The sequence below is a fragment of the Letharia lupina genome, assembly GCF_014066315.1.
Source record: "Letharia lupina isolate WasteWater1 chromosome Unknown contig_10, whole genome shotgun sequence".
NCBI classification, from domain to species: domain Eukaryota; kingdom Fungi; phylum Ascomycota; class Lecanoromycetes; order Lecanorales; family Parmeliaceae; genus Letharia; species Letharia lupina.
The window spans coordinates 1,866,171-2,098,233 of NW_023502979.1; the positions used below are offsets into that span (position 1 = coordinate 1,866,171).

The following is a 232,063-nucleotide window of genomic DNA, read 5'->3' on the forward strand; positions in this document are numbered from 1 at the left end:
AATAAATTTTTATAATATATTATAAATAGCTAGATATTTAAAATCTTATTAAAACTAATAAACTTTTCTCTTATCGCTTTATTAATTATAAAATATATCTTAAAAAAAAAAATTTATTATCGAAAAGAGCTTATAAGCTCTTTAGAGATTAGATATTAGTTATAAAGAAATATATCGATAAAATATTAGAAAAAAACTATATTAAATTAAGTATTTTTCTTTATATAGTATTTATTCTAATTATAAAGAAACTCGATAAGAAATTTAGATTATATATAAACTATAAAGTTTTTAACGTATTTATTATCTCTAATTAAAATACTTTTTTATTAATTAAAAAGATATCTATTAAATTATACGCGATAAGAATATATAGTAAATTCGATATTATAATCGCTTTTAACGAAATTAGAATAAAAAAGAATTATAAGAAAAAAATTGTATTTCTTACTCGATATAGCTTATTCGAATATATAATAATACCTTTCGAGTTATATAATACCTTTATTACTTTTTAAATATTTATTAATAATATCTTACGCGAATATTTAAATATATTCTATATTATCTATTTAGATAATATTTTTATCTATAATAATATTAAAGATAAATATATTTAATATATAAAAAAGATATTAGAGAAATTTTAATAAGCTAGCTTCTATTTTAATATTAATAAATATAATTTTTATATTATTAGAATTAAATATCTAGAATTAATTATTATAATAAAAGAAGTAAAAATAAATATAAAGAAAATTAAGATTATTACTTAATAAAAAAAATCTAGATATATTAAAAATATATAAGTATTTCTAAAATTCGCTAATTTCTATCGAAAGTTTATTATAAGATATTCTAAAATCGCTATATCTTTAATAAATCTTATTTATATTTAATAGAAGAAAGACTTCGTCTATTTATAAGCTTAAGAATACTCTAAATAACTCGCTTTTAAAATATTTAAGAAAGCTTTTACTACTATCTCTATACTTACTTATTTTAATTTAAATAAAAAAACTTAATTAAAAATAAATATATTTAATTTTATAATTATTATTATTCTATCGTAAAAAAATAAAAATAAAATATTTAAATTTATAATATTTCTTTTTAAAAAGATATCTTCTATAAAATATAATTATAATATTTATAATAAGAAATTTATAATTATAATATAAGTTTTTAAGAAATAATATTCTAAGCTAGTTAATACCTCTATCGAGAACTTTATTAAAGTTATTTTAAATTATAAAAATTTATAGTACTTTATATTTTTTAAATAATTTAACTTTTATTAAATAAAATAAACGAAGTTTCTTTTTAAATTTAATTTTTATATTATTTATCGCTTAAAAAAATAAAGTATTAAATCTAATAATCTTATTTAATAAATAGAAGATTTATTTAAAAATAAGAATAACGATTATATTCGTTATTAATATTATATAATTCTTAAAAATAATAATCTTAATAAAGATATTAAGAATATTATATATCTTATTATTATATTTCTAGATAATATAAGAAAAAGTATTATCTCTCTAATTATAATATTATATAAATTTAGCGAATAAGATAATATTAATAATAAGAAGTCTAATAAAGAATTACTATTAAGAGTCTTAATAGAGACTTTTTAAGAGAAATTTATAGAAAAATCGAGAGAAGTCTCTATTATTAATACTTCTAAATTATTATATTAAATAAAAAATATTTATAATTATAATAATATTATTTAAGAAATTATTTAATTAAAGATATCTAAATAAAGAAAGTTATTATTTAAAATAATTAAGAATAATCTTAAGCTAGAATTAAGTAATTATTATCTTTATAATAGATTATTATATATTAATAATAGATTATATATATTAGATATTCTCGAATTATAAATTAAGATTATTAGAGATATTTATAACTTTTTATTTAAAGGCTATATTAATAGATTATTAATCTATAATAGATTAAGTAGATATTATTATTAATTAAGAATAATAAATTTTATTATCTACTATATTAAGAGTTATTATATTTATAAGAGATTTAAAACTTATAAAAAGAGTAAATAAGATCTTTTTAAATCTCTTTTTATTCTCGAATAATATTAGTAAGATATTTTTATTAACTTTATTATATTATTATCTATCTATTTTAGATATAAATACTTTTATTAATATATTATAATAATTATAGATAGACTTAATAAGAAGAAGAAATTTATTTTTTTAAACTTCTTAAAAGTAAAGATAGTAGTTTAAATTTTTATTAAATTTATATAACGAGAGAAAGAATATCTATTTACTATTATCTCGAATTAAAATATTTAATTTATAATATATTTCTAGAGAAGACTATATAAAAGAATTAAAATTAAATCTAAATTCTTTATTATATTCTATTTCGAAATTAATAAATAAATAGAAAATATTAACGCTATTTTAAAGTAATATCTTAGAGTTTATATTAATTATAATTAAGATAATTAAATAAATCTATTATTAATAGTAGAGTTCGAAGCTAATTTCGATAAAAACATCTTATTGAATATATTATTATTTCTTTTTATTAAAAAATATATTTCTTACTTAAGAATAGAATTCTTTATTTTTTAAAATTAATTCGCTAATTAAAGAGTAAAAAGAGATATTAAATTAGTTAATAGATTTATTAAAAAGATAGATATTATAAAAAATTATTTAAAAAGTTAATTTAAATAATTATAAACTTTATAAAAGAAGTAAACTAATTATTATTAACTTTTAATATTAAAATTTAAAGTCGAAGATATAATTATATTTAATAGAAGAAATATTAAAATTATACGTTTTAATAAATTATTAGATTATAAGAATTTTAAATTATTTAAAATTATTAAAGCTTTAAATAATTTCGCTTACGAGTTAGAACTCTCTACTTTTATAAATAATATTTACTCTATCTTTTATTTATAGCTATTATATCTTAATAATAGCGATTTACTATTAAAATAGATCGAGTCTTCGCTATCTTTTATCGATATTAATAAAAAAAAAATTTATAATATTAAAGAAATAGTTTAATTTAAATTAAATAAATAAAAAAATAATTCTTTAACTAGTAAGAGAGAATATCTAATATATAAAATTAGATATAGAGACTCTAAGATCGAGGAAAATTTATTCTAATAACTATTTACGAATATAGTAGAATATTTAAATCTAATAGTAAACTTCTGTCAGGACCAGCATAGAGGTACGTCATATGGGTGAGGTAGAATAGGATAATAAGGCTACCGAACTATGTAGGTAGGAAGGAGGCATGATATAGTAGGAGATGCCTCCTGCCAAGGCCCGCTAGCCATAGGGCTGAGTGGTGTGTCAAGGGTACGCTCGTAACACTACCCCCCCCTCTCAATAGCCATGGCCCCCATGGCTGGTAGACCGGAGATGCACGCCTATTGCTTGCCCTGTTTCTCCAAACATCCATAGCCCCTGCCGGCTTTGACTGGAGAAGATTTGCCGAGGTATAGCGGTAGCAGTCGAACATCGGATGGTTTCAATTCGTTCAAAAACACCATGTCCGAGGTTTTGCCGGATCGCATGCTGGTCTTGACTGTTCCATGCCTGCCATGCCTGCCATGTCCTTCAGAGATCCTGGAGATATTGGCCATATCTTGCCTGCGTGCCAGCAAGATTCTCCGAGTTCTTCTCCTTGCCCAGTCTGCTTGTCATAGTCCTCCACTTTTTTCGCCTTCAACACCTACTGGCAGCCTGGCCTGGGAGCTTCACTGTAGATTGCTCTTGCCATCAAGTCCTTCGGTAGAATTGAAGAAAATCCAACGCATGCATGTGTTATGAAACCCCCCTCAACACCTGTTGGCAGCCTGGCCTGGGAGCTTCACTGTAGATTTGCCCTGTGTCTCCCATGCTCTTGCCATCAAAAATCCATCCTCCATTCCATCCTTTGTCTTTGTTGATTCGTAGGTTTGGTAGGTAGGTAGGTGATAAGAATCGAATGTGTTGATGTTGAATGCCATTTGGTAGCAGGCTCACTATGTGTGTTGTCGACATGCTCAGTGAAGAGGTCGATATGTGTCGTTTCGGGGCTGTTCCCGTCGCCATTGTAGCAGGCTCACTGTGGTGTGGGGGGGTGTTTGTGACGATTTCTTTCTACTATCAATTCGCTAGTCGTACGAATGGTCCCAATGCCTTGTTTATCCCTCGCCTACTGTTCTGGCGAGGCCGTTCCGCTGTCCCGTTAGGTGCTCTTTGGAATCGAGTTACCCGTATGGTGGGCTTCCCCAGGGATACGATGTCTCATCCATTTAAGGCGTCTTGACAAAGCCCCTGCCAGCGCGTTTCTTTTTGTATTCGTCCGCTAATCCGAATGAAAGGGGGTAGGTCTTTGGTAGCTGTTTTAGTTACTCTGCTATCCTCGAGTGTGTAACTGAGAACTCAGTCACATCTTGTCCGTTTAAGTTTCTCTTCGCCGGGGGGGGTACGAAGGAGCCTTATTATAATGTCAGGACCAGCATAGAGGTACGTCATATGGGTGAGGTAGAACGAGGATAATAAGGCTACCGAACTATGTAGGTGGGAAGGAGGCATGATATAGTAGGAGATGCCTCCTGCCAAGGCCCGCTAGCCATAGGGCTGAGTGGTGTGTCAAGGGTACGCTCGTAACAACTTCTACTATTATTATCTCGAGGTTATTAACTCTTATTTATTATTTAAAAGACTTTTAGAATAATCTTCTCTATTAGTGCTACTAATTTATAATAATTATATTAACTTATAAGAAGATTTTAAATCTATTATAAAAGGGAAGTGATACACGTACACCCCCTTTTGATACATGTACACCCCCTCAAATCCGATTAGCTTCCGCGCGGCCGCTAGCCGCATAAGGTATAAACCCCGCACATAGCCGAAAAGAGGTGAGGCTACACGAGGCGGGCAGCGAGGTAGTCGACAGCGAGGTGGACGTGGTACGCCAGCCTACATGCAGGGTAACGAGACCATATTTGATACCTTTCAGCTGTAGGAAGGCCAGGTGGCCAATAGATAGTGGATATTCGAGTACGATAGGCGTATTTCTAGTAGCAACGAGAGAGGGTAGCCAGCCAATCAGCTATCGCCATAGAAGGACAATCTAAAAACCTCACCATTCGACGATTTGAAACCGTCTGATCTTTTAGACTTTATCAGGAGAGGTCTGGGAAGGCTTGCCTTGCTACCATCAAGAGTCTAGGCAATATTCCCTAGGAAGCTATGTGTGGGGTTTATACCTTATGCGGCTAGCGGCCGCGCGGAAGCTAATCGGATTTGGAGGGGGTGTACATATATCAAAAGGGGGTGTACGTGTATTACAAGCCTTATAAAATACTAAGTTACTATATCTAAGAATATTACTTTATATATATCTAGATATACTTTTTATAAGATCGATATCTATTATATAGTAATTATCGCTAAAGCTTTAAATTAAAGAGAGAGATAATATTACGATTTTAATAATCTTATTTATATTATAATTTAATTAAGCTTAACGTATAAAGGCCTTTTAATCTTTCTATCTTATTAAAACTTATACTTTCTCTTTATACTATAATATAGAGTTATTATATATATTATTAAGTCTCTAATAAAATATTATAAAATTAAATCTATTTTTTTATTTTTATTTTTTATTTTAAAGCTTTTTTTCTTTATTATATAAAATATTATAATTTATTAAATAAAATGTTATATTTTTTAAAAATATCTATAATTTATAGATATTATAAATGTTTTTTTTTAAAATAAATTTAGTAACTTAATTATTAATTATATTTTTATTATATATAAAAGATTTATAATAAATTTATAAATAATTCGAAAAATTCGAGATATTTCTATGAAAATTTGAAAATTTGAAATTTATAAATACTTTGAAATCTTCGTTATAACTCTATAATTATCTTTAAATTCTTAAAATAATTCTATTATTAATTTAAAAATTTTAAGACTTTAAAAGATAATTCGAAATTTTCGAGATAATTATATTATTATTAATTTGAATTTTTCGTAATAACTCTATTATTAATTCGAAATTTTCGCGATAATTCTATTATTATTAACTCGAAATATTCGAGACTTTAAAAGATAATTCGAAACTTTCGCGATAGTTCTATAATTAATTCGAAATTTTCGCGATAATTCTATTATTATTAATTCGAAATATTCGAGACTTTAAAAGATAATTCGAAATTTTCGCGATAATTCTATAATTAACTTAAAATAATCTTTAAAATACTTTAAAATTTTCGTAATAATTCTATTATTAATTTGAAATTTTCGAGACTTTAAAAGATAATTCGAAATTTTCGCGATAATTTTTTAATTAACTTAAAAAAATCTTTAAAAAACTTTAAAATTTTTAAAAATTTTTTTAACAAAAATTTTAAAAATTTTAAAAAAAACACACACCCTTTTTTTTTTTTGGGTGGCTTAAAAAAAAAATCCCCCCCCCCCCCCCCCCCGTAATTAAAAAAAAAAAAAATAAATATTTTTTAGATTGCTGGGGTGTAAAGATGCTGGACCAGCATCTTGATTTGTCACATGACACGTGACGTCAGGTCAGACCTGCTCGGTCATTTGACAGTCATATATAGTCAAATGACCGCACTGCAAAGGGTTTGTAGTAAGGTGAAGCGTGAGATTCGAGGGAAACGGTACCTAGAATTCAGAGGTGTTTAGGGCTGAAAGGGAGTACCACTAGTGATATCTTACGGAGCTAAGAATAGATCACGCTAAGCTTCCATCTACTAATGTACGCCTGTCTTTGTTAGCTCTATATCTTTAATATACGGTTAGCGCTGTCATCTGTCAGGTAAATTTGTAGTAAGGTGAAGCGTGAGATTCGAGGGAAACGGTATAAGTCAGAGGTGTTTAGGGCTGAAAGGGAGTACCACTAGTGATATCTTACGGAGCTAAGTATAGATCACGCTAAGCTTCTATCTACTAATGTAAGCCTGTCTTCAAGTTTGTTAGCTCTATATCTTTCATATACGGTTAGCGCTGTCATCTGTCAGGTCAAACAGCCTGTCACCGTATGACCGTCAGATTATGTCATAGGGGTCAAATGTCAGTCATTACGCATCCCTAAGTAATGCTGGTGCTGTGCAGACTGTAGAGTAAAGTACGAGTAAGGTATCTTAGTCAAGATGTAATTTAATTCGGTAGCGCCGCCCTCAACATCTTGGCATTCAGCCTTATCACGACATCATCTCTAAAGGCTTCTATTCAACAAATGACGACGCCGACTAATGGCCCACATCTCCTTACAGCTCATCCATGCCTAACATCTCTCAGAATTAGCATAGCTTCAGAAATTATTCCTAGATTGCATTGCTTTAGAGCTTGCCTTCCTCCCTTAAGACATGGGGCTACCTCCGACTCTAAGTGATCATACCAGTCACGCGTTGAATAGAGAGATCCAGCTACACACACTGATCTTCGCTCCGTCTTCTCCGTTCCACAAACCTACCCACTACTATTCTAACTCTTCATTTTACCAAGCTGCACAGCAGTGAGCACACTGCAAACGAATCGAGAGCACCATGAGCCAAGCAATTCCAGAACCCATACCTGACCTCGGCGCCGGAAGCGCAGGCAAGGCAGCAGAACCACATCCAGGAGGTCGAATCAAGCATGGAAGTTTGGTCCAGCTCCTCCGCCTGGTGGCCTTCACATCATGGCTCAATGCTTGTATTTTCACCATACATTTTAGCCAGATCCTTGGCTGGCCTCTCTACCTCGTCAACAAGGACTACTACTATGCTTACATGGCCCTTACCAAGCAATCTTTTGGACTAGTCGCTACCACAACAACTGCCTGGTTCAGTCCGACGGTCATAAGAGTCAGTGGGGACAAGAGCGTCCGGGGGCAGTTGCTGCAGACAAAGGATGGACGACTCGAGACTCGCTTCCCAGAAAGATTGGTCATGATTGCAAATCATCAAATCTACACTGAGTGGCTATACCTTTGGTGGGTGGCATATACGAGCAACATGCATGGTCATGTCTACATCATCCTTAAAGAGTCCCTGAAATACATTCCATTCATCGGTCCTGGAATGATGTTCTACGGCTTCATCTTCATGGCACGTAATTGGGCAAAGGATAAGACGCGGCTACATCATCGATTACAGAAGCTCGTCAAGGGGCGCCATGGTGGTCCGATGTCAGGAGTATCAGGGATGGGATCTCTTGATCCGATGTGGTTAATAATCTTTCCTGAAGGAACCAATCTCTCGGCGAATACTAGGAACCAAAGCCAGAAATGGGCTGATAAGCAAGGAATCAAGATTCTTGAACATTCATTGTTACCAAGGAGCACAGGCTTGCTATACTGCTTGCAGGAACTGAAGGGTACAGTTGACTGGGTGTATGACTGTACTTTGGCGTATGAGGGCATACCGTAAGTTATACATCTCTTATTCGTCGCAGGTATTGACCATCTACCAGCCGCGGAAGCTTCGGCCAAGATATATTCACACTTCGCTCGACCTACTTCCAAGGTCGGCCGCCAAAGTCTGTCAATATGTACTGGAGGCGAATTCCTGTTTCCTCGATCCCTCTTAATGATTCCCAGAAGTTCGAGCTATGGCTTAGAAATCAATGGCAGGAGAAAGAAAACTTTTTGGAGTACTTCGCCCAAAATGGTCGCTTTCCTGCAGATGATGGCCACGACTCGGAAGGAGAGCCTGCCACCAACGGCAACTCCGGTGCCCAGGTCCTGAAAGGGGCAGGCTTCATTGAAACTGAAGTGAAACTGGCGCATTGGTATGAAGTCGGACAGATCTTCGTAGTGCTGGCTGCTTTTGCTCTTGTTTCCAACGTTCTGGCGAAGCTTTGGAACATGGTTCTTTATGGTAGTCTAGTCGGTCATGGGTGAAGGAAAGCGTTAGCAGCTCTGTCGCAGGAGTCTCTAGTTGAGTTTCTGTGCTGAGACTCTTGAAAGAGACGGAGTTCAGGTTGGTATGTGCGTCCGGATGTTGTCACCTTTCTCCTTGGCAATGATTCAATTCCAACCGGCGGCATTACTTCGGGATGGGCTAGCCTCAAATGGATTAGCCAGATCCTTCCGGATCTTTGTTCACCCGTTGCGGGCTTGGAACCTTTCGCAACACTTTCGCCCTTGTTCATCATCGGTCGTGTCATTGCTTCCTGCAGACCCTCAACTTCACAGAAACCTCAAATGAATCGTCGGAGTTGCAAGTTCTATACCGTGCAACTGCGCCAGCCTCTACATGCGACGAGCTCGAACAGCGTTGATCAACCATCGTCCAGGGACGGCTGGTCCTACCTTTCACCTTACTTACGCTTCACTAACGCACTATGGCACCCTTTCTGAATGGATACGGTAAAGGCGGAAATCGTCATCTACCAACAGAGCCCGCCACGACCGACGTCCGCTTCTCCGACATACCTTCCGCACTCGATATCCAAGTCTCAGGCGGCGATGCCGAGGAGGCCGTCGAGATCAGTCTCGAGGATTTGCTCGACGATCCAACAGAACTATGCACACTTCTAGAAAATGAAAATGCGGAAAAGCGGGTGTGGATGATAATTGCTCTGGCGTACGCGAGGCAAGGGAAGATCGATCTTGCAATCGACATTCTACACAAGGGCTTGAATTCTCTATCGAGGGGAAGTCCGAAGGAGAAGCTAGCCCCGCTCAGCCTGCTTTGCTGGATGTTCTTGGGCAAAAGTCGGCAGGCACCGAGAGTGTTACCTGATGGTCAAGCGGCATCAGAGGTGAAGACAAAGGACCTCTGGCTCCAGTCCGCGACCGCTATCATGAACGATGCATCTCGAATCAACCCGGCTTTCCCTCCGCTCTATCTCGCGCGTGGTGTTCTCTACCTCCTCCGCGCCTCCTTGCAACCTCCCTCGAAGCCCGTTGCGCCTGGCTCGATGGATCATTCAGAGCGGATGGAATCGTTGAGGCAAGCACTCAAGTGCTTTGAGGATGCAGCGCGAGTGTCGCAAGGGAGAAATATGATGGCGGTCTTGGGTACGGCAAGAGCACAATTCTCGATGGGACGATATGCGGAAGCTTTGAAGGGCTACCAGGAGGTTCTTTCAAAAATGCCACATCTTCATGACCCTGATCCTCGGATTGGCGTTGGATGCTGCCTTTGGCAATTGGGATATCAGGAAGAGGCGCGGGAGTCATGGGAAAGAGCCTTAGAGATCAATCCCGACTCGAAGATTGCTACCCTCCTGGTCGGTCTCTATTATCTCAACGACAGCTCAAACTACGCTACGAAGGATCCCGCTTTTGCTCCAATCTACAAGAAAGCCATGACCGAGTACACTCAGAGAGCTTTCAAATTAGACAAAGAACTGCCCCTCACATGCGCGACATTTGGTGGTTACTTCCTACTCAGGAGGGCATGGCCTACTGTCGAGACATTGGCGCGAAAAGCAATCGAGTTGACTGATGTCAACGCCATCGCCAGTGACGGTTGGTATCTTCTTGCGAGGAAAGAGCACTCACAAGAGAATCCAGACTACTCAAAGGTTAACGATTTCTACAGTAGAGCTGATGCTGCAAGAGGCGGCGGCGACAAGGGCTATGTACCAGCAAGACTTGGGCTCGCTCAGGTACAGGTATTGCAGCAAGATGTTGATGGGGCAAAATTCCGATTGGAGAAGGTCATACAGGCTTCGAAGAGCACTGAGGCAATGATGCTTCTTGGAGCCTTGTATGCTGAGGATGTTTTTGCAAATCAAGTGACAACTGGTGTGAAGGAAGACAAGTCTGCGGAGGTCAAGAAAGCAGTCGCGTTCCTTGAAGCTGTGCGCATAGCTTGGAAAGATCCCTCAAAAAAGCTATATCCCGACCTGTCAGTACTCGTCTATCTCGCTCGCTTGTACGAAGTCGACCACCCAGATAAGGCAATGCAATGCTTGCAGCAGGTTGAGAAGCTGAGCATCGAGGATCTATCGGATAAGAAGGACATGCTCAAGGATGCAGAACTCGACGAGGCCACGATGACAAAGCTTCGCGAAGAACTGCCTCCACAATTGCTCAACAACCTTGGGTGCTTTCAGTACCAGAGCGAGAAGCACGACTTGGCCAGAGACCTTTTCCAGACAGCATTGAATTCTCTTGTCAAGTTCGGAGAGAGAGACGAGACTATCGACACAGATGCCCTGGTCACAACCATCAGTTATAACCTGGCGCGGACATACGAAGCCGCTGGCTTACTTGACGATGCAAAACAGGTATACGAGGGACTGTTGGCACGTCACCAAGACTATACTGATGCTCGAACGCGACTCGCTTACATCGAATTGCGCCTGAACCCAACAGAGGATGGGCCAAAGGCCATATCTGCATTAAATGAGACAGACGGCTCAGATCTCGAAGTACGAGCGCTTCTGGGGTGGTATCTCAGCAGATCAAAGAAGCACGCTACCAACGTTGCCGAAGACCAAGAGCAACGGCACTACAAGCACACTTTGCAACTTTACGAGAAGCATGATCGGTACTCGTTGACTGGCATGGGTAACGCGTACGCTAAATATGCCCGCGAGATGCGGAGAACGACAGACAAGGAGAGGGAAAAGCGAAGTGCCGAATACCTCAAAGCTGTTGGATACTATGATAAGGCGCTACAACTAGATCACAGAAATGCTTATGCTGCGCAGGGCATTGGTATAGCTCTGATCGAAGATAAGAAAGACCTCGGCTCCGCTCTTCATATCTTTACAAAGATTCGAGACACCGTGCGCGACTCCAGTGTCTTCATCAATCTTGGTCATGTCTATTGCGAGCTGAAGCAGTACGTCAAGTCGATTGAGAGCGTGAGTCTTCCTTCTCTTTCTGCATTGTGTCTGGTGAGCTCACACCTAGCGTCTAGTACGAAACCGCCCTCCACAGAGATCGCGCCTCGGATCCTCAAGTCCTTGCTTGCCTCGGCCGCGTATGGCTTCTCAAAGGCAAACAAGACAAGTCTACCTCAGCCATGAAATCCTCCCTCGACTATTCCCGCCGTGCTCTGGCCATCGCCACTTCGCAAATCCATTTCAAGTTCAACATTGCCTTCGTGCAAATCCAACTCGCTCAGCTAATTTACACCCTCCCCGAGTCTCAACGCACCCTCGCTGAAGTTCAAGCTGCTTCGGAAGGTCTCGATGACGCCATTGAATCATTCACTGAAATCGCGCAAGCGAAAAATCCTCCTTACCCTAAGCACGACATCGAGCAACGAGCTAACATGGGAAGAAACACTATGCGCAGACAGCTTGAGCGCGCCATTCAATCTCAGCGTGAGTACGAAGAAAAGAATGCGGCACGCCTACAGGAAGCACGCGAGTCGCGCGAAGCAGAGATGAAGCGCCGTGAGGAAGAGCGGAAGAGAGCTGAAGAGATCGCTGCTGAGGAAAAGAAGAAGATCCAAGACGAGCGTAACAAGATGCTCGCACTAAACCGCGAGCTCGTCGAGAAGCGCGCCGAAGAAGAGCGACGGAAAGAAGAACTTGAATACACCACCGACTCAGAGACAGGCGAGCGCGTCAAGCGGAAGAAAAAGCCAAGAGGTGCTGGTGGCAAACGCAAGAAGAAGGGCGAAGACTCGGATACGGAGACTGAAGGTGATGGCCCGAGGAGGAGGAGAAAGGGCGCTAAGGGCACAGAAGATGAGACTAGTGGCATCACCAGTATGGATGACAATGGCCCGAGAACAAAAAAGAAGAGGAAGTTGGCCCGCAAGGGAGGCAAGGAAGACAAATTCAAGAGTAGCGAAATGGTCCTTGACAGCGACGAGGATGACGACGTTGCACCAGCTGCAACTAACGGTGGAGGCAAGACAAGTGATCCTGAAGAGGACGCCGAGATGGAAGATGCTAGACCCGCCATTGAGGCTGCAACTGGAGGAGAAGACGACGACGAAGACGAAGAAGAAGCCGTATCCCGCCCCCGCAAGAAATCCGTCCGCCGCATCGATGAGAGCGACGAGGAGGAAGAGGACGACGACGAGGACGACGAGGGGGAGGATGAAGATACAGCACCTCCGCCCATGACTACCGCAGAGAAAGCAGCCGCCGAGGAACAAGGCGAAGATGTCTCGATGGTGGATCAGAAAGTCACGGCGGCGGGCGGCGGCAACGATGTCGAAGTTTCAGGGCAAGCCGGTGGCGTTTATCCCGGCGTGACCGGAGGTGGAGAAGCGGGTGCGTAAGAGCGTCCTATAGAATCGTCGGAGGTGGTGATGAAAGAGCGGGCGATAAGGACGTTTGTAATATAGTCAGGCTATGTAGCTCTTTCCACTAATAGATGGCTTGCATATCATACAGTCCGTTCCTCTCTCTCTCTCTCTCTTCGAAAAGAAGAGGACCGAGATAGGTCCATCCATCCATCCATCCATCTAACTTACTTCCTTACACTACAATCCCAAATCCGTCACCCCCTCTCTCCCTACCCAACCACCATTCACACCGCACCGCACTGCACCCCTTTCCATAACTCAATCCCCCTCTCGAAACCATATACCTGTGCGTCTATGTGCATGCATATTGCATGTCAAAAACAGCCAGCAAACAAACACCCGAAACGATCGCGCGTCCAGTCAAAAGGTCAGACTTAAACTCGTCCATATCCTCATGAATATGGATATTGTAATCAACCTTCCCTCACCCGTGTCCCCCGGAAGTCAGCCTCCTCATTCATTCCTCATTCCTCATTCCTCATTTATTCCTCATTCCTCATTTCTCATTCCTCATTCCTCATTCCTCACTTTATTATCCCTATCCTTATCCTATCATTATCCTTATCCTTTAGCCGCGCTTGCTCGTATATGTGTGCGACGACGCCAACGACCGTTGGAAGTGTAAATTGATTTAGACTTTGAAACTGCCCCGGCCGGGTGTGGCTGGCTGGTTGGCGGGCTTCGTGTTGGTGGGTTCGTGTTGCGGTGCCTGCGGGAAGCACTACATACGAGCGGGTGTGGTTGGGACTGGGTGTGTGTTTGTAAAATAAAGAGGGGCGTGAGAAAGGCGATAGACTGGGTACGTACTGTACGGAACGGCGTGGACCAAAAAGATAGAGCTTTTTTTTGATTTTTTTGATTTTTTGGTTTTTATTTTCATTGGGCTACAGAAGTATGATGATACATGGATTTCACCTCTGCCTCGAGCTCGAGCTTTGCATCTACCTTTACCTGTAGAGTACCGCCGCCCTTGCCATCTGCCCTCCATATTCTCTGGTAGCCATGATGTTTCGAAATGTCAGCGTCGGCCAGCAACGACAACTTTCGTGGGGAATGACCATCTGGTAGATAATACAAATAACTCATATGTCGAAGATGGTCAGACCTGGTAGACCTTTTAGAAATTTCATTATTCGATCGAATGGGCGTTCATTCCCTCCTCTCCGGCACAATCGAGAAACATACATTAGAACATAAGTCGTAGATTTCGTGAAGACTTTTGGATTTTATTGCAGGCAGTAGATGTATGCATGCAGGTGATAGATGTACATAGGTAGATAGACTTAAGGGTTGCGCACGGCGGTCGTGTGCGGCGGCTGAATGACGTTGTAGCTTCCTCTGCTACCTCTGGCATTAAGGCTCGATGCGGAGCTCCCAGAACGCATTCGCCTGCCAGCTGCAGGTTGGAATGGCGGCGGCATAGATGGATCCTGGGCTGGAAGACTGACGTCTGAGATGGCTCTGTCCCGGGATACTGGAAGCAGTGGCACGGGCTCTTCGGCGGTCTTGACTTTGGAGAGCATGATGTTTTGAGCGGCGTCTTTTGCCAAATTAGGGCTACGGCGACGTTGAGCCATCAGTGTCTGTTGGCTTTCTGAGGGAGAGTCTGACAGGTTCAAAAAGGTTGAGTTGTCGGTGAGTTGGTCGACGGCAGGATCAATTCTTTCGCGGCTGTTCTTGCTGGACATCAATTCTGGCAAGCTACCGACGGAGCCAGCGTTGCGGGGGCGGCGCGCATTAGATGCAGCTTGCGTACACCAGAAGCTTTCTTGGGAGTTACTTTTGCTGATCAGCGACCGGCTGCTGCGCGGAGAGTTGCTGATCGTTGAACCGTCAATGCGGCCGACGTTGTGGAGATGGAACGTCGCATCTTGGGGGTAATCAGTGGTGTATATCTGGTGATATAGGTCGTCTTGGACCGTCTGAGATTCGAAATCATTGGCCACTACGTAAGTTGGCCGGCACCATTCCTTACAGTTCCCGGCGGAGAATCTTGTAGCCAATGCCGATTCCGTAGCCTCATCTGGGGTAACAGCTTCTGGGATACTGCTGAATGATGATTCGGTAGAGCCCGCCGACGGAGGGTCCAGACTTGATGGGAACGTCTGTACAGGCAGGAGTGAAGGTGGTGAGCTTGAGTATACAGAAGAGGATCGTTTGGCTGCATGCCTGCTGGGAGAGGGCGAGGCAGGTTGGGGCTTCCTGTTTGGAGATGCGGATGCCGTATCAACGGCGGCGGTCTGGATGTCATCGACAGTGGGTGCAGTGATATCGTCCTCATGGATTGAGGAACGATGCCAATCGAAATGTGAATCCCCTTCAGCCCCGAGGGCATAGGAACAGTTGATGGCGTCTGACGCGATGTCCCAAAATGCCTCCATGTCATTGGGCCCGACGGAGATGTGTCGTGAGAGACGTGGCCGCGCGGGTATATCGTCAAGTGGGTCCTCAATAGAAGGTTCTGATGTCTTAGCCGGCGCCATGCTATGCCTTTGCAGCAAGTCGAAGACATCCGCTTCCACCGGCAGCAACCTGGTTGACCATCCACTTGGACTCTCTTCAGCCGGAGGCATGGGATGTGCCCACCCGCTTTGCAAATGTTCGGCCGCCGGAACGCTATTGCGAAGACCGGAGTTGAAACTCACAGGGCGCTGAGTGCAAGCTAAAAACGAGCTTCTCTTTTCATCAGTTTCATCATCCTCCTCGACTGGCGTGAGCTCGGTTTTGACCATTGAGAACGGCACCTGTCGATTCCAATCTGCACAGTCGTCTGTTGTTACAGCGTGCGGTGATGCGAGATCGTAGATTCCATCGTTCCAGGTACCTATAGGATAGTCCGAAGGCTCAGGGGACCCGATGGAATTTTGCGGTTCGAACATCGTATCAAATGGTGATTCATGATGGAATGTGAAAAAGTCGGGTGTCAAGTGACGGGATGGTGATACCGGTGAGCTTTGGGCTGTATGGCATGCAGCACTTGGCTGGGAGAAGTTATCTGATGACCGTGAATACTCGAAGGCCCTCACAGGAGATGTTGCGTCATAGGGGCTGTCCTGTGTGCGATCCTGAATTCTTGATGTACGAAAGGAAGGCAAGCCGGCGGTGCCATCTCGTGGCTGTGACGGGGAATCGGGTAAAAGAGCATCCCGCGGTAAGTCTTCTCGCTGTATGTCCTTGGCCTTGATACCTCTCAGTCCTGGTTGGGATGCCTGCGAGGCACGAAGAGCAAAAAACTCCGAAACAAGATCATTGGGGTTTGCTCTTTCCAGCTGTTGAACGTGGTGAGGTTGAGTGTGGGTCACGTGGTGGAAGTTGAATGGCTCGGATATGTTCAGTCGTAGGGCAGCGTTTGCTAGGCCTGTCAGCGGTAGTCTGGCGGGTCAACTGTCCAAAGAAACTTACGGTCACCGGTTGAAGGTGTCCTGCTGTGCATGAAATCTGGAGAAGGTGGTTGGTCTAGGACATGGTGCACACGAGCTTCCTTGCTTTCTTCCACCCAATCCAGCGTGCGTAGCGAGGTCAATTCGTGTTTGCTGTTTTGGCGTTTCAGAAATCTTGACCCCTTCGCCATCCATGCCTTGGGGGTGAAGCTATCCAAAGCATCTCCTCTTGTATGTGTGCTTCCTCCTGCGACTGATCGTCTATCGACTGAGGTGCGAGGCGTGCGTCTGTCAATTGACGTTGAGACTGGTGAAAGATCATCTCTGTCTTGGGGTCGGGAGTAATTCGGAGCAGACGAGTTGCTTCTTGAGCGAAGTTGCAGCGACGGACGTCTTGCGCCTTCTGTCTTTGCTCGCTGGTGATGCGCTGGCTGAAGCATGGTTGTGAATGGTCTCCTGCCCAGGTCTTGGATACCTTTATGATCCACAACCCTCCAGTCGAGCCGGCTGCCCTCTGTCGAGTCGGCAGCAGTCCCCTTGAACTCGAACATGGCTTGGTTTCAGAGGATGTGGTGTCACCACCGGGCTCATATGTAATCGAAAGGCGTCGAGGTGCGCAGTGATGTTGGCATGGCACGACCAACGGGGGAAAGGTCAAGGCTCTGAGGGAGGCTTTTGGGAATGCAAAGAAACAGTGAGAGGCCGTTAGAAGAATAAAAATTGGGAGTTTGTCTGGCGTGTTATGGTTCGGTCGTGGTATTTTAGCGGGCGACTATTGCCGAGACCGTCGAAAGCCCACGAACGCGACAGGGAGGTGGCTGTCGCTAATGCAACCTTGAGCGCACTAGCTGGGGGCACGACAGGGCCGGTCGGTGGGTTGGGCCAGGGTGGGAGCAGGAACCAACGCGATTGATCAGTTAAAAGTTCAGCTAGTAATGAATGGTACGGTACTGATCAGCAAGGCGATGACAGGGGTTGCCACGGATTCCAGCCGTCCCACTGAAAGTCGTTTGAGAAAGTGGTATGCGTTTTGTTTTGAAGATGATGGTGGGGAAGGAAATGGGATTGCGAAAGGGATTGCGAAATGTGTGTAGGATTGCGGACTGGTCAACGGCGCGGGTCGAGATGCCCTGTGTGGCGAGGCTTCTCGTGGTGGCGAAGAAAATCGAAAGCCTTCCCGAGTTTCTCGGAAAGCCTCAAACCTCCTGTCTCAAACGTTCGTGCGGCGTAGAACTGTAATTATTATTGTCAGCGTTATCATCAGAAAACGCGACGATTTTAGAAAAGAATAGGTACTGTAGGATGCAAGGTGCAAGTCCTGGAAACTGGAAGAAATTATAACAATTATAACAACGCGCTACCACCCGCCTTTTATTAAATGATTTTCGCCTCCTTCGCTTTCACTCTACTCTACTGCCATCGACGCCATTGCCTTGGAAGAAAGCAGGTGCGTAGTGCTCGCGACTTCTTACCTGGAATGATGTGAATGCTAGCTGTTAATTGGAGTAATTTAGCAAAGCAAGATGCTGGGTGATGTGATCGGGAGGATTCCTCGTGCGTCCAAGTGGACCTGCTTACGTTGAGGCTTGAGGTACTGCCGCTGCGGCAAAATACCATTCACCATTCACCATTCACCAATGGCACTAAGATCCTGGTCTGGAAGGCAAATCACGCCCGTGAGTGCGAATATTATTAAGAAACATAGGTAACCAGACACGACGAGTGGTAGAAAAGGGTGAGGGAATTCGCATCATCCTCATCGCCTATCTCGTATCAATAGATAGGTCTCTCGGATTCGTAGTTGCATAATTACGGCCGTAGCGATTTTGCTTCCCAACCCGGCTCTCGTATCGAATCCTGCCGTTGACCATTGTAGAGCGCAGCTGAAAGGATCCACTTTCCGGGGTGATGGGGCACGATTCTTTATTTCTTCTTCGTTAGGCCGTCGTGCCCAAGAGCCAGGCCTACTCAAACCTGAGACTGAGGGCCATGTCATCCTACCTACAGACTCTATGCAGTCTTATGCTTGCTCGTCACCAAAGTCTGGGCTACGTCTCAAAGAGAGGATTGGATTGGGGGGGGAAAGGCCGCAGATGGAGAGGATAGCCTGGCTCCCTGGGCAGGCTCGTACCTTGCAGGGCCATGCATAGCGCCCCGGGCCCTTGGGTCGTCTTCCCCCGCCCCACCAGTAGTGAATTCCAGAATCTGAGGGATGCAGGAATGAGCCAATTGAAAGTCGCAATTGCCACGAGACCTGGTCGATTCGATAGGAACTTCCGGGGACTATCCCTTCCTTTTTGACCGGGCTTTGACCGGTAGCTTCTTAGCGAGTTACCGACTGAGCGGCTGCAATAAAATTCGTCTGCTTTTCTCCGTGCGCCCAACCATTTTTACCAAGCGTCGCGATAAGATTGGAACAGAGTCCAATTCTCTGACATAACAAATCCTTGGAAAATACATTATAACATCTCATTAATACCTCAAAAACTTACAGGGTGGAAGAAGGGAGCAAAGGGGATAATGGGTACAGCCGCGGGAAGGGTAAGCAAGAGCGACCGTTGTACCTGCAAGCCCACCGTTCTACTTTAAAGTACCTTACTCCTCCTCCTTACCACCTTTACTTCCTCATTGCTACCTTTACCTTAGTATCTTCCACTCTAGGAAAACCTTGCGCTCTAGCGGCCATTCTTTTTTGCCATTTTCTTTTTACATGAACCTATTATTTTTTATTATTTATTGTTTATTGTTTATTGTTTTTTTCTTCCTTTCTGTTATTTGCAATACTGGAACTTGGAAGCGAGCTTGCAGCTCGACCATCGAGTATGGACCAACCGTTACCGAAAGAGCATCTGCACTCTGCACACTTACGTCCACAAGACCCCACTCTTAAGCATGCCATCGGCTTGACTTTACAAGTTCGGAGATAAGTCGCTGCGAGGTGCAGCTCATTCTTCCAGCTCTGGCGGTAAAATTTCCTAAAGCATGAGAATACTCCAGCCTCTGCAAGCCACCTTTTCTACTTCGGTCAATCTATCGCAAAGTAGATGAACTTTCTATCCTTTGAGCCTCTCACGCTCTTCCTTAGACTTCAGCGATTTCACCTCGTTTTCGATACATACCCCCACTACATGATCAATCCTGGTCCTCATCTCGCATGAGACATGTTTTCACCCTACATGATCTCGATCGTCATCTTAGCCGCGCATCTCGCAGATGTTCGGTCTTCCAACGTTTCCTCTTCCCTGTGCGCTGTGCATTGACATATGCATTAATACCCAGTCCCTGCATATTCTCTTACCCCGTACACAACCAATTACATTTACGCTTACTTGACAGATCAGCCACTCGACACCGATACCTGCGTATGTCGTGCATGTGCGCCAGGCATACTTAACTCTAATATTCTATATGCGCAACGCCAGGCTAAAACAATGCCTCCAGGAGCACCGCGACACGCGTAATCATTCCTAATCAGAACGACATGAATCATTTCCAGAGATGCTCTAAAATCTTCACCGAGTGGAAGCTCCGAATACGGCATGACAGCAATGGAAATACCTACACATCAAGAGCGAACAAGCGCACGCCAAGGTATGATGGAGGCATTTCAGACTCAATGTAGAGTAGTGGTGAGAGGAATTTCTCATGATCTGTTGACGGTCGAATGTCAGATCATTAGCAAAAGACCGACACCAGCTGCTACCTGAATCGAGACACGCTGTAGGTGAAATGTGAGCGCCAACATTTGTGAAGACACTTATGGTACTCTAGGATCAGCAGTCTAATCAACAGATCTAGAATGACTCTCTGAGACCCTTGCCCAGTCCTTTTCGAGGACAGACAAAAGACGGGTCGAGGTATCCAAAGCGCCATCACAATCCATGCCTCCAAGCCCATATGCCCATTTTGTAGCACTTCGCCTGGCCTCAACAGCCAGCAATTGTCACAAAACCGCGATGAAGCAGCTCGTCTCCCTCCTTCTCCTCCGCATGATCCCAGACTCCACACCGCTCTTAAACCTCCGCCATTTTCCGGAAATTTTTCTATGGCACACCGCCCTTCTCGGATCCCTCGTGTCACAGCACGGAACATAAAGCCGAAACCTTAACAACGGAGGAATGGTCCAGAAGACGGGTTCCGCAATGAGGATCGCGGAGAGGGAGTAGAGTGACGCAGGAATGCAAGACTGACAGAGAGAAAAGTACGCCTGGAATGGCAATGATTTACGTGGCTAGAAGCACGGATTAACCCCTGCCCGCCCCCCTCTCTCTGTTCTTAACGAATACTGCGCCTGTAGTATGTAGTCACCAAGAACCCATCACTTTGCGCTGGGGGAAGGAGGGGATTCACACACTGCCCGTGTTTCCCGGAAATAGGCAGTTAACCCCGTACCTAAACTCTCTTCTCATCCCACAGCAACCTATGCCCGTTCGTCCCTTCAAACGCGCCCGAGGTTGCGAAGATAGGAAAGTCGTAATCGTACCCACGGGGAAAGAATCCCTGCCGCACACTCCAACCGTTCAACCCACACCTCATCTCCTGGGCGAAAGAGAAGTATGATGCGCGCATGCCCGGTGAGGGAGGGAGTGAGGGCTGCGTAGTGCTCCCCGGAGAGGTACCTAGGTTACCACGGAAGCCGCACCCAGTGATCGCTTTCCAGTGGGAAGCGGCTTCCGAGCGGGGCTGACTATGATCCGCCCCTCTCCTTTATCATTTCCGTCCGTTTACTACATACGTGCTCATCCTATCTATTTATCTATCTATCTATCTAGCTATCATCAACCCCAATCACCATCCTATCATATCATCCACGCATCCCCTACCGTCTTCTCTGAAGCAGACCTACCTCATTCCCTTCCCTTAACACGGGGATCCCGCTCTAGTCTACTCCACCGAGAGTCGCAAGTCTAGCATACGAGTGGTGGCGCCTTTCAACCTCCAGCTGCGCGGATTGCAGTGTTCGGGGGGGGGTCGATCGAGCGAGAGTGACATCTTTGCCGGCCAGATGATGATGTGGGGTCTTTTGTGCGTTTCGGCCGTCTATGTATCGTATATCTGTTTCACCTTACTCATGGATATCAATCACCCGTGGATCAGACGGTTACCCATGGAGAAAGTAATCACTCATGGTACTCTACCATACATCTCATAGGCCAAATTCCACCAATCGCATGTATCGTCCCCACGGATAACGTCGTCGTTTCTACCGTCGCTACACCAATACAGTACTCATGCGACACTATGCTTGATCATACCCGCTTGATTTCTTTCAAACCACATTTGCGACTGAGGCGAGTTATTCAACCTCTATTCGTGGCCGGTGTAAGATCTTCCATGTGAGGTCTTTCGAATATAAATACCATGCCGCTACCCTCATAGATGGACTATTTCTTTCATATAGTATCAACCCCCACATCCACTCCCACGCATCCACACTCCTTAGCATACACACTCGCTTTTCTTCCCTATCAAGATTTTAGACTCTCGTGCTCAGACAGCAGCCCATTTAGCCCAGGCAGAGGCTACGTATCCCATCCCTTACTATCATAGAACGAATAACGACAACACGCCTGACTGTGCAAATATCTTATCAATAACCATAAGGACTCGGCGAGGTAATAAAGTACAGAATTGGGAAGGCCGGAAGACGAGCAGCGATGGGACTCGGTAGGGCGGTGGATAGCTAATGTAGTAAAGGCAATGGTTTGGTAGACATAGGTAGCAAAGATATCAGGAAGAGGTTGAGGATGTAAGTAGGCGTAGTAAATATTTTGTATATCCAACATGAAGAAGACATACCGTTGTATCATCCATAGGGAAGACGTTTCATCCATGATAAGGTGTATCCTACTGATGAAACCTTGCCCATCAGATAGATGATACAGCACCATAAGTGAGTTATTCTCCATGGATAACCCACTTTGTCCATAGAGGAAATGCTTTATCCATGAATCATGACGATAGGTGCAACATATACGTGTCTGAGGCGAGACGCGAGCGCGGCTGTTTGGGGAAGGAGGTGCGGGGCTAGGGTGCACACGGTGATTATGCGCATGGGCGGTGGAAGAGCTACATTCATTATGTCAATTTTGATTTGATTTGGGAACGGCGTTGTGGTGTTGAATTTGGTTATTAGCGTAGGGAATGTGAACGACTTCTCTCTTCCCGGTACCAACTTCCGTCCGGACTGGCAAGCAAGCAAGCAGAACGCACGTTCCAAATCAAGGGCACGCTTTTGCAAAGGATCGCGCCAACGCCAAGGATACCACACTTTTATCATCTCGTCCTCTCTCTCCTCCGCTTTCGCGGGCAGGTGCGCTACCGGCGTCAGCCTCGACGACGACCACCTTTCTTCTCCTTTCCTTGGTCTTTGGGGACCTTCTCCTGGCTTCCCCCCGCGGGCTTGCGATCTTTCTTGCCCTTGCCCGGACCTGTTCCAGCGGACCGCTGACCCATCTCGTCATCGTCCAGACGACGTCGCCGAGTCGGCTGGGGCTCGTCAGAGCCTCCCGGGGAAGACGAAGTATCTTTGTTGGGGACCTCGATTGGTGGATTGCCGGCTTGATAGGCCACGGACTGGGCCCGCGCGTGAGGGGACCCGGCCCTGCCCGGTGCCCCATACCCAGGTTCAAAGTCATGTAGATTGCTGTTCCGGCTTCCTTGACTACAATCCGGTGCATTCAAATCGTATGTTTTCCTAGGATCGTAGGGAATGCGTTGAGGAACTGGGGGTTGAGCTGGTGCACCATAAGCGGAAAGCTGGGCTTGAGGTCGAGCGAGTGCAGAACTGCTGCTTGGAAATGCGCGCTGCTGGGCTCCAGGAGGTCCAGCAGTCGAAGTCAAGGACAATGCGCCGATGCTTGTAGTCACTCTTTGATCATCGCTGGGCGGGTCCATGGGTCGAATTGGCCGAGCGTCGACCCCAATCTGACGGAAACCCTCTACACATTCTGTAATCCAGTGATCTTGACGCCTTCTCGCAAACATAGCGACTTTTTGCGTAGCTGGACGGTTGACCTTATTTAACCCGTCGATCGCGGTAAGTCTTGCTTTACCTGGATTGGCCTTCACATTGAGCCTATGAAAGATCATGGCTCTGATCTCGTCCGGCTCGAAAGGTTGGTACGTCTTATGAACGACCCATTTGTAGGAAGCATATATAATGCAAAGCGTGTCCTCGGAGATTGGTTCGTTGTTGAAGAGTGGCTTCTCCCGTAGTTGAAGGTGTAAAGGTCGAGGATTCCGCCACATAGCGTCAACTCGGCGAAGCAAATCCGCTCCTCTCAAACCTGCCACTCTTCTCACTTCAACAGTCACTGGATTATCGGAGTCTGGGATAAAGTTCTTGACAAACTGAGGTACTGTGTGGAGGATTCCGCCAAACATTTCACCAATCACCTTTTCGACCTCGGCGTCGGAAAGTTTTTCATCCTTATACTCATACGAACACCGGCAAGCATAGATATTGAGAATTTGCTCGCTGGTGACTTGTATTTGGGATACCTTTTGTTCACCCACTGGTTTTATGGCAACATGCGGGAGATCCTTCTGGTCAATGTTCAGTCGGTTGTTCAGTAAAAGGCTCTCACCATCCTCCCTCTGTGGGCTACAAAGCAAGGAACACGACTGATTAGCAAGCCCTCCTTCGAGAGATTGAGGTGTTCTTACTCATTCTCGTTGCGTTTCTCTTCGGTTAGATATTCCTCATGCATCTCTCCAAACTTAAACCACAGCTCCATACTGACCTTCTCCGTCTCTTTCACCGCTTGAGCTACCTTTTTGGTAAACGAATGATCAGGGTCTAGTAAAGTTTCGGCCACATAAGGAACATCTGTCTCGGGTTTGGAGAGCTGGATTCGGCATATGCCTCTGACTGCATCCTGACTTAACCGCGTGCCGTAAAGTTCGAAAGAATTTTGACACATGTAAAGGATTTTGAGATCATCATCCTTCAGCTCTTCGCCATCATGTATTGCTATTGTGCCGTCATCAAAAGCTATCGTCATCTTTGTGGGACTAGACGACTGTCGACGGATAGCTAAGAGCTTGTTCTTCAGGAAGATATTTGTGTGTTATTGATGGTGTGCAGGTCTCCGAGAATGAGGATATGTGTGTTCTGTGCTAAACATATGTTATAAAGCGAAAAGAAGTAAAGGAAGGGAAAATCACCCAGCTTTATAGGAAACGAAACCCCGACTAGGTCATCTCATGGTCCATCATGCCCCTGGCAGATACCGCCCGTTCAAGGTATCAGGGTACCTCTTACGAGACACGGCGGTTTCAGCTGAAGCTGTAAAAATTGAAATGGCCGGCTGTGGTCTCGAGAGCGGCATCTCGCCCAAGGCGTGGAGGCGGTCGAGCTCTCGGCTGCGTGGCAGTGTGTCATAGTGTCACAAGTGGAGACCTTGAACGAATCAATCGATCAATAAGATGGGCGGCGTTGTAGCCTCGACAGTTTTGCCGCACACGCAGATACTGCCTGCTCGAAGTATCTGGAGAGTTGCATACATGAATCACACACCCTCCAAGTTTAGTCCGCCCGGAATCTTTGAAATGTAATGACTGGCTGGGTTTGCCCGAAGGGCGTCTCATGCATGCCACCGAGTGTTTCAAGCTTCCATGTTGTGACAGTGTCCACGAGGTTCTGAGGCGACGGTAGAGATCCAATGACATGATTGGTAAGAGGAAGGGTGTTGCAGCCTTGGGTATGTGTAAGAAGAATGCTGGAAGAAGGTCTGCCCGGAGATCAGTTGTTAAGATGAATCGGGCAGCTTCCGATTTTCCGATGCTAGGTCTGTGTCCTCCAGACTCCGAGGCGACAATAGAGACCATATGATATGATTGGTAAGAGGGAAGAGGTTGCGACCTCAACGGGTCTCACTTGTAGGTGCTGCCTCGAGAATGTGTAGCGGAGATGTTGGAAGAAGCGCCGCCCAGGACTGATTGCGGCAACGTCTGGCTTTATTTCTGTGGAAACGTATCATAAGCAGGCCACCGAGACGTCCATGCTTCCGACTCTGAAGCGGCGGTAGAAACCCGATAGCATGGTTGGTAAGAGGAGCAGGGGGTGCGGCCTCGACATATCTCCACATCTGTACGGGCGGCCGAACTTCCGGTGTTACAAAAGTACTCTCCGCATTTTGAGGCGGCGGTACAAAATCCAAACTGATTGGTAAGAGGGGCGGTACTGCGACCTCAGCAGGTCCCCATGTTTCTTAGTGCTGCTTCGAAAATGTATGGCAAGGATTGTGGGAGATGCTCTAGCCGGAAAAAGCCCGATAACACTATTGGTAAAACGGACGGGTTGTGACCTTAGCAGATCTCCGCATTCATAAGTACTCAGCGCTAAATGTACCGAAAATAGCTGTCCAGGGTCCTCTTAACAAGGAAACACTCCGTAATTGACCCTCAATTGCCAGCACTCCGGCAGTAACCTCACCTAGGCAGGGACACGGCTTTGGCGGAACATCCCGTATGTAGAAGGAGAAGAATTGGAGGCATAAGTGAATCTCGATCACGGCGCTGATCCAAGAGGACAAGTAACGTAGCTGAAGTAGTTGCCCGTGGGTGGGATTCAGGCCTTGAAACGTTTCATATGAGAACGGCCAGCAGCTCCATGTTCGCCAACGTCCCCGAGTACTGTCCCGAAAGAGATCGGCTGTTACTATGGATTCATCAGAGTACGATTATGCCAGGTCGCGCGCATCCTATTGGAGAGAAGCCAAAGTTGTTACACAGACGTAGCTCAGCCACAGTGTAATTTGTACTTGGCGAAAGGATCTCTGCCTATACGGTAGGGCAATAGGTAACAGGACCGCCCGTGCAAGTGTGCGTGTTTAGGCTTTTGAGATTGCTATCAATTGTGCATTTTGAAAGCTTGATTGTTGATTGCAACATGGAAGGTGTGCTTCCCTAATTGCGTAGTCGGCAAGCAGTGGATGTACTGACTCGATCTCCTGTACACCTGCCAACTTCGCAGTCTTTGAGCACAACAGTGTCGAGCGTTGGGGCCTTTGCAACCGCGTTCCGTATCCATGGTACTTCTTTCCTTCCGTTAGAGCAATCAAAGCGCGGGCTCACCCCTAAGAATGTTGAACCGTTCATCTATTAAAATAATCACATTTTACTGTACACCAAACGTACCGTAGCCAATGCAATATGTATCCATAACACCGCCTCTCCTATCCTGGCATGCAACAAGAAACGCCAACGCTGCATGCTTGCTCCAGATCCATATGTCGTGCATGCTGCGCTACTCACAGATCCAATGGTGAGAACTAGTCACCCTATTCAAAACGTTATTACAGCGGCGGTTGCCCTTGCTTAAGGACTTAGAATGCCCTCGGCGGATCAGTGTCCGTTGACCCTCCTCTCTGGGCTGGACCCTTCCTTGCTATTCGGCCTCGAGCTTGTATTCATCTCGCCTTGCGTCATCTTCTCCATGAAGCTGATGTAATCGTACTTGGGGAGATTTCTGTCTTCTTGCAGATCGGGACCTTTGTGCTGTGGCATACTCGAGAGAAGGTCTTCGACTAGCTCGTCAGGGATTAGGGAGTGCCGGAGATCGAGTTCGGTTACGTAGGGCTGGGTTATGTGTCAGCCGGCGAAGATAGGCGCAGTAATGAGGGCGGGAGCGAAAGACGGATGCTGGGCAGGGAGATGATGGCAAGGAGGAGAGACCGGAGGCGAGGATTGCTCGAACGTACCTTGCCATCTGCAACCTCCCTGAAGCTCTGAAACACCTGTTCCGCTGTGTTCTGGTCTTCAGTAACAGATACCATAAACCGAATGAACTGCTCAAACGTGACGTAGCCCTTCCCAGAACTAATGCTCATAAATTGCTCATGCATCTCTTCCTCATCGTAGACCAGACTCAGACTTGCTAACGCCGCCGAAAATTCGAGCTCGTGCAGCGTGTTCGAGAGATCCTTGTCGAAATGCCTGAACACCGATTCAAATTCTTCTAGCTGAATGGGAGTTAGGTTTGTCATTTCCCTGGCAACAATTTGGTTTTCCAAAAAGCCCATCTTGCCAACAACACTGCCTCGTACTAGATCTAGTTCATACGCTAGCTCATCGTACGTATAGGTGGTAAAGTCGTTTTCTTCGATGTTAGCTTCGTCGCATTTGTGGGAGAGGGTGGCAAGTGTTTCGAGGTATTCGGATAGGGGAGGTAGGTTGCTGTGCAAACGGCGGACATGGGCAAGTTGGTCTGCAAGATCGCCCGAAAGACCTGCGATGGCTAGCGAAAGGGTGGAGAGGGTGAGAGCGAAGTCGTTGGCTTTGTCGGCGAAGGTGCGGCGGAGAGCGTTCTTGATGCTATGAAGAAATCAATGGTTAGAAGACTGGCTGGTAGGAGATGGGGAAGGTTGCGCACTCTCGAATGGTCTCGTTGATGACCTGACTTCTGTCTCTCTCGGCTCTGAGTAAGATGGCCCATTCGTTATCCAATACTTCCAGCTTTAGGTCCTCTGGAGGCTCGTAGGCTCGTAGTCGATATGTGCTCATCTTCGTCTTGATGTTTCCAAGCAGAGCAGCCAGATCTGACTTTTCAGCCACCCACTTCCGCTTTTGACTTCTCTTGTACACTGAGAATTGGCTTGACTGCTCTTTTGCATCCACATACGTGCCTGTAAAAGTTGCTATTTTCCATGCCTGCCGCTGAGCCTGGATCTCTTTCAACAGATTCTTCATCCTTTGCTCAAAAGAATTTTGCATGCTCCAAGCCCCGTTCATGTTGGCAACAAACTTCTCGACCCGTCTGCCTGCGTTCTCGACTCGTTCCATCTGGGAGAAAGCATGGAACCAGTATGCGATGTATGTCATGAGGGACCGCTCGTCTGGTTTGGCAACGTCACAGACATCCTCCACGTCCAAAAGATCTGGTATGCCAATCTCTTTCGAGGCGATTTCGAACGCGAGCTTCATGTTTCCTCGGTGATCGCTCTTGTCCAGCTTCTCGTAGTCTATCAGGTCCGGTCGATGAATGTCAAGCAGAGCGCAGCTGTGTCCCAGTCAGCATGTCTCTTGCCCCTATTGTCTCAACGCAACCCACAAAGCGAGCCCATCATTCCAACTAGCCGAGAAATCCCGTACTTCCACCCCTTCATAACAAGCCGTCTTCCTTTGACACCACAGCAGCAAGCCTTCCTTCGCCGTCATGCCCTCTTCACTGATGTCATTAATCGTAAAGCGTAGAATAAGCGTCCATATCAGCCCAAGTATTATCTTTCTGTTTCCATCCACAACGTCTTCTGCCCCAATGTTTGTCATCTGTATGCCTCGTGCTTTAATGAAGTCGAGGGCGACGTTGACATTCTCGAAGCGCTGGACACGCAGTTTGGGTTTGGAGGCATAGCGGCCGAGGGACTCATTGCCGAGGACTTCGAGGAGGTGGATGAGGATGACCTATGGGAAACATGTCAGTCCCCAAAACCTCCGTACATAGATAGCAGATCACCGGCTAAGAAGATTGTATTTACCCCGTCTGAGAGGTCTGTGACCAGATTCTTGACAGCTACGTCTCGACCGCTGACTTTAGCATTCAACCTGCGGCCCATGATTCTTATCAGTCATCACGGTCCCTCAAGATGTACAGGTATCGACAGACCATTTCGTGAATGTCTTCTCCTGAACCGCTACCCACTGTTGCTCCACCCCCATCTCCACGAATTCATTGGCTGCGTGATGGGCACGGCGTAAGGCTAGGAGTTGATGGTTGTAGAAACTGTAGCTGTAAGTGATGCACTGTTGTATTCATGGAGGATAGAAGAGATCAAGAGCAAAGAGTAAGTTTCAGCAACGGCGGCTATGAACTTTCTGCATGAAGCTCAACGAATCAACATGCGGAATATTTCCGCGACAGCAACCGAGCTAGCCAGTTTTGGTCGCATATCATAACTTTCTTCAAGCACTCTCAAGGTGTTAATATATCTCTACAGACATTGTTTGGCTTATCTGTCTCCATTCGTCGGGCCGACCACTGACAATGTTGCGCTACAATACAGTTAGAAGTGGTAACGTCTGGCATTGACGAAAGCTCCCTCAAGTACCTCTTTGACTACGATTTAATTTCACTCTCGCTCAAAGGCAGATTATGCGCACTTGTGGGAGATGCAGCTTGACTAAATTCATCCTATCAATTTTTGTCCCTTGTACCTTTGGCTTGTCGAAAGCGACGGGCCATGCCCACTCAGAGTAGTCACTGACAGGCTTAAAGAGTAGAGAATTTGTTTGATTTCGCTTTAAATCATTGACAATTTACTAGTTTTAGCGGTTCCAGCCCCTTCTTCACTATCCTACTGATGGTAAAGGTCTAGAACCAATCCCAAAGAAGTCTCAATTTCGTGAGTTTTGAACATCGTGGTCGATAAAAGTGTGAGTGCCATAAGCAATGATTGGCAGGCGATTACGGCGATCGGAGGCTCAACTTGCATGTGAGAGCAGTCTTAGGCCAATCGATTGGCTCACGTTGAAGGTCTGAAGCGCTATTAGCCATCTTTTTTTTTAGAGAAGGATGAGACTAAAAGTTGACATTTAAGGGAATTTCTTCCTTCAACCGAAACTCTCTTAAGGTAGCTTACCTTTATTCATCGCCCTTTCAGACCTTTCTTGAGCCGAGGTTTTCATATCATTCGAACATTTCTGCTAGTGAGGTTATATACAGCACAAAAAACGGGTAAGCTACCTTTATCTATTATCCTGTTCAAGTCTTATTAAGCGATGGAATGATAGGTCTCAAGGGACTTGAGTCGAAACTAGCCTACAGTGCGATGGTGCATTACCTCCGGTTGTACTTAGACGGAATGCTTTCAAGCCATTACGTGGCAACTTCAAAAGGATTCGAGCCAAGATAACCTACACTGAACTGGTAGATTACCTTCCGATTGTGCCAAGACGGAGTTCTTCCAACCCACCATATAACAATCTCAAAGCGTTTTGAGCCGATGACGGACGCAGTTGTTCGGGCACCTTGGCTTCGCGGTGTGCCTTTGCGCGCATTGAATTGGTAGATCACCCTAAACAAGTGTACTTTGACCTTCAATCCACCCTCTCCGCATAGCAGTTTTCTACGATTCCACCCTTCAAATGCCCTTTTTGGCCGGTCAATAGCCCTTCAAAAGGTGTATTTCGAGTTTGAAGTTTAGACAGTAGGTGTGCTTTCTGAGGTGCAAAGCTCGCTCAATTTGTTGACCTTTTTGGGGAGGAAGTGAGGTTACACAATGCCTATTCAGGACTACGGCCAGAGATCCGCAAGGCTAGGTAAACTTGACCGATGCGCTGCTTACAGCAACAGCAAACAGCAATGATTCAGGTTCCTTACAATAATAGATGTCTTATTTTTGCTACGAACTAGGGTATCTATGACGCCTAAGAAAGAAGCTACTGCTGTTCTTGGTTTGTATTCAGGCGCGACCTCTCCGATCTTTCGAACCTTTCTTTTCTGATTGGGATGGACGTCCCATTTCCTCGCGACTGGATCTTTCCATTGGGTGCTGGCGCCGCCTTGTAGTATTGGTTGGCTGTGAAGCTGTTGGAGGTGAGCCTGGAAGCGGTCGTTTCGTGCTCTGTGTACGTGGAGCGCTTTCTCTGAGTGAGGTAGAGACAGGGAGATCCGTGACGCTTGGATAATCGGACGGATTTCTTCGTCGTCTCGCACCATCTGGGTCTCCCAATGGTTTGGCAGATCGGTCTGGGATCATTTGCTTTGTTCTTGGAGACGCTACGCTTTGGCTTGTTGGTGGATGTTTACCGGCTGCCTCATCAGGATAACTACTCGGGAAGAGCCGCCCGTGTCGCAGGGCCGACTCTTGTAAGTATGCATCGCTGAGAACTTTGTCGGAAGGCGTCTTGTCTGGTGGTCCAGGTTTCTGAAGAGTGGAGGGACTAGTTGTCGATTGCCTCGCGGTATGAAACGAAAGACTCCGCGATGTAGAGCCTGCGTCGTCCAAGGAGCGGGAATTGGAGTGTGGACTTGGCGGAGCACTCGAATGTAGATGCTTGGTCTCCAATATGTAGTTGTCACTATAGCCAAGAGCTTTACATATGCTCTCATACCTGCCGCTGTAAGCACGGCCGCCTCTACTCGAGGGGGACACCTACGATACTTCATCGCCAAATTCTTTCTTCACAATCCATGGCATCGTATCATGGACTCGATTCGGTATTTCTTGAACATCTTCGCAGTATTCTGATCGCGTGAGATGGGAGAGGAAATAGTCGCTAGTCGAAGCTGACGATGCGAACGTGCCATACATGGCGACAGAACGATCCCCTTAAAATAAACGATCAGCGTATGGATCGAAGATCTTCCCCTCGGTACAGACATATCACCACGAGGTCAATAGCACGGTAGCGCCAACCCGTGAAAAAGAGCCTGTCCATGATCCTATTTACCCATTGGGCACCCTTGAGGTATCTGCCAATATTTCTCTCGCTGGTGTCGCTAATACAGATTTGCAGTGCCTCCACTATTGAATCTTGTGGAATGTTTCGGACCGATAAGACATTGCAGAGACAGACGAGCAGGAAATGTTGGAAATTGACCCTCTTGCCTGAATGTCGATGAGCGAAGCCGCGTACTAGCCTTAGGAGGTGATCTTTGTTTCCTGTTTCATCCGTCGCGCTAGTCATATCACCTTGGACAGCGGATGCGTGTATCACTACCGCAGCGAGCATAGAATTGTCCAGTTGTGAAAGATTCCCATTCCATACCCATCCCAGTGGTACCTCTCCAAGCATCTTGTCAGCGGAACCTATCCAAACTGCCTGCTTGTGTGGGTCGTTTCGGGGTCTTCCAGTATTGCTACCCAACCTACTGAGGTTTGGTCTGTTCGAGTTCTGCCCATTGGCATCTTTTTCTAGAGTATCTACCTCGCTAGTTGATGGTTTGAGAGAGGTAGGTCGGAAATTAAGAGAGTGAGCTGTCAAAGGCTGCTGTGTAGAGGCGCTGGCTAATGGAGAGGATACAGCCCCTACATTGGTCTGATTGGATAGCCGGGTCGGCGGACGCCTCGTATTTAGCGGTGGACCTGAAGCAATTTCCCTGGAGCGACTGGAAGATCCAGGTATTGAAGGAATTGGACTTACATCATCGATACTGCTTGGTGACGGTATAGGCCGAAACGTTGACGTGGCTTGCTTGGATGATTGATTCGATCTACCTTGTCGGGTAGTAGGGACCGGCTCTTTAGGCGAGAGAGCTGAGGCGGTGGACGATGCTTTTGGACCAATTTGACGCGATGAGCCAGCTGAGGCAGGCGGCACAGCTGATGGTGTGGCATCTTCTTTCTCCTCTGACGCCAAAGCTGCCTTACAACGAGGGCATTCATTCATTATCCTCTTGTAGCGGGCTAGCTTTTCTTCAAGCTGCTTGGTGTGTAACTCTGCCATTTTCGGGAGGGTTGATAATGAGATCAAGGTTAGAACTCTGTACGATGCCAATCACTCAGGGTTTCTTTCATTTTGTTAAGTGGTCTAAGTCGATGTAAATGATGGTTCTGACCACTCGAACTCACGAAAGCAAAAGAGATTATGCTGAGACATGCAGTGAGGCAAACTGCAACCAGAACAAATTACCGTGGAGAGGAAAGTTAACTTATTTGTATTCATGTTGTTTGCTCATCTGCTATCCGGGGTTTGATCGATGACTGGTACGATTGATAGCGGTCATCCACATTGATGACATGGCATGTCACGAGCGACAAACAAGCTGTTGTGCGCTCCTACGTAAGTTCTTAATATGCAGGCCTCCGCGAACTCGCTGTATGCAGCCGATATGGCTTCTTCTCGATGTTACATTCATCGTCATTCATTCAGATCAGAACCCTGATATTTCGTATGACAACAGCGGCCGTGGGACGACGAACGTCGGAATATTAGAGTCGGAATATTAAAGGCGCAAATCTTCAAAATTGTCATAGCAATCGATCTTTTACTTTTGATCAATGCCCATTTATATGGATAGGATTAAGGTAACCGCGTTACAGTAATTCTGGAGAATTTAAAAAACTTGTCACCTTTTTCTGACACCTTGTCTAAGTTATACGACTTCTTGAATTCCTCCCTAGCAGATAAAAGAACGTTTTTAAAGGAAGAGTACATGGAGATTGTCACTGTTGTCTGGCAACTGTAAGAACTATACCATTTCATTAAGGGTTTCGCCCTCTATGCATAGCTTTCGCTACATTCTCTTACCCAAAAAGCTTGCCCATAAATTCCCAGATATAATCCGAAGGGTCGCAGTGGGATCGGCGCTAGCCCCAAAGCGCCGTTTAAAATATGTGCTGGGGCGCGGGCTTCCCAGTAGTGAAAAGCTTGCCGAGTACTGGTTTTTGACTGATTAATTCTCAGGGAGACCCCCTAAAACCCCTCGGACCCTTCGGGGGCTCTTTAAGGGCTCTCCGAGAGCTTCTGTCGAGGGGCTGTCAAAGCAAGCTCGAAATTTGATTATTTTAGTGATATTTGATTGATTTCGAGCTTGCTTTGACAGCCCCTCGACAGAAGCTCTCGGAGAGCCCTTAAAGAGCTCCGAAGGGTTTAAGGGATTTTAAGGGATCTAACCCTGAGAATCGAGAGAGACGTTGTGATTTATTTGATATACTTAGGGGAGACCCCCTAAAACCCCCCTAACCCTCCGGGGGCTCTCCGAGGGCTCTCCGAGGGCTCCTGCCGGAGAGGCTCTTCTCGCAAGCTCGATAGTTAGACGAATACTTTATCAAATTTCGTCTACGCTACGTTATTTGAAAGCGTATAAATAATTCTATAACTCTACGTATTTAGTTTATTATCATATTTTTGATAAAATAAAAGGAATCAAAAAAGGTAGATTTGAGGATTTTGAAGTTCTTTTCCAGCTTCCTCTTTTGGACGTACCCGTGTGCACCCGCGTTTAGATCGAAAATGAAGAAATAAGGTGTGTTTTAGACTGAAAATGGTGAAATTCGATGATCTGATTGGTCACTAGCCTCTTAGCGTAGCACCCATTCTCATTTTCAAGTCTTGAGCATTGAGAAAGCAAGCTTTCCAATTAAAACGAGCCGCAAAATGACCCCACTTTCGCTCCTCTCCGCTCCTCTCCCCGCTCTCTCCATCCCCACAACAGCGACAACTTTGATATTTCAAGAACGTTTCAGCTCCTACGTCCCAAACGACCCAAAACCATCAGCCCAAACAGCCACAGTACTCAGACTCTTCGACCATGGGCCACAACAGCTGCCCCAAGTGCGGTGCGGGCATCTCAGGCGGAGGCAAGAAGTGCGGCAGCTGCGGAGCTGTACGTTCCACTCTTCTATTCCAATACCTGTACGCCATTGCCACAGAAGCTGATAATATATTTGTATATCATGCAGATCTGCCCTCAGTAGGCACTCAACCTGCAAACAGAAGGGGAGACGGAGGGGAGGACGTTGGATACGCGGCTATGACTTTACGAACACCTACGACGAACATTCACGGCGAGTTTTCATTTGCACGGGTGGAGGGGCATATGGGGTCGGGAAAGCATTCGTTGCCGGCGACATGGAGGTGGTGTTTGGTAGTACGACATCTCAGGCGGCCGCTCGGGTCGAGAGCAAAGCTCACAGAGCCTTATCGTGACTTAAAAGTGCGAATTGCATACTGCCTATTCGAAACAGGCTATCTCTGATGCTAAGAACCTTGTCACACGGATCGCTGCGCTTGGTCATCCATTAGCACTGTTTACCAAGCACTAAGCACGTAAACCACACTATCGGACTCTGGTATTGAAACCCCGTTTCTTTTCGCAGCTAATCTTAGTAGGTCTCGAAACCGTGTATCCCTTTGACTTTCGACGGCTTTAGTGTAAGTTTCGCCCAAAAATACATGGAATGAACCAAGGCATGGCTGGCCCAAGCCATCACTAGGTACCGCAAGCCGTAGAGCGCCCCACTAACATCGACCCCCCTTCCCGGCCAGGCACAACGGCTGAAGGGGAAGGGGATGATATATAGAGCCAATCCCCCAGCTCAGCCAAAGCTACATCTCCTACCTACGCTCCCAATTGCCCACCTGCGCACTCAATCGACCTCGAGCCCCTCTCCTCACCCCAACCACCCAAACAACGGCCCCCCTCCACCGCCTCCTCACCACCACCACCCGCACCATGGCCAAAACAATGCGCGCAGCCGTCATGCACGCCCCCGGCGGCCCCGAAGTCCTCCAACTCGAGAACATCCCCGTCCCCACCCCAACCGCCGGCCGCGTCCTCATCCGCGTCAAAGCCTGCGGCATGAACCGCTCCGAACTCTTCACGCGCCAGGGCCACTCCCCCGGCGTCCGGTTCCCCCTCGTGCTCGGCATCGAAGCCTGCGGGCTCGTGGAAGAGTGTCCCGGTGGGGAATTCAAAAAGGGCCAGATCGTCGCGACGGCGATGGGAGGGATGGGACGGGTGTTCGATGGCGGGTACGCGGAGTATACGTGTCCGCCGGTGGGGAACGTGGTGGCGATCGAGACGGGGTTGGACTGGAAGGTGTTGGGGGCCGTGCCGGAGATGTTGCAGACGGCGTACGGGAGTCTGTTCACGGCGCTGAAGTTGAGGAAGGGGGAGCGGTTGCTGGTGAGAGGGGGCACGAGCAGCGTTGGGCTGGCGGCGGCGGCGATTGCGAAGAATCACGGGGCCACGGTCGCCGGGACGACGAGGAAAGCTGGGAGGGATGGGCTGTTGAAGGGGAGTGGGTGCGACCATGTCGTTATCGATAATGGCAAGGTGCGGGAGGAGGTGAGGAAGATCTGGCCCGATGGCGCGGACAAGGTGCTCGAGCTCGTCGGCACCTCCAGTCTTGTCGACTCGCTGTCTTGCGTGACTCGAGGCGGCATTTGCTGCATGACAGGCATGGTGTCTGGGCAGTGGTCGATCCCGGACTTTGAGGTGATGGCTGCGGTGCCCACGGCGGTTTGTTTGACGACGTATCAGGGAGATGAGAAGGACTTTGTCAGTACGCCCTTGGAGGAGATGGCGCAGCAGATCAAGGAGGGGAGTTTGAAGGTCAGTGTCGGGAAGACGTTCCCGTTAGAGGAGATTGTGGAGGCGCATCGGACGATGGAGGAGAATAGGGCTGGTGGGAAGATCGTTCTGCTCATGTAGGTTGGACTGCGGAATAACGTGCGAGTTGGGGCCATGAATGTGCCACATACGAGTTAATGAAAAACAAGCAAATGCTCTTGATCTTCAAGATCACCTCCTGATTCTACTCTAACTTCCCAACCCACTGTACTCCGCGACCTCGGCCAAACTCGCATCACTAACCTGCACCCCATAAACATAGCTATCGAACACATTGCTATGTCCCTCTGGATCATGATCCCCCTGTTCGCCTCCATAAATCCCATACTTAGTGTAGCACTTCCCCGTCCACAGCGTCAACCCATCTTTCTCCAGCACCTTTGTACCATCCAACCACATCTCCAGCTTGCTGTTGCCCCCAGACATCGTGTCCCAGGCCAAAGCAACATTGTGGGTGGTGTTGGTCGAGAAATCGGAGCCGTCGCTCCAGAGGTACGTATTCTTTCCACCGGGAGGATTGTAGCCGATAGAGAAGCGGGTGGGGAGGACTTCACTGAAGGCGAGGAAGAAGGGTGCATCTTGGTAGGTGGAGGAATCCGTTTCGTCGTAGGCGTTCTTCCTGCAAACCAGTAGTCAGCACCAGCAAGCCTTGCACCAAAGGTATGACACCAAGGTCGCAGTCTTACCACTGAAAGACGGCCAAGTGCTCATGCACGTTCCCCAGCCTGAACTCGTACCCCACATAGTAGTGCTTATTCGCCGCATACGCGCCTGCTCCCTTTACTTCTGCCCGGCGGAACCTAGGGTCTCGATGGTAGTGGAGGGCGGGTTTACCGTCGGGATCGGTGCCAGTTTTGATATAGATGGAAGAGTTGCCAGGGCAGGCGATGTAGTCGCGGTGGAAGTTGCCTTCGAGCTGGCATTCGCCGAGAGCCGAGATTGGGGAGGGGGCGGAGTAGTCGATTAGGAGGGTGGAGGTCGAGAGGGAAAGGAGGACTGAGAGGGGAATTAGAGCGAAGAGAAGCATTGTAAAGATTTTTGCCAAAGGTGATCAGGCTGAGAGAGCCTCAATAGCAGAACGGTTGAAACTAAGAGAAAGAGAGGCTTTGAGTCAAGAGATGGGGAGAAAAAGAACTATATGAGAGAACATCTTCGCCGCAGGCAAAGTAGGCTGAGACTCCATTCATGCACTGTCATCCGCATATGATAGTGTGCCTCTCATTTTCCAAGGTCGCGCCGTGAGAGGCACTTCTCAAATGCAGGTCGATGCTGAAATGCGCCCGGAGTGGGTGGATGAAACGAATGTTTGGGGGCGACGACACGCTTGAACGGCGAGGTAACATGCTGCCTTCCTCGTTTGGGCTGTGCCTCTTATTTCTGCCCTTCATGTTTGTTTCACATCATCGCTGACAGCTTTGCTTGTGCGTCTTGTCATGATTGTGGGTGGAAGAGGAAGGATAACAGATGGAGTGAGTGTTCCGTAGCCGGGGAGGGGGCGGTTGCAGAACTCGATGCCAAGACTGGGCTGCTAGGAAGTCTATAAGAACACAATCATTGATAATGTCTCTAGTCTTGTCGAATGTGTCTCTAAGGGGTTTTATTAAAGGGGGAAAAAAAAAAAAATAATTTTTCCCCTTTTTTTTTTTTTTTTTTTTTCCTCCCCTTATTAAATTTATTCTCTATAAAAAAAAAATTTTTTTTTTTTTTCTCCCTCAAAAAAAAAATCTATGTAAAGTCAAGCACCAATTTGCTCTGTATCAGGCCTTTCCATCACAGAACTGGACGACAGCCCATTTTCCAGACCACGCCCATTTCCTAGCTCCACTATCACCACCACCACCCTCCATCCCCTTCAGTCTCTCATCGGCGCCGTCGGGCAGCCCGACCACAGTATCTGCTTTGCAGGTACGAAGCGCCAGCGTACGGACATTTGATGCAGGTCCCATTGGCCCAATAGCTGTGGTGAATGCCGTTGTTGGTTCCCACATTGCCTACTCCCAGTCAGCGGGCCCATACGTACAAACAGCAGCAGGACACAAACGTCAGCTGTCAACTTCCGGTAGTTGAGGTCACCCTTGAAAATCACCAGCTCCGAATCTTTCAGATCCTCGTAAAGTCTGGGCTCAGCTTGCGGTAAGTGCCAGTAGCTGTGCGCAGACGTCCAAAAGAGATTTGGCCGAAGAAGTAACTGACCTTCAGCGTGGAAACCAGCCCAGTGCTGAAATAAGAAGGAGAGATCTGATGCCTCTTTCTCGGACAGAGGGTCTTGAACCTGATCTGAATGTTCGTTGGGCGTAGAATAGAAGCCTTGAGGGTTTGCAAGAGCGCTTAGGAGCGCTGCAAAATCCGCTGGAATGACATCGGACACGAACCACGGGATCGTCTTGGGATGCAGAGTGATCTGTGTAGCTAGTCCAGCGGCAAGAAGATAGCCAGCAAGAATGAGATCAACGAAAAGTTCGAAGCCGGCGTTGTCAAGTACGATGTCCACCCGCCTGACTTTCTTGTCTGTCTTCTGCGCTTCCTTAAGAACCGTGTACGCAGCTGGGAGGTCATTAACCAGTATATTATTTTCGGCTTTCTTCCTCGCATCGGCACCCTGCAGCTTTTGTATATCTTCGTAGCTCAAAGACGTTAAGAGGGAAAGGTCCGTGGCGTTGCCCCACAAGCACATCTCGCACATCTCGGTGAACAGTATCCGCTCCGCTTCGACCAACTCTTCAGGGACCTTCATAGAATTTACATCCCTCTCCAACTGCGAGACTAAATCTTTGTATTTGGCAGCAAGTTCAAGGACTGCTGGTCGCGACGAGCGAAAAGTGGACATTTTCTGGCGAGAAAAGACATCGTAGGTCTTCCAATGGTCTGAGAGGGAGAAAGAGGTGTGCACACGTCTAGCTTTTGCCAATCAGCTTCGGAGTCTGGGGTAGGTTCCGCTCACTATACCGGTAGAGATAGCACTCTGCAAAGAGCCATGGCACGCTGAACCATTTTGGACCTCCTAACGACTCTAGCTCCTTATTGTAATTTGATACGTCTGGCTTGCCATCATCGGCCAGTGGTCTGCAATAGTCAGCTAAGTACAGGCAACTGTCGTGTAACGGTTTTCGTACGTCAATTGCCGGTCATGTTGTACCTCGTACTTTAGCTTCGCCAGCGCCTCCAGGATTGTCTTGCCTTCCTTTCGCTTTGGTACATCATCACTGGCTACAATGGCACGGTGGATGTCATCGATTGCTCCTGTCTTCCGCGGTCAGCTTGTCCCAACGCTCACTGTAGCCATACTCACCACGATGACGGGCCAACGGTCTCGGGCAGAGATAAAGGCAAAGGATGTCCTGTCCGAGGTTGCGTATGGAGCTACAGGAATCTCAACCTTGGATTCCATGATGACGGTAGCCTCTTATCGTAGAACTCAGCCAGTGGCTAACTGCTAAACTGCTGTTCTAGCTTGAAAACTGCTGAGAGCTGTAGAATGACACGATTGGAACGTCTGTTCCAAACGTGGTTAGATTATCGGTGTCGATTAGAATGGCAGACGCTACTGCGGGACTACTGCAAGCCACTTGCGCAGTCATCTCCACTAACCCCCATATAGAATAGGAGGTAAACAATGGAGACGCGCTCATGCCTCGCTCCCATGCTTTCGTCCCATGTTTCTTTCATGTCATCGTCGCTTTCTACCACCTTCTATCATTGTCGACTCCCTCTCCACCCTCCACAGCCCAAATTGCCTAGCACATAGCCGGGATCATGTCGCGCCTCCTCAACAACCCCCCAAATATCGAGACAATTCGTCGCTTTTAATTCGAATTGCCTCATCAAAAGGAGTTGAGCTCTATGAGGGTATCACCTCGGAATACTACGAGAGGGGTATGGACCGTGAGATTGGGGCGCCGGCGAGGCGTCGACTTGATATGAGGGAGGCTCTGGATACCGTTCGTTCCAAGTACTACGATTTGGAAGAGTCAGTGGAGCACCTTCCTCCAGCTGAGGCCGATCGAGTCATGAAGTGGTGGATCGCCAAACTCGAGACCATTACCGGTCCACTACGGTCTATAGATATAGCGGACTTTCAGGAGGAGGTGCAGGCCAAGCATGGGGTGGTGGAAGGGGCAAAGAATCCTCTGGGGGGGGGTCTCTACGACTGTGGATATGGGAACGACGGTAGCGACGTTAATCAATGAATTGTACAGCCTCAAATGTGCCCAATTGAGTGACAGCGAATTGCCAGAAGATCAGACGATTATCGTCACGATGTTTGCCTGAGTTGCACGCGTCTCCATTGTTTACCTCCTATTCTAGGTATAATCATAGTCGACTATTCGCTTCGCTCATAGTAATCCTCAACTTAAAGACGCACTAATCTCAAAGACGCGAAATCTATTATTTCTTTCTAATTCTATATAGATCTCGTTCTATAACTTAAATTTAATAAATATTTTAATATATATATACTAGCTTTTATAAATTATAATTCAACTTTTAAATATAAGTCTTAGTAATTTATTAATTTTTTTACTAATTTCTTAGTCGGTATTTGCTTTAGAGTTTCTTCGTCTTTTCTATAACTTTTCTTCTTTATAATTAAGTTTATATATTTAATCTATTAATATTTATTCTCTCTTCTAGATAACTATCTTAAAAGTTTTTTATTCTTATTGTTTTTAATAATTTTAATATTTTATTTAATAATTTATTTGTAGTTATTTATAATCTTTTTAATCGAGTTATAATTATTATATATTTTTAAAATAATAAATTAATAATAGTTTTTTAATTATTATGTTTTAATAATTCTTTTTTAGTTCTGTAGTATAGATATAAACTGTTGTTTTTTGATTTTATTTTTTATATTTTGTTATAGGTATAAATTAGTCTTTTAAAGTCTTATATTTGGCGAAGTTTGATTCTTTTTATTAAATATTACGAGTTATTTTGAAATCGCTCTCTTAGTATATGTATTTGTTTTTGTAATATTTAATAATTAGTTTTTTTTATAACTTTATATATATGAATATGAATATAATAAGTTCTTTAATTGTAATAATATATAAATTGTGTGTTTTAGTCTTTGAATTAAGACTTTTTCTTACTTAATAATAATAAAATATATTAATTGTTTGTTTTATTAGTTTATTTAAATATTTAATGATAAAATAATTAATATAGATTTTTTTTATTCTTTTATTATTAATATTTTATTAATGTTTGTTTTACGTTTTTTTTAACGTTTATTTATTATCTAATTTAATTTTTTTTTTTTAAAGTATAATATTATTTTTAGTTATTATTTTTTTTTTTAATTTTATATTATTTTTTTTTTTTTTTTTTTACGCTGTTTTTATATTTATTTTTTATTTATTTTTTTTTTTTATATTTATTTTTTTATAATTATATAATTATTTTATTAAGTAATTTAAAGAATATATAAATTTAGTATTTTAAAATATACTTTGACTCTAATATGATTTATTAAGTAATATTTAATATTTTTATTATATTTTATAATATTTTTTAGTTATAATAAGTTTATTATTTTTTTAATTTTCTGTTATTTTATACTTATCGGGTTTAGATTTTACTCTACGACTTTATGTTAAATATATTTTATATTTTATATTTTAATAGTTTTTTTTTGATAATATAATTGTATAATATTTTATATAATATATAAGCTTTTCTTTTGTTGTCTAGGATTATTTAGAGCTTTAGATCATCCAGGTCTTGGCAAGATGAAGTTTTATTTCCTCTAAACGCGAGATGCAGACTTTTTTCATCTACAACTGCGCTTTACGAGCATCGACATCCAAATTGATCTCGCATCATAACTCTTTCGCCTCCGTATAGAAGCCAAAGATGATTCGGAGATCTAGCTATTTGTTCCTGTGCCAGCTCTTTGAACCATGAAAAACTACAATTTCACCGTCTTTAGTCCTATATCATAAGCCTTTTCTCTCTCTAGAGCTTTTAAGTGAAAGACTCTGCTGGTCGTATTTCTTACAATGAAGAACTTCCTAAAGCTCGCTACGCCCGATGGTGTCATGACTATCAATGAAAATCTCATCTTAATGCTTCTAGATACCTATTGAACTTTTTACAGATGCGTATGGCCAGTGACCGCCCCACGCTTGCTGTGATGTGACGCTAATCATTTCTCTTGTGTATAAGTTCATCTGGCGTCTTCTTTGATCAAGTCTGCTGCGCGTTCTGCGACGGCGTATACGCTCGATTGGATATTTCCCCCTGGGATTGTAGGCATGATGCTCGCGTCTACAACTCTCAAATTTGCAGTACCGTATACTACCAGACGCTCATTGACAACGCCTCCTTTCTCCCTCGGCTTCATGGCACAGGTACAAGCTGGATGGTTGTTAGAGATGGCCGACTGTCTAACGTAGTCCCTTGCACCATTCATATCCCTGATGAAGGCCGTCGGATGGTTTCGCCTTCCATCAGGCTTGAGCAACGAAGCAAGTGGCTCAGATTGGGCTAGCCGCTCTAGAAATCTAAGATGAGTTGCGAAAATCTCAACATCAAGCGCATGAGATAGGTACTTAGGATCAATGTGGGGCTCCTGCGACGCGTGGGCGGACGTGATGTGGACGCTTCCGCGAGAAAGGGGATGTAGCAAGGCAACACCAAGACTGACGTAGTTTCCCGGGGCGAGGTCCTGGGTGAAATTTTTCGCGGAAGGGCTGTTGTGAAGGTTGACCTGCGCAGGGAACATGAACATGGAAGCAGATGCCTTCTTGTCGCTCTCAAGTATTGAGCGCACAAACTCAAAATGAATGGCATCTTTAGGATCTTGTGACTTGCAGTCAAGCAGCAAGCGCTCGAGGTCGGCCGTTTTGTCGCCATCCAAAGAGTTTAGAAGTGGCATGAATGCGTATGAACCTATCCCACCGGCACACAAAGGCCCGGCCTTTGCAGTGGTATACATCTGCATGGCCATTTGCGTTATCTCTGGCTCTTGACGCATTAGACCGTCCCCAGTGAAAATGCCATCCATCACTTCATAGCTGATACCTGTCATAAGGTGATCCTGGAGGTTCTCTCCAACATTAGGGTTGTCAATAACAACGTGGATACCGTGAGTTTCTAGCAGTTCTCTGTCACCTATGCCCGAGAGCTCGAGGAGCTTCGGTGTTTGAAAAGCACCAGCAGCGAGGATCACTTCTTTGCTAGCATTCACGATGTGTTCTAGGTCATTTACGCTCACATGGACACCTGTCGCTATGGCCGGGCCATTTCTCGTGTCCAGAATGATGTTCTTCACCGAGACTCCAGTCAGCACGGTGAGATTTGGCCGGTGGGAGGCGGAAGCATAGTAAGTGTTGGCTGCGTAGCTTCGGGTCTTGGACTCTGGGTCAACGGTTATGGGACTACTGTAGCCACCCATAGCCTCACCAGCAAAGGGATCACGTTTAAGGCCATGCTGTAATCCTTTGAAGGTCTGCACCCAGGCTTTCGATAACGGATCCTGAATTGCGCCTTGAAACGAAGCTTGAATGGGACCTGAAAGTCCACGAACATCCTCGTCGATCCAATCAATTCCAAGGTGCTCAGAGACTTCTGAGGCCGGGGCAGTGAGAGTGTAGCACTTTCGATAATAAGGCATCATCACCTGCCAGTTCCAGCCTGGATTCCCGAGGTGCTCCCATGCTTCAAGGTCAGTGCTGGATGGAGCGATAAAGGCTTCAGCGTTGATTGCGCTTGATCCTCCGAGTACTCGACCCTGAGGATGGCGAAGGACTCTGCCACCCAAATGTTCCTTAGTGCCCAGATGCGAGTCAGCTACTTGGGCCTAATGTGAGGGAGGGAACAGCATTACCTGCGCTGACGTTTGGAAAGCCCAGTCGACCTCAGAGCCCAAGACCGCAGACCACCCCGCTGGTATATTGATCCTTGGGTCTGTGAGGTGGTTATTGCCTGCTTCCAAGACAATTACCTTGACGTGATCATTCTCAGACAAACGACATGCCACGACCAAACCTGCTGTACCTCCGCCGATGACCACATAATCGTACTCTGCTTGAAGCAAGGAGATGGACGTGGAGGCATCCATGATGATGATACTTGATACTTGCCAGTATAGTAAAACACAGATTGCGGTGTGTAGGTAATCCTGAATAATCGATTACTGAAAGGCTAGGGCTAGGCTAAATACCCGTGGTAAAATGAGCAGTGAGGTAAGCCCTAAGGTAATCTTATAAGCGGATGGAAAATTTGAGTAATATCTCCCTCTAAATTAAAGAAAGTAAGAATCTAGCTTTCGATATAATAATAAAGGATAAGAGATATAAGTATATTATAAAGACTAATCAAATACGAATTAATTAGATTTAGATCTAAGAATGAGTAAGTTGAAAAGATAAAGTGTTATCTAATTAATGAGGAATTATCTTTCCCCTATTACGACTTGACGAACAATATCGTAGTATAAGTCGAATTTATATCTAGCTATAATAAAGAGAAGTAAATAAAGGCTACGGAGGAGGACATATTTTTAATAGTATATAAATAGCCTCACTTTCTGTTTTTTATTAGTGTTAAAACGATTTAACAGCGCGCTATTATTAGTAGCTTATTCGGCCTAGTTATTAATATATAAAGGTATTCTCTGTACATAGATATTCTTCTTCCTTAGATATCATTAAGAATATTATATCTAGTGATAAGTCTCACTTATAGTAGTAATTGTAGGTGACCAGCAGGGTATTACCAACGTTATCGCCTCGACGTTACACAACGGGTGGTAGATTTGATGGGATGGTGTGACGTGGCGTTCACACCGCACCGTTGACTGTGCAGACTTTTTGTCCACCCACGAATGTGGATACAGGTGCAGCTGGTGCCCTATCAAGACGTCAATCCCGCTAAGATGAGTGTGCATTTGGGAAGCTAATCCCTGTGTACCACTGTCATGAACTGCGCCTAATGTATTAGACAACGGAAAGGATTTGAACCTTCGGGATTCCTAGCGCATAGCCTCAATGATTGGTTTGGTCATTCAGCGCCATGGATAGAGCTGTCTCCAGCTCCTTTGTGCCTCGAACCTTAAACGAATGCCAATTCATATAGGATTTTCTACTATGGGGTTCTTTGCGAGAGCGGTACTTGCTCTGCGGATCCCTTTCCACTTTCTGCAGAACGCTTGCTCAAGCACCTATGGTTGGTGATCTAAACTCATCTATACTACAAGTATCAACCTCACAGAAGTCGACAATGCTGTCTCTATCTCGTTCAGCATCGGCGCTGCTGAGCTTCAAGATAAGTCTGGCTGTACTAGCTGGCTTTACTTCGCATCTTACCATTTTCATACGCGGAGAATGGCACACCACGGCGCCTACACTCTTGGTGTTCTATTTGATGTTGTGTTCATGCTACTTAGCTCTAGAAACAATCATCTCATCCCAGTATGATCTGCACTCACTTTGGACCTACCTTTTCATTCTCGCTGCTCATTTCGGCTCCATTCTCGCAAGCATGACAATATACCGCACCATGTTGCACCGATTGAATGGCTTTCCAGGTCCATTTCTTGCAAAAGTTACAAAATTATGGCACGCTGCTCATCTGTTAGATTCAAAAAACCACCTCCTTTTGGGTAGACTTCATCAACAGTATGGAAATTTTGTTCGGACCGGTGAGAGTTGTACATTGCATATAGGAAACCCGTAATCATGCTTACTCAACTGTGCACAGGACCATCGGAGGTGACTGTCTTCGAGCCTGAGGTACTAGGAGCAGTTGATGGTCCAGGAAGTCACTGCACAAAGGCGGTTTGGTACGATGCTCTTCAGCCGGAGAGCCTCGTAAACACTACGCGCGACAACGGTATTCACACCCAGCGTCGTCGTATGTGGAATAATGCGTTTACTCCCCAAGGTGGGTCACTAAGCCCTCAGACATAGCTTCGACTGCGTCTGACGAACAGAAAGCTCTTTCGGGATACGAAGACCAGATCGTCTTTTATGCGAGAAGATTCGAAAACGAAGTCGCAAGATCAATTGGAAGCCCTGTCGATGCGTCGTCCTTGATATACAAATTCACTTTCGATCTGATGGGCGAAATCGCTTTCTCAAGGAACGCCGGTCAGGACCGTCTTCGAGATCAGCAATGGCACGCTGCCATGACAGCACTACAGAAAGGCATGGCTCTGTTGGGTCCATTGAGTCCTGTCCCGTGGTTGCTACATATCGGTCTCAGTCTACCGTTCATCCCAATTGTTCGGGATTGGAACAGCATGGTCGCCTTCTGCAAAAGCTGCATAGATGATCGTATCAAGGTAGATAACCTGTCCAGTGGCACGATCTGTGACCCTCGTATGGCATTAGAGATGACTAAGTGTGTGCCGGTCGACCAGCTCGAGGAAACCGATCACGATGTATGCCGCTCGTTATTAATGGTTTCCGCCTCTAACCAAAAATACAGATATCGTCATGGTTGATCGATTCATCCCAGGCGAAGACCCTTTCCGAGGAGGAAAGAGTGAAATGGCTGTATGGCGACGCCATCACAATGGTGATTGCAGGCAGGTGAGAATCCGCAGTCCTAAGCTAGCCACACACAACCTCAAGCCCGCTTTGGCTAAATGAGACCAAGTGACACCGTCGCACCATCTCTCGTGTTCCTTTTCTACCACATGGCGTTGCATCCAGGCCCTACCGAAGTATTACGCAAGGACTTGCAGACTTTGGACTCTCTGCACGACGTCAACGCGCTCCTGTCGCTACCTTCCATGAACGGCTTCATCAACGAGACCCTCCGTCTTTACCCTACCACGCCGACCGGCGGCTACAGGGTCACGCCGCCTGAAGGTCTTCACGTCGCCGGGCGATACATTCCCGGCGGTACGACGGTCGTGGCGCCCGCTTACAATATCGGCAGACGTGAGGGTCCCGCATCCGTTCTGCAGTCTCCCCTGTCTTGAGGCTATCGTATGAGAGGGCTAATTGTGTGGTTCTTCTCACAGTGGCAAGTTGCTTTCAGCGACCGGACGAGTTCATCCCTGAACGCTGGTCTAGTCGGCCTGATCTGGTGCTCAATAAACGGGCTTTTGCTCCTTTCAAACAAGGTATGAGGATAAATTCATAGGCCCGGTATTCGGATGATTAGTACTACTGGGCAATCCATGGGTTTTGCTGACGGGTCACGTCTGCGCAGGACGCTATAGTTGTATAGGCAAGAAATTAGCGTTGGCCGAGTTGAGTATCGTGGTTGCGTTGATGGTGTCGAAGTATCACATCCGATTTCCTCCAGGCGAGGACGGATCGAGGGTGGTCAGGGATATGAGGGACTGTTTCACGGCGAAGCCGGGGCAGCTGAACCTCGTGTTTGACGCGGTGGATGACCGGTGCTAGTGGGAGTGTGTGTCGTAACTTCAACCGGCGTTTTTCACACATCTTGCCCACCGCGAATGAAATCCGCCAGCTCTGGCGATTGCTCCATTTGTATGCTAAGTATTGTACAATATCCGAAATCCTACAGGACATTTCCAAGCCGTCCTACTAGACAGAGTGTTCAACCTTGTCCGCCGAACTTGACTGGACCTGCCATCCTTTCATCACCATGATGTCGTCACTTCCATGAGTCGCCCTACCGCTCTGTGCGTCTGGGTACCCCGACGCCAAGTCCGATCGTCCATGCGCAACGGCATCGGCATGGTTCTGCCCACCACCGAAGGACACACTCGTTAGCGGGTAGACATCCTCTTCCAACCGGCGGAAATTCTTGGCTTCCGAATCATTCGCACGCAGGCCTTGTCGTGCGAACGGCGGACCCGTGCGCGTGCCCTGAGCCGCGTTGCTGCTCCCGGTCCAGGTCTTCCATCTGCAGACGGCCGGGTGGAAAATGTGTGACATGACGGGTGGAAGAACGGGAAGGCATGCGTTGATGATGCCGAGGCAGGGCTCGAGCTCGCTCCAGATGGCGTCGTCGATTCCGCTGTAGGAAAGGTCGTTCAGATCTAGGTTGACGACGGAGACGATTCGTAAGATTGTGATGATACATATCCTGTTTGGGGCATCGTTAGAATATGACCCCAGGGCTTGCTTACAAGATCACACAGAGACGGAAGAGAAACTCACACCCCGCCGATACCGAAGATGGCTGTGAGGCCCATTTTCCTCGATGTTGCCATCTGGAGTCCCCACAGCATGGGCATTGGGAGTGCAATCACGATGAGATCGAGAATGAGATTGATGACGGACACGCTCAGAGACGTCGCCGAAGTATTCAAGCAGGTGCCGCCTTGGATGCTTTTGTCCCAGTAAAAGGCAAGTGGGGAGCACAAGAAGAACATTCGGACAATCGTGCTTGTCCAATAAGCCACCACTAAGAGCATCACCGCATACACCACTATACGGAATTTCCTGATGGGGAATATTTGTTTGTAAAGGTGCAAGATCGATAACTTGACGCAAGTGTTGGCGGAGACCCACGAGGGTTCCGCGGCTAAATATGACTAGGTAGGCATCTCTGTCAGTAGCTGGAATGCTAGATACGCTTCAGGTTCGTACCTTGGCAAGAGAAACTTTCTCGCTCGCCGTCAATTCCGTCATATGGTATCCTACTTTGCCTTTTGTCACAGCTGTACACACTAATGAGACTTGATCAATTTTCTGCCTTGGGTAGATGCTTACCTAAGAGCAAAGTCACGGTTTCTGTGATTGCAAAGAACTGCAAAAACATCAGCTTTCGGCAAATCCTTTGCGGAAGGTCTCGTACCAAAGCGGCTATAATGAGGTAATCGTTCAAAACCAGGTGTACTCGTTTGATCCTCCTTGCCCACAAGCGGAGAATCACTGCCAAAGCGGCCGGGATGAGGAAAATGATACATATGACAAGAATTGCGACTCCACCTGGTCTCAGCTTGTCCGTAGCTGTATCTGATGCACGCGCGTCCATGTTGGATGCTCTCTAATGATATTAAATATGATTCATGGAATAGAGACAAAAGGATCAAAAGACGTAAAAGTACAGAGATGATTCTGAATTCGAGACAACGCGTGACTCTTCATACATCTGTCTACTGATCCCTACCTGAAGTGGCGTAATTGGAGCAAGGTTTCAGGCTGCGCCCAGCATTGCATAGTACTTATCAGTTTCTGGATGAGATATGAGGAGGTGCTGGCGGCACAGTGTCTGCAGTTTCAAGATCGAAGTAATTCCCTGCACAGAATGGAACCTCAGCTACGAGGAAGTGAGAGTGCTCCACGGGGATCTACATGACAGCATCCGAGCTGACCGTACGCAGGATTTTAGTTGGTGCCGAGTAAGCTGAGTTAATGTGGGAACGCGAAACACTTTGTCAGCATAACGGCTCTAATGCCAGTCATTTCCGCTATGGTGGGCATCCGAAAGGATTCTGAACTTTCATATTATTAGTCTTCACAGAAAATTGGGATAATGGATCTTGATTCGCTTCACACTAACACTGGCACTGCCCCGATTTGTTTCGGGAGCAGCCTATCTCAGGAAAGGATTTCGAGTGAACTATCCTTTACCGAGTTGACCTTGTTCGAAGTCAACATGTCCCAGGAAAGACTGATGACTGACCTTCTTCGCTGTTTCGATCTTGTCCAAAAGATTCTCCACCGCTATCTCGCCTGCGAGGGGAGCTGCCACATTGGAAGTAAGGAGTGAGGGGTGGAGTTGACTCGCGTGCGGTTGAGGTCTTCTGGTAGCCCAAGATCATCCAGACAGGTACTTGTGAGACATACACTCGCCCAAAGTCGGAGCTGACGCAGTAACAAAAGACATGAGGCTCGCAAATGCCTGTCGTTCAGCTTGGTACCATGGTAAAACCTTGTGGCTTTTCACGGCCAGCGATATCAAGTCAATCGTGATTCCCACCATGGCTTTTGGCGTATTCAGTACGCTGTCCGGCCCAGTCCTTGGATTCGAGGACGTAAATCCTCTGTATCTTGTTGGGAGATCCATGATCCTCTTCTGGTGGGCGTGGATGAATCTGCTGCTCCTTTGTATCAACAACCAAAGAAAAGCCGAGGACATCCAAGAAGACCGTGTTAACAAAGCCTGGCGGCCTCTTCCCTCGGATCGTCTCACAATTTCGCAAGCTGAAAAGCTTCTGTGGGGCGCTGTACCGGTGATTGGCCTCATTACTCTCTGCACAGGAGGTTTTCCTCAGTACGTGTTGCTGACCGCTTTGAACTTCTGGTACAATGATGGAGGCGGAGCTCATAATCCTATCTTTCGCAACCTTATCAACGCATGCGGGTTCGTTCTCTACGCCTCGGCAGCAATAGACATAGTCGCAACAGCACCGCTTTCAACATATACGCTCACAATCTTTCAATGGCTAGCTGTTATCGGTGGAGTCGTGCTTACAACGATCCAGATACAAGATCTGCGCGACCAAGCAGGAGATAGTCTGCGAGGACGACCGACGCTGCCGATCAGCATAGGAGACGGGAATGCCAGGTGGACAGTCATCGTCCCAATCCTCTTCTGGTCGACGTTTCCTCCATTTTTCTGGCGGCTGGATGTTGGTGGGTACGGTCTGACTGTGCTCATTGGGGCATTCACCATTGGTCGATTATGCTTCTTGAGAACGTCTGAAGGAGACAGAACCACGTTCAAGATTTGGAGCTTGTGGCTTGTCTCTATATACTCGCTGCCGTTAATAAAAATGTATTATACAAGGAGAGAGCATCTGTGAGGCGATGAGGGGCAGTTCACGCATATGCTGTGGGTGTAAGTTTGTGGTATCCACTTCTGAGTACCTTGGAGGATTTCGCTGCTGGCAGACGAGGATGTCCTTTTCAGGTAGTTTAAGACAGCCGATTCTGTCAAATTGTAATACCTGGAAATCTCCTGAGGCCACCTAAGCGCAGTTTGCTGCACACAGCCTTGATCTGTAGGTCACGGCGCTTCAAGCACACTCAAGCTCATATTATAAGTTAGGCGGCATCCTTACAGCAAGCTTTGATAGAGAAAATGGATAAAGCTGAGGTGAGTGTGGGCCTTTCCCGCGTGAGCGGCGAGGTACTCGTATCTATCCAATCAACGTTTTTTCGATCAGAAGACTTTCGCTAGCAGTGTTGGGAAAAAGGCTTTATTCTTCCATGTTTCAATATGATGTAGATTTCGAAATTGAAGGATTAGAAAATTATACGGCTCTTGTTCGTTTCGTGATCGAGGCTCTGTGGATGGTTTGTCCATTGTTCCTTGTCATGTCTTAGAGGATCAGTCTCTTTTGAAAATGAGAGCCTTTGAGTATAAGGAAGGTGCTAGGAAAAAGTGTTGAGCATAGGAAGGAGTCTTTGTACAGAGCATAGATGTGTCACGTGATAGCGTGTTTCTGTGGCGCAGCCGGCTTCCCAGCCACGTCGGAAGACAAATCGAACAACTAGCAACCCTTTCTCCCTGAAGAACAACACCTTCAACACTGAAAAGATGGGCTTACTTATGTCCGGTATCAACATCCATTGCTCAATCAATAGCAAAGGAGTCCAATCAAATCAAAATTCTGTCGCTAACCTCTAGGCTCCAACATGCCATTCATCCCACACACGCCGGAATCCCTCATTCAACGATCCGACAGCAAGGACCCGGGGACAACATGCAAAGGCATCACCTCTGCTGGTAGACCCTGCAGACGTCCTCTTGGGAGCTCTCCTCAGTCGTCGCCAACGGGTCATCGAAAGTCAAAGAGTGGAGTAATAGCTGTGCTGCAGCCGAGCGATGAGGACCACGAAGGCGCTGCAGCATATTTCTGCTTTCAACACAAAGACCAAGCAGAGACCCTCGCAGGCGGCTACCAAGACGGCAGGAAAGCAAACATAGTGCCGATACATCAACGCACGAGCATCGATACCTTGGTAGACCGAACAGGGGTGCTGGACATTGCAGACGATGAAACACCATCAAAAAGCCGACGTCAGAGAGGTCATGCTAGACCCGCAAGGAAAGAGACACTGCCGAAGAAGTGGCAAGATGTAGACGGCCCTTTGATTGCAATTTCAGGAGAGAAGCAGCAACCCGTCGGGAGAGGCACACAAAAGCACCAAGCAAGAGGACAGTCAAGCTTCTCGTTTTCTTTGTTCTGCTGCGTCAGCTCTGCAGACCACGATTACACGCCTCCTCCGCGCGTCCAACGTAACTCTGAGAAGCCTGAGTATGCTCATGCAAGCGCCAAAGTGCCTTCGTCTTTGCAGCAGGCCCAAAGACCACCGTATTCCAGACCCACAAACTCGCGTTTACCCGTTGGGCAGGCATCGGGTAGTCCAAGGCCGTCACGTGTAGCCCAAGGGAGCATTCCTACCGTGAATACCAGACCGCCTGCTCAACAGCATCGCTCGTCTCACACCCAAGACCTTCTTTCACTGATCCCCACAACGCTATCGCCGCAAACGACGTCTCTTCTACTCGCTGAGCTAGCGAAGCCAGTGTCACCACATGATGAAGAAGGCTATATCTACATGTTCTGGCTTACCGATAATGCCCTCAGCGCCTCTGACTCGCAAGCTGCTTCCTCACTACTCTCTGAGGGCGCAGCAAGCACTCCCAATGGACGTCGCCACAGTGATGTCCTGGGTCAAAGCTCAAACAACAGAAACGCGTCTTCCAAGCCAAAGACAATGCTCTTGAAAATCGGTCGAGCTTCCAACGTCCAACGTCGTATGAACGAATGGAATCGGCAATGCGGTTACAACCTCTCCCTCATCCGCTTTTACCCTTACCTTCCCAGCTCCCCGTTACCCTCTAGGCCAAACTCTTCTTCTCCGCCTGCATCGCCCTCTACACCTCACAAGGTACCACATGCCCACAGGGTTGAGAGACTGATTCATCTAGAACTTGCGGAGCGGAGGGTGAAGCGTGATTGCGAGAGCTGTGGTAAAGAGCACAGAGAATGGTTTGAGGTCGAGAGCAGTAGGGGTGGGTTGAGGGGGCTGGATGAGATTATCAGGCGGTGGACTGAGTGGGGAAGGAGGGCAGGTGGGTGACTGGGTTAGTTGTCTGGTGATAGTGATGATTTGGATAGCCATGACGAACAGGTTCACGACTTATGGGATCGAATATTGATGATCAATGGGCAACGGACGTACTGTCACAACGACATTTAAGACACATGAAGAGATGAACATCTATTTGCGAGGTTATTGGGCGTGTTTTTAAGTCCTTGTTGACAATGCTGGATCGATGCACGATTGCTATAGTGCTTCATGAATCCCTGCTTGCAAAAGCAGCCAATAATACGTGTTGGTATCTTCCTTCAATGCAGAACTCCACGCTTAGCCATGCGAACAACACGATCCATGCACATTACAAATTTGCTCCAGCGCTTCTGAATAAGTTCCCCAAAACGCCCTGATCTTGATTCGAACCTGGCTGCTGTACGGCTGGCATATTATTTGAACCTTGTCCCCTGGACAAGTTGAGCAGCGCCATCAAATCCGGACCATTTGGAGCCCCAACGTTGGACTGCTGTTGCGCGTAACCTTTCGACTGCCCGTCAACAGCCCTGGTCCCCCACTCATTCCCAGCTCTCTCCGCACGCTCGACAATGCACCTCCCACAAGCCTCCCTCACCCCCTTCGTACTGCCCTGTTCCTCCTCAAAGATCCAGAGTCCATACACCTTCTGCTCGTCTGCATTCCCATGGCCCAGGTTATCCGCGCTATTCCCTTGCAAAATAATGTATTCGTCCGTCACATCGACCTCCTCTGCACTTTTCAGGTGTAGTATGAAGTTATCCAAACCGCGGCGGTTGAGCACTACGACCGCATGCCCTTCGTCCCGTAGCTTTACAACGAATAGTGTGCCCTCGATGCCACTTTTCTCCCAGGCTTGAGTAGTAGTGCTGAAGATGTAAACGACGGAGTAGGGTGCTAGGAAATCTATGGAGACGGTGGAGGGCAGGTGCCGCTGGAGGACGGAGAGGTTGAGGACGTCGTTTGTGATGGTGGGATTTGCCGGGGCGGTGTATTCGAGTTCGTTGTCCGAGGGTTGTGGGTGGTGGGACGCGTATATTGTTGTAGCCATAATGGAGGAATGCGCGTAGGCGAGGTGTGAGTGCTTCGTATGAGGCAAGCGGAAGATGTGCAAGATGTTTTGCGGGCGTGGGGGCCATGCGTGGGGTTGCAGTGCGCCTGGAAGTAGCCAGGACAAGCCCCAGGGGTCCCCAAAGCCGCGCCGTGAAACTGTCCCTGCGCCGGGCTACCTCGGTAGTAGCGCGGCGGCGAAATAGCAGCGATGATCTTGTCTAGAACTTTTGAAGCCCACTCTTCCATGGCGGCACAGTCTCCCCGCCGTCATATATATCCGTTGAGAGCGAGGACGAATGCAATGTAGCTAATATTACTGTCTTCATCCTCTGACTCTGCAGGACTCGGTTGATTACATTGGAGTCCATTCCAAGGTGCTATAGAAGAAGCTCAAGAAGTTACACAAAAATATCTGGATGCGAGTGTGGCACCGTCTTTTACGATGGCAACCAGCAGCATACAGACATCGCCCGCTTCTAAGATGAACTCTACTCCCGGAGCCTTCCCCTCAACCCCAGCGTCCGCAGAAGCCCCATCGCCCTCCGTCGTATCCTCCCAGCTCAGCCTATCACAAGCCGTTCACCAACGAAGGGCAGAATATACAAGGTCACGAAGAATCAAGGTCAAGGTCGGCACTTGGAATGTTGCTTCTCTCAGTGGGACAGAGAAAGACGTTGGAGGGTGGTTCGTAGATGGTAAAGGTGTCTCGGAATCTCTGTCAGGCTTGGACCTAAAGGACGATGGCGAACCACGAAGCAATGGTCACAATGGATCTCCAGACATCGAGAGCGTTGCGTCACAGGAGGAGAGACGGTCGAAAAAGAGATCCACTATACCAAAAAACGATCCAGGCTTCGTACCAGGAGGTGACGAAATTGGTCTATACGTCTTAGGTCTACAGGAAATCGTCGACATAAGCTCAGTGGCCGAAGCATTACGCCCCTACAGTGATCCTCATCCTGGCAGAAAATGGAAGCAGGCTGTTGCAGAATCGTTGCCGCATGGTTATCAGCGAGTAGCGGAACAGCAATTGATTGGCTTGTTTCTCGTCATCTATGCCTCCTCTGAGATTGCACCAACAATATCCTCTGTCAGTACCACGAGCGTTGGAACTGGTCTTGGGGGTTACATGGGCAATAAGGGCGCTGTGACAGCTCGTATTGTGCTTGGCGAGACTACGCGCATGGTCTTTGTCAACTGCCATTTGACCGCCGGTGTCGAGAAGGGCAACCTGGAACGAAGGAATTGGGACGCGTCTCAGATTCTTCAGCGGACCAAATTTGATCCTGTCTATGACGGTGGAGGTGTCATGGAGGAATTTGGTGAAGGCATCGGAGACGAGGACTTTGCTTTTTGGTTCGGCGATCTCAATTACAGACTCGAGAGCATGCCTGGAGAAGACGTTCGAAGACTGCTTATGCTCCATACAAGGAATGAGTATGGAGCACATGGAGCACAGCAGCCGTCATCCAAGAAAATTGAGAATGAGCTTGCAAAGCCGGAATCGCTGTCGTTCTCTCGCAACCAGGAAGCTGCTAATCGTCCGTCTGAAAATGATACCTCATCTACTCACATTTCTGTTGGGAATGCTTCCGATCCATCAGTAGCTTCATCCATTACTGTATTGCCGAGCCAGGAGTCACTCGATCCTGCCTCCGACCCAGCATCTCTCCAGACTACACTCTCTTCACTTCTCGCGCACGATCAACTACACTCGCAGATGCGCTCACGGAAAGCTTTCCATGATGGGTGGCGGGAAGGGATCATTGACTTTTTACCTACATACAAATATGATGTCGGAAGCGTTGGCATGTTCGACTCGAGCGAAAAGCAACGAGGCCCGAGCTGGTGTGATCGAATTCTATACCGCACCCGCAAAGACAGGCTGGACTATGACCAAAAGGTCCGAGACGAGGAGATGGCCAGGAAAAAGGACAACGAGATGAAGTTGCAAGGGGTTGTGGACGCAGTGACCGATGAATCCGTTTTGTTTGACTATGATCCAGAGACGGATGGCGCAGACAATGAAAACAACGCAGTCAACGAGCAATCTCCAGATCCTGAGTTCATGACTACGAAAGCTGGTTTTGAGGACAAATTGAGTCTCGATTACTATAAGTCTCATCAACGAGTCCTCTCATCAGACCACAAGCCATTGGATGCTGTCTTCACTTTAGACTACGATGCCGTCGATCTCGAAATGAAGGCTAGGATACACCAAGAAGTCGCCCGTGAGCTAGACAGGGCAGAGAATGAAGGACGGCCTGTCGTCACAATTGTGGTCGACCATCAGAAGGAGACTGACAGCACCCATACCGATTCCTCTTCACCAAAATTCGAGGGCGTCGACTTTGGGCACGTTAAATACGATCACGTCAAGACCAGAAGTGTCACTATAGCAAATACCGGTCGTGTCCCTGCAACTGTTGGTTTCGTGGATCGCTCCATCGAGTCGGGTCGACCCGGTGGTGTTGCCCCTCCATGGCTAAAGATTGATTTCGACCGCCCTCCTGACAATAAGAATTCTAACCCGGGTGCATTACAAGAGCACACCCTCCAGCCTGGTGATGCCGTCAACGTCGAGTTAACCCTCCATGTGGACGACCTAGACCTTGTCCGCCGTCTTGGCGATAAGGTAGAAACGCTCGAAGACGTCCTTGTCCTCCGAATTCATAACGGCCGCGACTACTTTCTCCCCTTACGTGGCGATTGGCTGCAATCGGCCTTCGGACGCTCGATCGAGAAGTTGGTGCGAATACCAGAAGGAGGCGTGAGGAGGTGGCAGCACCAAAGACCAGATGGCAGTAGCCACGGAGATGAAGGGGTAAAGTGGTCGGCTCCGCGCGAAGTGTTCCGGCTGACGGAAGCAATAGAAGACCTCGTTGAGAGAGCGCTTGCGCAGTGGGGGATGACGGGAGATGCCGACAACGCGCCGTGGGACAAAGACGTGGGTTGGCCATTCAGAGGGTGGCTTATGGAAGGGAAGCAGAGGGCGATGCTGAAGGAAACAGTGAGGGAAGGTTTAGACTCTGATCAGCCATTTTCCGAGACCTTCCCACCGGAAATCGATTCATTGCAAAGGCTTGAGGCGGTGGCGGAGACGTTGGTGCAGTTCCTCGAAAGCTTAGAAGATGGCATCGTCACCGAAGCGCTGTGGCTGGAGCTGGAGAAAGGCATGCTGGAGCGTGAAAAGGCAAGGAAGACCCTCTCGGAGGAAGATGAACGGATGTGGATCCTGGATACCTTGTCCAACGCACCCGCTCACAGCGTTTCTTTCACTTTCGTCACGTTCATGCTCGCGCGCGTCGGCAACGAAGTCGCCCCTTGGAATATTCCACTAGAGTGTGGAAAAGCGGAAGGGGTTCCCGCTCAGGTTGCGCCTCGTATGAAAAGACCTGAGGTGAATGCCGCATATGCGGGCATCTTTGCAGATGCCATGATACGCTTGCCTGCGGCTTCGAAGGGCAAGGAAAGGAAGGCCAGCGAGACGAGGAGGAAGCATGTCGTTGAAGTGTTCCTTAAGGCGACGCTGGATGATGGGTCATGATATCAAACGGGGCGTTGGGGTAGCTTGGCGGCGTCGGGGCATCGTTTAATTTTATAGAAGCAACGCTATCGTTCACGCCGAGCGTGACGTCGAAGAGAAGCCATTGATTGCACGAGTACCCCAATTTGCACGAGCCAAACCGAGGTTTCCGGAGTCCCCTCCCGTTGAACTTCGCACCGGCAATGAAAACATTCCCGGCGGTAAAGCCTAAGTACCTAGCCCAATCCACACACACCCCCTCCTCCTCCTCCACTCGAACCGCCTTCCCCCTTTCGCACTTTCCGATCTCGTACCTCGGTCGATGAGCTTCCAGCGCTGAACGACGTGAGCTCGGGTATTGGCACGATATAAAGGGTTGAGATACGATCCGTTGAAGGGGGGAAAGATACAGTAGGTAGAGAGAATGACACGACGGGTAGGGCAATCGGTGATGGGATTGAATCGTCGCATGCGATTGGGGAATCTTTAGGTGGATGGATCCTGCGCTTTTGGTACCTAATTACTTACCTGAGCCATATGTTTCAGTGTGAGATTATCGGTTTCCTAAACGCAGAGTGTGGGTATGGAGTAGGTAGGATGAATGCCCCCGTTCGAGAGCGGGAGCCTTGATGACGCTGTTGCGGAGTCGTACCTGTGTGGCGACGTGCGATTCGTGTAGGATTTGCTACAGTAAGTATTCTTGCGTAGTTGGAGATTACGGGGTTCCCGATAAAGGTTGCTGGGAGTGCGGATTATTTGGGATGAGCGCAGGGGCTGCTGGCGATCGATCAAGTTTGCCCGGTTGATGGAGGATTTGGGTACGTATGGGAAATTGATTGGCTCATTGGGGTCGTAAAACGAACTAAGCCGTATCTACTCTAGCGTCTTCGGCTGACCGATGAGGTCTTGGCATTGCTTGCTTTTCCGCTGTAAAGTACTTTATGTAATGTAAAGGAAGTACAGAGGTCTGCACCGAAAGTCCTGCACCCGCCAAGACTCTTGCGCTCAGACTTCGGATAACGCCCCACCTAAAGGGCTATCTGGACAATGCGTCTGGAGTTCTTCGGAATCGCACCTAGCCCTAGCCAGGTTTCGGGGCTTAATGCCCCTATCAAGCCAAGAGAAGTACCTAAAGTCCCATCCATGCGCTGTAAGAAGATATTTCTAGGCTTCCCCTCTACAGGGCCGCTTTCCGAAAGTAGGGTTAGGGCTGCACTAGTGCGGGTGCAGGACTTTCGGTGCAGACCTCTGTATGTCTCTTTTCTTCACCCAAAGGTTTCGAGCAAGAGCGCAGAACAGGACATGTGAAGGGGAGTGTCCTTGAACATCTTGAAATGAACGGTGTTTACTCGTGACTCTAATCAGCGCTTGACTGAGCACGATCAACTACCGCAAAATACCGTACATTAATGCAATGTTTGTGTCCATCCAATGACGATGTCAGCGCGTCGAGCATTTATCTCCAAGTCTGGGCCATCCAGTATTAGCGAACGCGTTGCCCAATCTATCTGTGAAACAAAAGCTCCAAACTCCACGGGCAAAAGGGTTGTCAGCTCAGTCTTCCCACCACATCCAAACATCCATCCAATGCTCCTTCCAATTCCCCTACCCGATGTTTCAATGCCTCGTTCTCCTCCTTCAAAATGCTGACAACGCTCCAAGCTTCCGACGCTCTCACGCCTTCACAGTTGGTACAAGCATGAACAGGCGTGCCTTTTGCTGCAGGTTGACCCTGGGGCAAGCGAAGAAGCCCAATGTCTGCCGTCGATGCTGAGACATGGAATTCTTGTGTTCGGTAGACATCTGGCGAGTTCGTAGTCGAGGCGGATGACACGGACATATTGGGCGATCGAGCGCCGTCCCGTCTTGAGAAGACGCTATCGGCGGAGCTATCGTCTTCCGACTCGAACCCAGAGTCGCTGACCGTGTTTGAGCGCATGAGGCCACGATGGCCGCTGCTCGGAGAAGTAACGTCCCCAACGACTCGTACGGTTCTCTTTCTCGCTTCCTCTTCTTCTCGGCGCGCTTGCTTCTCCTGTGCTAGCTCGTCCACCAAATTCATCATGGCTTCGTCTTGCTCAGCGAACTTGGCTGTCATACCATCGAGTTGCATCTTCAAATGTCTAGCACGTGTCTCAACGCCTTCCGACTCTTCCGCTACAGTCTCCTTCTCCGCCATCATATCGCGCAGTGCTATTGTGCGCTCTTTGTAGGCCGTCTGTAATCGCGATAGCAGACCCTCAGCTTGCTGTTGTAGGTTTTTGAAAGAAGCGGGCGAGAAGGGGTTTGGAGGTTCGTTGGGAAACAGAGCGGCGCTGACGTCCATCTCGAGAAGCTCATCGCTGAGCTCGTCCGGCAGCGGTATAGGTTTCACCAAGGAGGCTTTGCTCGAGAAGAAAGAGAAGCGACTCGCCATTGCAGGCTTTGGCATAACCTGCGTAGTCGAGAGCCGTTGCAGCAGGTTAGTAGCTCGTATGTCGGACGATTCTGCGATGCTGTCCAGAGGATCACTCTTCTCCTTCGTTGGCGACGGTATGATTCCAACGCTGATAGGTTTAGATTCGCCCTTAAACCAACCCGCGAGCTTTCCAGCCTTCTCTTCTGACTTGCCTGTGAGTACAGAGAATCTATTAGATCGCGTTGGCGATGACTGCCGCGACTGCTGGGGTGAGGGGTGGAAATCGTCTAGTTGTGAGGAGGGGTCGAGTTGAGGTATGACGGAAAATTGAGCGGTGGACAAGTTTGTGGAGTCGGAAGATCGACTTATGAGAGGTGGCAGGTCACTGGTGGATCGGGCTGGCCCTGTGACGGTTCGGTGATGTAATTTAGTCGGCTCGGCGATAGAACAGTCAGCTATAGATGCGTAGCGCGTTGGTGGTGCTATCGATGCTGTGTCCGGTGGTTCAAGATAACTCTGGGAGGCATGCTGGGGTAGACTAGAAGCATATGGGTCGCTGGCGATGTTGCTCAAAGTCTGTGAAAGTGAAACTGCCTTGGATGGTATGTAGGAGCGAGGTGAATTTCCAGTATTGGGAAAAACCTGGTGCATTGGCGCAAACGGTAGAGAGTAGAGTGACGGTTTCCTTTGTGGGGCGTCCCTGCCTGCGGAATGTCTTGGCTTCCCAAATTCTCCGCTTCGCGCCAATAGCTGCAGCTGTTCACTCTCTTAGATGCAAGCTAGTGGAAGAGGAATGGGGGCTTGTGGGGGAAAGGTTGGGGGAGATAATGCAGTGTTCGTTCGCCGGTAGATGATGCCGGATAAGCTTCTGACGCAAACGGCGAGGGCCTGAAAGCTTCGGTGTAACGCTGATTATGATAAAGTGACGAGAAGATATATAGTGGGCGAAAAAGAGAATCGTGAAGGTGAAGAAAAGGACGAGAACGTGTCTTTACGCAGCCATATCCGTATGGGAGGTTGGAGACTGCGTGGCAGGAAATGGAAGGCGGGGAGTTCAGCCTTGTCGCATCCGGCTTAGTGGCCGTTGACTTGACGCTTTGAAATTAGCGTCGGCGTTTCACTTCTCCGCTATGTCTTGGCATCCTTTTGACGATCAACAAACACGTTTGGGAATGCTCCCATTTAAATATGCTATTGCCTGCTCTGATCTAGTAATGAATATAGGGTTTCTCCCATTAAAATTACTCATTACGCGGGTCTCGACCCGCTTATGGGGAAATCTCCTCTGGTTCATATTCTTCTCTTATGTCAATCTTTTATATTTCTCCGAATAACATACGCTCTTTCGAAGTTCTTCCACTCATCGATTCTATCATTCCGTCTATGACCTTCCCAATCATTATGTCACTCTTCCTCTATTATATCCTTCGATTATGTAACCATCTGCGATCCCTGCCCTTAATCTACACAACTCCGGAAATCCCCTATCCGTTTCTTCTACCGTTCTATTCATTGATTTCTACCATTCCCTCATTCCTCTCTATTTTAGCCTTCTGTTGTGTTGAGTCTTTGCGTTCGCTCCCCACAATCTAGATTATTGCGAAACTCCTCTACCCATTTATATTGTCATTCCATCTACTTCTTTTCTAAACATTACGCCATTCTCCTTTAATTCTACCCTTCTATTATATTAATCTTTTACGTCCCTTTCTCAAAATAAGGCTGTTTCTACAATCTCCTGCCTAGTCATTCTGCCATTCTAGCTATGTCTTTCCTAAACATTACGCCATTCTCCCCCTATTCTGCCCTTCTGTTGTGTCACTCTTTTGCATTTGCTGCCTATAACCTACGTTGTTTTGAAACTTCCCTGCCCATCTATTCTGCCATTCTGTCCATGTCTCGCCTAATATCTACGCCGTATTTTGCAAGTCATCCCGAAATGCATGCCATTTTCATTGCTTCATCTCAGTCATTCATGCCACGTTCCTGGCTCCTTCCCCATCATCAAAGTCAATCTTTGTGGCTTCTTCCCACCATCCCAGCCAGTTCTTGCTCCAAGGCTCCAGCTCAATGAGCCAACTGACCTCTATGCCCCCCTCCTGAACGACATGTTTGGGGTCGAACTCGCAATCCAACAAGTCGACCTTTACTCCAGCAGCGCACCTTCGAGCTCGTTTCCCTAGTATTTCTACAAGTGTAATCGCACGATGGACGTATACCGTTGGATAGTCATCATCATAGATGAAACATTGTCCGCCCGTCTTTATACCTCTCAGACCCTGGCCAAGGATGTCAAATTGGACAGACACAAGATTAGGTGGTAGGCGAGCACAGACGGCCACCCAATCGCTGGCGGCGCTGGTGTCAGCAAGGCGATACACTGTTCTGCACAGTTTGAAAGTGAACGATCGAAGCAGGCTCTGTTGATAAATCGATACCCGGTCGAGGAAGTTTTCCAGAGCTTTTGGGCTTTCGAATCTGAATTCGGTCTGGGTGAGGTAGTAGTGTTCGAGTTCGACTTTCGTGCTCGGTGACGCAAGTCGCATGCCGTAGAAGCGAGATTTATGGTCCCCCCAATAGCGCGGATAGATGCTTCTGGCACTGGATTCTTTGGTGATCAACTCACTGCGATAGTAGTTGGCATGGTCTTCGAACAAGACTTTCAGAATCTTTTGACGGATCTCCCAAGGGAGATAAATGAGTGTGCCGAGTCGTTCGCCGCATTTGTCGTCAATTCTTCGTGCCGAGGAGAACCACTAAACCATCGATTCAAGTCAGCGGTGTTTTGTTACACGTGCAGTCTGCGCCATGAGACTTATTGGAACCACGAAGTGGCTAATACAAGGCGAAGAAGTATAGCTCCGAGGGGATTCTTACCGTCCAACGCTCTCTAGTCCGCTTGATGCACTTCGCTTTCATACCGGAAAACGAAATCCGGGCCGCACAGCCCCGGCAGCCCACGGACCAGTAAGCAGGCTCCCAAGGGCATTCGCAGCCGGCAGCGCCGTCGTCGAAGGGTAGAGTCTCGGCGTATCCGTCGGTCAAGGTGGGATTGTTTTGGAGTCCCGCCAGGCCGAGGACCACGGGCCGCTTGATGAGCGATTGGCCCGCCATGGCTACGGGACGGAATAGGTAGGCGGGGGGTAGCGTTGGCAGGTGCGTATGGTTGAAAGAAGATATGGAGGGGTTGGGAGGGTGCAGAGTCGTAGAACATGTCAACAACGCAACTTGAGTGTTGTTGTTGATCAAGAAACGAGCGTGATCTTTGAGCGATGAGTGAAGACAGCAGCACGTCCGTAGCACAACACAGGCAGCAATGACGAAATACACGCTCGGCCATCGTCGGTCGGATCGTGCATATCCACTCACGGAGCAGAAACCAATCCCGTCGACCAATCAGTCTTATACCAATCCTATCCTACAAGGGAAGGGTACCTCATATGTATATATCACTCCATTTTGAAAAATCCCAAGGAGAAATTGTTCCCAATCCAAAAGACCTCGCTTCATTTGATCCATGTGATCCCATCTACATGCCGCAAGCTGCCCTCGAAAGGCACTGCTCTGCTGGCGTTCCTACCCTTCAAGCACCTGATTGGCCTGTACGTACAAGGAGAGCATGCGTTACGTACGCCGTCACAGGCCTTTTGATGTTTACGGGCGTTTTTCTTTCGAATGCGCAGTGGATTGCAACCGCGGAGGGATGGGTGGAGTGGAGTGGGATGGAGTGAGCCTGGTGCATACATTGGGATTGAAGAGTTTGCAGGGTGGCGTTTGGTTGGTAGGGCGCCGGATGTGCATGTACTGACAGAAACAGATATCACTTCGTATTGAATGAAGGATTGACGGCTGGATCTTTGGTAGATCTTGCTCGAGTGTTCTATGTACAACCAATGGCATCTTCTTTATTCGCAGTCGTAAAGGTTCGATGTTCTGCATGAGTTTGTTTCTAGATGCAACTTTGCATGAGGCAAGCATAGTGCAAAGTCAGATGCATTGTGTCTTTTTAGGCTGTAGTAGCATCTCGCGACAAATAAACCTCAATCGTACTTTGATAAAGGGGCTTGCGCGCAGTATTATACTATGGAGAGCACGGAGACTCTGGTAACAATAATATATTCTTGCTGCTAGAGCTAGCTTTCATATATACAAATATACTCCAGTCTCCGTGTTTCATTTTCATGACTTATGGTAACCGGTCGACACACCACTTGTCGACACACCACCTGTTGACACACCATGTTGGCTCAACTCAGCGAGTAACGTCGACACACACCCGCTCGACACCAGACTTCGGACCTGGAAGTCATATATAATCTCCCTCCTCTCCTCGTTTTCGATCTTCTTCTTCTTCTTCTTTTTTTCACCATCAGACCTAGACGTACAAGCTCAGCAACCTCTCACATTTACCAACCAAAGCACCTCTCTCATAACAACGCAGGTCCCTCTATTCCTGCAACACTGTTGACCACTCTCAAACCCATAATCCTTTCTCTCAAATTTCTTCCTCTTCTAACATCCACTTTCACCTATCAATCTGAGATCGAAGTGTACTCGTATTCACGCTCATATAATGGTAATGTTTCTGTCCACCGCCTACCGCTATCTCCAAGGCCAGTCAGGCCTACCCTCGACGCTGCCGGCTAGAGGCTCGGTCGATCTGGCCAAAGAGAAGTCCCGAAAGGTACACCTCTTCTGCAAGGGTCTGGAGCAGTGGCGTGAGATATTGTACAAGCAATCAGAGGTAAGTGAATGACTCTCCCGAATCATGGGTCTTGTTGTATCTGACTTTGATAGGATGAGAGCACGGCCTTTGTTGCTGCTATGGAGGATCTGAATAGCCCTGGGTTGACGAGTACCGTCATGGGGGTGGTAGCAGACCAGGAGCCCGTTACTGCTGCTGAGATAAGGGGGGTTCAGGACTCCCCAGGCACAAAATGTTCTGTCATAGTGCATACAGTAAAACAGGAGCCCGCAGCCTCTGTTGATACTATAGAGAACCAAGAGCTTCCCAGCTCTAAGAAAGCTGCCACAGAAGCAGACCAGAAGCCACACAAATACATGTTGACAACGGGAGAGAACCTTTTCCAGTCACTGTTTGCGACGGAGAAGACTCCGCCTACCTCTCCGGGTAGTGTAGGATCCGGCAGCACATTGGTGAATTCGTCGTCACGGAAAGTATCACCGGCTGACTCGGAGATCCGTGCCAAGGGTAGTCCCATCGCTGTCAAGGATTTTGCGTATCCCTCTTCAGATAGCAAACATGTGCTCGATCAAGAGGCTGTTATCGAAGAGGACACAAAGCGACAGTTGTTGAAGCAGCTGAAGAAGAAAACGGCCGCGGAGGAGAAGGGTTCCCGGAAGGTCGTAAAGCTGACGGCACGAAACAAGACTCTCGGTGCCCAGCTGAAATCAGCTAAATCAAACGTCCAGAATAGAGAGGCACAAGCCGACCTTGCAAAGACATATGCAAACGCCATGACCTTGTTGAATGTCGTTCTGAGACAAGTGGTGCAGGATCTTAGCAATGAGCTAAGTCGTGAGAAGAATGGCGCCCACGTCCAGGGGACTCAGTCGCAAGGAGAGACAACCTGGAGTCAACAAAAGGAGGAATCGCTCCAGAATCATCTCGAACTTGCACACGAATTGCGCACTAATGCCTATGGTCGTATGGCACGTTTGAAAAACGCTTCGGTCGAGCGTAGCCAAGGGATGGACGACATGGATGACATGGACGGCCAAGGATCCATTCAGGAAGAGACCATGTCGCTGATGGGCGAAACAGTGGAACCGAAGGAGTATGGGTCTGCTACTGTTGAAGTCCTCGATCGAGAAGCCTCAGAAGAACCACAAGTCGAGTTGGTCGAATACAATTCTTCTACTAGTGCGAGCGCAGGAACCCAGCCAGAAACCAAAGTCGAAGGGTCGGAAGGTAGACCAGAGGAAAAGGATAACGGCGTTTTTGAGGCATCTGGCTTGGACCCGGCCGCGCTTTCGGGCACTGCCAATTCAGTGACTCCCACAGTTCAGGAGGACTCCGAGAAGAAGGATGCCGAGGAAATCTCTTGTGCGGAAGAAGCTCTTGACACGGTCAAAGAGCACGAGACAGAAGATGACAAGATGGAAGAAGAGCAGATTGGGAGCCAGGGTTTCTCTTCCGAAGAGACAACCAATCAAGTCGAATTGAGCGTGGAATGGATCTTTCCCGGCCCTAAGCCCGAAGAGTCTGCTGTGAGAAAAGGCCAGGCAATGGTAGATCCGATCGCCACGAATCTTGAACATGCAACGCCTGATGAAGAGGGCTTGAGTGAATCGAGCGGCGAAGACCAAGTGTCTGAAGCGGACGACAATGGTTCCTCTCCGGTGGTCAAGGACCTTGTCTCAGGGAGCGACTATGATGGAAACCCTGCAGTCCACGAGCCTATCACGGACGAGAACACAAAGCACGATGATATCCGAGGTGTGGATACTGGCTGTGAAGGCTGTCTCGATAGGGATTATGAATTCTCCGAAGCAGCGGGCCCAGCGACGCTATGGGGCATTCTCCAAGCGAATCAGCGTGAGAATGAGGTGGAGGATAGGGCAGATGTTGGTGAGGAGGCAGCTGGTGTCCCTGAAGCAGCAGGTCCAGCGATATTGTGGGGAGTCGTCCGGTCGGAACAGTATGAGAGTGAGGTGGAAGACCAAGATGGTGCTCGTGATGAAGCAGAGGACGTTTCTTCAAATGAGGTTCCAGAGCCGGCCACCCTCTGGGGCATCTTGAAATCGAATCGCGAATCCTCAGGTGAAGTTTTCTGTGAGGAAGGCGTTGGAAACCAAGCAGGAGCGAACAGCCACACAGCTCTCGATGAGTCTGAGAAAAATGGTTCTGCAGATCTTCTGGATGAAGACGACGCAGAGCTCATCGCCACGTCTCATTATGGTTATGCGCCAGATCTCAACGACAACACCAACGACCTATACGATGTCAGCGACAATGAAGAAGAGATCATGGAGCCACCCGCCGCCACGAATGCTCCCACTGTCGAAAAAGACCCAGCTCCTAGCCCTCACGGCTCTGTTGACGGTGACGAGGTCGATAACGAAGAAGTCGACGCCCAAGAGGTCATTGTAGAAGAGCCTGTCAACGCCATTGGTGCAGACTCGCTAGATGCTGTCGAGCCTATCACGGAGTACCTGAAGGTTGTTGAAGAGGGGGATCATGATGTGGAGAACGGTACGATAGAGGCCGTCCACCTTGAAGAGGGCGTGGTTTCTGTCGGAGAGATCACGCCAATCGGTGCCGTTAAAGACGTGAACGAGTGTGTCGGTAATGCGACCGTGGTTCGGGTGGAGAAGGCTGCACAGGAGGCCAACGCATCCGGAGCAGGCGCGATGGTCGAACAGCTAGGGCACAACTGTGAGGAAGATATAGTCAAGCTAACGCAAAACGATGCTGTCGCTCGTGCTCGTGCTCGTCCTGTGCTAGAGGATTCTGAGGGGGAGGTGGGTCCAGAGGAGGGCGACGCATTGGAGGGGTCCGCAGAATCTAGAAGCTTACAGGTCATCTGCGAAGATCCCCGTGGAGAATATACCCACGAGCTTCCCAATGTGGTTGTTGGAGTACTCACCATCACCGCAGCCGAAAGTGATGGTACAAATAGCGGGGCTGTTCATCCACAACCTCTCACTCCTCCCGGCACTCCCTTACCATCACCACGAACCTTCTCGCCCCCACAAGCCGAAAACTTCGATTTCACTCCCCGAATGTCGAAGCCGATGGGGGTGTCCAAGACTGGGAAGCGTAGGCTTGAGCGCCAACGTGCCGCAGCCAAGAAGAAGGACGAAGCAGCGGTGAAGCGTCGGATGGAAGAAGAGGCTGCCAAGACGCCAGAAGGATTGGCTCAGTGTCAAGCCGAGGAGGATGTGAGGCTGGGAGAGAAGCAAATGAAGTTGCAGGCTGCAACGGAGAAGGCCATCGGTTTGCAGAGCGCTAAGTAGGGAATTGTGGTTGGGGTTGGGCTTTGTTTCGTGGAGGGGAGGCGACTAGCGCGAACCGGATAGGCCGATCACTCTTTCGCTACAGCTCGCACGGAATGGAACACGGATCTTCTTACGCTTGCTAGTGAGAAATTTGGTGAGGCGGATGCATAACGGTCGATCGTCTTGATACTTTGGTGTGGGTGATCGTGTTTCATGTACGCTCTAGATTTCTCATTCAATAGGACCTTCACTATGGCTTGGACTTGCATCTCGAACGTGAGAGGGATTGAGTGCATCTTTCCAGTCAAAGAAGGAATGGTAGTGGATAGCTTCTGGAATTTACGAAATGGTGTGGGTGACTTGCATCTTGCATAATGCATCTTCGTATATAGACTTCCCTTGCTCTAATGCATCCACGACGAACGTGACCAAAATTGACTGACCCTTTCGGTCAAAGAAGGATGGTAATTGAGAGCGTCTGATAAGGATCAATCTGTGTGGGTGACTTGCATCGTGCATAGACTTCCCATCCTGTAATGCATCCAAGATGAACGTGACCAGAATATCGACGGGATCCTTCCAGTCAAAGAACGCATGGTACTGTTGCAGAGGAGAGCTTTTAGTAAGTAACTACGATTTGCTGCGGGCGGCTTGCATCGTGCACAGACTTCCCACGCTGTAATGCAACCATGACGTGTTGAAATTCGGATCACGTGACTCTTAGCGTCTTGGCGGTCACGTGACATGGTCACGTGACACGCCTTAGCGTGTCCGTATCTAGTCGCTCTTTCCTTTATAGTAACTCTATAGTTAATAACTAAGTGTCTTACCTCATATTTCCACAGGTTATAAGCCCGGGCTCTGCCCGGCAACTATTATATTATAACTACTATTCGCTTTTATAACTGCGGCTACCCTTAGGCTTTCAGCATCTATCTTACGGTATCTAAAGCCTATTATATAAAGGTAGTAGTAGCTATAGAGATATTCTTTTAACCTTCTCGATAGAGGTATTTCCCCCTCTTAAAATGGTCGTGAGTTTGAGCGAATATAATTCGCTAACAATATAAGGGGCTAGGAGCCGCTTTCGCCTTTATCTTAAGCGAGTTAAGATATACCACCTCTAGTCGAAGTGTCGAACTCGCTAAATATACTAAGTATGTGACTATATCGTCGTATAATCGAGTTATATCGCTAAGGCCCCTAAATCTTACTAGCTTCCGCTGAGTTAGAATACTTAACTCTATTAAAAGTGAAGTTATTTTATACTAATATTAAGTTTAAAATTATATATTAACTATTAAATTAATAGCTATTAACTAAAAGTAGCTGAATGTTAATATTAATAGTCTAATCGCAGTCTAGAATATTTTAGAGCTAGTACTACTATCTCTCAGTACGCTTATAAGTTTACTAAAATTAAAATAATAAGAATATCTTATTAATATTAGCTTTTAGACCTTTAGAAGCCTCTTAAAAAAGGGGGCTAGAGCTCTATTATCGAATTCTTTTTTCGCGATTATCTGTATTCTACTATTATAATTATAAAGCTAGAATAGTCTTCGAAGTCTTATAATAGTAGTTAGCGACGTGGATATTCTAAATTTAAGTCTTTAAATAAGTAATATAAGAAGAATACTAATCCCTCTTTAAGAAGGAGATTCGTATATCTATAATAACTATATTTCGTATAGTTCTATTAGAAACTAGTCTATATTTATAAGTTATTCTTATTATTAAGTATCTTTTATTTTAACTAGATTGCTTATATCTATCGCAGCTTTATATATAAGTACTTTTCATTTTTCATATAAGAACTTAAAGTTTAAAGGCGATAGTTGGCTAGTATTAGTAAGACCTTCGAGAACTCTAATAACGATTAGAGTATTTATTCTACTCTTATTACTTTATCGAATAATAGTTTTATTAATCTCGAATCTAAAGCTAGCGAAGATACCTTTAGCTCTATAAGCGATATTAAGCTATTCAGCCTTCGTATTAAAAAGTCTATTTTACTCGCTTTAAAGTTATTCTTAGAGTCTTTCTCTAACTCTACTATCTTATCTAAAATAGTAGCTAAATTACCATTATTATTATTACTATCGCTCTCTTTATTAATATTCTATATATTATTATCTAGACTATTCTCTAGCGACGATAAATTCGAATAATTAATTACAGCGTGTTACGGCTAATGCTTCTAATTAGTCTTAATCTAGCGGAGATAGTTTTCCTCTAATCTTTATCGCTATTCTAAAATCTAGCGTAGAATATATTAGATAAAGGTAAGATATTAAGGGCTGATTAATACTTAATAATCTTTTATTCTTTATTAAAATTACTAAGCTTAAGACTTATATAACTATTTTTTAACGTCTCGAATATAGTAGTTACTAGCTTATCGAGATCGATTACGATAATGAGAATTCTTAGATAATACTAGACGCTATCGCTAAATACTATAAGTCTAAAAGCTTCGGGCTCTACACGGAGCTAATTCGCTAATTGCTTAATATTACTCTTACTTTTAAGGAAAACGTTCGCTAATACGAAAAGAACTTTCGTAAGATTATTACCAAAATCGCTAGCCTATATAAGTCGCTCGCTCTACTAGAGCCCTTTCTAATTTAGCTCTTTCTTATAGAACTCGAAAACTCTTTTAATATCTTCGTGATAATTTATATCTAGATCTATAAGCTATATAACGATAAGGCTATTAAATTCGATAAGGTTATCTATACCGCGGTGAATAAAGAGACTTATCTACTATTATCTAAAGACGGCGATATCGCTATATACGCTATTCGTAATAATAATAGCAAGAGTAAAGATAAGTAGTTCGCTAGATACTATAAAGCTGGCGGCTTAGAAACTAATCGCGAAACTTGCTTTCTATATAAAATCGTTAAATATAAATTTAGACATTTCTCGACTAAATGCTAGATCAAGTTCTCTTATCTAAAACTTAAAAAGTTTATATCGAATAAGAAAAAGAAGAAGAAGACTTAAATCGCCGTGATTAACTTTAATAATATAAAGGAGGGCCCTAGTATTAAGCGTAAGCGTATCGAAGAGGCGCTCTTTAACGCCTCTACTCTAGGGGAGGATAAGTATCTTAATATTAACTATACCTTTTTGAAAGAATTAGATTTGATTATATATTATATAAATTCTAGTCTCGACAATTTTAATATCCTTAATATAGCTGATAATAAGAAAGTTATTAACTTAATAGTTGTCGATTTTAATTTAAAGTATAACTTAATAATAATTAACTTCGCTAATCTATACTCTCATATAATAGTAAACTCTAGCTACTCTCGCTATTCCTTTATCGATTATTTAATATTTGTTATCTATAAAAAGATCTACTCTCGCTCTATTCGCGATATTAAGAGTAATTAAGTTTAGTTTCTTAGTTATAATATTATTAGCTTAAACTACTCTATTTAAGATAAGTATATAAGTATTACTCTACTTAATATCTTATATATACTCGATATAGATATTAACCTTCTTTTTATTAGTAAACTCTTAGATATCGATATCGTAGTTGATTTCTATAAGACTAGCTACGCTTTAATTAAAGATAATCTAAAGCTTATAGATACTCGTAATCGAGATCTATTCTTTCTTAATCTTTAAAATAGTCTAAATAGTGCTTTAATAATATATAGTATTTCTTTAAATCTAATTTATTAACTCTAATATGCTTATATAAGCTATTTAAGTTAATAGAATCTAAATAGACTCCTTACTATAGCGATAGATATGGATTTCACTAAGAATATCGCGGATGAGTATACTTGCGAGTGCTATATTATAAGATATTAAAAGGCTATCTCTTATACTAGTTCTACTACGCCCGATATATAACTAAGCGAATTCATTTATAGCGATCTTATAGAGTCTCTATCTTCTATAGATTTTAATGGCTATAGATACTTTATAATATTTAAAGATAATTTCACCTTCTACTCTAAAGTCTACTATATTCGCTATAAGAGTAAGACCTTCGCTATATTCTTATAATTCAAGACCCATCTTAAGTTATATAATTATAAGATCTCTTATATTCGCCTTAATAATAAAGGCGAGTATATATTTAAAGTCTTTCTTAACTATCTCGCTCTATTAAATATTAAGTAGAAATCTATTATCTCTAATAACCCCTAGATAAATGATATAGTTGAGTATTTTAGATAGATCTTACTATATAAGATATATTTCATTCTTTTAAGCTTTAATCTTAATAAATCTTTTTAATCTAAAATCGTTATTATCGTTAACTACTTAATAATATAATCGCCTAATATTAGAATTATTATAATTCCTTTTAAGGTCTTCTATTAATGAAAGTCTATTCTTTTTTACTTACGTATAATCGATTTCATTATTTACGCGATGAAATAAATCTAGAAGAAGCTTATAAATTAGAGCGAAAAGTGTATACTACTAAGATATAAGAGGGAGTATATCTTTTAACTATATAATCTTATTAAGAAGATAGTTATTCGCGCTAATAGCGCGCACTTTATGAAAAAATAATTCTTAGTCATAAATCCGGAAGAAGAAACTAAGGTTTATAAGCTCTCGAATAAGCGGTAACGTTTAATAGTACTAGTATTCGCTATAGAAGAGGTACTAAATAGATAGCGTATTATAGATATTTCGAAAGATGTTAAATCTAAAGAAGTATTAGAAGACGTTATATCTATAACTAAAATAGCTATTAAATCTTCGGCGGCTTTAAGACCTTTAGTATCTATAAGATTAAGGCTAAATTTTCTCTAGCTAGTTAATAAGCTAGCGCCTTCGCGAAGATTTATATAAGAGTCTTTAATACGATATATCTAATTAACTACGCGAGAGCCCTTAGCTTAAGCGCCTTTAATATAAATTACTCGATTAAATACTACATCTATATTATTATTAGTAGTTCGATCTACGCTATCTATATGGGAAATTTCCTTAGACTTAGATTTATTATTTACTATTATCGAAGTTATATAAGCTATCCGCGAAGATCGTAAGTTAAGCGCTATTTAAAGAATACTATATAATTATCTAAATCTTATAGTTTCGGATCTACGGGATCTATCCTCTAATTCTCTTTCGAAGATCTTTACGATATTCGCCTTATTTGCGAACTATACTAATAAGTTAAATGTCTTTAAGTTTATTACTTATAAGTAGGTTATATCTAACTAGCTATTTTAAATAAATTAAAAACTTTTTATAAAGAATAAGTATAAATCTCTTATAAATAATAATACTTAATATCTTATTTAGGTGTCTTCTAAGACTTATATTCTAAGAGATAGATAAGTTTATATCTTAAAATAGGGTCTTGATAAGAAAATTACCCGCTATAAGATACGCTAAGTTATTTAAGAATTCGAATAGTAGGAGGGCTGTGACTACTATAACACTTTCGCGTCGGTGGTAAAGCCTATAAGCTATAAGGCGATCTTCATACTTACGACTATTCTAAATTAAGATCTAAAGTAAATAAACGTTAAAACTATCTTTCTATACGGTAATGTGAAGGAAGAGATTTATATACGCTAACTCGATGGCTTTAGTAAAAACAATATTAAGGTCTATAAGCTAAATAAGATACTTTATGATCTAAAGTAGTTTTCTCGAGTCTAATATTAGTATTTCTCGAAGTATATGAAGGAATTAGATCTTCTCTCTATCGAATTAAATAATAGTATATTTATAAACTCTAAGGAGAGTACTATTATAGCGCTCTATATCGACGATATCTTAATTATTAACTTAAGTAAAGTCGGGATTTAGCGGATTAAGAAGAGACTTAACGCGAAGTTTCACATATCGGACTTAAGATTATATATCTACTACTTGGGTATAATCGTTAAGAGAGATCGTTATAGCGGTGTTCTTCGTCTGGAATAAGAGGCTTATATTACTCGGTTTTTGAATTATTTTAACTGTTGGAACCTTATCTCGGTATCGACGCCTCTCGAAATTAGTCGTAAACTGACTTTCGCCGAAGAGAGCTATATCGCTTTAAGAAAATTATAAGAGAACTACTAATCCGCGGTGGGATCTCTTATATATACTATACTCGGTATCTATCTCGATATCGCCTACGTGGTATTATTAGTAAGTTATTACTTAGTTAATCTAACTTTAGCGTATTAAAATACGATTATTTAAATCTTTTAATATCTAAGGGGTATAGTATACTACGAACTCGTATATAAAGACTTTCTTTAAGAACTTATCGATTATATTGATTCTAATTAAGCTAGCGATATAACTCGAAGATTTATATCTAGCTATTTTTTTAATATAAGAAGCGATATAATTAGTTAATTATCTAAGCGTTAAGCTATTGTGACATTATTTACTTATAAGATAGAGTATATCGGTTAGATATAGACTATTAAAGAAGCGATCTAACTAAAGAACCTACTTAATTAATTTTTTCGCCTCGACAATATAAACTTTAAAGTTATTATTATTTTCGGTGATAATTAGAGTGTAATTATTCTCGTAAAGAACGCTTAGTTTTATACTCGTATTAAGTACATTAATATTATCTATTATTTCGTATAGAAAAAGATTAATAATAATACTATAGATATACGATATATTCTTATTAATAAATAGATGGCTGATAGGCTTATTAAGGCTCTTTGCTTAAATAAATTTATTGCTTTTCGAAATGCCCTTAAGGTGGAAGCTATACTTACTTACCTCCTCGATAGCTAATAATCTTACTGCTATCTTAGTATAGCCTTAGTTTAATAATGTCTAGTAGGGGAGCTATTCTATTATATCTACATCTAGATCTAGGGAAGTTATCTACTATTAACTACTTTAGAAAAGTTATTTCATTGGTTCTTGTATTACGAGTAATCTATTTAAGTCGCTCGTCGAGCCGCTATATTAGACTTAGTACTTAGCGAACTCGCTATTCTATATCGAAATAGCTATTTCTTTAGCGCTATTACCACTATCGCTATTAAACTTCTAGGGCTCTTTCGAGAGACCTATATCTATTCGTCATTAATGTCTTAAGTATTATATCTCGAATTTACTGTCGCCAGCTATTATTACTAAGAACCAGTCACCTGAAACGACCTAGGATTTCTTTTAATTATTTCATTCAGCCACCCTTATATATATTCTCCGGCCTCGAATTGATCGATTTTTGATATACACTAGATGGCCTAGAAATAAAATTTCCAAAAAACCGCTTTTTAATAAAAAGTGGAATTTGAATCGAATTTTAGTAGGGGTCTAGTCTGACATAGTCGTTTTCAGATTTCGACTTTTTACTTTATCTATTCTATTTTAAACGTTGCGAACTTTAAATCTCGTATTTTTCAATTTCGTTCGCATAGGGAAGAGTAGGGGTATAGAGGGTGTGGGGGGTGTGCTTTCACGCTAGCTACCCGGCACTAACTCACCTTAGCTACCTAGCTTGAATTTCACCTCAATTACCCGGCGCTAACTTACTTTGGTAACCCGGCGAAAATCGACCAAGTCATTTCACCTTACCTACCCGGTTTTGACACCGTCAGCATTGAACTTCGTGTTTATTCGGTTTCGCCTATGAGAGGATACGTGCGAAGGGGAGTGTTGAAATTCGGATCACGTGACTCTTGGCGTCTTGGCGGTCACGTGATATAATTACGTGACACGCCTTAGCGTGTCCGTATCTAGTCGCTCTTTCCTCCATAGTAACTCTATAGTCAACAACTAAGTGTCTTACCTCATATTTCCACATGACGTGCATTGATATGCATGCCTGTGGTTTCAGAAAGAATGGTTGGACAATTTGTCTCATGTACACTTTTAGGTCCGCACATACCACCCCTCTCCCAATCTATCCGTTGGATAGCTTTATGCTGTAGGGCGGCTACATTTTCAGGCAAACGTCTAGAAATTGTGGCAAGACCTGGTGACGAGCAGGAAGGGGCTCTAGCGGTGCGTCCGCCCCGCATGTTTGAGCTCGTTTCCGACACCGAGGATGTTTCCAGGTTGGCGAACGTACCAGCAGTTCTCACTGCGTTGGAAACCATGGCCTGCCAGGATCATCTCTTGTCTCAATGCCAACCAATCCGTGAGTTGAAACCTAATGTGGACTCCGGTAGACCTGTGTGATAGACCGATGGCTATATTACGGTTAACAGCGAACAGTATTGTCTCGTGATGCACTTTTCGTCCAGTGCATCAAGATTGACATTCTCCCCTTTGCGTCCAAGGAACTATCGTCTTTTAAGAACTGCCAGCGCACTCATCTTCGGTTGCCCTTTCTTCCTTACCAACAGCTGTTTTGACAATCCTCATACCACAGCTCTCCAAATCTGCAAATATCTTCATCCCCTACCTCGGGATATCTCCAAACATCTTCAATCCTTCACTTCTTTTCTGGCAGCTCATCATGGATACAGGCTGTGCACTCGAGCAGGACGCCATCCGCTCGAACACTTACGAGGAACTGCTGGCCAACAACCAAGCCCTCCAGGACAAGAACACGGCTCTACAAGAGCAGCTTCGCGTTGCCCATACCGAGAACCAGGAGCAGTATGTCTGGGCAGTGTGCAACTCCACAGTCTTTCAGAAGTGGACAGCCTACTGGAATGGCATCCAGCAGCTCAGTCGTGCCATGGATTTGAAGGTGCGCGAGCTGCGTGGACGGTTGGCCAAGAGCCAAGGCGACCTGGCCAAAGAGCGTTTCCTTCATGCCAGAACAATGGCTGAAGTCCACCGCCTACGAGACGAACGGGATATTGCCCACCGAACTGCCCGGATCTTCCCAGCCGAGCCCGGTCCTGATACGGTGGCCGGGGGTTCGATACCCGACTTCACACTGTTTCCTGGGGACGGTTTCCTAAACGAAGAGGACTTTGAGATGGGGAAGAATCCCCATGTGTACGGCAGACCTGATGGTTTCTTCCCGCGACTCTAACGTCGATGAGGGGCATCTGGGTTTGGAGTTTGGACACTTTCACGGGGGAATTGGCTCATGGTGGTTGTGTACATAGGACAGATGGCATGATACGGACACGATGTTTGGGTTAGCGGCGCTCGAGCTGTCGCTAAAGTTTGGCAGCAGGCCTGGAAATGTTGCCACAATTTGGGTCATAGATATCATTTCTACCATACCTTCAAGGTCCCCATCCCCAGTAGAATTGATATATCTCTGAGATCCGATCCCGAATAATGTTACTATTGAACCTCAATAAGCCGTATATTACAGACATTTCCAGCTCGATCCTAAGTTGAAACGGTATACTTTTTAGGGTTTCATTTCTCGTAATGTTAATATATCTCTGAGATCGAATTTCAAGAACATTACTCATTAACATTGCCGTAGCATATTTTGCTTTTGCAGATTCATGCTCATGGTACGATTGTCCTCGAAAAAGCAACGTCGGGGAAACCGAAGATATACACGGGAAGCACCCAAAAGGATATCAAACGGAGTCGTATCCTACAGGCGTGAGAGCCGCTGCTATCACCACCGCTACCACTGCTTCTCCCACAGTTAGCCCCCAGTCCTTTCCATCTCGGAAGCCGTTCTCGCAGCAATGTCCTTGGTCGCTGCGATCTACCAAAACCTTTTCTTCCAACACGCCCACCCCCCCAAGCTGTAGCCCCTGCCCTCGCCCCACAACCACTCGGCACCATCCGGCGTCGAGCCCGGGCCGCTGTCCTTGCGATCGTGATCGTTCTCGCAGTGCTCGTGGATACCTTCGCCGGCAGGCAACACCAAAGTAGCAAGCCGGTGGCACGTACATCGTCGTACGCCGTTGCTGCTTAAGCGTCTGGCAGGGCACCTCGACGCCTTGCGTGAGGCTGAGCTCCGCATAGAATGGCATGCCTATTGAACGGCATTCCTATTGGCTGCCTACCAAGGGCGAGGTACATGGCACCGAATCTGGTGGCGTTAAGCAATGGCACCGCCTGAGCATCCCGGTCGCCTTCTCCTTCCATCTCGTCTATGGGCTCGATATTCATTCCATGCAAGCATGCTTGTGAGCGATCGGTTCAACAACGAGCACTGCTTTGCGTACACCGCTGCAGAAAATGGTTCGAAACTTACCAATGGCGTGCTGCCTGAACATTATCCCGAGCTCCGGCAGATCCCTCCAATATACACCCCCGTACGGGAGTGACGGCGCTGGTATGCTCGTCCGTGACGTTTGGCAGCTTCGAGGTTGAGTTTAGCAGGTCGATTTAACGCTCTGCGATGTCCTTGTTGTCACCCAGAGCTCTTGTGACCTCACAGATTATACCCCAGGGTGTCGGGACAAATGAGGGTTTCACACCACGCTTGAGCAGTGTATCGTAAATTGATGCAATCGTGCCCGCAGCGCTGTTCGAGTCTATTTTGCCTTGGAGAAGAATCTTGATGGTGTCGACTGTACGCTGATGCTCGGGGTCTTGGCAATACTTGCCTCGACGGGGCGGTGTCAGCCCAAGCGTCTATAGACATGCTACTGGTGTATACTATGCTCTAGCTTTTGGACGTGGATACAATGATAGCAGTATCATGAGGCGGATTGAATGCTTGTTTCGGCTTGCAAAGGGAGAACGTAGGGCGGAAGACGGCCTTGGAACAACAGGAAAAGGTATTGTTTGCTTCAACGACTTGAGAGGTTGGCAGGGGCTAAGAATAGAAAAGCTGCCTAGTAATACGGTGTAGCGCGCTCATTCGTGGTCTGATGTACAACCAAAACCGCCATTCTGGCTCGAAGATAGGGTATATTGGAGTAAGGTAACGGGTACACATGTGAAAGAGCTGATTCCCCGAAGGATAGGATGCTATGTGATAGAGAAGGCGGGTTTGGACCCAACGGAAGCAAGCCATTACATGTCCTGAACGCCTCGCTCTGGATCAAGCGTCCCATATGCTCGCTAGCACAAAACGAGGGCAAGAAGTCGTGCACAATTTGAACCTCCAAGGGCCAATTTCACCCAAGCCCTGTAGCCCCCGAAACACCTCCTTTCACGCCCTGCGCAGCATTCGTGACTTTCCCAGCGTGCTTGCCAACATCAGCGGCCTCTTTCGGGTTGCCCACATCCACTCCGCTGGCCTTTCCAGCACTACCAACTTTGTCCGCCGCACCGTTCATATGCTTCGTTGCTCCACCTTTGGTGTATCCACCGGGATGCTTTGGGCCCCCGTTGACTTCTTTCGGCTTGCCATTCTCTTTGGCACCACCCTCCGCCTGTTTCTCCTCTCCACTTGGGTCGCCTTGAGGTCCACCCTGACCTGTAATGGAACCTAGCTGTTCCTTCAACCCAGCAGGTCCCCCTTTCATATCGGTATGGATGCCCGGGATCTCTTTTTTGTTGAATTTCTTGAGAATATAATACCCGCCCATGCCCCATAACCAGATGAACGTCGCTCCTGCCGTGGTGAGGAACAAAGTAGGTAGGAGTATGATGAGGGCGAAGCCGACACAGACGACGATGAAGAGGACGGCGCCAACAAGACCAATGATCAAGCCTGCGAGCAAGGCGAAGACGACGACGGTGATGGTCATGACGATGAAGAGGCCGAGAGGAAAGCCGGTGAGGGCGATCTGGGATGCTATGAATGACTACAGGCCCGTCAGCATCTGTAGTCACGACAGGGTAATAGTAACTAGAACGAAGGGATCCTTACAGCCAGCATGGGCTTCTCAGTCGCAAACTTGGATATTCTGGCCATGAGCTCGTTCCGCTTCTCTGGTGGGAATATGCTGTCCAACCATGCCGAACCCTGGTTCAGCATGCCACCAACTGAGCCTTGAAGGCCACCAGCGATGCCGCTGATTGCTTCTGCCATGGTCGTGGATGAGGGCAATGTAGTAGATTTTGAGTGACGTTTGAGCAAGATACAGGTTGTTCTAGCCTGAAGAGCGGAGAGAGGCAGTGGACTTAAGAGACTATTCTCTTGAAGAAGGGTTGAAGGGTTGAAGAAAGCCGGACGTGAATGAAACTTGAAAGCCTAGAGCGCAGGGGTGTTATTGCCGCCACGAGCGGCGAAGTCGCTGCCCATACTTAGTGTTTATTGGCTACCAAAACCTGGATTTTTAGACGCGCGTGATGATTGGCTACTGAGATACGTCATCTTGCATTCAGCCTTACAGATTTGCTTCTTACGACGTGCAAGGTCTCTCGTTCTGTCGCCCACGCGATATTGCTGTATCATGAAACATAATCGGTCTGATGCTTGAAACAATCTCTATCTCCACATTATGGAACCCGGGAATAGCTGGAAGTGTTGTCGGCTGGCCAAGCTCAATCCCTACGAATGCCTCATCCAACATCGTTACTATGGCGCTGGACACCGCTAGAACCCACAAAGAAGACTCAAGGCCTTTGAGTCTTACCCATCCCCAGAGATCAAGTATCAATGAAGTGTGGAATGGCTTGTACCGAGGCTCACATACGCTCACTCTGCACCTTGGGAAACGATAAATGCTTCTACGCTAAGTCTCACTGGACCAATCAGACTTTGTCACAGTTGCAATCCCTAATGTTGATTCGCTATTGTGGCGTCAAATCGAGTTACCGTTCTTGAAACGACCCCGTTTACGATTAAATTTACTTCATGTATGAACCTTCAACGACGAGAATGTTCCTTGTTGATATTGACTTTGTGAATATGCTAAGGACGTGTACCGCTCCAATTGCCCTTTTCTTCTCCTTCGATCACCCAAACGCTCAACCTCTTGTGGGTGGGAGCCAAAATGCATCGGCTGTTCGATCTATCTCTCCGCAGACGTCCTCAGCAGCGTCGCTATCCACATTGACGAGCAATTTGTACGAGAAGATGAGACTATTCCTGTTATCGAGAAGGAGACATACCATGCAATGCTCATACAGCTCCGAAAATCAGCTATTGGTACTGTAGTCAATGGACACGCCTGTAGACTCCAAAGTCCTACCCCGCCCCCACGCATCACTCCATCCCACTCGCCCTCTCCATCTCCCTCCTAGCCTCCGCCCTATCCCCGAGCCACTTCGACCCATCGTGCCCGCGCTCCAGAACCCTCGCACCCCTCCCCTCCCGCTCCAACCGCCTCAGCGCCCGCTGCAAGTCCGCGTTCTGCCGCTCCGCATGGACCAGACGCCACCGCGTCTCCTCCGCGTCCCAGTCGCCCACTTCGTCGCCGTTGTACAGCGGGCAAAAATCGCCGCGCAGCTCCACGGCCCGCAGTCGCCACTGCTGCGCGAGGCTGTGCGCCTGCGTCAGTTCGGCGTCGAGGAAGGCGATCTGGCCGCTCTGGCTGTGGAGGCGTCGCGTGAGTTCGGCGTCGGCGCCGTGGGCGAGGAGGCGCTGGATCTCGTCCGCTTGCTGCGATAATTGGCGTTCGAGTTCTTCTTTCAGCTCCTCGTGCATCTCTTCGCGGATTTCGACTTTGGTGTTGAGGTGGTGGTTGATGTATGTGAGGCCGTTCAGGCTCTGTTGCAGTTGGCGTTGCTTCAGTCTGTCGGCCTGTGCGGCGCGCTCGTCCATGATCTTCTCGGCTTTCAGGTCGGCGATTCCCTTCTCGGCCTCTAGGACGTAGCACTGGCGCTCGTTGATCATTTTGATCAGCAGCGCGTTGTCTTTCTGCATGGTGTCGTTGTCGTGGAGGAAAGCCTTGACGGTATCGTTTTGGAAAATCTTGCCCTTGAACATTCGAAGAATGTCATCATTCTGTTGCTTCAGAATAGCTCTGCCTTCAGTCAAAGCTCTGATCATGTTGAGGCGGTGGGCCAACTCTTTTTTCAAGCCTTGAATATGTCTAGCCGAGTAGACGTCGTCAACAGCTCTCTCCATTTTCTCCTCCGCGAGCTCCTGAGCACATTCTGCAGCACGCCTCTCAAGCTCGGCGTGCGCTTCATCTTTTCGCTTCAACAGACCATCAATATGTGCCGTGCGAGCTGGATTATCATCCTCGGCTGCAGCACGGTAATACGCGTTGGCCGCGTTGCAGTGGCCCACTTCGAGCTGGGCGAAGTGATTTTCGCCTCTCAACTTGTTGATCTCTCCCTTCGCCGATTCTGCTTCCATGGTCAGGTGTCCAACCACTTCCCGCGTGAAAGCCAAATTAGCTTTTAGGGCTCTGTTGTAGTCCTGGAGCTCCTTGACTTCTATCAATATTCCTTGGTTGTCACCATCAAAAGTGATCGTGGCTTGCTGCGTGTTGCTGGTTTCGAATTCCCCAATAGCTGCTGGCTGCACGGCTTGCGCGCCCGTCTGCGACTCTGTGAATTCAGGTGCTGAGTCTTCCAGCAGTTGCTGCTTCAGCGCTCTCTGGTGTTCTCTATTGTCTTTCGCTGTCTCGTTTCTGGGCTCCTTGGTTTCCTGTTTGTCGTCCTTGGTATAGTTGCGACCGCGGTCTGCGTCTTTCATTCCGCCGACATCCATTCCACGAGAGTCTTCCGCCGCGTTGGTTGGTGCAACATTGTTGGTAGACAGATCAACGCCACCTTCATCCTCGTCCACGCTCTCTGCATCAGAAGCATCAGCTGATTCAGGGTTGAGGGCTGGGTGGATCTCTTTTTGAATCTTGTTCGTCTCCTCAAGAGACACCTTGAGATCCTTCATTTCCCGCTTCATGGCTCTGAGCTCACGGTTTCGCAGCTCCAAACGTCGACGTGCCTCGCTACGCTCTTGGTGTAGTCTCTCAACCTTTGCAGCGTGTTCTGTCTCAAGGTTGTTGACCTCGGCTTGATGGCCCATTTTTATCCACTCCACAAGAGCCGCCCATTCCGTGTTCCCCTTTTCCGTTTCTCCGCTGTTTAGATATTCGGCAAGTGCCTTCTGGCACTTTCCGCTCGACCCTCTATGCTCATCCACAGCTTGACGGAACTTGATTAGGGAAGGGAGTGGGGATGTGTCTGAGTGGCGGGGCGTATTGTAAAGGGTATCACTCGAGGCTCCCGTAGCGGGCGACGAGGACGAAGGTGGTACACTATTAGACCGACGAAGGGTGTTGCGGTCTGTGTGTGCCAAAGTTGGCTGTGTATTGAGCCATGGTCGGGAAAGCCTACCGGTGTTGAGCCCGTCCATGGAGGTTGGTGTTGAGTTTCCGGAGCTTGAAGAAGGCGTTGACTCCTGTGAAGTCGAAGTCGCAACTCCCACAGGACTCTGTAATGGGGCCTCTTTTTGGGCCTTTTGGGACACCGGTCTAAGAGAGTTGACAGCACGGTCCCGTGCCCCAGCTGCTGCGAGCTGCTGAGAGGTGTTGTCTGAAAGTTGCAGTTCTTCATCAACACTAAATTGTGTTGGAGCAAAATCTGGCCTATTCTCTGTAGATGGCAATTCAGTCTCAGTCTCCTCTGCAGAGAGGTTCGGCAGTGCTTTTGTTTCAGGCTGGACATCCTGAACATGGGCTTCACACGCCATTTGGGCCGCAGGCTGGGGTACACCATTAGCTCGGCACAAGACTTCTCAGGTAAAAGGTTTGGGACTATAGGCATACCTGCTTCTTCTTGGAGAACGCCTTTCTGAATTTTCCACCAAACCTCTTCAACATGTTGGCCTTGGGAGTCTCCTGTTGGATCTTTGAGTGTGTGTTCTTGAACATTTTAGCCATTTTTAGTGCTGAGAGGGGTCGATGAGCCCGAAGCAAGTCAGGATAGGGGGTTGAATGTGACGGAGACAAGCAACGCAACTTAGCACCAAAGACTTGCAAAGTAGGCAAGGACTTGAGCTCCAGCTTGAAAGACTACTCTGTGATAGTCTGGGGTAAGTACAGTGGAGGCCTTGAGCGTCCAGAAGGCTCGAAGTTTGGTATCGAGGGTGATGACGGGTGGTGTGAGGAAAAAGGAAGATGTTTGAAGGTGGGCTTTATATATATATTGGCAACGACACAGAGTACTAGCGTAGCCGACATACTTGAGTCATATGACCTCAACAACACAGCTTCAAGGTATTACATTACCCAAAATGGCCGAGTGTGCTGAGGAGCCGCTAGTGGTCGACATAGCGGCGCTGAAGCATCAATTTTCCAAGAGACAATAAGGAAAGCGCTTGTCAAAATGTCTTATGTATTTATATAAGGATAATGTGCCTAAACGTTCAAAAAGATTAGAAAGTAGATGTCTTTGTATTTGAGATGTCTCGTTCTGGAGGTAGCGTTGTCGGAGAAGACGATGTTCGTTTCGAGCACCTTCTTGTACTTACGATGCACGGACAGCGGCACAGTAATTCGTATGGGTTACGCAATTACTTGCAAGAAACCTAGGCTCGATTGGACGGCTGTGACCTCCGTCTGTGTTAACGTTCTGGACTCAATTCGGTGGTACAAGTCCGCTTGTCCTTTTTCTCATCGACTGTGTTTCCTACATGAATAAGTCGAACAGCGAACTCAGTGTGTTTCTTTACCACAAGGTTGTGCAAAAACGACAAGAAAGGAGCCCTGAGGTTTGTCACTTGTCTTTGTAGAATAATGAAAGACGCGTAAACCAAATTAAAAAAGAGCTTACCTCCTTCTCTCCACCAGTCCAAAACTGTGTTCCTTTTCAAGGGTACCAAGCTTCTTTAGGTCGGCGTTAGTACAACCTTGGTCCCATGCAAGTTACAGGCCGTGAGGGCGATGCTCTCCGTCCACGGCCTGTCATCCCTACTTTCCACTTTCGCAAATCTTTGCATCAACCTGACTGTCGTATACCCTGCTTCCGTAAGCGCATACTGCTGCCCAATGCACACTCTCGGCCCGCCGTTGAACGGTAAGTATTCCCACGTAGGCCGTATATGTTCCCACCTCTCCGGCTTGAACTCTTCAGCGTCCGAGCCGAAGTATTCGGGACGGCGATGCATAGCCCAGACTGTGTAATTCACGAGTTGGCCTTTGCGGACTAGGATGGGAGACTTGCCCTGGGGGCCGCCGCCAACCGGGAGGATGGTGTCGGTTATAGCCTCGCGGCTGTTGAAGGGGATGACGGGGTCAAGGCGGAGAGCTGTCAGGGTTTAGCTATATGGCCAGGCACAGTTAGTGGACGGAGTTTGCTTACATTCGTTTATTACTGCCTTCAGGTACTTCATCTCTTTGAGCTGCTCGAAGCTTGGTCGTTTCCCATGCAGTGTCTCATCTATTTCCCTCCGAAGCTTATCCCAAATGTCAGGTCGTCTTGCGAGAGTGAACCACATATTGCCCAAGAGACTGGCAGTAGTATCCCGGCCAGCCAAAAGCACATTCAACATCTCGTCTCGAATGCGCACTGGATCGTCAATGGCCTTGACGAGTTCATGCATGAAGACATACCGGCCGTTCTTCGAGGTTGACCTTTCCGGATCACGAATGAAGTCTTTTCGGTACCGGAGGCCCTGCTGCACATACTTTCCTACATAATCGTTCACGATCTTAATGTCCTTTTTGGATTGTTTTGGCGCGCGATAAAAGAAGCTTGATCGGATGTGATTCTGCACTTCGAGTTGCGATCGATGCCATGCTTCAGCAAAGTCGAGATTGGCTCTCGATTCTGGGGAGTCTCTTCCTAACAGCACATCGGTAGACTCGCCAAATAGAAATTCGCTTGCCGTATCGATGGTGAGACCAAAGAAAAGGTCTTGAAGGTCAACGGTCGTCTTTCCGTCCTTCGGGATGGCATCGATCATAATGCTCAAGTGTTCCTCGAAATTATCTAAATCCGCGACTTGATCTCGGGAAAAATTAGGCCTTATGAGCTCTCGGGAGTGTTTCCAGTCAGCGCCGTCATTAGTGAAAATCCCGAAGCCAAGCAGTGGATAGAAGGCCCTCTTTCTTGGAGCAGGTAACTCGTAATCCTTGAAATTTGTGGCCAAGACGGTCTTGACATTCTCTGCCTCGACGGTAAAAACAACGGTCAAGTGAAAAAACTTTGACAGTCAATATTGCATTCAATTGTACTTTGGATGAAGGCTCACCTTTCCGATATGTGTATTGCCGTATTCTCGGTATCTTTCCTGGCTGGCCTTTTCAAGTCTATGCTCTTTCGCGGCGCTCCTGATCATCCTTACCATCTTAAGCCTGTACACGTAGGGTAACCAGGACTGGTCATCGAGAGATTTCGGCGGTTCGCAACCATGCTCCTTGATGATCCGACGGCGGGTGATCCCAGTAGTGATTTGCTTGTAGGCGAAGTAGCCTGCTTGAACCAGAGTATAGCATGCTACGAAGAAGAACAAAGGGATTCTCAAGAAGGGAGTCATGATGGTGCTCGAGAGAGATTGAGCGGTAAGGTGAAATAGAAGAACCGTCACAGGAGGTTGAAGTCCATAGGAACCAGCTCACACAGATTTTTTTTTGTGATTTGACTTCTCACAGAAAGGCGCGGCGGAAACTTGAGGGCGGAGCGTTGCCCGTTCTTGGGTTAGAGCTAACCAACATGCTACGGCGTAACTGAGCCTGACTGAACATTGATGAGGCACAGGAGCTTCTCTCGTGAGAAGCTGTTTCACAACGGTCGTCGGCTGCTTGCGTGCAGTTGGTATGAGCCGAGGAACGCTAGAATGACGAAGCCGAAGCATAAGCGGGAAGGAACAACGAGCAGGCCCATATAATCGTCTACCATGAGGATGTCAGAGGTATGGGGGCGTACCTAATCCAAGGCTCACAACTTGTCAGTGCACGCTTGAAAAGCAGAGGAGGCAGAGGACGAGAGTGTGATAAAATGATTCTTTATCATGATGAAATCGGCGGGGTAGAGAGTACTCTCAATGTAGTCTTCGGTCCTCCTCGGTCCTCCGGCATGGTGGACTAGAATAGTTCGCTTGCGCCACGCAGCCAAAAAGCCACGGAATTCGAAACGTTACAATCCTTGGCACTGAGAATTCCCACACATCCCACCAAGAATAGTAGTGAATAGTTGAATCTTCCCACATACCTGAAATCCACTGCTTTCTTCGTCGCATGTGATACTTCTATATATCTCGCTCTATCTGCTACTATGGCCTTGCGAGTCTATAACTCCATAAGGGCCGTACGCTTACGGGCGGCTTTGGCACCGGGGGCTTCAGGTCTGGTATCGGAAGTAGCTGCGCTTGGTTGACTGAGGTTAAGGCCTGACTAGCTACTCTTAGCAATCGCTTGAGTATGGGAGGACGCCTTTTTAGATCTCTTGAATTGTCTGGTCCGAGGCGAGGTCGATAGTGGGGGAGGGGACCCCTGACTGCGTCGATTGGGAGTTATGTGGAATCAATAAGAAGAAACACCAAGAAATTGCTAAGCGAGGTATACAGGAATTTCACTTATTACGAGTGTTGAAAAGGTTGCGAGGGAGAAGATGCAGTTATTCACTACTATTCTTGGTGGGGTGTGGCAATTCTCAGTGCCAAGGATTGTACCGTTTTCTGCATACGCTAATACCGTGTAGATGTTTCCATCCCCGAACATGCAATCACCCATCGCGAGAACGTTGAGCCTCCGGTACAAACACCGACTGGGAAGCATGCCTAGTTTCATCTGCCGTGTGAGATTTGGCGTACTTCTAAGTATTAGAGATCGAAAATACATCGTCACTTCACAGAATAATCCTGACACGAGAGGCGAAAGAAGAGCCTACAACCTCAGCTTGAGACAGCCGTGCAGAGCTGGAAATTCAATACCATATTGTAGGGCGAGGCATCCTGATGAAAGTCTACCGCTCACTAAATCATCCGCGCCGAGACGAGGACCACGGCTGTTAGCATGTGCTCCTCCATGGTTGTGAATGTGGAATCTAGTATAGCCGGAACTCGAATGGGTCTTAGGGAGAGTCACTATCCGACTTACCCGACTACCGACCTCAAGGAGCTTCACAGCAAACCATTAAGGCCAATCCGCCGTGGCTGGTGACGTGGCTGGTGACATGGCAGTTTTCCTTTTCATTTCCAACTGCATAGAACGAAGGTATTACTTGTAGAGACTTCTCCTAGACAGATCCGTGGGGAGAAACAACCGTATTTCACTTATCGCTTTACTCTTTCTATTCCGCCGCCCCTTGCATCTTTCTTGCCATTTCTCTATCGATCTTATATACATAAACAAGTTACTGTCCTATCAGATTAGGTCTTTTAGACTCCGATTGGTGATCAGAGCTCATTGGCTGATCATCCCGGGCTTCAGCCCTTCAGCCCTTCGGATTCGCCCCAGGGCGGGGTCTGGCCTTTGTATTGCTTCAACACTACGAGGTAGGTGTTGAAGCAGGGAGTGCCCTCGCCGTTCGCGGTCCAATCTTCTTCTCTTTTTTCCTAGCATCTTTCATGGTTCCCTCTTGTAAAGTCAATTTCTAATCCCAAAACCATCAGTCCGGGCCAATAGCTATTGGTGATACTCTGAAACTACCTGCATCTTTTGTCTTGAGACTCCACTAAGATCTATAGAGCTCCACATTTCTTCTACTCCTGGTGTTGTCGATCTTATACGTACTAGCCGCATTTCCTGCCCCAGCCTGCCACACATGCATCCCTTATCGAAAGCCAGCATGGCTAAGTCCCTGGAGCCGAGAACTTCGGCGAGCTGCCCAGCAACAATGAGCAAGAAATCAACTATATCTACGCCAACTCTGTTTAGAGATGTGGGCACTCCAGCAACGTTCTATACGAAAAGTGCGCAGGCGCTCCAGAAATATCTGAAGAATGCAAGAGAGGCGTCATACAAAGAGAAGAAGGTAAATCGTACACTCGATTGGATGCAAAGGTGACCCTCCTGCTGACAGTCATAGATGAGCGAGAATCAGCCAGGGTACCTGATAAATATATCTCGAAAAGCGGCAAAGGTATGCGGGAGGTAGCCACCATTGATTGTAATTTGTCTTGCTAATATATCTAGATTGCCATTGCCGAAGATGACCAAAAGGCCGTCGTCAATTGGCCCACAGATTCCGATCGGGGCACGATGGGGGCCAAGTTAGGAAATAAACAGCACAACCACCCATCAAACAGGGCGGGCGAGGTGCTTCCAGCCAAGCAAAACGCTGCTTTGGGGACATTACCCACCTCCCAGACTGCTTCGATAGCCGTACCTATCGATCAGCGATGTGGGGCTTCGGTCGAGTCTCAAGAGCACCCTTCAACTGTTCAACGAGACACTCCTGTAGTAGGAGAACCACTCGGAGTCACTCAAGACCAAGGACAGCCTGTGGAGTCAACGAGTAATCAAGATAACGCGGGAGCAACACACGCAGACGCGGCTCCCGTTCGGATCGATGGTCAGGAATCCCGCACCTACCCAGGCTCTCGTTCTAGGTCTCCATGTGTTGCTGATGACCCGCTTGCCGCGGATAGATCACCCAATTCGGAGCCATCCATATCCCTAGGTAAGTGATCACTATACTTTGACATGTCCCCTAGGCTAAATAGAACAGTGCCGAGCCCTCAAAAGCTGAGGCAGCGGTGTAGTGCCCCAGCGATTATTACAATCCGACAATCCCGTTCTGGCTCCGACAGCACTTTGGTCAATCCCTCACCGTCTACGCCCGCTACACCACCACCGTTACCTTCAGACTTCCCAGTCACTAAAATCACGAAGCGCGAGGGAGAAGCGGATGCTAGTCAAGGTTCAAGGGCATCTGCCCCCATTGATCCACCAGACTCTGACCGTATCGGTCCATACCAAGTCTTAGATGCATGGCAAGATGGTGTGGCAGGTGCCATGAAGGAAATCAAGGCTGTCCAAAACATGGAATGGGCAGAACGTCTAGCAAGAGCTGTTGTCGAAGCTAAGGCGGCGAAGGATGAAGAGTGGGCAGACCGCTTGGAGAAGGCTGTAGCCCAAGCGGAGGCAGCGAAAGACAACGAGTTAGAAGCATTTGATCAGTTCAAGGAGTCCAACCATACCAACGCGACCAAAGACTTGGAAGAAGATCAGGAGTACGAGATGAAGGAACTCGAGGAAAAACACAATGAAATCCTTGAGGAGCTTACTACAAAGAACGCTGAAGCTCTTCAACAGCTCACCAAAGAGTATGGTGCCGAGGCTCGGAGACTGGAATTGAGACGTGTTCAAGGAGCGAAGGAAGTGAAGAAATTGAAGGAGGATTTGATCGAAATGGAAGCCGAGAAGATGACGACGGAGAAAAGACTGGTGCACATGACTGGCCAGAGAGACGCCTTGCACAAGGCCTTTGCCGCCATGACGGGCCGATCGCCATCTCAAGATATCGAGGCCTTGGAGCCTTCGCAGAGCGACCAATGCCTCAACAACCGCCGTGAGGAAGTGGAAGTTAATAATGAAATTGCGGATCAGGATTTCCTACCCGCAATCAACGTTGGGGCAGATTCGGCTAACAACATAGAAACTCCAGCCACAGACTGCGGCAGTCTTCAACCAGATCCGCAGGGTCAGAAGACTCAAATGCCAATAACTCCCAATCCCCTCTACTCACGACTGCGGTTAGTGGAAAACGAAAACGTCCAACTCCACGCAGACCTAGAACGGCGCCACGAGGACGTAACATACCTCATTGGGAAGACCGACAGTTTACGCGCGTTGTTGGAAGAAGATGCAGCAAAGGCGGACACCTACGCGGACACCATGCTTCATAAGGAAGTCATCGAAGACCTCAGAAACCGTCTCACACAATCATACGAAGCCGCAGAGCGGGAGAGGTTTGAAGTACAGCGCCTGTGCGGCCAGATCGACATCGTCACTGCGGATATGGAGAGGGAAAAGCTGGAGCGACAATTGGCTGTGAAGGATAAAGAAATTGCTTGGGAGCAGAACAAAACCTTGCTCCAGAATCTCAAGGGAACGTTCGGAAAGAGTGATTTCGATACGGCGTTCTGGGCCCACTACGAGTCTTTGGCGAAAGAGAAGGGGGGTCTTGAGGGCGAGCTCAGCGGCTACAAGCGACAGCGTCGTAATATGATGGAAGAAGCCGTCGAATTGAAGGTCAAGATTGCGAAACTTGAGCTCGGTGCGCCCAAGGGCGATGACGGTTTCCAGGACCTCAAGAGCCAGGTCCTCATGTTGCAGGTTGATAAAGACGTTCTCAGGGCCGAGCTCGACTTCCAGCTCGCGGAGCAAACGAATCGACAGGAGGGGCAACAGATGCCTCAGGGTCTGCGCGATATCCAAGATCAGGTCCTTGAGCGAAAGAATGCGGAGATTGCCCAAGGCCGCGCGATGGAGGAAGGCGGGCATGGAAGGGACATTCAGCCAGCAGAAGAGCTCGAAGCCTGTGCGGATACGCCTAAGTCCGATTACGGTTTTTTCTAAAGGACTGGGAGAATGTGATGGACGCTCTGTGATCAAGACAGTGGTCTCAGAGCTCTTGCGAATCGTGAGAGATGATAAGAACAATGAGGTTGGATCATTTTGCACAGTTTGTGTACGAGATACCCCAGCGATGCGTTTTCAGCGCCTGTTCAAAGACGCAATCACTGCAGCGGAATAATGCAGGATAGTAACGGCTTGGGTTAGATGTGACCATAGTATTCTGTGCAGTCACCGATGGATATATCTTCTCTACAATAAATATAATGTATCGCTCAGATTGAGGAAGATAATCCTTTCAAAGCAGCATCGCCGTCACGCCGTATACTTCATTTTTCTTTATATATTTGATGAGGTTCCTGATGCGATCACTGTTTCTTGACGATATTGATTGCACCAACTTCTAGGAAATCAGAGGATCGAGCAATAATGATGCAGAAGGGGGTGGATGAGGCAGGTGAGGATTTTGAGGATTAAGGCGGCCCCTCGCAAAGATGGAAGTCGAAGGTTTAAAAGCTCTGCAGGGAAGCAAATTGTTGAGAGGGGGAATTGACCCTGGACACTTCTTCGTTTCAATTTTGGCACAAGTTTTTGTGAGTATTATTTGGGATGAGTTTTTTTTTTTTACCTCCACCAGTATCTGTTCCTTAGACAAATGTTATAAGCTATAGATATACTGGCCATTTGTCTCTCTTACTATGGTGATATCAGGAAACAAACCAGGGTCTTCGTAAGTTGATGGAAATTTCTTTTCTACTCTTGGATTCCAGAAGTGAGTTACTTGATAGAGCGAGAACGCCAATAGATCAAGCGACGTGCCGCTGAGTGGAAATATCTATTGGTGTCCTCGCAATATCAAGTAACTCACTTCTGGAATCCATGAGTACTCTTCAAGCTTGAAAGACCGAACAAGACGTAGAAACGATTAAACTCTACAAGAGATACTATGATTGAAAGTCCTCTCTTGCACAGGACGTAATGCTTCGAGCGAGCCAAAACTAAAATATCTCGACGCTGCCCCTAGAACATCAAACATCGACAAACCCCGTCGCGAAAATAACTAGCGCTGTCCTTTCCAGAACAAATCCAATTTCCAACCTGTCTCTTTGTCCCACTTCTTTCTTCCCTTCTTTACCTCATCATCATAGCCTGCTGAACGCGTCTACTCACTTGTGCATTCGCACTGTGGGCTTCTCTCTCTGCTTTTTTAACACCTTTCTGCTGCTGTTTCTTGACAGCTCGTTTTTGGCTCCGGCTGGGCTCGGATGCGGCCGGCGCCTCCTTGGGCGTCTCCTCCTTGCGAGCGCTTCCCTCTTTCAATATCTTCTTCTTCAGCTTCTTTTCTCTGAGGTTTTTCTCTCGAGGTGACTCATCCTCAGGCGCATCAATCTCGCGCGTCTCTTCCCTAGGCGCCCCTTCCTCAGGCACCTTCTCCTTCGGCATGTTCTCCTCAGGATTCTCATCCTTCGGTACGCCATCTTCAGCTGTCTTCTCTTTCGGTTGGATGGTCACCAATGGAGGACTCTTTCGCTCAAACGAAAATATACCCGTCGACGTAGGCTGAGAGACTTGTGCTGGGAAGAACGGCAATGAACCAGTGAAAGAGACTGGGACACTGTTTCCTCTTTACTTCTGCTGGGTGCAGTGTTACGACTGGAGACTTCTCCTTGGACTTTGCCTCAAGGTCTGCGGCTGGCGCTGGCTGGAAACAAGATGGCTTATTCCCGGCAGCGGTGAACGAAGTACCTTTCTAGATGTCTTGAGTACTTCGTTTCCCTGCAATCGAAGGGTTCGTTGGTCCCGCTGGCTTCAAAATCTTGAATGGCTCGGCTTCAAAGCGGTCGACCCTACTAACTTGATTGGGCTCTTTCTCAATATCGGCGGCATAACTGCTCTCCACGTCTGCTGCTACAATGACTGATATTTTTGACTTCCTCGGCAACTGAAGATGGAGCAGTCTACACACAGTGTTTGCCGGAGCCAGACTTGGACGTGGATGTCTGCCTGGATATCACGTCGTTACTGTCAGTCGTCATGCTAGCGTCATCATAGTTTTGGCTCCCCCCGTTGTTGTCTTTGCAACTATCGCCAGGCATGTTTTCAACATCAAGCCTCTCGTGCTCGCTGCTGGCCCCAGGATTTTCGTGGCTCCGGCCGTTGGCACCGCCTCCATCGACCTTGTTACCACCATGACCTTCTCTGTCTTCAGAATATTGAGAATCGCATGCTTGTTGCAGACGACATTATAGCGCGACATGAGCAGGGTCTTGCTCTCGAACAGTGTGACCTTTTGCTGGAGGCTATCGTTAGCACGTATAACGCGCTTCACTTCTTTCTTCATTTTTCTGACTTCCTGCTCAAGGCTATCGTTAGCATCGTACATGCACTGCAAATCTGTCCCCATCTCTACGACGTGGTTTTCATATTTGCTCTCCATTTGATGCAAGTGGGCGACCTCCTCGACACGGATGGTGAGATGAGGGGTCAGCTCAGCGATAGTTTTCTCTCTGTCTCGGAGTAGGACGGCTAGCGGGACTAGTCCTGTGCCAGTCTGCAAAGCCTTCTCGACCTCCAGAATCTTCGCGTTGCAAGACTGTACCTCTCTCTTGTACCTCGATAGGAGTTGCCGATATCCTGCAATACCGTCTTCTGCAGCCTTTGCCTCCCCTTTTAGACTCATGTTTTCCAACGATGAAGCACGGAGTTGCTGCTCAGAGTCCTCGTTGTCAGCACGAAAAAGAGTAATGAGACGATTTTGCCCCTTGATCACTTCCACCTATTTCCCAACGAGAAGTGCGTCAATTCTGTCGTTGCTAGATTTGAGTTCCTTCACCACTTTGTCTGTCATGCGTGATGCTGTCAAAGTAAGTTCCTCCGCTTTCGCTGCCGCGGCATTTGCTGCCGTTGCCTCCGCTTTCGCTGCTGCTAACGCCGCCCGCGTATCATCTCTGATAATCACAGCTGTGGCCAGCTCTTCTTTGGCATTTTGTACGGTACGAGTCAGGTCCGAAGTCTTACCGCGGCTGGATTTCCAGTTGCTCCAGCAGATTGTCCTTCCGCTTTTTCAAGTGGTAGACTGCCCCTGCATCTGTATGCTTTGCAAGGACCGTTGCCAGGTTCGCTCCGACTCTCTCTGCATACTGCGTTACAGACTTGATCACTTCCTCTTTTTGATTAAGTATCTCCTCCATTCCCTTCGTTGCTTGCTCATAGGCCAGCCTCATGTTTTCCATCTCTGATTCATGGTCCACTTCTGCATCAGCGATGGCCACCAATCGCTCCTCATCTCTAGCGATATCTACCTTCTCAATATCATGCTCGGTGTCATCTGTCTTCACGTCTCCGACCGGATAGATACCGATAAGCTCAGTAGCAGCAAGTTCAGATGACTACGAGGAACTGGTAGACGCCACTTCTTCTTCGGTAGATCTCGGTGAGGCGGGCGATGACGACTCCGAAGTGCTCTCAAGCAATGTCTCATCGTGCGGTGAAACCGAAACCGAACAATTACGACCAATGGCCAGAGCCCCAGGCTCAGCGGGCGGCGGCACTGGGGAAACTTTCCAGCCCTTGAATAGGGGATGTGCTTGATCGAAAGCGTAGGCCCCATCCACACAATTTTCTTGTCTCGCAAACATCGCAGATATTTCCGCCAGTGTCACCGAAGGACACGGTGTTATGAAAGTTCCGTCCGCCAAAGCCGTTGACGGACATGGAGAACAGAACTCTGTAATGGCAGTCTGCTTTACCATTGAGACTTCCGGGGCAATATTCTCCGGAGCCGTCTCTACGGGCTGTCCAAGTCGTTCTGCAGATGCTGCACCTGCCACCACGATATCCTGCGACTGGTTGAAGACCCAGAAGGTGATCCTCTCTGGCTGTTGTTCGGAGCCCTTGAATCACAGTCAGTCTTAGTGACAGGATAGGATGACGGCATGGTTATCACATACCTCCTGACCCTTCACTCAGATGTGCTTGAGAAGATCTGGTCGAAACCCATTTTGGCTGTTTCCCATACCGACAATACCAGCAAATTCCATATTGCAAGGCGACGTTGACGATGATGTGGTTACTGTTGAATAGATTGCAGGAGATAAGGGTTGATGAGATTGATGAAGAATACCGATAGGCAGCAGTGCTATTGATGGTAGATAGACTGCACTGGTGGAGAATGTCACAAAGTGAATTTGATTCTATGGAACCAAGGACTGCGCTAGCGCGTCAACAACCAGTTTAGAAGAGTCATGAGAGAGATATTGGAACCCTCTTGCCACCTTAGTGTTGGCGATCACACCCAACCGGGACGCGTGGGACAGATGATAGGTTAAGGGTTTCGCTGTGTTGACGATACCCTCAAGGGAAAATCCCGGACTCCAGGACAGGGGCGAGAAAGATCTCGCTCTCGCTCTGGCGCACTACCATGCTGTCCGCCAACTTATATAGGTCTCTTACGATGGCTGCGGAGGTCCTGGTGGTAGATTTCTTGGCATTCCTCTTGCACTTACTTCTTTTGGCTTTCTCTGAATGTGTGTTGAATCATGTTTTAGTTCCAGCCTGTGTCAATGAGCAACGACACAACTATGGGTGTGATAGCTACTTAAGTATATAAGGGAACTCCTTTCCTTCATCTTTCTCCTTCTTCCATCTTCCACCACACCAAGACTCTTCGACCTCCTACTCTGCTTTGCATAGCATCAGCAAACCTTTCGATCATCGATAGCATTAATGCTGATCTTCCTTCACCATTTTCTTTTCACACACCTCTGACACATCGAAGCAGCTTCGTAACGTCCACAAGCCGTCGTTGTCTTGCAGGAAGTAGTAGTTGCTGGTGTTGTCGACATCGATATCCACAAGCTCATCCTAGTTGTTCACTGATTAGCACGTCATGTCGTTCCTCTTTCGTGGCAATAGGGCGAAGAACCCTGCCACCTATCTTTTTATAGGGCTTTTTCCAAATCTCTCTAGATACCTATCTGGAAGACCAAGATATGTAAGCAACTCTGATGATAACATGTTTTCTCTATGCTAATGTTGGTTTGACACGAAGACCACGCAGCAGCTTGCCCAAGCCACTTCCTCCACAGTCCCCACGAAAGCCCAAGATGTGACTGTTTCGGATAATGGCGCTCTCAGAGAGCAAGGGTCTCTCAAGAAGGGCGTCACAAAGGGCGCCATCGAGAAAGCCGCTCCTCGGTTCATCTCTCCACATCCTTTGGTAAACTTCGCAGAAGTGCCTGCCATCTGCAGAGTACATTCAAGTGATGTTGTTGTGGGCAATGTGTTTAACCCTGAACAGCCACTGTTCTTGTGTGAGGCTGTGTCACCGTCTCCCAAACTTTCCGAGGTCGAGGCAAAGTCCTCATCAACTGGAGGAAGCTTCAGCACGTCAACTCAGGCTCTATCAAACTTTCGACAGTCCTCCGGAGTCGGAACAGAGCCTTCGTCAGCTGAAGGAAGCTTTGACAGACCCACCCAATCATGGCGCCCCGACTTGTCTGCGGGTTTTGGTATGTGTGACACCATCACTTCACACATGAGTCTGACTAACGTTGGTTGAGCAGGCTTCGAGTCCGGGAAGTGTCTCAACCGTCACAGCCTATTGAGTTTCCCGCTTAGTCACAGCCGCAACATCTCGACCTCTTCAAACGAGACACTGGTATGGAATCCGAATGACCAATCCTCTACGCCGTCTCCAGTAACTTCAGAGTTCGGCAACGTGCTGCAAGACACGGCTGAGAAGATCATCGACGAGGAGCAAGCGGATAAGGTCCACCGACTGGAGGAAACTGTCGAAGAACTGAGAGTAGAACTCGCTGACCAAGCAGAGCAAGCAAAGGAGCTCGAAATTGATATGGGCATTTGCGAGAGAAACCGAGAGCTTAGCTTCAATACGGCTCTACGGCTCTATCGAAACCCGGGGATTTCAGTTTTGGTGGAGCGACATAATCTGATCGACCAGATTGATCAGCTGAGGTTCGAGGTTAGAAACCGGGATGCCCAGATCTGGCTCCGCGATCAGTGCATCGAGACTTTACGATTAGATGTTGCTCTGTATGCTAATAAGGAGCATTGGATCCGCCTGCAACAATGCTACTATGCACTTCAGCAACAGTACGGACAGATGCCACAAGACTTCAAGAAGCTCGAGCAGAAGTATGAAGATCTCGAGGATGAGCACATCGATGTCGCGAATAGACTCAAGAAGCTTGAAGCAGATCACACTGAGCTGAAGGCTCAACACGATCAGATTAGGAATGAGAGAGATCGGCTGGAAGATGATGCTGAGAAGAGTGCTAGAGCCCATGAGCAATTCCTGGCAGGACTGGCAGCTCGAATGTTTCAGCGAATCATATTCATGACGGGCGTCCTTAATAATATGGACGTGGACCCGATGGATAACGAGCAGAGAGCTCTCTGCCAGCTTGCGTACGAATACCTTGGCCTAGATGCAACAGAAAGCGCCACAAGCTGCGAGAACACGGGAGCCAATGGATGTGGAGAGGTTGAAGAGGAGCGTGAGAGCGCTGTGCCGGAAACCCACGTCGGCGACGTTCGCTCATTGGTATCCACGTCCGAGTCCAACGATCGCGAATCCACCATGCCCAGCGTAGGAACCGACGGTAGCTCAACATCCGCTAAATTTGACTTGAGAGACATGTCCGAATCGCCCAATACCTTCGACGCGAGGAGACGGCGTGAAGTTGCTGCGGCCGAGGACAAGATACTGGGACCGTGGGGATTGGTCTTCGAAAATGGCAGTCCCACGTTGAAGAGCAAGCCGATTCCTGAGGGTTCCAAGTCTTCCAAGGTGTCGAAAGTAATGAGCCGTTCCCCAAACTCGCCAAGTACTCCAAGCAAGACATTGAGAGCCCTCTTGACGTCCGGTGCGGATTACATCGACCAAGTCACGCCTGCTCGAACTGGCGGCACATCTGGTATCGCGCGGGATCAATGGGAAATTGCTGGTAACGATCTTCGAGGGTTTACCGAAGTCTTCAAAGGCCCACGCGCGCAGCCAATTGATCTCGTGTCGCCAGGTGTGGGATGGAAGGGAGCAGAAGATGACGGTCGATTCAAAGAAGATAATTTCTCTCAAGTGTCCGAAGAAAATGCATTCTTAAGCACCAAGGAGAGTGGTGTGCATGAAGATTGTCTGGTGGAAGAGATGGAAGTTGGAAGCGACCTCGATGACGCCGAAGATGGGGCGGTACTCGAAGGCGACGATGGTGAGATCGGCGGATCGAGAGATGAGAGTGGGGACGAAGGCAGCTGTCATGATACCGCTGCAGTCTTGAATCAGTCTACTGTTTCCGGAAGCCATGAACGCGGTTTCGGCGGTGGCAAGCTGGAGCAGGAATTCTTGGACTATGAGAATCCTCTCATCACATCGCCAGCTGCAGCTCTCAAGCCAGAGAGGAGTGTGGGATTCTCTATTTTCAAGCCTCTCCCAAGAATACCATTGATGGAAGGCTCTTCAGTGTTCCATGGTCTTGGAGTACGCAACGAAGCCATACACAAAGAGGCATATGCCATTCCAAGCCTTCCTAAAGAGGCTTTCAACGCCCCACGGTTTCAGGACTTCAACTTTGGGGGAAGCAGTGGCGAAATCCCTTTCATTGGACACGAAAACAAAACTTTACCCCCACAAGAACCAACCACTCAGCCTACATCAATTGGTGTATTCAACTTCTCCAGCACACTCCTAGCCCAGGCTCCTAGAAATGCTTGTGACCCTCTACGCCTTCAGCAGGACTTCAATTTTGGCGGGAGCAATGGCAGAGTCTCATTCACTGCAAATGGAATGAGATCCTCAAGCCTACCAGGGACAGCCACTATACTTGGATCGGCCAGTGCATCTTCGGTCGTAGGCACGTCCTTGGCCCAGAACATTCCCTCTGTGCTTGCCCAAGCCGAGGAGAAGGCGCCGAAGGAAGAGATCTCGAACAATGCCACCGTCGAGAACCATGGCACGGAGGAGGACGCGTTGGCTCCGAGTATGCCCAAACAGAAGAAGGCCAAAGGCAAGAAGGCCAAGGAGGCGGCGCCGAAGAAGGAGGAGCCCAAGGTGGAGGGCCCAAATCGAGCGCAGCGACGGGCCGCAAGTCGAGAGCGGAAAGCAGCAGAGAAGAAGGCCAAGGCCGTAGCGAACAATGCTGAGCGACGAGGCAGGAGCGCCGTGGCAGCGGCAATGATGAGAGGTTGAGGACATTGAGATGAAGAGAAGGTAGGCTACCTTTCGTTGAGGACCACGCTAGAGTACTGTGACTGATACCTACACGACAGATATCCGCCTCTTGGATTTACGTCGTGCCCGCTCTGGGCGTGTGAGATGTTTGATGTCGGTTGTTTCCGTTTCAGTCTGAGTGGATAGGGATGGGTTTCATTGTCATTGTGGAAATGGACGGCGTTGACAGTGCGGTATTCGGTTTAATAGAGCGCACTTGGGAGGAATTCCGTTTCAGTACAGTATCATTTACAATCATTACCATCATTAGTGTCATCATAAAGCTCTTCTACGTGATAACTTTCGGCATTTCAGTTCATAGGGAATTCATCTGTGTCCTAGATTTTTGGGCCTCACCAATTGAATGTGCAACGAAACCGATATGCCGCTCAAATATGTAGTCTCGATTTTTCTAGCTCTTAAAATGTTGATATTTTGCTCTTTTGCGTCGAATTGCGGTACATCAAACGATCAGCTCATTTCGGTTATCTATCGTATTGTCTATAATGGCTACGGTGTCCTATGACTGGAAACTCCGCATGTACTTCAGTGTGAACGTGCCCTGGTTATCGCTGTGCAGCACTCCCTGAGGCCTCCCTGTAGCGGAGTCACCTCTCAGTTCCCACTTAGCTGCGTTTGATCTCCAACATGCCTCTGTTCAATGGCCAACACGCTTTCCACGTGCTCGTAGCCCAGTCCCTTGCCCTTCTTACTAGCCAGCAATTGCGCAGTCTTCAGCACGTTCTTGATCTCACGACCATTCATCTTATAACCCGCCAACTTATCCAGGTCTTGGTCACTGAAGTTGTGCTTCTTGCCTTTCGAGGAGGCGTTGAGGAAATTAACCCAAACGTGTCGGCGTGAGGATGTGCTGAGCTCGCCATACTGCATGCTGATGTGGATACGTGATTGGAAGGCGGCATCGATGTTGTCGACGCGGTTAGTGGTGAGAAAGAGGATCCCTTCGTAGTATTCCAGAATTCGAAGGAAGATGGAGACGAGTTTGTTTCGCTCCAGGTCGTGTGAGCTGCGTTGTTCAAGGAAAACGTCGGCTTCGTCGAGGAGGAGGACGGCATTCCATTTGCTGGCCATCTCTAGAACATTGGAAAGTGAAGACTCAACCTGGGACGAGTCGAGGCCAAGATCACCGGCGCTCATCATATAGAGAGGTGCGCGCATTGTCTCGGCGACTTGAAGCGCTTAGGTCAGTCTTGTGCATTCACAAACCCCAGAGGGTAGACGAGGACATCACTCACCAGACTCTGCAGTCAGCGTTTTGCCAACACCCGGGGGCCCAGACAACAGCATGATCATGCCTTTGCCTTTGCCCTGGATGACATCATCAAAGCTATCTCTATGCTGGACCTGGCTCTCGGCTAAAGCGAGTATGAGCTCTTTATGATCTTCAGGGAGGACGAGGCTCTCAAAGGCGCTTTCGCTGTACTCGATGTCCAAGACGGAGCCGATAGAGAAGGTCAGCCATTTCTTGTTCTTCAGAGAATAACCTTTCAATGAAGCACTACACATAAGCAGTTGATCATCTGTCAACGAGGTCGGGTTTCTCCTCTCCCCTGTAGCGACATCCTCGTCGAACTCATGATCCTCGTCATCATCGTATATCTCGACCTCGTTCTCGTCCTCGTCTTCGCTGTAATCGCCGGAATCAACTGAGCAAGCGTTCTCGATAGCCCTCGCCAAGGTAGCCAGATTGACTTGCTTGTTGGGATTGAAGCGATTCCATGCATAGGTGTCTATGATGATGCGGCTGTCAACCTGTTTTGAATATATTAATGACGTGTGGGACGAGCAATGGCCTGATGACAAGGACCTACATTGTATTTGATAGGGCCCCATGGACCCTCACCAATGGCAATCCCCTGATAGTTCTTGTAATGGTAACCACTGAGCTCTTCAAATGCTTTACCTCTTCGAATGAGTGCCTCTTTCATCTTGACCAAGTTGGGATGGTACTCCAGAGGGTAGGCGGAGAGCTTCGTAATTCTGGTGGTGCCCTCAAACTCCCACACGTAGAATGGTGCACTACCAAGGCCAAAGTTCTCGCCGTCCCAGTCAACAACTTGGCAGCCAAGGACATAGCGATGGCCGCATTGGGTCTGCTGATAATTGCCGCTATTGAATTTAGCAGCGCAATTCTGACCGTCTTTCACAGTGAAAATAGTGGTGCCAGGCTCGAAGATCATCCATATGGTGCTGTAAGTGATGACGCCGTTGAGGATGAAGTCATCCCTTGCCTTGAGGTCGTCTCTGAGCTCGGCCTCAAGGATGCGATGGAGAAGTTCCAAATGATCTTTCGTCTCTGGGTCTTGCTCAGATTCCAAAGCTTCAAGCAAATTCTTCCAGCGGTGGATGAATGCCTGGAAGGGTGCTTTAAAAGTCAAACGATCCAAAGTGGTTGTGATTCCGGGATAGTCTTTGAGGACTGAGCTGAGACCTTGCTTGAGAAGAGGAGACTGAACGACGATGGAGTCGATCTGCAGCTTCTTTCGACCATCGTAGCACTTGCTGTTGCGGATCAGGAGAGCATAGCGTGCACTCTCCGCGTTCTCTGCGGCCTCTTCAAGATCGTCAGGGTACTTGTCAACCCAAGTTGTCTTTCCTCGGTTATCAGGCTTGGATTGATAAAGGTTTTTCACATCAGTGATCATTCCTGGCTTGGCATCCGGAAAGGCATCATTGCCGTTAGTCGCCCTATCGACCAGGCCGGTGGCGGCGTCTTTCACTGCCACAATTGGTGAAGACTCAAGCAGCGTCATGGTGCTTGGTGCTGGGTGAATGTATATAAAACAAAGAAGGGTCTGGAAAATGTGTCTAGGTCAGAAGCAGTGAAGGTGTACAGTTGTTCAGATGGACTAAAAATATCCCAGGTGGCCGATGTAAATGGTCGCAAGATGAGGGGGGAAGTGCCACGTTTATATGTAATTTTATGACCCCTCGAATGATAAAGTAGCCTTGCTCTTAGTGGGCAAGTGTTGCCTGAAGGATTTGCACTAGCGCCCTACAGCCTTGTTGAGTCACTGATTAGTCCAATCCAAAACTCATATCGAATCAAGACTTTGACACATTGTGACTCTTCCAATTCTGCTGCCTGGATATCCACGCGAGACTGGAGGTGAAAGGCGCCGTAAACTACATAGCTATCTCGTAGCCTTGCTCTAGCCTTGCCAAGTAGAATGCGTCTACACCCCATGTGTCGAACCCGAGGCTTTGATAGAGACTCGTACGTCTCACAGGATGGTGACTCCAGCATACGATGGATCTGGACCCGATAATTAGGGTTCCAAGGCCGCTACTGCCTCGCGGGACTTGCTGTCGGTCGATCAGTCCCGGAAAGATGAGTTGCAGCTGTCCTCCCTGCATGTGGATGCATGAGTTGGCGCTGTTGTTGTTATAGACGCTTCATAGTGGAAGGCTGCATGTCAGGTGTAAGCAGTGCATATCCGGATCGACTGCCATTGGTTAGGAAACATATTCCAGTTCGGGCGCAGGAAAATTCAAGCCGGATTGACATTGCGCTCAGTCGGATACCTACAACAGTCGATACTCATCCTTTTGACACATCTGAGATTTGGAGGCTGATATGAACGGTTTGATCATTGGCAACTGGAGGGGGTCGTCAAGGGAGAAGATCTCCGTGGTCGTGGCTAGAAGATCAAAAGGGGAAGTTTGCGCGACAGCTCAAGGACGGAAGGTAATGCAAGCAACCGCATAGCAGCCGATGGTAATCCAAACAAGAGGCGTCATCATTCTCGAGTGCATCAAGGCATTCTCAGTTGGTTTCTTTTGCCAAGGTTGGCCCAAAAATACCCTCCGCCTCTTTTTCCGACTTCTCCCTCTCCAGCTTCCTCTTCTTAATGACCCTCTCGTCCAATCCATTTTCTCCTGCACCTTTCGAATCTCTCTTTTGCGCCTTGTTGATACCGACAAGATCGACCTTGTCCGGATTCCGGCATTTGAACAGCTTCTTGTCTATCCTCGTCAGAGCTTTTATCTCAGCTTCTCCTGGGTTGGCAGAGGCGGAGGAGCGAAGAAGTTCGGCACAAGATTGTAGCGTGGAGATTAGCTTTGGCGTGAGGGTGGATGTCGTAGGGATCTTGGTGTTGATGTAGAAGCGGGCGAGAGGCTCGTCGGCGAGGAAAAGAGAGGATAGCCAGATTTGAGAGGGTGTGTAGAGGAAGTAGGCATCTGTGAGGAGAGCTGAGCTCTTTCCTACCTCCTTGGCCTTGCCGTGAGCCACCTGTATGCGTCGAACTACCTCATCCGCGGATCTTGCTTTCTTGCTGCTCTCCTTTGCTGGTTCAATGTCCACCATCTCTTTCTGAAGCTGTTCCGATGACTGTTTGATCCCTGGACCAGCCTGCCCCTTGCCTTGTGCTAGGCCCAATAGCTCCATGATCCCTCCTTCCAGCCCGCGGTGTGGATGTCGCACGTCGAAGGTAAATCGGAGACCTTGGGTCAAGAGGAACTCAGGCGCGACAACACTTTCTGGTGTAGTCTTCGGAAGCTTAGAAGCGAAGCTTCTGAGTGATGTGTAATGATTCTCGGTCTTGGTAGATAGGAAGAGCGCGGCTGCCATCATCTCTTTGGGGTGGTAGGTCATGGGGGAATTGGAGAGGTAGAAGCGCTTGAGGTATTGTACAGCTGTAGCCTGGCAGTCTTGGTCAAATGTTTGATGAAAAAAGAGCCGGTGAGATGAGTTTTGACTACCTTCACATTGGTGGGGAATTCGCAGAAGTCCGCAAATTGCATCGCCTTGACGCAGTAGAACCCCACCAGCTTTTGCTCCTCCTCCACCGTGAGACAGTCCACCTCTTTTGCAGGATCTGAAGGCTTGTCATTGCTTCCTTCTCTTGCTGGGTCGGATCCAGCTTGACCAACATGCTGGCTTCGGATGGCAGCTCGCACGCCATCAGCCGCGGATGCATTCGTAGTAGAGCGAAGTGATGCAAGAGATTCCCGAGTAAATGACCATAGTCGGTATTGTGTAGATGTACGATAGATGTCATCCTCGGTCATTTGAGCCATGGGGAGGACGACCGGGACCTGGGGATCTAACCCCAGAAGATTGGTTGATAATGCTCTGGTGTTGAAAGTTGCCAAGCCGCAAGAACTCTGCAGTATTAGGCCTAGAGTAGAGAAATCGCCACTTTACGCGCGCGTGACGCGAGTAAGAATCACACGATCCGACTGAGTCCGAATCACTCCGAATCGCCTCACGACAGCAGGGAGCTGCTGCCTGACTACTTTAGTCTATAAACAGCCATTGCAGCCAATATTAGGGCCGGTCTGGTTGATTGATGGCCCTGGTTCGTTTTTTTTGGGCACGCTCAATCTCAAAGCGGTGAATTGTGATGAGACAGAGAGGTTATCGGCAAATTAGGCCAGTATTGAGGAGCATGCCAGCTCATGGTTTCTTGAGAATCAAACGGAGATTTTTAGACAGTTTGCAACTAAACCTCTGCGTGATATAAGTTTCCAGAGCTCCAAGGTTTGACATGGTCAGCTGATTAGCTGGTGATCCACCAGAGTATTTGGAAGCAGCGAGGCGAGAACATTGAGGAAAGAATATTTGGCACTTCCTCCAAAGCCTACATGCATTCCGCAGCTATACATGCCCTGATTATTCCCCGTGCAGTCTGGCTGCTGACATCGAAAAGTGGGTTTACAAGCTTTCTCTGCTTTCTCCTCAGACCATCTCACGGACCAACACCTCCTTTGCTCAAAGTTAAAGGTTCCGCCTACATCGCTGCTCTTAGAGACCGTATGTCATAGAAGGTCCTCTGTAGGTCAAGCTCGGCTGCGGAATTTGGCAACGAGCTCTCATGAGTCACAAGTCATAGCCAACAGTCGTCACTTTGGCTGGTAGAAACCCGTCTTTGTCGCTATTGTTGCTTGTTGAGGTGTGCGATCTGGCGAACCAAAGTATGCGCCAAGCCCTGAAAAGACGGCTGGACCTTTCATGACCTTGCCCTTGGGCGAGTTTCTTCATTTATCGGCAGACCTCTGTCACGCAGATAAGAGGTCGGTGGTTTGGGCGCAGAAATCTTAGCCATGGAGGTATCTAGCCCTTTGCTGAAGTGTGTTGAGTAGAGTACGCGGGAAAGTTCTAAGAGGGGTCAATCTTCTTTCTCTCCGTGCGAGGGTTGGTGACAAAAGTCGTTGCACACCGATCCCCGCTAAGCCCTACCAAAGTGTGCAACGACTTTTGTCACCAACCCTCCGTGGCAAGCTCAAGAAGGAGTCCGTCGACATCTCGATCGGAGGGTCTGTCGCCATAGCCACACCCTTTGTTATCCATTTCACCGTAGGAGTATTCGCCCAAGATCATGACTAGATCAAATGCTACGGCCGTGCTCTCTGGGAGCTTTTTTAACTCTTCCAATTCATGCAGGAAGGGCATCATGGCTTCGCTCATGTCGTCAGAGGTGACTCAGGTCTTCTTCGCATCGGAGGTCTTGGTGCGGAGCTTATCGCTGACTTTGCAGGCAGCAACCTTTATTTGATTCCCTAGAGTCTTTGCGGCGCCCGGACCAGTAAGCATGTGCTGGCGAATCGACTGAGGTGCCACTGTTACGGGTCACGCCATATTCGGTGAAACTGCATACGGACACTTACCTCTCATAAGTCCATTGGCATCAATGAAAGCATGTAGAGCTTGGACTTGATGTTCAAGCTCGACGGTGCGCGCATTTGCAGACAGAAGTGCATCTGTGGCTGCTGAGATTGTCTGTTCTTGCAAATATATTGGGCTTGCTTGCATGGTCATCTAGACTAGAACTGGAGCGCTTATGGGCCATTCTGTAAAGCTGCACTGTGATGACGATAATCCGGGTCATAAGAACGCGTCTCTGTTTGTGGTTGTCTCAACGCCGCTTTATGTGCGCAGTAATACGTGCGAGCAGTCTCACGATCAATCTATTCTTGCAGGAGGTCTTGAATATTTCGATAAGCGAAAAGTTTTTATTGGGTATACTTCTTGTCTTGCCAAACTCACGATCGCCGGAGTAGCGACAGTGAAGCTGGTTTGGTTTGCTACGGAGACGCTATTCATGACCTCCCACTAGTAACAAAGTCTCCAAACTTATACAAGTTTATCGGGTCATATATCTTGTATGTAGGGTAGCCTATCAGCAGAACTGACTACACGGACGACGCCGCCCCTGCCTGATCAACCAAAATCCCAGGCTTGCTTGTTCAACTCTGTCCCCAACCTTGCCGTCTCAAAATGATAAAAATCCTTGACATACCGGCGAGAGAGAGAACCTATAAAGAGATCTATCGTTATTCAAGTTTAGTTTCGAAACAGTTCCATCGCAAGAGACACCCTTTCTGGGTATGATGCCAGAATTCGACTCCGAAAATGTTCAAGGCACTGCTCTAGACTGGAAAGTTTCCTGGCAGTTTGGCTGCTCTGTTCGCTGCTACCATTTCAATGGTAGCATCAGGAACCCAGGACCAGCGAGTGCTAGTAGAAGCCTACAGCAAAAAGACTGTACCGCAAGGAAATGTCTTATGGTTGGCGCGCGATGGGTTTCAGCCTTCTCTTCGTAGGCATGTTCGATGTCAAATTCCTTGTGTCAAGCATGTTGATTGGTTTCAACTCTTCTGATGCATGCTTACTGGATATGGAAGACAACGCTCTTCGTTCCCGTTTCGCATTCACAACGTATAAGCAAGGGGCACAAAAGCCATTGCCATCGGATGCTACAGCATCTAGTACGAATAAGACGCCAGCCAAAGTAAACCCGTCGGGATTAGCTCTGACAACACCACGTCCACCTTAACCCTCTGCGCCGTCGCCGGAAAAGGTGCCACAGTCACACTCGAGCACCTCAGGCAGTAATTGCGGCCATTAGTCACCGTGCGCCATACCCCGTTATACGTCTGTGCTTGCATCACCACACTGGCTGCAGATAAGCTCGTCCCTTTGTTGACGCTCGTGACGACGGCTTCAACGCCCAAGTGGCTCCCGTTGTTATTATAAAGAGCAGAATTAAGATTTGCCGTAACAATCCCCGTAGAAGCTAGGTTCTGCCCATTTCCACTTGACGGACTGTGGCCTATGGGCACGAAGTTGTCCGTGGAAACGCAGTATGCCTGGAGCGGGATACCCGGGTCCTTAGCGTTACTTCCAACGCATATCTCATCACTGGCGCATTTGCCTCCGCCCAGATATGTACGCTGTCGAGGGTTCGTCCGGCCCGCTTGTGGTGGCTCGTTGCAAGAAGTCCCGAAATCTTGGGGGGATTGTTCGTGGTGGCACCAGGAGTTGGACGTGTATGTGTCGACCAAGGGGCAATCTCGGATGGGGACGGAGGCGGGGGAGCGTCGTTGAAGCGTGGAGAGTGGGATGTGGGAGTGCATGATCGGGATTGAGAGGGTGAGGTCAGTGCCGTTGGAGGAGAGGATAGTGATCTGGACAGGAGAGAGGGCGCTTCAAATGATGCGCGTTAGCGTGTACCTTGATCATGGTAGCTTCGGAATATCAAGCGGAATGTGCATCCTGGTGTAGGCTCGCCAGGTCAATGTAGGATGTGCCATACCTAGAAATGCTGGTCAAATCGCTATTCATGCAAGTACCCCATGTCAATAGGATCGATAGCAAAATCCCAGGAGTGACAAGACCCATTGCGAACATTCCCAACATCCAAGAAAGCAAATGGAATTTCGAAATCCAGCGTACTGGTGTTTGAATTTAGGTAATTCAAGGAACGTTGGAATGACTGACGGAACGGTACGACCCACTCGCTCGCCAGTCATGGCGGCAAAAGATTTCACAGGCAGATGCGCTTGGGTTTCGTCTTGCCAGGCTATTGAAGCAGTGGAGCACTAGCGCAGATTGGACCCAGGAAAGAAGATAGCACGCGACATGCGCAGACGCTTGATGCGATTGTGCAGTTGGATTTGGCAGGGTGGAGAGATATACAGGGTCTGATCCACTCAGTTGATTGATGTCTTCCAATCGTTGGTGAAAGGGTCAGAGCGACTGATCGCAAAAACAAGAGTTGTAAGTGCCGCAGATTGAAGCAGCGGATCTGTACCCCGTGCCTGCGTGGTTTATTCGCCCGGCTTTTGCGCCAGCAAGGAAAGAAACAAGCGGGGAAGGCAAATTCCAGTGTGAGATACGCTCGAAAAGCGAAGACTTGAAAACGATCATCGAGGCTCAATGACAATAAACTCCTCCGAGTCTTCCTCCACCACGCCTTTCAACCTCTCCCTAGCTTCCTCCATCCTCGTCCCCTCCAGCACCAGCGCAACACGAAACCCATTCTGAGGCCCATACCTCCCACTCTGATATATAACGAAAAGCACGGACTTTTGCGTCACCCCATCCTTCACAAGCCCACCCTGACTACCCACCAACAGAATCCGTCGCTCAATCATGGAGCCATCATCCGCATTGGAAATCTCATCCAGTGCTCCTGAAGTTGCAAGTAGTTTCAAGGAAGCACTATCCATTGATTTTGGCAATAATGTTTAGACCTTTCGCAATTAATTTTCTTGCTCTAGTCCTGTGCGCACACAGATAATTAGCTCTGGTCTTAGGTTTCCTTGTATCTTGCTTTAGCGGTTTTGGTCTCGGCAAAGTTGATGCAAGTAGTAGGGGCTAAGGAGGGAGTCGCAGGAAATGATGTACTCGCGGAGGCTGGCGGCGAGGGTGAGATGGCTTGTCTGTTGGCGACCAGCTGCTCTACGATGCCATTGGTCGTGTGCAGGAACGTGTTACTTGAGGCTCTTTGTCTTAGCAGGTGGTGAGGTGTTTTGCGTGAGGTTGTCAGCTTTGATATGGCGACGCACCTGTGGCAGTAAGATTATCTGCTCACTGAAGGTGCAAATAGAGATAGGATAGCGAATATCTTTTTGACATAGATGGCAACTCCGAAGTTATACGAAGAGGAAGCTAAGAGGGAAAACGTAAGGGGATAGGTCGTTCTAGATCCTCGGTACCGTAGAAGCTATGATATTGAGTCATAATGGGAAATAAAGGATATGATAACAAGATATCAATATCCTTGCTTCTCGTTATAGGCAGACACGAAGACCTTCAATAATCATGAGAGTGCGGCTTTGATCGACCGATTCCGTATGCACGTAGGTATGAGACAAGGCAATACTAATGGTCGGCTACAGAGCTTGATCGGAATGGGTCATGTCCATTAGACTCCTTGATTCCGCGTTTCTGATCGAAACGATACGCATTGCTTGTTCGAAAGCGCCAGGAATTGCACGTTTATGACAATGCGATGCTACCACTGCCAGAGCTGGCGGTTTCACATATGTTGGCAAGCTGCAATGTTACTCGTGATAGTGGCCACGAGCGAGACGCATTATACAGCACTATGATTGATGCGCAAGAACCTTAAGGCGGGACTCACATTTCATACGCTTCCGTCGGTCAGGTACCACTGACGCACCAGCAGATATGCGCCCTTGAACAGCCTTTGGCATGATCCGCATCAAGGTCCAAAGTTGTCAAGTCGGCCAATCGGCAGAAAGAGCTTTTGAAACGCACGTAGCTGTATTCCTCGGGAATTTCGAGAACATAGTAATCAAAGTCTCTGATCAACCGAACTAGTTCTATGCCAACAGCCCAATATCCTGCTCAACGTACCGCTCGAAAGACAGGTGATGTCCAACACAAATGCGGTTGTTCATGCGATGGTTAACCGTTTCTAGCGTCCGCGGCTGTGTCAAAGTCAGGGTCACCAAGACCGGATACGTCTCTCTATCCTCGCCACGTTTTTAGAGGTAAGAATTCTATGCCCTGTCGCCTCAGTAAGCTTTTTTGGGCACTATTGGCCAACGTGGCAGCATGCACAGTGCTTGACCGGAGTCGTGTGCTGGCCTGCATACCAAAGCACCCAGCAAGGACCTCCTTGAAGGCGTACTTTTGATATTGTATCGATGTAGATCGTGTGCGAGAGAAAGATGATCGAGACCGACCAGTCAACATACATGCGTGCCATGCGTGCCGCGTTGCTTTTGCCTCCAGATCTGGATTTTGTAGCTTGTTTCCGGTAAGTCGTCGTCTCATCATACCTGCAAAACAACGGCTTCGTTCTTCACCCTATGATTCTCCCATCCCTCCACGACCGCCGCATTGACAAAAGTCGTTTTCCTCTCTGACCGTCGCCATGATCTAGGAATCAGATATCCCCACGTGACACCCCACGCCATGCCCAGTAAAGTCCCCCATCCAGCTCCTTGCCCAGAAATTTGCTCATAGGCTATTCCCACCTGATCGTAAACGCGCTCTTCAGTCCCGTATCCCACATGTATATGCCCGCAGACCACCAAGCAAGGCTGCACTCGCACGACCTCTTGCGTTAAAAACGCGCACCCAGACTTCTTGAATCCATCTAGGTGGCCTCGAGGTGGGCCGTGCGTGAGGATGATGTCTGTGTGTGGGGGAACCTTGTCGGTCCAAACGTCCTTTGAAGGAGGATGTTGGAAAGCGGAGAGGCCATACCGAGGAGTGAGCGGTGAGCCATAGATCCTAAGGCTGCGATCCCCATGAAACAACAGGGTGACGGACGAATCCTGGAGGTATATCACGTTTCCCCAATCGAGATGGGCGGCTGGACGGTCAATATAGTCGATGTGCTTATCATCAGATGCCGCTTGCGCGGCCTCTCGCCACCTCTCTGGATGCTGTTCTTTGAACTCGGGGTCGAGGAGTAGATCGTGGTTTCCAGCTATAACGACCTTGTACTTGTGTGGCTGTTCCGATAGCCATGTGAGCTGGGCTTGTATCTCGGAGAACGTACCCCATTTGCTTAGGTCTCCAGCGTGAAGGAGGAGGTTACCGGGTGGGATGGGCGGATGCGTGCAGTGTGTGTCTGATATGCAGACGACGGTGAGAAGGTGGGTTGGGAGAGGAGGTGGACATGGGAGACGGTGGAGGGATTTGAGGGTCGAAGCGACAGAGCGGAGACGATGGCGTGGAAGCTTGACTATTCGAGGCGCTGACTCTGGTTCACGAGGGTCCGAACCATTCCTCAAGGACATGATTGAAGAGCGCAACTTTGACGGGGGGTGGGGTTGCAAAGGGGCGGAATGGTTCCGCTGCACGGAAGGATAGTTTTCTTGAGTAGTGCTTCAACACTTTTCCATTACTCTCGGGATAACCAAGAACGAGGTATCCTATGTCAGGTCCAACATACAGATTGATAAGTTATACCCATGCAACAGTATTTGTGCCCTCGCCTCACGCTCTCGAGGGCATCTTGGCGCCGATCTCAGGAAGCCGAGACGGTCGATGATCACTCTCATGTGCTCTTAGGTTTGATGACACCTTAGGTACTACAGAGCTTTGGTACCTGTAGGCTATAGAGTATCGCGTCCTTTTAAAAAGACTGCGTCCCAGGGTCTCTCAAGTAGTGCTTCGAAACAGCGCTAAAAAGCTGCATAGGCGCCACCTTCAACACAAATGAGCGTCCTCTTTTACACGCTCGTGGAAGCTGATTGTTGGGGCCGTGCTACGCCGCACGCTGGATATAACAAAGACTTGCAGGGGTTCTAAGCAGTATGGTGTGACACGCGAGGTCTCATGTTAGCAGTTCCACACGCTTGGCCAATAGTTTTTGATCTTAGAACGCAGAGCTGCACCGTCTCCTCCGCTAAGTGTACCCAATGGAACGAGATATTCACTCCTTGGACGCGGATGGGGGCTGGCGTATGTCCAAGCCCACCAGCTCGTAAGTAGCTAAAGTGCCAACTAAAAGCAATGCGCTTGATAGGTATGCATTGGCTACTCATCAAGGGCTATGGAAACCTTGAGAACAGGGTTGGTCTTGAACTGCCAATCATTTGGATTCTCTCCTAGTCCGCATAAGTAGAGCTTCATGAAACGAGCAAACACTCCCAAGCATGTCAACGGTGTCAACAGATTTAAGTAACGCTCTTTTAACACGTAGGTCGTTAAACATCTCAGTGCCCCAATAAAAAGATGGTAAGGTCGAAGTTCTTTCGTGAAGCTGCTAACCTAGAAGCCTTCCCTTTCTGTAAGCCTATCTTACTCTTCTTATACCCACGCTGACTGAAGCAGCCAAGATCACATCACAATTTTCATATGCCTCGGTCCCTTGAGTCCTCGATATTCGAGATTGATCCGCCACTAACGTTAATATGGGCAACTGCATGTCCACGGAGAAAACGCCACATCGGGCCCAGGTCACCAACATTTCTGGACCTCAAGACTTGATGATGCACGTCCCCAGACCTCGAGTTGATTGTGACGGAAGAGCGATCCGGATCGAGGATCACGAGCTCGACAGACAGACTCTCGAAGCAGCCTTGACAACGATGGCAGATTATATCGACAGACAGGGCCAAAACATCACAATCATCACTGTTGGAGGCGCCGTAAATACCCTACTACTGCAGAACCGACTGTCAACCCACGACGTCGACTTCTTTGGGACGAATCTCAACAACGATCAGCGGATCTTGCTAGACGACGCCGCGAGGTACACCGAAAGACAGAGCCAGACACCGCTAGGAGGCGAATGGTTCAATAACCAGACAATGCTATGGCTCCCACCTAACGTCCATCGTAAGGTTACTCAGGAAGCACTCGAGCAAAACGAGGGTGTTTTTGAAAGGAGGGGACTGAAAGTGGTTGCCGCACCGTGGAACTACGCACTTTGCGGTAAGATGAATCGACTGGTTCGTCCAGATCAAGCTCGGCCGTACGATATCACAGACGCGGCATCGTACCTCCACTATCATATCTTGAAGCACGGCGGACCTATTTCTGCAGCTAGAATCAAGCGGTGGTGCCAAGGATACCAGAAGGACACCAGTAACGATGTGATACGTGCAGTCAACAAGGAGTATCGGCGACTGTATAGGAGAAACGGAATCACTGGTTAGGCCATCCACGAAGTGTTTGCCGACCTTTCAATTCGATACCTCAGTGCATGTTGGTTTCTCGTTATCTCGGATTGCTGCGCGCTTGTTGTATGATCTATCAGGACCTGTGTACTTTAGTAGACTCGTTCAAGCGTCCTTTCCCTCCTCGGCCTAGTCGAAATCAGGGAGCTAGTCGTAAATTTTCGTAGTCATAGTTCATGTAAAGTGGATGTGCGGGCCCCATATGAGTATGTTCTTGGGTTTGAACCAGCTAGACGCCCTGGGGTCATCAAATCCCTCCATCACAATACTATCATGTGATGGCATGACCAGCGTTTCTGGAAGAGCTGCTACATTTTCCGTCCACTCAGGCACCTCTTCGTACTTCTTAGATGACTCCGGTCTAGTCCTAAGCTCTTCAGCTTCTTCCGGCGATATGATAGCCGGAGTATCGCGAGCAAGGCCCAACTTGATCCTTTCATTGAACGACCTGACAAGTAAAGCAGGAATGCAAGCGAGGAATGCATATCGAGCTGGGTCCTCCTCCTTAGGGTCGGGAATATCTCTAACAGCCCAGCTACGCTGCTTCCAGAAGTATTCGAGCTGGTTTCGGTAGCCCGTGACGTTATCTAGAACAAAGAACTCGTAGAGGCGGTACAGAGCGTAAAGTGGTCTATCGGCCAGTACGCCTTCTGGAACCAGATACTTGCGGCCTCGAAGAATAGCGGTATATTCTGATCGACGCTCCAGGATATCTCGAGGAGGCGGTGGAGGGAAGGTCGGATATTCGTATAACAATGGTTGCGCTTGTTGATACTCCGCCTGGAAAGTATTAGACTTGTCTTCTAGACGGTTATGTCGCCGAGAGCACAGATTAGAGAAAAAACGGATTGTGGCTGACAGCATCCTAGCATAGGGCACCGACGGTCAAAGAAGTCTGAGATGTGAACGAAGGCTTTAGCGTTGTTACTCTGAATCACACATCGGAGAGGGACTTGACTGGGTTTGGCTGCGCTATGCTCAAATTACTGATGGCCCGAGCAACGTGGTTCGTCTTCATTGTTAAATCGTTTTCCTCGGCCGCTTTTAATCTTCGAGTACAGTAAGTATTCAGGAAAAAGGGGAGAAAGAATAACAGTGGCAACAACAAGAAGTCGAAGAATTCTATAGATTTGCGCGCACACTAATAGACGTTAATCTTAGCGCACCGAGGTTCTTCCGAAAAACGCCCTGTCTACTCCGTAGGGACTTATGCAAACCACCCTCGATACTCGTAGCATCTCGCGCAATTGAATATATTTCACTCGTACACTCAAACACGAACTATTGAAATGTCATTATTCGTCGAGGCTAGCTAGCTGCGGGCGACTTTTTCAAGTCCCCCTATGTTTGTCGGTCAGTCCGCCATTCCGTTCGTCAAACCAGCAAAGTCATCGGCGTAAGGATCCGAGACGTGGGATTGCAGCTGAAATGCACATTGGATGAATCTCCGCACAATGTGCTGCTTTGCCTCCTTCCTCCGCCAAGAAGGCCGCAAGTGCTCTACACAAATCATGTACAGCCATTGACAAATCTCGCTAGATATGAAAGACGGAGCCGTATTACGACGAGTGGATGCTGACGGATCCCTCTCTTCACAGCCCCAATGTAGTGATTCTGCTGTGCCAGAGCCTTTGATCAGGCGAGGTATGGGTTCCATTCAGCTCGCATCAAAACTTTATCTTATGCCTTCTCTGATTTTTGTCCACGCTCTTCTGATCGCATTCTTCTCTCGATTTGCAAGTTCTGCGTTTATTCATATTGCATGCTGATATTTTCCTGGTCACCAATGTCTCCTACACTAATTTTTACGGCGTACTCCAGAAATCCCTTTCTAATAAATCTTTTGTACTTACTAGCTGCTTTAACAAGGTCTACAAACTGTACGTCACCCTTTTGCACTCCCAAAGACAACTTTGTTCAATTGAGAGCCGCTGCTTTCTTCTCTACCAAGTCTTCTCCTGGTCTTGGAAAATAAGAGAGGAGCAGAGTGGTTGCCTTGAGCCCTCAATATCCTACACCGGTCAATAAACCCGGCCTTTCATAAACGCAGAATCTAATTAAGCTGGCAATTGCACTGACGCATAAAACAAATATAGCGGTATCGATAAAAGCCAACGGGACGTCCTCTCCCTATCCATCTGATTTATATACTACTTTCCCCCATGCAAACCTATCTATGTGTCAAGTAGAGCAGAACGGATTGGGCCCTGTGGATGGAGGACCGCCAAACCCCGATGTTTACTCAACGGCCTGTTCATGTTCGGACCTAGTCCACTCATTTGCATCTGGCATACCCAGCCCCTACATATACCTCCAAACCCTCACGGCATTCGAGACACTCACTACTGTCGAGGATCCTAATTATTTGTATGTATCAACGCGGTCGAAATGACTCGTGTCCATTTTGTCCACTCTTATGGTCGTGAGACTTGTTTGGAAACCCATCACCTGTTGAAACTATCTTCGTAGAGAGAGAGAGACTGACTTCTCTCATCCCCAAGGCCTCCGAAAGACTGTTGCATCAAGTGCTGGATCACCGCAAGAGACGTTCAAGTCTTCTACTGGCCTGTCGATGCAGACACGAGAAGCCTGACGAACACGTCAGCACCAACAACAACAGTCAATCCTCAAAGTCTAGTCTCGAATGGCGTCACGTTGTTAGTCCATGCCCAGGCTTCTAGCCTCTCCCCTGATACTGACGCTACCTGCAGCATTTCGCCATCAGTCTACGTGGCCTATCGTAACTTGAGAGCATCAGATGTGTGTCCGTCTTTCGGCGACGGTGACTTTACGCGCGGAAACGTATACAATACCACAATCGCTTATCAGCCAGGCCTTTTGTCCACATCGATATGCACGGGTGAACCAGAAGGCTTTTATCAAGGATTTTCCGCAATCAATGTCACAGAGCTGCAGCATCCAACGATCTATAACGGGACCTGTATGGGCCTGGATGCTTCGCTGGAAAGCACTACGAATGGCCCTTACTTATCCCTGCCTCAAGACCTCACCATCTTGGACCCGGCATGGAGTACCTGCAACGCGGTGCTTTGGGGTGCTTTTGATCCTCCAATTGCGCTGCACACAGCAACAGCTCTGGTTCCAGATCCGGGAAAAGGCTCGCAACCTACCCCTGCCCCAGGAAGCCCTGTAGCTCCCCCACATGCTCCACCGACACCGACAGCCAATCCGATTGGTCACGGGAATCCAGCAACCCACTCTCCTGCTCCAAAAGCTGATCCCCAAGGCCCTGGACAGCAGAACGCTCACCCACCAGATGCAGTCAAGCCTTCCGCCAACGATCCAAAAGCCGATCCCCAAGATCCCGGCGAACAACAGCCTAACCCGCCAGATCCCATCCAACCTCCCGTAAATAGTAAAAACGATGATCCTGCTACTTCGACAGCTATTCCAATCGCTCTCAATGGGGATAACGCAGCACAAGGATCTCCTAAAGTAGTATCGGATCCCAAATCCAACGAGCCTCAACCGACTGGCGAAATTAGCGAGGGAGATCCAGGAGCTGACCCTGGAAGCGGGCACAACGCTGGACCTGCCTTGGATCCTGCTGAAGACCTCGACCAGTCCACTGCAGACTATGCTCAACCTTTGCCGTCAATTGGAGGCTACCAGATCCAAGCGGCGAGTGGGGGTGGTGTCATTATAGCAAGCACCACAATTCGACCAGGCGTCCAGACTACCATAGATAGCACACCATTATCGGTCGAAAAGGGTCAGATTGTCATCGCCAGCAGCACCATTCCTTTAGCTCTTCCATCCGCGGACCCTATCATTACCCTCGCCAACGGTGACATCATCAGCGCTGGCGGCAAAGCGGCCACGGTCAGCGGCACAACGGTCGCTTTGGCTCCTGATGGGAACGCGCTCGTGATAAATGGCAAGACGTCACCCGTCCCGCCACCTCCGGTACCGATCCTCACAGTAGCAGGCCAAACACTCACGGCGGCGGCCACTGGCTTCGCAATCGGAGGCCAAAGCGTCCTGCCCGGAGGATCAGCGGTGACATACGCCGGAAGCGTGTTCTCTCTGGCTTCGGGCCGCAATGCACTTGTCGTCAATGGCAGAACTACTCCCTTGCCTTCGCCGCCCGTGTCTGTTTTCCAGATCGGGTCCGAGACGTTCACCGCCATTCCCACTGGCTTTGCGGTCGGTGCACAGTCGGTCTCTCCCGGTGGGTCAGCCGTGTTGGTGAATGGTACTTTGATCTCGTTGGGCTCTTCAGAGTTGGTCATTGGCACTTCGACGATGCCGTTGGGGTCAGCGGCGCAGACGCGAGCGGGAGCGTTGGGAAGCTTGATCATGTATGGGTTTGGTGGTGGAACGAGTCCTACGGGTGGATCGTCGAACGGGTCTAATGTAGTGCCATTTGTTGGGGAAGGTGGGAAGTTGCGGGTGGGTTTTGGGACAGTGGTTCTCGCCTTGATCGTCAGTCTCGGTGCTGGAACGGTTGCGTGAGAGTAACTATGAAGGGATCGCGAAGGAGAGCCAATCCATGGATCTCGAGACAATGCAATTTACCAACCGCAGCACATTTTCGAGCACGGACTTCGCCGGAAGCAAGATATTGCTCGTTGCAACAGTACTACTCTGCTATGGGGATCCAGAAGAGATCGTAGACCTCATTCCAAAGCCCGGCTGGGAAGATGCTCTGATTACCTCACTTACGAGTGGCGATGATGCAAGTGGTCACGTCCTCCTCGCCTCGATGGTATGTGTTGTGCACCGCGAGCTGCAAAGCAAAGATCAAAGATGACGAGAAGGAAATGAATACGGAGGGCTCGTCCCTTCTCCACAGCAGATGTTGTGAGATCGAGCATTGGGCAAGGCTCTTCGACAAGTGAAACAGAGTCGGATACTCAGCACAGTGACCTAGTAACCAAGCGTCATAGACAGTGAGCGAGGAATGATTAGATCGTTCAGACGAGCTAGTTATGTCCAATCCAAAAATCTTGGAACAAGCGTTCGCGAGCCTCAAGTGTTGTCAGTGCGCTTTTCTTTTGCTAACACATATCCTGAGTAACATATTTGAAGCATCGCAATTTGATATAGGCTCAAGTTGACGTTCCCCACTCATGTAGTCGGAGCTACCATTGCATACTGAAGCGTAACCATCTGATGGGTGTTGAGATAAAGTTGGCCGTAGACCACAAGATGAGCGGAAGGTTAGGTGAGAAAGAGCTGGGCTCGGAATTCGACACGGCGACGGAGAGTTGCGGATGTTCTCACATACTCGCACACATCGTACTTGTCATTGTCTGTATTTGCAGTACTCCAGAAATGGAACTGTGATGTTCCATATCATAGGCTGGCGGTTCTATGACGTGGGTGAAGGTATCAATCTACCGCCTCAGGGACCCCAACGGAACCCATACAAATCCCACTCAGCAACGTCACGCCTCTCCCCAGTGCCCTTCACCTCGGCCTCTCTTATCTCGTCACGCCAGCACAACTTTAGCTTCTCTATTTTGCCTAGGAGCAGGCCTGAGTTTGCAATCTTGAGTAGCGCGAACCAGCAAGTACTACGAATGTGTCTCTGATCGTACAGCGGATCGTCGGGATTGGAGTTTGCCCCTGGCCTCTCGTGTATGAGTGTCATACACAGCGTATTAACATGCAAATTCCGGCCATGTACATCATCTTTGGCGCTAGAGCTGAAGAATCGAGGTCCATGATGGAAAAAGCGGTTGAGGAGCTGGAAAAGAGGTGTGAAGATCGTGGCCGGACCACCTGTGGTGGTTGGCTTGGGTTAGTCTTTCTTTTTTACAGTCGCTGTGGGAAGACTAGAATTAGAACCCCCAATTGCGGTTCCACTCTTGGTCCCTAAATTTTGTCTCGCGACTGAGGGGATAGTGCTTAGTAGGAAATAGAACTCGGAGAGCACCTACCATCGTCAAAAAACTGAACATACTGATCATGGCCATGACCGACGTTGAAGAGTCGAAGGTCCACATTCAGTACCCCTATGTCCCGCGTCCCTGGACAAGGGAGCAAGATCCATGTTGGCCACAGGCCGTCGCTTTTGATCATACAATCGAGTCTGAAGTCCCGAACTGGCTGACGGGCAAACAGGACCTCTTGGAATTCATCTCTAAGTTGACGGTTGCAGCGCAGTAAGGCAGCATAGACGGCCTCAGGGTATCGCTCCACGGAGTAGAGACTGCTCCCTTTCCTGAAGCGCGGGCCCGCCTCCTCGGGCGATGTGGGTGGGTCATTCGGGATCTGGAGCAGCGCAGTATAGATGAGGTCACGAATCTCTCGAGGTAGTGAGAACAGGTTTGCTTCAATATCCAGTGAGGGTTGCTGAATGAGTGACATGGTCAGAGTTCGTTGCACGTAAGCAGAGGAAGAAACGTGAGGAGAGGGGTAAATTGATGTCACCCGGGTTGTTATGGCAACAGGAGCTAATCTATATTCATCTTAAATAACTCCTTTCCAAACTGCCTCGAATTGATGCAGCAATGTCATCGCCTCCAAAGTCAAACCTAGTTCCTCCACGAGCGGCCGCTGTAAGCCTGGCTTTTCGCTGCAACCAGCTCTGGTCAAAACCAATGCGCCTGCTGAAGATTGGAGTAGGTGTTTGTCCACGGCTCTGAAACACCAGTGCTGCCATTGTAGGCGGTACAGGTGCTGAGAACCTCAACATCATCCATTACGGATTAGCTTTGCGACGGCTAGTGGAGCCTAAGCAATGGTTACGAGGCAAAAAGGAGGGCACATAACGTCTCCAGAGTCCAAAGATTGGAGTATGACGGCTTTTAGTATCAGTTGTCTCTTCAACATAGGCTAGCTGCTGCCGAACAGTGTTGCACTGCTTTTCAAAGCGGACTTTCCTCCAAACATTGTCCTGACGCGACTCTGATAGATTCTTTTGCATCTTGGATTCATGGGCGTGCAGTGTATCCTGAGGAAGAACTTGCCGTGTTTCATATCTACGCAACTGCGATTTGATTCACAAGCCATTAGAACCGTCGTGGCAAAATCAAATCAGTACAATTCATGCTTTTTCACTGCCGCGAGCGGATGTTCAAGACTCGGCCTATTTTGGGGATAGAAACCAAACCAAGACTCTCACCAAATGCAGTCTTCGTCAAGAGTCATGAGCGAGCGATCGAAATGCTTATGAGAGCACTCTTGGGCATTCTGTGCATGCCCCTGAAGATTCAAGAACAACCTGTCCGCAGCGTTCCTACGAGTTCGTCAGCCACTCAGGTCAGCGGTCTCTTTCTATACCCGGCCGGTAGTTGAGATGATGCCTTCTTCGTCGAAAGTAATAGCTGGCCAAATGATGCGTGAGTGCGTAGACAAATTTGAGTGAAGTTCTTTCCTCTTTATTAAATCCCGCGAATGGTTTCATCGGCTCACTCGTGATTCCGCAAGCCAAGGATACAGGACTCGCTCTTGGAGAGAGACATCACAGCTCAGCGCACCATCTTCTCGTGTCTACGATCGACGGACGAGCAATGTCCCACTTTGGATACGAGGTTCTAGGTGCTGGAAGCCTAGTATGCTCACTCGCAGAAAAGAGACGTGAACGAATAAGTTCCGCTTTCTCATCGAAACGTTTTTGGAACGGTGCTATCAAGAACCCCCTTCCGCATTCGGTAGTGCCCATCATCCATACATTCACTCACATCCTCAGCCAGCACGAACCAATGCCCCCCCTCTCCTCCTCCTCTTCAAACCCGCGCCGTCAGCCCCAAGGGCCCCAAAATCCTCAACCCGACAAACACCCCAAACTCCCCCCCCTCGTCCCAGTAGCCCTGATCATAACACCCCGTGTACCCCCGCCCCGACAAGACCTGCATCACGAGGGCGAAATCCCGCACAAACGCCCACGGCACCGCCCGCCCGCCGGCCGCCACGAAGCTGATCTCGAAGACGCCGCCGTACGTCAGGGTGAAGGAGGGGGTGGCGGCGGCGAGGTGGTTCGCGGACAGCGCGGCGGCGGCGGTGTGGTGGAGGGTCGCATACAAGGCTTCGAGGGAGGAGGCGGCGAGTTGGAGGGGGAGGAGGGTGGCGAGGGGGTGGATGGCGCGGAGGGTGAGGCCGGAGAGGGTTAAGGAGTTGGTGCGTTTGGTTAGCGGGTGGGCGAGGGGAGTGGTGATGTGGGCGATGAGGATGATGAGGGGGACTAGGTTGATGAGGAGGGTGTGGAGATGCATGGGAGGCGGGTGGGTTGCAGATGTGCTTTGTCGGCTGATGGCTTTACTTCGCTCTGCGGATACCTCGTTCGTGGTGTCTTCTGAGGATTTCGGGATAGAAAATGTGACCGAGAGTGGACGGGTGTCCCGGAAAGGACAGTTTTTCGCTGATACATGACGAGAATCAAAATGGGCGCTTTAGACATGGTCTATCTCAAAAGAAGAGCATATACCTATACCTATCCGATCATTGCCGGGTAGTTTTCCCCCACACCGAAGGAAGACGGCCTCACGGCATTGCCAAAAGTCGCGCAAGGGTCCAACGAATTCTAGACTCCAACGAGCCTTTCCAAGTTGCTCCAACCTATCGTTGAGAGCATGTGTAAGTATTCACTCACATCGGGTTTCTTCTACCCACCATCCCCCACAGCGGAAGAAGCGGAGGATGGGAAAGTCGCATAAAGTTTGGAGAGGCGCGCCACTGCATTTTTCAGGGTCGTCGTACGAGGATACGGGGCTATCGTAGTGCAAAAACAGCAAATATTGGATCATCGAAGATCCGAACATGGAGCAGTCTCGATAGGCGTGAGAGGAATTTATACGAACAAAACGATCAACGTAGCTTATTGTGGATTTACCACGGCACTGGAATTTGCAGAATTGGACAGACCAGGTCGGATATAGGAGAGTAGATCGAGGTCGGATAGAAGGAAAATGCAGGAAAATGCACCACTGTAGCAAATAGGTAGAGGAGACACCAAGGTGGCGCCATCAACGGCACGCGCCAGGAAGGCAGCGAGGCTTACTAGTCACACGCGGGACATTCCTTCGACGACTGTCTCTTTCTGTCACAGATAGATGTAGCACCTAGGTTGTGGGTGTGCTGACCGTTGCCAAGCTGGAAGAAAAGCAGCAAGTCATGACTCATGTCAGCAAACAAGCAGAAGGGTCGTCCGTCTCATTCATCAACACTCCACAAATACGAATAGTGACGAAAACCACACATCCCGCTTTCGGGCACACCGCCTCTACTTTATATATGAATCGAGAAAATCAATAGTTTCCTTTTTTCTTCATGCAAAAGACTGGGACCTTGCGTGGGAAAATAGCAAATCATGCGTCATGCATCATGCAGGGCCCAAAAAAATTAAAATGCCCAGATCAGGAAAGGATTCAAAATTACGCGAGCCACCATCTCTCACTCTTAGCATTCTTTTCAAACCGAAGAGACTATGTCCGCACTCGCTCTAGCGCCGAATGTATGCATGACATGCATAAGGCTCGTTCATGCACAAGGCCTTGTCCACCTCCTTCCTCTTCCTCTTTAGCACCTGAGGCATTTTCCAGGATTTAGGCAGGAATCCTCCGCGACATCCTTCGTCCCAAAAACCAAAAAAACGGAGAAAAGAAAAAAAAAGGACAATCTCGCTTCTCCGCGCTGGATTGGGGAGGTGAGGTGAGAAGAAGGTCATAGCTGCGCTGCAAGGGGTATATGTGACATTTGCTGACGGCAGGGACAGTTCAGCCCGAGGCTTGAAAGTGGCGGTGTTTGGAAATCCTCCGATGGCCTTGGCAGCAGTGTGAGTGCAAGGACGGGTTTCCAGGGCCAGCCCCGGTGGCGCAACGGCCATTGCGAAAACTTCGCTTGCTCGCCCTGGATGGGGGCAAGGAGATCGAGGGATCGAGAGGCCAACGGCAGAGGTTGGAGGGTTTCCGTTAGCGAGGCTGTCACACTCGTGATGACATGTCTACACACCACACTGGAACGGGAATCAACCCTAATGGGACAGACCTATCGTAGCGCAGATCGAAGGAAAAGGGAAAGGAAAAGGGAAAAGAGTGGTGCGGAAAGCGAACAAGACTGTCTATATTTACCGATCCCGACTACTCTACCAACCCTCTCCAGAAGCGAAGCACCATCAGGCATCAACCCCCCCCAAAACAACGGAACTAAAAAATCCCCTACCCACCACCCGTCCCACAGTACCCTCACACCCCCCCGGCAATCCCTGCCCCCGACATCTGCCGCGCAACGTCCTCGTACGAAAAGTCCATCTCCTGACGCCGGCCCAGGCGCCCGCCGTCCTTGGCCCCCACCACCACACCCGTTAGCTCGCCGGCGCCGTCCACGTCCGCCGTCACAACGGCCGTATCCCTGCACTCGGTCCCCAGACACACCGTCACGTCCACCCTGGGCGTCATCGGCACCGATCTCTTGTCCGGGCGACGCGGGCCAGCGGTGGTGGTGGTGCTGCCGTTGTTGGGGCGCGATGGGTCCGCACTCGCGTTGATCGTCTTGGGTGGGTGGATTAGCTTGTCGTAGGTAGCGTCAGTGGTGCTGGTGTTGTGGTGGTGGTGGTGGTGGTGGGAAGGGTGGTCGCAGTAGTCGCCCGTGTGGTTGTGTGCCTGAACGGCGTGGGGGTGCGCGTAATCACTTGCGTTAGACCTCCTCGGGTACGGCGACGGATTGCCCATGGCTCTAGTAGCACGCTCGTCATCATTTCCCTCGGTAGCATGGCCTGGAGCCTCGGTGGTCTTGTTGTGGTCCGTGACGTTGTGCTTCGCAGCATTGTAATTATGCTCACAGTCGGGGGTGTGCTGGTGCTTGGGGAACTCACCTGCGGTGACGTTGGCCGCTCCTGTGGCGGTGCTCGCGGGGACCCGGCTGACGGCTGTGAAGAGTGGACCCGACAGTGGAGCGGCGCTGGTGGTTGAAGCCAGAGTGAAGCCGAGGGCAAGGATTAGGGTGGCGGAATGCATCGTTGCTCGTTTTGTGTGGTTCGTCTTGGTTCCGTTGCTTCCGGCGGTTGAATGGGGGTTTTTTTTCTGGGTGGAGATTGGTGAGAGGCTTGAGATTGTGGAGGATGATGGGAAAGTGAGTGGAGACGAGGGGAAAAGGGAGGGCTTATAGAGGCAAGGAATCGATGGCGCTGGGAACATTGTCTTTGTAGACAAGATTGGGAACAAAAGCATTGTTGGCATGTTATTGTGTCTGGACAAAGCACCGTTCCTGCTTTGTCTTCTTTCTTAACCCCCGTAATCGTGAGAAGGTCAAAGACGGACGCGAACGCTAGAAACAATGCTCTTGATATTTGTGTCGCAATACAATCAAAACGACGCGATATGTGTCGTCAGGTAGAAAGTGTAGGGTTAGGGCGCCAAAAACCAACAGGTTGAACAGGCACAGCAAAGAAGCGGAAGCCAGAGCGGCTTGTGAAATCAAGGAGCGGCAGATTCTTGATAGTTAAGAGGGATTGGCGTCAATTTCATTGATAACTCTGGACTAACGACAGTGTCAGAAATTCGAAGACCCCCAACCCCCAGAGGAAAATAAGAGCGGCCCAGCTGGCGATTCGTTGGCAACAGCCCCAGTCCATCCCCGCCCCATCCACCATCAAATCAGTGCGATCTATCATGATCTCATCACAAAAAGGGAACGTCCTCTATCATTAACGCCGTCTTCACCCAATGTCCGTCTAGTTTGTGTCCTAGTAGTAGGGATACCTTGTCGTGCTTGCTCGACCCTCAGGGGAGCTTCCGGGGTCCTCGTCGTTGAGACAAATGACCCATCTACCTAGGCCTCTGGGCCGAAGTGTCTAGCATGGAAGACGTAGGCGGACGCTGAGGGTCCGGCGGGGTAGGAGCGTTTATGCGCTTTTGGGGCTGGAGTCGTGTCGGTCGCCGTGACGTTGTCCCAATAGCTGCGAGGGAACACGGGGCGAGCAACAGGAGCGAAGCGTGAGTCGAATTGACGGCCTTCGGCGTGTATCTCAGGTAGAGGGCCAGCAACGACTGGACTGGGGCTGGTTAGAAAGATGCTTGATTGTATGAAGGAACGGAGATGTTGTACTTACCAGAAAACCGAGTACAGAACTGCACAGGCAGCCACGAGGGTGGTAAAGGTCTTCATGGTCGAGGTGATGAGGGGGAGTATTCACTGGGTGTTGGTGTTAAAGTTGTTGTTGAGGGGTTGGTCCTGGGGTGTTGTGGGTTTGCAGCGAGTGTTGAATTAACGATTGATGGCGGAGGTCCTGTGCTTGTTAGTAGAGATCTGGGGGGCCTGCCTTCTTCTAGCCCTTGTCTAGCTGTCTTATGACCTGTTCGTTGAGTCATGGTGGGTATGTTATGTGTGGTTGAATTCTTCGCATAGCTTGGCCCACTCTTTTTCGGAGCACCAATGGAAATCATGTCCAGATGAAGCGGTGCCGGACATGGTGAAGTCTTGGGAAGGTACCGTGGTGGGAAAGTGCCGACATGGCCGTAAGAGTTACAAGGGCTCCAGATCAGCGATCCTGCAAGCAGAAGCTAACACGCTTTCTAGGGTCCGAGAAGGTCGACCTGCAGACCTGCATGCTCTCGAGTCTCGATACGAGAGCCAAGGCCTTTGCCGATACTACTGGACCCATAGAATAATGTCGGCGCAGGCACGCCGTTGATCTCATCTGGCATTGGTTCGATAATGCAGAAGCGAGAGACTGACAGAGCGATTTCGTGGAATTCGATGCTGAAGAGCAGACCGTTTGAGTCTGCCCCACGCCTGGCTTGCGTGAGGCCTTTTTGTTTGGCGCTGTTCCTAGGAACTTGGAGGACCCGCAGCGGCGAAAGGTACGTAGACTCTCTGGAAATCCACATGTGCCCGTCTGACAGCTCCATTCCCTGAATTCCGCGTCCAACCAAGGCATTGTTCAATTGTGATGCGATGAGACTCGAGAGACTCGGCCTCATCTGGCTTGGTGTATGCAGTGTCATGCAAGATGCCGGAGGAAAAGAATGGAAATACTGCAACATAAAAAAGAAGTGAGAAACAGTGGGTCTACTCTTGAATCGCGGCCCAGCAGTTGGCTAAACGCTGGATGGAACAAGTTAACAAGACAGGAGCGCAGCGAGAAAGTCAAAAGATAAGAGGCGACAAGCGCGAAGCCACCACTGATTATAGAACGTGCCGGGGTACGCAATCTATTGGCATATGACTGGCTATAATGCGCCATCCCGTGCTGACTTGCATACGCATATGCATGTATCATAAGCTCACCTGCAGGACCCCGTTTTCTTCTCAAATCAGCTGTAGCATCACCCCCGGGTTGCTTCGGCCGGACAGATACGGACAAGGATCAGCGGAATTTAGGAGCTTATTTGGAGTACCCTCCATATCGTGGAAATGCTTAATGTCGTGGTTGCTCGTGGGTGGCTAATTCGAACTGATAGCCACTTCCCTAATTGGACACCATTCGGGACGTTTTTTTTCTTTCTTTTTTATCCAAATGTTTAATCGATTATTTGGGGCGGCGGCCGAACTTTGAGAATGCAACATCAAAGCCCGACAGTCTGGTAGTGGTCCCGTACACTGCCGGCAAAGCCTGCTCCTTGATCGTGAAGCCCTCAGCTGAATGGTGTACCTGAATACTGGGTTGCCGATGTTCAAAGTTATTCTCGTGGTGCTCGGCAAGCCTTTCGCCCTTAGCCTGCTTCATGTTTTCCTATTTAGCATATTTTTTTTAGCCGCAGACAAGATCGGAGAGGATACTCCGTACGAGGTTTCCGTTGTTGATGGGATGTTCCGTCACGTAGCGAGGCCTAGAGGTCCTTATCAGTTACACGCAGCCGTACCAAAAAAATGGCTCGCTTACGCATCGCCTCGCAAACAAGTAAAAGTTGCGATGAACGTAGCATCGATCGCCAGCCCACACCCAGTCCTTGTAAGGTTCGAGTAATCAAGGGTGAGATGATTGGCGAGCCTTGCTTACTGTAACTCCTGCACATATTGCAGATGCGGCTCGATTGGTACAAGCCTATGATTGCACTAGAGCCTGACAGAACGCCTCGGACACCACTACTTCACCTGAAAGTCTTACAACACTGCGCAGTTTCAAATTACCGGCATCGACGAAGAGAGTTCTACGCTTGAGTCAGTAACGCCCAGGACACCGCCACTACACCTGAAAGTCTTGCAATATGGCGCAGCCTCGAATGACTTGCAGCGACGAAGAAATTTCTACGCTTGAGTCAGTAATGCGCAGGATGATCAGTGTAAGCCAATCACTGTCCATGATGCATTCGGGGCCTTGCAGGAACATAAGGCATTGTGTAACCAACAAATGCAAGCGAGCAACCTTTATCACGATTGGCTCTCGCGCCTTAACTTCGTCTGACAGGTATGTGCAGAGCATTACTCTTGAAAGTTCTGCTACCCAATCAAGGCCCATGTGTTGGGCGGGATCATAGAGAGCTGTGCAATGACGCTACTCTAGCCGAGACTAGAGCTGATGCTTTTCAAGTCTTCGGAGTCCACATTTCTCTTTCAAGTACTGCTTCAGCCACAAGACATCTTCACGAAACTCCAATGCTCCCGAGACGGGTCTTACAGCTCAACCTTGCGTTTGATCAGGGAAGGATCGCTGCGACATGAAGACCCACTGGAAGAAGAAGGCAGAAGCTGTAGATTGGTGTAATAATGACAAGGAGATCTTATGACAGAGATACCGTATCCGCTTTACAACATCCATACAAGCCCACGTCCATGGGAACGTTTCAAATTCTGAGTCGGACTTGTTGCTAGCTCCATAGGCATTGAACTTCATGCAAAAAGAAGCCGCAGCTTTCTCCTCCTCCGTCAAGTACGTCGCTCGTTCAGGCGTATGTGGGATGAAGAACAGCACCATGCTAGCCCTGCCACAAAGTTAATCTTTCCAAAAAGTAAATCTGTCCGAAAAGCAAATCTTTCCACAAAGTAAATCTTTCCACAAAGTGAATCTTCCACAATCGAACATGTCCACCGAACCTTATCTTAGCCAATCCAGAGGCAAAAAGTTTCACCAAAGGCTCCACCCAAAGGTGCAGCGCAGTAGAACGTTCCCAGCGGCACAGCAGTTCATGTCAATGGTTGAACATTAGATAGAGGACCAGGGCTCCAAGTAAGCCTGCCTCGCAGAGTCCTAAGAAGAACCGTGCAGCGATAAGGCCGCGATACCTCTTGACAGTGCCTAGACGCGTTCCTACGATTCCCTAACCGATGACGACTGACGAGTCCTAGGCAGTAGTGTCCGGTGCCAACTAATTCAACGAACCAGTTGCTTGGGACGTCGATAAGAATGTAGAGCACGTAGAAGACTACGAGGACGATGTTGAGATTTTTTGCCCGAGCTTGAGGATCGAGCCGAGACCTCGTGTTCGTGCATTGCCTATGTTGTGTCGGTCGATGAAGGTGGGCACAACGTGCGTGTCGAACTCTGTCGCAATTCGTCCACCGAGTGCAGGCTCGTCGTCGAACGCTTCGTACGGCATCTCTTGCTTTTCGGTCTTCCCAGTGGAAGTCATCTGCGGTCTTTTCCTCGGCAGTACAACAGTAGCTGCTCACCAAAGACAGCGGATTCCGGCTCGAGGGCTGGAGGGGCGAATGTAGCGGTTCTCGTGATCGACGCGAGATGCGAGGAGCAAGGAGCGAATTTGTCCGGCTGCGAACTGTACAGCAACATTGTTGGGTAGCGTGATGAGAGTATGTCGTTCAACAGATGATGCCTGCGCATGAGGTCAGTTGTCTAGTCGCTGTGCCGTGCCGTAGAAGAGAGGCAAGGGTTCGAGGAAAGGAAAAGAAAAGGAAAAGCCAAGAATTCATTTGCGCCTTCCCCGCATTACGGCTCCCGCGTCACGCCTCTACGGGTATTTATTAGGGTTGCAACTTTGTAACGGCTCTCACCCCACGCTAGAGATTGAGAGGTTGTGAGCGACTAATGTAGGTACGCAGTATATATTTGGGCACGGACAACGAAGTTTGTGATCAGCAATCTTTTGCTTGAAGCCTAAGTTGATCTCCTTGTGCGTATCTTTTGTTGATCATGCCAAGAGAGATGGGCAACAAGAGACTTTGGGGAGTGGCAAATCATATCTCATTGAATGGTATCTAGCATGGAGGCATGCACCCAGGAGAATGTACGTGTCGTAATTAGACGAGACTCCGGGATGCCAACAGTCAAGTGATGGGTGTCATTATACATAGCTCCAAATCCTGAGCTTCAGTCTCATTCCCGGTAGCAGGCTTGCCATTATCCTAACACCAGACCATGCGTGAGCAGCAGAAACCTTGAGCACTCGCTGCTATGGCTCGCCCAAAAGCCTAGCTGTGATGTCTCCAATGTATGCCTCCTCCAGTTCGTAATCCTCCCCATCGTTGGGATCAATGCCGACGTAGTCAAAGGCTGAGACCACCCGGTCGAGGTCGAAGCCCATCCATACGAAGCGGTTGATCATTTGTTCGTTATATCCCCCGTACCTGTAGATATCAGCAACCGCACCTGCGGGCAGTACGTTGGGGTGAACATACAGAGCAGCCCTCTCTGCCGCCTCCTCCTCCTTCGACCTCTTCTGCTTCTGCTTTGCTGTCTCCGGTTTGGAGCCACCACTACCTTCCCCAGTCTCTTTCTTCGGTGCCCCAGCGTACTTCACAGCCCACTCATGGGCAACCCGTTCGAATTCCTTCGGATTCCTCGTCAGCATGCCGGCCACCTCTGCATCTTGTGGGTCTTTGGGTTCTGGCGTGCTGAGAAGGGATTGAAGGGACAAGAGAGCAGATTTGACGGTAAGGACGGGGGACCAAGCAGTGGAGAGAGTATCGAGGCAGATGGCACCCTATCAGTCCGTTTGTCAGCTGCGGCTTTGTAAAATAATGGGAGGAGAGCATTCACTTACCGTTTGGCTGCTAACGTTTGGATGCCATACCTTTGTATCGAACTTCATCACTGGCGGCCGGAAAGGGTAGTCATTAGGTATCTTGACGTCGATCGTATATGTGCCTCCCTCATATGGTGTGCCAGGTGGACCCTTGAAGGAGCCCTTGAGATGGGTCAGGTCATCTCCATTCCCTACTGGATCTGCCTTTATGTTTGAGAGATTGTCCGAGTGGATATCGGCCACTTCTTTTGCAATGCGGCGAGTACGGCTGGATGACATGGCTGGAGGTAATGTGAAGATGAGCTTGTGGAAGGCGAGTTATAGATGAGTTTATAACGAGGAGAGATGGCTGGGAATTGAACAAAGTTATTGTAGCGACTCCGCCCGAAGGCTGCTTTGTGTTGTGAGACCTGTAGGCAACCTCTGTCTGTAAAGACAAAATTTCTTTGTGCTGTCAATGTCGACCTTGAGATGGACAAAGAGATGGTGTGACAGTCTCGAGATGAGTCGGAGATCTAGAGGTAGCTTGCGGAAGATAGCACAGCGTGGTGGTGGTGAGTCAATGGCGAGAAAGCATCAGAGTGTAAATTCGGGTTGAGTAGTAGCTTCACTCTGAGAGCGAGTATGATTCACATAAAGGAATCCGAGAAGTGAAGAGTTGCATCGCAGAATCATTGCCGTTGGTAAGGCTGCAGTTTCTTGGTAGAAAGCTTGCTGGCCAATCAGATCAAAGATCGCCAGCTGCGCAGAATTGCCAAGCCAAGCTCTCATCATCACTTGTCCACGTTTACCATACCCTATCGCCTCACTATTCTCACCACTCTTGTTGGACAGCTCTTTGAATACATCTCGAGCATTCAGCCTTCATCGCCCATACCTGACTGACTCATATCTGATTGAACTTGTCATGGTAAGCTCGTTCGGTGTTCATGGCGGCGATTCAAACAGCGACTGATGAAACGTCCATCTAGGGAAACAATACCTCTGGTCTTGGTGGTGCCCCACCAGGTGGAGATAGTAAGGATGACAAGGACAAAAAGGTATGAGTGCTCAGCGTCTCCATACTGATGCTGGAGTCCAGCTAATATTCTGGTCATCACAGAAGGACAAGCCCAAGTATGAACAGCCTCCACCTCCGACGACGCGTATCGGCCGAAGAAAGCGCAAGGCCGCTGGTCCAAATGCATCAACCAAGCTACCAGTCATCTATCCTACATCTCGGTGCAAGCTGAAGTACCTACGGATGCAACGTGTACATGACCACCTCCTACTTGAAGAGGAATACGTAGAGAATCAAGAGCGAATACGCAAAGCAAAGGCACAGAACACTGCCACTCCAGCATCAGCAGGTGGAGATTCCGATGCTTTGGATAGGAATGCCGACGAAAGGAGTCGTGTTGATGATATGAGAGGCAGCCCGATGGGCGTCGGCAATTTGGAGGAAATGATTGACGATGACCACGCCATCGTCTCCAGCGCCACTGGGCCTGAGTACTATGTTTCCATCATGTCTTTCGTCGACAAGGACCTTCTCGAGCCTGGAGCTAGCATCTTGCTCCATCATAAATCAGTCTCGGTGGTTGGTGTCCTGACGGATGACGCGGATCCGTTGGTGTCGGTCATGAAGTTAGACAAGGCACCTACGGAGTCATATGCAGACATCGGTGGACTTGAGCAACAGATCCAAGAAGTACGAGAAGCTGTCGAGCTACCACTATTGCATCCGGAACTTTACGAAGAGATGGGGATCAAGCCGCCAAAAGGTGTCATACTTTATGGTGGACCTGGGACCGGGAAAACTTTACTCGCCAAAGCCGTTGCAAATCAGACCAGCGCTACGTTCCTTCGCATCGTAGGCAGTGAACTCATTCAGAAGTACCTGGGTGATGGGCCACGGCTGGTTCGTCAAATTTTCCAGGTCGCCGCCGAGCACGCACCTTCGATTGTCTTCATCGACGAGATTGATGCCATCGGTACAAAGCGTTACGAGTCAACATCTGGAGGAGAGCGTGAAGTGCAGCGGACTATGTTAGAGTTGCTCAACCAGCTGGATGGTTTTGATGACAGAGGAGATGTCAAGGTCATTCTGGCCACCAACAAGATTGACACGTTAGATCCTGCCCTCATTCGCCCTGGAAGAATTGACCGCAAAATTCTTTTTGAGAACCCAGATCGTAGGTCGCCTTTACTCTACTCCTCCCTTCACCATCGTCAACAGTGTTAATCTGTGTACAGAGAATACCAAGAAGAAGATCTTCACCCTCCACACATCCAAGATGTCCTTAAACGACGACGTCGAGCTTGACGAGTTCATCAACCAGAAAGATGACCTCTCTGGCGCTGACATCAAAGCCATCTGCTCTGAGGCTGGACTGATGGCCCTCCGTGAGCGCAGGATGAGGGTCCAGATGGCAGACTTCAGATCAGCACGAGAAAGAGTGATGAAGACGAAGACTGAGGGGGAGCCTGAGGGTTTGTACTTGTAGGAGCAGGAGGACCTCGTGGTGAGTGATGGCGGGGATGCTACACGGGCTTCTGCCTTGGCGCCAACGCCATCGTCGGCAGTCTACTTCAGTTTCGGAGCCTGTCTTAAACAAATCTTGACATGATGGCCTTAATAGAATTAGTTGAGCTGTCGCCTCCTCTTTGACTCTGGATGCTTCACTCAAGCACGCAGTGAAAATTGCCTCCGTCCTATATCTCCGTCGTGTATCCTTTTCTTTAGCTAGAGACCTGCTGTTTTACAACGCAGAGAGCCGGTGTCGGGAGCCCCGATTCACATTCTAGAGTTCTACTCTTAGCATTTACGATTTTTTACTCCTCTTTCCATCCTTCATCATCAGTCAACGACAAATTTCTGCCCTCTTTGTTGCATGTCACGGTGACGTATCACCCGCCTGTGCTTCATTGGAAAGACCGAGCTGTTCGTGGCCCGCTCACGTCTACACTTTGGTCATTCGAGGAGTGTCGGAGTCGCTCTCCATTGATACATCGTGCTTTCATTTGTTAAATGATTCTGACAAACCGTGCTAGTCTCTAGATTGTCCCAAGCAGCCACGAGAAGCTCACACCTAGTGATCGAGAGGAGTCTACGAAGATAAATACACTTCAATCCAGCATCTACTACTGCACGTCAAGAGGCTCGAATTCTTTCTGACCAAACCCCGAATTCTATTTAATGAAAAGCTACAAGAACCGAAGCTGACAAGATGGCGACTCCTGCCGCCGGATCGATCACTCATTGTTGCTGATCGCAATAGCGACATCTATCAATGTGGCATCTGGCTATGCTATCATTCAACTGAAATGGTGCTATCTATGACAGAACTAGCTGGCGAGACTGGAAAAGATGCCTATAGCAGGGTCAAACAAAGAATCCCGTCATTCATTATCAGCATGCAGCGGGCAGTGTATCAGAGGACAATAATGAACTTGTGTGACAACATATCCAAGGTCACGAACGCGGCCATCTCCACCACATTGTCTAACATTTTACCCGATGAGCCCGTTGGAGCGCTCAGACAGGTCATGACGCAGAGAGTGGACAGTCTTTGACATGCATACACTTGTGCATTCCAAGAATCTTAAGATACAGAGCAGCTCTGAATTGAGGGAACTCAGATCAGACAAAATATAAATACAGTTGCATGGAAGCAAGCACTTCACCTTAGGGCACAAATATAAAAGGTGATGTAAAACCGGCTGGAAGTTCCGTTGCATAAACTGAATGCGATGCGTCGACTGGAACATCAGCCTTCTGTAAAGCCCAATTCTCTCTATGGCAGTTGCTCGGGAGCTATCCATGCTCATGACATTCGATTCCCCAAAACAGATCGGGTCGATTCCTCGACCGCAGTAGGCCGCGACATTGCCTCGACCTTTTGCAAAAAACCACGTCAAGTCAACATACCAACCACATCCAGCATATCTTCTTGCAGCTGCGATTGATCAGTTCAAGCTGATACCAGACGGAGGTTTTACGAAAGCGAAATATGTCAGAGTGAATATTCTCCTGTTAGTGAGGCCAATTGAATCTGGCCGTACTAAGATCAGCCAACTGGCCAATGTCAGACCTAGCGAACGAGTGGAGCGATGTGAAGATGGCATTGCTCAACACAAGCCGCAGAATTGCCCATCACTTGGCTTTTGAATTCCATATTTAGCTCAACACCATGACTTTAGAAACTGCGTTTGACTCAGCTGTGAGATCGAACGAGCTTAGACTTCCAAGAAGGCTGGAGATTTTCATCAGGATTATCCTTGCATCGACACTCACCGAGATACCAGTGGCGTGCTTCTTCCAAATTCTCGGACGGTAAGACGAGATGAATCGACCATGTCATGCAAGTCTACAGAGAGCTCACGTTTTCTTTCTCCCCAACGTCTCCGCAAAGAAATCCCGACACCTTCAGACCCGTCATCTCGGAGTTGCTGACACAAAGCGAGTTGTCATGACTGGATATCTACTCCAGCAAAAGCGACGAGTTGCTTTAAGTTCTCCTCGTGTCCTCTCCCTTATCTAGAGCGAGTCTAGGATTCTATAACGTTCAAGGATTTCAAGACCGAGTTTCTGATTGCACCACAGCTGATGCCAAATGGAAGCCAGACGGAGCAGCTCGAGATTTCAATCAGACCACATCAGATGGGCAAGCTTGTTACTGCGAAGAGCAACGATTCTCTCACTTCTTTGATGTCGGAATCTACAAGCTCTTCTCCGCCCCCAGAAACTCCGCCCCCCAAGCTGTCGATAATGGAATATCCTGATCGTATGAAAGAAGCGTGGAAGATGGGAAACCCGCCAGCACCTGCCTTGCGGGCTGTCAGCCCTTTGAACTGCTACAGAGCTCTGTCGAACACGTATCTCTTTCAATGCTCTTTCTGTTGCCTATGCAAGTTTCGTTATATCCTCATTCAAAATTTGGTGGATGTTCTTGATTGCATGATTCAAATCGGGGTTTCCAGTGCTACGGAGCCAGTGTCATCGACGCCAAATCGAAGATTTTATTATCAGTTGGCATACTCGTCTGAGGGGAGTCTGTTGAGCGAGTCGCTTTGAAAGAACACAAAGTCCAGGACCTGTGAATATCAGAGGGTCTGATTGTCAGCAAACGAAAATAGGATATGTTGAGTCTGCTTCTTCCATTTTTCCTCGAGCATGCAAGAAGATCCTCCACTGGGAATGTTTTCCCAAGTTTTCATACGTGGTGACGTACGCTCAGACAGTAAATACGTTCGACGCTGATCTCTCGTCAAGAGGAGATCATCCTGTTGACCCTGCCTGAGACTTTGAGTTGTGAACACGTAAATGAACATCATCAACATTTCTCATTTGCAATTTGTTTTACAGTCCGCTCTCAAAATTCTCTTTCGAACGCTACGTACTACAAGCTCTCTGCAGAGCATCGGGTACTACTGTTGGTGGTGTTCCGAGTGCTGTTCACTACCGGGACCGTGCCTCTAAAATAAGGCGCATCGTCGTCTCACTCTGTGGCGATGATTTGTCCCGTCCCTACCATTGGCGAAGCGTGGGCCCGGAGACAAATACAGAGGCGAAAGAAAAGGTGTCTACGACGGGTCTAAGCATCTGCGTGGACCCCCGAAGTCAACGTGCCATGTACCTCGAGGACTCCAAAGCAGACAAGCGATGCGTTCCGAGTCCACATCTCCGCCTCAACAATGGCACACGTACAGATCAGCGTCACATCGCTTCGCGGAAGGCGGAGAGGTATGGCCAACGGCCGTCGGACCGGCAGCTCTCGACCTGTCCGAAACCACGAATAGGTACAGTATCGACTGGCGCAATGTCAAATACCGGCCAGATCACGCCAAAGAACTGGACGTTGTGTGGAGGTGCAGGCCTGCCGCACTTTCAGCGAACCACGTCAACTACAAAATCATCTGGGAATATGTCACAGGCAGAGCCCGAACATGAGACCAAGGCCGAAAAGAAAGCGGCGTTTGCTTCTGAAACGATGAAGAAGAACATCACAAAAAATGGGTGCCCCGGTAGAAACTACCACCTCGTCAAAAATCTGCGAGTCAGAGGCACCGCTGCGGAAGTGGCTACTTGCTAGGCCATCAGCAGGAGTCGAAGGCTGCATACAAGGCCAAGCTGGAAAGCCTTGATTGATGGCCAGTTTGCCATGGAATTGCGGGTTATCTGGTTTACTATTTCAGGCAAATTGCCAACGACTTCACGACCCCATGCTGGTTTGTTTTCCGCTAGGGGAGGCCGAGGTAGCTCATATGGTCGACGATGCACTTCATCAGCTTTTTTTTGTTCTGGCATGGTGGCTCGCTTTTCAAAGGGGGTGCTTTGTGGAAGTGGCTACTTGCCAGGCCACATACCAGGTATGGCTAGCACGGTTACATACCTAGCAATTTGATAGGCAAGAAATATGAGCATCCTTACACACCACGAGGATTACCTCTTCAATGTGAGCCGAAGGCCACGGAAGCGTGACAGTACGGATCGAGGTCGCGAGGGGAAGTGTCGCAAGGCTGTTCAGAAAGCGTGATCGAAGAGATAAGGTATGGGGCAGGCTGTCATTGCTAGATCGGGCGAAGAATCGGATTGGCGCAGTAGGTGTTGACACCTTTATGACAATCGTTATGAAGGCAGGAGGACCGTCGAGCTCAGTCTACGCCGGGAATATTACTGGTGTCGTTGGGCTCGAAGATTCTCCTGGGAACACATTCCCACTCTCGCTGAAACGGACAGCAAAGGCAGAGACGTGGGTGGCGATTCTGCAGGCTGGTTGAAGGTAGAGTGGAGGGTGGAGTTTTTTTCTGCGGGGTTGCAATGAGTAATACCGGTGTGGGAAACACAACCTGGCATGGAGCAGTACGGTGTGCATGAATCTCATGAAGAAGTACTTTTCTGGTGGTATAAGGAAACCTGTCATTCTAAACGCCTCTATGATTGTGCAGCCCATGCCTCATCGATGATGCGGCTCACATGCAAAACTTCGCTGTGAGGCTGTACTGCCTAATGAGACGTAGACTTATCCTTTGCCTTTGATGACCGAAACCATCCGGATGAATTTCCCAACCTCCTGTCGAGGATTTGCAGGGCTAAACCTGGCCCATCGTAACCATCTTCTTCCGCAAGTAGTTCTTGTACTCGCCAATGCTGCCGTCCCATCGTCGAATCGTCTTGTTCTCGCAGACCATGATGTCTTTGGCGATCTTGTCAAGTAATCTGAAATGCCACTGTTAGCGTTCAACCCCACTGCAAGAGGGAGGGTAGAGGTATACCTGAAATCGTGAGAAACGACCACAACGCCACCACTGAATGCATTGATGGCATCTGCCAGCGAGTCAATTGTGGGAATATCCAATCCGTTCGTAGGCTCGTCCAATAACAGCATGTTCGGCCCATCAATAGCAAGCAAAGCGAATACGATCCTACTCTTCTGACCCTCTGACAATGTTCCCATCAATGCTGTTTGTGACTCTCCAGACAGCCCATATCGGCCAAGTTGTTGTCTCCAGTATTGGTAATCCTGGCTCTTGTCTGAGTACTTATCTCGCACGAAATCCAGAGCCGACTTTGTCAGGTCCAGTTGCTCGGCGGAATGCTGGCTGTACATGCCGAGCTTCAAGTGGGTATGCCTTGAAACGACCCCGTTGGTAGGTGACAGCTTGCCAGTCATAAGGCGGAGAAGTGTAGATTTCCCGACACCGTTGGGACCCACGAGAGCCGTTCGACTGTCCATGTCCACACCAAGGTCTAGGTTCTTGTAGAGGTCATCCTTCGCGTTACCGGAGTAGGAGAAGGTCACGTCGTCAAACGAGAGGACTGGAGGTGGCAGCTTCTCGACATCGGCAAAACGAAAGGTGAAGACTCGATCTTCTGCTACTTTCTGGATGAACCCGTCCGCCTCCATCTTGTCGAGAATCTTTTGCCTTGATTTTGCTTGTCGAACCAAGTTGGCATAGGTACCTGCAGATGCGATGAATTTCTTGATGTGCGAAATTTCTTCCTGTTGCTTCGCGTACGCCTTCATTTGATTGGTCTCTTGTTCTGAGCGAGTCTTAATGTATGAATCGTAGTTACCACCGTAGTATATCAGTTGTTTCATCCGCATGTCGATCATGTTCGTGCAGACACCGTTCAGGAAGTCCATGGAGTGAGAGACGAGGATGAGGGTACGGTCCCATTTCTTTAGGTATTCTTCCAGCCATACGCAGGCTTCGAGGTCCAAATGTGCTGTTGGGTCGTCGAGGAGTAGAAGGGAGGGTTTGACGAAGAGAGCTTTGCCGAGTGCTACACGCATTCTCCATCCACCGGACATGTCTTTTGTGCGTTTGTGGATCGTTTGCTTGTTAAAGCCGAGGCCAGTCAGGATGAGGGAGGCACGAGTTTGGAAGGTTGAAGGGTCCATAGTTTCCATTCGCTATTGACATTAGCATACCCAAGAAGAGAGCGTTGAAGTAGACATGCCTCGTAAAGATCTTCGAGGATAGGATCCTCGGGCCCATTCTTCTCCAAGATCTCTTCAGCCAATTTGTCTAACCTCTCCATCTCAATTTCTGCCTCTCGCACAACCCATTCCAGCGCTCCCAAGTCACTTGGGGGAGCACCCTCATTCAACAAGTATATATCAACTTGCTCTGGTATTGGGTATTCTCGCTTGTCGATTGCCTTTAAGAGTGTAGACTTCCCGCATCCGTTCTCTCCCAGTAAACCGTATCTTCGGCTATAATTGAGCTCGAGGGTAGTGTCAGTGATCAAGACCTTGCCGTGAAACACAAGCGATGCCGAGTTGATCTTCACATCCCGACTCGTAGCCAGCGATGCCAGCACACCAGTTGTGACACGATCCGACAAGCCATGCTTGTCCATCTGATCCGTTAGCTTCTTCACATCCTTCATCTTCTCATTCGTCGTTGCGGGTTGCTCGTCATCGGGTAAGGCGTTGCCATCGCCGTCGAGTAGGGGTGGCGTCTCGTCGCCGTTGACAGAAGAGGCTGAAGATCCATTCTGTGAGGCTGCTTTGGAGGAGAGTTTCGAAGTTGCGGTCTTCTTTTTGTCTTTTCCATCCTCGGCGCGTTTGGCCTGACGGGCTGCTTTCGAGGCTGATACCATGGTAGTGGGTGGTGAGGTGTCGAGAAAGTGAAGAAGAAGGCGAAGATGCGGTTGCGGTAGGAATGTCGGTGGGCTGGTGGGGCCTTATCGATTGGCTGAAGCCTAAGCAGCAAGAGAAATGTGACGCTCTCGCGGAGAGGTGACAACGACGTCGCTTGGGAAATGCTATGGAAGTTGTAACATGTACAGCCTCTTGTCTTCTGTACTTAGGTCGAGAGAGAATTTCTTGAGCGTTTCACTTGTGAAGCAGTTTTGGTGAATTCACAATTTTTTTTGGAGCCACCAGGAAAGATCGCTTAGAAGTTTCCTAGCGTCACACATATCTCAAGATCGATGCATGGGGCAAATTGACACCTCTTTACGACACCGGTATTGTTTGATGACTCGAGAACGTCTACTTGATATAGGATATTCAATGATACATGGAGACGGCAAGTTGGAAATTGCATGGATAATGGGGCGCTCTTGGGGGCACCAGGCTAGCTCGTAGCCCCTATGAGCATGTCGGACTTGGCTTATCATTTCATCTCATTCTCTTACAGTAGGCGTTAGTGAATTTTGCCGCACAGTGGACTCTCGGGGGAGTTTCGGTGCTTGTGCGGCCGCACAGTGGGTTTCTGGGGGCCCAATCATCATCATGTGGGGGCGTAGGGCCCGTAAGGGTTTGTGTTAGATAGAGAGGGCATCCATTCCGGGTCTGGGAAGCCTGGAGGACGATGTATCTGGCCGGGCCTTTGACGCCTGAGAAGCCCGCGGGTTATCCCGTAGGATGTCCAGTATGACTTAATCAATCAATCAATCAATGCTGTCGGCACTGGAAATGAGCAGGATCTCAACGCTGTGTGTTTCACGTCGCGTAGCTTCACCGGTAGAATAAGGATACAAACGCTAAGAACATCTCTGAGAGAAGTGCAGAGATGCGAATGATGATGGATGACTTTGTATTCTGCCTACATTACTCTATATAGAATGCTATCCATCTATCTCCGCATAATGTTCTCTGATATCCAGTGTCCTTCCTTCCTTCGAGCTCAACCTTGCCAGCTCGATCAAGCGAATGACATCCTTTGGAGTCTCAGGCTTCACTGGCACCTCGCCTTGCCCAGCTAATGCCTTGGCAAATTTGCTGTAGAAAGCGCTGTATGTGACGGGCTCGATATTGGCATGCGTCTGCGTCTTGGGCTGACCGCCTTGTACGGTCGTCAAGTTGCCCGCGCGTTCTTTCGATTCAACGCCGAAACCGGAGTCACCAGGCTTCTTGCCTGCTTTGAGGTGGTCCTCTTGGGGATCCAGGTGGAACTAAATCGGGGTCAATTAGCATCGGGTTAAGACACGCATAGACAGGGTAAGTAATTCACCTTCTTGTAGCTTCCCTTGTCCCCCCGCACCCAGTACCGTAGCTGATTAACCTCTGGACTCACCACCGCAGCTTTCACGGTTGCCAGCAAACCGGAGTTACTATAGTGAAGCAGTACAGTACACGAGTCCTCAACTTTCCCAGGATTGTGCTCCCGCTGGGACCCAATAAATCCAGTGATTTTGTCCGGTAGGCCAAAAGCCACTACTGCCTGATCTATCAAGTGTGTCCCTAAATCGTACACCGCCCCTCCACCAGGTACGAACTTTGCCTTCCAGGTACTCGCAGGATCTGGAGCCTCAGGTCTGTGTCGGTCGAAGTGTGTCTCAAATTCCACCACGCGGCCGAGTGTTCCTTGCTCCAGCAGCTTTGAGAGGGTCAGGAAATCGGTATCCCATCGCCGGTTCTGGTAGACGGTGAGGAGCCGATCATGCTTCTTTGCAATGGCAATGAGCTCGCTTGCTTCTTTCGAGGAGGGTGTGAAAGGTTTTTCAACGACGACATGTTTGCCATGCTCAAGAGCTAATTTGGCGAGTTCGAAGTGACTTGTTGGGGCTGTCGTAACTACCACGACGTCAATATCTGAGTCTTGGACCATCTCTTCGCTTGAGCGATAGCTCTTGATGCCTGCGTGGTCCTTCGCGGCGTCATCGTTGGACTGTGGGGTACGTTGGACGATGGCGTAGAGCTTCAACTCTGGAATGACTTGGATTAGGGGGATATGGAAGACCTGCAGTGGGAATCAGCATGGGAGAAGACCTCTTGAGCTTGACGGGCAATTGGTTGACGGCTGTGGGTCTGACTTACTTTAGCGGACATGCCATAGCCGATGACGGCGACGTTGTAGGTCGTAGGAGTCATTGCTCAAATATTATCCTGGGTCCAAGATCCAAGCTTTGAGGCCAAAGAGCAATAGTGGTGAGCAAGAGACCGCCATCGTCATGGGTAGCATGCTTTCCGAGTGGGGAGCACGGAGAGCTGGGTAAAGTTGGAGGGTGGGGAAATCACTAATGTTGCTACGGGGGCCTGCAACTTTAGTATACGCAATTATTTCTTCTCATGACAAGTGATAACGTTTTTGACCTCTTTGCGATGAGCAAGAGTCGAAGAAACCTGATGAGATGAAAAGCAAGCTAGCGCAACACTCTTATTTCCTCTACCACCAGCTTTGAATGTTGACTTTCCTTGTCTTTCCTTCGTGCTTCAGTGCCTGGAGAGAACGCATCTCATCACCACTGAGCTGGCTCTAATCGAGCAATGGACAGTGCTACTTTATGTCATTCCATGGCTAAGATTGCCGTAAGTCGTTCCTTTTTCCGTTCATTTCGACTTCGACTTCTCCAATACATCTTGTGATCTCGATACCGTCCTGTTACCAATTAGCGGACACCACTGGATGAAACATTGCTCGATAGTAGTACCGGTACACCTGTCGGTTCGTAGCTATTGACAAGCTCGCTCTCGTATACCAAGTTTGGATTCCCTTTAATTTCCGTGCTCAACTTTTCCTCCCCTTCGCGGGTTTTATATTGATCCTTCCATCTGTCTCCAAAGCCAGTGGTTTCGACTCCGTTCGTCTCACCAGACTCGTACTGTTTTTGCTTACTTGACACACTGCTCCGAACGTATTCTAGGTATGGTGGATTGCCTGGCTTGATGACATTGTCTGCGGCCAGAACCGCTCCCGGAGTCACCAGCTTTAAATGCTCGCAAAGTTTAAGATCAGTGGTATACGCTGGCTTATAGTGGTCGAGGAACATTAGGTCGACCTGCGTGAGAATACCACTCGCGTGGAGTCTTTTGATCGAGTCGGCACTGGAACCCACGACGACCTTGACCGTGTCACTCAAACCCGCCAGGTCTACCAGCGACATGATCACAGCCGCAAATTCTGGGTTCCTTTCCAGACTGAAATACCTTCTGCCTCCCGCTTGTCTCACAGCGTCCCCGAACAAAATGCAAGAATACCTGCTCAACAGTCAGACTCGCCGTTCTGAAATTGGCTATGGATTTTTCAGCCAGGATCACGGTTACACGGTTGTACCCTACATATCCACCAAGCTCTACCATTACTTGAGGCTTCCGCTCCGCAATCAAGTCTGCAACGATCTTCCCTTTATCGTTACCAACGTTCATGAGATACTTCTTGGTGCGACCGTATTCGTCAATGGCTTCCAGCACTCTCTGTGGAGAATTCCGGATCTCTTCTATTGACGGATGACCGTATACGAAGTGCAGTAACTCAATCTCTCGCCCATCGTCGAACTGGACAGTGTTGTCAATCTACAGCTCTCGGAGACAACACATCCGGCACACTTACGAATGGGACTCCTTCTTCTTCCTGTGCTTGGTATGCTTTCTTTCCATCAAAGTTGTCTGCACTTTTTCGGCCCATGGTGGAGACAGGCATGTTGAAAGTTCTATAATGATCGAAGCTACGTTACAGATGTTCGTTGGTCATAGAATATCCATGCGATTACTATCACCAACTCTTAGCCAAGCAAATGACGAAAGTGATGTGTACCTCCAACATTATGCATGTGTAATAATGAGCAAGTTTGACGTTCGGCTACGGAGTAGGCTTCTCTGATTTTGCCTGGTACCCCTCACTTGGCTTGCATAGTTTCTCCCAAATTCTTGGCAGCTAAAATGTTAAAATGTTGGTGATCCGTTTCATGCCGCGCCCTCCCTCCGCGGAGTTTCGTCCGATGTGTTTTTCTTAACGGCCCTTTTTTCACAAAAGAGACTTCCGAGGGCAGGGGCGAGCTGCCTATGCGACACCCGTCTCCCAATCAATGAAAAAGAAAAACTGGAAAAGGGGAAAAATTAAGCGAACATGTCATAATATATCATCATGCATAAAGTAATGCTTTCTTCGCCAATCAAAACAGCCTCATTCAAGGATGAAACTTGACCTTGCGAGCCAACTCAATCTACCCGAGATCTAGGATCCATGGCGCATAATATCTAGTAAGGTAAAGCGGGAATCGAGCCTTGTGGGGTGCATGCTGCCAAACTTGCAGCTTTTCACTCATGATGTAAACACTGATTGTATCATTCCAGTACAATCTTCTCAAATGGATCAACCTTGTGGAAAAAGAGAAAAGCTTGGATGCCCCTGTTGGACGGTGAGAGGAAAAAGTGGGCTGGTTTTGCGCTTGATACTGGCGGAGGTGCGCCCACTGCTTAAGCTGCAGCAAGTGGCCAATCCTAGTCTCAGCTTGGCCCCACCGGCCTTGAGGTGGGTCTGAGTAGGAAACCCTGCCAAGACTTAATTTTTTGGTGTATCGCCCGATATGTAAAATTCACACCCTACGTATATATGATCCTTAATAAAAATACGCAACTACGTAATATAGCCTTTTTTAAAATTCTTAAAAAAAGTCGAATAAATAGTTAAATAAACTCTTATTAAATTAGAAGCTATAATATAATAATTAAAAAGTAAGCTTTTAATTTTATTTTATTAAAAAACTTAGCTAACTTAGTTATAGTAGCGATATTAATATTTAAGAATATTATATATCTTAATAAACGCGTAATATTATATAGAAATTCTCTTATAATATATTAATTCTTAGAATAATTATTATAATACTTATTAAATTAATAATATAACGTGTTAGAAAAAATGCGTAGCCTTATTAATTAGTTTATTACTTCGATTAGATATTATAGTCTTCTCTTATTTTTTATAGTCTCTCTTTATTTTTTAAACGACTAGATTTATAAGAGTTATTGCGATAATAAATTATCGCGGCGATACTCTACTTACTTATTTACTTACTTACTTACTTATTTATTTATTTATATTTATTATCGCGATAACTTATCGCCGCGATAACTTTTATAAATAAATAAGTAAGTAAGTAAGTAAGTAAGTAAGTAAGTAAGTAAGTAAGTAAATAAGTAAGTAAGTAAGTAAGTAAGTAAGTAAGTAAGTAAGTAAGTAAGTAAGTAAGTAAGTAGAGTATCGCTACGACGATATATATAAATAAATAAGTAATTAAACTTGCGAAGAATAGAGCGGAGAGCGAAGCGAAGATAATTTATTTTTTTAATATAAAGTTAGATATTAATAGCGATAATATCGATAAATAAAAATATCTTATATGACGTTAGAGTTTTTAATAGATATATGAAATATAGAAAAAGACGTCTTTAAATATAGAAAGATCTATATTATTATTAAGAATAATTTAATTAAATATTATTTAATTATTTTAACGCTATAATTTTAAGAAAATAGTAGAGAATATTAGACTTTAAATCTAATAGTAATTAATATATTCTTTATTAAAAAAGATTAGAAATTAAATAATATTTTTTTTTACTTTAAGAATTTTTAATAGAATCTTCTTATATAAGATTATATAAAAAAAATTAAGGCGATAATAAAGCTCTATAATTATACTCTCTATATATAGCGTATTAGATAATTAGACTATATTAGAAATATATTATTAAATAATTTATTAATAGATCTTTATATATAAGACTTATCTAGAAAAGTAATATAATAAGATAAAATATAATAAGCTTATTATATATAATAACTCTAATTTAAATAATATTAAATAAGAAGAGAAAGAAGATTATAACTAATTAGAAGATTAATAAGATAAGAAGATAAATTAATAAAGAATAATTAGTTTAAATATAGAAGAGATCTTATTAAGAAGAGATTTTATTAAGATCTTAACGAGGTCTTAATAAGATCTTAATAAGAATCTCTAGACTTTATTAAATAAATTTTATCTTTAATTATTTTCTATATTACTAATTAATATTTAATTTATCTATTATCGCTATAAAGTTTACTTTATCTATTATTAGATATTCGCTAGTAGTCTTTTAATCCTTTATATTTACGCCTCGTTTTAGAGAGAGAAATAAAAGTAATACTTCGCTAGAGATGATTAGTATAATTAAAAAGAGAAAGATAAGAAAGATAAAGATTAGAAAGATTTAGAATATAATAAGTATAATAAAAGAGTTAAAATTAAGCCTCTATAACTTAATAAAAGATATATAAGATTATTATTAAAAAAATCTTATATAAGACGAATCTCTATAATGTAATTTTATTATAAAACTTTATATTAAAGTCGATCTTCTACTTAATATTATATTAAAGAATAATTTAATTAATAGATCTATTAAACGTATTTAACTAAGTCGTTAAAAGGCCTCGCTAGAAAAAATAAAGTAGATTTCGAAATTACTATAGAGAGAGATTCTCGCTATTAATAATTTAGATCTTTTTAAGAGATAAAATAAGAATATTAATTTAAAGAAGCTCTATAATATAAAACTAAAAGGGCTGTTAAAGGCTATTAAAAAGGAAGTATTATATATTTATCGATTTTTATCAATTATAATATAGTCTTAGCATATAAAGAAGAATAAAAAATTCCTACGACCTTCACTTAGTCTTATTATAATAATTTTTAATATTATATATTTTTAATAATAGAAGATTAAAGCTAATTCGATTTCTATCTAATTAGATATTCTTATATATTCGCGTAAAGTTAAATAATTAATTCTTAAGCTTTATAATCGACTTAGACTAATTATTCGCTATTAAGAAATTCTACGATATATTAAGAAAAGTAGCGATTTAGATAATAAAGTAATTAAGTATATTAATTATTTTAATAACTATTATATTTAATATAATAATCTAAAATAAATATAGAGAGTTAAGAAATAGAGAATAAATAGTAATAGAAAGTTAAAGTCGATAATTATTAATTATATAATTTAAGAAGGCGATATATCTTTCTATAAGCTTAAAGCCTTAATAATAGATTATTTTAAACCTCTATATATATTCTATATATTAAAGATATCTAGACTACGTAAAAATAAAGTTCGCTAGAAGATAAATTAGCCTTTTTAACGATTTATAGTAATAAAAAAGTTATAGACTAATAGTATTAGTATATCGATTATCTTATAAATATTATTATTCATAACGCTTTTCCTATATAATAAAAATAGTTATATAAAGATTAATTATCGTTAATTAATTCTATATCTTATATTAATAAATTATTTCTACGAGAAATCGTTAATTACTCGCTTAATTTTATCGATACTAATAAGAGTACTATAAAAGATAATATTAAGATACTTAAAAATATTCATTTTAAATAAATCGAACTCAAATAAGATAATTTTTATTAGGGTATTAATTTACGTCTTATATACGATAATTAACTTATATTCTCTTATCTATAGAGTATTAAATAACGTTATATAGAGTAAGAGATTTCTAATTATAGTCGAATAACTTAATTAATATCTATATTAATCTTATTTTATATTAAAATAATTTATTTTATAATTATTTATAAGATATATTAAGTAAGTACTTTATTATTTAATCTAGAAAAGATTAATAATATTAACTCTAACTTAAAATTAATAGCGAGTAATAAACGTAATCGAAAATTAAAAAATATATATATATTTAATAATCTCTTATATTTATAATATATATAAGATTTCTAAAATTATAAGAATATAGGGTTATCTAAAAAGAATAACTTTTAGATACTTAATAAGTTTCTTATATACTTATTTTAGACCTATATAATTATAATACTTTAAGTATATATCTCATTTTATAATAATAAATAGAGTTATATTATAATAGAGAAATAGCTTATTATTTATATAGCCGAGAAGATAAATAAAATTATAATTTTTATATAAAATAATTTATTTATTAGAGTATCTAAGGATAAAGAGAATATTACTTATTAAAATTATATAAAGTTCTTATAAAGTATAAAGCTCTATCTTATTTTAAAGTATAAAATTAAGTAGAGTAATATTAACTTAATTTCTTATACTTTAAATTAAATATATTTATATTTTTATAGATTTAGTTTCTATAATTACGCGAAATTAATACTCTAATAAAAATATTATATTAATTCTAATAGCGAAGATAGTGCTATCGATAGTAAGCTAGCTCGAATTTTTTTTTAACTCTCTTATTAATATTACTAGTTAATTAGATAAATAAAAAGAGATTAATTTATTCGATAAGTATCTTAATAGCGAAATAAAAATTATATTCTAGAAGCGATATAATTCTATATTTAACTTCGATTACCTCTTTAGATATATTTCTCTTAATACTCGATTTTTTAAGAATATTAAAAAAGTCTTTTATTTATTATTTAATATCTATTAGAATAGTTATTACTTAATTAAGTATTTTATAAAAGACTTATATAAATACGCTAGTACGTTATAAGAGAGCTCTATATAATAAAATCTTAATTAATTATATATTAAATTAGCTTTATATCTACTTTTTAATAAAGCGAATAAGATAAATAAGATTATTAATAAATATAATAAATAGTTATTTAGTAATTCTCTTAAGAATAAGATCTCGCCGAAGAAAAGAAGATAGCTAAATTAAGAATTAAACGATATAACTATAAATGAGATCGATGATATACGAGATTTCTATAAGAATATAGTAGACGAATAGCGAATAAATGCTTTTTAAGGCCTCTTTAAAAGTTTAAAGACTTACTATAAGTACTTAAATTTAACTTCGAAGATCTTATTTTTTAATATCTATTATTCGATTATTTAAGATATTAATACTTAATAATAATCTTAAATTAAGTACTTTAAACGCGTATAATTAATCGTTCTATACTATAATTACGTTTAAAGCTATATAACGCTATTAGCGAACCTCGCTATTATTATTAATAGATCTATTAAATTTAGCTATATAATATTACTATAAAGAAAATTACTATATATCTCATATTAAGCTATTTAATATTAAAATAAGATTTCTACGTTTACGAATCGAGAGGCCTTAATTAATTAAAGGGCTTTATTTAATTCTTCGTTAACTTTAGATTCGACTTCTTTTTAGTCTTATAACTGCATTAATTAACTATATTATTATTATTTAGTTATTTCTTTATTAATTCTCTTTATTTTTAAAATCTCTAATATCTATAGATATATACTATCGACGATATATTAGCGAGATACTTAGAATATAATATCGCCGTCGCTATTACTGTCGGAGAAAGATACTTCTAGAAATACTAAAAGTTATTATTTTTATTGAGTTTTCAATATATATATATAGCGAGCGAGTTTTATAACTATTAATCTCTCTATAATATTACTTTAGACTTAATTCTAATATCTATTATAGTTAAATTCTCATTTATAGTAGTCTTCTATTAAAAAAGATATATTAAACTATATTATTTCTTTAACTAGCCGTTTATCTAACTTCTAAAGTTATTTATATATATTATTTCTATCTATTCTTATATTAACTCTTTATCTATTTATCGTTATTAATATATCGACTAATAGAGATCTACTATCTATTTACTTCTATTTCTTTATATTAAGTATAATTCTAATATTAAAACTCTTTTATTTATAAAGTGTTATTATAATCTTTATAACTAAGTCGATTTTTTTAATCTTATTCTCTTATACTTTTATTTCTATAGTCTTTTATCTATTTACCTTCGCTATAGTTTTTATATCTCTTATCTTCGCTTCTTTAATCTTATTTATTATATAAATCTTTATTTACTTAATTATTTCTTTAGCTACTAAGACTTTTATCTTTCTCTTATTAATCTTAATTTACTTCTTCTTCTTTACTCGCTTAATATTTAATCTCTTATTAACTATAGTTATTTTCTTAAATTAATATCTAATAAGAGAATAAAGCTTAAATTTATATTTATTTATCTAATATAAATCTTATTCTATTATTAATATTAAGAAGTCGTTAATAATAATAATAATATTAGCTTATCTAGTCTATTTCTATATAATATTTATATTTAGAAAGATATTTAACTTAATAATATTAGTAATATTAATTCTATTATAACTTTATTTATATTTCTCTTAACTCTATTTAAGTAATCTCTTATATATATTAATTATTCTCATATTTAACGTATAGTTTTTTACGCTTATCGAGTCTTTAAATTATATATTTAAGATTTTTATAAATATAATTTTTTTATAATAATTATAGTATTCGATAGAATAGATCGCTATAGTTAATTTAGTCTTATCGAAATACTTTAAAAAGAATTCTCGAATATAATTACTCTAAGATCGATTAAGAATAATATACTATTTTTTTAATATATCTACTCGCTTTCTAGCTTATATTCTTTCTATCTCTATTATAAAAGTAGCTAAATTCTTAGATAATAAATTAATTAGATTATTCTTAATAAATTATATAAAGTTATTATATAGATTTAATACTTAGACTATATAATTAGCTCGCTATTATATACTTAAGAGAGAATAAATATCTTTAAATAATAATTACTATATAATAAGATATATATCGAGGTTATTAATATCTATATCGAAAGTATCTATAATAATAAGAAGTCTAATTATTAAATTTAGTCTCTTAAATTCGATAGCTATAATTTTTAACTTCTCTTTATTTATTTTACTATTATAAATATAAAAGAGTCTTTTCATCTCTCTTTTTATTTAATTTATATTAAGATATTATCGAGTTAACTAGTTAATAATATTATAATCAAGTATAATATAATTAATATATAAAATTATCTTAATAGATATATAACTCGATAGTTATATCAAAAAACGAAGATTTTTAAACGAGTTTAACTTATACTATAGAGGTTTAATACTAAATATAATATTCTCGCGATTAATAAGAGTTTTTATAATCTTAATAAGCGTATTATTCGCGAAACTAATATGCGATTAATAGATATTTAATATCTAATTATCTAATATAATCGAGATTTTAAACTATAATATATTAAGAGTTAATATTCTTATTTTATAAAGTTTATTATAGTTAAAATAAAAGTTATCGCTCTATTATTATATTATATATATCTCGTTAATAATAATAAGATTAAATTATAAGATAAACTTTATATTCTTTATAATAACTATACGAAAGTCTTTATTATCTATAAAGATCTTAAAATTAATAAGAATATATATATAGATATCGCTAATAATATTATATAGATTTTTATTCTTATTAATTTAATTATTTAAGATAAAGATATTAATATTAGATAATATATTAATCTTTAATTACTAATTTAACTCTAATATATTAAGTAGATATATAAGAATCGCTATACTATTCAACTTTAATAGAAGTAGAAAGTGAAAAATAAGACTCTTTTTAAAGCCCATTTTCGCTATTAGAATAGCGTCTTTATCGTTAAATAAATAGCGAATCGTATATATCTATTCCTTTTTAAGTCTATTTTTAATCTTATTAAGATCTATTTATTATTATTAATTTTATAAGATAATTAGAGTATAATACTACTCGCTCTTTATATTAATTATATATTTTAAGATATAAGCTATAGTATAATTAATCTCTATTATTATATTAAAGATAAAATAATAAATATTAGAATTTAAAGTAGTATAAGAGAGAGTATTAATATTACTAACGATATATAAGTTATTATTAGAATTATTATAATTACTTAGCTCTTTCGCGCTTATATAATATTTAAAATTTTACTTATTTATAAGCGAAGAAAGGCCTATATTATTATTTATAATTTAAGATTATATATAAATATTAAAATGTTTTTCTCTCTACTTTTATACTCGAAAATTAAATATATAACTTTTTTTCTTTACTTTAGAATTAGTCTATTAAATATTTTAAAACTTTATATTTATTAGAAGAAAGGATATTTCTATAAGCTATAAAGAGATTAATATATATAGTTTAAAAATATCTCGCTATCGTTATCGAAGAGAAAATCGCGTATCTAAGCGCCTTTTATAGTTTTTTTATTCGCTTTAATTTATTTTAAATATATTAAGCATATTAAAATCATTTAAGATATATATTTTATACTTTCTTTAACTTCTAAATAATATATTTTTAAATTAATAAATCTATATATAGAGAGAATAACTCTAATACTCGATTTTTATTAGATAATAATATAATTAAATTTATAATTTAATTATTATACTTAACTCGTTATATAATCTTTTAATAATATTAAATATAATATATTATTATCTAGAATTTAATTATTAAAAAGTAATTAGTTAAAGATAAGTATTATAATCGTTAATAAAGAATATATATTTAAATAAGCTTATACGATAATAACGAGCTATTTAATTATAATAAAAAGTTTATATACTTATTTAGCGATCTTAAAAGATCTATTACTCTCTTAATTAATATTAAAAGATTATATAATAATAATTAGAAAAATAGAGAAAGTCGCGATTTCTTGATAACGGGGTGATTATTGCGGTAGGTCTATATAAATTAACGGTTTATATAGCGATTTGGGGGTTTCATACTTAGACTTTAAAGGAGGGGTATATCGTAATGAGCTTGCGATATGATTAGCCCCCGAAGCGAGGCACGAGTGTAGGGCTGGCCATAGGTACCCCGGCTAGCCGTGAGTCTGAATTACTGAGACTAGGCCAATCCAACATCTCGGGATCTTGCATCATCGCTAGTAAGAGACCATCTCGTCTATCCATTGTGCGTCAGAGATCATGAGACTAGGTCCATTTGAGGCCTTTGTTCTCGTGTCAATATGGACTATCACCTACTACAGACGGGAGGACACTGCGGCTAGTCAAGGGGATCTCTGGCATCTCAGAGCAAATCCTATCAAATCATCACGCATCTCTAATTGAGCTTTGAGAAGGCTGATCCACGGATTGACGTTATCTGTTTATTTGGATATGGCTTTCCCACCGAAAACTTGTCTTGTGGGCGGACCAGCGCAAGGCTGCCTACGTCAGGACAGTTCCATGTACTAGCCGAAGCCCCATATACTGAGCTCCATTCCTATTTTCTCATTTCGAACAATCACCCATAATACAGGAGTCTAGTCTTCCCCCGACTCAAGTCATTCTTTCAACCTTCATCGCAAACTTTCACGACTTCAACATCTGTAGTCATGTCGGACTTCACCGCATCCGTCGTGGAGACCAAGAATGGATTCCATGTCGACGGTTATGAGAAGATATCTTACGACTTCACTTTTCTTGATGGCGTTTTCAACCCCGAGAACCCTCAGCTGGCTGAATGCTACAAGCGCTGGGGTCGAGTGTTGGCTGTCACGGACCTAAATGTGTACAACGTGTATGGTGAACAAATTGAAAGATACTTCGAGCATTACGGCCTCGAGCTCAAGTTGCACAAGACGAAGATTGGGGAGAAGGCGAAGACTATTCCCACTTTTTTGAGTATCGTAGACTCAATGACAGAGTTCGGCATCTATCGTAAGGTACTCGCAATACTTTTCGTTTCACCAAACTTCACTTCTTTGAAGACAATCATATTCATTGACCTAACTAGGAACCCGTCCTGGTCGTTGGAGGAGGTCTCGTGACTGATGTTGCTGGGTAAAAGCTGCCATTGCCAGAGATTATATCAAGGCACTCTCCCATCATTCTCCTAATGGTTGCCCTCGGTGGAGAACCAGTGCTAACATTGTGGTTCGCCCGCAGATTCGCTTGTGCCGCGTACCGCAGGAACACCAATTTCATCCGAGTTCCGACCACTGTCATTGGTCTGATAGACGCGTCAGTGTCAATCAAGGTTGCAGTCAATTATGGCAACTACAAGAACCGCCTTGGTGCTTATCATGCACCTGTGCACACCTTCCTCGACTTCACCTTCCTACGCACCCTACCCACTGCTCAGATCAGAAATGGCTTTGCAGAATTGATAAAGATCTCTACGTGCTCGCACCTGGATACCTTTGACCTCCTGGACAAGTACTGCGAGCAGCTTATCGATACGGGATTTGGTCGCACCGATGGCGCGCCAGAAGAAGTTCGCGTAGCGGCGGACAAGATCAACAAGGAGGGCATATATGAGATGCTGAAGCTTGAGACCCCAAACCTTCACGAGATCGGGTTGGATCGAGTCATCGCATATGGTCACACGTGAGTGGGAAAGCGGCACTTGGAAACTCTGACAGAGCTGATCAGAGTGCAGGTGGTCGCCTATGCATGAACTGGTCCCAGAAACGCCCCTTCGCCATGGGCATGCAATCTCCATTGACATGGCGTACTCTGCGACCCTCGCCAACAGCCGCAAGTTAATCTCCGATGCTGAACATCGCCGCATTCTCAACCTCTTTTCTCGTGCGGGCCTCTCGATGGATCACCCCCAATTTGACGAAGAAATTCTCGACAAGGGGACTGCAGCCATTCTCAAGACAAGAGACGGCAAGCTTCGTGCAGCAGTGCCCAATCCCATCGGATCTTGCACCTTCTTAAATGATGTCGACGCGGAGGAGCTCAACGCTGCTCTGAGAAGACACAAGGAGCTGATGAGGGAGTACCCACGCAACGGCGAGGGCCTGGAGGCTTTCGTCGACGCTAGTGATACCGGCTACACTGAAAACAACAAGTCAGAAGTCAAAGCTGTAGAGGCTGCGGCCGCGAAAGCAGGTAGTCTGAATGGCAATGGTGCCATACACGGAGGTATCGTACGCAATGGGCACATGAATGGCACCAACGGCGTTAAAGAAAAGCTTGCGAATGGCAGTGGGGCTGTGGATGGTCTGACTAACGGCATCAATGGGTATACCAATGGGTCCAAAGCATAGTCAGCATTTGCGGCAAGGGAAATAGAGACCTTGGGGAGCTTAAAAGTAGTGATATTTTTTGGTAAGGCATGGATGAGGCAGCGTTGGGCTATTTAGATCAAGTAATTTTTCGTCGATAGAGGTATTCAATGACGCCAACCAAAATCAGTCTCCTTTCACTGCATCTACTGCATTCATTGCATCCACGTTCTTCGCTAAGCCCAATGGACCTCGTGCAAGATTTACTGCGGAAATGCTTCCGATTGCTCTCATGACGTATCTCAGTCGCGGATAGCTTCATTTTGCAAAGGAATCGCCAAATCAAGTCTCAGCTTGCCATGAATCTTTCTGATATTGACCATTATCTCGGAAGACTTCCTCACACGGGTACATGTTCCCATCTAAAAAGCTATCGACCCCTAGCATGACCGCATTTCGCTTTCCACAATGCTCGACGCCCGCTCACCCTATCGTTTTCATTTCGCCCAGAACGCCTCCCTCATCGCCCTTTCACTCCTGCTCCTCCCGTTCTCTACACTCCTCCTCTTCGCCAGTGTTGTCGCCCGACCTTTCCTTAGCAACGAAGATGCTGCAAGGAAGCGCATCCGGCGCAGCGCCAGTGGCGGGAACTCCAGTTTCCGCCCTAAGACAATCATCGTCACAGGCGTTGGCATGACAAAGGGCTTGTTCCTAGCAAGAGCATTCTACAAAGCGGGCCACAATGTCATTGGCGCGGACTTCGAGCCCAACGGGATACCAGTTTGTGGGAGGTTCAGTAAGGCGGTACGGACGTTCTACAGCTTGCCTAAACCAAATGAGAAATCCGGGGCGGCGTACTACATTGATGCTCTGCTGCACATTGTGAAGAAGGAGAAGGTGGACCTCTGGGTCAGCTGTTCAGGTGTTGCATCAGCGGTAGAAGATGGGCAGGCGAAAGAGGTGCTGGAGAGGAGGAGTGACGTGCGGTGCATACAGTTCGACGTCTTGACCACGCAGATGCTCCATGAGAAAGATACCTTCATCGCCCAAACCCAGCGGATTGGCCTCCCTACCCCAGAGACGCACAACGTGACCAGCAGAGCCGCTGTGCATAGAGTGCTACATGAGAGCCCGAAGACGAAGAAGCAATATATCATGAAAAGCGTGGGCATGGATGATGCATCGAGGGGCGATATGACGGTGCTGCCGAAGAGGACCGTCAGTGAGACATACAACCACGTCTCAGCGATACCTATCTCTGGAAAGAAGCCGTGGGTGCTACAACAGTTTATCAAGGGGAGAGAATACTGCACCCATGCTCTGATTGTCAATAACGAGGTCAAAGCTTTCGTCACCTGCCCTTCCTCGGAGCTTCTCATGCACTACCAAGCATTGCCTTCCAACTCGGCACTCAATCGTGCCATGCTACGCTTTACAGAGGAGTTTGTGCAGAGAAGCGGAAGCAACATGACAGGACATCTATCTTTCGACGTCCTAGTCGAGGAGGTGGTGTCAGAGAAGGGCGCGCAGATGGCACTCTTGCCCATCGAATGCAACCCGCGAGCTCACACCGCCGTGGTCCTTTTCCACGGTCAAGAGAAGGCCATGTCGGAGGCGTATCTCACCGCTTTGACGCCACAAACCAACGGCACGAGCGAGCGGCCACTCACGAATGGCTCCCCTGACGCACAGCCCGATACCTACGCACCCGTCACGCCAACGAAAATCCGGCCAAACATCAACGGCTACACCCGCTCACGACCCGAGTCCTCCGCACCCGTCACGCCCGCCAACCCGGCGCGGTACTACTGGCTCGGCCACGATCTCGTCACCCTCCTTCTCCTCCCCCTCCTCTCCCTCCTCTCCGGCCACATCACCGTATCTGCGTACCTGCAAGGCTGCAGGACGTTTCTGGAGCATGTGCTGCTGTGGAGAGACGGCACGTTTGAGCTCTGGGATCCCCTGCCGGCGTGGTGGCTGTATCATGGTTACTGGCCCGGGCAGTTCTTGGCGGCGCTGGTGGAGCGGAGGAAGTGGAGTCGGGTTAATGTGTCTACTTGTAAGATTTTTGGCTGTTGAGGTTTGCGGGCGGATGGGATGGGATGGGGAAAAGCGATTGTGTGTTTGTTTTAGTCATAGAAGTATGGAGTATGATTGATTGATTGATCGATGCTTTTACAAAAGTTACTCTAGATGGGGGATGGTGAGGTGTCCTGTTGTATCGAATGTGTAGATATTGATCTGGATGGAAATTATTGCTGTACTTCCCGTTCAATGTTCATAGGTGTTGGACTTCAGTCTAAGCCTGGAATTTGCTGCAATGGTGCAATATAAATTCATCGCTGTACTTCGTATTCAATGTCCACACGTGTTGGAAAACTTCAGTCTTTGAGTGGCACTTGCCGCAATGATGCAATTATAGATTAGAAACGCTATTGACTATGCACGACCAGTGACGATCCAGCGCCTTCCCCGCCGTGGGTATACCTTCTCTTTCCCATCAAACCCGTCTATAAGAGCACGATTTCTAACCCATTCCAAACTCGACCGTCCAAGAAGACATTAAATCGACCGGGTCGACGTCGCGGAACGTCGAAATAATGTACAAAAAGGAAAAACGATCGCTCGCAAGTTTCAAGACATGGCGAACTTACTCCTCGCCCTCAGACTGGCGCCTTTGTAGTAGAGGGTGAACATGCCGAAGATGCCCACGATGCTCAGCCCCGCCAGCAGCGAGACGCCCCTGTCGACGCCGAGGTTGACGAAGAGCGGGCGCGCGAACAGGATGCTGCCGCACGCCAGGGCGGAGCGGAAGAGGTCGTTGGCGGCGAAGAGGGAGGCGGCGTACTGCGGGTACGAGAGCGGCACGTAGACGAAGACGCACTGGAAGATGATGAAGCTGGAGCCGCCGTAGACGACGATGCCGATGACGCTGGCGATCCAGGGCAGGTCGGGCCGCGCGGTCCAGGCGAAGATGAAGAGGCCCGCGGGCGGGAGGAAGGAGGCGACGAGGGCGGGCACGAGGCGGTGTTCCTGCGCGCGGAGCCCGTGCGCGAGGATGTCGGGCACGAGGTAGAAGTACAGGTAGGCGATGTAGGCGAGGGCGCCGAGCGCGCAGGCGACGAGGATGCAGGAGAAGAGGACGCCGACGGTGCCGAGGGTGAAGTGGTAGAAGGGCGGGTAGACGAGGGGGAAGACTTCGAAGAAGGAGTAGTAGATTCCGTACACGAGGGCTGTGTAGAGGTTGACGAAGGCCATGGCCGGGTCTTTGATGGTGATTTCCAAGGGCTTGATCAAGGCGGATATGATCACTTTCGACGGCTTGATGTTCCTTTGGTCGATCTCTGATTGCGAGCGCAGTCGGCTGTCGCCCGTTAGTGCGCGGAGGCGTTTGGCGCGGCGGAGGAGGATATTCGGGGTGGAGGTCTCGGGGACGAGAAGGAACATGAGGACAAAGACGGGGCCGGCGACCCAGAGGATTTCCCAGAGCGACCAGCGCCAGCCTTTTGCCATGACTGCAAAGCCGGATAAGAGTGGTCCGAGAGAGGGACCGCAGTAGGCAGCGGAGACCCAGAGGGTGAGGGCATAGGGGAGCTTGATGAGGGAGTACATGTCTTGCATCGTGGCGCCGCCGTTGGCGAGGCAAGGGCTACCGAAGAACCCTTGAAGGAAACGGAGTACGAGGAGGCCAGCGAAGTTTTGGACTAGAGCCGTTGGGATGGAGAGGATGACAAAGATGAACATTGTGACGGCGTAGACTGGACTTCGACCGACGACTGGGATTTCGCTGAGGGGCGCAAAAATCAGTGGTCCTAGGCCGTAAGCGAGCACGTAGAGGGAGAGAGGAAGTGAAGCGTCGGTTGGAGAGACGCCGAATTCTTTGATGACACCGGCTTCGCCGGAGGTGTAGATGGCGGAGCCGGTGTAGACGGCGAATGTGTAGGCGCAGATGAGCATGGCGACAAAGCCGCGCTTGCCATTGGACCAATTCTGGGGGTTTGCTGCATCGTCTGTCGTGTACCAGTCGACTAGGATATTGCCGTCGGATGTTGTTTGAGGGGCTATGGCCAGTGACTTTGTGCGCTCAACTTGCAGCTCTGCTTCAATCTCTAGCCGTTCTTCGGTGTAAGGTTTCGTACCTTCTCTGGTCCTGATGTGGGTTAATGCAGTCGGTGCCTCGATATCACCGGACCTGATGCTGCGGGTTGTGACACGATGTTGGAGCTCTGGGAAGTCTTCCACTCCTTTGGCACTCTTTTCGCCTTGCTCTGAATCCGACCGTGATGAGGCAATATTCTTTGAATCGGCTGCGTTGAGTATGGTTTTGTAGGATTCTGGGAGTTGGAAGCCAGGAATTTCTTCCGGGTATTTGAGGACCTTGTTCTTGGTGAGGAAGCGAAGGAGCTGCCCAATGGGCGCCTCGCGAATTAAATCAGACATGCCACAATAACTCTGTGGCTATGGTTTAGAAAGGAAAGGTAGGAAAGTGGAAAGTGCTGGCAAAGGGTTGTTGATATACAAGGAGATATCAGACAGTTCCGATCACTGAGGTCAGATTAAGAGTAGAGTACAGAATAAGAGAGACGCCGAAGGATTGAAGTGAAGAACAACAGGAGCTGGAAGACGACAAGGACTCTTAAATAGGAAAGGCAATCGGTCTGGCTGAGATTAGTATTCATTTTTAGTATATTCAGCTGCCCGGTTGCTTGATAATAATGAAGAGTAGTAGTAAGCAACAATTGCGACTTTGCGTTGGAGATTCTTGTTGATTGAATAGTACAGCACTACAGTAATACTCTATCCATGCGCAAAAGCCGACTCGTAACTTTAAAGCCGATGATGGCATGAACGTTGCTCCAACTTTACTGTAGAAATCAGAATGCTGATTTCCAAGCAACGGTCGGGATGCAAAGCGGTGAGATGATGTCCCGATTACCAGTATGAGTCAAAGCCGTCAGCGGCATTTCGCCAGACTTTGCTTCATATTGGCACACTCGGATATTTGCGGATTTCGTTAAAACTGATAATTCCGTAAAGCAAGAAGTGTCGAGAAAGAGCACACTCCGTAAGCAGACTGTGGTTCTCTTTCTTCTTGACGTTGTACTTTACTGTTAGCATTGGCCTTGACTTTAGGCGTCTTGGCGTCTTGGCGTCATCATTGGCATCTGAACGAGGGAGAATCTGTCCATTCACCAGTAGTACTCGTGCGGCCGACCTTTTAATCACGCACCAATCAGATAGACCAGTCTTATGACTAATCATTCCACCAATCAGAAGGCCTAGATTCTATATTTTCTTGGCATTATCTCCCGCCGTAGATCGTTAATTATTTTTGAAGTTATACCCATAGTAGTCATGTCTGGTAGAAATCAAGGGCGTCGGCGAGGTGCGCGCGATATATATATGGGTCTACGGGCTTGTATCGTCACTATGAGAGTTTTTTATCAAGAGAAATACGAGGATATAGAGCGAAAAATAGGTGTCAAGGCCAGTACTGCTCGTAAAATCTTTACAAGTATCAAGAATCGAGCTGGGAACGACAATTTTCACGAAATGATGGCTGTGCTTGAGGTCCGCGCAGGTGCGGAGAGTGTGCCAAGAAAAGGCCAAATCCAATCTATTCTATTGGTTGAAATGATGATTGGAAAGCTTGCTTTCTCCCTGGCTCGAGAATAAAATCACTTCTGTGCCAAGCCTCGCTGTGAGACTGTTCTGGGAAACTCTTACCTTATTAGAAAGTAACTAAGAATTTAGTAAGTCTTAGCTAACAATATCAAATTCTTCTCTAATTTTCTCTATTTCTCTCTATCTCTATCTCTAATATATCTTAATTAATTCTTAACTTTGACCTCGTATTCTCTACAGCTCGACGTATTATAAATCAACATTAAAAGAATTATCAAAAATAAAATACCGAGCGCGCTTTCTTATAGTTATACTCTTAAAATTAATTATAATCTTAGAGAAAAGCTTAAAGTCGATAATAACGTTAATTATCTTTATACGATTAATATATATAAAAGAATAAGATAGAGCTAAGCTAGAAAATCTTAAATTTATATATATAGTTAATTATAAATTCGAAGTTATTATATCTTTTAATTAGACTATCTAAGTTAGCTCGCTAGCCCTTTTAAGTCTTCTTATTAAAAATTTATATATAGAAATCTTATACTTTAAAATAACTAGCTCTCTACGAATATTATTTCTTTATAATTTCTGTCACGGAAAACGTGCCTTATCGCTAAACCGCTGCGCCAAAGCGCCAAAAGAGCGTGGACCCTTACCTGAACGGCAAGAATCCTCTAAAGCACACTAAATCCGTAACAATTGCACACTTCGAAAAATAACGTATATCTCTATACGCTGGCTTACACGCATATCGTATTTAGAAACCCCCGGATATGACCCCGTAAGCCACTTGAAGGCCTAGTGCAACTACTATAGGGAAGACACGAGGAAAGGCATAAGGATTTTAAGTCTCTACCAAATCCTCACCGAACCCCAATGCTAAGTAATCTATTCAGACTGTCTAGGTTACACCCGGAATCGAACCGGTATTACTATTATTTATTACGGGAAAGCGTGTCTTATCGCTAAACCGCTACGCCAAAGCGCTAAAAGAGCGTAAACCCTTATCTAAACGACAAGAATTCTCTAAAGCATACTAAATCCGTAATAATTTCGTAAATTATAGAGTTTAATATACGCTTTCTAACGATATAAAAATTATAAAATTTAATCTACTATTAGTAAATTAAGTTAATATTTAAATATTATAGTTATATTAAACGCGTTTAAGATTAGATAATAATTCTTTTATCTATTTATATAATTATATTTCTTCTATAATTCTATTAATTTATTAATTATAAATATATTTACTCTCGATATCTCTTATCTAAATATTACTAAATATCTAAGATATATATTTCTTTTATCTATTTTTTAAATCTCTTATTAACGCTCTTAGATTATCTCTTAACGAATTTATTACTACTAGTAATTAAGGCCGTAAACGAGTTTAATAACTATTTACTATTACTTATAAACGCGTTAAAAGGCTTTTAAAAAGAGTCTAAATAAATATATTCTTTTCTATATACTTCTTTTAAGTTAGTAATAATATCTTTTAATCTAGCGATACTATCTCTTAAGACGCGTCTTTTTTAATTTATTCTTTATTACTCTATTTTAAAGTCTCTTAACGCGTATTATATTTCGAATATTATTAAAAAGAAGCTTCTAAACGAAAGAAAGACGATATAAAAAACTCTCTATTATAAGACTTATTAATAGACTTCTTTAATAACGATTTCGATAGTCTATATTCTTTTAGTCTATCTTTTAACTCTTATTTAACCTTTAATAAAACTTATTAGCTATATCGCGCGTTATCTATATATTATAGAGTTTATATAATATAATTTAAATTCTATAAATTAGATTTATAATAACTATAATATAATATTATAAAAAGATAAGATTATTAAATAGTACTATAATAGCGAAAAGACTAAAGTTAATATATTTAAAATAGATATCGATTAAGAAGTAGATAATATAGAATAGAGCTATAAAGACGTTAAAACGAGTATAAATAATTTAATTAATTTTAATAAGTATATTATTAATTAAATTCTTTATTCTTTAACGCTAAAGATCTTAAATTTTATTAATAATTATAAAGAATTTCGCTATTATAGCGTTTAATATAATAATATAATCTCTATAGTCTTATAATAAATTACTATTAATTATTTAATCGCTTTATATATATATAAAATCTAGAAAGTAATTACTACTTATATATCTATTTTAACGCCTTTAAAGAGCGAAAAATCGATCTTTAATTAAATCTATATTATAAATAGTATTTAAGATTAATTTATAATACGATATAACTTTCTTTTAATCGCGTTTCTTATATTAACTTTATTAGATATAGCTATTATAACTATATTAATTAGATACTCTATCGTAAAATAGCTATAATCTTTAAAAGTATTAATTTCTATATTAATACTCTTAAATCGATATCTAAAAGACTAAAGATTAATTTAAATATAAAAGACTATAAGCTATTTTATAAAAATTTATAATATTATAATCTATATATCTATAATCGTTTTATTTTAAATAAGATTACTATCGTCTAAAAGAGTAATATCGATAATTTACTAGATATATTTAAGACTAGAGATATATTAATAGAGATCTAAAATAATAAGAAATTTAATATTCTATATTAATATTTAGTCTATATATCTTTACGCTATTCTATTATCTTTCTATTTAATAAATAATTATAATATAATAATATATTTTATATAGATAATATATTAAATAAAAGTTTTTTTATCTAGCGAAGTAGAAATAATAAAGCTATTTTACGAGTTAGAGAAACTATTAATTAAGATAACTCTATATAAATAATACTTATCTTATATTATAGATTTATATTATTTATTTCTTCTATTCTACTTATTATTAACTTTTTATAGATATATAATATAGAGTTATTCTAGTAAGTTTAATCGTCTTTTTTATTATAATAGATTATTATAGTATTTTATTTATAATATCTATATAGCTATTAAAAGTAATAAACTTTATTAATTAAAGATAAATTAGAAGATTATTTAAGCTAATATCTATTAAGTAATCGTCGATATTTATATTAATAAAGTTATTATAAATAATTAAGCTAATAAATAATATATTATTCTCTCTTTCTTCTATTAAAAAGACTTATAATTTATAAAATAACTCTATTAGAATACTATTATTTTATTTACTAAGTTTAATTAATTAGATCTTTTTATAACTTTTATCTATAATCTAAAATAAATTGAGATTATCGAAAATCTTTTACTTAGCGAATAGATTATTAATCGATTTAATTTAATTACTAGAGTATTTAGATTAAAGCTAAAGATCTTTATAAATAATATTTTAAAGAAAAAGATATTAGATATATTCTTATTCTTTTTATCTTCTATTATAATATAATAACTCTCTCTCTTTTTATTTAATAAGATAATCTCTTAAATAATATATTAATTAAATAATTAATATAGATTATAATCTCTAAAAGTGCTTTTAATATAATATAATTTATTATATATTATAATTTCTATTAATTAGTTCTATATACTATTTAAAAAATTTCTTTATCTCTATAAGAGTAAAGTATAGTTAATTAAAATATTAATTAATTTTAACTCTAACTAACTTTATAAGTAATAGATCGAGTTTTCGTCTATATCTATATTATAAAATTTTAAAAATAAGACTTATTATATATTTATATTCTTATTATATTATATTCTAAAGATCGATTCTTTAGCGTCGCTAAGATAGATATTACTATTAATATTAAGATTTCTAATTAAAATTTATTTTTTAATCTCTATACGATTATTATTAGATATATACTTTATAAGAATTATAGTTAGTATATTACTAGTAAAATAGATATTATTTTATCTTATTAGAACTTAGATAAAAATATATATAATAAGTAATTTTCGAAGAACTTTAATAACTATATTATCTTTAAATTAGATTTTAAATACTCTATATATTATTAATATAGATTTATTAAGATATTAGATAATAAATCTAAATAAAATTATTAGATAATATTTTATAGTCTTTATTAATTAATTAAGTATAACGCTTATATTAATATAAAGATTTATATTAATATTAAAATTTATAAATATATTTTTAAATATATTTATAAGAATAGCGATTAAGTTAATTTTTAAATAGAGTATAAGAGTAATATAGATTAAAATAATATAGATCTAAATTAGATAAATAAGATTTAAGAGTATTAAGATATATAATAAATAAGCTTTACGAAAGTCTATTAAAGAATTTTTAGCTTTAAATTATATAATTATAATTCTTCTATTAAACGATTATTTATTTATCTTTCGAATTAATATAATATAATATTTAATAATAATAATAATTTAAATTAGATAATTAATATAGTATATAAATATTAGATTAAGCTAATAATTTTTTTTAATTAAATTAATAGCGTTAATAGCGAAGATAAATAAAAGATTTCTTCTATATCGATCTATTAAAGTAATATATCTAGAAAAAAAATAAGTAAGATATATTTAAATAAAGTTTATATTAGAGGCGTAGGGATATTATTATAAGAATATATTATATTAATTTAAACGCTAAAAAGCTCTTTTATCTACGATATCTTCTTCTAAATATATTAAACTCTATATTCTTCGAAGACTTATATATAATAAATAATAATATTTTATTTTTTTTATAATATCTATATAGTAAGAGACTTATTTTATAATAACGTTAAATAAGATTAAATATTAAATAAAATAGCGATTTAATAGAAAGAATATATCTTATAAGATCTTTTTATAATAATTCTATTATAATATAAACTTAGTAATTCTCTAAATTTATAAAATAATTATAAATTAAGATATATAGATAATTTCTTCTTTATTAAATAGAAATACTTTAAGTATAATATAAATAGCTTATCGCGCTAATAATAATATTAAAATATTATAACTTTTTTTAATATAATATTTCTTTTTTTATATATTAAAACTTTTCGCGCTAGATATATTTTTTTTTAATAATTTCTTTAATAAGTTAAAGTATTTTAAGCTATAGAATAAGAAGATTATTATATTAACGATAGTTTTAAAATATTATAATATTTTTTAATATAATATTCTTTTTTTAATTACTAAAACTTTTCGCGCTAGATATATTTTTTCTTTTTTTACTTATAAATAATTTAATTCTTCTTTTATACTTTATATATTTTTTTTTATTTAAATTATTTAATAATCTTATTTATATTCTTTAGACTTAATACTATACTCTTTTTTTATTAAATAATATATAATATAAATAAGTCGTTATTAAAGACTTCTATCTTTATTTAATTTAAATTCGCTTAAAAAAAATATTAGCTCTATAAAGAATATTAATCTTATTATTAATTTTAATTTACTTATAATCTAATAAGACTATAAATAATATTATATTAATAATTAAAATTAACTTCTACGCGAAGAATATAGCTATTAAATTAATATCTAAAAGTAAATATAAATAAATTTTAATAACGATTAAATCGCTATAGTCGACGCTATTTAAAATATAATCTCTTATTTTAATAATTAACTCTTCTTTCTCGATAGCTATAGAGATATTAATAAGATTATATTTTAGAATATTATATTATAAAGAGTACGATATAACTTTAAGATAGTTATTACTATAGTTTTATCTAGTATTATCTTTATTCTTCTTTAAAATAACGTTATTACTTATTCTCGCTTTAAGATCTCTCTTAATATTATTATTTAATTTAATTATAATATATTAATAGAGTTTAATTTAACTTAATTATTAAAGATAATCGAGTTTATTTTCTAAGATAAGATCTTTATATAAAACTATTACGATATCGAGATTATCGATTATATACTTTAAGATATTTAAAAAAATCTTACTTCTTTTAATAATATAGTTATATATTTCTATAATAACTTTTATTAAATCTTTTTAATTATTAAGAATATTAAGTTAGATTATATCGCTTAAGCTATATTAAGAGCGTTTTATCTTTAAAATTATATTTAAATTTTTAGATTTATAGAAAATATAAGGCTTTAAAACTCGAATTTAATTAATTAAGGTTAAATTAATATAAAGAAATTTATTTAAAAGCTATTAGATATAGATAATAATATTTTAATAAACTTCGAAAAATAAGAAGCTATTAATTAATCTATTAGATAGTTATTAGATAACTCTATTACTTAGCTAATTAATACTATTTATAATAACTTTAATCTATATCGAATAGCTAATTTCTATATATTTAAGATAATTCTTTATATTCTTAATAAGAATATTATCTAATTTAATAATTAAGTTTTTAATAAGTTTTTTAAAGCTAAAATCGTTTATAATAGTAGTATTACGAGCGTACCCTTGATATACCACTCAGCCCTATGATCTAGCGAGCCTTAATAGAAGGCATTCCCTACTATATTATATCTCCTTTCTATATATATAGTTCGATAGCCTTATTATTCTTAATCTATCTTATCTATACTAGTATCGCACCTATGCTGGTCTTAATAAGTAGAGATTAAGTCGTTAATAAGAAAGATAGCTTTCTTCTATCTACTAAAATAATAAATATCTTTAAATTAATCTCGCTTTTACTTTATTATTTAAAGTTAAAATAGAATTATATAATAATATTATTAAGAAATTTAAAGTAGTATATAGATTTATATAATAGAATATATCTATAAATTAAGTATATTAGATTTAAAATACTCGATTATTATATTCTTAGAGGCGAATATAATAATAAATAATATTATATATTATATATTCCTCTAACTTTATCTAATTTAAACGATCTATATACTTTTTTTCGATATATTTAATTTCTAATCTAATTAGTCTTTAATATAATAATTAATAAGTTTTAAAATTAGTTATTATAGTAAATTAATCTATATTTATATCTCGAGATCTTTATTTATAGTTAATTATATATAACTCTAAGCTAAGTTATTAGTAAGATTAATCTATTAATTATAGCTCTAGATAATCTATTAAAAAGATAATCTACTCGATTAATAAGATATATTAAAAATAAGATTATTAAGTAGATACTTCTTTTTTAGATAAGAATATAATTAATTAGCGATTTATAGTAATAGAAGTAAATTAAATAGATTAAATATCGTATAAAAAATAAGTAGAGTTCGATTTAACTTAGAGTTAAAGCTTTTATCTTTTTTATTAATTTCGTAATAATAAAAGTAGATTAAAAACGTATAATAAGCGATTAGAGTTCGATTTAACTTAGAGCTAAGATTAAAATTCTATTTAACTTAAAAAAATTTAACTCTATTTAACTTAGAAAAATCTAACTTTATAAATTTAATTTATAGGCCTTTACTTATATTATATTATAATCTTAATCTTAATCTATAATATCTTAAAATTTTTCTTAAACTACTTTCGAAGGTATTAATTCTATATATATTATTAAGACGTAAATAAATATCTTTAAGCTCGATACTTTAAACCTCGATATTAAACGCCCTATATTCGATATTTATAATATATATCTACGAAAAAATTAAAGTCTCGACGCTTTAAAACGCGTTTACGAAAAAATTAAAATAAGTTATTTTCATCTTTAATAAGAGGTTATCGAGAATTTGTGTAATAATCTTATATATTAAATACGTTTTTAAAAAGAGCGATTCTTATAAAAATCTATTAATATCGAATTATAAGACGTCTTAGATTACGTATTTTACGTTATAAAAGATTAATATATAACGATTAATTAGTCTTAAATTAAGAATTAACTTAACTTCGAGACTTCGTTATATATAGCGATTCGATATAAAGATCTTAAAACTATTTATAAGTAACTTCGATTTATAATTAATAATCGTTATAAGAAATTTCTTTAGAGAGATTATAGTTATAATCTTAACGAAGTAGATAATCTTATATCGATCTCAAAATAGACTTTATATAAATAATTTCGAGCTTACAAAAACGGCCCCTTCGATAAAAGCCCCCAAAGGGCCCTCGGAGAGCCCTCGAAGAGTAGGGGGGTTTAGGGGATCTCCCCTTAATAGAATTGATATTATGCAATAATAATCTTCTCAGTCTTCTCAGTCTTCTCAGTCTTCTCAATCTTCTCAGTCTTCTCACATCCTCGGCAAGTTTTCCACTACTGGGTAGCCCCGCGCCCCAGCACATATTTAGATAAGATCCTTCTGATTGGTGCGTGATTAAAAGGTCGGCCGCACGAGTAATTAGCGACGAACGAGCTAAATGCATAGCACCATTACAAAGAGAGGAGCTTCCTGACCACGCTCAGTCAAAGTCAACACCATCAAATCAGCGAGCTTCCTGAGGAGTCATAACATAATATACCTAACCTAGCCTACTACTTTCCCACCCCGCCACCAACGCTGACAAGCACTCGTCTGGAGCCTAGAACAGAAGCAACAATGGGCAACAATCCAGCCCAGTTCCATAAGAGCTCTGGTCCTAAATGGCAAAGACCACGCAAAGAGAGATGTTAAAAATGCTCCACTGGGTAAGCGCAAGCTATCTTCCCACCCATTCAACATCCCAGAGTAGAAAGTCCTCAGTGACGACAATAAGCACCCCAAAACCACCCAGGTAATCGAAGATGACAGCTTCGGACCCACAACCTGCCAAACATCCGAGAAGCCACGAAAGATGCGTGGAATCGCCCATCTGCAACTGGTTCGACAAACCCTTCAAGCTCTTTTACGAATATCGAAAAAAAAGGCCGGTTTGCGTCTCGGAGTAACCACCAACAACTTCGGTTGCAGGCCCAATACCAACGTATGTTTGGGAGAACAATGCAAAGACAGAAGGCTTTTAGCGTGGCGGCAAAAAAGCGCTCGGACGAGATAGAATATATATCGACAAGCGCGGAGACTCGTTCGCACGAAAGCTCAGGCCTGCGAAGTTCAATTCAGCTATGTCAGTCTTCTGATGGCCCAAACCATGGCTATGGGTAAACGTGGCAAGAGCGTCAAGCTCGATTCGAGCAGGGAAGCAAAGAGTATGGCTTTAGTGTACCACCCCATTCACGCTGCTAACAGCCTTGCAGATCTGCGCGTCGAAGGGCGAGATGCCGCGATGGAGAATGAGGAATGGATGGTTCGCGATACGCAAGCATATGACGAATTGTCCAAGCTTTACCATCACGCGGTGGATCTTCAGGATGCTCTCGTTGCCCTCTACGCTGAATGGGATGCTGTAGGGCCGAAATTGAGGAAATGGGAGGATGCGCAGTTGGGGATTTCGGCCAACATACTCTTTCCACTGGAATGGGCGATGGATGATGGTGAGGACCGTGTGAGGGTATCCCGGATACATCAGGCCTTGGTTCGTGAGGAGAAAAGGGAAGTTTGGGAGTTGGGATGGCATGGCTGCCTCAAGAAATCCGAGTGAAAGATCTTAAGAGAGATCGCGTCGTTTGGTACGTTTTAATTCTCCTTTACCTCCGTTTGACGTTTCAAACACCATTGTGACTGCTGCCTGCGCAGATCTGCTCCATCGTCTTTTTGCTCCACGCGCAGGGAAGGGCTTGGCGGCATCGTGATTGCTGTAGCTACCAGCTAAGATTCATACATCTTTATGACGGCCTGCTAGCTATCAAAATTTGTCAACCCGATAGCCTGGTATCTGACCAATGAGTAAGAAACACGCAGCAGAAATCGTAGCTTTTGATTGGAAGACGCGTCCACGAGAAAATATGAATGCAAGCATGTGAAGGTTTTCGATAAAAGTCGAATACAATGCACAGCTTGCTTTCTTCTTTGGAACTCGTTTGCTTTAAAATTGAGCGCCTTCAATATAAAGGCTCTCATAGACAAGAAGAAGTCCGACAAAAACAAAAGTAAGGGAAGGTAGGTATGGATGGAATTTTGCTCGTCCACGAGATTGTCATCAGCCTTACGAGTACTCTAGTGTGTCTTGGCGTCTTAGCGTCAGCAGCGGCAACTGAACATTTGGCCAGACCGAAAACACAGAAAGAGAGCTTACTGACCACTCACCCCCAAAGCTACCTTAGCCTCACCAGTTCAGCGAGCCTCCTGAACAGTCATAAAACAAGCTACCGCACCTAACCTAGGCTACTACCTTCTCACGCCACTGACAACACTCGTTCCCCCCACAGCGTCGCATCTCTGCGCAAAGCGACCTCCGCTCTGCCCAAGAGCTCCTCCAACCCAACCAACCTTTTCTCACAATGGACGAAACCTTCACCCTCCTCCCCATCCAAATGGACCCCGCAAGCAAATCCCTCTCCTCCCCGACCCGCACCCTCGACCCGGACCTCACAGCCCTCAACGCCCTCCACCGCGCCATCCTCGCCCTCCCCAACCAGATCCCCCCGCCCCCCACAAACGTCAACCCGAAGCGCTCCGCCCAGGTGCAGAAGATGCGCGACCAGGGCAACGCCTCGCTCCGGACGGGCAAATCCTCGCCGCCCTCGGCCGCCCAGGCGCAGGAGGCGATCAAGCTGTACACGTACGGCATCGAGATGGCGACGGGGCGGCCCGGGTGGGAGCCGAGCGCGCTGGTGAAGGAGGAGGCGGGCGTGCTGTTTGCGAACCGCGCGCAGGCGTACATGGCGGCGCGGATGTGGCCCGAGGGGGCGGCGGACGCGGAGACGAGCGTGGAGTTGAAGCGGGCGGGGAACGGGAAGGCGTGGTGGAGGCGGGGGAGGTGTCTTTGCGAGATGGGCCGGTGGGAGGAGGCGGGGAGGTGGGTGCGCGGCGGGTTGGAGGTGGAGGGGAATGAGCAGGATTTGTCGGGGCTGGCGAAGGAGATTGCGGGTCATTTGGATAAGAGCGGGATATGAGGAGATGGGTTGGGGGGTCCGAGTGAGGGAGGGAGGGAGTGGGGAGGGGGGTGTGGTCGCTTTGAACTGTTTGCGATATGTTGCATTGCGAAGGAGTTGAAGATGGTTATTGAAAGAAGGATGTAACGGTATGTTTTGAGTCTTGGCTGGATTTCGCCTCCTGCCCAGAACAAGTCCTAGGACTGTAAAATACAATTCAGTCTCATGATTGCTCTGATAGATCATCAATTATCATTCATGAATCCCAAACGCCTCTCCTTCTTGACCGGTGACCTAATTCGAGTCCAGCACCACAACCTCCGCCTCCCCTTCCCCGATCGACTCGACCAGAAGCTCATCCCCAGCATTCACTTTCTCCACGAAAGCCCCATCCCCCTCCTCCAGCACCGTCTCCCCGTCCACTCTGATCCTCGCGCCTATCCTCCGCATCGGCAGGTGCAGGTAGACCTTACGACCGGACTCCGACACGACCGCCTTCTCCCCTCCAACCGTCCAAGACGCAGAAGCTCCTCGGGCGATGATACTCGCCCCCATCAAGAAATCAGCATGGATCGGAATCGTGCCCTCAGTCACCGGCACCGCATCCTTTTCCTCCTGACCCGTAGCCTTCGGCCCGGCTCTCAACGGCGAGATGATCGTCACGAACCCGTTCCGTTTCGACTCCTCGGGAAACGTGCTCGTGTGGTACGTCGGCGGCAACCCGCGCTTCCACGGCAGCGCCCAGATCTGCAGGAAATGCACCTCCTCGCCCGCGTGCTCGTTCTGCTCCGAGTGCGCGATGCCCGTGCCCCCCGTCGTGAACTGCACGTCGCCCCGCTTCATGCGGTAGAAGTCGTCCTTGCTCACGTCCCCGAGCCCTCGCGCGTCCTTCGGCTTCACCGTCGAGTCCCGGTGCGTGAGCTCGCCGGAGAGGATGTACGAGAAGATCTCGGCGTCGCGGTGGGGGTGCGTGGGGAAGCCGCTGGAGGGCGCCACGCGGTCTTCGTTGAGGACGCGCAGGGAGCCGAATTGTTGGAAGGTTGGGTCATGGTGCGGGGCGAAGGAGAAGGTGTGGTAGCTGTTTAGCCAGCCGTGATTGGAATGGCCGCGGTCGGAGGAGCGACGGGGGGTTATCTTGGCGTGGGAGGGTTTGGACATGATTTGTGTTGCTGTCTTCGTTGTTGCGGACATGAAAGAATAGTGGGTTTGAGTTCTAACAAAATAGATGTTTGGCTGCAATTGGACTTGAAAGGAGGGAATTGCTTTTTGATAAAAGAAAATACAGCGTAGGGGTGTCAAAGACTCCCTTATATACTTCAATTGAGAATGTAGCAGCTTCGAGGACTTACGAGTGGTTGAGTGCTTGCCTTGATTAATAATGCAGGTGCAAGTGAATCTGTAAGCCATGATCAATCATGACGCTAGCGAAGCAGACGAGCCAATCAGGCTAGCAGGAAACCTCCCAAAACCTTAAGGTATTCACTCCGCAAAGTACTCTATCAATACAGCGTGTGAGTCCTGCAGTGCAATCTGTCTAAATGGGCTCAACATGGCCCATTAAGATAGCTGAAGGAAGCTCGAAGGACTTCTGGGAGGTAGAGGTTGTAGGCTTGCTGAAACGGGTGGACATATGTAAAGTATGTATGTGCAATGCTAATCATGCTCTTCTCCACCTTTTCACTGATGGCCTCCCGATGCTTTGCAGAGTGAACGGTGTGAGAACACAATCAGAACGCCGCGAAATTCAATAAGTACAAGCTAAGCATTGGTAACCCTATACATGCAATCATTGCGGGGTATCATTTTCATCCCTCTCGTTTGCTTTCCCCTTACTCCCTTCCCGATTCATACGAGAGGAATCACCCAAATTAGCAAAATCGGCACTGACGCTCTGTGATCTGATGGCAGTATGTGGACGCTCGCCGTCGACTTCTACCGCTTCCTCTGGCAACTGCGATGTCTTTAAGGGCGTAGAGCCAGTCTCTTCACCATTTGACGCTATAGTGGCTCTTTGGGACTTTGATTTGTGTAGCACTGATGGCCGTCTCCGGGTTGATGGAGATTCATGACCTCTTCGTAATTCGTCTGCAACCACGGCACTCAACGAAGATGACAATGGTGATACGTAGGGGCCTGGCGTCAATCGAGCCATGGATCGCCTTGAGAGTTTTGCAGGCCGCGTAGGCATTGACGGGCCATTGGGCGTTGCTGGAGGGTGGGTGCGTTGTGCCTCGGACGGTAACAGTGGGGATGATATGGCACTGTCACCTAGTCGTGGTCTACTTGAGAGGGAGACGTTGCCAGTCGATTGCCGGGGGTCCTCGAGTATGGGAGACTCCGATCCAGATATCCGCGACGATGCAGTTGATGTATGTGAAAGTAGTCTGGGTGGGGTTTGTGTCGATGAGGGTCGCCTGTTCACTAGCTGTTTGGACGATCGTCGTGATCCATTGGGTCCGTCAAGAACGAAGCTGACAGATGACTTCCTTCGCGTATGGTCCTCTTCGTGGTTGTCTACCTCGTCTTGGTATCTCTCCTCATCCACTAGTCCTATCGTGTTCTCTTCATCGTCAAGATCTTCCGTATCCTCTCCACTATCATTTCCTGCTCTTCCGCTTGTAATCAGATACACTCCCAAGAATGTTAACGCACAGCCTCCGAAAAATTTACCAAACCGGCTAGCATCAGCTGCCTGAAAGTCTCGGTATAATACAGCGCTTCCGATTATGACCGAAATCGTGAAGAGGACGAATTGTACAGGGATGACTTGGGTCGAATCGAACCTCTGTAGAGCACGATTAACGTATCGTATTTGGGCCAGTGCCGACACAACAAGTATGAAGACAAGGAGATATGTGATGGGGAAGGTCAGGGCGCGCCAGAGAGTATCCGACAGTAGCGATGCGACGCCTTTTGTGGACAAGGCCGTGTAGCCTCCTGTTATTCGTGTTAGCTCTGGTTCAATCGGGCGCTTCCAAGTCATAATCACCACAGAGGGCAACAAGACCCAGATCGATCAAGATCGTCTTCTCCCCATATTTTCCACTCGCCCACATCAGCACGATGATGAGCGCTGCCGTTACCCCCAGGTACACCTCAAACTCCCACCGCGTTATTGCTGCCCAGACATCGTGTGGTCCCATCTTCGTCTCCGAATTCTTTGCGCTGAGTACAATCGTCACTGCACCACCTATGGCAATGACCACGCCCCAAAAGTCTCGCTGCCGAAAGCGTTCGTGAAGTAAAGATGGTGCTATGATGCAATTTGATACCAAGGCGACCACACCGAGAGGCGAGACGATGGACGCAGGAGCAAACCCATAGGCGATGAAGTTGCCAGCTTCGCCCGCAATCATCAAAACTATGCCGGCCCACCAGTAGGGGGACTTCAGGTATGTCTTCTTCTCTGCTTGAGGCTCTGGCTTTTCCGACTGCTTTATGGTAGACTCTGAAGAGCTGCGAGAGTGCGTAGATTCATTATGCGCTCCTGGTACGTGTGTGTACTCCTGTGTAGGGTTCTGACCGTTTGTAGGCTGTCCGTCCTCCAGTGGGGCGTTCAGGTTGGCTTTTATCCTGTCTTCTGCAATGTTGCTCTGCTGGGTCCCATAGCCCTTCTGACCATTTTTGGTGTGTCCTGTACTCCATGGCTTCTTCCGCTCTTCCTGCTCTCGAGCGAGTCGTATGTGGGCGTAGCGCTGGATATTGAGGGCGAAGGAGATGAGAATGTTGCCAATGATGGCGGTGACGATGCCGATGAGGGAAGACCATTCCCGCAATTTGGAGCCAGTGTCACTGTCGTCAGAGACATTTAGATAGTTCCCAAACATCGAGGCTGTCTAGGCGGACCAGACTCCGTTGGAGGGGCCGTGGGAGAGACGCTGCTCGACGCCTGCTTGGGCGTACGCGTATGGCAACTCTAGCTGTTGGATGCACGATGACAAAGTCCAGATACAATCGGGCAGCCCGCGTAAAATGTAAGTATCGGATGGGTCATCATCAATAATGCATAGAGACTTTCAGTATGATGTTTACAACCCTAAGTTGGCGGCTGCGAAAAGCGTCACGTTGCGAAGACCTAATTACCGACCACCCAAATGCCAGAATTTCCGACAGCTACAAAGGGGAAGGATCCTGGATGATAATCAAGTTCAACGGCTAGGTATCAAATTACATGTACCGGGCATCTCGACTATTGAGTCATACCAAAGCCCTCGAAGCGAGGTCTCGGTACATAAGCCTTTTCGCACTCGCAACGTCTTGGGCCCCCGGACGATACACTCCCTACTACACTACGCTCGTGATCATTTGCATGGCCAGCTCTCATGGACGGTTTAAAAGCTTGTGTTTTCAAAGTGGACATCTATGATCTCTGACTTCATCGGCCATAGTCACCCTCCGGGAAATCCACCCTGCCACTACTAGCATATCCACCATGGTCAAAATCCAATGCTAAATTATGTCTCGATAGACGTTCTCCATCCTGCACTGGCAAAGGCTTCAACCCTCCCACAAATTGGCTCTCATTGGAGTGGTGAGTCTCGTACCGAGAATTGTTGGCCGAATACTGAAAGGTTGGTTGGGACTGAGGTTGCTGCGAAGATTCATAGGGGTGTCCGCCGCCATAGTAGCTGGTGTCGACGGGCACGAACTCTAGCTCGGCAGGCGCAATATGTGGTTGTTGCAGATTCCAGGTGATTGGTCCACTTGGATGGGTTGGCTCTTCTGCGTTGGCGTGCGTAAATGGGGCTTCCTCTTCGTCTGAATGATTAAGCTGCATGTTCTCATGATTGTTGAGCTTGTCACTTGTGTCCGCTGAGAAATCCGAGTCTTCGAAGGGTAGATGCTCTTCATCTTGGATGGAATAATCAGGTAAAGAACCGTTCTTTCTGTAATAGATTACACCGTAGATCGCGAAGGCAGCTGTAACGCCAAACAGCAGGCTAGGACCAGACATGAGCCATGTCGATTCGATTGCGAGGGTGCAGTGTCCCTACCATATGATGACAGCCATTATCCATGCATCCTGACCCAGCTTGCACTTGCTCACAGGCCCCCATGCGAACTTCTCACACAAACTGTCCTTGCTCTTCCAATCTTTTGCCGCATGAGATCCTTGTTCGACCCATGCTATCAGGGAGGCAAAGGCAGCGAGCCAGAGTATGGTGTAAACAATGTCGAGTACACCGTGGACGTAGGCATTGGAAAAGCGGCGTATCCGTTGGAAAACAGGGGAAGCCGTCTGGTAGAAGAGTGCAGGTATGCAGCACCAACACTGCAGAGGCATTAGCGTCTCGTCTTGGTGAGATGACTCTTGCTAGTTGCTTACCAGAGCAAAGTAATACCAAATCCTCCCATCAAGTTTGCCTTCCTTGGTGAGGATAGCAATGGATATGGCCCAGGCAACAAAGATGGCCAGGGCTTGAATGGCATGAAACCCGTTTTTCGCTCGCTGATAGTACTGTGCGAACCGGATCATGGCAGATATTGACTGGTCAATCTCCTCCGTTATGGATTGAAGAGCTGTTGGTCAGGCCAGTGAAGTACTTTTTGTTTTGGGCAAGCTGTGACGAATACTGCAAAGAGGCGGGGGAATCTCCGCTGTGGATCGAAGAGCTGTCGGTCAGGCCAGTGAAGTCCCTTTTGTCTTGGACAATCTGAACCAAATGCAGAGAGGCGGAGGTAAGACATGTCGGAGAATGGGGCAGCAAAGGCTGCTACATTGAAATGGTCACGGCATCATTATTGATGATGCAGCAGTGGCTCAAGCAATGCTGCGAAGTCGTCGAAGCTGATGAAGCCTCACCACGACGCAATTGCCCTGCCGCGAGAGGGCTAAGAATAGAGCGAGCGCCAAGGTTTCACGGAAGGCTCTTCTGCGACTCGCCGAGTTACTTTACCTTATGTCCGTCTAGACTCCTGTTCAGTGTTCACAATCACAACGCATACTCATCTTATTACCCTACTGACTTTGCTGAGATTCACAATGTGATCAGCTTTATCATTAGTTGACGCGTGCACGAGAATGCGATCTCCAATGCAGGACCTACCTCTCAACATCGGGCACCCCTGTACGCGTACTGCGGCCTGGAAAAGGATTGGCTCCCCAAAACCTCTTAAGCGATCATCCCGGCAAAGAATGTGCCTCGACTTTCCCGACTTTCCCTCCCCCCGCATACTCCATGAAATGGCCCGTGTGACGACTGGTGCTAGGAGCATACTAGAAGCATATCGGACACTTCTACGAGTAGTTTGTCTAATTAGTACCAAAGAGCATGGACGGTGAGCGTCTCAATCGGGACTTTCATAGCGAACTCGAGCCTGGCGCTTTCCTTCCTCGCTTCGTGAAACATGTCATGTTATTACCCTATCTGCCTATGGGCAGCGACATACCCCCGCAGCTTTCGGTCCGGATCTCGTCTGAGCAGTGTCAAATAACTCGTCCCTCTCCTTGTCCAAAGGGATGCGCTGCAGCTGCTGATCGAAGCTCTGATGACTGGCATTGAGCCGCTCTGACCGACTCATCCTCGACCTTCCACAGCTCTTCTCAACTCTTGATAACCATTCTCGAAGTAGCCACCGCCAACATGGTCATACGATCCCCCTACCCAGACCTCAAAATCCCCGAGCAAGACATCCTGACCTACCTCTTCGGCTCCGAGAAATCGCTGTCCGAGACTCCGCTCTGGATCAATGCGGCCAGCCCAGATACCTACCTCTCGTTGCGCACGGGGCTACAATGGATCAAAAGATTGGCGATAGGCCTTGACAAGTTGGGTGTGAAAAAGGGGGAGGTGCTTATGATCGTGTCCCCGAATCATATCTTCGTGCCTGTAGCGTACTTGGGAGCTGTGGGCTCTGGGCGGATTTTCAGTGGTGCCAACCCATTGTATACGGCAGATGGTAGGGAAGATCTTCGTTGATCATGCGATAGACATTGCGTGCAGGTCTGGAGTCCTACAGTATCTACAACTACATGTCTTGACAAAATCCAGATGCGTCGATTGAGACATCTACTCTGTTTTCTTATCTACATGACCACATTAACCATTTTCGGACGTCTATAGCACTCAGATCTGTATTGTCAAAAGGCGCGATTGATGCTTACCTCCCGTGAACAGAGTTGAGTTTCCAGATTCGGAACACAGGAGCCCGAGTTCTCTTGGTCCATCCCACCCTTCTTGACACAGCTCGGAAAGCCTCCAAAGCAGCCGGCCTTGCAGAAGATAGACTGTACCTATTCTCAGACACAGAACACAAGCCTGTCGACGGTATTCAAGATTGGCGCTCAATGCTGGGTAGTCCTCCAGATGCATCAAGATACAATCGGCCACGACTGTTAGGCTTGGAGTCGAAGAAGCAGATAGCAACAGTCAATTACTCTAGTGGCACCACAGGTCTACCCAAGGGTGTCATGGTCGTACGTCTCCCCAACCGCACCATAGTACTCCCTCTAATGAGGGTTGCCAGACCCATTACAACCTGATCGCCAACGCAGAACAGACCATGTTCCTCAAGAACGTCGAGAAACCCGAGTTCAAACGAACTGGCAAATACTCAGTCGCCGACGAGCGCTGGATCGGCTTCCTTCCACTCTATCACGCCTACGGCCAACTAAATACTATCCTCATGGCAGCAAAACTCGTCGTCCCAGTCTACATCATGTCGGCGTTTGTCTACGAAGAGATGCTTCATGTTGTTCAAAAGTACAGGATTACAGAGCTCCAAGTCGTCCCACCTATCCTGGTCCTGATGAGCAAGCACCCTGCAACAGCCAATTATGACCTCAGCAGCATCACTAAAATCTCCTCTGGCGCTGCGCCACTATCTCAGAGTCTGCAAATGGATTGTAGGCAACGCTTTCCGGCCAACGTTGGGCAGGGTTGGGGTATGACCGAAATCACATGTACAGGGTTGGTTGCGCCAGGAGGAATTGAAGATCATACTGGAAGCGTGGGCGTCCTAATACCCAATTGCGAGATCAAATTGATAAACGAGAATGGGAAGGAGGTGGAGATGGGGGAAAGGGGTGAAATATACATAAAGGGACCGAATGTCAGCCCAGGGTATTGGAAGAACGAAAAGGCTACGAGGGAGACCATGCTGGAGGGTGGGTGGTTGCGGAGTGGAGATGTGGCTGTCACTGATGAAAGGGGATGGTTCTACATTGTGGACCGATTGAAGGTGAAAAGTCTCACCAAGACTAGATTCGCAAATTGGCGCTGACCGTATCCACAGGAACTCATCAAAGTCTCCGGCCTTCAAGTCGCCCCCGCCGAGCTCGAAGCTGTCCTCCTTACCCATCCTGCCGTCGCCGATGCGGGCGTGGTTGGTGTCCAGGACTCCTTCGACGCTCAAGAATACCCTCGAGCTTACGTACTACTCAGTTCGAAAGGAGCAGCGAGCTCGGAAGAGATACAAGAGTGGATCAAGAGCAAGGTTGCAAAGTATAAGTATCTGACCGGTGGTGTGGTCTTCGTTGACGAAGTGCCTAAGAGTGCGACGGGCAAGATACAGAGGAAGACTTTGAGGGAGTGGGCCAAGAAGGATGGGCAGCAGGGAACGACGAAGCTATGACAAGCGAATCTCGCCTTAACGGAAACCCAGCAGCATCCACACACACAGGCACGCACACACACACACAGAGGTAGAGAGAGAGAGCGAGCGTATTCCCCTCGGAGGCTACTAGCGTCAGAATCTTCAATTCATTTCACATATCATCTTGGTGCCCCCGGAAGGCTATCTGGATTTCGGGTGGGGCATTTTTCCTTTCAATTATAATCACGCCAGCGAAATCAGTCACATCTTCCATTGTTTGAGATCATTCTTCTCGACCGGGCCAACGGTAACTTCTACGACCCCTACAATTGGACTTTCAACCTGGCATCTGTGTCCTTGCTGGTAGCCCCACTTGATGGAATTCTCCTCGCCCCGAGCCTAGCACGGAGCCATCTCCCTCATCGTAGCTTTCTTCTCCAACTTTTCCTCAGCAGGTTCCCTCCCACCATTACATCTCTACACTACGAAACTCCGTGCGGAGTGCACCCTCCCACCGGCCCCCTTGTGATCCCCAACCTCAAGTCTTCCCCCACCGCCACTGCGTCCTCTCTCCTCGTTCCGTGCGTTGTGTCCGGTCCCCCCCTGTTCTCCCAACTCGGTCTCGGTTGTCGATTCTCCGATTCGGATCCTTCTTCTGCACTGCCGCCCTGTCTCATCTTGACTCCATTCTCTCCCTTTCTCTCCCTTTCTCCCGCTTGCTGCCGTGTGTCAAACCTTCTTTCCCCCCCTCCCGCACACCGCACTCACGACATCCTCGCAGTCACTCTACTCACATCCCACATACGAGTGTCGCCCACTACATTTAACTATCCGTCTCCGCTCAAGGCGGCTTTGGGAACGGGAATCCTCGTATACGCCGCTCGTTCTGCGTACGCGCGGGCGGGTGCGCATCCCTACTTAAGGTAAGATTACTTTAGGTCTCGTGTGCGGGTGTGTGCGCTGGCTCCAACGTACGAGTTTACGAGTGTACGAGTGTGTGGGAAGTTGTCTACTTTTATTGGACTAGCTGCGCGGTACGAGGTTGTTGGATGGGGTTGTCGCGGAGTTTGAGGATGGGGATGGGGTATTGGTGGGGGGGATTTTGTGGTGGAGATGGTGGAGATGGTGTTGTTGTTGGGTGGTTGGGTGGTTGTGGGTTGTTGGCTGTAGCTAGGAGGTAGTACACTTCATTACCCGTGTTGCCTATCGGACGTCGTAACTAGGTACCTAGGTAGGTTGGAAGGGAGGCACTAGGTAGGTACCTAGGTAGCGGTGAGGGTGAGTCGTTTGTTATTCCTCACTACCCACTCAAACATTTCCATAGCTCTTCCACAGTCTAACCGGGTGGGTACCTCGGTACCTACTCTCCCCGATCTCGCCCCCCTCCCCACGATCCTCGCCCCATTGCCCAGCCCCGCACGTCAACATGCACCTAGGTAGACGGGTTTCGATTCCGGCAGGGATGACACGTCGTTTTGTCTTTCTTAGAGGAATTCTTTCCGCCCGTTTGACCCTGAGCGAGGGGGTTTGATTGGCGCACTCGTAAAGTCATCGTGATGCTGGAGGAATGGGGTCCAGGCCATGCATACTCCGGTCCGATTGACTTCTGACGTGGGATTCTTTTTTTTTCTTCTTTTTCATCCATCCTGGGTTTGGGGAACGAACGGGTGGTTCGATTGGTGGGGGTCTTTGTGATTGCCGTGCGTGCCTTCATGCTTGCTTGGTTGATTGGTGGTCGTATATACAGTAGGAGAAAAGGTGAGATGGGTAGGGCATTACTCTACTCTACTCTACTCTACGTACGAACGTGCGGAAAACAAAAAAGGGCTTCCGCTTCCACGTTGCTGGCAGTGGGGTCGCCCAAGTCAGAGTGAGGGAGCGATCGAGTGGGGAAGGGGGAAAGATATCGTGACCTGCGGGCTTAGAGCGTGCGTGGGGGGATTTTGATTGGATGCGTCCTTCTTCGAGGCCTATTGTGTGTTCTAGCGGCAGGTATCGACTGCGTGGCGATTGGGGAGAGCGATCTGAGCCGAGGGTGCATGTGACGGTTGAGAAAGGCAAGAGTGATCGCTGGTTGAGATCATAGTCCTTGAGTTGAGGGCCGTTGCGACGTGCAAGATGAAGTGTATTAAACATGGTTATTAGGCCTATAAAACAAAAGACGTCTATTGATACACGCACGCAGGGCACTCATAAGCCACCAGGGTATTCGCTGTCGCTATGCTCCCTCGAGGTAGATAAAAATTGCCGCTTCTATTGCCATTGATCGTCAAAATAAGCTGATACGTGTCCAATTCATCGACCCGACCCAAGAGCTGTTGCATGCAGTCGAGCTTTGAGCTTTAGTCTCTGTTCATTTCAATAACCTTGTTCTCGAGGTTGATAGGAAGCTGGAGGTGGGGTAAGTAAAGGAGTAGGCGGCGTAAACGAAGCTCCAAAATTCGACGCTGCAGCAGGCGCTTGCCCTTGCCTGATTTCTTCGTCGGCTGAAAGTCCCCTCTCTTCATCCACCACCTTGCCCGTTTCCCTGTTGCTTCGAGTCGGGTCCTCCGGACGTTTGTCATCGAAGATCTGTTCTTCAGAGGCGATCGGCATGCCCTCCATGCTCGCCAATTCCTTATCTGATCCTGCCTCCTTTAGCGTCCTGGAGTAGTCCCCTGGCCCATGGCTGTTGTTCGGGATGAAGAAGCGCCTATCGATTCGCACGATCACGTAGAGGTAGATGACTATGATCTCGACGGTAAAGTTGAAGATGTAGAAGCATGCTTTGCTCTGGTAGCCGGCTGGGTCGGCCCTTGGCCGTTTCCCACCCGCGTAGTTGACACCTGCGCGGAAACATGCACCTGAGCTGAGGATACAGGAAGCCAGGAGCAGAATTGCTATCTTGTGCCTGAATCTCCCGCTGCCGAATTTCTCCACACGAGTCTTGCGAGGTATGACGAGGCCCCCGACCACGAGCAGGACAGGTAGGAAGGAGACGAAGGCGTACAAGGTCTGGCCGTAGAGCTGAATGTCGTGGTCGATGCGTTTTGTGTTCAGGTTGAGCGTATAAGACTGCTGAATGACGGAGGTGATGAGAGCGACCAGACTGACGACGATGAGAACGTATAGGCCGACAAATGAGTAATGGAAGATGGGATGCCAGCCTGCGTTGGGATGAGAGGACCTAACTATGCGTTGGGCAAAGAGGAGATTGATTATGAAGAGCAGCACCACTCCTGCCGCGACGAAGATGTTGGCAGCAATGGCTAATCTGCCATTGTGGGGGTAGACAGCCCATGCGATGCGCAACGACGTCGTGACCAGTCTTGACATGCAGAAGCCGAACAACATGCCGGAGATGAGGAACTTGTGCCCTCTTTTTTGGTTCGTCTGAAAGATGGCCATGTGGCATGCAGCGCCGATCATATACAAGAGAAGAAAGACGGCACATATTGGGACATCGGGGTTGATTGTAGGTGAACCGCCGAGGGCTGAGGTGGTCGCTGGGTAGGGTGGAGACATGGGCATTTTGCTCATCGTGGCCGCCTGAGATGGAAGGTGTCAGTCGCGACTCATGGTAGGGAGATCCGTCGGTGTATGAGAACCAAACTCACCTGTCTGGCCTGGAGCATTGCAGAAGCCATTATCAGAGGCGGTAGTGCAAGTGTTGAATTTGTAGCGGGTGCGAGAGTCTACGGCAGACGATGGGAAGCGAGGCAAGAGGTGGAGGAATTTGCACCGGCGGTCATAGCCGATTCATATACGGAATGAAGGCTCGTCCTTCGGCATCGGGTTAAGAGAATTGTAGGAAATGTAGCTTGTTGAATGAAAAGCCTTAGAGAAAGAGATAGGGGCGGAAGTGACTGGCGCTTGTTTAGAAGTAGGGGCGGAAAGGATTATTTGTAGCTTTGTCCGTGTTGGTTGGTTGGGGGGGAGGGGGGGGGGTGCATCACAGGGCACAGGGGACCGTTTGCAGTATGATCACATCTGCAGCAGCCACAGCTGAAGCCAGCAACGGGCAAGACTAACAAGAAAGGATACAGAATAAGTCCGACAGTCCGAAAGTAAATGCCGGGCACTCAATACAGTGAATTCAAGACTTCAAGTAAAGGAGGGCTGGAGCGGCAATAATGCGATTGGTTAAAGATATCTTTTTTGAAGAGTGTGTCGAGTTGTCGAGGGGTAAACTGATGAAAAAATGAAAGAATTAAGGGCCGATAGCCGACGAGTGTGCTTTAATTTTGGTCTTGGGTGCAAAGGAACGAGCCGTTTAAACCGCACAAAGGGCAAAAAAGAATGACAAGGGATTAACACTACGACACTTGGCACTCGGATCGAGGCTTCTCATTGGTTGCCAAGCATCTGCACCAAAGCCCGTCTCGGTCCTTATTAAACAGCGAACGGACCCGCGGGACATTTTTTCCACTTCTTTTTTCCTGCTCCCATCCACTACACGTCAAAATAATAAATAATGATGACACGAGATCATGATCAGAGTCCACTGCGCCTATCATTATCATAGGTACCGTATTTATAATTATTTGATTCATCCATTTTGCAAATTGCATCGTGTTTCATCATCCATCCGGATCCCTCAATGCATCATCATTCGCAATCCAGCATCTTCCCCGCGCCTACGCTATTTACACATATGGAGGGGGAGGGGGGCCTACACAGCCACATAGCCTTCTTGCTACACATGCCTACATCCTACACAGGATTACGAATACGACAGGCACACTGGAGATAGAGTGGCTGCAGCACCAACAGTATCACGACGTCCAGTCTTGCCCGGCCGACCGGGCACTCCTATAAGGATTTGCATGTTTCGAACAATCATGGGCTTGGCGCTTGTACCGTGGCTGCGCGGCGCCCACTGCGACGCGGCCAATAACATGCTACCGTATAGCGACCGAGTCGTGCATGCTCCGTAGTCGCATTCGAATCACTCGTGTAACAACAATCTCCATGAACTCGGACCGCACTCTCGCGGTAAATGCCAGGTAGATGATATATACATGTACCGCATCGTACGCGTGTTATCGCCAGAGACCTTGTGCACCTCATCAAACCGCCCGACTCGCCTTGTCCGCATTGTTCATCTCTCCCCGCCGCAACAGACTCGCCTTCTGGCTTGGAGTGGAACAGTAGCTCGGCGGCACATCCAGCGCCGGATTCTTCAGGAAGAAATTCCGAGGTCGAAGCAGCAATGTCATGGGCTCCGCAGGCATGACGGGATAGTCCTCGGGCGACGGGAAATGTGTGATGCCAAATGTGTGCCAGAGGACAACATCCGTATTGTCGATGTTTTCCTCGGCATGTTGTGCAATCCATTCGGGGAGACCTTGAGAGGGTTCCCCGGATGTCTGCGGGACATGACGGCCAGCGGGGTGCACTTGATCGTCTTGGTCTGGAAACATGCCGTTAGCCGAAGCGGGGGGGGGGAAAAGGTTGAGAAAAACTGACATTTAGTGACATGGACAGCATGTCTTGCAAATCCAGCTCGTTTCCATACCAGACCACCCTCTTTCGGCAGCAAGCTAGGCACTTCTCGGCTGACCAGCTTATAGCTAACGGGCTTGTGGCTGTACGGATTGATCTTATTCGTGTTCGCCATTTCCCAACTCCGACTAGAGCTCCCCTCATAATCCGACATCGCTTCAGTTGGAGTCGTGAATTTGGTCTTATGCGCGTAGAAGGCATTACCGTACTTATTCTCCGCGCTGCCGACCTCACCAGGCCCTGCCTTGGCGTCGACCTGGAAAATGGTGTTTTGTGGCCCGTCAATGTTGGGATCTATCCGCATGCAGAAGAGATGCTGGTGATTGTGAGCGTTGACCCCTGGGTACACCTCCGTGCCCCAGCCGTGCGTATCTTCTCCCGGGTTCATGGCGTAGGTGTTCAGGATGCCCGTGAGCTTGACCTCGAGCTGCACTGTTCCATCCTGGTGGAAAATCCAATAAACGCAGTACTCGTAGTTTGCAGCAGTAAACACGTGCGAAATCAGCAATTTCCTCCCTCGAGTCACGATGACTGAGTCGTCTCGGAAGTCAGTGTGCTTGAAGAGGATGCCGGCGTCTTCTTCGTGGATGCAGATGGCGTTCTTGATCGTTTGGCTTGCACCAGCACGGTTGACGAAGTTCGCATCCATGTAGTGGATTGCCCCTTTGCAATCGCAGCCGAGAGCGAGGCTATTGGTCATGTAGCCACCTCCATATTCACCCAGATCAAAGGCATGTTTCCGTTGATGAGGGTGCTCAGGGTTTCCATATGGCACCACCATCTCCGCTAGTGAAAGTCGGTAGAAGACGCCTCTTTCGTTGCCCTTGTCATTGTAGGTGATGTTGTTCAGCACGATACCCTCACGGTAGTTGAAGCCCACGTGAACCTTCCAGTTCTGCCATTCAATGATCCTCCCGTCAACCTTGAATGACACCCCTTCAGGCTGAGTGATATTGATAGGCTTCAAGTCCTTGCGATAGCCGCCTTCCGCCTCAATTGCGGCGGGGTGGTAATTATTCGCTGGTGCTTGATTGATGGGTCTTCTTACGGGAGGGACATCGATGTGGATGATCTCCTGGGTATCACAGTTGAAAATAGGGGTGAAGTCCAGTGGGAACGTGTACTGGCTGTCGTCGATATGCGGTCTGTAGTACATCAAAGCCTGCTGAAGCCTGACCTTGTTCCCAAACCGCTCATCGAAACCAATGGTCCAAGGATCACAGTAGACCTTGTGCATGTCCTCCTTCGGTATCCCAATGATGCCACATTGCTCAATGACCTTGGGGTCCTCCCTCACAACATGCTCCACAATCTGCAGATCCTCCATCGTAATCAATGGCTGCACACCCTCCGTGCTCTCCCACTTCAGAACTTTCGCCTCGTCCAAATCCACCAACCCATCATATACACTCCCTCCCTTCTTGATCGCTACCACGTCCGCAACTCGGTGCGGTCTCGGCGTATGATCTGCGTCCGCGAGCCATGCCAGCATGTCCGCCTTCCTGGGTTCCCAGACTGTAACGGCATTGTAAGCGAGCGGCCCATGCTCTTTCCTGATGAGCGCTACCGCCTTCTCAATCTCAGAGGCAGAGAGAGGGTCGAAGGGATGAGGAGGAGGGGTAGTGCCGGAGACATGTTGGGCGACTTGCTTTAGGCGGTCGAGAACCATTGTTATTGAGGAGGAGGAAGAACTGCTGTTCCGTCAGTGGAACCACTGTCTAGCAGTATGGAAAAGTAGGTTGGAGATAGGTATGGAGACAGCGGGATCATCTATTGAGATGGCTATGTATGTGAACTATATAAGAGGAAAGAGGAATCTCGCTTTGGCTTCCCCGAAGCAGGAAGACAAATGAGAAGGTGATTCTGTCGGCATTGGACCCCAAATACTGGGTGCTTCTAAACCTCAGCCAACGCTAGTGTACAGTACCGGACAGTACCGAAGAGCTATTAGGCCGACCCAGCTATATTCCCCTAATTAATAAGAGATTGCAATAGTAAATAGAGAACACGTCCTGGCTGATCTTACCGTCTTCCCTATACCTCGCTATCGCCACTCTCTACCCTCTCACCTCTCTTATATCTCGCTATCGTTAATTTTTCGTATTAAATCTTCGCGTATATTATTTTTAATAGCTTTAATATTATATCTTTATCTTATACGCTAGCCTCTATAATATAGAGACTTTAAAAATATTTAAAAGAAGCTCGATTAATATAATAGTAATCTTAAGAATATTAATTAAGACCGCACCTCGAAAATAGAGTATTTAAACGAATTTTTATTACTTAAAAAAGAAGATAGTAGCTTTAGCGATAGCGAATAAAATAAACTTATTTATTTTAACGCGTTTAGATTACTATTATCCCTCTTAAAGCTCTTTATTTTCTTTTTCTCTTATAAATATAAAGCGTCTATCTCTTTAAATAAATAAAAAGAATATTTTTAAAAGAGTAATAAGCGTAGTAAGTTTATCTTAATAATATCTTTAAAGCTAATATTAATAATACTAAAGCTATCTTCTTATATATTAAAGATATATTAAGCTACTTTTTTATTAAATATATCTATTTATTAAATAATTAAAGAATTTAACGCGTATTAATCTTTAATAGATAATTTCTAAATATATAATAAGTCTAATAATAAGATTATTAGAAAAGATACTTAGATATTCTATTAGTAATATTATTTATATAAAGAGAAAACTATTAGTAAGATTTATAGTTAACGAAATAAATAACTTTAATATATCTCTTCTTATAATATAAAGCTTAAAATAATAAAAATCTTTAGTTAATTAAATATTAATATCTTATTATTAATCGAGATTTCGCTTTATTTAAATAAGAAAAGCTCTTATTAATATTATAATTATAAGTTAAACTATATTAATTAATATAAAATTAACTTATTCGTTATAAATATCGCTAATCTAATAATTATAGCGAGTTAAGAGATTATCTTAATTTATAATAATATTAAGAGCGTTAAATAAATTAATAATCTAATTAAAAAGCTAGCTTTCTTTCTATCGATAACTTTTAAAAAGTACTATTAAGATCTGAATCGAGAAAGTTAGATATCTATTCGAGAAGTAATTAAATTTCTTAGTTACGAATATTAAATTTTATTAATAATCTTAACTTTATCTCCGTCTCTTTTTATTTCTTCTTTAAAAGAATTCTATCTTTATAAATTATATCTTAGTTAACTCTTTTTAATTATAATATTTCTTCTTCTACTACTATATATATTACGAATCGTTATTAAAAAAAGCGTTAATAATAGGAAAATAAGTATATTCTCTCGTAATTACGCTCTTAAAATTAGTTATAATTTTAGAGAAATTAATAAAATCTAGCTCTCTCGCAATTACACTTTTAAAATTAGTTATAATTCTAGAGAAATTAATAAAATCTATAGTAATGTCGAGATTTTATACTCTATAATATAATAATACGCTATTAACCTCAGTTTATAGTATCTTATAGATCTTCTTAATATATATTCGAAGACTTTAATAAATTATCTATTAGACTTCTCTTTAATTCTTCTTATCGATATAATAATCTTAAATTTCGCTATTAAGATTCTATATAATGTCTAATCTTTAATATATAGAATTTATATCGAGATTATAGTCTTCTTACTTAATAAGACTACGATACTTATTATTTAAAGAATTCTATTTATATTTAATAAGTAAAGCGAGATAAAGAGCTTCGAGATACGATAGAATAGCTAAAAGATACTCGGATTTTCTATGAATATAATACTATTCTGAAGCTATATAACGATATTATCGATATTATTACTACGAGTAAAGATAAGAATAATAAGAATAAGGATAATAAGGATGAGGATAACGACGGAATACGTTATAAGCAGTTACTTAACGCTCTTAAGAACGTATACTCTTAGATATAGAGCGAGTCTCGCTTAACCTTTTTAGAATAATTAATATTTAATTATAATATATATATCTACTCGATAATATCTATTATAATTTAATACGATAATTATAAGACTATAGAGAATCTTATATATTCTAAGATTAATCGACGATATAATCTATTTCTTAGATATCGCTATGAAAAGAATTCGAAGAATTAATTAAATATAGTATCGTAAATATATTTAATTATAGCGATATTCTTAGTATTTCTATAATACTACTTAACTAGCTTTTTACTACTAGATAGCCCGCGCCCTAGTATATATTTACTTTAAAGACTATCGAAAGTAGATATCTTAATCTTAAATACTATTATAATATAGAGATTAAATAAAAAAAGATTAACTCTAATAAATGAGTTTAGAGAGTTAAAGCGTCTTAACTATAATAGTAAACTAACTATATAATAAATTTAAAGTCGAGAAAGAGTATAAGATATATAAATATTACGGCTAAGAGAGATATCGATAATAAGATAATCTATAATATAATATTTACGAAGAAATATAAGTCTAAGATCGAATAATAATTCTATAGAGACTAATCGATTAAAGCTTAATTAATATTTCTTCGAAGACGAGATTATTTTACTCTTATAAACTTTATTTATAACTCTAACGCTCTTAAATAAAAGCTATTTATAATTATAATCTATAGCGAGTATAATAGATAAATTCTCTATACTTATTTACTTTCGCTAATCGAGAATAAAAATATTATAAGCGAGTTTCTTCGAAAAATTAAGAAATAATATAGAGAATTAAATACTTAATATCTTTAATATATAATTATTAATAATTCTATAACTAAATAAAAGGTTATTTAATTAATATTTCGAGGTTTTAAAAAAAGCGAGTAATAGATAGATTACTTTCTCTATTAAAAGTATAGTAAATAAACTTTAAAATAAGAGTTAAAGATTAATAATTATAAGAAATTCTTCGAGTATCTCTATAAAGCTCTTTACTATTAATTCTCGAAGTAAGACTATATAAATAATATTAACGCCGCTATTTATAAGATCTCTAATTTTAAAAAGAATTATATTTAAAAGTAATAACTAAATATTAGAAAGCTTTAGGCTTATTATATATATTAGTATTCTTATTTATTATTATAAATAATAACTATTAATCTAATTAAGTCTTAATACTATTTTCTTAAAATTTATATTTAAAATAAAGATATTATACTAAGATTTAATCTATTTAAAATAATATTATATACTCTTAAATTATTAATTAATAAGAACTTCGTAAAAAAGAGATAGTTATTAAATTTAAATTCTATTAATTTGCTAAGTATTAATTATATTTATAATTAGCTAAATTCTCTAACTCTATATAGTAATTTATAGTAAAATAATTAAAGAAAGCTATAGAAGCTTAAAATAAAGGCGAAATCTCGCGAAGTCTAAATAACGAACTCTTATATATTTACGTCTTCTATTAATAATATTAATTATTATACTTTTATCTTTAATAATTTAATCTTATAAGTAATATCTTTATAGATATTAATTAAAAGAGATAGATCTATATATTTAAAGAGGGAGACTTTAAAATCTATAAAAGTATTATTAAGAAATACGTTATTAAGAATATCTATAATAAACTTAACGATTTTAATAAGTATATATTAGATATTCGTAAGATACTCGATAAGATTAAGATAAAGTTTTATAAATTAGAAGTAAATATTATAGATTAAGAGAATAATATAAGAAAGCGAGTTTTCGCTTAATAGGTAATTATATTATATTAAATAACGAGCCTTATTTAATAGAAGAATATTTAAAAAAATTTAAAGAAGCTCGCTAATAATAGATATAATATAATTAAATTAGAGATATCTTTAAAATAAAATTATATAAAGAATATAGAGTAGATAGCCTCTTAATAAAACTTCTTTCTCTATAATAATAGTAAGATATTTTTAAATCCCTTATAGTAGACTATTAACTCCGCTATATTTTTTATATAAATTTCGCTTTAAGTAATAATAATATCTACGAGCCTCGATAGCTATCTAGAAGTTTTCTCTATCTTATAAGAGACGATAATAAAATCTTTTAAAATCTTTATAGTAGATCGCTAACTCCGCTATATCCCTTATATAAATTTCGTCTTAATAGATAATAATATAGGCGAACTGCTAAAAGCCTTTCTCGCCTTATTTCTCGCCTTATTATAAGTAATAGCGAGATCGCTAATAACGATAATAATATCTCGACAACGTCGCGCTTTATTTTAGTATGGCGCCTATATAAATATAGCGTAGCCACCCTGAAACTATGCTAATGGTATTTTATTTAGCATTGGCTGAGGTATAGAAGCATCCCAAATACTTTGGATGTTTATAGTCGCACCGTTGTGTGGGGTAACGTTGTCGATAAGGAAAAGCAAGATGGTTCAGGATACAAGCACCATATCTGGCTAGACCAAGTTTCTCCACGCCTGCGATAACGACCAGTTGCAATGCCATCACCTCAAGTCGTGAGAAAATGAAGCAGACGTGCAGGGATACAGACAAAAGTACACACTGGATGAGCTCCCTCAGCTGCACTGGCTGCAAGTCGGGGCCTTAAAACCCTGGCAAATGTGTGCATTAATACGTTACTCATACCACTCTGAGGGCACTATCACCTTTTCTCTAGTGGCCGTTTCATAGACGCCTCACACTCTTTATAGACGAGAACATAATCCCTACTCCTGGGACTCCCGCTAAGTAGCTAGGTATAATAAGGCCTCAGAAATTCTCTGCAGACGACGCCGGCCACCGCATGCGCCAGACGCAAAAACCCTCCTTCTCGCTGTACTGTACAATCAGCTCTTTCCCCCAAACCCTCGGAAAGCACCGAAGACGCCAGCCCCTCCACCCGGAGTCAGCGACCCAATTCCTCCGCCGTTGTTCGGATTCTGTTGGCTCGGAGGACTCGCCAGAGTGCTTGCTAGACCTGTGTGCGAGCTTGCCGGTGTGCTTGGTTGGATAGGGGTTGGAGTGTGGTTGTAGATGGTAGCGCCGTTGAGGTTCGGTGTATTGGATTGCCCATCCACGGCATTGCCATAGCCGCTTTGTGCATAATTTGCAGTGGAAGCTGCCGAGCCCATCCCGTTCAGCCCCCACACATGGCCTAGGTACTTTTCGTCGTCAATCGTGCCATTGAAAATATTCTTCTTCACTTCCCAAAACACCTTGCCGGTCAACAGGCTATCAGAACCAGCTTGGTGTGCTACCCCAATCCGCTTGATCCCAAGCTCATCCGCCAGGTCTTGCAAACCTGACTTCTGGCCTAAGTTGTTGAGTATGTTCGTGGCTGAAGGCGACAAAGCAGCGTCATTGACTGTCTGAGTTCTTTGAGCGGCCTTGATCATGTATTTGATGTCATAGATTGCGGGAAAGAAGATGCTCAGGAGTTTTCGGTATTCTGTCTCGTCTTTTGGTAATTGCTTGCACAACATGAGCTTCACGAGGTAGCCAAAATCATAACCAGAGTGGAATGATATCCATCGAACGTCGTCCAGCAATGCAAGACCAGATGTCATTAGCAGAGAACCAAAGGCCTGAGGGTCTATGCCATTTTTTTCATGCGCCTCGAGATCAAGTCCAGCCGCCATCAAAAAGTCTATCGAGTCCTGATTGTACATGTCTTCGCCCAGGGAGAACTGGAAGTTGAATTGCCAGGTGCAAGGGCAAGGTAGCAGATTGTTTGAGTATGATGATGTAGCAGATTCTGTCTGGTGCGCAGGCGGCATTTCCCCATCCTCACTGAACAGTGTTATACCGAGTTGAATGACTTTAAGGAGGTCGACATTGCAGCGCAGGGTCTGGTAGTGGTAATCGGCTTTGGTAGTGAAAGCGCCCATCGGTCGAGCGACGATGCCAGGGAACTCAGTATCCTAAAATCTCTCAGTCAGAACCACAAACGCGAGAGTAGGGACCAAAGACGTAGGGAACACCGACGTACCATGCTGATGTACGGATACTGTTCTACCATCTCGCGCAGTAGTCCCATTTCCTGAGCTAGGTTCCCCCGCCACACGTCTCGTATCCTGGATTTTAATTGGCCTTTTGGGCCCATTCCACCTTCCCTCCGCATCTGTTCCTTGATCTGTTGTTGCTGTTGTAGTTCTGCACCGTGTTGGAATCCCATCATCGCCTCTCGACTTGCCAGCCCTGTCCCACCAGCACCTAGCCCACCCCCCGGACCAAACCCTCCAGCGAGTCCATTCAAGTTGCCCGTAGGAGCGAAAGGGCTCGGTTGTCCGAAAGCGTGATGAAAGGAAGGAGGGGGTAGGCTGCCTGAGTTCGAGGAATGATGTCCTGGTGTGTTTGTAGGTAACGTTATTGGCGGTAGACGTGTGTATGAAGCCGCTGAATTCTGTCCACCGAATCTGCTATTGGCCGGAGCCATTATATACGATTTGGAGCCGTGTCAAGTCAGGCCGCGAATGAAAAATGGGCTCTGGACCTCCTTCTTGGTAGTCTCATTGATGGTAAGAGAGGAGATTTGGAGAAGTGAATTTTCGCGCAAATTTTGGCAAGTACTAAGGGAAGTTGAGATTAAAGTGAGTTTCTTGGAATCAGCTGGTGCCTTGTCATTGAAGTGAGGATATTGCAATATCCAGGCCAAGAAGCTCTCGAAGTCGGACAAGGAATCACTAGCGCCAAACCTCTTGGCGTTCAAGAGCATTGAGCCTCAATCTTGTACTTTGTCACAATCCATCTTCCGTCAATTGAGTGCTGGGACAATCCTGACAAGTCTTAGCAACCGAAACTGGATCAGTGTAAGCGGTGGTCGGATAAAGCAATTCTTCTCGTCCTCCGCTGACTTGACAGCACAACAAGATGCCTCCTCCTCGACACAATGTGACCGGCTTTGATCCTCGCAAATTTGCACAGTCGTCTGGCATGCCAGCTAAGGATCCATGGGCGCGAGCGTGGGATACCTCACGAATTTTGATTCTACAGGGTCTCGCTGATGTACGCTCTACAGTGAACAATGGCGATATACGGGTCCCTTTACAAGATACAACCGCTTCAAGGGCGCTCTCCCTGGTCTAGGCACTGCTACGGTAGCTTTCGGGGCTTACTGCACCTACGAGTACTTTTTCATGAAAGACGAGCATCATGGGCATGGGGAAGGACATGGGGACGGACATGGGGAAGGACATGGAAGCGAAGAGCATCATTGAGCGCGCGGAGAGAATTGACGAGAGTGGGACAAGTGCAGCTACAAACTACGGCAAGAGAGAGCATTGTGGAGTCATAGGCGATTGCGGAGGGTTTGATACTTCATGGATACCGAATTGTTTGCTGCATGGGGTAGACGAGGACGCCATGGGCTATGATAGCTTTGCGCCTTTCATCCTCAGCTCGCAGGCCCAACGGCGTGAAGGGAAGCCGACCTGGATTTTCATGGTCTGAAGAGAACCATGAAACATAATGCCATCAATGCGAATTTTAGACCCATGGCGAGATGTAGCCAGCCATCTATGTCAAGTGCCAATGAAAATCTGCCCCCTAATCTCCCACTGCTTTGTAGAATGGATACGGCTCTAAGTTCCTCTCGGCATCGAGAGCTTTTAGTGACATGATTTGTGATTTGCTGCCTAAGAATTAGATGGTAAACGTACACGTGTAGACACCGAGCATCCTCGGAAGCAAAAGTTCTTCAGCTCGACTTTCTAACATTAGCACCATCAAGCCTCTCCGGACAACCCACGATATGGACGACGATGAGGTGTTCATCGAGGAAGACGAAGCTTTGAAACAGTTCTTCCCTACGGGGTTTGGCAAGCAGACAAAGGGGACGGATGTGGCTCGACAGCTAGAGAAGAGCAAACGACCTACCACGGCCATCAAGGAATTGCCCTCAGAAGAACGCGGCGGGAAGAATGACTCCAGCGATGAAGACTCCGAGGAAGACTCCGATGAAGATGACGACTTCCCGGTCTCTCACGAGCTGGTGCTCAAGACCCATGAGAGGCCCATTACCACCATTACCGTCGACCCTTCCGGCTCTAGATTCATCACTGGCTCTACAGACTGCACCATCAAGTTCCACGACTTTGCTTCCATGACCCCAAATACCCTACATGCCTTCAAAACAATCGATCCTACGGCTACAAAGGCATCCGCGAGCTCGGAAACACACCCTGTCCACCATGTCGAGTTCAACCCAAGCTCTCCAAGCTCATTACTTGTCATTTCCGCTACGCCTCAGGCCAAGATATTCAGTCGTGATGGGGAAGAGCTCAAGGAATTTGTCAAGGGAGACATGTATCTGAGGGATATGCACAATACGAAGGGCCACATTTCTGCCATCACTACAGGAACATGGCACCCAACGAACAAAGACCTCATGGTCACGGCTGGCACAGACAGCACTCTGCGGATATGGGACGTCAACATGCCGCTGAAGCAGAAGGACGTGATAGTGCATAAGTCAAGAGCAGCTGGATCAGCAGGCAGGACGAGGATGACCGCTGTGAAATGGGGCACACCTATCCAAGGTGGAAAGAATTTACTTGTGGCAGCAGGTCTGGATGGTAGTCTGGTCATGTGGGACGGCGATGGACCATACTCAAGGCCATCAGCGGAAATACGAGAAGCCCATAAAAGAGATACTTGGACCGGAGGTCTTGATGTCAGCGCTGATGGGCGAACCGTAGTCACAAGGGGAGGTGACGATCTGATCAAGCTATGGGATACTCGCAAATTCAAGCAACCCATAAGCGTTGTCGACCATATATCGACGTCCGATCAATACGCTAATACGGACATCCGTTTCTCTCCCACTTCTTCATCGATCATTACAGGCTCCACACGCGGCGAGCTTCACATCTTGAATCCTGCTACGCTGAAGCCGGAGACTGTGACTCCTGTCACGGATGGATCTCCGCTCGTCACACTTCTATGGCATGAGAAATTGAACCAGATACTTACAGGCTCCGCGAACGCAGAAATGCATGTGCTATACGATCCGAAAACCTCAACTCGTGGCGCCGTCATGGTCATGTCTAAAGCCCCCAAGAGGCGACACATCGACGATGATCCCAACTTCACCACCGATCTTTCCCAGGGGCTATCAGGAGACGCTATATCTTCCGGTGATGGACTACGTGCAGCCCAAGCTGGTACTAGCTACGCTTCTCGACACCCAACAATAGGTCTGACAGTGTCCGGCCGCTCTCGTGATCCAAGGCGCCCGCACATCCCCATGACAACTCCGTTCGCTAAGAGCCAGCCCGACGAACAGCATATTAAGAACAACATACCGCTCAGCTCTATGCGTGATGAAGATCCACGAGAAGCTCTGCTGAAGTACGCCGAGAAAGCGGAGAAGGATCCTATGTTTACCAATGCATGGAAACAGACTCAGCCGAAGACCTTATATGCTGATATTAGCGACAACGAGGAAGAAGAAGGGCCCCAGAAGAAGAAAGCGCGGCCGGGCTAGCGACGCAGAGTCTGCTCAGTGCATCTCTGCGCTTCCAAAATGGACAGTCGCGAGACGTCCTTCTACCGCGCTTTCTGAGTCTGTCTTGCGCAGGGAATCGACGAGAGCGCAGAGATCAGGTCTTCCAATGCATTTGCAACCGCAAAGCAATGATCAGTACTCGATCGAAGCTTGGAACCTTGGTGTTCATTGATTCGAACGTTGCGTGAAAATTGCTATCGGGCTTCATTTTGGAGCCCAATGGTACGGTTAGTAAGGCAAGCCGGCTCTTCTGTCCAAGATCTCTATTCTGTCTCACTAATCGAATCAAGCTAGCCCTTGTGTACATCGATCTTGCAAATGGGGCTGTCTCTGCACAAGACAACAGATTCTGTAATATCTGAAATACCGGAAATACTTGAGTGTTGAGAATGGTCCATTGATCAAACAAGAGACACTTATTACAGCTACTGATCTGATGGGTTTGGGCCGAAGTAAATAGAATGATAGGAAAAATGAAAGACATTTGCCTAATGTAAACATAGCTCGACTGTGATCTGACTGAATTAGTCATCCGTTACGTCACGGAAATGTGGAGTCATAGTCATTCATTCATGGGTGCTCAAAACGTCTTCGTTATTATCACATGTAAGGAACAAGATATGTACGAGTAGCTTTATAACTTGGGACTACTACTGGCAGAATTGTTATAGTTGTCTTATTTCACTAGGTGCAACTTATAGCCATTGAAGGACTATAGATTCATTTTCTCTTTTTGAAATGTTCAAATGCTCCTTTACGGGCATTATTGACCTCCAGCTTTTAGAGAGATTCCCATCAACGGCAGGCATCTAAGACTATCACATTTCGCTACCGCATTAAAGGTCTCTCAAAAATGGGCCAACAGCCCTCCCACCCCACCAACCCCTCAAAACAAATCCAAGTCATCGGCGCCGGCATGTCCCGCACCGGCACCGTCTCTTTCGGTCTCGCGCTCGAGCGTCTCCTCGACGGGCCCGTCTACCATGGCGGCGAGGCTCTGGCTCTCCGCGAGGAAAGCCATATCAGGAAATGGATTGATATCATGTACCGCACTCCTTGCAAGAGCGATCGAGATCAAAAATTTGTAAAAGAGGCGCTGAGGGAGCAGTTCAGAGGATACGTCGCGGTCACCGATTCACCGCCTATCAATTTCGTGGCCGAGTTGATGGAACTGTATCCGGATGCCAAGGTCATCTGCACGACGCGGGATCCGGACGATTGGTGGCGCAGTATGGAACCTGTCGTCCGGAACAGCAAAATGGGCTTCTTGGGCTTCGCGTTCTACTGGCTTCCCACGCTGAGGTTCTTCACGACGTATGTCCGAGCGGCGGAGGAGGGCAGGTATGGGGAGTTGTATTTCCGGGACGGGAATCAGACGTGTGTCAGGGAGACATATGGGTATCATATGGATTATCTGAGAAAGGTCGTGCCGAGGGAGAAGTTGGTGTTGTATAATGTGAAGGAGGGGTGGGGGCCGCTGTGCGAGGCTTTGGGGAAGGAGGTCCCGGATGAGCCGTTCCCGAGGGCGAATGATAGTAAGGCGGTGGAGGAGCTGTTTAGGCAGAAAGTGATGCAGGGGCTGCTGAGGTGGGTGTGGGTTGGAGGGGTGGTGGTTGTGGGGGTAGGGGTTTTGTTGTATTATCTCAGTTCGTAAAGGAGGTGTTCGAACGCTGCTTCTTTAACTGGAGTCTCGAGCATTGCTTGAGGTCGTACTAGGTAGGCTGGTAGAGGCTATGGGATTAATGGTAGTGTGAAAGACCAAGGCTTGAAGGCGAAGCCACAGGAGAGAAACCGTCGAATTTGCTAACGATGCTTCCAGATTTTCCTTCCCTAAATGCAAGCAGCAATTAGTAAGCTACGAGATAAAGATCTTGCGGACGCATGAATCGAAGGCCGCCTTCGTTGCCAGCTTGCCGGACACCAAACTCAACTATCCCGATGACTCGATCAAGTTTTCCAGAGTCGCCAACGGGAGTGAAGATCTTAGCATCGCGGAGACGTTTGTAGTTACGAGCTAATAACTGGATGGTCTGGTAGCAGTGGTATTGATGCCTGTTACTTTGACTCTCTGAGCTACAACGCAACTAAAAGCCAAACCCCCCTAATACCATCAAAGCTCCAGTCAGTGAATGGCCATGGCGATCAGTGATCGAGCACATCCTCTCCCCGGGTCTTCAAGCTTACAATCACCAGAAACGGAAAGTCTGACAAACACCGGCCCGTCCCAAGCGTCTCAGAAGGGGACCGTTGCATAGTACAGTTGATCAGTTTTGTTTATCGATCCCTTGAGAGAGGCATAGACCTCATCATGCTCACCTCAGCTTCGAGTATCAGATCGTTGAGCATCACATCTTGAAGCTTCAGGAATCGGCCTATCTCATCCCCCAAGCCCTCCCACGAGCCTGGCCCTCCTATCCATCTGTTTCGGCCTCCAAACTCCGACAGAGTGTCCTTCTGTACCCCAATGATAGCAGCTAAACCGTCTTACGTTGTTTTGATATACCTAAGATCCAGCAGCGAGAGATGGGGCCCAGTCCGCCAGCCCTGGAAAATCCGACGTGAATGTTGCTCATCGATGATTATACTGCTAAACCAGTTTCTTAGTAACTTTGCATTTTGCATGAAGTACCAATATGCAACTCATCAATCTTGTGGCAATGTCCCGAAAAGGCATGGAAGAGATGAGCAAGGCCTCGGCAGTCCCGGGTTAAAACATCGGGAACGTGATTGTCCCACTCGAGCGGAAGCTGGAACTCATCCCAGCTCGAAGGTAAGATTGCAGGCAAACGGAGCTCACATATCTCCCCGTATCATGAATGGTCGGTAGCGTGGATGGGAGCCTGGTAACAATCGCAGAAGGAGTCCTGTACAATAATGCGTTTGATGGGCATATGCCGTAAGATAGCATGTAGAGTATGATGATCCGTCTTGTTGTCCAGTATATGTATATGCTCTTTACCGTAAGTCGAGTAGTGTTCCAATTCACTCTCCAGACAGTGACTTTCGATGAACCTCCTAGATGACTTCCCAGATGACCGCCCAGATCGGTATGACTCCATGTAGAATGCGCCTGTCAAGACAGCATTGGTTTGAAAGCTTCTGCTTCCCTGTATTCCTCACGAAATAGCCTTCCATCGTAGACCAGCTCTTTGACATTTTTGCTGCATACGGGATGTTGAGTAGTGTTTGAGAACCGTTCCATCTCGAATTTGCGCGGCGCGAAATACACCCGATGGAGTCGCATTGGGGCTCCAATTGCGCTGAGTCGAGAACTGGATCAGGGTGCGGTATTGAGGTCAATTTCTGGCCGGTACCGTAGTATCTCCACTGGTAGTCTTAGGGCAGGCCGAGGATATGGGGAGCCATGCTGAGTCTTGTACGAAGGATTAATGAGGCTGTGGAAGCTATCGGCTAGATCAGCTCATGTGCTTGCATGCATGAAGAAGCCCTTCAGCACTTTCACATGATGTCTAATGTTCTGCTTTCTCTTGATCTCATATCTTACCAAGGCGGTAGTAGGCTGGTCAATGATCAATGGTCGGAGCTGTACGAGCGAGTGTGGGTACATCGGTAAAACCTTCCGTCGGAGCTTCAAGACGCTAGAGCAGAGGTCTCGGTACAGCAAGTGTTGTTGGGGGTAATTGCCATTAGCCACAGGTTTTAAAGTTCCGTCGAACGGTGTTGGCAAGGGCTCAGGTTCGAATCCCATGCGACGCATTTATTGATTTGTGAAGCGAAATGTTCCCCGTTAGTCATAGTCCGAGGGCGGACACCTGTTGGTTGTGGTCGTGTTGTTGGGGGTAATTTTCTGGCAGCGCCATTAGCCACAGGTTTCAAAGTTCCGTCGAACGGTGTTGGCGAGGGCTTAGGTTCGAATCCCATGCGACGCATTGATTTATGAAGCGAAATGTTTCCCGTTAGTCATAGTCCGAGGGCGGACACCTGTTGGTTGTGGTCGTGTTGTTGGGGGTATTTAGTTCGTATTAGGTTCGATTCCGTACAATGGTGTTGCGGTGCTTTTTATTTTCTGCAAGGTGGCAAGATATGTACTTGAGCGTTTCCTCGGTTAAACCTGCATTATTCATGGCGGGCTTGGCAAGCCTTGATAAGAAAAAACCGGAAAATATGCTCAATCGAAAACGCCCTCAGCGCCCGGACGTGCTTGGTCGTGGCCAACCTGCATTAGACATTACCCACAACGCTATTCAGGCCTTTTCAATTGGCCTTCCTTCAACATGACCTTCCTACTTCGACATCACTCTGCATCTTTGTCTTGCATTAGCCTACTCCTACATTCAGCACCATTCCACCTGTCTCGTCGCCGCGGAGGCGACCTCTTTTCATCATCATGAATCCCTCCAATATGATTCGGGGAAGACTACCTTTTCTTCTTAAGTGTGTGGCGGTTGTTGGATTGATAGTTCTTCTCATCAATCACTTTGCACCTAGCAACACTGACCCTTTTCATACCCTGTCTCAAGCAATTTCATCCAAGTCTGCCACCCTTGCTGGCCAGGAGATACCCAAAAAGGTCTGGCAGACATGGCATACTTCCGCCATTCTTCTAGACGAAGAGGAAAGAGAGCGAGCCCGGACATGGCAGGAGAAGAATCCTCACTATCGATACGAATTGCTCACTGATCATGGCGCGGAGAGCTATGTACGCCATCATTTCGCGGATGACCCTCTGATCCGAGATACTTTCCTCAACCTCACAGACAAAATCCTCCGAGCTGACTTCATGCGCTACCTTGTCCTCGCGGCAGAAGGCGGTGTCTATGCAGATTTAGACGTAGTTTGCCAGGAGCCCATCGACACGTGGATCCCTCTAGCCTTCCAGGGCAAGACCGGCGTTGTCATTGGCGTAGAAAATGACCGCATGCCCGTGGAGAACGATGCGAGTCTTTACTATGACTACCGGAAATACATCTGGGGTATCAACAATTGGACTTTCATGTGCACAGCCCGTCACCCGTTTATGCGATTTGTTGCTGAGTCGGTCGCGAGAAACCTCCTCGAGATGGCCCGGAAGCAGTATAGAACCCTCGCAACAATGAAGCTTTCGTATAAGGAGGTCATCGACTCGACTGGGCCGGGGGCGTTCACCAATGCGCTGTTTGCCTATGTATCACGCGCGACGGGCAAAAAGATTACGCACAAGGATGCAACCATGCTGGAAGAGCCTAAGCTAATCGATGATATACTCATCCTCCCCATCAGAGCAATGAGCACTGCCGAAGCTGAACGTGAGGGTGTCGAGGGAGCCCATTCCAAAGACTGGCCTGCTGTGGTTTTTCATTGGTCCGTGGGGTCTTGGAAGAGTGATCATCCTCAACGCCCGGAAGATCAAGCGGCGGCTGAGGCAGAGGCGAATGTCGAAGTGGAAGATAGCCCAGCAGCGGATGATATCTTGGCGGTGGATGGAGCTCCAGCAGCGGAGGAAGTCAGAGCTGCTGAAGCAGTCCCAGCAGCGGAAGGATTTCCCTCAATGGGGGATAATGGAGCGGTGGAAGGGGACCCAGCACTAGAAGCAGCCCTTTTACAGGACGGAGCCCAAGCTGTTGAAGGTGATCAAGTAGTTGAATTGGAATCACCTGTCGAAGGGAATCCACCATTCGCAGGGAACCCACCAGTCGAAGCAAATCTGCCAGTCGAAGGAAATCCGCTATTGGAAGGAGATTCACCAGTCGATGGAAATCCACCGATAGGAGGAAATTCACCAATTGGGGGAGATCCACCAGTGGTTGCGGACTTACCAGTGCAATGAGCGATATGTTGACATATATTATTTTCATTGGTGATGCATTCGACTTTGGTTTAATGCCCTCTCTACATGCCTGGGAACGTCGACTGACTGAAAGCCCCACTCAAAACACGCCTTGCCACAGAGGTACTTGCCAGGAATCATTGGTTCAAAGCTTCCACGACAATGCCACCACGTTAGTCCTACCCGATGGTTCTATAAGTGCAATATGGCCCCCTCGATGAGCGTTCCTCAGCGGTCTGGTAATACTCCCATAGCGAAAAGCCTATATATCTTACTTTAGGTTGTTAGATTCTCCTACAACGCCAATTGTATCGATGACGATGATGAAGAGACTCCAAGTATTCTCGATCTCTCCCTCGGCAATGACTGCAAGCCTTCAAAACCTACCAAATTAAGTCTCGGAGCAACCTAGAACGCCTTTGGTCGCAGCCTTGAAGAAATGAATGTCCTAATAGGTAATCATGCGTCCTTGCTATCACGGATACAGTTCTTCCGGTTTGCTTTAACAATACGATGTTTTCAAGACATTCACCGGCATCGGAACTCCAACATTGATGCTCATTCGGTCCGACTGAGGTTTTCAATTAACGGTATCACCGAGAATACTCCTTACCTCCACTCTCTTTCTTCACACTTCCTGATCAATCAACCGAGCGAATGACACAGTGGGCTCTGACAAGGTCCTACTCACGTGGCTGCGGACATACGAAGTCAGCTATCATGAATTACCCTATCAAGCCTAACCGTCGAGCCGTGCCGCCGCCATCTTCGTATCCTCGAGGACCCTCGGACCGTACACGGCCTCTACATAATATCTCCTTTGAGGTGGATCCACACCGCAAAATGTTTGCGGTCTGTAAAAGATAAGGCATTTCCGCGTCGATTGTTATTTTCCTCTGTCTACAAACCAAGAAGTCTACTGTTTTGCCCAAATATCTTCTCTTGACACCTTCCGGCCCAAGAAGCGATTCAGCATCTATATCTCAAAATACTCCTCAACGATGTCTCAAGTCATCGTCGTCACTGGTGCTTCCAGCGGTTTCGGCAATATGTCCGCCAAAGCCCTCGCTAAAGCCGGTCATATAGTATACGCTGGCATGCGTGATCCCTTCCCCAGCAACGCCTCCGTCCAAGGCATCGAATCCTTTGTCGAAAAGGAAAAGGTCGACATGCGCCCTGTGGCCTTGAACGTCATTAGTGAAGAGTCCCTTACGAATGGCATCGACAAAGTCTTGAAAGAAGCGGGCAAAATCGACGTTTTGATCCATAATGCCGGCCACATGAGCTTTGGACCTAGCGAGGCTTTTACCCCGGAGCAGCTAATGTCCGAATACGATGTCAACTGCGTCGGGACCCACCGTCTCAATCGCGTTGTGCTTCCTCACATGCGCAAAGCGGGCAAAGGCTTGCTCGTCTGGGTCGGCTCAAGCAGCGCCCGAGGCGGTGTCCCGCCCTATCTTGGCCCCTATTTCGCAGCCAAGGCCGGCATGGATTCGCTTGCTGTCTGCTATGCAGGCGAGCTGACTCTCTGGGGCATCGAAACCTCCATCATCGTGCCAGGAGCTTACAGGAAGGGGACCAGCCATTTCGCCCACGCTGCAACGCCCGATGACAAGGCGGTCAATGCTGAGTACGAGGAAGGAGCGTACAAGGGTTATCACCAGCGCATCTTGGATGGACCCATCCTTGTCGAGCCGAAGGATTCGACCCGGAGGATGTTGCGAAGGCGATTGTTGATGCGGTGGGGAAGCCGTACTGGAAGAGACCTTTCCGTGTGCACGTGGCATGGAAGCTGATCGTAGCCATTTGGTCAATCCGGTGGCTGATTTTGTGAGGGAGCAGACAACCAAGGATATGGACTTGAAGGATTTACTTGCTGTCAAAGGAGCATAAGTCGCGCCTGGCTTGTCGAAGCAGGTATGCTGGGCTTGATAGCAAGTATCTTGGTACGGCGGTGTATTGCGCATCTTATTGGCAATGATGAAAAAGATGTACAGCTTGGTGAATAGTGTCAATATCAAGAGTCTGCTACCTATCTTAAATGGTCCAATTGCTCGCATACCCGTTCGCAATCCTTACCACTTTTCATTGCCTCCCAACATCACTCTCTCCGAATTTGCTCTCATGAAGTGGGATTGGCGTTTCCAAAAGTCTGGAGATGCTAGAGTACTGCGTTTGTGGTGGCCCAAAATTTTATGTTCGTTCCTGTATACCTGACGGGGCGGTCTCGGACCATCTGGCATCTTCCATTGGCACGTATATCATCAAACTTTGCCCCTGAAACCGCGCCATGTTTGTCCAACGCAGACGGGTACCCCGTGCATGCATTTGTCACGAATGGCTCAAAGGGCGCCATGAACATCATCTGGGCCATTTATGGTTTGCCGTAGCAGTCAACTATCTCCAACTGCCAAGTGAAAGCAGCACCCTTCTCACAGATCCAAATAGGTAGTAACGAGGTACACCTATCGAGAGCCATCATGAGTTGAGCCGCTGCAGGTCGGTCCAAACTGGCCTTTCAGAGAGTTAGGTAACAGTTCCCAATCAGGCTGAAGATGATGCCGCTAGGCCTTCTCAGCTCCGATATACTTTGACCGATCTGGGAATCTTCATGAATGCGTGAGACAACATCAAAGACCACATACAATACTCCAAAGAAAAAGCCATTCTACCTCCTGGTGAGTTAGGTCGAATTTACCTCAGTAGGAAAGAGGCCGGCTACGTTCGAACATCTCATGCAGCTTTCTGACGTCGTGTTTCACATGGAAATCTCGGTACAGGCGGGAATCATAGAGCCACAAAAACAAAACAAAACAAAGCTTGTGGGCGTCCGAAGGAGGTATCCTACACTGAGCTTCGTAAGTATTGAACTCGAGACCCCATTGTTGCAATTGCCTCATTACGGTTATAGTACTGGCAGCTCCTGGCATGGATCAAAACGACTGGTTGTCGCCTCTTTGAGACTCAGTCTCTCCCTCCCTTCAACTCTCGCAATACGCTTATTTACCTGATACATCGCTTGATCGACCACCCAATTGAGAGCAGCTGTCAAGTCCTCCACTGCCTCCTGTCCTCTCGGCACAACATGTGCACCTTTATGATCACACACCTTGACCTCCCGCCGATTGCACAACTCTAAGAACGCTTTCGAGGATTTACGACAAGCGTCGCTTCTCCCAATCACATGGGCGGTTGGAACATTTATCCTCGTAGAATGTGTGCCTGCACACATCTTGACGGGCTTTGAGATTTTCCCAGAAGCGAGGGCAGAGACATCGAATGACTTTGTACCGCCAATGAACACAGCGAAATTGAAATGCACTTCCCACGCTTGGTAGAGCAGGAGAGATGCAGCGACTTCGGCGCTTTGTGAAAAACCCGATATACTCTCAAAAGGGCCGTCTTCCTCCACAACCTCGGTAAGGTACTCGTGGGCTCGAAGCAGTTGCGACACGCTGGGCTTTGCCTCGTAGAAGCATCGATAGGGAGGCGGGTATAGCTTTCGAACATCTGTTATACGAAGATTCAGCATATGTTCCGACTTACTGAGCCGTTTTATGATCACAAGCCCTCGTCTGACTCACCGCTCGTGGGTGTGGTGTCTATTTCACCGTCTGGATAGAAAAAGTCGTATTCTCCAAAATTCATCTCGAGCTCACCTATGGAACTCTCGATTAGCGCCACATGGTGGGGGACTTGTACCGTGAATACCCACAAAGCAGCTGCTCCATTGCCTAGAATTCAGATTCAATTGCTGCGGTCCCAAGTGTCCGACGTTCTTCAGTCAGCTTGCATCAAGACCGGCGTTTATCAATGCGACATCAGCAGTCTTCGTCAAATCGAAGAGACTATTGCATCTTGCGCTTCTATTTTCCCTCCAATCCGCGGCGTTATCCAATGTGCGATGAACCTTCACGACTCCACATTCGAAAACACGATCGCCGAAGACTGGCAAGCCGTTACAGCGCCCCAAGTTCAGGGAAGCTGGAACTTGCACTCCTGCCTTCCGCATGACATGGCATTCTTCATCATGCTCGCCTCTTTCGTAGGCATCACCGGCAACTGCGGCCAAGCCAATTATGCTGCGGCCACCGCTTACCAAGACGCGCTTGCACTCCATCGCCGAGCAAGAGGTCAAGCAGCGACGTCAATCGATCTAGGCTGAATGCGTGACATAGGCGTTGTCGCCGAAAAGTGGAGACATATGTTCAAACTGCGCAACTCCAGGTTCGAGGGCATGAGGGAACACGAGCTGCACATCGTGCTCGAGGCCGCTATTACCCGGAAGGTATATGGTAGAGATGAGACGAGCGTTCCGAGTCAAACCATCACGGGGGTTGGGACCGGAGGCATGATTGAGCGCAGTGGCGCTATGATTTTGGCTGGACGAACGATGCCAAATTCTCGTACTTGAACACTGTCGACTCCAGAGAGATAAAGGAAGCCCGCGCTACTGGCGGCGATGCGTCACAGCTAAAAAGACGTCTGCGTGAAGCTAGTAATAAGAATGATGCCACGGCCGTCGTCAAAGCAGCGCTCATGGCAAAATTGGTCTAGTCGACTGGTCTGGATGTCCGTGGTGTGGACGAGAATAAAGTGATTCACGCGCTTTGGTTGGACTCGTTGGTTGCGATCGAGCTCAGAGGGTGGGCGAAGAGGGAGTTGAAGGCTGAGGTGTCGGGGGTGTTTATCTTGAGTAATGCGAGTATTAAGGAGGTTGCGGCGACGATGGCTGGGGGTTCTGAATTGGTTGATCTGGGGTCAGGGTTGGGTGGGTCGACTTGGGAGAAGAAAAGGACGAAAGGAGAATAGTGTGAGAAACTGGTAGCGTATGCACTTGAAAATCTCGTGATATCTGCTTTAAGAACGGGTGCGAATAGAATGAAGAACAAATGTACTATTTGCAATTTACAATGAGTACTGTCCAGAGCGGGACCCAGCCGCATAGCCATCGCGACATCTCCTTCTCATCAGCGTGAAGAGCAACGCCTCCAGGCATGTCTATACCAGTCTTCTCAAATATCAAAACATCCTAGTGGTTTGTTGGAAGCAGGAACGAGAACGAGGCTACATTAACGATGGAAGGGCAGAATCTTGCCGTTGCTATCATCAACAATAATCTCGAAGGTCATCGAAATAGGTAGATGGGGTAGGCGCCGGGGATTGCCACAAGGTGACGTGTATAAGAATTACCACAAAGACAAAGACTAGGCGAGTAGTAGAGATGTTCTCGCGCGCATCCAGGCAATACTAATTTGAATAGCAGCACAAACAAGTCTCTTGGCTTGATGATCCCACGCTTCCGGAGAGACTTCTTCGCCGAGAAATTAATGTCGTACGTCGCTCGATGGTGAAGTCCTCGGAGGGTTAAGGGAGATCATACCGAGGCGAGATCGAACCGAGGAGAGATCTGTGGATCTGATATCAGTCTGTCTGCCGCCTTTTGAGGTCAACATTCGACCGCTTCCATTCGAATAAAGGCGTCAGCGAGGTAGTATCACAAAAGGGCTGACGAGAGTAGTCTATAGGAAAGACTCACAAGGAGACGGTAGATCATATTTCGGAATAATCACTATGTATGCAGCCCGCGGCACCAATCATACTTATGAAAAGAAGACGAAAATGTCAATATGAAATTTCAAGTATCTTGCACGCCTGACACTATACCCGCGGATCTTGCATGGTACCGGAGGTACCGCGAAGCCTTCTCGCGTCTGGATCACGAGACTGGACTACCTGTCCAGCCGAGTGGCTTCGAAAGCCCCATCCAATGGCATAATGACCATTGTTCCCCAAGGTACAAAGGGCGCTTCATTGTGCACAGCAAAAGCAATACATGGGTCGAAAACACAAGCCTTAAAACATCTCCGAAATAACTGTAGAAGTCTTTATCGGTGGAAACGTTCGTTCTCTTCATCACTGCAAGCCGGTCCAACATCGACAAACCAACCCGCAGTGTACAGCAAAGGACTCGCACCAGTCCAACTTTAAATAAAATCCAGGATGCCGACAAAGTCCGGCAAGGAGCTCTATCGGGAAGCCTTCTTGAAAGTCAAGGCCGATCGAGGAACTCCTTACGATGTCAGCCAGGAAGAGCTCGATGCAATGAGCACATTTTCTGACCGCAATTTTGGACCCTTCGTAAGCCAAACCCAAGCGACGAAAGAAGTCGTGGATCACAACAAACCGAGCCGAAAGCCATCATCTGCTGAACTTGCGGCCATTCAGCGTCTCCGCTCGGCATTGAAAGACAGTCTCTGGAGTCCCGACATCGTAATCAAAGCCTTCCACGATCTCGACATGATATTCTTCCTCGGCCACTCCATCACAACGTCCAGTTCCAATGGCGGACGCCCGACGCCTTTGTCACCCACGTGCAGCCCGAAGATTTCGCCTTGGGCGCGACGGTGGGAACCGGCAGGGTCGGCCAAATGAGCATCATGCTGCACGCGCACAACCTTCTCCTTCGCGACGTGATCCGGGATCCGTGGATGCACATGTGGTCGACGGCGCTGCACGAAATGTGCCATGCGTACGAAGGGGTTCGGGCGCAGACGGGTATGCGGGCCGGGCATCAGATGGATTTCGGCTTCAAGGTCCAGGCTGTGCATGAGCGGGCGCAGGGACTGTTTGGGTTGTGGGCGATTGTGCCTGCGGAAGAATTGGCACGGTGGGGGTTGTACCAGGTATGAAAATGAAGGGAAAGTAGGCGGTGGGAGAGAGAGGGCGAAAAGCCGCGGGCGACTGTACATGATGTGACTCTTCTCTGCTTCACACTTTCTTGTCGTTCCGTCTAAAGTGCATCATGAAGAAAGCAAGTTTGTCGTCATGCGTTGGGCCTCGGAAATAGAAGCATTCACGCTCGTGCTGAAGGAGTTGTGTGACTTCAATAGTGCTGGAGATTTGGAGACAGGAGCGCCAGGGCGGCGCCATGGTCAAGAGACTCTGTATGCATCACTCGCAATATAGGTGACAGCTATGTTGAATTTATAGACATGGTATCTTCGTGTACACACTCCCTCAGAGGAGAGAGAGCAGTCGTACTGTAGTAGCCGGTGAGACGCTGAGGAGAAGATCTGCAAATCCCGTCTAAGAGCCGAACTGCCGTGTTTTAGGGCTCCCTTGGTGCCCGCAGGCGCCAAGACTGGTCAAAACAATCTTGCATTTGATTTCAGCTTTGGGATATGTTGAAGTTACTCTTACACTCCTATATATATCATATATCTGGCATCGTTGTTGCGAGAAATAAGTGGGCCAACAGCAAGCGGTGAGTGTTCGGCCTTTGTCTGGTGAGAATCCCTTTGTCTATTCACGAATAGCTATTAACACATTCTTGACTTCATTCAACCCCTATCTTATTGTCTTGCCGCTGCCTTGCTATTGTCTTACTGATGGCTGGGAGTCTATTGTTCCACCCGACGTCTTGTGCGCCATTACCATATATTAACCATGATCTTTCACATTTTACTCCCAACCTTTTAACATCAACCTCACTTCCACTCAATTCCAAAGCACAGATATCTCTGCAAGTCTCAAACACTCTCACAGCATTGCACACATCTGCACAATCTACATCAATCTCACCAGAACAATTACCATCGAAATGGCTGCGCCAAAGAACTTGTCTGGCACGAAGAAGACAGCGACCACTGCTTCCAAAACTGCTTCCAGAGCATCATTTGCATCTCAGACTGCAGGTTCAGAAAACAAAAATACTCGCACAAGCAAGCGCAAGGCTGAGGAGCTGGGATCCTCTTCTGCGGTCACCAAGTCGCGCAAGTTCAACTCCTCCAAAGCTGCATCTAAATCCACAACCCGCGCCCCAAAACCCAAGCTGATTCTCAACCATCGCGCCACTGATACCTTGAATGTGTACGTCTTCGGGTCGGGCGATTCAGGCGTACTCGGACTCGGGCCCAAATGCTCCACCGATGATGTTGTGAGGCCTCGTTTGAACCCAAACCTCTCTACATCGTTCGTCGGGGTTGTCCAAATGGCAACAGGTGGCATGCATTGTGTAGCTCTCACGAACGAAAACAAGATCCTTACGTGGGGAGTCAATGACCACGGTGCTTTGGGAAGAGACACGGAATGGGGCGGCGGCTGGAAGGACATGGACGGCGGAGACCACGACCAAGATAGCGACAATTCAGAGAGCGAGCTCAACCCAAAAGAATCATCGCCAACCGCAATCGACAGTTCCTGCTTCCCAGCCAACACAGTGTTCACGCAAGTTGCTGCTGGTGACAATGCAACCTTTGCTCTTACTGAGGAAGGTCTGGTTTATGGCTGGGGAACCTTCAAGGTAAAGTACTCTGCTTCCCCGTTTCCTGAACGAGTTACTAATACTTATGCTCAGACAAGCGACGGCGCTTTACATTTCTCTGCAGACATGGCAGTCCAGAACCGACCAACCCTCATATCTGGCCTGCGAAACATCACGAAGATCGCTGCTGGAAGTAACCATGCACTCGCCCTTGATCACAAGGGTTGCGTTTTCGCCTGGGGATTTGGTGAGCAATGCCAGTTGGGCCGTCGCATCAATGCTCGCTTCCAACAGAGTGGACTTGTCCCCGCAACCTTTGGCTTGCCAAAAGACGTCATGGACATTGGCGCTGGTGCGGACCACTCATTCGCCATCCATCGAAACGGCACCGTATACGGCTGGGGAGCAAACAACTACTGCCAAACTGGCATTGATGAACGCGACGGAGAGGACTTCGCCAACATTCTGCGTCCGCAGTCGATCGATGGTCTGACAGGCCACGGGAAAGTCACCAGCATCAGTGGTGGAAATCATCACAGTGTCGCGGTCACAGACGGTGGTGCATGCCTGACGTGGGGTCGTGTTGACACAAACGCCCTCGGCCTGAGCGTTGACAGCCTTGCTGAACACGACATCATACGTGATGCGCAAAAGAAGCCAAGAATACTCAAGAATGCGACCCAGGTACCTGGTATCAATGCTGTCCACGCCGCCGCGGGTTCCGATCACTGCGTTGCGGTGACTCATGAAGGCAAAGCGTACAGTTGGGGTTTTGGTGTGAGCGGCCAGCTGGGCCTGGGAGGTACGGATGATGTCGGGCTGGCGACCCTCATCGAGAACAAGGCTGTCAAGGACAAGAAGTTGGTTTGGGCTGGCGCTGGCGGACAGTACAGCGTCCTGACCGGGAAGGAGTGAGTGCATTTGCGGCGGAGACGAGTGCAGGATGGTGGTCACGGGAGGAGCGAATACTCGTGGGAGCATTGGCGGCGGGTTTGAGACCCGAGAGATATATGACATTCTACGAGGAAATCATAGTTTGTAGCGTTACTCGAGATGTTCAAGTCTCATAGATATCCAGCAACGAGACGAACTATCACATGATTACCAACTTGTTGACTTGCTGCGACTGTCATTCTCCTTGACCATGGGCCTACTACCTCCGTCACGTGCGACATTTTCAAGGTGATGGTACAACGACAACTGTCAGTTCATGAGGGATTGAATCCCGGAGAGTACCTGTTTGTCCCGTTAGAGAAATAAGAGGAGCCAACGAGGTACGTCTAGAGGTAGAAGGATGACTGGTTATGTATGACTGGTGTAGAGCCTGATGTCTACTGTGACTAAGGCCCACTAGTCTTATTGGCTAGACAAACCCTATCAACTATTAGTGCTGTGAGAAATAACATAAACGATGGTCGATGCAGAGAGTATTCGACACCGATATGCCGCGGTGGTGCGGTGCGCTATCGACGCTACTTGGGGTCATAGCAGTGGAGTATGAGGCTGGTTCTAAGTAGGACGTCACAAGAAGTGGGAGTTGTAGTGGTTGGAGCCCCTCCAAATATTCTCAACGTTAACACGAAGGACAAGGTTTAGAATCATACAACTTCTATCGCGACTGCTCCTGTCTTGAAGAACGGTTGGCCAGTTATCCAGACTGCACGCCGTCCAGGCCGTCTACCTCACAAGGGTCACCTCGTGATAGAGCGGGCTCGGCATCCGCAGAAGCTCCGACTCCGCCCCTTTCAGCACAAAGTCCAAAAACGCAACCACATACGCCGTGATCACATCGAATCCTCGCGCCCCATCTATCGTTCCAAGCGCGGAGCCGGTCACGCTCGTCGCATTGAACGGCGACAGTCCCAGCAATTTAGTCAGCAGCGGGATGTCGGAGAACGTATTGTGGGCAGCTCCAGCCAGCGCGAGCTCCCGTCGCCATCCCCGCAGCCGCGGCCACGTTTCCGCCCACGAGTCATCGCCGTAGAAGGTCTGGTTCGGCATGCTTTTCGGATTGCTGAAGAGCATGAACGGCCGATCCAGCCCCCGCTCGACGACGGCGCCGTAGAACGTCCCGTCCATGTTCAGCCCGCCCGCGATGCGGTGGTCCGAAAGCATCGCCGCTGCGGCTGTCGCCCCGCCGAACGAGTGCCCGTACATGGCGACGCGGCGGACGTCGAGGCCGCGGCCTGCACCGGGGATGACGTCACGGACGGTATCGTTGGCGCCGAGTTGGTCGAGGAGGAACGAGACGTCGGAGGCGCGAGTCGCGAGGTCGAGGGAGGTTTGTGCAGCGCTGCTGATGTTGGCGGCGTAGGTTGGGGGGCCGGTCGGGTATTCGACGATGAAGGCGTCGTGGGGGTGGTCGATGGTTAGGACGACGTAGCCGGTGCTCGCGACCGTGGCGGCGATCGCGCTGTACAGTTGGCAGCTTACGCCTATGCCGGGAGAGAAGATTACGATGGGGTGGGAGTTGTTGTGGCTGGGTGGCGAGATGGGGGCGTCGGGGCGACAGGTGCTGATCGGAAGTTCTCGAGTGTTGCGTTTGTGATGCCGTAGGAGGAGAATTCTTGGTCCCAGAATTGAGCGGTGGCGAGGGGCATGTAGTTCACGGTGCGGAGTGGGTCGCATTCGGAGGGTTTTGTGATGGGGTAAAAGACGGTGACCATGATGGCTCGCTGGGTGCGGTTTGGAGCGAAGGGGTCGAGGCGGGTTTTGTCGACTAATTCTGCGGTGGTGATGCGTGTGTTGTAGGGGCCGCTTGGTTTCGGGAGGACGACGGTCGATTGTACGGCTGGGAGGAGGAGAAGGAGGATGACAATGGTGCCAAGATGGATGGTGTCGGGAAGGGAAACCATCGTGGAAGGTGTGCTTGGGACGAGTGATGCTTCCCTTTTTTTATCGGCAGATTGGCACTTGCTTTATACCTGTGACGCTTTGAGGGTAATATAACCCGCACCCGTGAAATTTGCCTCTTTCTCAGGGACTGAGGTGTCATGTGTGCAGAGAGTGAGGTATTAGGTGTCGATATGGAGTCCTGCCATATGCGTGTAAGCCGGACTAAGGGTGCTGCAGCTCGCTTAAAATTGTTCTAGCCTCAATTAGCATTTTTCCTGGCCAGACTCGCTAACTTTTGTTCCCAAATGATCGGTCAAAATAGGGGGTGAGGTATTTCATAGACCACACGAGATGCTGTCAAGCGTGACTTACAAGCTTAGACCAAGCGAGGCTGGTGTGGAATGATGATAGCGTGTGTAGGCGCCGTGCGCTTAGGAAAAGCGACTTCCAACACGAGCAAACACTGCAACTTCTGGAATCAGACTATGAGATCGACGGCTAGAATTGACGTTGAGTTGATAGCAGTCACCGATTGGGCATCTCGTACGGAAGCACAAAGAGAGAAAGGCCGCGTTGGCCGACTAAAAACTCAGGCTGGAATTGGTGGTAAGAAGGCTTAGAAAAGGGCCAAGAGAAGAAGAAGAGGAATGACAAAGATACCAGTGGGCACAGAAGACTCTCTGGAACTCAACCAAAACGGAGGTAGCAGCCAGTGCACCGAAGTCACGTTTTACCCTGGTCAACGCTTGTAGTCACTGATCGACGGAGTATTGAGATGTATTGATTAGTGAATCGGTAGTTGGGCAGTAACATTACTTACAGCGCCTTACCCGTTCAAATATGCCCAGCAACGTCATGCTCATGATCAATATATCATACGATGCAGCGAATATTACACGACGTCCATCACTTTCAGCTCCACGTTGCTGTCACCAGCCACTGTTTCCTCGTGACTTAAATCTGATACTGAGTGCTCCCAGGCGCGCCCACTATCTTTACCCGCCTGCTCAACGTCCGTGCTGTGAACCATAGACGACTTTGTCTTTACTTTGGGTCGTAGAGATAGCATTGACCGCCATGTTCGGGCTTCGGATGCTGCGTGTCGGCTACTGTGGAATAGTGGTGCTAGGGTCGGCAAACATGCAGTGTTGGTGGATGTTTGTGCTTCAATGAGAAAATTTATGGTTACAGTGACAGTCGCCCTTAAGGACTTGTCGACTGAGCGTTTCGAGCCAGCCTTATTGTTTTTCCAAATCAGCTGAGGCTTACGCTGGCTTTCGGTCTCCGGTCCATTGGCTACGTCATTCAAGATTCCAAAATAGTAAACCCGTACCGCTGAGGTAACAATGCAGCTGGAGAGGCCCTGTTAGTATATGCATGAAGGATAGCAGAATCGACAGAGCTTACGACAAGCCCAGTAGAAAGATTCCAGACACCTGAGCTTTGCGGGCTGAGGACATGTGCAAAGTTTGTATCACAGACAGAGGCATGCAAACGACGATGGCATCCAGTATTATGTTGATCGCAGTCATGGAGAACAGAAATCCAGTATAGTTGATAAGAAAAGGGCCGTCTGGATTTTTTGGACCTTTTGAGACAGGTTTATATGCGAACATCTCGCCATGGGTTGATGTCTTTGTTGGATGGGTCCAATCCCATTGCTGGCGACGTACTCACAAATATGGATGTCAAAAGCCAGCCCACCGTCAATGCCATCATCACGTGGCAGGCGAGTCGAAAGCGCGTCCTGACAAAAATCCGCTTGTAGAGAACCAGTGTTGATGTTTTGACCAGGGCTATAATGATGGCAAAAACCAGAGGCCCCGTGTAATGTATCTTCCAAAGATTATATCAGCCATCGTACAAGAAGTCAGTTCGGAAAGAAGAGCACTTTTGCATATTTGGCCATTTCCGATGGATGCTCTACGAGGTGTATTATCGAGTCTCCGTCGCCACCTGCGACAGCGCCGAATATCGTCACGGCTGCATCAGCATATTGGACGATCTTCCAAATATTGGTATCCGCACAGCAAGTTCCTCAAATCGTGAACTGAAGGAGTTCACCCTCACTGCTAGAATGGTGTAATCGTCCAGACCTAGGCCAGCTTTTGTGCTCTTCCGGCTTTTGAATCGCAGAGCTACGGAGACGGATGAGAAGGGCACAAGGACTGAAGAGACCACGACCGACGCCGTCGAACTCGCTGATTGCATGCCGTTTCGAAAACAAACAGACTTATTCTTGGCGATTTAGCCAAGGGGCGGAGAAGATTGACCATGGTATCTGTGAACATTTTCGTACAAAAGTGAGAAGGGAGATTAGGTATCATTATGATGCCATCAGCCTTGCAGCCTCGTCTCATGGTGGATTCCGAGTATGCAGGGGATGACTTTGGTGCTGCATACGCGTGTCATTTTACAGATGCTTTTTGTTGATCGGCTGTTGAAACAATTTTTTGAAACAATCCAGCCCCTGATTGCACCATAGTCGTGTCGATTACTGGCTACAACAGTAAGATTACCCTAGACAAAAAAGGCTGCGAGGTGCAAAAGAGAAGGGCCGCATTTAGCGTATTCAAAAACGTCTGGAATGCTTGGCACCGGAGATCTTTCACACCACACACCCAAATTCGTACTGTAGCATGCATAGAAATCTCTCCGCAAAATTATTCAATAACACTGCTATCGTTAGTATAGGTCCCAAATGAAAAGATGAAGCTATACTGAAGTCTTGGTATGTTCCTCAGTGTTAGCAACTCAGCTAAAAAAGCCTGGTCCCGGGGGTGTCTGCGCTTGACAGTCAGACACCCCTATTTGGACCTAAATACTTGGCCCGTAGGGCCTTCGTAGGGCCCCCGTAGGGCCGTCGCAGGGCTCCCGTAGGGGCTGCTGCTAACACTTAGCCCCCAATTTATCTGTTTCTGAGCTTCTTAAGCAGAGGCTATTTCAGTAGTTATGGGGGGGTAGTTCTTACTGTGACGGCGACTGAGGGGCGGCGACGGCGGCGGTTCTGTGGCTGCTGCGTTATTGGTGCGTTTGGGAGATATAGCTGAGGTTATATAGCTTCAAAATTGATTAAACGCGACTATTTGCGATGTGGCTACTTGATTTGAATGATTTTGCGGAGAGATTTCTATGCTACAGTACGAATTTGGGTGTGTGGTGTGAAAGATCTCCGGTGCCAAGCATTCCAGACGTTTTTGAATACGCTAAATCGGTAATTCCGCCTTCCCGTCCCCCGCCTCTCATCTCGATATGCTCCATGCGTGCAGCTCTGACTGGCTATAAAAAGAGGGTAACGGTATCTTGGTATGGCTCTGTCTGTATGGTATCATGGTATGTCTGATTGCGTCGGCGAAATATTCTCCGCTTCAAAACGGAACAACGGCATATCGGGCCAAAAGTCCTGGACAGCACGCTAGTAAACGCTCTGTAAGGTACCTTAGCTGGGACCCCTGAGCTAGCACCCGGACTGGATTTCGGGCGATACTTCCGGGCTCGATAGTGCCGCCCTTCGGGCGCCGAAATCTTGCTGTTCAAACCTTTCGGTGCAGACTTCCGTAGGAAATGGGGCAATGGGCAATGGTATCTTGGTATGAGTTGTGGTAGGGATTGATTATATATCGAAAGTCATTACATGCGTCTATCATTACCTACGTCTACACACCCCAGAACTCTCATAATAGCAACGTAACATCATCCTGGTACAAATCTCGGGCCACTCTCCTCAGTGAAAGTCCCAGCCTTGACAAGCCTTCTCAAACTCCACAATTTCACCCTTATCATTGAATGCACTTCCCGGCCCCACCGACTCCTTGCCGACCTTCCCCATCACAAGTGATTCCACTTGTCTCGGTTCCTGTGCTCGGAACATAGCCTCCGCATACGGGTAGTACCACATCTTATGCCACCTGTTGCTTCTCGAGGCTTTGTCACCGTTGTGATGTAGCATGACCGGTACAACACCGTCACAGTAATGGGTGTAGAGGGGAACATCATTCCAGCTTGCGTTGACTGAGAGAGCGCGGTTGTCGTTTCCCTGATTGAAGAAGGGTGGCTGCGAACTCATCACATCCGCAGGCAGAGGGCGCAGATGAGGCTTGCAGTCCCAGCGATCCCAGTGCTGGACTTGTGGTTCGAGGGATTGGTTGTAGCTCATCCATCCGCCATTACGCTCCGAATTTGCGGTTTGGAAGGTTATGTCAGACCAGTAGTCAAGGCCTATGCTGAACTCAAGGGGCTTTCCATCGAGGTGCTCTACCTCCATGTGTTTCCACGGTGGGTTCAGGATATTCCTGATCCGCGTGCCCTCCAAGACCCAGTCGGTATCTGACAGGTCTTTCCCGAAGAATTGCTGGAGCTTTTGGATGGGATTGAAGAGCCATGAGATGTGACGAACTCGGATGACCTCCCGCTGGTATTCTTGCTCGCCAAAGATCATGTTGAAGACGGATTGGTCGCTATTGTGGTAGACCTTCTGGCTCCATTCGCTACCGTTGTCGTCCGGTTCTGGGTCGTCACCCAACTTTTCCACTATCTCTTCGGCGCGGGCGAACACGGCTCGCATATCAGCGACAGGACCCATGATGAGACCCGAATTGAGAAATTTCTGGCGAGTGGTAGACCATGGGTTTGGGCGGGATCCGACTGGATTGTCGGTATTGCCATCAAACATGTCGTCGGGCAGAGGTGATGGTGGAAGTGGCCAGCACGCTACTGTGTGAATCTCGTTGGGCCAGCACCGTTTGCCGGCGCCGAAAATAATGGTCTGCTGTATGCCTGCGATCTTAGCAGCTCTGCCCATCCGCTTTTTGATTTGTTTGTTGGCTTCAGCGTTGATCTGGTAATAGCGTTCTATGAGGAGATCTTTGTGAAGCTGAAACCAGATATCGTAGCCATCCATCATCAATACAAGGTCCTGATCGTGCTCCGTCCCTAGGTTGCCCAGGTATTCGAGAACTCGAGATATCTTCAGTAGATGACTTCCACCCCCTGTCATCCCCTTTCGTTGACTCTCGTCCAAGTCTTCTCCCCATCCTGTGATGACTGGAGTGGGGTAGCCGAGGATGGAGCCGGAGAACAGGAGTTTGCACAGATTGATATCCTGTTTTGTTGCAGGTATCAGGATGTGAAGGGGGTGGTCTGGTGGGGCGATCGGTTTGTAGGGTTTAGAGGCTTCATTGCTGGCCCAGGTGGTGTTGGCGGGAATGGTGGTGTATTTAGAAGGCAACTAGAGAGAGAGAATCAGTTAGACAAAGCTTCCGGTACGGACCAATATATGGCCTCGGTCGCTCGGAGGACGTACTGGTTTCAGGGTGAGGACACCAGACGTTATGATGAGAAGCAGCGCAATGATAATCAACGATCGTAGGCGAAGCACGACCAAAGTGCCAAGGCCTTCAAGGACATAGCAAACTCGATTTTGTCGCCATTGGGGACGAGTATCAAAGCGGGAAGAACCTGGCGAGAGCGGAGACCGAGGAGACTGTGAAGACGATCGGACTTTCTCGTAATTGTCCATATTGCCAATGGTGTGAGGAGTAGTTCATATGTCGTCGGTGCTTGGCAAGGGAGAGGAAGACTAGAGGAGCGGACTTCGCAGTTCAAGAGTGGTTTTACCCTTGGCACTACCGCAAAGAGCCGAGGAGGATTACGGAGAAAAGACCATTGCGCGAGGCTATCTGCCGATGAAGCCGAGAAGAGATTGTGTATGTAGGAATGAGCAGCGCTGTAATGAATGTGAAATCTGCAAGCTGAGAGATCATCGTAGGGAGGTATGTAGACGTGTGCTTAATACATCGGATGGCTGGCAGGCTGCATGTGCCAGGCGAGCGAGGTAGCATTCTCGCGTAACGGTTGGCAAGTGTTATCTGCTGGCCCGTTCGTGCGCATGAGAGCTGCATGACACTTGACAGCCTGCATGGAACTAGGTACACATATTCCTACGTACCGTATAAGCACTCGATCGAGAATTGAAGAGGCTAAGAATGTGCAGAACGGAGGAAGTAGTCGGGGAAGCGGGCTGACTGCATACGGCCGTATAAACAGGATCTTATCTTTCGCCAGAGTTTCCACCCACGTCTTTCCCCACGTACAAGTACCTACACTCGACTCATAGGAGCGAATTTTCCACCCCGGGCTTGTCCGATCTGCTGACGATCATATCAGTTTTTTCTCCTCTGATGCATCCGCTTCGCAATATTTTTGTGCTGAAGCATGCGCTGTTTGTGTTAGTTGTCGTACAAATTTGCCTTTTTGAAAAGTTGGCGGAGACGGCGAGGCTGCCAAGACTCTTAAACACAAATAAAGTACCGAGCTTCCCGAAGGCCCGAGCGCAGCCGGACATCTTGGCGCTCTTGGCGCTCTTGGCATGGAGAACCGGCAACATCAAAAAGGCAGGTGGAAAATCTCCAATCCAATTTTTCATCACTGATTGGTTCGTATCAACACAGACATGGCCAGGCCACCTTTGCACACTTGTCAGCCCACCACTCTGTTGGGAAGATAGGTAGACACACCTGGAGTGAACAAAAAGTCGGAGGATTAGCGTGCGTATTTGGTGGAGTCACGCATAGTTTCGTTGCGCTTTCCTCAGCCATCGAGGAAGTTGGCACGTTGGTCACTCATGTCAGATATCTGTAAGGCAGGCAGATCTGAAAGTCAGTTCAACAAATCTTGACCATAGTTCGCGCCGCATACCGCTTGTAGGCTAGCATTTCCAGTGCCTAGTCACCACTGTTGGAAAGATGCACTTCAACTCAGTTGAGCGATTCGAGCTCATCCGGCAACGTGCATCACGACTCGAAGAAGGAGAGAGCTGCGTATCGGTAGCGGCACTAGATTCGTCTAAACTAATTGGGTGCCGAGTCTGTTTCTGTACCCAGGATTCGCCGATTCCTTGTTCATACAGATCTCTCGTTCTTGCCGAGCGATCCAAGAGTTTGTTTTGTCCGATCTGGCGGGTTTTGTTGAAATCGGCTCCTGCCGGCTACGAAAGGGAATTAAGTTCGCAATGCGAATGACAGATGCTCAGAGGCTGACGGCTTCGTGCAATACGATATGTTTCTTACTTATTGGCATCTGGGATTGATCGGACGATTAAGACGCATTTCAGGTTCAGACACCAACCACCCACAGGCTACGCACTCGCGGTGATCAGCTCGTTAGAAGCGTTCTCCAAATCTGCAGTTACATTATGCATTGTCTGCCGGGCAATTACTTTTCTCGCAGGCTTTGCCGAGTGCTCTTTCAATTCTCGGCCTATTCCCACCTGGGAGACTGCATCGCTGACGACATTGAGAAGCCTGTGCTGGAAGTTTCCCAGGCGAGCAAAATGCGGCCACTGAATATGACTCCAGATGGCTGAGGTGGGTGAACTTGAAATCTAGCCTTTGAATCACTGACTGTTGAGGGCTAGACTCTTCCACGTTTATGGATGCCAGGGCTCAAAACTTCAGCCGAGATGCGACGAGGAAAAGAGTCTGGGACGTGAGATCTAGGCCGAACAATCAGGTCGCTGCACCACCTGAGGCTTTTGTGTAGATCTCTCGATATCTGGAGAATCGCGAGAGAAAAAATTTAGCTTAAGCTGAGAGACAATCCTGCCAAGATGAGAAACCCCTTCCTACCTTATGCTGTCTACTCCCTTCCAATGGCTATGATAACAGTAGCAGCGGTATGGCCGAAACGGGTCACATAAGGAGTCTGTAATTAAATTAAACTGGGATCGTTCATCGAAACTGAACCATCTCATCATGGCTTTTCTAGTCGAAGTCAAAGCAATCGGTATATTGCTAATGCAGTACGCACTGCGAGCGATTCGTCGTCTTCAACCACTAACGTCAAACATACTGGTACCATGTGGCTGTGGCTATGGCGTAGTACACTCGAGCACTAATTCAACTGTCTGCGCCACACCGTTGCGATGGCGGGCGCAGCCTCGACGGAAGAGTACTCCCATCTGGTGTTCCGTTGTTACCATGACTCTCGGGACTTTCTAGAAAACTTCAAGCGCCAGGGAAACCAAGCCAGATTAGCGAGAATCGACACACTCCAAGTGTTGTTCTAGACTACGTATCACGAGCTCGATAGATCGACCTCGTGAGAATTTGGATGAGCCAAGAGCGTTTGGCACCCATCGTCAGGCAGGTAGAGCTAGAACAAAACATCAGCAACTATGCATCGCACAGATTCAGATCAGACACAGGAATGTACTAGTACTTTTTAACATATTGTCTACGAAGTATGTTTATGATCAGAAGCTTGCGAGTCGAGTCGAGTCCGTCGACTTACAGAAGATGGATGGAAGTAGGGTTAGGGTTTCGGTTTATCGAGAGTCGGTTGACTGACTGCCGACTTCTTGGCAGTCAGAGGTGGGGTAGACTAAAAGTACCGACTGACCAATCTCCTCCGCTCCATAACACAAAGCATAATGGCTATGGCTTCCGCTACTTCCATTACCATTACAAGGGTGCCTCGAAAAGCAGAATCTTCTCAACCCTCTCATCACATTGGCAACCCACCTACCTCCTTTACCAACCCATGGCCATCCTTTCACAAGCACTCACCTCTTGACCTCCTCATAACATCTCAACGCAACCGTGACTTCAAGCCAGTGCCATCGCGCGACAAGTTAGTTGCTATCCAGAAGCCAGACTGGGGTGCAGGCAAAGAGGGTCTGAAGGCCACATGGATCGGCCACGCAAGCTTCCTGGTCGAAACATCGGCTTCAGAAGGTGCAGGAAGAGGAGTGAGGGTGCTGTTCGATCCTGTGTTTTCCGAGAGGACGAGTCCAGTGACGTGGGCTGGACCGAAGCGCTACACTCCCACCCCTTGCACGCTTGATGAGTTGCCTGATGTCGATTTGGTCGTCATCTCTCACGATCATTATGATCACATGGATTCAGATACCCTTTTGAAGATTTATGCAAGCAGGAAAGGGAATGTGCATTTTTTGGTAGCACTAGGGAACGCTTCTAGACTTCGGGGCTTTGGCATTGGTGGCGCCGAGGTTACCGAATTAGATTGGTGGGAAGGCGTCCAGGTTGATGTACCAGGCATGGGCTCAGTGACTATGACCTGTACGCCCTCCCAACACTTTTCCGGCAGAGGTATATGGGACCAGGCATCTACACTTTGGTGTTCCTGGGTCTTGGACGCTGGAGCTTTCAGCAACTCTTCAGCAACCACTCAAGCTAGCACCTCCAGAAAGGTCTTTTTTGCTGGCGACACTGGCTACCGGTATGTGCCCAAAGAAGCAAAAGAGTTGGACAGGCCATCTTGCCCGGCATTCAAGGAAATAGGGGAAGTATTTGGCCCTTTCGATCTCAGCATGTTACCAATTGGACTTTACTCCCCTAGACATTTGATGTCTCCCATACATTGCAACCCTGAGGATAGCCTTTGCTTGCACAAGGATTTGAAGAGCAGAAAATCCATTGGCATGCACTACGGAACTGTTAGAGGCGGAATCAGCCAGTACTTCGAGGAAGTCACGGAGCCCCCAAGGCGGTTCAGAGAGGCGTGCGAGAAGGATGGCAAAGTTTGGGGAGAGGAGCTCGGGTTATTGAATGTTGGAGAAACACTTGTCATGCCCTGAGCAGTTGCATCACATTTCATCACAACAGGTGGATAAGGAGGCTGAAGGTTGATGTCAGTGCTGCCCCTTCATTGATCCAATATTGCTCGGACATACTTTCAGACGAGCAAGTCGAAATTTGTTAGCAACACTATAATTTATATATGGAGAATAAATAAAATATATGATAAAGCTCTTCATAAGCATGCTAAATATTCTCCTCGTTAGAACGCTTAAGATACTTCGTAAATTTTAAATAATATCGACTTTAATATTTTATCGAGTAGTTAATATTAATTCTTTAAAAGCTAAGAGAGATTAATCTATTAACTTCTCGCTAAAAGCGAGTTAAGTATATAATACGAGTAATATTTTAAATAACTTAACGTTAAGATCTTAGTAAATCTATTTTTAATAAGCTAAGATATTTAATTAATTAATATTACTTTAAAGTAATCTTTAATTAAAATTAAAATAGAGATTAATTAATTAAAATATCTATAATTTAGAACTTTTAATTATAGATTTAATATAAGTTAATTTATACTATTATTATATTTATTAAATTAAAATTAATTCGTTTAATATCGTTAATATTATTAACTATATAAGATATATTATAAATATTAAAAACTTAATAATATATATAATAACTTTTTATTAATATATATAAAAGAATAAGATAGAGCTAAGCTTAAAAATCTTAAATTTATATATATAGCTAATTATAAATTTAAATTCTTTACGCTTTTTAATTAAATCGGCTAACTTATTATAAATAAATAAATTAATATTTATAACTATTAAAATCTCGTCTTATCGCGTCTCTCTTATTAAAAAAATAGATATATATTATTAATATATAGAATAACTTTTTTATTTTCTATTAAAAATTTAAGATTTTTTTTTAAATTTTAAAACGCTATTTATACTTTTTAAATTTTTAAAAATCTTAAAATTTAGTCTTATAATTATTAAAGTATAAGAAATTTAAATATCGCTTATTAAAGCTCGCTCGATAGTTAGATAGCTCTAATTAGATATATATTATTTAATTTTAAAATAACTATTTTATTTTCTATTAAAATTTTAAGATTTTTTTTAATAATTATAAAACGAAATATAAGCTTTTAGAAAAGAAAAGAATTATTAAATTTAGTTCTATAATTATTAAAGTATAAGAAATTTAGATATCGCTTATTAAAGTTCGCTTATTAAAGATTACTTATCTACTTACTCGATAGCTCTAATTAAAAAAATAATTATAAATTTAATTTATAAATCTTTACTCGTTATAGTATAAAGAGAATATTATCTATATAAAATAATTATAAATATAAGTTTTATAATAGAGTAGAAAGATTAAAAGATTTTAATATATTAATTTTAATTAGATTATAATATAAATAAGATAATTAAAATTATAATATTATCTTCTTCTTTTAATTTAAAGCTTTAACGATAATTATTATATAATAAACTTCGATTTTATAAAAAATATATCTAGATATATACGAAGTAATATTCTTAGATATATTAATTTAATATTTTATTACGAGTTTAAAGTCTTTTTATAAGTTAATATAATTATTATAAATTAATAATACTAATAAAGAAAATTATTTTAAAGATTTTTTAAATAATAAATAAGAGCTAGCGATCTCGAAATAATAATAATAAAAATTCGCTATTAGATTCGAATATTCTATTATATCTATAAATAATTATTAGAATAGATTTTTCTTACTCTTAAAGTCTTTATACTTAATTTTATATATTAAATATTCTCTCTTACTAGTTAAGAAATTATTTTTCTATTTATTAATTTTAAATAAAACTATTTCTTTAATATTTTAGATTTTATCTTTTTTATTAATATCGATAGATAATAATAAAAATTTAATTTATCTTAATAATAAATTATTATTATTACGATATAATAGTTATAAATAAAATAAAAGATAAAATAAATATTATTTATAAAAATTAGAAGTTTTAACTTATAAGCGAAAGTATTTAAAGTTTTAATAATTTTAAATAATTCGAAATTCTTATAATTTAATAGTTTACTAAGACGTATAATCTTAATATTTCTTTTATTAAGTATAATTATATTTTTATTTTTTATTTTTAATATTAAAAGCTAATAGCGATTAGCTTATTTCTTTTATAAAGCTTATAATTATTTAAATTAACTCTCTAAATAATTTCTTATATTATCTATCTTCTTAAGAAGTTTATTAATTAATTTAATATCTCTTTTTACTCTTTAACTAGTAAATTAATCGTAAAAAAAATTCTATTCTCGAGTATAAAATATATTCTTTAATAAGAAGAAATAGTAATATACTCGATAAAGAGTTCTTATCGAAATTAGTTTTAAACTTTACTATTAATAATAGATTTACTTAATTATCTTAAATATAATTAATATAAATTCTAAAATATTATTTTAAAGTAGTATTAATATTCTCTATCTATTTATTAATTTTAAAATAAAATATAATAGAGAGTTTAAGTTTAATTATAATTCTTTTATATAATTTTCTTTAGAAATATATTATAAATTAGATATCTCGATTTAAGATAATAATAAATAAGTACTCGTTCTCTTATTATAAAAATTCGATAAAGACTTATACTATTATCTTTACTTCTAAGAAGTTTAAAAAAATAAACTTCTTCTTATTAAATTTATTTATAATTATTATAATATATTAATAGAAGCGTTTATATTTAAGATAAATAGATAATAATATAATAAGATTAATAGAAATATCTTACTAGTATTATTCGAAAATAGAAAGATATTTAAATAAATCTTACTTATTCTTTTTATAAGTTTTAAATCTTTTTATAAATATAGTAGCTCTTAATATAGCGAGTAATAAAACTCGTTATTCTTAATTAATAGTAATATTAATTTAATCTATTATAAGTTAATAATCTATTAATATAATCTTCGAATAAAGAATTATAAATATCTCTAATAATTTTAATCTATAATTTAAGAATATATAATATATATAATCTATTATTAATATATAGTAACTTATTATAAAAATAATAATTATCTAATCTTAATTTAAGATTATTTTTAATTATTTTAAATAATAGCTTTCTCTATTTAAATACTTTTAATTAAATAATTTTTTAAATATTATTATTATAATTATAAGCTTTTTTTATTTAATATAATAATTTAAAAATATTAATAATAGAGACTTCTTTTTATTCTTCTAAAAACTTCTCTTAAAAAGTCTCTATTAATATATCTAATAATAATTCTTCTTTAAACTTCTTATTATTAATATTATTTTATTTATTTTATTAGTATATATAATAGAATAAGATAGAGCTAAGCTTAAAAATCTTAAATTTATATTATAATTATAACTATATCTATTATCGAAGATATTAAGATTTAATATAACTTAATATAACTTAATACTTAATATAAAAGTATATTATAAAGCTATATATATAAGTAAATTAATTATCTAGCTAAGAGAATTTACTTATTAATATATAAATATATTAAGTCTTATTAAGCTTATAAGTAAAGTTAAATTTTATATTAGATATTAGAAAAAGGAAAGAAAGATAGCGCTCTCGCTATTATTATAAGAACTTTTTAAATTTACGTCTTTCGAGAACTTTCTTATATAAAGTAATAATTTTTTTAAAAAATTTCTTATATAAAAAAGATATTAAAAAAGAAAAAAAGGTAGCGCTCTCGCTATTTTCTTTCTTTAAGAACTTTTCTAGATAGCGATTCTTTCGTTTCTTCTTAATACTATTATAGCGAATAATAATATAATCGCGAGTTAATAAGATTTATTAATAGCTCTAGAATAAGATCTAATTAAATCTTTAAAATCGAAATTCTAAATTCTCGAAGTTAATAGAGTAACGACTTAAGATATTATTTTTATTAATTATCGAGAAAATAATTATTAGAAAAGTTATTATTAGAAAAGTAGTAGACTCTTTATTATAGATACTTTTAATACTTTCGTAATTATTATCTTATAACATTTTTCTTAGAAAATTATTTACTAAAAAAGTAATTTTTTTATTATAGAATATAATACTTTTATAACTATTATATTACGATATTTTTCTTAAGAGAATATTAATTCTATATATATTCTTTTATATTATTTAATAAAGTCTATAGCGAAATCTAGATTCTCGAGTTTATATTAGATATTATCTTATAAGCTATAATCTAGCTACTTAAGAAGATACTATAACTTATTATTAATTATTTACTTCTTAAGAATTTTCTTAAATTTATAGAAATTTAATAGTCTATTCTCGTTAATAATAGAAGATAAATTTATAAATCGAGAATATTAATATAAATTCTCGCTATTAGATATAGATTCTAGTTAAATAATTAAGATAATTAGATAAATTCTTATAATAGATAATAAAGTAAATTCGTAAGTAAGATTATTAACTTTACGAATTATCTAAAAAGAGCTAAGACGCTATTAATAAAGTTTTTAATTTCTTTTTTTTAAGATTTTATAATTATAATATAAGCGAAGATAAATCTTATCGTCTTTCTCGAAATTAAGAGATATATATTTATTATTATAATAAGCTTTAATTATAGCGTTAGCGAAAGCTATAGCTTTATTAATAGCTTTATACTTAATTAGCTATAATTTCTTAAAATTCTATAAAGATAAATTTTTAAAAAGATTAAAGTTATTATTAATATAAAATTTATAAATTATTTTATTAGATATAAATTCGATAATAAAGTTAATTAAGTTATTAAAAATTATATTAATAAATAATAATACTTAATATTAAATAATATTCTTTACTATATAATAGCGAAAGACTATTTCTATAATTTAATTTATATATTTAAATTATTTATCTATCTACGAATAATAAATAATAAATAATAAATATAAGAATTTATATTAAATTACTCGAAGATAATTTTCTAGAATAGCGATATAAATTTAGAATCTCTATTATTAATAAAGAATTATAAAATTCTAACTTTATATTTATAAAGTATTATAATAATAACATTTATCTAATTAATAGTATTTTAAGTACTTTTTTTTAATATAAGAATAATTTTCTTAATAAATTTATTTATTATAATAAGTAAAATATAGTAATTATTAATTTTTAATAGCTCGATAATAAAATTTATTATTAATATATAAAATAAAATTAGCGATATAATTATTAAATTAAGAGATTTATATTAATATATATAATAGAATAAGATAGAGCTAAGCTTAAAAATCTTAAATTTATATATATAATTAATTATAAATTCGAGTTCTCTACGCTTTTTAATTAGATTATCTAAGTTATTATAAATAAATAAATTAATATTCGTAATTATTAAAATCTCTCTCCCTCGCGTCTCTCTTATTAAAAAAATAGATATATATTATTAATATATAGAATAACTTTTTTATTTTCTATTAAAATTTTAAGATTTTTTTTTAAATTATAAAATAAAATATAGACTTTTAGATAAAAAAGAGATTCTTAGATTTAGTCTTATAATTATTAAAGCGTAAGAAATTTAAATATCGCTTATTAAAGTTCGCTTATTAAAGTTCGCTCGATAGTTCTAATTAAAAGATAGATATATATTATTTAATTTTAAAATAACTTTTTTATTTTCTATTAAAATTTTAAGATTTTTTTTTTAAATTATAGAATATAATATAGACTTTTAGATAAAAAAAGAATTACTAAATTTAGTTCTATAGATATTTAAAGATAAGAAATTTAAATATCGCTTACTAAAGATCGCTTATTAAATAAAAACGATTATGAATTTAATTTATAAATCTTTACTCGTTAATATATATAATAGAATAAGATAAAGCTAAGCTTAAAAATCTTAAATTTATATATATAGTTAATTATAAATTCGAGTTCTCTATACTTTTTAATTAAATCGACTAAGTTATCGCGAATAAATAAATTAATATTTATAACTATTAAAATCTCGCTCTCTCGCGTCTTTCTTATTAAAAAAATAGATATATATTATTAATATATAGAATAACTTTTTTATTTTCTATTAAAATTTTAAGATTTTTTTTTAAATTATAGAATAAAATATAAGCTTTTAGATAAAAAAGAAATTTCTAAATTTAGTCTTATAATTATTAAAGCGTAAGAAATTTAAATATCGCTTATTAAAGTTCGCTCGATAGCTCTAATTAAAAAATAGATATATATTATTAGATTTTAGAATAACTTTTTTATTTTCTATTAAAATATTAAGATTTTTCTTTTAAATTATAGAATATAATATAAACTTTTAGAGAAAAGAAGAATTATTAAATTTAGTCTTATAGATATTTAAAAGTAAGAAATTCAAATATCGCTTACTAAAGATCGCTTATTAAAGATCGCTTATTAAATTTACTTAATAGCTCTAATTAAAAAAAACGATTATAAATTTAATTTATAAATCTTTACTCGTAATATATATTTCTTTATTTAAAAAATTTAATAGTCTAAATAGTAGATAATATAAGAGTATAATTATTTAATAAATTATTAAATATAGATAAAGCTTAATAAATAATTATATAATTTATAAAAGTCGTTATAATTTAATATATTATATACTATATAAAATACTTTCTTCTCGAATAAATAAGAAATATAAAGTTTTATCTTACTATCGCTAAATATATAATATATAAGATTCTTTTAAAGCTTAAACTTAATATCTAGCTTCTCGCTTTTATTATTTAAATCCTCGATTCTTTACTTAAATAAGTTCTTTCTTAGAATTTTAAGAATATACTTTTATTACTTATTATTTTTATAAGCTTTATAAAGTCGAGTTTTAAAATTATTTAATATTTTAACGAGTATAATATAATAGATAATTTTTATTTTTATAGTAAAATCTAGATTAAAAATTTCGATAGCGTATTTATAAAGAATATTAAGAATTTCTTCGAAAGAGAAGTTAGATTTTACTTCTAGTAGTTTAAAAAGAGTATTAAAAATTATATTTAATTAATTTAACTTATAGTAAATAAAAAGATTAAAGTTTAATAAATACTAAATTATTCTTATTAAATAAAGTTTAAGCTTATTAATACTAGAAGTTATTAGAGTAATTTAATAAAATATTAATATAATAGCAAAATAATTAATATAAATAACTAGTAGCGAAATTAAGAAAGATTTAATAAGATATCTAATTTTCTTAATAATCTATATAATTTTAATAACTTTAAATTCTATAAATTAATAATTCTTTTTAATCTTATTAAGAAGTTTACTTAGAAATATATTTAATTATATTAATATTCTTATTAGAATAATATTCTTATTAAACTTTAAATCTCTTTTAATATAATAAATTATTATTATAAAGCTTTAGTATTTAAAGTTATTAATATTAATATAAAGATAATAGCTTTAATCGTAGTATATAAAAAAGATTAAGCTATTAAATATCTTCTAAAGCTCTTAATATATCTAAATTTCTACTTCTATAGAATTCTTAATTTATAATTTTATTAATTATTATTTTCTAGCTAAGTCGCTAACTTAACTATTTTTCTTTATTATTAATAAACTTTAAATAAGTCGAGTTTTTTATTCTTATAATAACTTTAAGATCTAGATATAATAATATATTAATAAGTATAATTATTCTATTAAACTTAAGTAAATCTTAAGATCTCGAGAACTTTATAAAAAACTAAGTATCTTTATAATTTAGATTTTATTCTTTAAGATAAATATTTCTAAACTATCTATATACTAATTAAAAAGTATTATAAATAAATATTCTAGAAAGAATTTTTTAAAGTTAAGACTAACTTAACGCTATTAAAAAAATATAAATAATTTTTATAAATAATTAAGATACTTCGCTAAGATATAAGAAAAGAAGATTATATTATTAATATATACTTTAGCGAAATCTTATAAAGATCTTAATATCTCATTAATCTAATATTATATATATAATAATAATTCTTTATAATTTATTAAGATTATATTTAATTACTTTTATTTATAATAAGATACTATTATAAGTCTATATTAATTAAGAACTTTTATAAAAAATTAATAAAATTAATCGATAGCGTTAACTATTAAAATATATTAATATTTAATTATAAAGTTAATAATATCTAATTATAATAATATAGAATAGCTATTAAATTTTATAATTTTATTTAAATCTCTAATATTAATAATAATATATTCTTTACTATTAAAAGAAGTATTATATTAAATTATAAAATATAAATAATTATATTCTTATAGATTAATTTAATTAAGTTATTTTCTTCTATTTATATAACTTATTAAATATTTATATTTATAACTTCGCGATTAATTTAATTAAGCGAGTATACTCTAGATAATTTAAAATTAACTTCTAGCTTTAAGAAAATAATATTTACTCTTTCTTAAGAATATTAATATTAATATCTTAATTTATTTAAATTTTAGAAAATTCTATAGCTATCGTAGTAATTTAAAAAGTCTCTTTCTAAGTACTACTATAGATAATAATTCTATTAAAAAATATATACTTATAAAAAAATCGACTATTAAAGAATTAAGATTCTCGTATTTAAATAATAATTTAAAAGTCGTATAGACTATAACTTCGACTACTATCTCGAATAATTCTTTAATAATTTTAAATTTCTATAATTACTTAAATCTTTTAAATATTTATTTATTAGTAATAAGTAATATAATTTTAAATATTATTAGAAAGTATTCTTCTTTTTAAAATTTAACTATAGAGTTAAAGCGAGTTCTTCTAGTAATATATATTAATTTATCTAAAATAATATAAAGTTATATAAAGAAGAAAGATATATCTCTATTTTAATTAAGATTTTACTTATATTAAAACTTAAATAAGAGATCTCTATTATTTAAAAGAGTATTATAATATATTATTAATATCGATATTATAGATAAAGCTAATATCGTAATTATTTTCTTAAGG

The 232,063-nt window shown here is 45.1% G+C and overlaps 68 protein-coding genes across 68 annotated transcripts; 28 read left to right on the forward strand and 40 right to left on the reverse strand.

Moving 5' to 3' along the window:
* Positions 1-7,582: 7,582 nt before the first annotated feature.
* On the forward strand, positions 7,583-8,919 carry HO133_000530 (uncharacterized protein; the record flags this gene model as incomplete). The annotated part of the gene is made up of 2 exons (XM_037291469.1): positions 7,583-8,442; positions 8,490-8,919. The coding sequence occupies 2 exons, from the start codon at positions 7,583-7,585 to the stop codon at positions 8,917-8,919; spliced, it is 1,290 nt and encodes a 429-aa protein (XP_037152904.1).
* Positions 8,920-9,362: 443 nt separating this feature from the next.
* Positions 9,363-13,216, forward strand: HO133_000531 (uncharacterized protein; the record flags this gene model as incomplete). Its single annotated transcript, XM_037291470.1, has 2 exons — positions 9,363-11,840; positions 11,897-13,216. The coding sequence occupies 2 exons, from the start codon at positions 9,363-9,365 to the stop codon at positions 13,214-13,216; spliced, it is 3,798 nt and encodes a 1,265-aa protein (XP_037152905.1).
* A 1,310-nt stretch (positions 13,217-14,526) lies between these two features.
* HO133_000532 (uncharacterized protein) lies at positions 14,527-17,174 on the reverse strand (the record flags this gene model as incomplete). The annotated part of the gene is made up of 2 exons (XM_037291471.1): positions 14,527-16,595; positions 16,646-17,174. The coding sequence occupies 2 exons, from the start codon at positions 17,172-17,174 to the stop codon at positions 14,527-14,529; spliced, it is 2,598 nt and encodes an 865-aa protein (XP_037152906.1).
* Positions 17,175-22,950: 5,776 nt separating this feature from the next.
* Positions 22,951-24,629, reverse strand: HO133_000533 (uncharacterized protein; the record flags this gene model as incomplete). The annotated part of the gene is made up of 2 exons (XM_037291472.1): positions 22,951-24,229; positions 24,292-24,629. 2 exons carry the CDS (start codon positions 24,627-24,629, stop codon positions 22,951-22,953), a joined length of 1,617 nt encoding a protein of 538 aa, XP_037152907.1.
* Positions 24,630-26,973: 2,344 nt separating this feature from the next.
* On the reverse strand, positions 26,974-29,183 carry HO133_000534 (uncharacterized protein; the record flags this gene model as incomplete). Its single annotated transcript, XM_037291473.1, has 5 exons — positions 26,974-27,207; positions 27,330-27,942; positions 28,001-28,627; positions 28,679-29,031; positions 29,106-29,183. 5 exons carry the CDS (start codon positions 29,181-29,183, stop codon positions 26,974-26,976), a joined length of 1,905 nt encoding a protein of 634 aa, XP_037152908.1.
* A 1,845-nt stretch (positions 29,184-31,028) lies between these two features.
* HO133_000535 (uncharacterized protein) lies at positions 31,029-33,015 on the reverse strand (the record flags this gene model as incomplete). Its single annotated transcript, XM_037291474.1, has 3 exons — positions 31,029-31,647; positions 31,726-31,897; positions 31,950-33,015. The coding sequence occupies 3 exons, from the start codon at positions 33,013-33,015 to the stop codon at positions 31,029-31,031; spliced, it is 1,857 nt and encodes a 618-aa protein (XP_037152909.1).
* Positions 33,016-35,746: 2,731 nt separating this feature from the next.
* HO133_000536 (uncharacterized protein) lies at positions 35,747-36,727 on the forward strand (the record flags this gene model as incomplete). Its single annotated transcript, XM_037291475.1, has 1 exon — positions 35,747-36,727. The coding sequence occupies one exon, from the start codon at positions 35,747-35,749 to the stop codon at positions 36,725-36,727; it is 981 nt and encodes a 326-aa protein (XP_037152910.1).
* Positions 36,728-36,835: 108 nt separating this feature from the next.
* Positions 36,836-37,673, reverse strand: HO133_000537 (uncharacterized protein; the record flags this gene model as incomplete). The annotated part of the gene is made up of 2 exons (XM_037291476.1): positions 36,836-37,265; positions 37,333-37,673. 2 exons carry the CDS (start codon positions 37,671-37,673, stop codon positions 36,836-36,838), a joined length of 771 nt encoding a protein of 256 aa, XP_037152911.1.
* Positions 37,674-38,403: 730 nt separating this feature from the next.
* HO133_000538 (uncharacterized protein) lies at positions 38,404-40,034 on the reverse strand (the record flags this gene model as incomplete). The annotated part of the gene is made up of 5 exons (XM_037291477.1): positions 38,404-38,637; positions 38,688-39,540; positions 39,593-39,709; positions 39,760-39,890; positions 39,936-40,034. 5 exons carry the CDS (start codon positions 40,032-40,034, stop codon positions 38,404-38,406), a joined length of 1,434 nt encoding a protein of 477 aa, XP_037152912.1.
* A 2,784-nt stretch (positions 40,035-42,818) lies between these two features.
* On the reverse strand, positions 42,819-44,714 carry HO133_000539 (uncharacterized protein; the record flags this gene model as incomplete). The annotated part of the gene is made up of 2 exons (XM_037291478.1): positions 42,819-44,453; positions 44,481-44,714. The coding sequence occupies 2 exons, from the start codon at positions 44,712-44,714 to the stop codon at positions 42,819-42,821; spliced, it is 1,869 nt and encodes a 622-aa protein (XP_037152913.1).
* Positions 44,715-46,332: 1,618 nt separating this feature from the next.
* Positions 46,333-47,191, forward strand: HO133_000540 (uncharacterized protein; the record flags this gene model as incomplete). Its single annotated transcript, XM_037291479.1, has 3 exons — positions 46,333-46,537; positions 46,564-47,036; positions 47,084-47,191. 3 exons carry the CDS (start codon positions 46,333-46,335, stop codon positions 47,189-47,191), a joined length of 786 nt encoding a protein of 261 aa, XP_037152914.1.
* Positions 47,192-47,294: 103 nt separating this feature from the next.
* HO133_000541 (uncharacterized protein) lies at positions 47,295-48,012 on the forward strand (the record flags this gene model as incomplete). The annotated part of the gene is made up of 2 exons (XM_037291480.1): positions 47,295-47,541; positions 47,834-48,012. 2 exons carry the CDS (start codon positions 47,295-47,297, stop codon positions 48,010-48,012), a joined length of 426 nt encoding a protein of 141 aa, XP_037152915.1.
* Positions 48,013-48,159: 147 nt separating this feature from the next.
* Positions 48,160-49,558, reverse strand: HO133_000542 (uncharacterized protein; the record flags this gene model as incomplete). Its single annotated transcript, XM_037291481.1, has 5 exons — positions 48,160-48,664; positions 48,739-49,115; positions 49,171-49,241; positions 49,294-49,330; positions 49,379-49,558. The coding sequence occupies 5 exons, from the start codon at positions 49,556-49,558 to the stop codon at positions 48,160-48,162; spliced, it is 1,170 nt and encodes a 389-aa protein (XP_037152916.1).
* Positions 49,559-50,507: 949 nt separating this feature from the next.
* HO133_000543 (uncharacterized protein) lies at positions 50,508-51,332 on the forward strand (the record flags this gene model as incomplete). Its single annotated transcript, XM_037291482.1, has 1 exon — positions 50,508-51,332. The coding sequence occupies one exon, from the start codon at positions 50,508-50,510 to the stop codon at positions 51,330-51,332; it is 825 nt and encodes a 274-aa protein (XP_037152917.1).
* An 835-nt stretch (positions 51,333-52,167) lies between these two features.
* Positions 52,168-53,619, forward strand: HO133_000544 (uncharacterized protein; the record flags this gene model as incomplete). The annotated part of the gene is made up of 1 exon (XM_037291483.1): positions 52,168-53,619. One exon carries the CDS (start codon positions 52,168-52,170, stop codon positions 53,617-53,619), a length of 1,452 nt encoding a protein of 483 aa, XP_037152918.1.
* Positions 53,620-53,938: 319 nt separating this feature from the next.
* On the reverse strand, positions 53,939-54,658 carry HO133_000545 (uncharacterized protein; the record flags this gene model as incomplete). The annotated part of the gene is made up of 1 exon (XM_037291484.1): positions 53,939-54,658. The coding sequence occupies one exon, from the start codon at positions 54,656-54,658 to the stop codon at positions 53,939-53,941; it is 720 nt and encodes a 239-aa protein (XP_037152919.1).
* A 444-nt stretch (positions 54,659-55,102) lies between these two features.
* HO133_000546 (uncharacterized protein) lies at positions 55,103-58,207 on the forward strand (the record flags this gene model as incomplete). Its single annotated transcript, XM_037291485.1, has 1 exon — positions 55,103-58,207. The coding sequence occupies one exon, from the start codon at positions 55,103-55,105 to the stop codon at positions 58,205-58,207; it is 3,105 nt and encodes a 1,034-aa protein (XP_037152920.1).
* Positions 58,208-59,735: 1,528 nt separating this feature from the next.
* Positions 59,736-61,235, reverse strand: HO133_000547 (uncharacterized protein; the record flags this gene model as incomplete). The annotated part of the gene is made up of 1 exon (XM_037291486.1): positions 59,736-61,235. One exon carries the CDS (start codon positions 61,233-61,235, stop codon positions 59,736-59,738), a length of 1,500 nt encoding a protein of 499 aa, XP_037152921.1.
* A 1,322-nt stretch (positions 61,236-62,557) lies between these two features.
* Positions 62,558-63,698, reverse strand: HO133_000548 (uncharacterized protein; the record flags this gene model as incomplete). The annotated part of the gene is made up of 2 exons (XM_037291487.1): positions 62,558-63,340; positions 63,462-63,698. The coding sequence occupies 2 exons, from the start codon at positions 63,696-63,698 to the stop codon at positions 62,558-62,560; spliced, it is 1,020 nt and encodes a 339-aa protein (XP_037152922.1).
* A 1,459-nt stretch (positions 63,699-65,157) lies between these two features.
* On the forward strand, positions 65,158-68,564 carry HO133_000549 (uncharacterized protein; the record flags this gene model as incomplete). Its single annotated transcript, XM_037291488.1, has 2 exons — positions 65,158-65,328; positions 65,382-68,564. 2 exons carry the CDS (start codon positions 65,158-65,160, stop codon positions 68,562-68,564), a joined length of 3,354 nt encoding a protein of 1,117 aa, XP_037152923.1.
* Positions 68,565-76,968: 8,404 nt separating this feature from the next.
* Positions 76,969-77,496, forward strand: HO133_000550 (uncharacterized protein; the record flags this gene model as incomplete). Its single annotated transcript, XM_037291489.1, has 1 exon — positions 76,969-77,496. The coding sequence occupies one exon, from the start codon at positions 76,969-76,971 to the stop codon at positions 77,494-77,496; it is 528 nt and encodes a 175-aa protein (XP_037152924.1).
* A 2,008-nt stretch (positions 77,497-79,504) lies between these two features.
* Positions 79,505-80,364, reverse strand: HO133_000551 (uncharacterized protein; the record flags this gene model as incomplete). The annotated part of the gene is made up of 2 exons (XM_037291490.1): positions 79,505-80,137; positions 80,203-80,364. 2 exons carry the CDS (start codon positions 80,362-80,364, stop codon positions 79,505-79,507), a joined length of 795 nt encoding a protein of 264 aa, XP_037152925.1.
* Positions 80,365-81,483: 1,119 nt separating this feature from the next.
* On the reverse strand, positions 81,484-84,109 carry HO133_000552 (uncharacterized protein; the record flags this gene model as incomplete). Its single annotated transcript, XM_037291491.1, has 2 exons — positions 81,484-83,931; positions 83,996-84,109. 2 exons carry the CDS (start codon positions 84,107-84,109, stop codon positions 81,484-81,486), a joined length of 2,562 nt encoding a protein of 853 aa, XP_037152926.1.
* A 947-nt stretch (positions 84,110-85,056) lies between these two features.
* HO133_000553 (uncharacterized protein) lies at positions 85,057-86,706 on the reverse strand (the record flags this gene model as incomplete). The annotated part of the gene is made up of 3 exons (XM_037291492.1): positions 85,057-85,475; positions 85,530-86,373; positions 86,422-86,706. The coding sequence occupies 3 exons, from the start codon at positions 86,704-86,706 to the stop codon at positions 85,057-85,059; spliced, it is 1,548 nt and encodes a 515-aa protein (XP_037152927.1).
* Positions 86,707-89,006: 2,300 nt separating this feature from the next.
* HO133_000554 (uncharacterized protein) lies at positions 89,007-91,693 on the forward strand (the record flags this gene model as incomplete). The annotated part of the gene is made up of 3 exons (XM_037291493.1): positions 89,007-89,144; positions 89,306-89,792; positions 89,841-91,693. The coding sequence occupies 3 exons, from the start codon at positions 89,007-89,009 to the stop codon at positions 91,691-91,693; spliced, it is 2,478 nt and encodes an 825-aa protein (XP_037152928.1).
* Positions 91,694-92,821: 1,128 nt separating this feature from the next.
* Positions 92,822-94,370, reverse strand: HO133_000555 (uncharacterized protein; the record flags this gene model as incomplete). The annotated part of the gene is made up of 4 exons (XM_037291494.1): positions 92,822-93,264; positions 93,458-93,598; positions 93,657-93,889; positions 93,946-94,370. 4 exons carry the CDS (start codon positions 94,368-94,370, stop codon positions 92,822-92,824), a joined length of 1,242 nt encoding a protein of 413 aa, XP_037152929.1.
* A 96-nt stretch (positions 94,371-94,466) lies between these two features.
* HO133_000556 (uncharacterized protein) lies at positions 94,467-95,730 on the reverse strand (the record flags this gene model as incomplete). Its single annotated transcript, XM_037291495.1, has 5 exons — positions 94,467-94,638; positions 94,709-95,079; positions 95,104-95,583; positions 95,641-95,654; positions 95,709-95,730. 5 exons carry the CDS (start codon positions 95,728-95,730, stop codon positions 94,467-94,469), a joined length of 1,059 nt encoding a protein of 352 aa, XP_037152930.1.
* Positions 95,731-96,578: 848 nt separating this feature from the next.
* Positions 96,579-99,896, forward strand: HO133_000557 (uncharacterized protein; the record flags this gene model as incomplete). Its single annotated transcript, XM_037291496.1, has 3 exons — positions 96,579-96,683; positions 96,741-97,200; positions 97,255-99,896. The coding sequence occupies 3 exons, from the start codon at positions 96,579-96,581 to the stop codon at positions 99,894-99,896; spliced, it is 3,207 nt and encodes a 1,068-aa protein (XP_037152931.1).
* A 636-nt stretch (positions 99,897-100,532) lies between these two features.
* HO133_000558 (uncharacterized protein) lies at positions 100,533-102,691 on the reverse strand (the record flags this gene model as incomplete). The annotated part of the gene is made up of 3 exons (XM_037291497.1): positions 100,533-101,107; positions 101,174-101,690; positions 101,750-102,691. The coding sequence occupies 3 exons, from the start codon at positions 102,689-102,691 to the stop codon at positions 100,533-100,535; spliced, it is 2,034 nt and encodes a 677-aa protein (XP_037152932.1).
* A 1,013-nt stretch (positions 102,692-103,704) lies between these two features.
* On the reverse strand, positions 103,705-104,951 carry HO133_000559 (uncharacterized protein; the record flags this gene model as incomplete). Its single annotated transcript, XM_037291498.1, has 2 exons — positions 103,705-104,583; positions 104,643-104,951. The coding sequence occupies 2 exons, from the start codon at positions 104,949-104,951 to the stop codon at positions 103,705-103,707; spliced, it is 1,188 nt and encodes a 395-aa protein (XP_037152933.1).
* Positions 104,952-106,365: 1,414 nt separating this feature from the next.
* Positions 106,366-106,701, reverse strand: HO133_000560 (uncharacterized protein; the record flags this gene model as incomplete). The annotated part of the gene is made up of 2 exons (XM_037291499.1): positions 106,366-106,502; positions 106,551-106,701. 2 exons carry the CDS (start codon positions 106,699-106,701, stop codon positions 106,366-106,368), a joined length of 288 nt encoding a protein of 95 aa, XP_037152934.1.
* A 947-nt stretch (positions 106,702-107,648) lies between these two features.
* On the reverse strand, positions 107,649-109,394 carry HO133_000561 (uncharacterized protein; the record flags this gene model as incomplete). The annotated part of the gene is made up of 2 exons (XM_037291500.1): positions 107,649-108,350; positions 109,107-109,394. 2 exons carry the CDS (start codon positions 109,392-109,394, stop codon positions 107,649-107,651), a joined length of 990 nt encoding a protein of 329 aa, XP_037152935.1.
* A 1,575-nt stretch (positions 109,395-110,969) lies between these two features.
* On the reverse strand, positions 110,970-111,944 carry HO133_000562 (uncharacterized protein; the record flags this gene model as incomplete). The annotated part of the gene is made up of 1 exon (XM_037291501.1): positions 110,970-111,944. The coding sequence occupies one exon, from the start codon at positions 111,942-111,944 to the stop codon at positions 110,970-110,972; it is 975 nt and encodes a 324-aa protein (XP_037152936.1).
* Positions 111,945-113,063: 1,119 nt separating this feature from the next.
* HO133_000563 (uncharacterized protein) lies at positions 113,064-113,810 on the forward strand (the record flags this gene model as incomplete). Its single annotated transcript, XM_037291502.1, has 1 exon — positions 113,064-113,810. One exon carries the CDS (start codon positions 113,064-113,066, stop codon positions 113,808-113,810), a length of 747 nt encoding a protein of 248 aa, XP_037152937.1.
* A 195-nt stretch (positions 113,811-114,005) lies between these two features.
* Positions 114,006-114,849, reverse strand: HO133_000564 (uncharacterized protein; the record flags this gene model as incomplete). Its single annotated transcript, XM_037291503.1, has 2 exons — positions 114,006-114,634; positions 114,819-114,849. The coding sequence occupies 2 exons, from the start codon at positions 114,847-114,849 to the stop codon at positions 114,006-114,008; spliced, it is 660 nt and encodes a 219-aa protein (XP_037152938.1).
* A 1,370-nt stretch (positions 114,850-116,219) lies between these two features.
* HO133_000565 (uncharacterized protein) lies at positions 116,220-118,307 on the forward strand (the record flags this gene model as incomplete). The annotated part of the gene is made up of 2 exons (XM_037291504.1): positions 116,220-116,253; positions 116,344-118,307. 2 exons carry the CDS (start codon positions 116,220-116,222, stop codon positions 118,305-118,307), a joined length of 1,998 nt encoding a protein of 665 aa, XP_037152939.1.
* Positions 118,308-118,344: 37 nt separating this feature from the next.
* Positions 118,345-118,693, forward strand: HO133_000566 (uncharacterized protein; the record flags this gene model as incomplete). The annotated part of the gene is made up of 2 exons (XM_037291505.1): positions 118,345-118,560; positions 118,595-118,693. The coding sequence occupies 2 exons, from the start codon at positions 118,345-118,347 to the stop codon at positions 118,691-118,693; spliced, it is 315 nt and encodes a 104-aa protein (XP_037152940.1).
* Positions 118,694-119,199: 506 nt separating this feature from the next.
* On the reverse strand, positions 119,200-120,167 carry HO133_000567 (uncharacterized protein; the record flags this gene model as incomplete). The annotated part of the gene is made up of 2 exons (XM_037291506.1): positions 119,200-119,579; positions 119,738-120,167. 2 exons carry the CDS (start codon positions 120,165-120,167, stop codon positions 119,200-119,202), a joined length of 810 nt encoding a protein of 269 aa, XP_037152941.1.
* A 3,815-nt stretch (positions 120,168-123,982) lies between these two features.
* Positions 123,983-124,753, reverse strand: HO133_000568 (uncharacterized protein; the record flags this gene model as incomplete). The annotated part of the gene is made up of 1 exon (XM_037291507.1): positions 123,983-124,753. The coding sequence occupies one exon, from the start codon at positions 124,751-124,753 to the stop codon at positions 123,983-123,985; it is 771 nt and encodes a 256-aa protein (XP_037152942.1).
* Positions 124,754-125,567: 814 nt separating this feature from the next.
* Positions 125,568-126,742, reverse strand: HO133_000569 (uncharacterized protein; the record flags this gene model as incomplete). Its single annotated transcript, XM_037291508.1, has 2 exons — positions 125,568-125,785; positions 126,340-126,742. 2 exons carry the CDS (start codon positions 126,740-126,742, stop codon positions 125,568-125,570), a joined length of 621 nt encoding a protein of 206 aa, XP_037152943.1.
* Positions 126,743-130,084: 3,342 nt separating this feature from the next.
* HO133_000570 (uncharacterized protein) lies at positions 130,085-130,936 on the reverse strand (the record flags this gene model as incomplete). The annotated part of the gene is made up of 3 exons (XM_037291509.1): positions 130,085-130,259; positions 130,311-130,615; positions 130,676-130,936. 3 exons carry the CDS (start codon positions 130,934-130,936, stop codon positions 130,085-130,087), a joined length of 741 nt encoding a protein of 246 aa, XP_037152944.1.
* Positions 130,937-131,564: 628 nt separating this feature from the next.
* HO133_000571 (uncharacterized protein) lies at positions 131,565-133,143 on the forward strand (the record flags this gene model as incomplete). Its single annotated transcript, XM_037291510.1, has 4 exons — positions 131,565-131,567; positions 131,629-131,697; positions 131,760-132,831; positions 132,893-133,143. The coding sequence occupies 4 exons, from the start codon at positions 131,565-131,567 to the stop codon at positions 133,141-133,143; spliced, it is 1,395 nt and encodes a 464-aa protein (XP_037152945.1).
* A 1,686-nt stretch (positions 133,144-134,829) lies between these two features.
* HO133_000572 (uncharacterized protein) lies at positions 134,830-136,731 on the forward strand (the record flags this gene model as incomplete). Its single annotated transcript, XM_037291511.1, has 3 exons — positions 134,830-134,859; positions 135,210-135,514; positions 136,005-136,731. The coding sequence occupies 3 exons, from the start codon at positions 134,830-134,832 to the stop codon at positions 136,729-136,731; spliced, it is 1,062 nt and encodes a 353-aa protein (XP_037152946.1).
* Positions 136,732-137,731: 1,000 nt separating this feature from the next.
* On the reverse strand, positions 137,732-139,748 carry HO133_000573 (uncharacterized protein; the record flags this gene model as incomplete). Its single annotated transcript, XM_037291512.1, has 3 exons — positions 137,732-137,858; positions 137,915-139,056; positions 139,104-139,748. 3 exons carry the CDS (start codon positions 139,746-139,748, stop codon positions 137,732-137,734), a joined length of 1,914 nt encoding a protein of 637 aa, XP_037152947.1.
* Positions 139,749-140,720: 972 nt separating this feature from the next.
* HO133_000574 (uncharacterized protein) lies at positions 140,721-141,966 on the reverse strand (the record flags this gene model as incomplete). Its single annotated transcript, XM_037291513.1, has 3 exons — positions 140,721-141,047; positions 141,107-141,835; positions 141,913-141,966. The coding sequence occupies 3 exons, from the start codon at positions 141,964-141,966 to the stop codon at positions 140,721-140,723; spliced, it is 1,110 nt and encodes a 369-aa protein (XP_037152948.1).
* A 427-nt stretch (positions 141,967-142,393) lies between these two features.
* On the reverse strand, positions 142,394-143,515 carry HO133_000575 (uncharacterized protein; the record flags this gene model as incomplete). The annotated part of the gene is made up of 4 exons (XM_037291514.1): positions 142,394-142,474; positions 142,527-143,073; positions 143,150-143,370; positions 143,426-143,515. 4 exons carry the CDS (start codon positions 143,513-143,515, stop codon positions 142,394-142,396), a joined length of 939 nt encoding a protein of 312 aa, XP_037152949.1.
* Positions 143,516-153,098: 9,583 nt separating this feature from the next.
* On the forward strand, positions 153,099-154,760 carry HO133_000576 (uncharacterized protein; the record flags this gene model as incomplete). The annotated part of the gene is made up of 4 exons (XM_037291515.1): positions 153,099-153,428; positions 153,500-153,546; positions 153,652-154,092; positions 154,145-154,760. 4 exons carry the CDS (start codon positions 153,099-153,101, stop codon positions 154,758-154,760), a joined length of 1,434 nt encoding a protein of 477 aa, XP_037152950.1.
* A 426-nt stretch (positions 154,761-155,186) lies between these two features.
* On the forward strand, positions 155,187-156,797 carry HO133_000577 (uncharacterized protein; the record flags this gene model as incomplete). Its single annotated transcript, XM_037291516.1, has 1 exon — positions 155,187-156,797. One exon carries the CDS (start codon positions 155,187-155,189, stop codon positions 156,795-156,797), a length of 1,611 nt encoding a protein of 536 aa, XP_037152951.1.
* Positions 156,798-157,352: 555 nt separating this feature from the next.
* HO133_000578 (uncharacterized protein) lies at positions 157,353-159,158 on the reverse strand (the record flags this gene model as incomplete). Its single annotated transcript, XM_037291517.1, has 1 exon — positions 157,353-159,158. The coding sequence occupies one exon, from the start codon at positions 159,156-159,158 to the stop codon at positions 157,353-157,355; it is 1,806 nt and encodes a 601-aa protein (XP_037152952.1).
* Positions 159,159-169,319: 10,161 nt separating this feature from the next.
* On the forward strand, positions 169,320-171,183 carry HO133_000579 (uncharacterized protein; the record flags this gene model as incomplete). The annotated part of the gene is made up of 2 exons (XM_037291518.1): positions 169,320-169,673; positions 170,497-171,183. The coding sequence occupies 2 exons, from the start codon at positions 169,320-169,322 to the stop codon at positions 171,181-171,183; spliced, it is 1,041 nt and encodes a 346-aa protein (XP_037152953.1).
* Positions 171,184-171,456: 273 nt separating this feature from the next.
* HO133_000580 (uncharacterized protein) lies at positions 171,457-172,353 on the reverse strand (the record flags this gene model as incomplete). Its single annotated transcript, XM_037291519.1, has 1 exon — positions 171,457-172,353. One exon carries the CDS (start codon positions 172,351-172,353, stop codon positions 171,457-171,459), a length of 897 nt encoding a protein of 298 aa, XP_037152954.1.
* A 595-nt stretch (positions 172,354-172,948) lies between these two features.
* Positions 172,949-174,989, reverse strand: HO133_000581 (uncharacterized protein; the record flags this gene model as incomplete). The annotated part of the gene is made up of 2 exons (XM_037291520.1): positions 172,949-174,099; positions 174,152-174,989. 2 exons carry the CDS (start codon positions 174,987-174,989, stop codon positions 172,949-172,951), a joined length of 1,989 nt encoding a protein of 662 aa, XP_037152955.1.
* A 548-nt stretch (positions 174,990-175,537) lies between these two features.
* Positions 175,538-176,638, reverse strand: HO133_000582 (uncharacterized protein; the record flags this gene model as incomplete). The annotated part of the gene is made up of 3 exons (XM_037291521.1): positions 175,538-176,152; positions 176,210-176,401; positions 176,489-176,638. 3 exons carry the CDS (start codon positions 176,636-176,638, stop codon positions 175,538-175,540), a joined length of 957 nt encoding a protein of 318 aa, XP_037152956.1.
* Positions 176,639-177,746: 1,108 nt separating this feature from the next.
* On the forward strand, positions 177,747-179,736 carry HO133_000583 (uncharacterized protein; the record flags this gene model as incomplete). The annotated part of the gene is made up of 4 exons (XM_037291522.1): positions 177,747-178,062; positions 178,281-178,579; positions 178,630-179,343; positions 179,398-179,736. 4 exons carry the CDS (start codon positions 177,747-177,749, stop codon positions 179,734-179,736), a joined length of 1,668 nt encoding a protein of 555 aa, XP_037152957.1.
* A 2,319-nt stretch (positions 179,737-182,055) lies between these two features.
* On the reverse strand, positions 182,056-183,323 carry HO133_000584 (uncharacterized protein; the record flags this gene model as incomplete). Its single annotated transcript, XM_037291523.1, has 2 exons — positions 182,056-183,225; positions 183,294-183,323. The coding sequence occupies 2 exons, from the start codon at positions 183,321-183,323 to the stop codon at positions 182,056-182,058; spliced, it is 1,200 nt and encodes a 399-aa protein (XP_037152958.1).
* A 1,422-nt stretch (positions 183,324-184,745) lies between these two features.
* On the reverse strand, positions 184,746-186,850 carry HO133_000585 (uncharacterized protein; the record flags this gene model as incomplete). The annotated part of the gene is made up of 2 exons (XM_037291524.1): positions 184,746-185,089; positions 185,146-186,850. The coding sequence occupies 2 exons, from the start codon at positions 186,848-186,850 to the stop codon at positions 184,746-184,748; spliced, it is 2,049 nt and encodes a 682-aa protein (XP_037152959.1).
* A 5,112-nt stretch (positions 186,851-191,962) lies between these two features.
* HO133_000586 (uncharacterized protein) lies at positions 191,963-193,551 on the reverse strand (the record flags this gene model as incomplete). Its single annotated transcript, XM_037291525.1, has 2 exons — positions 191,963-193,036; positions 193,105-193,551. The coding sequence occupies 2 exons, from the start codon at positions 193,549-193,551 to the stop codon at positions 191,963-191,965; spliced, it is 1,521 nt and encodes a 506-aa protein (XP_037152960.1).
* Positions 193,552-194,267: 716 nt separating this feature from the next.
* HO133_000587 (uncharacterized protein) lies at positions 194,268-196,599 on the forward strand (the record flags this gene model as incomplete). Its single annotated transcript, XM_037291526.1, has 2 exons — positions 194,268-194,558; positions 194,782-196,599. The coding sequence occupies 2 exons, from the start codon at positions 194,268-194,270 to the stop codon at positions 196,597-196,599; spliced, it is 2,109 nt and encodes a 702-aa protein (XP_037152961.1).
* An 874-nt stretch (positions 196,600-197,473) lies between these two features.
* On the forward strand, positions 197,474-198,638 carry HO133_000588 (uncharacterized protein; the record flags this gene model as incomplete). Its single annotated transcript, XM_037291527.1, has 2 exons — positions 197,474-198,207; positions 198,440-198,638. The coding sequence occupies 2 exons, from the start codon at positions 197,474-197,476 to the stop codon at positions 198,636-198,638; spliced, it is 933 nt and encodes a 310-aa protein (XP_037152962.1).
* Positions 198,639-200,968: 2,330 nt separating this feature from the next.
* Positions 200,969-202,387, forward strand: HO133_000589 (uncharacterized protein; the record flags this gene model as incomplete). The annotated part of the gene is made up of 2 exons (XM_037291528.1): positions 200,969-201,015; positions 201,070-202,387. The coding sequence occupies 2 exons, from the start codon at positions 200,969-200,971 to the stop codon at positions 202,385-202,387; spliced, it is 1,365 nt and encodes a 454-aa protein (XP_037152963.1).
* Positions 202,388-203,388: 1,001 nt separating this feature from the next.
* On the forward strand, positions 203,389-204,280 carry HO133_000590 (uncharacterized protein; the record flags this gene model as incomplete). Its single annotated transcript, XM_037291529.1, has 2 exons — positions 203,389-204,128; positions 204,190-204,280. The coding sequence occupies 2 exons, from the start codon at positions 203,389-203,391 to the stop codon at positions 204,278-204,280; spliced, it is 831 nt and encodes a 276-aa protein (XP_037152964.1).
* Positions 204,281-205,292: 1,012 nt separating this feature from the next.
* On the reverse strand, positions 205,293-206,035 carry HO133_000591 (uncharacterized protein; the record flags this gene model as incomplete). Its single annotated transcript, XM_037291530.1, has 2 exons — positions 205,293-205,897; positions 205,972-206,035. The coding sequence occupies 2 exons, from the start codon at positions 206,033-206,035 to the stop codon at positions 205,293-205,295; spliced, it is 669 nt and encodes a 222-aa protein (XP_037152965.1).
* Positions 206,036-208,390: 2,355 nt separating this feature from the next.
* HO133_000592 (uncharacterized protein) lies at positions 208,391-209,079 on the forward strand (the record flags this gene model as incomplete). The annotated part of the gene is made up of 2 exons (XM_037291531.1): positions 208,391-208,660; positions 208,726-209,079. 2 exons carry the CDS (start codon positions 208,391-208,393, stop codon positions 209,077-209,079), a joined length of 624 nt encoding a protein of 207 aa, XP_037152966.1.
* Positions 209,080-209,990: 911 nt separating this feature from the next.
* Positions 209,991-211,568, forward strand: HO133_000593 (uncharacterized protein; the record flags this gene model as incomplete). Its single annotated transcript, XM_037291532.1, has 2 exons — positions 209,991-210,692; positions 210,747-211,568. 2 exons carry the CDS (start codon positions 209,991-209,993, stop codon positions 211,566-211,568), a joined length of 1,524 nt encoding a protein of 507 aa, XP_037152967.1.
* Positions 211,569-212,330: 762 nt separating this feature from the next.
* Positions 212,331-213,508, reverse strand: HO133_000594 (uncharacterized protein; the record flags this gene model as incomplete). Its single annotated transcript, XM_037291533.1, has 2 exons — positions 212,331-213,066; positions 213,111-213,508. The coding sequence occupies 2 exons, from the start codon at positions 213,506-213,508 to the stop codon at positions 212,331-212,333; spliced, it is 1,134 nt and encodes a 377-aa protein (XP_037152968.1).
* Positions 213,509-214,380: 872 nt separating this feature from the next.
* On the reverse strand, positions 214,381-215,020 carry HO133_000595 (uncharacterized protein; the record flags this gene model as incomplete). The annotated part of the gene is made up of 2 exons (XM_037291534.1): positions 214,381-214,840; positions 214,896-215,020. 2 exons carry the CDS (start codon positions 215,018-215,020, stop codon positions 214,381-214,383), a joined length of 585 nt encoding a protein of 194 aa, XP_037152969.1.
* A 2,192-nt stretch (positions 215,021-217,212) lies between these two features.
* HO133_000596 (uncharacterized protein) lies at positions 217,213-219,006 on the reverse strand (the record flags this gene model as incomplete). Its single annotated transcript, XM_037291535.1, has 2 exons — positions 217,213-218,715; positions 218,791-219,006. 2 exons carry the CDS (start codon positions 219,004-219,006, stop codon positions 217,213-217,215), a joined length of 1,719 nt encoding a protein of 572 aa, XP_037152970.1.
* A 2,910-nt stretch (positions 219,007-221,916) lies between these two features.
* Positions 221,917-223,083, forward strand: HO133_000597 (uncharacterized protein; the record flags this gene model as incomplete). The annotated part of the gene is made up of 1 exon (XM_037291536.1): positions 221,917-223,083. One exon carries the CDS (start codon positions 221,917-221,919, stop codon positions 223,081-223,083), a length of 1,167 nt encoding a protein of 388 aa, XP_037152971.1.
* Between the last annotated feature and the right edge of the window lie 8,980 nt (positions 223,084-232,063).